This window comes from Numenius arquata, chromosome 3, assembly GCF_964106895.1.
Source record: "Numenius arquata chromosome 3, bNumArq3.hap1.1, whole genome shotgun sequence".
Lineage (NCBI taxonomy): Eukaryota > Metazoa > Chordata > Aves > Charadriiformes > Scolopacidae > Numenius > Numenius arquata.
In genome coordinates, this window is record NC_133578.1 from 64,039,912 (window position 1) to 64,328,269 (window position 288,358).

Below are 288,358 nucleotides of genomic sequence, written 5' to 3' on the forward strand. Positions count from 1 at the left end.
TTATTTATTTACTTCCATCAGAAATTAGCTCAGGAAGGGGGAAAAAAAAAAGTCTTCTGTGGCTCCTCACAAAAATGAGGTGTCCTCCAGATATTTTTCCCTAAGAGGGAAGGGTTACCTGAGCAGAAGGGAAGGAAGGAGCTCAGTGAGTTGAAATTGTAGATACCGCCCCATCAAGGGCAGCAGCTGGGTTTTTCGACTTTGTTTTTTGAAGGTGCTCTCTGTTGGCTTTGAGTCTGAAAGTGTGGAAGCTGTGAAGCAGTGAGAGCAATTACCAGTGCTGGGAGGTCTGGAAAAGAGGGAAAAGTCCCACAAACCAGCCTGGATTTAGTGTTTTTGAACCATCCAAATCAAACACAGACTTTATGAGAGTTTCCAAGTTACTGGTGGAAACTCAGGGTCTGGAATTTGTAGTTTTGACACCTACTTGAGTTTGACACCATTCATTGTGATCGCTGCGTAGAGAAAGTGCTTTTATAGGATGCCATAGTGGTGGTGCAGGAGGAGATGGAAAGCTGGAAGAAGGTAGCGCCTTCCCTGGATTACTAGATCTGTGATCTCTGTGGATCAGAGCCAACGACAGAAATTTAGGACCATGAGCAAGTGCGGGAACCCAACTCAATGCATGTTGGAACATCAGTTTCGTGACTGAGAGACTCTTACATTGGGGTTTGTCTGGGGAGATGGATTTTGACTGTGTGAAACTCCTTTCTTGCATTTTAGCAAGGCTCTGCAGTAACTCACCATAACTCTCTCCATTCATGTGTAGAACCATGTTATGCTGAACCACTGGTGGGTGAATGTTTGAAGGAAAATTGGCTGTAGCATTAAAAATTTGACTTTTCTGGGCCACACAGTAATTTATAGACAGCTTTGTGAGGCTCTGAGGATTCTTCTGACTTACAATAGTCGTACCTCGGTGTAGCCCAGAGGCAGGTTTCCAGCAGGAAGTGCAGCCTGGAAACTGGCCGATGCCTCCGCATACCACCTCGATGAAACCACCATGGCAGCAGGAATGTTTAAGACCCCAGGAATGCCATGTTTCCCTTGAGAGGCTGGCAGGGAAGGGAGGGGAAAAAGAACCAAATAATTCTTTATTTTTACCTCCTTCCTTCTCTGCCATCTGTTTTTACATGAAAAATAACATATGGAACTATAACCCTGGTTAAATAATAAACACCGCACACAGTTTTGTTCAGAACGTGACTCTGATGAGTACTGTTTCCGTAGGTTTACCAGGCGAAAAAGGAGAAAAAGGCAATCCAGGAGTTGGAACCCAGGGACCCCGAGGCCCACCAGGATCTACAGGTAAAGTCATCACATTGAGGGCACTGGGATGAGACCCCTCTGACCCTTGTGTGAAGCAGCAAAGACCTGTGTGGCTCTGTCCTCCACTTCTAAGGCTTAAGCAGCACAAAACTCAGGCATCTTAACTGTCATAATTTTTGGGAAGGGGAAAAAAAAATCTGGATTGTGTTTGTTTTCCCACTGACTCAAGGTCATACCTAACTGTAACTTGACAGAGAAATGTATATTAAGCACATTAATCACAGGGATTTGTATTTAGCTCCTGAAAAAGCAGAGGGTGATATCCAGGTCCTGTTGAAACAGGCATAAAATTGCATTGACTTCACTAGGATATTCTGGCTGTGAGAGTACTGGTATCCAGGCACAGCGTTACCAGGAGGTGTATTGAAAGGGAGTGGGTGAATAGGGAGCTGTGCAGGCATCCAGGGCTGTCCTCCCCCCAGGAAACTGCCTTTCTGAATGTCTGAGGCTTGGTAAAACATCGGCTCTGGTATGAATTTCTGGCTAACAGCTGTCTCTGGCAAGGGATCCCGCTCCCAACGAGCCTCCTCCCTGGCTGCTGCTTCATCTTCCTTGCCAGAGGAAGGCTGCAGCCTTTCCCTCGGCGTGCCGGGGGGAGTCGGAGCCAGGATGCCCAGCTCCTCTGCTCAAACTATCTCCTGAAAGTGTTTGTAGCATGCTCGGTGCCATGGTTTCCAAGCACCAGGCCTGCCAAGGTGGCCTCAACTCTGCTTTATGAAAGACGCTCAGATGTTTCGTCTCCCCCTTCGCTGCAGGACCTCCAGGAGAAAGTAGAACTGGCAGCCCGGGACCACCAGGTTCTCCAGGCCCACGAGGTCCCCCCGGCCACATGGGGCCCCCGGGCTCCCAGGGTCCTTCAGGCCCACCGGGGTACTGCGACCCGTCCTCCTGCGCTGGCTATGGCATGGGAGGTGAGTAGCTGGGACTTGCCGAGGTGGGGGTGGCATTTCCTAACAGCCAAAATAAGATGGAGGCTACTGGCAAACCTTGGTAGGCTAAAACATGGTAGCTCCCTAAAAACCAGCACGTCCAGCACCGCTGTGTTTTGTGGGCCTGCAGCAGGAAGAGGTGACCCCAGCATAGTGACCAAAGGAAGCCCACCAAGATCCTGACCTATAGAACAGACCCCGCGTAGTGGGTTCCTGTCCTGTGCGTGTGTGTTTAGTTGTACGATCCTGTTCCGTCTGGGCTGAACGGTCTCCGTGTTCCATCCCCACCTCCTCACGCTCGCGACAGCCGAGTTTTTACATTTGTAGTTTTTCAAACATGTTGCTCAACTTCCCCCCCCCCCCCCCCCCCCCTCACCGTGGGCCTCCGGGTGGCATGAGAGCATGACCCTTACTAAACCCTGGTAGTGTCACCTGACGCAGGGATGCACGTGTCCGTCATTAACCAGTGACGCAACCTGGAAAAAACGAATCTTTCTACATCTTCTCTGTGTCTCACTGTCCCGTCTCGTCCCAGCACGGAGAGGCCACAGGAGGAAGTTAACACAATTACCAATAATTATGTCGCCCAACCCGAAATGGAAATTTATTAGTAAAGCACTAGTTACTACAGATGTTATGCATTAGGCGTATTTGTTTGATGTTTACGGTTTAATCTGCCCCTGATTTGTACCTTTTACTTACCTGAATGTTTTTGTTGTCATCTCTTCCTCTCCTTCTCTCCTCACTTCCCCTCCCCGTTGTTCGTTTCCTGTTTTAAGGCCCAATCCCTTACAATGGCTACCAATCCCGAAGGTGAAAGGCTCCCTCTGGTTCCGTTCTCCTTTGGCTGAAGGTCAGAGATGGACGCTGAACTGCTCTGGGCTTTCCAGCAACAATATTGACTACCACTAACGAACTTACTCGCTGCTGTACATGCACGTAGCTTCCTTGCACTGCTAAAAAGTATCGCCTGACCCATTTTGCCTGTCAGTGGTGTATTTTAGCCCGTAATTGGCATAAGCGAAAGCAGGCGGGTTGTGCAGTGTGTAACAGGCGCAGTGTTACAACTGGACATCTGACAAATTCCGGTGGTGGTTTCCAACTAACTTGGCTGTTGGGGGGTTTCCAATTGCTCCAGCTTATTAATTTTGTTAAATGTTTTCACTGTTCCTTTATGTGAATAAAAGATGTGTATTTAAAGATTTTATATCTATATACTCACACACGTTATATATAAATATATCTCTATATGAAATGTCAATTTCCTAATGAGTGCTTTAATTTTCTGCTCCCCTTCTCCTGTGTTAACCGTACGAATGCTCTCGGTGGTGGTGGGTTAAGGTGGATACGGTGAACCAACCGATCAAGACATCCCCGTAGTGCAGTTGCCACATAACTCCTACCAAATCTATGACCCCGAGGAACTTTACGATGGTGAGCAGCAGCCGTACGTGGTTCACGGGTCCTACCCCCTCCCGCCCCCGTACTCCCAGCCCTCCTATCCATCACCTCATCTCGCTCAACCAGAGTTCACTCCTGTTCGAGAAGAGCTGGAAGCCGTTGAACTGAGGTCCCCAGGAATCAGTCGCTTCCCAAGGATGGTAGCCAAAAGGAGCGTCAAGACTCCAGGACGCAAAAGGGCGAATGGAAAAAAACCCTCTCAATGAACTGTTTAAAAAAGGGAAACGTTTTTATGTGCATCTGTGTTTGGCCTTTGTCCAGGTGCCTGACCTGGCACAGAAGATGTTTACAGGCTCTTATATTAATGGAGAAAAAAATGTACATGGCCAGTTGACACAACAACTAATGCTAATTATCTTGCATGCCAGAAACGTAGTATGTTAGTGGGTTGGTGCTAGATGATGATGGAAGGTCACCTGTAGATCTTTCTCTGGAGTGCTGTTCATACACTATTCACACTGTATCTAAACCCCACACGTCGGGGGGGGGGGGCGTAGAACCATTCGGAAAAGTTCCTGTTTTGTTATCCATGTGTTTCTAGTTGATCACGTTCCCTTAGTTTTGGCTGAACTGCTTTACTGTGGAGTAACCTGCCCAAATTCACCGGAGAATGAGGCATATCCAGGTTCCCTTGATGCCAGCTATTACCATTTCACAACGAATCTTATGTTAACGGAATATTTTTTTAACCCACCTTATATAAATACACTAGAATGTTCTGTGGGAGCACACTGATAATTTATTGTGAACCTCTTTCATTTCTGTTTTGTATGCAAATAAAAGTGGCAAGCTTTTATACATTAATTCTGTATTTGACTGATTTTTAACTTAGAACAATTGTACAGATCTTTGGGGGACAGAATGTAAAGAGAAGAAAATACATTTTCTTTTTTCAACACTTTTGGGCAACAGTTCTATACTAAAGGATACGGGCAGTTGGTATAAACAGTATTTAGCCTTATTTTTAAATTTGTATATGAACAAGCGGGGAGTAACTGTGAGATGAGGTGACCGTATCATCTATGGATGAGAGATCTTGCCCAATGACCTGCCAAAGTCAAAGTGGCAGGAAACATGAAGGGAACTTGGATCAGAGGAAGGAAAAACCCCAACCCTATTTGAGAAGCACAAAACAATTCCTGATGCTAAACCGAAGCAGGTACATTATAGTGAGGCAATAAACAGTTTGGAATAGCACTATGGAGCCTAAGCATTAGAGAGTTATTATTAAAATTAAATCCCAGTTATGGCTGCATCACGTGGTTACTTTCCCTGCTTGCACTGGGCTGTGAACACCCAGGTTAACTTCCCCCAAATGCAAACTCTCTATCCCCTGCTTGTCCTTCTCCCGCCACCTCTCGCAGTGACATCTTGCGTCTCCCCTGTCACCTGCCAGATTGTAGGGCCTGTGGCAGCAACTCCGAGAAGGTCCCTGGAGGAAAATCAGCACTCAAAGCAATTCTGCCAGTGTTGTATCAGAAAGACTTTGAGCCTCTCGTTACAGTTCATAATTAATTTGCAACCTACTGGTCATCAAGCCATGCTACATCCAACTCCCAAGTGCCCATGGACCCAGGAAGAGGTGTAGGGCAGAACTCGGGGATGGCAGGAAGCCAGCACAGACATAGTGGAACTCTCCAAAATAAGGCAACTGGTGTCATTTGCCGCAGATCTGAAATGAACAGGAACAGCCTGACCAAATCCCTGCGGGTGCCTGTGCTGGGCGGTTGGTGTCACCTTCGCCGCGCCCCTCCCAGCCCGAGGGGTCCCCAGCTCTGGGACACGCACCTGGCCCACCTTCCCGCTCCCGCCGTGCGGGATGGAGATGCAGTGAACCAACCAAACAAGAAAGAACTTTTGGGTTAATCAAGTAGGGCCACTCATTACAATTTTATAATTTAATTTATATACTAAACCACAAACTTTAATTGCACCAGTTAATTTGCTTTAACTTTGTACTTACAATGGCACTTACGAGCACCCCGGTAACCAGCATGCTTCACGTATCCTCGGTCATCTGCTCACTCGCTGGGTGTACCTTGGGAATAAAAAGTAACTGGTGGGCACTACCAAGTCATATAAATATTATTCAGGATTTGTACGTTCACCAAAAAAAGTAAAAGAGACGCACACAGTCAACATTTCTCCAAAATGCAGTCTCTGAATGATCAGGAGTGTCTCGTATTTTTCCAGACTGCCTAAGAACCTTCAAGTTGCTGACTGTGCAGTGTTTAGCACATGATGAACAGCTGATGCCACCCAGATCTTACCAACAAAGTATATGTACTGTGTCCTTATGCAAAAATCAGAGCATTTACTTTAACCTATTGCTTTTTAAAATACTTTTACTAGTTAACTAGACGTGGTTTCTGACTTGGAAATGAAGCTTGCGCACTCACTGGACAGGAACGTTTCCTGGGATAAGCCCATCTGGATGCCAAAGACAGACCCAGTACACAGAATCACAGAATAATTTGGTTGGAAGGGACCTTTAAAGGTCATCTAGTCCAACCCCCCTGCAATGAGCAGGGACATCTTCAACTAGATGAGGTTGCTCAGAGCCCCGTCCAACCTGGCCTTGAATGGTTCCAGGTCCAGGGGCATATACAACCTGTTCCAGTGTTTCACCATCCTCATTGTAATTATTTCATATAATGAAATATGATTATAAATAAAACAATGCTTTTCTTCCTATATGATGCTTGTATAAAACAGATACAGAAAACACAAATTTTTGCCAACAAACGTTGTAAAATTTGGCAGGTAACACATCACCATCTTCTACTATACAGAAAACAAGAGGTGCTTTGTTTACTTACACCACAGCTTTGGCTTGAGGGTGATCTGTGCAGGGAAGCAATAATGGACTTCAGGGAAGTAATTTGCAGAAGCAAAATAATTTTTAAGACTTATTTTGCATCATTCAACACTTAACGTTCTGTTTCCTCAATTGGTTTTCATAATAAAACTGTTGCTGCTTCATTCTTTAATACATGCTTTAAGGAAGGCATGATCCTGTGACTTGAATCAAAATCAGATTTGGGCTTAAGAGGGGGGAAAAAAGGAAGAGTGTCCCCATACGATCCGCTTCTGTGTCTGTTATTTCAATAAGCTCTTTGTTAAAGAGCTTTCTTAGGCAGACGGAACGTTACAGATACCAAGTCGCCTGCTGACAATCACGTAACATCACCGTGTCAAGAATGAAATAGTATCAGGAATATACTTGATACTGTTAAGCAGGTAGAAAGTGGAGAAGAGTCAACCTCGCTGCTGTCATTCAGCACACTGGAGATTCAAGTGCAGAGCAGCCTAACAAGAGTCTGAAAACCAGCAAGATTATTTTTTCCAAAGTAGCTTTCATTCTGTTCATTATGCAGTTCCTGGAGGTACACCTTTCCCACCACCACGGTTTGCTGTTTGGGTGCAATCTAGCAGACAGTATCACCTCTGACACTGATGCTCTCCTTGCTGCTCTGCAGTATTCCAGCACTATGATCTGTTGGGAGCGAAACGTCACTTTTCCAGCATCCAAGAAACTCCAGACACTGTGAAATGCTGCAATCTTTCTCCCTGCAGCAAAGAGGCCCTCTGTAAGCATACACTGATTCCCCCTTGGCTTCATTTTGGGTGTCGCAAGCACACCATATGGCACTCCACACCAAGAGTCGGCCAAAGCCTCAGGATGAAAAACGATGGTCGGTGACCAAATACCTCTTTGGTCATAACGAACAGGCGAAATGATGAGCAAAGCATCTTGTGCAGAAAAACCCTTTGTAGAAGGTTGCTGAAGACTGCGAGATAAACTCCCACAGCACATAAAAAATGACCATCACAAATCTCACCTCCTCATTCCTCCAAGATGCACCATTTAATAAGGGTTCTCTTATCTCCAAGAAGACCAGAGTATGCCCGCACGTGTGTCTGGTACCTGCATCAATTCCTCTGAAGAGCTCTGTTTTTCTAGTGTGTAATTTAGCTCTGGAAGTTTGATTCTTCTCAGCCCCAGCACAGTAACTTCAGTGGGTACATTCACCCAGAAAGACAAGGAAAGCGCAGGCCTGCACAGACGTGCATTCAGTGAAACCTCACCGTTGGCTTCACATGGGATATACCCTCAGCATTCCAGAAAAGACCTTCAGAAGAACCGCACAATCAGTTACAGGAGTAATAAACAGCTCAGGCCACTAGTTGGTTTTTTTACATCCCCAAAGAGAGAGTGAGGTCTCCATGAACAATTCCCTTTTTCTGAACTAAGACTGGCATTCTCTCACTCATCAAGCTTGTAAGGATGGATCACCTCTTTTACCAGGAAAGCAAATCAGATTATTTACCGGCAGCGTGCTGTTGTGGCAGCTCCGTGACCATTATTCACCGCTCTTACCTCATGGAATTCAAGTTATGCAGCTTTCAGAGTGAGATACTTCATTTCAGTAAACAATGCACTGTTTCCATGAGATGTAAATATTCCTTAAAAATATATCAATTCTTTAATAATAGTATTAAAACAAATGTAATTAACAAATACCAGATCATACAACAGAGAGTACTGGTGGTATTAACAATATAATATCTATTCTTGGCTGTTTCAAATACGTTAATTTTAACAATCTTTCCAAATAAAGTTTATTAACACTTGCCAAAAGCATTCTGTACAGAAGAGTTGACTGAGATACACAGATGCCTCCACGTTAGATGACTTTTTTTTCAAGGAGGAGAGTCATTCCCGATGGCCGTTTTTCTTCCTTTGCTGTTATTATTTCCTTCGAAAATCTTTAGGTCTGGGGAAAAAAAACAAACCAGAAAGGCGCTTTGTTAAGGAAATATATGGAAACTGCAGTGGCTTTGCTTGAAGGATGCAGTAACAGCTGTAACTATTTTTATTTCCTTATTCTGGTGCTTGAGTTTTTGTGCTGATGGATGTTTTCTGGATTACATTAAAAAGGCAGAACTAATCAAAGATTACTAAGACCTCTATGAATTTACAGAGTTGGGTCAAGGTGTTTCTTACGACCCACTCCTGCTTTCCTAAGCAAAACAGAAGAGTATCTTTAACTGAACGCAGTCTCACTCTAAACACTAGCATTAATTTATCTCCAGTTTAAAAAAAAACAACCTGTGCATAAAATGGCAAGTTTTAAGTTACCAGCCTACTCCCCACAACACTACTAGAGTAACTAAAACCAACGACTTAAAGAAAAAAATACTTTGACTCTTAAAGGTTGTGCAATCCCTTCTGCTCGGACGGCAAATGTGGAAAACATTCAGACAACAGACGGCTGTTTGTAATCCTCTGCAATTTCCTACTCAAGCGTATGTCACTCAGCCTGTCGCACAGCCACCGGCTGGAGAAACCACGCTGTCCCCGAACCTACCACGCACAGGATCAGACTAGATCACGTTTTTTAGAAGAATGCCAAGTTTGAGGGCTAGAAGCCAGTCTACATCCCCCACAGGTCCTGAAGAGAAGTTCAATTTTCACTAGAATTAAACACGAGATGTAGTGACAAAGGTTTTGTAACCGTGTAATGGAACGCCAGGTCAGTGCATTTGCTGTGAAGCTGAATGAAAACAAAGTCTGGAATACAGGAAAAGCTGCAATCCACAACTATAAACCAAGTTAAATTTACAATGGTGGTAAATTTTATCACTAATTTTGTTCATCAGTGCAGATTAAAAGCAGGTATCAGTGGAAGCAGGGGGCTTGCACTGGGGACAGAGAGTTTAGATGGCTGCAGAGACGCCGTACAGAAATATAATACTTCATTAGTCGTTAAAATTGTATGTTGCAGATCCAGCGTTTTTCAACCACCAGCACTGCAAAGTGAAGTCAGTCCTGCAATTCTTGTACAAGCCTGTAGGATCTTATGGTAAAGCCACTCTGGAATTCAGTCTCTGCTATTTCAAGTGTATCCTATAAAATTTGATGATTGTATGAATTTTAAAGAACAACTCTAAAGACGAACGATTGTTCATGCTGTAATGTATCAAAGCTTCTTTGTTTCCCATTTAAATGGCATATTCTGTATTAACATTTGGACTTGTATCTTTTGTGCACGAAAGAACTTCTGTAAGCACCATACCCCTTGTTTACATACTTGCTTAATGCTGAACTTGAACATACTCAACATTTGAGAACGCACGAGACAGTCAAGTCATGGTTCCTACAGTCCTGGACTTCAGTCCTCAGAAATATTCCACATTCTGTTACTCTGATCTCACCCCTGCATACCACAACATATATTTCATTATATCACACTGTTTGTGGTGTCTTAAGAGAGCAGGATTTTGAGCAGTGAGACTTTGCAGAAATTTTACCACTGCATCCATCCTAGACCAGTGCCGAAAGATTATAGAGATGCAACACGGTAAAGACATCATTGTCTTGCAGCTTATAGTTATTACTCATCCACTTGCACATTGCTCAAAGGATTTTGCATTTGTCTTTGAACGGCACAGTTAAAACTTCAATCTCAGGTTACAGTGGAGCACTGCAAAGCTAGAGAGCTCACAGGACTTTGTTCTTGGGTAAAAATCCAATTTTTCTTTTTTTTTTTTTTCCTTGCTAGCTATTTGTATCTCAAACTTAACACTTGTCTTAAATGCATAAAACATTGGACTCTTAGTTTGCCGTCTTACAAAGTTAATGAAGCTTAAAGGCAGAATTTTCTACACTGAGACACTTGTGTGAACAAATACAAAAGTTCTTAAAGCCTTTTCTACTGCCACAGTAGGCTTTTATGCCTACTAGTACTTGGCTTTTGGAGGCCACAATCTCCGCTTTTAAAGAGTCCTTGGCACTAGGAAAGCTAAGCCTTGAAAAACACTGCCTTTGGCAAAAGTGTTATAAATATTTTGTCAGACAAAGACTAGGAACGCACAAAAACCTTGTCCACTCAGAGAGAATTATTAACTACTTGAGAACACCAATGGATAACTGCTCATTGATAAGTGACATAAATCCTTGCAAGAGTGGTGGTCTTTGATGGCAGTGCTTTCTCTTCTTCCTCAGCAAAGCACCGAGATTACACATTTGGAACAAAGGAAATTATATCTCCTAGAAGACATGGTTCAGAAATTCACCCAAAGGCAAGACTTCACATAGCCTCTTTTTTTTTTAGGGAACATTTTTTGGGAAAAAAATAATTTTGCTGTATATTGAGAGCAGGCTCCAAGACAAGGGGAAACAGGAGGCAAAATGTGGGAACTAGCATCTCTGAAATCTATGCTGAAAGGCAAAGTACTACGGGTTCACTGAAAACGTGCAGCATTAGTCTGTGCAGCAGATGTCTGCCACCAAAACATGGAAAAAAATATTTGTCCCACTAACACTTTATACTGCGCATAAAAAGCACTAAAACACAGTCCAGTGAATTCTAGGCAATTAACATCCAATTATGCCCTGCCTCTCAGTGCTTCCCTCTCTTAACAAAGAACTGATCCTAAGCTCTGATTACAGATTTTAAATCTCTTAAATTCTCCCTTTTGGTTTTTTGGGGTTTTTTGGGTTTTTTTTTTTGCATACTCACAGATATCAGAAAAAGAAAACAGTTGCTGTAAAATTCTGACAATCCACAGTCACTGAACACAAAACAGGTAAACTTCCACATAGGTACAAATTCATGGGATCAGTTTTTGCTATGGAAAACCAAAGGTTCTTAGTGGTCCCCACTGTAACTGCTGGCGCTTCCTTCTTCCCAAAACTCTGCAGAATTAAGGTATTCTACATAAATGTTGTCTTTTGATTCAGATACCAGCCCTACACGCTTGTACACTGAAGAAATCAAATGGACCAAGACAGTTTTCCCATTTACAGGGGAACTGTAACTTTTTTGCTCAGTAGCCCACTCGAAGAAATGAGACTGAGGTCAAAGCAAACCCTCAAACATGGGCTAAGATTTTCTCAAGAGGCGCAGTAGGTCTGGTTCAGTCTATTTTATAACCTGATTTCTCTCACACATATACCTGAGCACACCTCTTTGTAAACCAGTACTCTACCAAGCTTTTCTACTCAGATACGTCAAATTTCTAAATAGCTTTGAATTTACGTTCTTTTTGAAAAGAATTGCTATTCTTTTCTCTTGAGCAGTGACAGCTGTTAATGGTCGTAATTTCAGCAAGTGTTAATCCCGTCTATAATAGAGAGAAACACTACAGTATCAGGAGTGAATGTGCATGCAGGAAAAAATAACATTTCTGATACAAAGTCGCATTAAGTAACAAGCCAAATGCCTCCATAAAACATCAAAATCCCAGCTATATGCACCTAGGGTTTGTGTCTTCTTAGCCTCCACCATAACTCCTGCATCAGAGAAGCTCCATCCCCGACAGCAGTAATACCACTGTTGCATATACTATATTATAAATCATATAGTTAAAAATACTGCAGTTGGTTTGCCTGTTTACGATGCAGTAGAAAGCAGAATAAAACCTTGCATAGTATTTATTCAGAAAACAAGTTATTCAGAGTGTAAGAGAAAACAGAACTGAAGGCAGGTTAACAAGACTGAAATGTTATTATTAATTTCAAAATGGAAAACGAGATAATAAAGACCACCTTCACTGAAAAATACTTCAATATATCGTTCTCTAAAAAGATGTCGAGATTAGTAAACAGAAGTTCTCAACTTGCTGACCTGCCACTTTATAACTTATTCAAGATATCTACAGAGTCTGAATAAAATGTTAAAAGGAAAATGGTGGGAAGCCAGTTCTGCCTGGCTCGATACCACAGATGATTTTCAGCACAAGAGTTACCAAACACAGTGCCATCTCCAAGAAAGGGATCCGAGAGCTACCTGTGGCCTGTGAAGACTCTCAGCCTGCAGGATTCCATGCTCAGCAGAGCAGAGAGAGGAACGCGACAACTGATTTATAAAATTAAGAGAAGTTCGTTTCATATTTTAAAGATAAAGGACCCGAACATCCTTATTATAAGGCTTTGTGAATCTGGATATTCTTTTCATACCTATTATTTGAAAGCGATGAAAATAACGGGCTCACTGTACACTGCGTATAAAGGATAAACCATCCGCTCGTGAACAAACTGTTAAAGGCTGCACCTACAACACGCAACAGGATATGCAAAATGTTGGTGGAAATAAGGAGCAAATGAGACAGCTATTTAAACTCTCAGAAATTATGTGCTAAATGTAAGGGATTCTGAAGACACCCTATACATCCAGGGTATTTTTAGTGATTAATAAAATTACAGCAATTTGTGAAATCTCACTGAAACACAAAACTGACTTATTCTTTCTCAAAATTAGAGCCATTCAGCTATATTAACGAACTCAAGAGATTACTTGGAGGGGATAATTCAGATGTGCAAAATTCTTCAGATACCATTCACCTAGAAATGTTTCAGGGGTCCTGGTGGACACCAAGTTGAACAAGAGCCAGAAACGTGCCCTTGCAGAATAGTACCCTGGGCTGGATTAGGCCAAGTATTGCCAGCAGGTCAAGGGAGGTGATCTTTCCCCTCTACTCAGCATTGGTGAGGCCACAGCTGGAGTACTTTGTCCAGTTCTGGGCTCCCCAGTACAAGACAGACATGGGCACACTGGAGAGTCTAACAAAGGGCCACAAAGATCATTATGGGACTGGAGCAGCTCATATATGAGGAAAGTCTGAGAGAGCTGTGACTGGTCTGCCTGGAGAGCAGAAGGCTCAGGGGGATCTCATCCAAGTACGTAAATACCTGAAGGGCAGGTGCAAAGAGGATGAAGCGAGGCTTTTTTCAGGGATGCCCAGTGACAGGACCAGAGGCAATGGGTGCAAACTGAAACACAGGATGTACCGTCTGAACATCAGGAACCACTTCTTTATTATGAGGTTGACGGAGCACTGGAGCAGATTGCCCAGGAAGGTTGTGGAGTCTCCATCCCTGGAGATACTCAAAAGCTGTCTGGACGCGGTCCTGGGCAAGCAGCTCTAGCTGGCCATGCTTGAGCCGAGGGGTTGGATCAGATGACTTCCAGACGTCCCTTCCAACTAACTGGTTTGTAATGATGCAGTTAGAATTCTTTTCAGACTAAACTGTAGCTGTGTGAAATCTGCACAGGCACTGAAGACAGAATTCACAACGGCAAACTTTAGCCTAAGGAGGTAAGTACCTTCAAGTCATCTTCAAGCCAAGAGGTGAGTATCTAAAGTCAGTGATGAAAGGCAGGGCTTCCCCAGAGTACTTTAAGTAAAGATTTATTCCAAATGGAGCTTAAACTACCCATGCTAAAGTAATACTGAAGTCTGGTGATCATACATGTTAGAAGAAGAATAACTTAAGCCTATTCCCTAACAACCCCCACCAACTCTAACGTACACCACTTCTCGCAGCTGCATAAAGCAAGGTTATCTTTAACCTAGGTCAGTTCGACGAGTCTCTTTATTCCATTACTACGCAAGCAGAATGGAAAGGCAGGAAAAGCAACGGACAATACTTAAACCAGCCTTTTTGCCAGAAGAAACGCTCATGAAGCTATGACCTCAGCCTCTGAGTATCTCAGATGGCAAACAGAAACTAACAGTGCAAAAAGACCTACTTGCATAGTTGCAACTATGATAGGACCCCCCCTCCTCATAATATTCAACACTCTTTTTCAGTATGATGTGAAATGCACTCTTCCTAGGGCACTTTTCCTGTCAAAGTGGACGGAACAGAGACCCTTTCCAAGAGTTAAATGTGTTCAATTTTCAACTCCTGGAGTGAGTATTTATTTCCATCAAGTCTGAACAGACTTGCTTCACAGTTCCATCTTTATTAAATTCTTGTCAGCACATTCCAGCAAAGATGTTTCCCTTTGCCTAGCAATGTTTTGTGGAGGCAAAACAGCCACAGAAAAAATAAAATAAGGGGTGGCGGTGTTACCCTGTGAAGGCCAAATCTAAGTAATCACCAGTCTGCGTTATACTGCAACTATCTCGATTTCAAAAATACATAAGCCAACTTCATCACCTTATTTCTAGCCGAGTGAGAGAACACCTTGTAATACAGTCCTTACAGCAGACAGATGGAAAATAGCATTACTTGCCTCTAAAAAATAATAAGGTTAAGGCTCTAGAGTAATACATGACACCATCTATTTTATACGTAAAGAAGTTATTTTACAATCCTTTACAGCATTTTGATTTTTAGACAATCCTTTCAAATATTTTCTCTTCTTTTTTAGTAACTCAGAATACTTCTTCAAAGTAGTACTAGTAGGTAGTACTTCTACCTATTTTAGCCCAAATTATTCTGTTTCTTAGAATTTCTAAATGCTTTGGGATTACCTATAACAATATAATTTATAATGGATGTTGCTCTTCTCTCTTCTTCCAAAAAAGGTAACACACCTGCCTATTTTTTTCAACCACATGCTGCTGATAAAACAGCATTTGATGACATGACCATATGGTCTTTCAAGCTCAAAAATACTGGATAATCATCTCTCCAAGAACAATTTCTACTCAGAATAGTTTTATTGTTAGGTTGCATTGACCGAGGCACTTCAAAAGAAATTACACAAAGTCAAATTTAATGGAGTTTCTACAGTCATTTTTGTGTGCTTGCAAGCCTGTCTTCATGATTGCTAACTAATAGTTTCAAAGCTGCCTCTGCCAAGGAATAAGAGCGTCAATGCTGCAGAAGAAGTGACCTGTCAATACCTGCTCTTGACTCAGTGATGCACACCTGGTTTGGAAGCTTTGAAGACCTCAAATTGCATTTCTCTCTCACCTGCAGGCAATTATCTCAACATTGGAGAACGTGACCCAGAGAGCAAGAGCTCCCCCTACGTTCTGCAATCTCCCCAGCAATAACGATGAGTGTTGAGAAAGGATTTAACCTTGCATCAGCGCTGTGAAAGGTCAGCGCCTTCAGGCTGACTAATGCTGCACACTAATAAACTGACAAAAAGATGAAAGCAGCGGTACAAGAGCAAAAGTTGAAAAGGACAGGCTTAGAATTCTGTTAAGATATCACTGCTTCCATGAATGAGAAAAACCACTCCAGATGCATTAAAAACCCCATAAAAATTAATAACCATCCGGTATGAAAGGCACATCCGTCTCTTCCATTCACAGTCTGTGCAATGCTCCCTATTATTTGAAAAATTTCATGTCTGGTAGGTTTACCACTTGCATGGGTTATCCATCAAAAAAAAAAAAAAAAAGAAAAAAGTATCAGTTTTAACTTACAGTTATCAAAATGTTTTAAGAGCAACTCATGCCAGAGGATTTTAGGTCTGTGGCTGCTATGATGGACTTTTTTCCACTGGCTTTTTTTTTTTTTCTTTTTATCCACTCTGTTTCCTGCAGAACAGTGAAGTGTTCCCCAAACAGCTGAACGAGTCTTCAGGGTGACTGTATAGTTTTACAGAAGCTCTGCGTGATTTTCCTACACAGATTTCAAGAAGTTCAAGTAACAACAGGGATAAAATCTCTCCTAACTTGGCTGAAAAACTAAAACACACAAAGAAATGTAGTTTAATTAGTGTTAAAGTACTTCTAGATTACCTCCAAATTTGTTAAGTAGGTAACCAATGATATCCACTGGCTCATAAATGTGTCTTTTAGGAGAGTTTATAAACAACACAGTTTCTAACAGAAGACGACAGATAGGGGAAGACCAAATAGTGAAAAGATCTTGTGGATTGATCACGCCACTAAGTACCTAGCCCTCAGCCAGTCTATGATCAGTTACTCCGAGGCAGCAGGCACACCGGATCTGTATTACTGTAGTGCTCTTCTTCATGTTTATGGAAACTGTAATCACAGGAATGTGGGATTATTGCTAACTGATGACAGTCGGCTTCTTACGCGGGATAATTCTACGGCTCATCTTTCATGTCCGTTTATTAATGACAATAGGTATTCCTTAGCCTTCTTTTACAACAAAAGATTCCAAATAACTTGTTTTTATATAAAACTGTTGCACAATACACATAGCATGAAATCTGCCGTCTATCTGGCATACTTCTTAAGGTTAATTTATGAATACAACTATAAAATTTTGAGTATCTTAAGATTCATTTTTATAGACAAACTTAAAAGACAGACTTCAACACAGAGCCAAAATTTACTGTAAACTCCGAAACAAGAGGAATATATATAGTTTTCAGGTACACTTTGCAAGTTGTGCCAAAGTCAATAGCTATTAGGTAAGTGCACTATAGCTAAAGGGGATCTCTGAATACATTTCATCTGTTTGACTAATCACACTAGTAAATCAAAAACCAAGGATTAGACATGGCCATCATTCTCTGTAAAACCAAATTATGCGGTTATACTCAAATACCAACAGAGTCTGGAGCTGGGGGGGGAGCTGAATCGTTTTTCTACTCAAGATGTACCTACTATCCCAGGGTAGCTCTATGGCTCTGGTAAAATAATCAGTGAAACAGCTAATGATATTTAAACTATCATTAAATTTCCAATAACCCCCGTGGCCTATACTAAACCATGAACTTGCTCTGCTTGGGGGCAAAAGAATCTTTTTCACATTGCAGTAGTTCTTGGGCAGACTATCAGCTTGCCTAAAAAGCATTTCTGCAAGTATAACTTATTCCACTTGGACAATAAACCACAGTAACAGAAGCTACACTTAGTAACAAAAGAGAGTCAGAAAAGGTGGCTTTGCTGATACTGTTATGCCAGTACAGCTGCAGTGACTAACCCTTTCCTGCATACACAGAGCTTCAGAGAAATCTTTTGTGGTCCTTGACTACATTTTGTTGGGTTTTTTCTCCATAAAACTAGCACTGGTTTTAACTTGATTTAAACATTATCTAAACCAATGCTAATATGCATTTAGGTACTCTTAATGAAAGCAAGAATGGCTTATTACAATTTAAAATAAACTTGTTAGAACCCCAATTTCCCTAAAAACAAATTAAGCAAAACTGAACTGAACTAATGAAAAATTACTGTCAATCCCAGATTTTGACCTGGATTATAAGAATTCTGGTTATAAAATGATTTAAAGGTAAATCAATGCAATGTACATGTAACCTTCATCTCAGCAAGATAATGCTTTTTGCAAATGAAAGGGTTTTCTTTAAGTGATATATTGTGCTAAAAACTGTAGGACTGTACAAAGAACAGCACTGTACCCTTGGCTTTGTCCAAAGAATTACGTTATTCTTCAAATAAACAGAGAAGTGGGTAAAGGAATGGTGAAATGTTTTCCAGACTTACTGTCAGCACCAAAAGTGAAAAAAGCAAATCTAGACATTTATAAAAGAGCAATTAAAAAATAATCTAATTCTAATTTCATCTGGGCAAGTAGTTCAACACTACCATATACAACCATTCTCATATTTCTTGTCTAATTCCCATTAATTTAGTTTCTATTCTTGCATACGAGATCCACATTTTAGGGGAAAGGGAAAGTAGCCTCTTCAGACAGCTGAAGTGAAAGTGCCCAGTTACCCATTTATTAAACCTCTTACCTTCAACTCTAGTTTTAGCTACACTGTAAGCTGCCCCCAGGTAAAGGGCATGAGAATCAGTAGCACTGGTGTGTTTTACGCATGCTAGAGAAAAGCCAGTAATTCATTTTAACAGGCTAAACAATCTAAACATGAACTTGTCAGATTTTTAAGATGACCGTTCTTGATCAGTATCCAGTTGCTACCTATGGTTAAAACCTTATGTAGAGGACAGGAATTTTCTTCTCAAGTATCTGTGTGGCTTTTTGACCATGGGATGCAGCTATGGTAGCCTGAAATGTGAGACCCAAGTTATCTTCAATACTTCTGTTAAATTCTACAAAAAATCATGAGATATTTTTATGCCCTTACTATTTAAAAAAAAAAAAAAGTTACCAATGATAGTTCCCAGATTTCAGTGGGGGTTAATGATCTCCAGTTAGTTACTGGAATTCCTACTAAGAACCAAAAAGCCACAGAAAATGAACTTCCAGAGGGATTCCTCGAAGAGTACATTGGAACAGGATTGGGCTGTATTGGCAGGACAGCTTTTTCCTGGTTTATACAGTTTCTGGTTTTAGGAAAAAGTAAGACCGGCTCAAGTCTTTCACAGAAGTTTGTGTTGGCCACCTCTTCTCTGAACACTGATACACGCCAGCCCTTCTTTGTGGGAGGAGATGAGCACCCAGGTTGGAGGGCAGTGCTGATTCCTAGTCCAGAAGCACCCCATGGCCCAAGATAAGAACCAAGCACTGTGACAGGAGACGCGCTAAAACCACAACTCAAACCCCAAAAAGCTGCAGACACGCTGCAACTAAACTGGAACTAAGAAAATGGCTGGAGTATGTTTATTTCGGCACAGAATTTTTAAAGGCTCGTGAATAAACTCAAGATGGTCCGTATAAAAATTGCTCAAGACCTCACCATTTTTGGAGGAAATCTCTGTGGTCTTCTTTCTGAGCTTCTCCCTACAGCTGGAGTAACGACCCCTCAATTTTCAATTTATTATACCTTATATTTCATTGCAGAACAAAAAGCATTATACAAATTTGGTATTAACTGCAAGTCATAATCTTTGTAACACAGCAAATCACTGGAAATACTCCAAATATCATTTTTGTATCCGATATAGTGTGAGGTGGATTTTGGTGTTGGTTCCCTGTAAAGTTATACGGGGAAATTAACTGACAAAAAAAACTTCATAAAATAAACTGCCAGCATCTTACTTTTATAAAAGTACTGTTTATAACATCATTTCAGCGGCACATCCAGGATATTTCTGGCTGCTCCTTCAGCTCTGTTACTACTAAATCCCAGAAATAATTTGACTAAAAATAGAAACTTACACGAGAAACTGTGGAATTGGGCAAGACAACTACTGTTGCCATTATCTTGAAAGACACCAAACAGAAAGGGCAACTGTGGCTGAGAAGATCTCTTAATCCAAAACCCCTTCTGTTTACCAACGCCTACAAATTTGTTTGCTAGGAACATCAGCAGCAAGCTTTGGGTTGCCCGAGGTTGGCAAGGCTGACTTTAAGGAACATGAAGCTGGGGAAGAACTGGAAGTTACGACCACTGTATCATCAGCACTGGATGTATAAGAGGATTATCAGAGCCATCTGTGGTTCCTAGCTGTCTGACATGCTTGTTTTCCATCACCTACAAATTTTTCTTCCCAAGAATATTGTAATTCTCTGCTTTCGAAGCCACAAAATGTTGCTGATGAACTACCAAGAACCTGTGTGCCGTGCCATGGGGGTGACACTCACTGTCAATACCAGGACCCTGCCCAGCCCGTGCTGTTCAGCCAAAACAAAATTACGACTTCAGACCAGGTTCCGCAACCCCCTGCCTCAAAGCAGGATGTACGGATGGGGGCCAGGAGTCAGGCAAGTTACTCAGAAAAATAAACATTAAAAAGGTGTTTGGTTTTCTTAAACCAAATGTCAGAGTTTACAATACATCAAGTTTTAAAAACGTCAAAAGTGTTCAAGGACGTTTTTCCCGAGGAAGACAAGCGAGAGGCTGTCTGGCCCGAGGGGAGCTCCTGTGAAGGCTGGCAGTGGAACAGGCGCCCAGTATGCACACCAGCACCAGCCCCAGCGCGTCCCTGGAAATCAGACGGCTCCACTTTCTTCAGGGAAACTCTCAGGAATGCATCCATCTAACTGGAACAACACAGAGCTGCTGTTCTATATATTTGGTGACATTCTTATTTAAATACTTCTTCAAAAACAATTTCCTGCCTTTAAAACTGTCTAAAAACATATATAGACCCAGACAGTTAAACAACTTTAAAACAGTATGTAACAGAAAAAATTACACATGAATCTGATGTATCCTTGCTTTTACGGAACAGAACTGTTTGCTTAGTCATATGTGACTGGCAAATTCTGTGATTATTTCTGTTTAAAACTCATTTAAAAGACATATAATCTTAAACTTCAAACACACTAGAAATAATAGTTTCATTCATGGTAAGAAGCTACAAAATCAAACTCAGTCAAAGGAACTGGTTTTTGATCTTTCTCCCCTCTGAATGTGTCTGGAAAAGACATAATTTAACTTTCCTGTATCGACACGGTTTTCCACCATGCTTCTTTTAGATGTCTCCGTGAAGGATCTAAGAGTGAAGCTCTGCACAATTTGGGAAGTCAATTGGTTCAGGTTAGGGATAAAAGGCAAGAACACTCAAAGAAAATTTTTACTCTGGTGAGACACTGGAACAGGTTGTCCAGGGAAGTTGTGGATGCCCCATCCCTGGAAGCGTTCAAGACCAGGCTGGACGGGGCTTTGAGCAACCTGATCTAGTGGGAGGTGCCCCTGCCCATGGCAGGAGGTTGGAACTAGATGATTTTCAAGGTCCCTTCCAACCCAAACCATTCTATTGATTCTATGAAAATCTCTCTCCCTGGAAATATGCTGACATTTAATTTTCCACTTTTATAGAGCAGGATCCTGCTTGATGTCGGATCATGAACTCTGCTGTGGTGGAAGGAGGGGTGACGGAAGGCTCTCCACTCTGAAAAACAAACTATTTGCTAGGTTTCCACACCAGCCCTGCCTGGGCTTTCCTTAAAAAACATTTCTCTGTTTTAGCATTCCACTTGGCTATTGTATGTTTGTCTATGGTGTGTCGGTTTCCAATTACCAGCAAAATAGCCTTTGAGAAAACATCTATAGCAAGACATTTTGATACAAAATATAGGTAAGAACTCCAATGAGATCATTAGCAACACTGAGCATGTTCTATTCACATTCCAAATGAAAATTGTTTATGTATAACTTCAGATTAAAATGAAAAGGGCTCTTTTTCTCCTAATACTAATAACTTCTCATATAAATTCTGTACGTGTCTTACAGCTATTTTTTATAGAGTCAGGTACATTTCTTGGGTGTAAGTATTAACGCGAAACCTTAAAGATTAATTTTCTCATTGTAATTGTGTTTATCTGTATTTTATAGCCTTACATACCTTTACACAAGCTATGCTTTTCATTTGGTCTTTTCCATGAAAAGATACAGCAACTTTTAAAAGGTTAATATGAACTAATGTTGTTGTTTTTTTTCAAAGAAAGAAGATCTTCCACAAAGAGTGTCTCCCTCCAACTCCTTTTTTTTTTTAATCACTCTCAGAGGAATTTAATTCCCTTTAGAACCTCTCTCCTTTGTTAAACAGAGTGGTCAGCAGGTTCAGAACTTCATGGAAGATAAATAATAATTAAAAAAAAAAAGTCTTGTAAGGCAGGAAGACTTATTAAAACCATCTGAAGAAAAAAAAAAAAAGAGTTATAGTTTTTCAGCATCCTGCATTTTCTGATTTATTGTAGGGACTACTCTTTACTGCTTGGAAGCTATCTATTGGTCCATGAGCTTCTGCAGAACCTAAGTACACAACAGTAAACATGTAGGACTTTTATAGCCTAAATGCAGGTCACAGGGGACAAGAAAAGGCTACTCATTTTAGCACCGTGTGCTCTCACGCAGACTTCTAAGTCCCTTGTAACAAACAACAGCCCAAGGAAAAGCCAAACAGGACTAACGCTGCTAGCAACCTACACATTTGGGTTGTTAAACACAGTTTATTGACATATTAATCTATTTTACTATCTATGTTGGTTTACTTTCATCATATATAAATAACCACAAAATAACTTGCATCAGAAGAGACCCCAAAAAGTTATCTGCACCCCTCCCCAACTGAAAGTGGGACTAACTTCAGCCTTACATTAGGTTGCTCAGGAATGTGTACAGTCAAGTTCTGAGCATCTCCAAGGCTGGGGGCTCCACAACTTGTCTGGGCAGCCTGTCAGCTGGAGAAGAATAAAATGACGAGGAACCCAAACAGAAAGTTTTGCATTCTGAGATACACCTGTATTCCTACAATATTTGGAAATTCCAAACACCAGCCAATGTTCCCTTTACAGTTAAAACTCTTCTGAAACAATTTTTATGTCAGGTAGCTGGTTTTTTGGGTACATCACACTGTAAAGTTTATCAGATTTATGCTAACTAACTTGTCTTTGGTTTGTTGAACAAAGCTGTCTACAGTATTTTGTTCCTTCTTTGACTCATTTTTAAAAGAAACTTTTGCTATACACCTCTAAAAAGATGACATTATTAGATAATATGTAAAATGTAAATATTTATATCTTTGTTGTTTCAACAGTCTTTGAAAGGAGAAATGCAAACACTACCTCTTCCATGGGCTCAAGCACAATGAAAAAGTTCAGAACGCAGAGTCTACTGCAGCTGGATATTCACACAGCCTTTCTTTTAGTGCCTTTGGTGCAAAGCTGTCTATTCCCAGACACTCTATCTGGCACTTTAATCAGAACAGTGACTGCTACAATTCACTGTAAGCCCCCTTCTACAGACTTCTGTACTTTACTTATCACATCAGAAAGTTATTTTACCAAATTTGGTCAATTCTGTGTGTTTTATTTCCCAATGAAGCCCTCCTCCCCATAGCACTCTCAGTGCTAGAGAATTACCATGATACATTTATTCCCTTAGTCAGGAAGAAAAGCTTTATTACTTCAAACTGGAAACTCTGCCGAACATCAAAACTGCCAGAGAAGCGAGCTGAAGGTTAAATTAAAACTCATCTACTTGACACTAATATCTGGCATCCACAATGGTCTGGTTGCAGGCCAGGACATGAAGCTGGAACTACAAGAGCGACTACAGTAATGAGCCCTGCGGCTAGTGGCAAGATGGTAGATAACCACCTTCATCCTTGATCCCTCAGCTAAGACTTAGTGGTTCCTGAGAACAGAAAAGCAATATTTACAACTTCCTGAGCCATGAGTCACAACTGGAGAACCATATTTAGAAGCCACTGATGGCCAAACACTTCACTTTTTTGAATTCACTTAAAATTTTTACTCAGAACCTACACATTAACTGCAAGACAGGGAAAATACCCCAAAAGAAATGGTGTGCATCTTTAGTAGCCATGTTAACCCTCATGACATCACATGCTTCACCAAGTTCAATCACTAAAAGCAGAAGAAAAATACTACACAAATGAAAGGTCTCATCCTGTCTCTGACATGCAAAAATCAGTGAAACTCAGTACGACTACTATGTATGTGGATGTGCAAGCTCAAATATCCATTATACAGAAATACAGAGGTCTACGCAGGCTTTTTCACTTGACTTAAGACGAGATAAATGTCACAGACTGACTTTCTCCCACTCTTACTAGGATCTGCAAGCAAAAGCTCACTAACGTTAAGAAGTTTCACTAAAACACTATTTTGGTTTCTGTTAAACATGTGACAGAACAGTGGCACATTACTCAGTTTTCCCCTCAAAGGAATACAAATCCTATAAATACACACGAAACGGATACAGACATTTGTCCTACATATATTCCTGGGATTTCTTAATTGTATTGTTCTGGCTTAAGCAGTGAGAGCTGCTGGCCCATAAAAGGAATTACGAGCACACTCTGCCTTTGAATTGCAAGAAGGTCCTACTCAAGTGTTCATTTATGTTATCTTATTACCAGTTTTTTTTCTGGAAAAGTTACATCTCTTGTCCACATATCTCTGCTGCCCTACCTCTGCTGCCTATGAAGGGTAACTGGCCTTATTTGCATATGCCTTGTAATGCAGAGAAAATACGTGCTGTAATTCAAAATGTTTAATTTACTTTTTAAAAAAAACAAAGCAAAACACAACCCCCCCCTTTAATATTAATTTTAGTAAACGAAAAGAATCAGGCCCCTTTTAAAAATATACCAACAGTTTTGGCCGTGCACTAAAAATTATTTGCTTTCTGTTTTTACTGACAGACCATTTAAGAATATTCTTCTTGCGTGAGTTTCCCCTTATCTTCATTAATTCAAATCCAATTTTGTTCCTCCAGATTAACTTTACCTTCATACATAAAATGCCTCCTCTCTTTGTACTTAAAGGCTTCCTTTGTTTGAAAGAGGGTTACTGGTTTCACACTGTACAATTATTTTTTTCTACTGTATAAGGCTTGCTACTATCTAGTCACTAATAGCTACAAATCTAAACCGTGTAGATGCTGCAGATCAGTCTCTAATAGTGTTCTACAATCAGCTGGATGTGAAATTCTACACTGAACCTATTAAATGTTCCTGTAAAAATAGTAACCGTTCAGTTCTGGCACTTTGAAGTCCTACTGATTTGAACAAGACTTAATGAAACAGAAGACGTAATGTCTGAACATCAGGAAACACTTTTTTTACTATGAGGATAACTGAGCACTGGAACAGGTTGCCCAGGGAGGCTGAGGAGCCTCCATCCTTGGAGATACTAACAAACAGTCTGGACATGGTCCTGGGCAACCAGCTCTAGCTGGCCATGCTTGAGCAGGGGGATTGGACCAGATGACTTCCAAAGGTCTCTTCCAACTCTGACCATTCTGGGATCACTCGACTATCAAGACAACTGAGAGACCGTATCTTAGGAAGACCCATGAGAAATAAGCTGCTACTACCATTTCAGCAGCTGACCTTTGTCCACATGCGGCTAATATCTGGTTCAGAGGAACTACTCAATAGGATGACCACTTGAGGCTCATACCAGGTCTATTTTCTAGGACTAGTGTAGGACTAAGTACACAGAAACACTTTTTTACAGGACAAAGAGAAACATAAGCTTTTAAAAAGTACTACAGAAATACTAGTAATCTAACTGGAGACAGACCATCAAGTTCATCTTGGTGTTAGCTTATTTACACCCTTCGCCATCTTCCCACTTGCTACATTTTTTCTTGAATTTCATTAGAATAATCAGGAAAATCTTTCAAAATTAATTTCTCTGTTGACTACTATAATGGGATCTTGAGCCTAAACAGGACTCCCAAAATAAGCACAAGAAAAATCATACTGCTACTAATCTGAAAGTGCCCCAAATGTAACACATTATTTTCACTAGCAGGTTGACTCAATGCATGTGGTGGTATAAAGCAAACCACAAATACTCAATTCCTATGCCACACAACTACTGTGGGACTGATTTTGCGCATGGAAAAGAAACTATTTATCAAAATAAACAGATGGTATGTTCTCTGCCAAAGATCCACTCTCTGAGGTCTAATTTAGTAGAATTCTTTCCCTTCCTCTGGAGAAAACCTGAAGGGTTCCCCCCTGCAATGAATCATTCCCTCACAGAGCCGCGTGGTGTTTCCTTTGGCTATGGCCAATAGTTGCATATTATAGAGCACATACAACTCAAATAGAGTAATGAAGCTTTTTACTCATCTTCTACCCAACTCATTTTGATGAAGTAAAGAGTTGAAAATGTGATTTGAAGTAAAGGTTTTCTCATTCAAAGAAACTACAAGAAAATACAAAAATACCAGAAATACAAAAAACTTAGCAACCACTCCCTTCTAATATGACTGTTCTTTGCTTTAATAGAATCATAGAATCATAGAATCATCCAGGTTGGAAGAGACCCTTGGGATCATCGAGTCCAACCATCTACCCTACACTACAAAGTTCTCCCCTATATCATATCCCCCAACACCGCATCTAAACGACTCTTAAACACATCCAGGGATGCTGACTCAACCACCCCCCTGCGAAGCCTATTCCAATGCCCAACCACTCTTTCTGTGAAAAATTCTTCCCTAATGTTCAGTCTAAACCTACCCTGTTGGAGCTTGAAGCCATTCCCTCTTGTTCTGTCATTAGTTACCTGTGCGAAGAGACCAGCACCAACCTCTCTACAGTGTCCTTTCAAGTAGCTGTAGAGAGTGATGAGGTCTCCCCTCAGCCTCCTCTTCCTCATACTAAACAGTCCCAGCTCCTTCAACCGCTCTTCATAAGATTTATTCTCCAGGCCCTTCACCAGCTTCGTTGCCCTCCTCTGCACTCGCTCCAGCACCTCCATATCTCTCTTGTATTGAGGTGCCCAAAACTGGACACAATACTCGAGGTGTGGCCTCACCAGTGCTGAGTACAGGGGCACAATCACCTCCCTACTTCTGCTGGTCACGCTATTTCTAATACAAGCCAGGATGCCGTTGGCTTTCTTGGCCACCTGGGCACACTGCCATGTGTGGCAGTGACCACCTCTCTCCAAAAAAAGATGATGTAGAGAAAAATCATTACTTCTTTCTCCTATTGATAATGTGAGAGCCTATGTAGTACCTATTCAGTCACTTCAAAAGTATCCTTTAAAAAAATAATAATCTAAGATACTTACGGAGTCCAAACTTTTGGAAAGGCAGCAATTTCTTCTGGTGTATATTCATCTAACCTCCTGGGGACTTCACGTGGCTGAGGAATCTCTTGTAGAAGATTCTTCTGTATATCTTCTGGAATAACCTGAGGCAGGTCAGAACTGTCTTAGCTATTTGATTGTTTAAAAAACATCACCACCACCACCCAAATCCAGACCAAAATTTGTCAATGCTTCTGCATTCTTTATGCTAAGTGTTTGACGTAAATACAGAAGACAACTCTCACACGTCTTGTATCTCACAATTTTATGACAAAAGAAAAAAGCATCAACATTTCAACTATATTTAGATACATAAATAAGAATCAGCTTGATTTTTCTTAATTTACCTTCTTATGACAAGAGTTTTGCTACGGCTAACACTCCTTCTTCACCTCCAAAGCACACAAGAATGAAAATGTTATTGCGTGACTACTCACATCTTCTGGGAAAAGGTGCAGCCTCTGCATCATAGTTCTTCTCTGGAGGTTTTTTGGAAGCATTCTATAAACAGCCAGTTTAACAATCTGTGGAAAGATAACATGGTACCAAATAATCAGACAGGCTACAAGCAACATGAAAAACTAAGCTGTGTTTCCCTCTGTCCATTCCATTAGTCACTGCACCTCTTTTCAGTCAACTTCTTCCTTGCTGAAGAACTCTGGCACCACATTTAGAAGGCGCTCTAGACTTACTGTTTTGGAAGAAGGAACACTTACTCCCAGTCATATAAACACTTACTGTAACAGCCTTATAGAAGATTTCAGCTTCGAAAGTTAAGAGCTATATTTAGCATTGTGGATGATTGCGTATGATCATTCAGCTTTGAAAAGAATTGAGAAGCTTGTGGTAACTCCACATTGTATTGCAAACTTATATACATGTTATTGAGGAAAAAAAAATAGGCTCTAACAAATTTACCAAGTGTTCTCAGCATCTAGTTTAACACCATAATATGCTGTGTTTGAAACTTCTATATAATTAATGCATCGTATCTTAAGCAAAGCTGATATACCAAGACATTGCATCATGAATGTACTATATATACTTATGATTTATTCCCTTGCTCTTAGTTCCAGATGAACAATCTCACTTCTGAGCACCAGGAACTTCTGAGCACCAGGAACGAATAGAATTTGTACATCTACTCTAGATGATGCTTATTGAAAAGAAACAAAATTCAACAAGATTCTCTTGGGCTTTAGTATAGATGCCCATAATTTAAATACAAAACACTTTGTTATGGACTTCACCCAAAAGGGGAACATTTTTAAATGTAAAACAAGGCATGCAACTGTAAGAGACGAAAAGGGTTTTATGAAGGACAGCAAAGCATTTAGGGGTAGACTGACATGCAATTTTTTAAGTAGAAGGAAACCCACTCATCCTGTGCTCCAAGCCACCCAGACATAACCTAGCTCCAAACTGGAAACTACCCAGGCATGCTGAGCTGAAGTCAATAAGCCACAATGAAATGCAGCCCACTAAGCACAAACAATTCTCCCCAGCATCTGGATGTTCTGAAAAGTATAGTGAGTGAAGTTGCTTTTTAAAATAAAATTAATTAAAAGAATTATATCAAAATTTTAGAGATAATTACTAATATTGAGTTCCTAGCTGGAACTACATAGTTAAGATAGAATGATTGTTACGAGTGAAATGAAAAAGAAGTGCAGGTTCTTAAAACTCGCAGGCATTTCTACTTGGATTCTGAAGTTAGTAAACACTCAGATATTGGCCCAAATATTGGCCCCAGTATTATCTTCATTTTGCTATTCATAGGCTGGAGACAGAACTTAATAGACAGAACCTCGTCTTGGGATCCTCATATATGTGTACGTACTGCCTTGAGAAACTCTGAAGGCATTTACAGAAGCCTTAACGTCACAAAGATATTTAGATGTTATGCAGCCAGTACCGCAGATCTGTGGACAAATATAATTAATCAAGATGACAGAAGAAAAATCAGACCGGGCAAAATAATCTGTAGTGTTGATATCTCCTCTAATAAAAATCAATAAACTACTATTAAAAAATGAAGATGAAAACTAATGTTTTTAGGGATAAAACTATTATGCTTGTACAGCAAACTAGCTTGTTTAGGTCAGTATATCATGTGCTTAGACAAAGGCAAGATGAAGACAGAAAATGAACCTTCACTGGTTTACTTCACTGAATATTGAAAATAAAGTGAGACACTATAACAATGTAAGAAAGCACATGCATACTAACAACAGCTCACATGAACAGTCTTTTTAATTGTTGAACTTCATGAGGTTCACATGGGCCCACTCCTCAAGCCTGTCCAGGTCCCTCTGGATGGCATCCCATCCCTCTAATGAATCAGCCACACCACTCAGCTTGGTGTCATCTGCAAACTTGCTGAAGGTGCACTCAATCCCACTGTCTATGTCACTGATGAAGATATTAAATACATGCCTGATACAGAGCAAGAAACTGGACTCCACTGTTACAGTCTCTCCCATTCTGGAGCTTCAATGCAATTGAATGAACTCTCAGAGGAAACAAACTCACAACTTACTAACTAGACATTTCAAACAGCTCATTATTTAACTGCACGTTGTTGTGGTTATCATAGAGCCTTTAATGTCTGAGCCACTTAAAAATACTTCCATCTATACAGTACACCCATGTGGAGAACGAGAGGAACAATAACCTTGGGTTTGAGCACGCATGTTCCCTGCCCCAGAAACTCACGGTAGGGGCAAAGAGGGAAAAAAGCCTTGGCTTCTGCAACAGATCATAATTTCCTTGCTGGAATAGGTCAAGGCAGATTTACACCTCCCACCCCTCAAGCTCATTCACTTTGGTCAAGAAGAAAAATAGAGAAAAACGAAAAAAAAAAAAAGGAGGGATGAGGTGGTGATAAACTATTATTTGAGACTTTTAAAAAACCAAATAAGTGCATTACTAAGCAAGCTGGAGCGTAAATTTAAAAGGTCCTGCTATTCTGTACTTCTGTTATTGATTTATTGCAAGGTAGTTAGACCAACTACAGAACAGAAAGCCATTACAGGGAGCTAGGATAGAGAAGGTAGTGCTGGAAAACCTCTAGTTTCCTTCATTGTAACTTCTGCCGCAAAGACTTTTCTACGAGCCAAAGCAAATCCAAACCCAGCTCCTGGAAAGACCAAGTTTACATCCAGCTTCTTGCCCAAAATTCTGCTTACAGCCAGAACCTCACTCTAATTGGTGTGATGACAAGTCAAAGAAGTTAGTAAAGTACAGGCTTAGCTGAAGCTGTATGGACTGCTTTTGCAACTTGAGTAAGGTTGTGCAACAGAAAAAGCAGATCCAAGCAGCAATATTTACAGGGTGCTAAGTAAGGACTCTCCTGTAACCTAAACACATTCAAGTTTTACTAAAAATAAACCAGTCCTAAATAAAAAGGTATGGAATTGCAAGAAAAAGTCTGCTACTGAGCTCACGCAAAACCTAAACCCAGATTCAATGCTCCCTGAAAACACTCATCAGAACATGCTGTTTCTTTAAGCAATTAACAACAAAAATCTTTCTAAGTGCCTGTAACGCACATCTAATAAAAGACAATTCTTATTGTTTTCTATGTGATTATGTTTACTTTGAACTATTAAAATAACAAGAGTTTAATTTTACATAAAAGGTATAAAACCCAATTGATTTCTGCGGGACTTCAAACCGGCAAAGAGGTCTACCTACCCACAGGTCTCGCTGCAACCTCAGTCTCATTTTAAAACTAATTAGTACAGTTTAACAGTTTATTCAGTTATTTATGGATTCCTACTGCCTTCCTCTACCCAATCCTTATCTTTAGTACTAGCAACCTGTAATATTCCATATCCTCATAAATACTCCTGAAGGCCATGACACTTTCTCCATCAGGTAAAGACTTCCACCATCAGATGTATACAGCAACAACAGCATTAATATTTGGAGATTTTTGAAGTACTGGAATGCTGTTTGCCCTGATTTCTTTTGAATTACAAAATCCTTATTGGCTGCAGTTACAACCGTCATCCTGAATATTGCAATACCTTTTTTTCAAGTTGGCTAATTTATAGACTCACAGCATAGTGAGTATACACATGCTTTTAATCACAGTTATATGACATTACCTTTTTAATTTCCAATTTAAAGGGCTAATTAGGAGGAAAGGAATCTGAAGGCAGCTCCACTAAAACTCTTGCACTTTCAGTCCCTTACTCCACGGTGTAACATTTTATGAGTACGAATAAATTAAAAATATATTTATTTGAAACACTGCGTGAAGCTTTAACATTTAAATTTTTGTGATAGGCTTTGGCTCATGTGCAAGTTGCAGACTACGCTTGATGGAAACAAATTCTGAGAAAGATTCTTTGCCAGATAAAACATACTGTAAAGAAGGAAATCAACAGAGCAATACCACTCTTGGGCCTGAGAAGCACAAAATAATTGGCCGAATTTCCAGAAGAATGTCTACCCTAACAACTGAATTAAGTCCAATAATCACCAGGAAGCAACTCTAGAACATGGGAAGGACACAGTGCTCCAGAGAAAACAGGAGTGATTAATTACAGAGCATACCAAAAAAAAACCTAGAAAAATTTCAGGAGATACACCAGTTACTCAGAGGTACAGCTTGATACAACATCTTCCTCTACCAGTTTTTGGTTTTCTCATCTGTATTTGATGTTGTTCGTTTCATTATGTATGTTATAAAAGCATACAAAGAACTTCACCTTACTACCTCCGAGAGTTGTGCGAGTAGCACAGCAAAAGGGAACATACTTAATACTGCCATAAGAATTATTTGGTCACAGACAAATTAAACTCCAATTGCATGCCATTTAACTTTCCACTACTGTTCAGTACTTAAAAACTTAGAAGTTTAATGTATTCTTTAAATTAATATATTAATTTGCCTTGCAAATTCAAATAAGAAATGGATTAAGATTTTTTTAAAAACAAAGTATTTATTATTGTCTACTTCTAAGCCAGCTCTAAGACTTATTTAGAGCACCTAGAGATTTTAAGATAGCAGGTTCTGTAACAATATTCTCCTGCCCATGCCATACTAACTTCTGTGTGTTTACTAATCCAGACTTTGAAGTTTTGCTCTACTTAATTAAAAAACATTACTCTATAGTAATAAAAGAAAATGCTATTATATCCGGTGTTTCAGTAAGTGACTTTAAAGTATGCACTTCTTATTATATTACCTATCCCTTACTGATGCAAAGAAAATAGGCTCTCAAATACCAACAGCAAGACTTAACCATGTTTTCTATCTGAGCTTTTCTTCAAAAGATTATTATTATGCAGATATAATGGCAAGTCCATACATGCAAGCAGTTGCTGAAGAGCATTCAATAGGAGAATGAGAACATTTTAAGCCCCTTCCTATCAGTGCCAGCAGCTGAACAAACCAGAACCCCGACAACCCCGGAGGCCTCCTCAGGGGAGACTTCCCTAGAGCCACCCCGCCTGGCTTAATAATCTTCCCTAGCAGGTAACATTCATTCGGAACAATTATTGCCCATTATTTCTTTGTCAGAGGTAATACAGCCTCTGAATGTTGCAAAGGTCAATCCTCTCACTGAGCATTTGGTATTAGCCAAACATGACTTCTTTTTCTTTTTTTTTTTTTTTGGAGGAGTTTCTGATGCAGCCAAAAATAAATAATCAAAATAAAAAAAAAAAAAAAAAGGAAAAAAGAAGCGCCAAGTTTTGCTTACTTTTAAAACTAGAAATAACAAAAATTGATTGAAAACTTTGTCCTGACAGGATTACTACCTGCTTCTACAGATTACATCTGTCAAGATATTTTGCAGGCATTTTAATTAAAAGCCATAAGATTTTTCCAGAAAGTTTTTTCCAAGTAATCTTTGCTCCCTCTCAAATCTGTGAGATTTAAAAGTACATCTTTTAGTCTTCCTGTATCAAATACTTCAAAGCCTAATTTTGAAAGTGTTGGTCTCATGCCTACCAGCGTTTTTCCAGCTAAAAAAACCTTCTGCAAATTTTATTAAAAACAAACACGAAAACTCCAAACTTCTACGCATTCCAAACACATGCATCTCAAATAAAAAGTTTACCTGTTTCCTTTATTTTCAAAAGACTCTCTTGGCAAAGAAAACACACCAAACCTTTCAAACAGATTTTTCGTAGCAACATACAATGGAAATTAATGTTGTCCGCTAATATATATCCTGAGGGAGTAGTAATACCATACAGAATATTAGTATGATATTAACCTGAAGAATAGAGAGGCTGTTTTGAACTAGAGCACCAAGCTGTTATGCCGCACCTAAAGAATGTATTTAATACTCTCATCTATGGGTGGTCCAGGAATTTACACTAAATCTAAGTCAGAGGAAGAAAATGCTGAAATGTGAAGAAGCTATTTTTTTCTTCAATAGGCACTTCCTCCATTAGCCTGGCCAAGTCCAATAGACGAGAGCTATTCTCTGCTGTTCTCTGGAGGAGCAGACAACTGAAAATACTAGAACTTTTAAACAGATTCAGACACTCCCCTCCCCATGCCTCCCAAAGGAACTCAAAGGTGCTAAAGGTAAAAATGTGCTAGACTATTTACTTGTGATAACTTTTTGGCAACACACTGTAATCTTTACCCTTCCATAAAATCAAACTTCTCCAAAGTGCTGAAAAACTTGGCACAATGAACATGGAACTTTAAGTTCTACACAAAACACCAACTATGCAGACCTGTTTTTGTATTGCCGCACATTGACAGATTACTATTTTTTTCCACTTCTAAGTATCTTTTATGTTAATCTCAAACACAAAATTACACACCTGAGATTAAACACTTACGATAGGCACAAGGGCTTTTTGTGCATGTTCAAAATTCAGCACAAATCCTTCGGAAGCACTAACTACTACCTGAATGGAACATAAAAGTCCAAAGCTAGAAAAACAGATAGAATGATGTTAATCTCTGTGAGAATATCCAACCATTATCCATCCCTACCTTGGTACCTTATGAAGGAACTAGAAACGATCTAGGATGATCATCTAACCATACTGCAGTAAGTATGTCTAAATTCTGACAACTATACCTATGACTTTCAACCCTCCATGTAAACATAAACTATACCCTTTTGCATCAGATTACTCATAACTTTTTTAATCAGCTATTAGCCATATACCAGTTTTTCCTAAAACCAGTATCTCTGTATACTAGAAACTATGTTTAAACAAAACTGAAATTGAATAATATTTATCCTGGGGATTTGTATGTTTGAATTTAGACATATGTCAGTAAAGACAGCGCTAAGCAGTACTGGAATCCTCCTATATACACATGCTCAGGGAATCTTACAAGCTTTAATCTATTTCTTACATAAACCGAAAATAGTCATATCCATTACACACAAGTTTACAAGGTGTTATGTCAACATCCTTTTCCTCAGAAGTAGTCTCTTCCTTTAATTTAATGCCTTGATTTCTGTAATAGCTCTATTTCAAAAAATAATGTTGACTCATCTAATGAAGCGGTACTAGGATGAGGAAGCAGGAGACAACAGGACCAAGGGCAGAGAAGAAGCAGGAGCCTGCAGGATGAAGGCAACGCTTTACAGAATGAAGACTTTGACTCCACAGAAAGATACAGCCTGCTTCCTACAACCTACCCAATTCCACTGGCTTCACAGCACTGAATTTAACATGATTGAAAGAGAACAGGTCTCTCTTTAATTCAAAGAGAAATAGAGTGATTTATAAAAGTCTCCACAATAACTATGTGTCATTTAGATAATATTTTGAAGATCCAAATGCTGCTTAGGCTAGGAATTGCTCTCTTTACAGTAATCCTTTTTCAGGTTCTAATAGCTAGCTCTAAAAATAAAACATGTTAATAAAACAACATCATAATTTCCATCTTTGCCATATCTCAATATATCTCACACCAAAACAATTCAACTAGTAAATAAACGTTTCTAGCCATAAAATCACTTGCAAGTCAAAACCTGTAACAGCTACACATACAGAACATATCATGCCAAATTACCATCCACTACCATTAATTATGACAAAAATACATATGAGATATCTTTATAAGAGGCACATCCGAATGCTTCCTATTCAACAGAATGAAAGAATTAATTGCTGAGGGTTCTCCACAATTCTGTATAAAAAAAAAAAAAGTTTCTCGGCTAAATTAGACCCAGCCTTGAGCCACATCACCATTTTCTGAGCCTCTGTCCAACATGCTTTAGTTATTGGCAATGCATTTAATCCTCCTCTGTTTGCACGGAGATTCATCTCCGAGTTTGGCAAGAAATGAGGTATTTCAGAATGAATGCCAGAAGGTAATTTATAGGACATCCAGTTCTCAGGCCCTACCAAACTATTTGTGTTACACTGCCTCCCAGTGCACAGCGGCTGCCTCAAGCCGAAATGGAAAAAGTTCAAAAGTCCATTGTTGACACAGAACTATCAATAATTCCCAAATAAATTGCAACTATTTTAGAGCCTGTTCTCAACAGCATTTAAGCATGATTTGAAAAATTCTAGACAGAAAACAACATTGGGCTGTGGGATTTCATCTCACTTTAAATAAAGAAATTGCATAAGTAGAGATGAAAACCAGGCAAATTCACATGGCAACTGCTTTTTTATTGAGTACTTGTGCAACATCTTGTCTCGGGAGTCTCGGGAAAAAGCAGGATTTCTAAATCATAGGTAAAAAAATAATTGACAAAACCCAAGAATTTTACAGTAGATAATGTTTCTCTAGGAAAAGGAAAATTTCTATGTTTTATATATAAGGTGACCCAAGCCAAAGCATTTCAAAGCCAAAAATAAACATATCCTCATATCACGTTCTGAAACACTAGTACTTAGAGATTTCAGCCCTCCATTCAAACCTTAGTAAAAGTAATTTTTTAACTGTGTAAGTCAACATCCCAAAATGTTTGTATCAAGCACCCTATTTTTTTAATCAGTAACAAACACATCAACACTTATGTTCAGCAGAATTAATGTCTGATACAGACATTTAGTAAAGAGGCTTAAGTTCAATGTAATCATCATTTCCACCTCTTTCACAGACCATGAACACATAACATTACAGAAAAGATTTTAAAAAATAATAATTTAACAAAACCTACAGTTGAATTTTACTGGAAGAAAGAGGCAGGTGTACTTTTCAACATTTTTAAGAGTAGCATTATTCTTGCTGGCTCTCAAAAAAGTAGTAGAGTCGTGAAGCTGAAGCACAGCTTACCTAAATCTAACTTGAGGCAGTTCACTTATGAGAAAGGTCAGACCTCTGAAACTAAAAGCAAGTGAATCGGTCAAATGAACTTGACTTGCTCATTTGGACAGCATGGAATCACAAAAATGCACAACCTAACAATCTAACCCTCAAAACACGCTGTTTACAAAAACACTGTCACAAGCCAAGCTTCTAAGAGTTGTTAGCAGAATGTAATTTAGCTTTAGACATGCAGGTGACCGAACCCCTTTTGTTTAGGGGAACTAATTAAATCAACAAATTAAAGGGAAGAAGGGGAAACACTTACAGCAGTTGGATCCTTCAAATGCAGCTGAGTTGCTGTCACTTGTTTGAAACCACCAGGATAGCTAGAAAAACAGAACAAACACACAAGCTTAACACTGTGTGCTCAACTGTGATGTTAACACAAATATCACTAAATCTCAAACAACAGTGTAATGGTATAAGCCTTCAAAAAAGGAAGTTGTTCTCCCAAGGCCAACTATATTGTATTAGAGAGGTTCTATCCTGCCAAGTAGCTAAGTTTAATGCCATTTGCACTTTATTCACTTGAGTATTAAGAGGTTTGCGTTTCACAAGTAGATGGATATGTTTTTAAAACTGCTTATTAAATACACCATCACAGCTCCAGAATACAATGGGAATAAGATATGCAAAACTTCGAAATATTTTAAGATGACTAAGATTCACAACTAGTCTGTGGCTGACATATGAGACAAACATTTTGAACAACATTCACTATTTTCTTACTATTTTAAATATAACTTAGCATTATTTGGTGTATCTACCGTAATAAAGTTTGACTTTTACTGCAATGCATCCATCCTTTTAAAGTCTGTGTGATATGGTGAAGTTACACTAATTCACATTTATGCACATACTTTAAATGAATGATACAGTGGTGCAAGAAATTACATGGATGTCAGGTAAAGCTGGGTTTCATTTTGATCTAATTATGTTACTAGGTACCAACCTAAGTGAAGTGAAAATAAACCTAACACCATTAAAACATATCCACTTAGGGAGCTGCACAGATTTAAGCATTTGTTTTAATTGTACAATTCTTTTCACTTACTCAAGAACAACTTATACATGTAAGTGCTCTAACTTATACAGAAGGCTTTAGTGAAAATTTTTAGGAAGTCATAGGGGTGGGGGGAGGAAAAAAAAAAACAAACATGCTAATTTCCATCAACTCTGAACAAGAACCTCTCAGCAATTCAGCAAAGGAATTTCAGGATTGAAACATCAGTACTAGCAAAATTAGCTGTCAATGTGATTTATTCATCTCCCGACTGGATACATTTTAACACTTATTATCTAGTGTTGTCACTGCATAAAACAGAAACAACTGTTCTTATTTGACTGAACTGATCATTGCCATACTGTCTGTAATTGATTATTGCACTTCCATCTGTAAACAACTTATGTCTGCCAGAATAACATATTATACACTATCATATACATCAGTACATCTTGAAAGCATCTCATTTCTTACTAGTTTTCCCAATTTCTTTTCTTTTCTTTTTCCACCTTCTGATTCAATAATATATCAATCTTTATATTTACTGTGAGGTAAACAGATACTGGTAGGATAAAGTAATTGAAGTTGGCAACTGTATATGTATTCAAAGTGCAGTGCCAATAGGAATGTCTTCTACTGCTTAGTAAATGGAATAGTCCTGATCATTGGGTTCATGGCTTCACACAAAACACCCTGGCTTACTCAATTGCTCTGACTACTTTTGAGTTAGATTATTTTCCTAACAACATACATTGGGGAAATAAAACGGAGAAAAAAAAAACAAACCCAAAAAGGCTTGCATCAATTTAAACATCGCAACACATGCAAAACCAAAAAAACCCATACAAGTAGGAACACCCTTTTGAACCAATATGCTAACAAAGACTGACTATTAAGAAAGTATGTTATTAAATTTTCCACTAGCTCATTTGAATATTTATTATAAAGCTTACCCAGTATGTGAAGAATATACTTTCTGTTCCCATTTGTTACCAGAGAAAGCAATATGTCTTGTATTTATTATGACAACATGATCTCCACAGTCGCCTACAAGGCAGAAATTAGTGGAAAATATTAAAAGAACCATAGGAGTAATAAACCAAAATAACGACTATAAAGTGTGCGATATACATATATACACATTACATAAAGCTCAGATTTCCTCAAGAAATACACAAAATCCAAGGCCAGTATATTCTATTACATTATGGTGTATGCAATTTGTTACATACAGCATATACATTGCACCTCTTCAGATAAAACAAAGTGGCCACAGTAAATCCCTTTTACATCTCTGTATGTTTGTAACTTAAGTAATTTCCATCACCCAGTAAAAACACATGCTTTGGGTACCTGCATTTTTCCTCCTATATTTTAACTAAGGACTAAAAGGTAATTAAATGTAGGCATCATATTGTCAACTCCTAGCTCACAAAAATGACAAACTACTTGCCCGATCTTTCATTAGAAGACAAGTCTTCGCTGCTGCTTCTAGCCATTATAAATTAACATTGCAACCTGGGCCAGATTGGGTGTGTGGGACACTTCCATCTAGCCTAGCCTTCTCCTCTGATGATGCAGAGGACAACAGCAAATCCTACCCAAGCAACAGAAGTGGCTCACCTACACCTTCTCACAACCCAACAGAAAGAATCGGGATTGCCCCATTTTTAAAAAATCTAGCCCACCATTTTTGGTTCTGTATTGTGAGCCTACTCACAAAGACTGGATGCAAATGGATAAGGGTAGAGAGAAGGGGAGGTGCAGAAGAAACCTAAAAATTCCCATTCAGACCTTCTGAACAAGGCTGTACGCCCTTATTTAAGCATCTAAAAACAGGAGACTCTGGAGAATAATGAAAGATTATCCCTCAACCACAAAATAAACATACATGAAATAAGACTTCTTTCCTTTTGATACTTTTCAACACAATAAATAAATAAGAATTTTATAGAAAGGTACCTGGGTACCAAATTAAAAACAGAACAAAACAAAAAAATCCCCACAATGTTATTCTGTGTAAGGAACTGTGAACTGTTATCTCACAGATAATAAAATATTTCTTGTTAGTCCAGGGAAAAAAAAAAGAACAACAAGAAGTGTTAAGTACACCAACCACAAATTCATACATACTTTGCTCTCTTAGATAGTACCAAATGACTCTCAGTAGTAGTAACCTATCCATGTCAATCTCAGGTGTAATACGTTTGGTACTGATTTATAGGATAACTTTATTTGGTCTAAAGTATCCTTGAAATGACTTTCCAGGATTTTATAACTTCATGGACATAAAAGTATCAAAGATCTTTACATCTTTCCCGCAGGACAACCAAATCCATTTCCTCTCAGCGTGTGCTTTATTTTTCAGACAGCCTTAGTCTCCAGTGACATCTTGTGGATAAGATATGATTTGCAACAGCAGAACTCAGGTATTTAAAACATCTTCAAAACTTCAGAACACTACAAATACTACCTTCTATTATGAAAAACAGATCAAGTATAATTTTAGTAGGTACACTCTACATGCATGAGAAAAGTTTAATGCTCCTTCATGTTTCTGTAATGACTCTTGAAAAATATGCAAGAGTATTACAGGAAAAATTGTACCATAGATATGAGGGATCATCTTTTTATCATCACGGTGAGACAGGCACTACAGTATTACAAATAATCATCCTCATCATCAGGCTCATCATCACAGAATGTCTGAGGCTGGAAGGGACCTCTGGAGGTCAGGTTGTCCAACCCCCCGGCTCAAGCAAGACCAACTTTTGAATATCTCCATGGATAGAGACTCCACAACCTTTTGGAAGACCACTTCCAGTCACCCTAACAGTAAAAAAGAAAGTTTCCTGATGTTCAGAGGGCATCTCCTGTGTCTCAGTTTGTGTCCGTTGGCTCACGAAGACAGGACTTCTCTGCACCTTATTCAGAATGAAGAACCATCCCAAGACTGTGGCGTTGTACAGCTACTAAAAGGTAGCATTCAGAAAATCTAACCAAGAATCCCATCAGTGCTTCATCGCGTGCACTGCGAATTAAATCTTTACATCTAAACTTCAAGGATTCAAAAGAAACGAAAGCCCAAGCCACTGTAATTCAACTACTAAAAATAAATTATGAATTCATAATGAGCTTTATATGGATTTGTAATGACAATGACATAAGGTTGTAGAGGGGTATGAAGGAAAAAGATGTGAAGGACAACCAAGACATTTGAAATTTACAAGGCTTGATTTTAAAACTGAAATCAGAAGAAAAATACAAGGGAAGGAAAGCAAATTTGCTTTTATCTACTGCAATACTCACTTAGTGCATGATAAATAGGTTTGTGCCTGCCTTCAAGTCTGATTACAGTCGCAGCTGCGATTTTTCCTGGTGGCTGCATCTTCGCATCGAGAAGATACCAGGCTCTGGCAAAAGTAGCCCATTGCTGAAGAGAAAGAGAGGTGGTACTTAGCACAGTAGAAGAACACACTACCATACATAGATGTAGCTTCTCTAATTAGATCAACACTTTTTTTACACTCCAAAACACTAGAAGAAATACTAATATTCAAAAACACCCCCTCCAAATAACCTTTAAATGGACGGAGATCACTGCTGTGCACACTCCCAACGTAAGTGGGAGTAACAACACTGAAAGGTTACCAGCCCCGAAGGGTTTGATTCAAAAATGAAGATTTCTTGCCACAAGCTTCCATTATGGCTAACTGAACTGTAAAATCGCTGTGCGCTATTTAATGCCCAACATCTCCTTCCCTCTCAGTGGAGGGCACATTCCCTCCAAACGCAGTTTCATGCCCAGAACGGCCTGAGCCGCCCTCCCCAAGCAGGCAACCTCGTTCCTCAGGGACAGGCACCCACCTACCGAAGGTCACCGGTTCCTGCCAGTGGGCCCTCAGGGCCAACACCAGGGGAGGCCGCCCGCCCGGCCCTGCCCTGGGGACCGACTGCCCCTTCCTCCCGGCGCCCGCCCGCTCCCTGCCGGCCGCCCTCCGCGCCGTGGCGGCTGCTGGGGTCTCTCAGAGGTGGCGGCGGCCGCCACAGCACAGGCTGCACCGAGGAGGAGGGGGCTGCGCTCACCTGGGCCGCCTTGGTGTAGCTGGCCATGGCCGCCCTGAAGGGAACCAGGGTAAGGGAAGCGGAGCCCCTTGGCCTCCGCACCGGCGGGAAGCGGAAGCGCTGCCCTGCGAGGGGCGGTGCGAGGGCGGCAGCGCGGGCCATTCGCAGCGGCGGCAGCTCCGTTCCCGTCCCGTCCGGCCATGGACCGCTACGTCCTGCTCCTGAGCTGGGGGGAGCGCCGGGGCGAGGGGTCTGCGGCCGGTGGGCCCGGGCCCGGAGGGGGTACGGTGGCGGGGAGACGGGACCCGGGGCCCGGCGGGGCGGGAGGCCGCGCCGTGTGGGGAGCCCCAGCCGCGGGGCCGCCCGGGCTTGCTTCGGCGGGGCCTTCCTTCACGGAGGCTGGTCTGGGGTCTGCGCCCGTGCAGGGTTCTCTGCGTCCCTACCTCATTAAACACCTTGTTTTCTTTTTTCTTTCGTCGGTTTTTAATAACTTGGACCTTCAGAAACTTTGGGGGTTGTGTGTTTTACCGTGACGCTGCTGCAAAGCACGGTAGAGCGTTCCCGAGAGGTGTGCTACCGCAACGGGAATTTTACAAAATTCCTCTTTTTAAACTCCTGCAAATCTGTAGTTGACAGTTTGGTTTTTTCTTTTTTTTTTTTTTTAAACTGAGCTTCTAATATTAAACTGAACTTTATACTGTATTTGCAAGGAAGCAAGACTTAACTTCTGCAATTCAGTAGTTTTAAGAAAACTCTGGTTTGGTTTTGTTTTGGTTTTTTCAGCTGTGACTGCTGCAGATGTTTGTCAGTTCCTGAAAGAAAGCTGTAACTCATCTCTGAATGCAGATGTGAGCGCGTTCCCAGGTAAACATGGTAACATACAATAGGGGAAGGCAAATGTTACCAAGGAATTGGCCTCGGCACATTTTATGATCCCGGTGAAACAAGTCAGAAGGTTAAGGAAACCTGATTTCTGCCATGTGCCCAAACCCACAGGTGGGACTGCTCTTGCTGCTGCCATCTCTATGGAGAGCTGATGTCCTTTCAGCTGCTGGTGTGTTAGGAGATGATTAAATTGTGTACAAGAAATGAAAGACAGGGGTTTTGAAAGTATGGCAAATTCCAATCTATCTTAGCCGGGTAGAGTAGGAAAGGGCTTGTTTCTTGTGTGCAGCTTGATATTTTCATTACTTCTATGATGTCTTCTGACTTTTTCAGCGGAAGCAATATTTGCTGTTGGGTAGCAATTCAGAACCCTAACCATGAATATTTATTAAATCATTTTGTCATCTTAAAATAGATTTCTGGAGATCTGCTTTAGTACTTTTTCTGGTTGGATGTTTGATGTTTTGTTTTGGTTTTTTTTTTTTTAAAAAAAGTGCTTTCTTGGTTCTTTACTTGGTTTGGATATTGTGTTGAGCTGTTAAAGCTCATCTTGTCACAGCTGTCACCTAATTGTGATTCACATGGGGAATTGTGATTCACGAAGATAGGAAAGTTAAGCTGTTTTCAATTTTAGTTCTCTTTATTGCACAGAAATGTTGAGAGAGCATCTCATTTTGTGAACTGCATAAACCTTATTTATGAAAGTTGTGATTTAGTTTAGGTATGATACAACTGCTGCAAATGGAGAGCAATATCAACCATAAGGAAGAGGAGGTTGAAAGCTTTCTTATTTATTAACAGTCAGAGGATCATTATTAGTTAAGACAGTTACCTAGATACTAACCTACACCTTAATATATTTAGATCTTATTTATGATGCCAAAGTAAAGTATACCTTAAGTGACTGTGGCACAGTAAATGATTTGGGTAGTCTTTCAACAGAGATGCTCATTATAATAGGAAGAATAGATTGTAGTGGATTGACTATTTTAAATAATGGTTTTATCTCTTTTCAGCATGTTCAATGGCTGGTATTCCAGGTGTAAAGAAATGGTATTTTGCAAGCCATGCTATATGTGGTTATTATCAGGTAAGAGAAAATATAAGTTCCATAACTCTCTGCCTGTCTCTAGTACAAGTTAAAACTGTGATGTTCAAAGTTCTTTTTCTATGATTAGTTCTGCAGTTCTGACTGGGAAGAGATAAATTTTGACACACAGGGAAATGAAGACTCTCTCCAAACAAGTATTGATGAATGCCTGGGAGCCATACAGAATTTTGAGGAAGAAGATGATAACAGTAGAGAGTCACTGTCTATGACCGAGTATGCATATTATTATTTTTATTGAAAGCATAGTGATCTGATATTTAACAGTAATAACCCAAGGGAATCAAGAAAATTTAAAAGTACAAGTTATTACCAAAGCAACACTTAACTATGAACAATCCCCTACTACTACTGAAAATAATTTTTTTTTTGTTTAACATAGCTTTATTTTTTTTTAGATACAAGTGATTTTTATAGAATAACTGAACATTTTCCTAACAGCTAACAGTTATATATATATAAAAAAGAAGTTTCTTGCTAAGAGAAAGCTGACCATCTTGAATCCTACTTCCAGTTTTACTGAAGATTGTTTTGATGTCATTTATCCTACTTCTGCCTCAGTAGAAGGGGGGATAAATAAATCTCATTGCTTAGATATGTTTGTGCAGAATTTTAAAGGTATAAGATAGTTACATCAGGTAGTATTCATCAGTTGTAACTTCTTATTTCTAAATTACCTTTTTGTTTCCAACCATGTTCTCTTCATTTTCAGTATCTATGATGAAGCTGCAGAAAGTCTGCATCAGTTAGCTGATAAACTGCCTGCCCCAGGTAACCTTTCTTAAACTCAGAAAGAGATGGCTCTTTTATCTTGTTTGTTATTACTCTAAAAGCTCAGCTGGTAAAGTCATAGTCAAATGGAGAAACTCAGGGGATGTTAGTTTGTTAATTGAATTAACTCGTATTCAGCTCTTGCAAGCAGTTTAAGGAACTTGAGCATGGTTGGCCTTGCAGATCAGCCTATCGAGTAGTTTGCTGCATGTTTCTTTGGAAGGCTGTATTTCAGTAGAGACTTATGTAGCTATTTATATGATTAATTTTTCCATCTGAAATGACATCAAAGTAGTAATAGACAGTAAGCAATATGAAACTCAACATGGAACCATAGGAAATTTTTACGAAAAAAAAGGAAGGTGTTGACGTCAGGCTTACACCTGCTTTGCCAGCTGATTGCTCATGGGTGGGAGCCAAGAAGCTGTGAAGGAGCATAGATCAGAACTGTTGGATTAGGATTTTATAAACTGGAGACGCGTATCACCTTGTGTGTTCGGGTTACATAGTGTTGCAGCAGTTGAGTTGGGATAGCAAAGGAACTGAATGCGGAAAGAATGAAAAATAGCAGTTTAGAGGTGTTAGATGGAAAATGACATAGCGTTGTTGTACTGGAAACAACTGATCTGTCAAATACAATGCTGAGTGAGAGAGGAGAAAGGTACAGAACCAAGATAAAGAAGTGAATGGCAAAATAACTTTATTTTGTGTTAATCTAAGAAGAGCAGCGAGAGATGAGCTAAAATGTCTGAAAAGTGTTTTAAATCTTGCTGAAGTTACTTGAAGTTGATCTTTAAGCCCATTTCATTGCAGTCAGCGATAATCAGTACTTTTCTTTAAATGATTGAATCATTTTCCGAGTAATGGTACTTTGAGTCATATATAACTGTGTTTATAGGCAGAGCCATGGTTGATGTAATTCTGCAGGCTGTTGAACGAGATGGACCCAAGTTAAAAGACTGCTTACCTGCTATCGGTGCCCTGAAACACCTGAGAGAATGGCACTCTGCGAAAATCACTATTGCAGCAACTGACTCTAAAGGGTATGCCTTTTATTTTACGTGTATAAACAACGTCACTCTTGTTTTATGTTAGTATATGCCAGTGTTTTAAAATAAACGCAGTATTTGAGCACTGTACATGTATACTTTGAAAATACATAGGTGTGTCTTCTATTATTGTTTGAGGGGAGGAATTACTTGTGCTAATGAATTGTAAATGCATGCCCTAACCAGAGGGGCAGGCAAAATAGGAAGTCCTCTGAAGTTCCTGTTTCTATGAGAGCAAAAGGTAAAATATTTTTTTCTTTCCATCACTAGTGGCTTCAGTGGGCATACTATGTTTTGAAGATGTACTATGCTACATATATGCAACTTGTATTGGTTGCAGTTTTCCAGTTTTTGTAAAATGAATACATAACTTTGCTGGTTTTACTTTAAATTTTATATTATCTGTGGTATTATATACAATGGAGGAAAAAAGTGTCTGATTTGTCCTTTGCTTCATAGAATATGTCTTTATGTTAACTTAATCCTAGATTAATAGAACTGTTTATAATTAAAAAGTTGAATGCCGAGTCCTTGGATAGAATAAGCAGTATACCTACTATACCTACCATGTAGTACTTCCTACGGTATATGGAGGAGGATAAACTTCTTGCAGTGACTTTCATGAGCACTTGATCTCAGTGCTCATTGGTATCTTCCTGTGCAGCCAGCTTTTGACTGAATAACTTTTTTTCTGCTGCCTTTTATGTAAGTGAGGCCATTTGGGCATAGAGTTTCTCTGATGAAAGTTCTCTCACTTACTCTTCCTGTTCTGTTCCTGTTGGGTGCTGATTTCTCTTAGAAGACAGACTGCCAGTAGGTCCTTCAGATACTGGCTATGCTCTCTCTCTCTTGTTGTGGAATTTGGATAATACTTGTGCTGCAGTCATGTCTCTACTTACAAGGTTACAAACCATCTAGATGGGCTAGCAATAGCCCCAGTGATGGCTACCTCTCTTTGTTCTGGCTTCTAGCACCCAGCCTTACTGTGATATGCCTGCAGCTTGCCATTGCCAGTCTTGTTTGATGTCTCACAAAGTTCTTTGCTGTCACGTTCACGGAGCATATGAATAACTTCCTTTACAGAGCCTGAACCAGCAATTCTATAACTTTTTATACTTCGTGAAATATAAAGCTATATATGTTTGTCTTAACATCCACAAGACTATTCAGCGCTAAGAGGTAATAGGGAAATTCAGTCAAATTGCACTGCATGTTAATTTGTAATACTGATTAATTCTTCCTTATTTTTACAGTAGTTGGCGAAAGATTGCAGACTATCTATCAGCAGACTTTGTATCTTCAGAAAATGTCATGAATATTATTGATTTAAAAGAACTCTGGAGAGGAAAGATTCGGATATGGGAAAGAAAGGTAAAATAACTTTTTTTCAGCTATGATTATTTTTTTAAAGCATCTGAGTACATCATTTAAACTTTGTATGGTACAGTGCATTTTATGCTTTAAGCCAAATTTGGTTTTGACAGCATAATTCAACAGGTAATGTGCAACGTACTGGGGGAACATGGGGGATCAACTTGCTTTTTATCACAGTGAAAGGATAAATGAGATCATGGTATTGAGATTTGAATTTCAGAAATCCAGATGAAATGTTTGCCTTAGAACATCTTGTTCAAAATTAGATTGTTTTGTATCTAACACAAATCATTATCATGTAACTCTGTAAGTCATTATTGCAGAGCACGTGTCTTTTTGCAAAGACTGATAGCTTTGTGATTGTACTGCTTATGGTTTCAGTATTAATGTTTTGGATATAGAAGTTGGTTATCTAAGTAATATTTTTACCTAGTTTTACAGGTTTGCTGGAAACAAATATAATACTAATTGTTTAAAATAGTAATAAATGTAACTGGCTGAAAAGAAATAATTTTTCTCTCTGACGCGTTTATTGTCTCTTTTTCCAGTTTGGATCAGAAGTTAGGTTTCCAGAATTTTGTATAAAGAGCACTTCAACAAAGACATTCAGCACTTCACGTTTAAATTTTTGCTTTGCTGTTAAAAATGAGCCACAATCGAGGAATACTGACACTTTGCCAGAGGCAAGTATTCTTGATCTTTCTTTGAGCCACTAGAATTCATCTGTTTTACTTTCCTGAGAAAATTAGTAATTGGGGAAGCTCTAGTCAGAACTGAAAATTAAACGTAAAAGTAATGCTTGCATAAGATTGAGGAATACTTATTTTATTCCTATGTATTCACAAAACAGGTCCTTAAGATTTCATCTGTTCTTAGAAATTCGGTACCCAAATTTTTTTCAAGAAGAAATTGAGACTTTGTTCAATCTTAATACTCAAATTCATTTATTTATGAATTCTGTATTTATCTAACCTTTTCTACTTCCTTTTAAAAGTGTTTTGTTTATTTTTTTAAATTGCTGGTACTGTTTCATGTTTTCCACTGGAAGTAGATATTTGATGGGAACTCCAGAATCATATTTGTTGAAGAAAACAAAAATGAGTGTTTATGAAAACCGGTATCAGTCAAGAGATTATTATTTTCATTGTTAAAATATGTACATCTTGGATTGCATTCGGCTGTTCCTGGTAGATCTTGTTTTTCTTTGAATTTGGATGAGAGTTACAACACATTCAATGCGTGATTGACATTCTAGAAAGAAAGTTTTCTTAAACAGAATTAAACACCTTCCTTGGTTTTTATATAATTATGTTTACTATGGTATTTGTGAAATGTTTTTCTCTTTATATTCCTTTATACCTCTTTCGGATGTATTTGTAAGGCAAATGCCTCCAGCAAAACACTTGAAGTTCTATTGAGATAACATCATATATAGTGTTACAGATTTTTTTTATTTGATCTCTTTTCAGGTTTTTCATTACTATAGTCCTGCACTAGAATTTTTACAGATGGTGGTTCTCTCTGATCTACCTTCCTTTTTTATATCAGATCTGGAATTCGAACTGTATCCTTTTTTTAAGGATCTAAACTATTACTGATAATGGTCTGTAGCAGAAGGAAAACAATCAGGATCTACCCATGCAAACAATGCATGAGATTTAGCAAGGACTCATTCCATTCTAGACTGCCCAAACAGTCAAACTGATTATTCACAACCAAATTTTTTTATGTTGAAATTTAAATTACACTAACAATAATATTTTTGATATTATTGCGGATATACTTTGTCTATTATTGTATATGCTATTTGTGGGGAAAGAACAAAGAAATATTTACTGATGTGTAATTTTTAAAAAACCCACAATCCTTACTCGTTAATGTATATAGTGTACTCCACAATATAGAAAATTTTTTTCCAAAAATCATGTTTTTATTATATAGATGCAAAATCTGTGGCAAGGTGTAGCAGAGGAGTTGTTTCTTGAGTTGTGTATGCTGCAGAGATCTCAAGGTGTATTCGTATTGAGTTTAAATTTATGTTCTTTTGTTATGTACTTTTTGCTACAAATCTTGGTGTGACAATGGTAGCAGCAGGTGTATAAGCCTGCCGGGATTTTATATATATAATGATCTGTTTATGCCTACCTATATTAAAGATGTCAATGGTATATTTCATCATATAACACTTCTACTTTGCCTGGAAAGGTGAATTTCATATATTTTGCGGTACTGGATTATCAAAGATCAGACACTTGCAGTCCTTACTTGAAAAATGATGGTAACATGATTTGTAGAATAGGGATGCGTACAGTTGTTTGTGAAGAAGAGGTTCCTTAAACTGTTCTGTTCAGGAGCCTGGCAAGAAAGAGTGTCAAGGAGACGTCTACGCTGCTTTTGGACCAGATTTCATCTCTGTCTGGGAAGGTAAAAACTTCTTTTTATTTAGGTTTAGTAGAAGGATGCAGATATGTATATTGCTCACAAAAGCTCCAAGAGTCATATTTTTAAACCTAGTCTCTTTATAATCTCTCTCCTTCAATATTTAGATCTAAAGCAAATTTGGCTTTTGAAGTTGTGTGCTGTACAGGTCCTGACATTTTGTAAGCCCAGTGAATGTTTTTCTCTTTACCTTAGCTGAGTTTCAATCTCCTAAAACATTTTGTAACTTTTTAATCCTATCCTGACAGATAATTTCTGAGCTAATTCAACTTAATTTTTAGCAAAAGGCAGGCACGTGTGCAGCCTACAAAATGTATCTAGCTAGTCTGAAGTAGTAAGGTTTTTTATTTTGCCGGTGCATATTCTGCTTTTCCATTCTGATTTTGGATAAAAGGAGTTCTTGAAACATTTACAAGCCTACTTTTTTATTATTTTATTTTTTTTCCCTCGGAATGATAGTATGATTATTCAAAGCCATAGTTTGAAGATGTTTTTCCTGAATATTTAAGGTGTTGTATGCTTGTTTAGGAAAGTTTTTATTTTAGTGCTTACAAAATAAATCTATGCCAGTCAAAACAGAGCCTGCAATGTGAAAATGCTGATGCGGTTATCACAAATAGCTTATGTTCTTTGTTTACTGTGGAGATGGTGTTCCATTATCAGGCTGTATGTTTCATCTTCAGCTTGTTATTTAGGTTTTTAGTAACTTTTTTCCTCCCTTGCCACTCCATTCTCCATTATGCTCAGCCAGAAAAGAAAGAAGTCCTTTTTCTAATGCTGTACCAGAAGTATCTTTTGGAATAGTTTTATATTGGTAAATATCCCAGGTAATTTTTATTTTACATGAGGATACCAAACATTTGGTCAAATACCTTTACAATCCAAGAGCTTGTATTTCTACTAGTTCTTTTAAAGAAAAAGCCAAAATGGTTAAAACACATTCTCAGGCTTCTTTTTAGTAGATGACAATTTCTCATAGGGATTTTTTTTCAGTCTACTGCTGGAAATAGTACAAGTTTTTAAGCTTTTCTAATAGCTGTAAAAGCATTGCTTTATTGCTTGAGTATTCTCATACTTATGCATTTTTTTCTATAGTGCTTATTGGCCTGAAATGTACATACAGACAGAAACATAATCCAGTATCTGATTATTTGAAAAGGACAATATGTAGGGAGGAAAAAAAATTACATCTTTTTCAAAGGAATGCAGAGTCGCTGATGCCAACTATATCTCTGAATTCCCTTTTCATTCTGGATACTACCCTACAGAAGTGCTTTACTTCGGATTATTGAAAGACTTGTAATGGGTAACAAATACCTGTTATGTATGAAACAGAACAGCGTTTGACATACAAGCTGTAAAAATTGTGCTTATTTTTGCTCCAGTTCAGAGATCATTAACTGATGAATTTATATCTCAATTGATGTGAATGAAAGAAGTGTTGAATAAAGGTGTTTTTCTTCAATTGAAGCACATTTGAAATAGTGCCAAATCGGTAGCTCAAGAATTAAATGTAAAAAAGGTTTCAGTAACATTGCATGTATTGTATTTGCTCTCGTTATTTAGGTGGGAGCTTTATTTACATTGCCATGTAATGTAAGCAGTGTGGTGATCCCATCCCCTGCTCAGCTGAGTTCCAAGAAATGGAAGGAATATATGGCTAAAAAACCCAAGGTCATCACTGGTAGGTAAAGGGAAGATGACTACAGGTATATTTTGTTGTGGTTATATCTATATGTGTATATATTTATATATACACACAGTAGGGTTTTTCTATACACTTGGGATGCTCTTTTTTTCTCCAATGAAATTAAGGCACAGATTGTAATCTTTATTGATACAAAAGGTTTTGGTGAATGTGAGTTCAGCTGTGCAGACTTTTTGTAGAGGAAAATTGAAAATAGCAAGCTTTAGGGAAACACTGCATCTCCTCGAAACCATTTCTGTGTTCTACCTGTGAGCTAAGATCCAGCTTCCACACACCTTCCTAAGGTGATTGTACTATCTGCAGGCAAAGGGGTTTGCTTTGGATGGAAACCCAGTGTGCTTCATTTAGATGGTTCCCTTCTCACTTAAGCATTTCCAGTGGTTCTTCAGTGCACTTGCCTTTAATTTCAACTTCTTTCAAGGAAAATACAGAACATGGAGAAACGCTGGGTGCCTCCATTCAGCTGAGAGCCAGTTTGTTTAAACAGTGATTGAAAATAGGCTCCTCCTTCCTTACGAGGCTGTACTGATGGCGGCTGAGTCCTCTTACACAGTGTGCTAATGCTTAGAAATGGTATTTGGAAAGTTAGAGTGCGGAATCAGTGCAGATGAAGACTGGGTGGAGTTTTTCAGTCAGCCGGTATTTTAGGTGAGTATTCCGCATGCTTCCCTGCCAGTTGGAGGCACTCAACAATAGTGACTGTGAGGGTCATAGGGACCAAAAGCATCACGGTAAAAGAAGCTTGGTGATAGCCCAGTGCTTAAAGTACTTATCTGGGACAGGATAAGATGTAGGATTCTGCCTTCTTGCGTGATTTTGTTGTTTATACAGAAGTCTAATTATATCATTCATACAGATTCCAAGGAACCATGACTTCTGTTCCCTGCTGAAGGCAGCAGTCGCAAACAATTATGCAGATGAGGGTGGCTGACAAAGACTGATGTTCTTCCAGGTTTTGGGATAGGCAAAACGTTGAGAGGAATTAGGAATGGCTGCACAGCAGGGCAAGAAACATAATTCTCATGAGTGGGTGCTGTCAGTATATAGATTCAGAATTATCTCTGCCTGTTTGGAGGCGGTAGGGCAGAGAGGGTGTAGTTATAGGGATGACCACAGCAGCTGCATTTACACACTGTATTGGAGACATACTGCTAATGCAGTCAAATGAGCGCAAGATCCCTCATGTCTGCAAGATCTCCTTTGCCCTGTCGTCCAGTGGAAGGGTTTTGTACAAGTATTAACTACAATGCAATTAATAATACACAATAGGTTATTAGGCCTCTTGAGCAAAATTTCAAATAGTAGGAGAAATATGGCCATTTAAACGTATTTGCTCATTTAGTGAAAAACTATTTTTTAGTGGCGCTACCACTAATCTGATTATATTACGGATTTGCAAATGATCTCTTCAGTTTGTGGGAAGGTGTAATTCTTTGAATTGATAGTTCTCAAATGCCAATTAAGGTTAAAATGAGAAATAAAAGCTTTCCCTTGAGGAATGAGCTTTGAGATACCAAGATAAACTGGAAAGGGAAAAATATTTCAAATTACTCTGGGTGAATGGGTAACAGGACAATAAGGAAAGTGTATCTGGAATCTTTTTTCTTTCTTGTTCGCCTGATTTTATATATTGAGGTAGTAGGATTTCCCCTCTTTTCACTTCCCCCTCCAGTGTGTCTTGAAAAGTTTACATTGGAATATTTTATATTTAAATTTTATAAAACCAATAATACTGAAAAGCTGCAAGCACTTCTTGAGTTATTTATTGAGACAGTACTGCAAATATCTTACGAAGTTAAGTGATTTGACCTATTCATTCTATTTCCACTCCTGCCAAGGTGCTATAAAATATTTTTGTGAAAAAAAAAAAAAAAAAAAATCAAACCCATTTTTTTAGTGTTACTATCAAGTCCTACATTAATTTATTTTCAGAACTGCATACTGTATGCTTGTGACTAAAAATAGAATGTGTTTATCTCTCACCCAGACTATGCACAAGTGTAAAGCAGTGAGTGAAACTTATTACTGCGTATAGCGGCTTCCTTGGGAAGAGCGTGTGCTCTTCTTTCTTCTACAGATATATGTTCTTCCAGTGAATATTTATCATTATTTCAATCCATCTATGCAAAAATGCCTGGTTTTACCTCTCAGAACAAACCCTTCTCTAACCATTATGTATATAGCACACTCTTTGCCTAACTCTTCATTGTTTCGTGGTAGAAGCGTCACTTTGTCAGTTAAAGGCTTGCCTTTTACTAAGACCAATTAAAGAGCTTCTCTTGGTTGGTCGTTAGAGTTGCCAGATGTACTTTGTAGCCTGCATTATAAAACTGGCCTTCGCTGCAGTCATGGGAGTTCCGTGTGGTAACTTGCTAGCTTTAATCAGCAGCATAGTCCAACTCATCTTTGCTGCTGTAATTCATTTATTTTGCATGCTCTTCAGTTTGTAGCTTTTTAAGTGGTAAATATCAGCTGTAGTTAGTGTGTAAAAAGATGTTAGTAGGATTTCTCACAGAACAGAAGAGAGCAAGTGGAAGAATTTTTATGGCGGATTATAGCTTGTTTTAAGGCTGTTTTCCTGATGGTGTTTCACAGTTATGCCCTGATGTTTTTTAAGTTCCAGAAATTGAACTGAAAGGAGAGTCTTGCCGATATTATTTCTTGCTACAAGGCAATGGCTCTGGAGGATGTAAAGCAACCTTGATTCATTCTGCTGGCCAGATCAATGGTATGGCCACTCTTGCAGCAGTAAATGGAAAGCTGAAGACAAAAGCAGAAGAAACAGAGTCAAGTAAGAGTTATTACTTATTTATTTAAGAGTTTCTGAGTGCAGGCAAACGCTACAAAAATTTACATGTTCCTTTTATTCATTCCAGTCTGTGTTAAAGGGAGAAAGCAAAGAGGAATGTTACTTTTTGATTAATATCTCTAGTCTTTCCACAGTATTTTTTTCAAATTGATAAAAGCATATAATAAGAGATTACTTATTCACACAATTTACTACTACCATATTTTTAAAATAACTACGTACACTTGTAATTAGTCATTTCTCATAACCATGATTAGTTATAAGTGTTTTAATGTACAGGGACATCCAAGTAATATTAATGCAACTCAAATTTGCAGAAACTTAGTTTAAAAAGTGTGTATTGTTGGTGTAAAGACTGACCAGCCCATGCCTAAAATCTAGTCAATTATCTGTTGACAAGCCTGTTTCATTGATGGTTTAAAATCAAAACAGCAAGGCTGGCGGGCAAGTGGAATTTCATGATCATGTCTTCAGTTACTTGGCATATGTCCCTGTTACTGCAGAGGGGTTAGGGTATGAGTGAGCAGACGATCAGCTGCTCCACTAGGTAAGAGCATCTATGTAGACATTTATCTCGGAGTAGTTGTCCTGTTACAACTACACGTACTAGATAACTCTGCTAATTCCTGTGTTTGCTCTCAGTAATGCTGATGAAGAGCACAGTGACCTGCATCTTCTCCTCTTATTTCCTTATTATCGAAGTAAATCCGTGTGTGATATGACTGACTGCTTACCATTTGTCCTAATTAAAATCCCATTAGGATGGTGTCAGAAGACTGAAAGTCCTTGACTGTATGTTGAGAGAAAACTTTTGTTTCCTGGTATCAAGCTTAGGATCTTTTTACCTTCTTTAAAGTCATGTTAATTGTGTTGTCATCATACTGGTTTTTTATAGAAATTCAAAAATACTGGTCAGACATCTATTCCAAGTTATCCCGCTGGAGTATTAATTAAATTGTAATTAATTTCATTTTTTTTCCCCTAAATGATTAGCCATATTTGAAAGTCTGGTGTTTCCTTGGAATATGGAATTGGTACATCTGCTGAGTTTATGTCTTCTTTTAAGAAGTACTTACTTGGTGTCTCCAAAGTCCTATGAGAGATCTTAATAATAGATTTCTCCTAATCTGTACAGGCTTCTGTATTGCTGACTTGATAAAGTCTCTGCCGCATTTTTGTGGAGAGGAGATTGTACAGAGAGAAAAAAAACTGTCTCGTCTCCAAGTGTTTGCCTTGAAGGAATATCTCAGTAAGTAACGGGGAGAGCACTGGTAGTTCTCTGACTGGTATTTAAAATGCCTTTATTTCAAACTGAATGTGACGGTTCACCTTACAAAACATAGGTGAGTTGATCACTTTGTGAAGAAAAAAGTGGAGCTTTAAAAAGAAACTGTTTGCAGTATATCCATCGTTGTATGTCAGATAATGACTTAAAAATCAAGGAAAAGAGAACACTGGACTGGTGGGTATTTGTTACACTAATGCTCTGAAAGCCTGAGCATAGTTTTGGAGTAATTCTGTAGTAATTAACTCCTTCTCTGCTTTGTTTATTTTATGCTTTTTTTTTTTTTTTCCCCAAAAAAACCCTTACTGCTGGGTGTGCCTTCTGTGAAAAAAAGAATTCTGTTTCGGAGTTTTCATGGTTTTTTTATTTTATTCTTTCTTGCAAAAGTCTTAAACAGCAAAGAAGGATGCATTGGAGATCTGTTACATTTATCATGATACATCGTTCATAATAATAACTGAAATGTCATCCTCTGTAGATTTTCATGACTTTGTAGAGAAGTACATTTGACTGTCCTGATTTTTTCCGTCTAAGTCCATTGCTCAAAGAGACTCAATTAAAACAAGAGCTGCTTGTGAGAGATTGGCTAGATTATTGAAAATGGCATACTGTGAAGATAATTTAAGGGTATTATCATTAACAGAATACCAGTTTCAGGAAAATAAGGCTTCTGCTAATACTCTTGTCTTCCACCTCCCACCCCCATTCTCAGATTCCTGTCTCCTTTAACCCTGAGCTTGGGGCTGCCTTAGAGCTTGTGTTTCAGTTTGTTTTGAGCGCATCACCCATTTCCATTAAGATGAAGACTGAATAAAAGCAGTTGGGATTTGCTAGTCATCCTAAATCATATCAGAATTACCTGACCCTTAATATTCTGACCAAAAAGACCAGAACAGGCTATCAGTCGTATCGGAGCCACACTCCTGCCATGGCACTAAAAATAGGTGGGTTGGAGGCTCTGCGGTCTGGAGCTTTTCATGTTTAGGCTCAGCAAGCCCAGATGTTTTTTTCTGGGGGATTCAAACTGGGGTATACTCAGAAATGTGCATACACAGAAATTAAAGGACAGAAAAAGGGTCATTCACGTGTGATTTCAGCTATTCTTACTGCTAAATGTTTTTCACTTCCCGATGGAATACACCTCCCATGCCTTGCTTAAGGGTACAGTAGTGTCAAGTTAACTTGCTTGTGTTATTGTTTTGGGTTGGGGAGTTTTTTGTTTGTTTGATTTTTAGCTGACTAGTTATTATTTGTTTCTTAGGAAATGTAGTAGCTTTTCTTTCTTTCTCTTTCCTTTTATAGAGAGAAAGGAATTGACCGAGCAGCCTCCAGTTATTTCTACTGATGAGTTCAAAAGCTTGTTAGAACTTACAAGAGAATGTTTTTTGGACCTGTGCAACACTAGTCTTCCTAAACCTGTTCAACAGAAGGTTGCCGATACAACTAGGTCATGGTCATGCACTCTGACTTCTGGTAAGAATTGTTATTTAGAAAATACACAACTTATTCTCTTTTGATGTGTTATTTTCATACCTGTTGTCAATTTTTTACTTAACGAAGGAGAGTCTTTTACCAAGAAGGAAAAATAGAGGAGAAGTAAAGCAGCTTTCTAGGCTTTTTGCAAACTGAAATTACCTTTGCGTTAACTATTTCCTTTCTTTTCCTTGGCAACAAAAATTCTGCAGAAAACATTTCTGATCACAGCATCAGGCAGGTTTTCCATGTATTTTTATACTTTTATATATATATATAAAAGAGTATATAAATACTTTTATATATATATACACACACTTACATATATATATTTATATAAAGCAGCATATATGCATATATAGATATTTCCTTAAAGAATAAGGTTCTTTACTTCTGTTAAGGCTTATCCACCAAATATTTCTTGCAGAATCTGATTTAATGGAGCCAAATCCATTGGAGTGGCCAGAAAGTCATGTTCTTCAGAATTTGGAAAACTTTGAAAGAAACAAACAAAAAATGAGGTAATAGTTAAATACTGGAAATTTTCTTTATAGTGGCAATTGAACTTCACTCTACAGGAACTGTATATGTTGACAGCCATTTTGTAAGATGTTTTTAAATATATCGATAATCTTTCACAGGAAACATTGCTTAAGGCTAAAACTTAAGTTTCTATCAATTTCTGAGTGTGTATTTTCTTGGTATTCAAAGTGGTATTGTTTTGATTTTTATTGACAAAACATAGCTGAGAGTTAGCTAAAAGTAACATAGTTCCAAAATTGCCAAAATGGCACTACTAGAAAATGGTAGCTATAGTAGAAACACATACAAAAGGGTTTTTCCCTCCCAACTTGCCCTGCAGCATAAATAATTAACATAATACAGCATTTTTTGTCAGCATGTACAATGTGTTTGTAATCTTATCTTTCCTAAATACTCAGGACTTAGTATCAGATCTCAAATAATTTTAAAGTAGAATATCCCCTTGGTTTTATGTTTAAAATTTATATTTAGTTTTGTTTTTCCTTCAGTGCTGTTTAAGTGAAACCTGTAGACCTTTGCATCACTTAATACAGCCTATTGATTTCAGGTTAGCTCTCGCTTTTATATAAGACTTAATGATCTTTGCTGGGTCTTAACTTTTTTGCTGACAGGTCTTTAGAGCCAGGTGTCCAACTGCTTTTTTTCTTAGCCACTTCCATCCCATTTCTGTCTTTCAAATGGGCCTAGATTGGAATTCTGCGTGTCAGAAATTCTCATATTAGATATCTGCTTTCTTGTGGGTATCATTATTATTATTATTTTTGGCTCTTGTTTCTCAAACAGGTAAAGTTCTTCCTTCTAATTAGCTGCTGGAAAGCCTCCTGAAGGACCTTTCTGTTCCATAATCAGTTAATGTTTGTTTCATTGTATTCTGAACTGGTTATCTTCTACTTATCCTGAATCAGTGTACATATGTTGCTTAACAGTAGAAAAGAGAGAACTTTGCTATACTTGATTGAAGATTGACACTAAAAAAAAAAAAAAAAAGAGTGCAGAGTTACATGCAGTAGTGGCTTTATGGTGCTTTTCCTGCATATTGTATGTCTCTTTTTTTTTTAAACGGGAATTAATTTTTGATCTTACAGGTCCATAAATGGAAAAAAAAGGATGGATGGTGTTCTTCCTGTGTTCTATTTTAATAAATAAGCTAAAAAACCTTGAAGAAATTTCTTTGGTAGGATGGTAGAGAATTTGTGTCAAATAAGTTTATTGTGAACATTGGTGTAAATGTTCCAGGAGCAACCTTGTCCGTTTTACTTTAGAAATAAGTTCAGTTGCTCCAGACTAGCAGTGACTTTTTTTTTTCTTTTTTTAATACAGTGAGATTAGTACATTGAAGAAAAAAAATAATCTTAGATTGGTTTGTTCTTTTTTTTTTTTTTCCTGTTTTCAGAGTTTCTATGTTTGCACATTCATCTGAGCAATTGCTGGGGCATAAAGACAGCCAGCGGGAGTCACTGACACTGCTCGATGCTAAAGAATTACTGAAGTATTTCACACCAGAAGGGCTGCCAGTTGGTGATCTTCAGCCACTACAAATTCCCAAACGGTATGAATCCAGTATATTGAACCTACTGAAGATCATGCTCGGAACTGATACAGGGGAGTGTGAACAACGGCTGTCTCAGAGTAGCACAACTGGATTTGAGTCTGTAACTCGCAACATCCTCGCATCACGTGCCTGGCAACTGTTACAGTCCTCCAGTTGGTGTTGCTATTTAGTTCTTTCAGAATCTGAAGTGGCCGGAGATGATGATGTTGGCCCTATGCATTTAAATAACAAGATAATCACCTGATGCACAGAAGTGTGCAAGTAGACCTTTGCCATGGCTATGCTACTGGCTGCCGCCACCGTACACATCCATTTCCAAAAGTATTTCTAGCAAAGCAAAAGTTATTGTGGTAGAATTTAATTTTATTGGTGTCTCTTTCATTCAGTAGAGGGGAGATTGGGTGAGAAGACAAAGTGAATAAAAGGCAATAGCTGAGCCTATTTAAATGTGTTTGTTTCGTGTCATGCTGGCCCAGCGTTCCTATCTGTATTCTTAGGTGGTGAAGTGTTCCTTAAAGGAAGATTGTCTACTCTGACTGCTTTGCAAGTATTTATCCTTAGTGTGTCTGCTAGTAAGTATTAGTGTATTCACCACTGCTCTTAGCAGGAAGATTGATACAAGGAATTAATGGAGTAATTTTCAGGTTCTGAATGTCTGTTAGAGTTAAGGCCAACCTATATAAGTGTCAGATAGTGTTTGTAGAAGCAGAGCCTATACTATTATGTGCCATAGACTGCTAGGTAAGCAACACAATCTTTACAGTCGCTCGAGTTGTATTTGTGGACCTTTTTAATGTGGAATAATAGAATGTATAATGGAATTATTGGCTACAGCCCTCAATCTTTTTTTTTAAACTTTATTATATCTAATCAATTAAGAGGGCTTGTGAGAGGGAAAGGTTCTGTAGGATTTTGGAGACTACTTATTGGAGTTTTGAAATTCTCTTGAAGATGTTCTGAGTGGAGAATTGAAGCAAGTTGGAAAATATGCAGTGAAGATTGAGTCTGCTACAGAGTTGTTAGTTAATGAGTGCAGATGACTTAGGATTTTGGCTATAATGAAAAGTATTTTCATTCCAGTTAGTTGTGTGGGAAAGAAATTAATAATTTTTTCACTACAAAAATGCTTTTTTTAATCCCTGATTTTTCAAAAGCCTCCAGCGAACTTTATATTGTAGAATACTTTGATTCTCTTGAGTGATTTGCTTTGAGTTATAGCTGAGTGAGGTCTGAATTTGAGGGGGGCTGCCCCAGTTTGCTTGGATTTCTGCCAGTTGATATGAGAGAGCATGATGACGAAACCTGTGCTTTGTAGTACATTGCTGTAATGGGAGTGTCTCTCATAGTTCTTAGAGATCTTGGATATCTAAGGGAAGTATAAAGCCAAAATCAAGATACTAGATAATAAAGCAGACTAAATGTTTTTGCTTGAAGGCTACAAAGTCTGCCAGTGCCTTATACTGTATGTCTGTATTCTGCTTGGTCTGAATAGAAACCAGAAATCCTATGAAAATACATAGCGAAGTTGTTGTCTGGAGGATGGTGACCCATTCCCTTTCTAACATGCCAGGTTGCTGTTACTGTTGTCCAGCAGAACTCTGTACTAGCAGCTGCTCTCCTCCTAGCACATGCTCTGATTAGATTCTCTGGAATAATTAGTAGCTCTGCACAGTAGATGTTCAAGCACAGTGACTACAGACCCTAGGATTTTCCTGACCAACAGAACGAAAAAAGAGATTTTATGACAGACTGGTGAATTAAAGGAGTTTTCACTTGTTTTGCACGTTTGAGCTTAAATAGAGGTTTGATAGATTAGAGTTTTGCCTGACAGCCTTTCTAAATGACCATCTTGCTAGATTCAGTATTGCATCTTTCCCTGGACGTTTTTCTCAGATAATTTTTCCAGTGGTAATGGTGCAGAGACGGTTTATGTGAATAAAACGTGAAGCAATGTGTAAGTTTCAGATGCTGCTACATCTTGCCTACATCTCTCCCCTTCTTTGAGATAATTGGGATGTGACTTTACAGGGTGTGTTAGGATCTAGCAGCAAGCTTTTTCTGTCTGTCTTTCTATGGCTTATTCTGTTGAAATACTTTGAAATACATTCATATGATTTAATTGCAGAGTATTACTGGCTGGAATTAAGTATCACAGGAGCCAAGTTATGAAGTCTTGGAAAGGTGAGACAGCAACTTGAAGCTAAAGGGAATGAATTTACTGATTATGGGAGGTCAGTTCTTGGTTCCTCTCAGTTCATTCTACTACTCAGGTAGCAGCAGTACTCTACTACTACACCCCATGTGTGAAATGGGATTATAGTTGCCTGGTTTTATTGATAAATTCTTTGGAGCAGTGACCTCTAAACTAGTTGAAATGTCTATGAGCTTCTGTAATAATAATAGATCAGTAGGTATTAGTCAGTTGAACTTAAATTCTTACTTTAATAAAGATTTAATTTTCCACTGATGCTGTACCCCAGGGCCTCGGCTACAAGACATGCTGGTTTGGTCTTCCTATGTCAAGGCATTTGTATCTGACTTCTGGAAGTATAATTGATCCTGACTGTAACTAGTTAAAATAAATCTGTATTTTTTTCCTTTCAGTGAAAACACATTCCTTTTGACACCAGAACTTACTCCTCGGAAACTCAGAGGTTTGCCTTTTGAAAAAGCAGCTGGATGCCATTATCATGGACTTGAGTAAGTTTTCTGGATGCTTTTCCCAAAATTATTTTTCGGCTTCCGGTCAAGGTATAATTATACCTTGATTTCAAGAAACATTTCAAGAAACATGATCGCCAAGTATGCAAAACTTTATTTATCCTTTTCCTTCATTGGAACAACTTTGCACGTGCCACCTCTCCCTTTCTTACCTTTATTTTGTTCACTGGTTTAAATTGCAACCTGCCTGCCTTGATGGCAATGTAAAAAATTTCAGGTTTTTTTTCCTAAGCTGTACTGCTGTAGCTATTCTCAGTGTCTCTGAAAATTTTAATTCAGAATTAGAAGTGGCAAAGGGAAGAGTTCATTAGTACGTATCAAGTCCCTGGAGCAGCACATAAATGAACTAAGTACGTAATTTTTCCTTTGTTGTTAAATTGTAGGCACTTTCAGACTAATAGTCAGGAGGTTTGTGAGACCTGCTGTGAAGCTAACTGTATGTTCAGGGAACCTGAAAACACCACCAGCAGGCAAGTGTTAGTGGTAACAGTCTTTGAAAGGATCGATAAGGTTAGGACTGTATTTAGTGCCAGACAGTCAGCATTTATTATTTGTCAAAGCTTCAGGTGGGGAAACATCATATAAGTAGCTGTATAAAAATTGTTTAGAAAGATATAAATGTTGAGATTGAGGAGAAGAGGAAAAGGACATACACAAACACAGAAGTAGATAATTCAGCGTAACTCTTCTGTGTGGATAGACTCTTAGTCTTAATGCAGTATATATTTGGGAATGCAGTGGATACCAAGCATAGGCCATTCAGTCATCATGCAAATTTCTGCCACCTCCTAAAATCAAGTTTTCAGACTATCGAAATGTGACTAATGATACTGCTGGCATTTTTCTCCTATAAACTGCACAAATAGTTTGGTTAAGCCGATGTTTAATATCTGGTAATTTTAACCACGTTCTCTAGGGAAGTGAAGCAGTCATTCTGTCTGTTCAGCTATCTGTTTCTGCTCTTTTTCCAAGTGGTAATTCGTGAGCCCGTTAGCCTTTTTAGATTTGTAACAAAAGCCACAGAGAGGCAACTGGGTAGATTGGAGCAATGCAGATTCCCAGGTATTGGAAGAAAGGCTGTTGTCGGTAGCTTGCTGATCTGCCTGACCTCAGCAAGGGGTGTGCGTGGGGCACAGCACAGCTCCTGCTGCCTCTTCTCATAGCAAAATCTGACAGGTAGAGACCACGGAGAGGCCTGGATGTCATGGAGAGGAGGGAGATCCTGGCATATTAATGTTACAAGAGGAATGTGCTAGCAATAAGGGAGGGAAGCAGAGGATCAAGATGGTAGAAAGTAGTGTGAAAGGGAGGAACCTAAAGCTGCACAACCGGAATATCTTGTAGCAAGAGGATCGTAGGAAGCATATGGTCTTTTGGAGCAGATGTGTTTTGTACCATGCAGTTATGATTGCAGTTCCCATCTGCATAGCTGATGTATTTATATTTGGAAGTAAAGTCTTGTCAACAAAACCAGGAGTCGCAGTTATGATTAAATCAAATTTCTGATGTAATGAACCTGTGCCAAACACTCGGATCCTGTGTTGCAAAGAGAAAGTAATTGCTGTTAAAGCAGAGTGAGTAAAATGGCAATTTAACTTCTAAAGATAAAAACATTTTTATCTTTGTAGGGGATGTGATTACTCAGGGGAGTGAGAATATAAATAAGGAAAATTAAATACCTTGAAATTTGTAAGTTAAGAGAACTTACTCTTATCAGATAATGAATTTATTTCTAGTGGAAAGTCTCACTCAGCTGTAGAAATGGATTTAGTGGTCTGCTATTAGAAAAGTGAATTTCTCCCTGAATATGGAAATACGTTGAAGAAAGTGGAAAAATCAGATCTAGTGATTTAATGTAACTTTGTGTTAAGAGATAAAGGTAAATACTATTTCTAGAGTTCCTAAAAATAGGAAACATTGCTAAGTAGTTTGGAGGGAGGGCTGAGAGATAGCTCACATTGTTCAGAATGCTTGTTAAGAAAAGGATGGAATAATATTGGATAATAGTGTTGTCTTTCCCTGAAGAAGAGGTGATGTAAGTTACTGGGTATTGGTCTCTTGCAAGGAATCGTGGAAATTATTTGCACCAGAGAAGAGTTAGTTAAGAGGCATTTTGTATTGTTGTAATTTCACAAGTGCGTTTCACTGAGTTATCAGTGTTCATTTGTTCTCTTTCAGCTCAACCATATTTAATACAGTTTCTTCTTTTGATTTGGTTGATTAAGCCACATATTCTTTGTAATCAGTAGGAACCTGGGAAGCTTGTGCTTGTTCAGTGACACTCCTGTATTTTTAGCATTTAAAAATGTGACACTCTCATATAGCAGTGCATTTCCAAAAAGTGCAGTTAGCAAAGAATCTATACTAAATAGCATTTAAAACACTTCCCATGCCCTGTCTTCCACATATTTACACTCAATTACATCATTACAATCTCACAGCAGCCTAGTTTCTGGCACAACCTGGCTCTTCCTAAAATTATGTCAGTTTCGTTGCATTTTGGGATTCCTGAAGCATTGATAACTTGCAAATTACATATATTGTACTTTAGATTGCTTTCTTCAGGCATTTCCTATGTCATTCTCTTATGGCATATGCACTGAAAAAAATCTCAGGTTGGTTGTTTGGTTTGGTTGGGTTTTTTTGACCGGGAAAGTTGCATCCTCCAAGGAATAAATGGAGGGATATTGTATGATCATATTATCACATTAGAGTGTATCATTTTATATATAATAACCTGACATTTTCTGGATCTCAATGTTTTGGTGGATGCTTGTAAGGTCTGAGGTTTGACAATGCTGTATCCACCATGGTGTGCTGGGTTCATCATGTATTTGGGTTCAGAGCTGTCCTCCTTCCTGTTTTACTGGAGTTTCCCACTGGTTCGCATGTGAATGGGGGTAACATCTGTTACATACTGACTGAATTAATTGAAGGTGTTCATTGCAGGAATTGATGACGTTTAAAGGTCCCTTCCAACACTAACTATTCTATGATTCTATGAATATGAAAACCAGTGAAATCTAAAATGGAGAGACTGGTGATAGAAATGTAACACAGGGCTGACTATGAGGAGCAAAAAATCTGTTGTCAGCATCATAATCCATCACTTATTGTTCAAGGAAAAAATTCTGCTAATGTCCATGGAAATCTTCTTTGTAAGACCACAGGGTAAAACTTACAAATAGGCTACAGTTCAGCTTCTTCGCTGGAGTTAGACTTAACTACAGTTAAATCCATCAGGCACGTGTTAATTTACTGGGCTGTTTTAAGGTATCTTTCAGACCAATACATCAGTCCAAACAAAAAAAGTTTTTGAGATTATATGATAGTCAAAAAGTCAGTTATTGTCTGGTTTGATTTTTTTTTTTTTTTTTTTTTTCTGATTGTAAGAAAACAAGAGACTTTCAGAGATTTCTCACCGATTTCAATTTCAGGTATTGTCTAGATAACAGAAGAGCCTTAGAGAGAGATGTGGGATATGCTGAACTTCAAACTCGTCTTATTCGCTATGAGACTCAGACTACTTGCACCAAGGAGTGCTGCCCTGTGCCGGTTGTCTTGAGCCCTCTCCCGTCTCCTGCAGTCGTGTCAGAGCCTGGAAGTGTCCCTGATGGAGAGTCTTTACAAAGCGAACTCAAAACAGAGGCATCAAGACTAAAACGCAGATCAAAAGACTTGGATTGCTTTTATCCCAAGAAAAGGTAATGCACTGAATAAAATAAGTCTTTAGCATGAAATATTTCAGTAGTCTCTTGTGAAATGCATCTTTTCTTTCATCTTGAAATGTTCTTAGTGAAGCTATCTAGACAAATACTCTAGTTGTTTAAGCCTCTTCTGTAGCTTCATTTCTTTTCTCAAGTGTGACTTCTCATTGATGGCATTAGATTAATCAAAACCATGCAGCACAGGCACATTTTATTTAAGATATTTGGGGTTGTATGTTGCAAAGTCTCAAGTGCCTTTGAAAAGATGACAGGTAGCCTCATCTGAGACCGAAACTGTCAGTGCTGTTGCAGTACAAATGAACAGCTAAAGATTTAGAAAGCCAAGCACTGTACAAACAGAATAATTGAATTCCTAATCCAAAGGACTGCTGGGATAAGATGACCTACCAAAATTCAAACTTATTGTCAGCCTTATTTATTAAAGTCTTTTCTGGAAGCCTAGTTTTTAAGACTTTCCTGTGTACCTTGTCCTCACTGAGAAGATGCAAACTCTTTGCATCAATAAAAAATTAACTGTTACATAACACTACTTCTGCGTTCACTTTTTTTTGCTGTAATGCTTCACTTCTTCCTTCTTTCCAGTTTGATACCCTTTGCAATCTCATCACAGTAAGCCTTTAATTAGAGGTATGGCTTTAGGAACATCCATATCTTTTGCAGCTTACTGGATAGTTACAAAAGAAGACGCAATTGTACTTAGCATTTCATAAACTGGAGTTTCAGAATTATGAACGCTCTTACAGTTGAAGGATGAAGCATTACAATGTTCCAGTAGAATTGTAATGCTCAACTTCCCAGAGCTAAAGATGAGTTGTGACATTCCTGTAGGGCCAAAAGGAATTAGATCATGTAAAGAAGTTTTGTCTTATCCTGAGACTGGAGGCCAGCAAACTGTGCTCTTCCTCACTGTCTAGATGCAAAACGACCCCTTCTGCCAAAGAGTTTCTCTTCTTAGTTATCTCATTTCTTCAGTTTGTTTCTAGGCGTTTCTAATCAGAGGTGCAGTGGCTCTACGTATCAGAGACCAAACCAGGCAGTGAAGTGTTCTTCTAATACAAACAATGTTATGTAATAGAATCCTGTCTGCTGTTTTCAGATGCTGTTTGCAAGAACATATAGTACTAACTACACTCGGCAGCAGCCTCTACAGCAGAAACAAAGGCACCAAAAGAGTCAGTACAAAATCTAAAAGTTCTTTTTATTTTTTTTTTATATATTTTTTTTTTTTGTCTTTCCAGGCTAACCAAATCTGAGAGTACAGATTCCCTCCTCTCTCAGGCAAGTGGAAGTAGTGGGAATCACTACACAGTTGCCGTAACAAGGAAGCGCTCCGAAAGATCGGTTTCTTTAGCTTCGATGGCACTGAAACAGCCTGGCCAAACCCCCAAAGTAACCGCTAAGGCTGACTCAGCAAGTCGCATACATGCAACCGAATCCGAGACTTCAAAGCCAGCTAAGGAATCAAGATCCCAGAAACATACAAGGGTAAAAGTCTATGCTTTTTGCTTACTGAAAAAGCATTTGCTTGACTACTTTCCATGTGACTTGATTTTTTTATTTTTTAATTTAAAGTGAACTGTCTTCATCTCTGTTTGTTACTATTAAGTTTCATTCTGTTCAGCTGTGTGAGGGAATCCTGCAGGCACTGAGGAGGGTGCTGCAGAGGCAAGGAGTGAAAAAGTATGTAAGAAGTATTATATCACACCCAGGCAATTAAGACAGAGAGATAACAAAGGAGTAAAAAGGGAGTAAAAAAGGTGGGAATGCATATCAATGAATAGGAGTTATGAAATGTAGAAAACTCATGTAAAACCTAAAGGCACCAAAGAAATATCTGTGCTGGAAGGGTGTCCTGGTTTCAGCTGGGACAGAGTCAAAGCCATTGTGGAAGAACAGACTATTCTGAGAATAAAAAGATATTCCAGTAGTTGAACAAGTCTATTAATTGTGATAACGTTTAAATAATTTGATGCAGCAGTGTTTCATTAATAGTTGTATATAACATTTTGAGATGTTTAAACATCTCTGATACAAAGAATGTCAGAGTAAATTTTCTAATCTGACTGCAGTGTCTGATTTTTTTTTTTTTAAATTTTTTTTTTAACATGGATGTGTCAAGGGAATATCAATATAAAGTTATATTTTTATGTATATATTATTTTGGAGAAGAGAAAACCCAAGCCATTATAAATTTTTTTTCTGTCTTCCAAGCCTCATGTGAATATTCACCGATACGTTACATTGCTTTGACATGTAAGCATTTCCTTAATTTTTTAGATTAAGGAAATGGAAATAGATTGTTAAATAACAGAGCCAAGATCAAAAAAGTTCAGGTGTTGTGTTTTTTTTTTTATTTTCTTGCTTTGAACAATTTTTCATGCCAATAATTGGGATTAACTTTTTGATTGTGTTTCTATTGTTTCCAAGATGCTGAAGGAGGTGGTCGCCAAGACTCTTCAAAAACATGGAATTGCAGAGGATCACAAGTGCTTCACATCATGCAGCCAGCGCCTATTTGAGATATCAAAGTTCTACTTAAAGGTAACTGGAAGATGTGCTCTTATAGTTGTTTGTTACTAGTGAAGTGAATCCATTCCTGAATAAAACTTGAGATGGACTATGGGATATTCAGACTTGATTAAGCTAATATTTCTTAGTGCTGTGTTAGTAGAGTTTAGAGTGTGTGGATAAACCTTTGGACTTGTTGTCAAATACAAAATCTAGTTTAATGGTATATTATAGTTGTTTATTTGTTTTTAACCTTATGAAGCAGTAGTCTTTTATGTGAGATAACAGACCATTGCTTTAGCATGGTAGGTAAGGTCATGCTTATACTTCCTTAGCTGTTGTAGCTGTCTCCCAGCCATAGCTGTGAGAGCTCAGCTTCTCCCTCGTTCTAAGGTTGTTGGCTCAACAGGTACCTTACAAAACTGACTCAGGCATTCTAGTTCCCTGACACGCTCACAGAAGTCCTTCTTAAATGCACTGTAAATGTGCACAACTATCTAACGCACACTGACTTGGCAGCACTGTGTAGAATTGCACCAGCCTCATTTTTAGAAAGAGATGAGAATTCTTTCCATAATACCTAGGACACTTTGTGAGTCAATGCTTCAGCCCATGTTATTTCTAGTAAGTAGTGACTTAATAGTCTGGACACAAAATTGAGTTAAATTACAGTACAGGGTGTTTAAAAGCTATTGCTTGCAAGCTGAGCTGCTGTTTCTGTTCATTTGCATTCATTTATCCTACCGCTATTTGTGAACTAACTCAGTTTAGTCAACTTCAGTAAAGGTGATTTAAGCTAAATGAAGTTGCAGTTGAAGAGGGCTGAATGCTTACACAGACAATTAGAACATCTTGCTGATGAGAATCAGCGTCTTAAATAATTGGAACGCAGTTACGCAGTCATTCCATAAGCACTCCCAAAATCTCCCTGAAATATGCCCTGAAGGAAAATCTTCTAATCCAAAATCTGAAAGAGCTGCGTGTAGGGATGGGTGGGTAGGGTAAATCAGACGGGTTCATGGTGCCATTCCAAACAGGGGAGCAGAAGGAAGAGTACTGTAGGGATTCTGTCCTTGGGAAAGCCCATAGAGAGAAAGGTGTAGCAGGATTTTGTTGTCCTGAACTGTCATGCGGCCCCAAGTCTGTAGGAGCCCTTTGAATCCTTTTCTGTGCTGCGTGCTTCAGAAGCATGGTATCATTGGTATCATCTTCCTTTGGAGACAAGTAGTAATTGAATTCTCTTGGTTTTCCTTTCTCTTTAGGCAGTTAAGTGCTTGCTTTGTTTGAAAGAGTGGACTAGCTTGGGCTAAGTGGACTGCAAAACAGACAAGCCATTCCAGGCTTTTCCTATCTTGTATTGCAGTCTAAGTGCACAGTTGATTTCCATGTTTATCTAGAAATAAGATTTCAATCAACACTGTAAGAACTTTGGATATCATTTAAGAAAAAAAATAATGTTTCTTTTCTGGAAGTGTGTGGAAGGTTAGGAAAAGTGTGGCTCAATAGCATGATTGAGTACTAGGTTTGGATTGTTGTAAGGAAAGCTGCAACCCGTTGGAATAATTTAGATTATTTCTTTAAAAAAACAAGTAAAATAATTCTTCTGTGGTTCTGAACAAGGTGATAAAAGTATAACCTTCACCCTGATTATTAGGGCTCTTATAATCCAAACTAGAGTGAGCATATGAGTTTGCTAACTTCTGTGGCTTTGTGTTTCATATTTAGGATCTTAAAACTTCTAGAGGACTTCTTGATGAAATGAAGAAAACAGCAAACAACAATGCTAAACAGGTAAGACCTTTTGTTTATTTGTTCCCGTAACTGGTGAAAGATAAATGTAGCTGTGGCAGCTTGGCTGTAGGATGTAGGTTTAGTCCATAGCTTTAAGAGATCAAGAGGTGCATTCCATTGGCTGCGGGTCTCGGTTTCACTCTCTGATCTCACAAAAACTTTCTCTCAATCATAGAATCATAAAATGGTTAGAGTTGGAAAGGACCTTAAAGATCATCGAGTTCCAACCCCCCTGCCGTGGGCAGGGACACCTCCCAGTAGAGCAGTTTACTCAAAGCCCCATCCAGCCTGGCCTTTTCCAGTTGCATATATTCCGGTTTTAAATGGTATTCTAGCTATAGCGGCCAGTATGATGTGCCACAGTGAGAAATGGAAATGAAGGCAAGAAATGTTTCCACATCTCTGGGAAAAAAATAAAAAGCAGAGATCAGATCTTCCTTCATTTGAGAGAAGCCTGGATCATTAGAGAATTCTTCTTTCCTTGTGTTGAAGTAAATAACATTTTGTTTCAAAGGTTAGGAAGCAATAAATGGATCTATAAAAGGAAATAAATTTCTTAAAAATAAGCAATGAAAATTAGTAATTTTAAGCTTGGGAATAACTATAACCGCAAGGGCTATCAGATGAGCTTATTTGTGTGTAAGGTGGGACTTACATGAACAGTAGCACACAGCAAATGGCAGGAGTAAATACTCCTGTCCTCCAGAAATTAAGTAACTCTCTGATTTAAACTTTGAAAAACATGCTGAGGTGACTCCATGATTTAAAACAAAACCAAAAAAAAGATGATGCAAACTTGTACAGTTTTCAAAATAATAAATTGTGGGAGGATTTGGACCGGGGTAGTTAAATAAGAAAACCTCCACTCTTAAGGGAAGCTGCTAGATCCCCACAGAATTTATTCTACGAGAGCAGTATTTATTGTGCTCTGCACTATGTTCCCTTGTGAATTGCTTCCTACAGTTCGTAAGGTTTCAAAAACTCCATGGGTTGTGGTGTTTGCTGGAGAACTGGGATACTGTCTTTGTACACTGTTTCTCACCACCAGCTTTGTCTGGGGAGACCAGCTGGTAGTTTTAGGTATGTTTGCTGTTGGCAAAAGAGGCATTAAAATCGGGCATCTCTTCAGGTGGGCACCTCTCCCTGTATTAGAGAATACTTTGAAACTACCTTACAAGAAATGTAATTGCTCAGGACAGTCAGTGGGCTGAACAGGTACCCAGTTTGGGAAACAGCAGTAATACTGGCGGTAGATACATCAGTGCACAAATTATCCTGTATTCTTTCTTCTATGGCTTTAGGAATTTTTGGGGCTGGAAACACTGGCTGTTAGCGTGTGTGCACCTTGTTGCTGGTACATGGGGTGAAGTAGCTCAATTCGGGGGATCTAAAAATGCCTTGTTGGGAAGGCAGCGCGTTCTATAAAACAAAATCAATTCTTGGGTAATGCTGTATCCTCTCAGTTTATTAACAACACTCTCTCCTATTGAAGGGATTACTCTTAAATCCTGTTCAGTAAACACCACAGGGGTGGTGATAAAGGTGGTGATAAAGAATTGATAAAATAGATGCGACGTTCATAACTCCAGTTCTTGAAAGGAACTTATGTAAACTGTTTTCTTCTTTCTTTTCCCAGGTGATCGAATGGGTTTTGGAGAAGACTGGCAAGTAGAGGCACGGACCGGCTGCTGTTCACGCCTTCCTCCAAGCTGCCCCGACAGAGCACTTCCCATTGTAAGGAAAACATTACGCTGCCCGACGCGTGCGCACACGTATCTACACACCAGAAGGACTCTGGTCAGTGTAAAGACTCATATAGACTTATATAGACTCAATTCTCAAGCACGGTAGTGCGTTTTAAAACTTTTTATACAAAATGTTTTAATTTTTTATAAAAATTCAAATGAAAAAAAGTTTTATTTTATATGCATATTTATTATGTTTCGTTGTTAAAAGGAATATAGCTTGACTTGGTTTGATGAAGCTTTGTATGTTTTTCAACCAGTATATTTGTTTTTTATGTGAATAAAACCTCCACCAGATTTAATTTTAATAACAAAACTACTTTGTTTCTTTTTACGTGAAAATGTCTATTTATTATTTCTTGCTGTTATATAAACAGCTGTTTACAGCGTTAACCGTTGAAATTTTATAGAATAATTAAGAATAGATTCTTTTTCTGCAGTTGAAAGCAAACAGAATTTGAGTCACCAGTATCTCTGTGTTGTCGTATAAGGAAAAAAAAAAGTATGTCTTTTGAAACGTGATGCGAGGTTCCATTAAAGACAGGATCATTGTTTTACAAGCTGAATTTCCAGGATAATTTCACATGTACTCTTTGTAACACTCCTTAGAAACAATTCGTAACAGAGTTTTGAGGTTTCTTTTCATGGGGGAGGAGAAAATCAAAGCGATAGCAGTGATGGTGGTTGGGAGAGCTGTGAAAGAGCTGCTGTGCTACAACGAAGTGTAACGGAAAGGATAATTTCTACCTGAGTTGCAAGCACAGGAAAATACTAAATTCAGCCTGTTTGCTTAAACCTTGGGCATGTGCCTGGCCTCTACTACTATAATTATTCAAATTAGTATTATGTTGAGATGAGGAGTTCCTACCGAAGCAAATCTATTTTACAGCTTTTAATGTAAGGATTTCCTATTCATCATATAAACTAACATGATTAAAGTTGATAGAGATGCAGTGTTAGTGTTTGCTATATTCTCCTGGAAGGAAAATGGATTAAGCAATACTAACATAAACGAAATTTAATATTATGAAAGAGTAATTGAACTAAACCATGTGTAGGTTGGACTTAATGCTGTAAAATCTACTCATTCTCTTAAAAGCCTTCCTGATTTTGTGATTCTTTGCTTAATTCTGTTTTGTGTAAAGCCAAGCCCTAAGGAGGTTGTTCATGTCTAAGAGGGTCTTGCATTTAACTCTTCTGTTCCCTTGTTCCAATGTGTATTGTTCTCCTGAACTCTTCAAGACCTTTCATCTGTGGGTGTGCACGTGTTTTATCCGCACTCTGAGGCTACGGAGCTGTTTTTCTCTGCCAGTGGCCTCCAGCGAGTGCAACGTGTGACGTAACCCAGCTCAAACACATCCGATTTGGAGCAGGATTACATTTATCTGCAAAACCCCACATATTCGTAGCACCCAGGTTAACAGCTTCAAGGGTTTTACTGGTTTAGTGAAATAGAAACACAATCATAGAATCATTCAGGTTGGAAAAGACCCTCGGGATCATCGAGTCCAACCATCTACCCTACTCTACAAAGTTCTCCCCTACACCATATCCCCCAACACCATATCTAAACGACTCTTAAACACATCCAGGGACAGTGACTCCACCACCTCCCTGGGCAGCCTATTCCAGTGTCTGACCACTCTTTCTGTGAAGAATTTTTTCCTATGAGGGTAGATAATTAAAAAATTATTAAATAAGTGCATGAATGAAATTGCTCCAGTGTATTAATTACTGTGTATGGCTCACACTTCCTTGCATTCAAGACAGAAATCGTTTCTTCGTGGAATTGTGTGAATATGCTTAGAGACAAACAATTCAAAATACGTGAACACTTACACTTCTAATGTGTTAAATTTATAATATTTTGCAGATAAAAGAAGAAATTAAACAAGGTATTAATCTTCCTTAACATCCAATATTGCATGAAGAAAGTCTCTACTTCCAAATAGAGAGAGAAAAGCCTTAAGTTATAGTCTCATATCCTCAGCCTGAATGCTGATATTATTGTCCAAATACTAAAACTTTCATTTCCCACTTAGTTTTGGGGGGTTTTATATACTTCTAGTTACCAAAAAAATTGCAGTTAACAAATTATGCATAAGTTGATAAGCAAAAGTACAGAAACTCTACATTTCATAAAATACTTACAGCTTGCTGCCATGAGCAAAGAAAATCCTTTTCAGGAAGGTAATTAGTAATCTTTGACTGGCTTTCTTGATGGAAAACTATCTGCGTGTATCTGTGCAAGGGCTTCTATAAAAAGGTGCTTTTTGAAATGATTTTTTATTATTTTCCCATTCCTCCCTTACCTCTCTGTGGTGTCCATAGTGAGCCCTGGCTTTAGATAATATCTGTCTTACTTGATGAGTAAGTAGAACCCAATGGTTATTGTTGTAATTAATTCTGTAGACTCAAAAGAGTGGCCTGAAATGATCAGCAGGAAAGCAGTTGGGGAAAGGTAAGCGTTTTGATGTGTTGGTTGTTTGTGTGATTCCCGGTGCTGAACTCGTACAGCGCTGCCCGTGTCTCATTTGCTCCTTGTTATTACGTTGTGGTTTTTAGGGTAGGTGAGGGCTGGTTTATTATCATGGTTTAATAACGCTGTGCCCCGTTTGAGCTGTGATAACTGTCCTCCTGGCTGTTCTGAACCTACAAAAGAACATGAAAAATCATTTGACTGAACAGCGTTAAACTAAATTATCTTACATCTGTCGTAGTCCAAAAACCCCACGCTAAGGTTTCCCCCAGCTCGACTAACATGTTGTAACTTACGTGATGTGGGATGTGATGTTACTCTTTGCCTCTCAACTTCAAATCATTTTGTCTTTTGTGGCTGGTGAACCCCAAATCCAGTGTGCCCTGCGCGTGCTTTCCCATAGAAGCTTTGGGTGGTTGCTTTCATGCTTTTGCAAGCCAGGATGCGTGTCATATTCACCAACATACACTTACGGTCTCCCCATAATCCACGTTATGCCCTTGCACAAGGTTGGGGTAAGACAACACCGATGTGGTTGTGATGACTTGATTGATTATGATTATTCCAGTATTAGAGCAATTGCATGATGAATATCGCTGGGCTACAACACAACTTAACTGGGGTACAAACGCTTTTCCAAATTCACGCTCTCCAGTTCTCCCTTGGGATTTGTTTTCTACTGCCTCTCATTATTTACACAAGCACAGAAATTCTGATGAAGAAAACAAACTGAAAAGCTAATCCTATGTGGAAAAAGCAGCTGATGTGTTCACAAGAGGTTGTTATCTTTGTTACTTAAATAGTTAATGTTTTTTCCCCTCGTGCTTTTAAACTAAACTTTTGCCCTGGTTAATCTAGGGGTTCACTTATATCAAGCAGGCTGCCGTTCTCAAAATTTTGCTAGTATGTTATTAATATCTGCTCTTTAAAATGAAAGTCACCACTGAATTAAAGTGTGTTCATTTTAGATACAGTTCCAAATTACTTTAGAGTAATAGAGTAATTGTCTGTGTGCATATATAGTAAGATGTAATAGATACTATAGTACATATAATAAATAGCCCCAGCAAACAGCTAGTTATAAACCTGCCAGTTTGACCCTTATGAAAAATAAGATAAATTTACAAATGAATGATCGTATAACAATCTGGAGCACATCATTTGTTTAAGTCCAATTGTGCTTCCACTGAAACCAAAGAAGCTCCAGTTAACTTTTAAGTGATTAAGTGGGTAAGAGGACATTGAGAAGTCTTGCAGATGGAAATCCCATCAACCTCTACATCAAATCATCTGTGCTTCCGAAAGCGAAGAGCTGGACGGAACGCGCTCCTGTGTCCTGTAGGAAGAAGGAATCCTTACTGGCTGCAGAAAGAGAAAGCACTTGTTTCGTTATTTGGAAAATACCAATTCTCAGGATGTTCATGGTAGTGGTTTACTTGGTAGCACATAAATAAATAAATTTTCTGATTTATAAAGTACCTTAGGAGAGATGCTGGTTCCACTTAAAGAGCAGGACTCGGGAAACACCATTTTGCCGTCCTGAACACAGTCACATCAGCTTTATTTTCTTTTATTATTTGTTTTTAACAAACACCTTATATCACATTTTTCCAGTAACATTTATGTTCCAACATGTAGCCAAGTCTTTCTAAGGGTGAGGCTGCTATTACAGACTTTCTGATCGGACCGTTCAATTTACAGCCAGTATGTTGTGAAAGGAATGAAACTCTAGAATACCCCTTTTTAGGGTTTCCCTGCAGCTGGTCTGCCGGACCTCGGGTCACACTGAAGGAACAGCCTTAAATTTCTGCAGCGAGCTCCTCTGTTTGGGCCACTAAGTTAAGAATTGGAGGGGAAGACAAGAACATCCTTTTTTCCATAACCGTTCCTAAGAACTAAGCAAGGCAGGTGTTGGCTTCATCCCTTGAATGCGGAAGCTTGAGCAGAAGTGTCTGTTCTTGGGGTGTTTTTATGACTTCTGTAACTGCCCAGTTAAACAAACACAAGCGACAGAGGAAGCCTTGTAACTTCAGCAGGTGAGTCTGAATGGCCTTGCCCAGAACATCCCTTTGGCCTTTCAGTAAATACCAGCAGCCAAAAAAAATGCTGCGGGAGTCTGCTATCGGCCTGGCATCACCAGCGCCGCTGCTGCGCGGACACCGGCCTTACCTAATAGGAAGCACCGATGCTCTGTTGAGAGATCTTTAATAATTCTGTTTGTTTGTTTCCGAATTTTTAGAAGTCACTCCATGAATAGGATGAACCGTCCTCTCAAGTAACTGAATTCTTACAGACTGACTGAGGTTTAAAATGTAGTTTCCCCAGCCCAAATCCAAAGGACAGGAAAGCCTTCCAAACAGCTTTTGTGGGTACAAAGTAAGCTCACCTCACAAAAATCCAATAAATGACTTTATTAAATATATTCTTTTCCTCTAAAATATAAATATTCACTATACTCTTATAAATGTGGAGTAGGTCCATATTTCATTTGTCTATCCCATCCAAACATGAATCAGTCCAAAATCTGAAAATGAAGAAATAGCATCTGTAATTACTTTTTTCTATAAATATATATAATACGAACTTTCTTTGCAAACTGTTTAGTTATTCACTTATACTTCATATAGTACTGAGCACCTTAGATTACATATTGTTTCATTTAATTGTTGGTACTAATATAGGAATTTGTAATATTTACAATGCAGGTACATGTTAGGTGTAACATTCCAGTGATTTGTAAATATTAAAGGAACAAGGAAATAGTGCAGTATAGTTTACATATGTATTTAACCTACCCCACAGGATGCAAGTTTTCACTTTAACCTCTGCAACTTTTACAGGAGCCTGCAGCCAGATTTTTTAAGTTAGACTTTGGAACAGCAAAGAGAAGTGTCCTGAATCACTTCTTAGAAACGTCACACAAGGTTTTACGTGTCGATGTGATGTGAGTTCACACTCGCTCACCCCACCGTACCCACTGCTCTCCACCTCTCAGGAGATCTTCTCCTAGAAGCTTCCAAGCCAAAGGAGACCCGAGTAACTGCCACAGAGAGTTACGTGAACGGCAGCGGTCGCTAAATGAGAAATGTTTGGAAATTATTGGTAAGTTCCGTAACCTGTTATCCCCTGCCTTGGGAATTTACAAGAGGACTTAATTTTTAAGTGCGAGTACCGTGACAGTAAAACCAAAGTTCCCAGCTCGGTGATTCCCCTCCCGCGCTTGCTTTTGACCGGTGAGAGGTGCTGGGAGCGGGGCTGCTCGTCCAAATGGCAATTCAGCTGTTGGTCTTCAATGATTATTTTCTGTATTTGCGAATTCAGCTCATCTTAATTTTTTAATTAGGTTTGATGATTAAGATACCTATGGAAACCACCATGAACTAATTCCTATGCTGTGAATAAACAGCATGACTTACGCTTAACTCTCAGGACTTATCTTAAAAATAACATGGAACCAAACTGTGTTTTTAATTTTCCTTTTTGCCAGCCAAGTGATGCTAAGTTGAAACTTATGTGCTTTCTCAAGAATAAATGAAGTGTTGTAATATGACAAGTGAACTTTCACAAACTTTGGATTTATTACTTCCCGTACAGTTGCTGTCCTTCGAAGTGTGAATTTAGGGCAAAACTCTAAAAGCAAACAACCCCCGACCCCTATAGGAAGGAGTTCTGGTAACAAAGTAAGAGCAATATAAATGCCATCCCTGTTCTACTGCTTTCTGTTCCCACCCAACCACACTGAGCCAGTTGAGCAGCTCCAAGTCCAGGCTGTGTGTATCCTCTCTGATGGTGAAGGTTAGCATTCCTGCTTGCTTCGTGCCCAACCTAACTGTGAAGAAGGCTGACACTCAGTGAAGCGCATGTTTTGACTTAAAACAGTAAGTTTTGGTGCAAAACAGGAACTAGAAAGTTGTGGGTATGGAGGTGAACATCTTATGTTTCACCAGCAAGGAAAAAATGTGGACTTGCCAAGTCATGCTCCTAGGAGCAGTTCCTTCCATATTAAGGCTTTTCTGGCAGTGCAGCTCGTGTTCCTGCCCCGGTGCGTTTCCTCGCTGCGGAGCTGCTTAAGTAACTTTTCTGATCTAATCTAGAAAACCCTCAAAAAAATCAACTCTTCCTGCTTCCCCACATTTGTTCTTCTACGAAGACCACACAACCAGCCTTGTCAGAGTTGAGGGGGTGACACAGCAGGGGTAGGAGGACAGGAAGCTCAGCGTGGCTTTCTATTGGAAAACTGCTGTGGAAATGCACTGGCAGAAGCTTAGGTGGTATCTTTTACCTGAGCTGAGGATCCCAGGCAGCTGGAACTCATTAAGCTGTTCTGGGAAGTCACTATAAAAATACATCCTGTGTGTTCATTAATGAAGGATGCTCCTACCTGTGCCCCCTGACAGCCAGCTCTCAATACAGCGCTATCGCTAGTCTTGCTTTGGGCCCATCACTAGGAATGTATGTAAGATGTCTATCATTTAATTTTGAAGTCCTCAGCAGGGACCCTCCAGCTGTTCGCTGCCCCCAGCTGTACTGCTTTAGAGCATCCCACTCACAGCTGCGTATTTGTGTGCTCTGCTGGGTGTTCAAGCAACAGGTTCTGATGGCGCCCCAAAAGAAAAGTCTTCTGTAAGCGGTGCACAGCTGAGCACAGAAACAATATTTTACTTTTGGGTGGTGGGACAATCTGGTTTGGAGAACTTCTACTTGACCAACCTTGAGCTTGCATCACAACCAACACCCGCTCTTGTCTGCTTAGCCCTTTACTTATTCTATATAAACAAGTACATTGAAATAGGCACAATTTATGATTCTGAAACTTTTACATGTATCATACTACACGCTTTTACTGTCTCACATGGGATTTAAAAATCCCATTATTTACAATGAAATCCACTGTTTTCCTTGTCATGCCACCTCTATAGCTGATCAGAATGGAACCTGGGCCTTGGAAGACTGCAGAAATGACCAGGGCCTGGTACTGAACCCCAAGGCGGTGTGTGCTGCTACTGGTACGGGCTGCTGCTGTTGACTGTCCTTCAGATTAGCGCGGTCACGCTGTCTGTCTGCAGAAACAGATGTATCCTGCTTATGCCACCAAGCCAAGTCTTGTAATCTTTGCCGACAGGAAGGAATGAATGATGAACACAATTGGTTTTGGACAGGAATGAAGGTCCAGTTGCTGAAAGTACAGAAAGAAATCAAGTTGAGAATGATTAGATTAGATTGCAGCTCAAATAAGCAATCATTTACGGAGTACTTGATTTGCTGCCTGGTATTTTCAACAGACTTCTATTAATAACAACTCTTTGTTACAACATACTGTCTTTTCTTTGCATACAGCTGCAAATATTTAGGTTACTAAAAGTAAGTAATAAGCATCTTGAGAGCAGATGAGATCCTGGTGCCTCTGGGCTTGCATCCCCCTGGGTATGCAGCAGCAAACTGAGCCAGATGCTGCAAGCGGTTTTCCAGGAGGTTCGACCTCTCCATCTTTTTGGGCTCTGTTTCCAAGCAGGGATGGTGGTGGGGCTAATGTCCAATACCCAGTGCGTCTGCTGTTGGCCACTGCTGAAGGCAGGACACTGCACCTTCAGCTGATGCTGCACAGTTGCTCCTCTGTTCACACAGGTGGCAGTGACACCGAACTGAGACTCTTATCCATACTCAACGGTTCAGATGATCTCATCACATGCTTGCTAAGCGTGACAGACTTGTCCATGTGGACAGGAGGTTCAGCACTATGTTCACATCGAAACAAACCAGATTTGCCTTTCCATCAGTCATGTATCAACTTGATGGAGAGCTAGTAACAGACTCCCTTCTGAAAGCCTGACAACAAGCAGTTCACAGAGGACATGTTATCAAAGGCGATGTGAGGAATTAAGCACCCAGTGTGCTCAGGAACTGCTGAAAAACATCTGTCAGGAACGACCATGTTTATGTACATAATTTATGCTAACTAAACTTCCTGTAGGAATAAGCACCTTATTTAAGTCATTGTGACAGCATAGAGGCCTAAGCAGACAGTCTGCACTACATTTGTAGTCTTCAATTTCTTTCAGCAACTAGATGTTCAAAAATGTCTAAAACATAGCTTGTTGTCATAACATAAAGTCCCTATGTGTTCACTGGAATTAATACTATCTCATTCTTAAGTTCTTCCACCCGCAGTCATTTAAAAAGTGAAATGGATACATATAAAATTTCTAAAATCTGGCTATGTAGAGAGCAATTTGTTCTTATATTTAAGAAAACTTTCATCCCTCTGTGCGTGGTTTTACCATTTTCTCTCTCTTTTTAGTTTATCTCATTCTAAAGCCAGATATTCATGCTGTACTAGAAAGCAAAGCATCTAAATACTGGTACTGGAACCTGGTACTGCTCAGCTGTTATTAGACTAGAATAGAGTATTTCAGTTGGAAGGGACCCACAACGATCATCTAGTCCAACTTCTATTAGCGCTTCTCCACCCCCACAGCCTGAAGGACCACCAAAGAGATGGTAACGTGCATCTCCCTGCTAAATGCAATACTTACAATTTCTCCATCCTTTCCTCCAAAGTCTAAATAAAGCATCCTTATCCCATCATCTGAGGACATTTTCAGTTTTTCGTAGGGATATTGTGCAATTGTCTTAGAGAAGGCACCATCTTGCGGTTCAGTTGTAAGAGAGAACCCATGTTCGTAATGGATGGTCAGGCGGCACTCCTGGCTTTTATACGTGCAAGCTGAAGAAGGAAACAAAGTCTGGACATTAATGCCCTTAAAAGCAACAGCTTCCACTGCGCTGCAGGTATCTGCATCTCACATTTGATCGCAATGCTATCTTTTGGAAACAAACCTTTCCTGAAACGGAGCTAATCACGCTCTAACTGCACACCTGCAGATACGGAAAAACAACAGGAGCTGTTCTGTTGTGCAAGGTCCACGGATGGTTTGTTAGTTGTGGTGTAAACGCACAGACTAAAATCGTGCTCGGTGATAACAAAACCAATGTCAGTCCTTTCACTTTCTCACTGCGTTCTTCATATTGCAGTGTACACCTACATGCTGACACAAAAACAAGCTGCTGAAGTTTAAGAAGGCTCAGGCTGGCATTTCCTCCTTCCAAACCTTCACAAAGTCACAGCTACTCTTCTTCTTACGCCTGACATACATAGTCAAGATCAATAAATGTGGTGCAGAGCGCATGAGAAAATTAGACACTGTAGAGGGTTTCCCTAAAGTATTTTGAAAAAGATGAAGACACTCCTGAGTCCTCATTAGTGTTGTGGTAATTGAAAAAGGGCCCAGATGATTGTATATAATAGCTACTGCAGCAGAAAGTCTGCATCGTCCCCTCAGCTCAGAAACATGGGCCATGATCCAAATTAAAAAATGAAGAGTTTAGGTGTTCACACCCCAGATACTCTTTTCCACCACTTTCCTGTGAACCATTCTGCCAAGAAGGGACCTTGGCACTGGGATAAAAGCACCACGATAACAGAAGGGGCTGATGCCCTCCTGTTTTTTGAAAGAAAGTCATCAACGTCACCGGGCTGAGGAGATGGACATGCCTTCGAGGTGGTTCTCACATTTACAGGCAGTCAGTGGAGATAATGTTCATCTTTACCAGCCCTGTCAACTGGTGAGATAGTCAGGGAAGGACTTCCTAAATCCTGGGGGCACTCAAGAGACAGGTACAGCCACAAAGCCCCAGAGCCACCTCATGCTAGCAGCTCCCTGGCCGAACGGGGCATCACCCCAGAGCATCTGCAGCCTATTACTTTTATTCCAGTAGATTTTGCGTGTAGCGAAGCGCTGAAAAGTGACACCCTGGTGTTCAGAGAGGAAAATGACTAGCTGTTAAAATGTAGCTTTTGAACTAGTTTGTATTTTTTTTACTCTTAAGTGTGCTGAGCTGGGTGAATAAGCGACCAATTCACTCTTGTGAATGTGTTGGTCCTCCTCTGCCTCCTCCCTCTGCAGGAGAAACCCCTGCTAGGTTCTCAGGGGTCTCCCGATTCTCAGAGAAGTGCTCTTTTCTGTGAGTTTCTCTGACAGTCACTCCTCCATGACACACAGCCCTACATGGCTGACTACAGACTTGTGTCTGAAACAACATGCCGAGAACAAGACCAAAAGTCAGAATGAAAGCGACTCTGTTACCGGCCAGAGGTACCACACCAGATGAGACTGGCTCAGAAAGCAAGGGGGCAATACCTGAAACACACAGAGCCCTAAATACCTACATTTTTTGAAATTAATCACCTCTAGCAGAAGGAACTTGAACTACCCATGAGTGTCACAAGGACGTGTGGAGCTGTGGTGCCCCAGGTGTTACTCACATGTGGTGATTTCTGTGATGAGCTCCGCAGAATTGTGGCAGCCCTGCACTACGCTCCTCGTCCACAGGGAGAGGTCTCGGCTCGTCTCCGTCCTGAACAGATGGGTTTCGATCCCTTGCCTTGTACCAGTTCGGGTTGCGAAAGACAAGTCCACCCCGGACTGCGGTGAGCCTTTTCCTGGGCCAGAATGGACCAACCTGCAGTTGGATTTGAAAACACATCAGGGAATTATAATGCTGACACAGAGCACTGCGCCAAAAATCCCCACCTGAGCACAGCTCTGAATGTTCCTAAATGCACCCAGTTGGGAGCACAAGAACTCGCGTCTTCTCTGTATTTGAGACTGAAGTGACTCCAAGTGACACGCAGTGTGTACTGAAGCATCCAGACATGCAGGTGATGATGGGGATGTCGCAGAGGGCCCTAAATTCCTAACTGATTGTAGAAAACACCCCTTTGGATGAGGAACTGAGAGAAATCCCCAACTGGTCTGTTGTGATGGGGTTTGGTGCACAGATACAAGTCCTCGCTCGGATGAGGCAGCTGAATCTGACTTTCAGTGTCAGGCTGCAGTCGCCATAAAGCTTAAATATCTGCAGATAAACTCAATGATAAATGCTGTCAGATAAAGTTAGAAGTTCTGTAAAATACGCAGATGCCAAAGTACTGTCTTGTGCATACTTTTCCCATAAAGAACCTGCAAAACACAAAATGCTGCGGCTATTTGTAATCTGAAATTCTCTCACATTTTGCTGCAATTAACATTTTTTTTTTTTGCCTGGCATCAACAGCTGATCTCCCATGACCAGGAAAGGTTTGTTCGTCTGAGCAAACACTAATTGCAGGGAATATTTTTGAGTGAGAAAAGCTCATAATATTTAATTCTTCTTTAAGACTGTCCTTTTGGGCTTTTTTCCTGCAGAAGTGTGGACAGTGAATACAGAATTTGCTCAGGGACATGACACTGATTCAGCTGAAAAGAATAATACAGAGGAGCTTGTCACTTTGGGACCCAGGCACTAACCCTCTGAGGGATTCACAAAATGAAACCAGGGAAATTCTTCTGATAAGCTTTTTTCTGTCTTGTGTATCCTGTTTCCCTTTCTATAGGCAAACAATATACTTCATATTAAACTGTAAACTAAGTATGTAGCATGGTAGCAAAATACTTGTGCTGAAACATAAAACATTAGATTATACTAATCATCTACTGAATGCTAATTCAACCTCAAATTATTGTTTTGCAGCTGCCAGAATAGTTGTCTGATAGCTGACAGTGTAGAAGTATGCCATCAAACAGAGATGGTTTTTAATAGGAAAAAAAAAAAAAAAAAGCAGAAAGGAAAGCAAAAGCACAACTTTAGTTTTTCAGTTATTGAAACACTAACCATAGGGCATCTGAAGTTTTCTCCCATTCCCTGGCAGTCCATGCTGATATTTGGGATGTGCACTGTGCTGAACAGATGTGTCCCTCTCTCATACCCTGCTAGGAGGTTTGAAAGATTCGTTCATGCTTAAGTTTGTGGTAACTTCTTTGGATTTTGAGCATCCACCTTGATTTCAGGGTCCCAGGAGGCAAGAGGCAGAGTACCCAGGGAGGTGCCACCACCCTCTCCAAATGCTTTTTTTGCCTCCGTAAGGGCTGCATTAACACCCTGTTCAGCTTTGACACTTGGGGCCTCCTAACTGCGCCAGGGCAGATTTTGCAGTTGGGGAATCAGGAGCAAACAAACCGCCCAAAACCTTTTATTCGCTTTCATTTGGCATGAGGAGGTGCAAACTGGGAGGGGAAGCTACACCTTGATAATTGAGGCTGGAGACCAAGAACTGAAATCTCCGGTGACTTTTGCTGCTGCCTGTCCCTGGCCGGTCTCCCAGGCACAAGCAGGGCCACCGCTCTCACGCTGCCTTCTGCTACCCAGGGGGGGACTGTGGGAAATCACACCAAGTTTGTCATTAAAAATAAATCTATGCCATCTTCTCCCTGGGTCATCCCTTCTCCTTTACACAGTGCTCATCAGCTGTGCTAAAAATTATTTTCTAATACTTCAGATACTGAATATGTGACAGGCAGATGGTTCCAATATTTTATTTCCTTTCAAATCTACCCCTTCTACATCTTCATGCTTTATCTATAGCACTGGCATTTTAGGTTTTTCAGCATCTGGATGGGATGAAGATGTACTCTGCAAATTAAAGCATTTGTACACATCCAACACGAGCCTTGTTTTTTACCTGCCTTCTCATTATCAATATCATTATTAAAAATTCAGTTTCACTATTTAAAAGTCATATTTAAAAATATGACTTTTAACCATGCTTTGGAAAATCATGCAGTTAACTAGAACATGAACTAGACAAATATGCAGGGGGACACTTGATAGCATTTATGTAGCAGCTGTCAGCACTGATGGATTTGGGTACAAGTTAAAGGATTCCCAAGCTTTAATAAAGTGGCATTCACACAAGCTATTTCATCTACATAAAAGGTGTTTTATCCTAAAGACCACAAAAATACCTTTTAAGGCAAGAGAATAGTCTTAGAAACTTCACAGGCGGCTTCCTCTCACCCCCGTCACTCTGACTGCGGAGGGAGTTGTGTGCACAGTGCACCCTGCACCCCAGCGCTGAAGAGGCACCCCAGGGCCAGCTCTGGAAATGCTCACCCACAGTCCCTGAAGGTCACTGGGCTCCATGGAGGTTTCTGAGATGTCTGGGAGCTCACAGGAGCCCAAACACACTTCCCCAGCGCAGCCAGAGCCGCAAGAGGGCAGGAGAAGGTTGGTCACCATCAAGCACGTTTGCACGGAATGTAGATAGCAGGCAGCAGCTGTGAAAGGCAGCTCCAGAGAGCCAGGGAGACACTTCTAATCTTCTCTAATTTCTCCCTTGTCTCTCTGTGTTTAAGGGACCTTTTTGGCATTATTCTTTACAAACGTGATAGCGAGATGGGTACGGTAAACCGTGAAGTGCTGGTGCTGGGTGAGATGCACTGGGACTTGCTTCTCATCCTAATGCTATGAAAAGAGTTTCAACCATTTACTGCTACAGCAAAATCTAAGGGCCTCTTTGAAAAGCACAGTGAAACCAGCGCTGACATTCAAAGCAAGTGTTCAGCTGCTTATTTGAGACTTACCTCAGAAGAGACTGTGATACAAGTGCATCAACAGTCATGCAGCTCTGCCCAGTACAAAGCCACTACCATCTGACTTTTCGTATGTTGAAACCACTCCTTTACCCCTGACTTAGCGTTTGAAACGCTCTGGAATGGCTGTACTCTTTGGAAACCGATGCACATGTCCTCAGCTCATCCAGGCTCTGCTCCAGAGGGAGCCACAACCACCCTCACTGCCCCAGGAAAACAGGGGGGAACTTGCACAGCTTGCACGCCACCTCATACACCTTCCCTGGGTGCTTGGAGACCCCACTGCTCCCCGCCTGCCCCTCTCTCCGCTTCCACAGACGACTAATCAGTGTCCAAACTCCTTCCTCAACTTTCCACAGCATTAACTATCAAACTGCTGTAATACTTTCTGGTTACAGACCTCAGCTTTGGGGAAAAGCTACTTACCTGATCTTTAATCAGAGTCCAACATGGGCTGCTTTATTATTTTATTTTTTTTCATTTCATATCTGGCTACAATAGATAATGCAATATTGATTGCAAACATTTAAGATGTAATTACTTAAGCCCCATTCCCATGCTAGAGGGAGGCACTGTTATTCAGGCATAAGGAAACACTGAAACAGAGATTATGACAAAAAGGTCCTTGGAGTCAGGGCTACGAGCCAGCTGCTGTGCCTCCTGCTGCAGAGATTTAAAGGAACAACTTAAATCTCCTGATCTCAGTTTTATTTGAGCTATTACTTATATTCCGCACAAAGCTGGGGAAGACTGACTGGAAAATATTTTTAAGTCTTAATAGCATCCAATAGCATCCAAACTTATCAACAAACAGAAAGGGCATGTTGAACTTCTGCTGTTAAAATACTGTAAGAAGATTGTAATCCTTCTACCACTTTCCAATTTTCTCTGCTCATTATGTCTTGGGTAGATTAAGCATGAGTCCGTACAGTATCTGGCACTGAAGTTTTCCAGTTTCAGCAGCTTTTCAAATATGCATTAGCTAAGCAAAAATGTTTTCCCAAGGACTCATAAAAATCTGAAAGATGGGAGCAGCCAAGATTACAACATGTGGTCTGCAAACTTTCCAGGTGAAAAGTTCTAAATTGCACTGATCAACGCGCAGAGGGGATTAAAAAACCCATCACGAGGAGGGTAATCACTGACCGAGCATGAGCACAGCAGTCAATACCAACAGCAAACCTGGTGGATTTTTTGGTATAACTGTACTCAGTGTGACAGATTATAAAAGCAGAATCCTGCAGGGTTTTAATCAAAATCATCCAAAACAGTAGGTGTAATGATTTAGAGAATCTGTCCATTTATGTAATCTGCTCACCTTGGGGATTCATGTATTTCAATGTATTCATCAGACTGCAACTCCATTCTGAATGTCACGTTCTGTGTATCTGCTGTCTTTTTACCTGAGTGTTAAGTTCACAGCGGTACTAGTAAGAAATCACAGAGATGGAGCTGGAATGGTTCTCAGGAGGTCACCCAGCACATCTCCCTTCCCAGAGCAGGGCTAACTGCCCACACGCTCCTGAGGGTTAGTGTTACCCATCCGTCAAAGTCCCTAGTGACAAGGATCGTGCATCTTTCCTACAGGATCTAATCCAGTACCTCACTGGCACGCCAAGGTTTTCCCAGGACCTACCCCAAACTTCCCCTGCCACAAATGCAGCCAACTATATCCTGTTGTATCCTCAGGGACCTGGAGAACATGCTCCCCTGTCCTCCTCATTGTTTCTCATCTTCATACTTGAAATCTATTGACATGTTTTCCATGGACATCTCAAGTAAACCACCAAGGTTTCTTGAGTATTCCCCTACTGATAGTGTTCTCTAGGTCTTAGATTTGCATTGCTTTCTTCTGTTAACTGGCATCTTTTTGGAAATGCAATGCTTCACATGAAGATGGTGTATCTCCTGAGGCTTTACTCACGCTCTGTAGTTAGGTTAGATTACTACATCTGCCCAACGAGCAACATCTGCTATAACCCACGATGACTGTTTTCTCAACAACAAAACACCATAGATTTACACAATATCACCGCATTGCCCAGATGCTCCCTGGCAGAGTAACTATTTTGTCAGTCATCCACCACCCCAAACCAGCACAGCTGATTATTCCCCAGCACTAAACTTCGTGCTTGGCCTTTCTGAACTGCATTCCTGTCTTTCTTGCAAACCATTTTCCCAGTCCATAAAGACCCTTCAGCAGCCTGAACCCCTGTCAAGAAACTTCTCATTCCCCTCCAGCCTGAAGGCTGATGCTCCTCCACTCACACAGAAATCCCATTGGACAGGGAAATGACTATCCCCACTCGAGGCAAGACAGTCTGCTCTCAAATCTGAACTCCTGAGAAAAAGTGATTAAGTAACAGGCCCTCTAAGAAAAGGACTTAGATTGGTTGATCCAGTAGATCGGTGGTCACTGATAACGGGGGCTGGTGATGCCCTCCAAAGGGCAGTCTGGACACGTGAAGACGTGTGGGCAGGAAGGGGCAGGGTGTGTGGCAGGATCTCTGGTTGCTTTAAGGAGGAGGATTTGGGTCCATGTACAAATGACATCCCAAAGCAGCAGGGAAGAGCTGCATCACCTTCAGCTGGGGCGCTCTTTATCCACAAACTCTAGGCCTTAGTGACACACCTGGACACAGCCTCCAGCTCCAACACCTCACATAGTTTTCATTGGGACTTGTTACTTGGAATTGTCAACCCTCACCGCCACAACATGCAGCAGGCTGCCTGCTGCAAAGCTTGGGGCTCTCACCTCACGTTACAGCAACACAGGGTGACTCACAGGCCGGCTTCCCAGGAAGCCTGAAAACTCTATCACGGGTAGGTAGACTGGAACAAAGCAACCGTCAGCATAATTCACTGAGCTTAATTTATTTTTTTTTTAATATAATGATTTAGCAGCAAAGCCCCAGTTCATTCAGGGAGAGAACTAAGAGACCAAGAACAGAAATTAACTAATGAGAGTGCAGTAAGAGACCCACTGCTTTTGGCCATGTGCTACCAGACCTTCTGAATGAGAACTCATTGAAAACGGTATAATAGAGGCCTGCAGCAAGGCCAAAACAATGGAATAGCAGCTCTTTCTCAAGCCCTTTGACCATATTGGCAGAGAAATGTGATTAAGATTCACATCAAGAAGCACAGACATTTTCCACTGCATAAAGACAGCTATGGGAAAGCTCTCTATGAATTAGTGTTGATGGATAACTTCGAAATAATAGATAGTTATTTCCAACCTAGACACAAAAATGTGTCTTCCAAGCGTACCATTTGAAGCTAAAAAAGCCAGGAATTTGTTTTCTGAAGCAGGAACACAAGCTGTACTGAAATTAAGTGTCTCCATCACACATGCAAGTCCCCAAAAGCCCCAAACCAATGGTGCAGAACTGCCCACCAGCACGTCCAACTCAGGGCAACAATTTCACGTTTTTCAACCTGAAGGAGAGGCTGGAAATCTGCGTGCTACTGCCAAGCCCTCAGGTCTGCACAATGAGATAGAAATCTCAGGAGATCGAGCTCTCGGCTTTTTCAGCAGTCCTACCTCTGGATCCCGGCCAAATGGCCATGTCCATAATCCTTCTGGTGTGCTTCTGGCCATCAGCCTCGGCCAGAACTTGAAACAGAGGAGAAGTGAGATGCTGAGCACATCGGCCCATTGAAGAAGAATCTGCTTCTCAAACCACAACATTTCAAATGTGATATATAACTGCACCAGCTATACCTGTTCCTGGCTGACTCAGCTGTTCCCACCACTCTTTAAGTGGTTGTAATTAAAAAGCACGGGTACCTGGTGGCGAGCAGGGGGTAGGTGTGCAGAGGGCTGAACCAAGCTTCCTTCATCCGCGGCATACTCTCATATATTAAGAGGTCTTTCTCTGTCAAGACCACTAACACTGGCTTCCAGTGCTTCTCGTTGTCTCCTGGTACCTGAAAAAGAGCAAAGTCTCAGTGAAGCAACAAGAGACAAAGCTATCGTTGTGCAAAGCCTGACAATATGAATGTGTCGAGTCCTGGGCGAAATAATGAACAAAGGAGAATTTTAGTTCTTTGGCTTTTTGACATCTCCCACCTGAATGTATAACCAGCTGCAGCAGAAAGGGAGTAAAGTGCAATGACATCTGCTGCTGTCATTAGCACTGCCATTTCCAGCCCTCCTTGCAGCCTTCTCTTACTACGAGCTACTCCATAAATGCAGTAGTGGAAGAACACTGAGACAGAGCTGGCTGTTATTTAGTTGCGGTATGCATGAAAGGACCTTAAATGTATATTTATAATGTGCACCGCACATGCATAGCTGGCACATTAACCTGCGTGCTGGACACTGCTGCTCCTGTTTCTATTTTCATGAGTGAAAAAAGCTGCAACACCACCACTATTAAAGAGTGTCAGATAGAAAAAATAGTGGTATGGGAGCAGATGCCTTTTTCCTCAGCAGTTCACGTTTTCATTGCTTCTCCCTTCATACCGTTCTTTCAGTTTTACAAGTGCCAATTTGTAGAGATCCAACCTAAACATGGGGTTGATCTGAAGCATTGACTCAGTGATGGATCTGCATCTACATCTCAAACCCAACTGTAGAAGATGTCTGAATTCTGAGGCATCAGAGCCCTTTACTGGCTGCAGAATCCAAAAGAGAAAATATATTTTGCAGGTTAGACATGTGGTTGCCCACATGGCTACAAGTACGGATCCTGCTTTTTCACTTATTCTACTCTGGCAGCATAGAAATGCCTTAAAATAGATGGGCATATGAAAGGGTCTTAGTTTCAAGTAAGAATGAAGCTCTTGTCTTTCACAGACAAATTCATCATTTTCCTTTTGGTGCACATAAGGAAAAAGAAAACCCGTTACGCAGTAACACTCACAGCTGTGATTTCAAACCTGAACATCTCAGCTGGGTACTAATGGAAATGAAACAAATTCTGAGATTCACCAGAGAATATGGTTGTCTACTTGATTCCTCCACTAAAATGTTCTCTGGGAAAGAGAAGCAGTTGTCTACGCTGTTCTATGGTTGATGCCACTGGGCACATCACTGGGTGGAGAAACACATAAAAAGGATCAAAGATTGGCCAGACTGGGTGAGATACAGCCAGGAATGGTGATTCAGATCCCTAAGTACAACATGCCTTCAGTGATGGATTCAGATGGACAACCACATTTGAAACACTTGTATTTTATATGAAGACAGGCTCCCACAAATTTCTAAACTTTTAAGGACTTTCAAGACAGTTGTAAGATAGCTTTGCACCAGAACACCAATGCCCAAAGCAGATCTTAAACTAAGATTTTAGCTTGCATAATTTTTAAGAGGTATTTTTCCTTCTGAATTAAACTTTTCCAATAATCATATTCCTGTTTACAGTGGTATTTGCTCATTGGTTGTTCAAGTCTGTGTGTTAATCAACTAAGTCATAAACGGTTCTTCCTTTTAATTTCTTCAGAGGCATCAAGGCTTATTTACAATTTTCTTGTGGTGACAGTTTCTCGAAATGCAACCTTTCATTTTCAAACAGAATGAATAGAGAAGCCGCGTAATTAACACACCTATTAATACACTCCAAAAGGAGTGCAAGATCCAGAGTTCTTACAGCCCGTGTACCACAGAAATATTGACATGAGCAAAAAGCTTCCTTAGCTTCTTAATACCACAGTTACTAACTACTGCTAACATCCCAGTTCCTAGTGTGGAAATATAGAAATGTTAAAGTTAACATTAACATTTAATTTTTGAGCACCTGCCTGTGTTCTTTAACTAGAAAGATTTTAGTACATACTTTTGAAGATTTCCAGAAAAGAAAAAGAAAGATAAATACAAAATCTCTCATGGGATGAAAAAGCAGGATGTTCAGATCCCTAATCCGGAAGAGTAAGCAGGCAACGTACGGGGTTGTTACTTCTTATTTTTCAATTCTGTGACAATAGGCAATCCAAAGACTATGGGAAGCTGCTCACAGCTTTTCTGCAGAACCATCCTGCCAGTGTAGTGTTTTCAATCACAAGCTTTGCTATTAGGTGTCTGGTCAGCCAACTGTGACTACAGAAAATTTGGGAAACACTGTTCCCTGTAAAGCAACCACAAGAAAGGGAATAAAACTCGTTTTGCCAGCTAGTACAACTATTTGCTGGATGGCTGCAAACATCAGGAGCCAGAATTTCCAGCACAGATCCTGTGGTTACCACCTGCACAGCAAAGCCCACAGCTTTGCCCCAGTCCTTCCCAGGAGCAGAGTGACTACGGAGAAGATGTAGCACAGTCATAAGATATTGAAGACTTCTTCTCAAGTATAAGTGACGTTATGCTACCTATCCTTGTAGGACATATCCCCTGTGTACTGGGGGTATACTGGGCAGGGGAGAGAGGAGAACAATGTTTGCCTGTGTCCTGCTAGGAAGCCCTCCCCAGTAAGGAGGGCCATGCAATACACACACTTCTAACCACATTTTTTCAAACCTTGCTGGGACCATAGCTGTCTCACTGGTAAGGAATGCTGGCGTAAGCAATACTGCTGCTATTTCAGACTTGAAGAAGGATTTGTGTGCCTGAAAGCTTGTCTGTTTTTTTCCAACTGTAACAGCTGATCTAATAAAAGATACTGCCTTTCCTTAAAAACCTTGAATTGCCTTACTGTTCCCTGATTTCGTTGGGGTTTGGATCAGGCTTTAATAGCTGATGCCGTGCTGTTCAACAGGCAGTTGGCACTTCTGGAAGGTGTCAAAGAGAACACGCTGTCCCGTAAATGGTAATAGGAAATTTTACAAAGAAAGGAGAGAGGCTGCAAATACACCATTAGCCTGCAGGGCACATTCAGAACAAATCAGCATGGGAAATTAATCCAGATCAAGCAAGTGTCATACCAAGCACCAGTATAATAGCAAATTACAAAAGAAAAGCAAAAAGTGTGTTGCTTATGGGCAGCTAAGTGACAGAGTTGTTCAAATTTTAAAGGCTTTAAAATCTGACTAATCATGAAGATAACATGAAATACTTCTCTAAGAGTATATTTAAGTACCATTTGAGATACATTTTAGAGTTAACACTTTCAGACGATGGTTAGGGCCAGCTTCTTAGCCAGAATTTCACAGAAATCTGGCAGTTGCGCTAGAGTTTCTTTGCTTCAGTTCCCACTTGCACAGATACCATTCAAAGTGCATTGATCTGTGTTGCAGAGCCATTCTCTCAAAAAAACTTTTCAAACTCAACCCTTTTTCAATCAAAAATTTTAGATCCCATCTAGATGCAATCTAGAGAAAAGAAAAATCAGTACTCCTCAAACCTCCCACAGCAATAAAATCAATCAGTACTTTTTTGCTGGTCTTCTGGGCACTGATCAGGCAACTCCAAGCAAGAGGTACCAGTGCCTCTTCTCCATGCTCAGGTCATCTCAGCTGAGGTCACTGCTCAGCTGGTGAAATTCCACTTGAAGACAATGAAGCTGTAAATGTTTATACCGGCAGCAAACTTGTTTTTTTCCCTTTCCTAGACACACTGCCTCTAGATCAAAGTCTTCAAGTACAAACCTGACAAGGGAGAACATATTCTAACAAAACAACCCCAAGTGCGGTGAAGCACCCCTTTTGCTACTCGCAAACCTCTTTGCTCCGCATACATTCACCCCATCAAGTGCCTAGCCCTCTTTTTCCCATATGCATCTCTCTGTTTTGTCTTTCCAAAGTCAGAAAATATTTCATGTATAGCAGGGATGAAACTCGTGTACAGCAACGTGATGACTGGGCCTGGGGTCACACCAGAGGAGGCCTGTGTTCACATCTTGAGCGGCCACAGGATTCTTCTGCAAAGTCAGTCTAAATGCTCTGTGTTTCCATACAGACACCGTGGTGTCTGCTGGGACGGCAAGTGCTGCTGTAACACACACAGTACAGAGTGTAGACATGTGAAGGTGGACAAGAAGTGCCAAGGGCGGCTGCTGTATTTCAGCAGCTACGTAGAGACTTGTCCATCAGCCTTTGGCTGACACAAGAGCAGAAGTGCTTCGATGCAAAAAGCAAACAGATCACGCAGTGTTTGGACACACCAGACCCCACCGCACTGAGGACGTACCTGAGCTCTGGCTGCTTCTGGCTGCCTTTGCAGTGGTGGGGCAGCATTGCTCCAGGCTTTGCTTTAGGGCCCGATCTGCAGTCTGAAGGACTGGCTCTGCAAATAATACCATAGCAAGCTAAACGCCACCTGTACAACTGCTCCTACTGGTTTTCTGGCAACTGCTCACGTGCTTAAGGCCACTGCTTGCAATGTGCCCTTAAAGTGTAACTCCTCTGATACATAACAAACAGTATTTCAAAGAGAAGCCAGCTTGTTTTTCCTGCAGGCAATGGGGACCCCTGGCCCCTTTAATGGGTATCACAGCTTCCAAATCTTTAATAGTTTTCACATATAATTAGTTGCCGGAAAGGCAATGGGCATCTCAGTGGAGAGAAATCCTTTTACAAACCATTTGGCCCTTTGCTCTTTCATCTGATAGGTCTCCTTTTCGTAAGGTTTTTCTTTGAATTTCAGTTATTCAACTACTTCAGGCTGCCAGGAATGGATGAAAGGATACTTTTAATCTATGAGGCTCACAGATAATTAAATTAGAGGCCTCGGTCTATCTGGAAAGCTGTTTTGTATTTTCATTAACTCAAAAGGGACATTTCAATTACATTCCCTGTTTAGTAAACAAATTATATATTACCAGGAGACTCCACTGCAGCAAGTATCCGAAAATGTGGCCTTTCGGAGAATCACCATGAAGGGAGCAAGTTTACACTTACAGTAAGTGGTTTAACTCCCTTTTCCATCACCCCCCTCCTGAATCTTGGAGCTATGCTACCCCCTCACCCAGAGCACAGGAGGAGCACCCAAAGAAAGAGCTTTCTGAAACTTTTTTCTTGCTATTTTCCCTCCTCCCTCACTTAATATCCCTCCGTGCTGACAAGAACCAGCTTTGACACAGGCTGGGATATGTTCTGCTACGTATTTCTTACCTTTTCATTGTCTTTTGACGAAGGTCTATGGCCATGTTCAGAATAAATTTAACTCATTTACATAAACTTACTTGTCAGTTCTTGAAAATAACAGCTGGGACTGAAAAGGATTTTTGCAAGAAGAACAGCAGCGATGCAGAAATACATCATGCAAAGCCCAGCATATGCAACAACACTGGTATTTCTGTGAGTTCATTTGATTGGAGGCAATTTGCGATGCAGGAGTGGGTGTAAGTGACAGCCGTAGGCAGGGGATATCAACACCACCCACGCCACATGCGGATGAGATGTGTTTTGCTGCTAAACTTTGTAGTTTTAAACAGGAAATAATGTGCACATTGTTTAGGAAAGAAAAAGCTAATGAAAATGTGTCTGGGTTTGTTCTTCTCTCTCTTTGACCTCAGTGACAGCTCAAAGGTGGCTTGTGCCATTATCAGATCTGGATTACAGTCAGTGCACATACAAAAATCCCCCAAAGGGCACAATATCTTCTCCTGTGAACAGCAAGCGAGCGATGCACACGCTTGGCCATGGTGCCACTGCTGTGTGAGCAGCCAGAGCCATGCAAGTCAATTGGGAACCACAGTGGGGTCCACGCTGATCCACCTCTCGTGCTTTCCTGAGCAGAGCTCAGGCTACACTGGCAGCTACGGTTATGGGCACTTCTAAGCATGGACAGGACACCCATTCTCAAGACAGGTCTGTTCAAGTCTGAACTCCCTCTAAATAACCTTTAAAATGATAAGACACAAGCCAACTTTTGTCAAAAGTAACATTGTCAACCACGTCAGCACAGCAATCTCTTCAAGCCAATGTCCTGACTCTCTGGACTAATAAAATTTTCAAACAGCTCTGGCTCATATCCCAATACCTCTAGTGTCAAGAGAAGCACCTCTGTACTCACCCACACAAGAATGGCAGGTGATCTGAGACCTTTCCTACAGCCAAACAAGAATGCCCGATCCCAGTTTTGTAGTGGAGATTTGCTCCAGCGCTTGGTGAAGTCAACCAGAGATTTTCTAATGACTGTTAAGGTTTTGGGCTAGGCCTTTGGGAAACAAGCCTGGAGGGCTGCCTGTCTCCCATGCTACAGAGAAGATAAAGCCAAATTCTTCTTGGAGGTGTGCATAGTGAGAGGATAGGATTCAATATCTACAAGCTGAAATAAGGAAAATTCTGGTACTTCTGATACTCGGAGAAACTTTTTCACTATGTCATGGTGGTAAAACACTGGGACAGACTATGAAATGTCCACCCAGTGAGATACTCACAATGTGACTGGGCAAGGCCCTAAGCAAACTGGTCTCATTGGCTCTGTTTAGAGCTGAGGTGTTGAGCCGCAAGAATTCCCTTCCAACCTATATTGTTCTGTGAGTCTATGAAACAACAGAAAAAATGAAAGAAGTCCAGATTTGGACCACATCATTTATGTTGCCCCTGAGTTAAAGTTGGTTGTATAATTATTCTGTACACGTGCAGTTTTTCATGCATATGTGTTGCATGAATGTTGCACCAATATGAATGCCGTAGTCATATAAAATAGTTACTGCAGCTTAACGGTTTGCACGATGATTTGTAGTTACCTTGTACCTTAAATCATTTAGAGCTGTATAAAATGTGTATCCTTCTGACTTTGTAGAGTTTAACACTCTGGATTTCCTTTGCAGTAGATTCCTTGCAAAAGGTAAGGAATGTAAGGGAGTGAAAAACCCAGCATCACATAAACTTAATTCACTGTACAACACACCTCAAGTAAAAACTGCATTGTCACAAATGCATGAGAAAAGGTTAAAATCCTGATGAGTTCTCTTTCTCCTCCATGATCTCCTCCATGATTCCACAGAAACTGGTTAACTAAATACACAGAAATCCAACTCCAGGGGACTCGAAAAGGAAAAAAAAATGGTAATTTATCTATTTTAGAAACCTCTACCATGACCCAGGATCATTTTGCTATGCATGAAGTTGAGACTTGAAGGTCTGTTAGTAAGAGCTCTTTCGCAGTGAGACAGGAGACTCTGCCTTTCTGACAATGTCAGGAATCTTTCCAGGGCAGAACAAACAGGCAGTGTGCATCAGAGATGGTAAATGCCCCACGCCATTTGCTAAAGACACTCATTGCTTTTCATCTTGGAGAAGGTGAAAGGAACTCCATTGTGTTTTAAGAAGTGTTCTGATGCTTTCTCAGTAAAACACATTTTCTTCTATAGCACCTTCTTCAGACCATGAGAGCACTGTCTGAAATTAAGTAGTGGTAATTTATGAGAGCAAGGCTTTGCAAACAGCAAAGGTCCACTCCTGAAAGATATAGCGTTGAGCTAAATGATTTCTGTAGAAAAACCTGCACTTTGCTATCTCTTTTTTTTTTTTTTTTCCCCCTTTTTATTACTTCTCAGAAATTGCCAGGAGAGAGCAGGGAAGAGAAGGGGACATTTCATCACTCAAGGGCTGTGGGAAGGAAGACCTGCCCAAGCTGCAAGTCACAAGGACAGAGACAGAGGCAAGTCAGATACGTGGGAAGGTCAGAACAGCCCAGCTGGCACTGGCAACTGACGCTGATCAAGAGATAGTGGACAGACCAGCTACAGTTGAACTGACCTTCAAAGCCAGTTTGACTAGGAACAAACCTGTGCTGGAAGAGGTCACATTTTAAGTATTGCTTATAAAAGAGGCATGGGGGAAGGAGGGAAAAAGGGAAGGAAAGACCATTAACCTCAGGCTTTTTCTAATCAGTTGTACTGATTGCACAAATGAATGGAAAGCCTGAAGAGTGGAGGTGAGCACAAAGCTGCTATATAAAAGCAAAGACCTGTGCAAAAGTGGAGGCAATCACAACTACCCACCTCCATGACCTACCAGCACCTGTGTTTCACACAGGAATCTCTCTCTTCCAGCTCACTCACACCACACGTTCAGGATAAAAGTGAAGAGCTATTAGCAGACACTTTTGCATGCCTTGTGTGTTCATGCATTTTGAGAACGTATGGCTTATCTAGGGTCTGGGCTCTTCAGAATGCAAGTGAGGGTGGCTGTAAACTTGCTTTCTGAAACACGTCTCATGACCATATCACAGAAAGGTTGGTGATATCAACTGCCTGAAAGTTAATAAATATTTAAATAAAAATCACAGAATTAAAATGTGAGATGAACTGTACTTCTAAGACACAGCTCAGTTCTGGAAGAGGTAAGCAGCTGTGCTGTCTCCAAAATAAACACTGGACCTCAAAGCACAATAATCCTAGTAATGAGGGAAAATCACTGAACTTCCCTTTAAAATGGAGCAGTTCTTTTCCTTCAATAAGCCAAGCTTGCCTTAGGATACACTAAGAAGGACCACAGGATGGTCTTGTATCTTCCTCTTCAGTTCATGGAGCTATTCTGAACACCGGGTCAGCCCGAGAAGAAAAGGGATCATGCCTGTGAATGGCTTTGAATTAGAGGCAAGAAGAGATGGGGAGCTTTGGAAACTCCACCACATCTCCCGTGCAACTGCTCAAGAACAGATAACCGTTACTCAGTGGTGTTTCCCCTAGGTATGTTCCAGGATACTAAGAGCAACCACTACTCTCTGCTATACCCTGCAGGTTGCTATATGCCAGAGTTCTGCTGTGCGTAGTTTTCTGTTCATGCCAAGGTGGAGCATTTTATGAGGGAGTTCATCATCATCAGTGGGGTATAATGGTAATTGTACAGGAGCAGAATCAATGTAAAGACACCAGAGTTTCAAATCACTGTCTCTAAAGAGTCTATAATTTACAATTGAATCTGGCTTCAGCTGATCAAGTGGATACCAGATAAGGATAAATGAGTAATAATACCCATTACCTCAAAAGATACACACATCTCATCTTTCAATTCAGTAAAAGCGCATGGATTTCTAATCATCAGCTTAAGAACACTTGTCAACAGCACCCAATCAAACATGAATACTGGAGGAGGAGTTTTGATCTGAAAGCAGCTTGCAGTTTTTAATGATGGCTTAAACATGTAAAATGCCATTTGAAATGATCATGGTGTCTGTTTGGTGAAGGACAGGTAATCATCAATGTCTACATTAAAACTATAGTGACTGAAATCTGTTCCAGAAGATGTTCTGTGCCTTTCTCTATCACATTGTCTTTCCTCATATTCTGTCTCAGAAATAATGGTCCATCATGGTTGGTACCTTTTGAAGACTGACAGATTCAACTACTTTACTCAAAGGTCATTATAAATCACAAGTGCTGGAAGAAAAAATAGTAGGGGAGCAATACAGAGAGAACAAGATGTTTCTTTGTCATTGTTATTATGTTGTCTCAAGGACAGTCCAGAATACTGTGTCATTTCAGTCTATTGTGTCATTGATCAATATTCAGTAATTCTGCAATGCAACTAATGACCTCAAGCAAATGAGTGAATTCGGTACACGTCTGGCACAAAAATGTATTATCTTCAAAAACCACTGATAAAATCTATATGTTATGCTTCATCAACTAGAATTTTGAACATGCTGAGAAATATTTGGAAGCCTTATTGAAAAAGCAAAAATACAAGTAGAATACTTAGTAATTTGGCTTATTCTTGAAAAAATGTGGAGAAGCCACAGGTTTCTGAAAAGTTTGGTGAAAATTAGGCACAATTTGGAATCCAAATCTACTTATTTCAATGCCTAAGTAAAGATGTATCAACACAAACTTCCTATATTTGTCTTTTATTTATTTACCTGCTTGTCATTTTCAATGGCATAAAATTATCTGAGACTATATCCTTTTTATAAATGAATAGAAACAGAAAGTCTGTATCTCTGCTGGCACAAAGACACACCTCCACAAGCTACCTGAGATATTCAAGGAATATATCTGCTTTCTTGGTGGGGGGAGAAAAAAAAGAAAAAAAAGAACTTAAACGTGTAATTTTCATTAGAATTCATTTATCAAAAGTTTCTGATGGACAGAATTTTTTTTTTTTCCTCAGAAACCCAGCTGAGCTCGAAGAGATCTCTACCCACCAAACAGGTTTCCAGTTTGCTACACCTTGGCAACCAGTATGGAGAGCTGGGAGACCATCTAGTACGTCATTACGGTAGATCTCAGTATTGGTGAATCCCAGGGTACCAGCGAAGGTAGGAAATGAATGGTTATTCCATTTAATATCCAATTTGCTTTCAGTCCTTAATCAGGACAAAGCTGAATTTTAAAATCTTTACCCTTTCAGAGGGCTTTTTTCAATTTGGGATTTGTTAGCTTTCTAAGGAATGGGTAAAGAAGACAAAGTGTCACCTGCCCCACTGAAAAGCTGGGAATATAATTTTTCTGCCTTCCAAGAAGGCTTAAGCCAGTCACCGGTTCAGAAATATGAATACTTAGATTCATAAAAAAATTTGCCTAGCCTGTTCTGTAAAACCTACCCTGATAGAAATCCCCAGCTACTCTATCATAGTCCTTGGCCAGTTTCACCATTAGGAAATTTTTGCCCATGCTGGAGCACATGCCACTCTGCTCCTGGCGATACTGCGAGGGCAGGTATCATTACATGCTTGAGAGACTAATAGAAAACTCGAATTTGTTTTTTAGCTAAATGTTTTTTTAAGATGGTCATTATTCTAACCCTGCCAAAGTCATTTCAGGAGAGCGATGCTACAGAGGAAATGGGTAAGTTGGAAGAATGCAGGAGAAAAAGTTCAGAGCTAGAGGATAACTGCAGTTTGTCACTGGTCCTGTGGTTTGCTGGAGAGCTGTCACCACTACCTATCTGATACATGAAGAAAGGCATATACATCCCTAACATTGCAAAAATAACTGACAAGGCAGCTTTAATAGGAACCCAGTATTACCAACTCTAGCCAGCCAAAGCTCCCTTGGGGATGTCAAGTGAGGGCTGAAAATCAGTCTGAGGTTTGCTTGGTATTTAAAATACATTTTTAATTCTTGCTGATCCATCAAGCCTTTTTGCTTTGCTGACATTCCATAGCTTCGAGCTTTTCTCTGTGGCCAGGAACCTACAATAAAAATGAGAGCTCAGCTTGCATAAAACCCCTTTATTTCTGAAGATGGCAGTAGAAGAAATATCCCTAAAGTAGAAGTATTCAAGCTATGAAGGTTGGACCTATGGCCAGGATGTGAGCTGTCACTTCTCAAGAGGCATCACTTTCCCTGACCTGATACTGCCTATATTACAAGACCCGACAAGATCACAGCCCAGGGGTTCATGGCAACAACTCTTTTAATTAATCTACTATCTAAAACAAAAATGTAGCAAATATTGAAGGGCATGTGTTAATAGAAACTCTGAATATTCAACAAAGACATACAAGGAAGACAAACATAAAGAACCTTCTGCTTGGCAGTTATCTATGCTGAGCTTTAAATTAGCCACACAGGACAAATGGATTTAGTGCTGTGCCATGTTATTTCATCTAGATTACTAGAAGATACACAATTAGGGCCATCAATCTACCGACCCAAATCCTACAAATATCAGCAAATTACATGCTATAAGCTATGCAATTTTGAAAGCTAATGCTCTTTATCTGGCTCTGATTCTCAGTGTTTCGTATTTTTGCAATAACCACAGCATTTAACTACTCATAGGACAATTCTACTGAGAAATGAACATTCCTCTAGAAGAGACACTTTGGAGGAATAATCTCCAAAGCTAGTGTAAACAGATTGCATGCTATAGGTTATCACCCTGGGGCCAGGTGGAAACTAAGGTTTCATATTTAAGAATTATCCCTGAAATACATAATTGAATAAAATAAAGAACTTCCTGGTAATGGCATTAGACTTTTACATCTCCTAACAAACACATCACATATCCAAAGAGAAATGATTTTTGGCAAGAGAGATATACGATCTCACGAACCAACCAATTTCATCAAGGGAAGACTCTTTCCTGCTGTGGGCTAATAAATCACCCCAGCCAGCAAGTGCCAGCCACTTACAGTAAGAGCTCCGGTAATACAAACAGCATAGAGCTGGTATTACTTCTGCACTACAAGAAAGTGAAAACCCCAGGAGGACAAGTATGTATGAATATTACCAAAGCCACTACGCCTAACTCTAGCCTCGGTGTTAGAAATGTACGTGCACTGAAGTGACAGAGAAATTTTACAAATTACTTCCTCTGGCTTTATTCCTACTATGAAGACAAAGATTTGGCTTTTCAATGAGATCTCTTTTGTAGTTTGTACTGGCCTAAACATCTTACATATACTGTAAAAAATCTGAAGTAACTCAGTTGAGTAATACCAGTATAAAACCACACACAAAAAAAAGAGGAAACCATATACTTCAGTAACATTGTCATACGCAAATATTCATATAACTCCTTTTAGAAGTACAGCAAATGGGATTGGATATCATACCAATGGTTTCATACCAAAATTTCTGGATTTTTAAATACCATGTCCTCATTGGCTTTTTTATTTCCTTAGCCATATGGAAAACAGTCAGGCACAATTAACTATTTGTCAGAAAACAATCTATTAATTACCACCATTCTGTGTGAATGAGCTGGAAATCATGTTCTTTGCTTGCCAAAAAGCTTCCATTTCTGCCTCATGTTTGTGCTCGGAACTAAACATAGCTACAGACACGCTGCTTGACATAACTGACCAAGGGAAAAAAGAACAACTGCTGCCGAGGTTTTTCAGAACCAGCAGCCAGTGAGGTTTTTCTAAAGATAGGTAGTGGGTCAGCAGGGCTTCACCTCTGCATCTCATAAAATTCTTTACTGATAGATCTTTGATTAAACTGGGCAGAAATAGATTAAATCCCAATTAAGACATTCATATTTGTGACAGAGCTTGAAAGAGAAAAGAAAGCGTGTGTGGGAGAGTTAAGTTACAGCGTTTTCTAGGCTTAACCTTAAAAATATAGGACCTGACTTCAATTATATTTATATCTGTTCAATTCTACTGACGTCAATGGATTTACTCATAAATTATGCCAGATGGAAATCAAGCTAGCTATTACCACATTTTCATGCATATAACCAGCCATCCCTTTAAAAGCCCCGTTTATTCGAAAGCACATCCTCAGACAGCATGCATCCCCAGATGACCCAGCCAAAATCATAGGAAGGGGCCATCAGTGATGGGGGATGCCAGGGGAGAACTGCAGAGTGATACAAGGGGAAGGGAATGAGGAGAACTAGAGCGAACTTCCTTTGCTGTTATCCACACATCCACCTAACCTTCGTAACCTGCTGCTGAAGCCTGGGCACTAAACAGATAACCTCTGGGGCTGACACAAGACAACATGGTGGCTATTTGCTTTCCTAGAAGAAAAGAAGTGTGAGATCTATGTTATCTCTGAGACCACTATTCCAATATTTCACGTTTCAGCAAAGCAGCCTTCAATGCTGTTGTTTCCAAAACTTTAAAACCCATGCTGGGCTACAGGTGCGCAACCAGTATCAGTTAGTGGTTGGCTCCTCCTAACTGTTTTACAGAATCATTCACTCACTTGGATGTGATCCTATAACCACAACCCATTCCTTCTCTGTGTGCTTGCAAATATCCAAGCAGCTGTTTCAAGTTATTTGAAGGGCCTAGAGACTGAAGTTTTACTTGACATGTTCAGGCTAATGGAAACTGATGATGCACGTGACCTTTGACGAGTGCAAACAGCCCCTCTGTCCAATCTGAAGGGAAAGAAGACAGAACAGCTAAAATTCCTCTCTTTGAGGTCTCCTTGCAGCTGTGAAGAATTAATCTTATAGGGTTATGAAAGGTTCAGTGAAGGCTGGTTTTATTCTTGCCAATAGGGGATTTTTCAACACCTTTCAGCCCACTCAACAATTTGAACACCTATCTGTGCCCAACAGTCTCTGCAGCTCATAGGTGGGCTGCTCCTTCCACTGCCACCTTCCCGCAGGCTCCCATAGCTCAGCTTCATCTCCCAGTCTCTTCCAGTGCTGTCCTACTCTTCCCTTCTCCAAGGCTCTATTTGTTTTTCTGCACTCGTCCATTTGGCTTATGTCCCGCAGGAACAAAAGTCACAACAGAAGGACAATGTCTGATGCATGGTTCCATGTTTCCTCCATTCTCTACCTTGTGTACTCAGATGGTTAGAGTTTGGATCAGGGTCTGCTCCTGTTGGTACTTTTTATACTGCAGTCTCGCACCAGGGCATTCCATGTTTGGCTATTCCTTAGGCTCTCTCTTTCATACAAACATAATTATTTATATTATGTTATTAACCCCAACAATCACCACCAGAATGAGTGCTGCTCTCTTCCTCCTTCCAAACTGTTGCACCAACAAAGCAAGAACCCAACAGTAAGTCAGTTTCTCCTCAATAATCACCTCTCCCAATAAACACACAAACAGCGGTCCTCAAAAAAAACCCGTCACATGTAAGGTTCCCACACTGCCCATGCAGCTGTGCCATCCCTCTCCATGCTGCTCCTCTTTGCAACACCTCCGCTGCCAACAACTTCTTCCATCTCTTCCAGTTGCCTTTGTCTTGTTAACATCTGCCTGCAGTTTTGAGTATGCAAATTTTAACCTTCTTTCTGAAATTTTGAGACAATGTTACTGTATTCTTTAACCTTGTGATTCAGGAATCCAGGGGAAATAGCAATAATAAGCAATAATTTTTAAGGGGAATGAACACATGTGTGTGTTTAAACCTAAAGTTTAAGTGTATTCTCCCCCTGCGGAAAGCCTCACGGGATGAGATGAGGCCAGAGACAACACCGTAAAGCAATTCTTTACTTCTTTTCATAATAATGCACAAGCTTTTCATTCCATAAACAAATAGGTAAGCTTCTATTTTCCTAGCAGACTTCTCCTCAAAGTGAACTTTTTAGACCAGTTTCCATAAACACCACTGACATTTCCAGTATGAAGCACACAAAAGCAGCTATAGCCATACTACGCATCCCCAGCCTGCTCTGGCCGATGTCTGCAACTATTTTCAGCACAAGATCAACAAATGAATGTTTGCACAGCAGCATCTACTCAGCAGAAATTTATAAATAAAAGAATTCCCAACAATAACATGTTGTGTGCACACAGTTTCAGGAATTTTCACAGCAGCTAACCACCGTTAGCATCTAGTCATTAAAACCCAGGTGCTTCCTTCCAGCAGGGCTACAGTTACCATACGAGCACCTGAAACTCAGGGCACCCAAATAACATCATAGAAAACCTTTGGTCAGCCCATTTGTCTTCAATAGCAATGTCACTGTATTGGGCGCAGCAGGTCCAAATGCAGGAACACACACGTGTGCTCTCCTCCTTACGGACTCCCAAAGAAACAGCCACTTTGGCTCCAGAGTCCCTTTTTGTACCCTGGCTATTAAACAGGCACACTGTACCAAAGGAGGAGGGAAAAATCCCCATACTTAAAAAATAAAGTTCCAGGGTATCTACCCGTATCTCCAAGATGGTCCTCAACAGTCTTGCAATAAGAGTTGGTGAGAATGGGTGTGCTTTTGCTGACATTGCTGGACTTAAACCACCCTATTTGTTTGTACTTGCTGACAAGATGGCTCACTCTTCATAGCAGCATGTCATCTAAGCACTACCTTTTTTTACCAATTTCTTCTGACTTTTCTGATCCCCATCTCCAACAAATTTAACCTCTACCATTTGTAATACCTGTGACTCTGCTGCTGCTGTCTGAATTTCCTGAAAAAAAGACTAAGCTATACACCAGTAAAACTGATAACATGACTGAGTTAGAAGAGCAAGATACTTAACATCACTATTAGACCAGAAGAAGCCATGACTTCATGGGACATTTCAGCAAAAGCAGCTCTAAAATGGACTGCAGAGTTCTCCACGGATACTACTGTGTGATTATTACTAAGGTTGGAGTAGCACATCTCTATTTAAATTGCATTATTTCTGTGTGCTATGCTAGTGCTGGAAAAAATCCAATGCCATCCCAACAGGTTTTGCCATGAGGTCAGGTGGGTTGTGACAGTACCTAATTTCTCCACACCTATGGTATGTCTGACAGGGTAAGTCCCCAGCGCCTCAACTGAGTGTGAGACCACTTCACTTCTCTCATGCCCACCCTCTCCAGGACTTGGTGATGCTGCATGTGCTGACTCCTGGTAGGGAACTCTAGCAGGAACAATGCAAAGATGGGGCAGTTTCTCATACATTTTGGGAACTTTGCTCTTCCAGAAGATCCTGTTTTGGACTCTCCTATCCACTGACCCCACTTCTCACCCTGTCCTGTTACATGTCAGGCTGTTTTTTCTATCTTGCATACAAAGTCTAATGCAAACACTAAAGAGTGCATCTCTGTGTACTTTAGGTTTTTCCATTTGATGTCACTTGATTTTCTGTTTGAAGCAGCAACGGTCCTCCAGCCTTATTGATTGGTTTTCATTGCACAAAGAGGAGGACATAAAACTGTGTGTGACCTGCAGAAATCACATTTATTCTGTCTCTATTTCTCTGTCCCCTGAAGATGGTTGTTTAGAGCTTACATTAAAACTGAAAATGTTGCTTTCTTATTTAGTCATTGTGCAATTCTTCCTTCCTTTTCTAATCCTTCAAGTGAGGAAAACAGCCAGGAGAAAGATACCGTGCATGACGGGATTTTTGTCCATCTCTCCACAGGGATGATCAGTAACATAATGTCTCTCCCTAGATTTACAATTGTAAAATGAGATCAAAATCTGGCCCTTCAAGAGAAGTGTTCCTTTTGGAAGTGATCAGAAACAGCCGCTTTCAGAACCAGTGATGCTGGCTGTTTCTGGTAATTGAACAATTGGTCCTAGGAACTTTTACTTGTGAGGCCAGGAGGACTTTGCTGAAGGATTGCTAAATAAGGTATCTACTAATCAAAAAAATACAGCAACGCTCTCAAATTCCTTCAAATGCCATGATAATCATTAGGTGGTAATCCCTGACAAGGTTAAATCTAATGTTAGTCAATGGCTGTTCCCCAAAGTAGATTCCCTTTTGGTAGTAAAATCATTATCTTACTGTTTAAACATTCAGGCTTTCCTCTCTATTTCACAGTTCATAAAGCACCTCTATAGTGTTGACATTTTTTTTTTCCGAACAGACAGAAGACAGTTTGTTTTTCCTGCCTTGATTAAATCCTACATCCCACAAGCAGTGAACCTGTGATACTGCTCTACCGTTTTTAATTGTCTCCTTCTATTAAGATGCCAGCACTGTATGTCTTTCCTGCAGCCCCAGCGCGATTTTGCTACGTGCCTGGCATTAGTGCTGTTGGGTCTGAGGTTAATGTGTACACCGTACAACTCATTAGCTGCACATTACTATCAGAGCCAAAAATCAACATGATTGATCCAACAATATGTTTGGGCTTGGGACCGAGACTCAAATGAGGTCTCACCAAAAGCAAAGGTCAGCAACTTGGCACAAATGTTGCTGTGCACAGAGAAAGCTTTTCTTCCAAACTATTCATCAGGGAAGGTACAAATGACAACTAATATGGGCCTCATTAAAAACAAGAAGAGGAAACCCCTTGGAGAGGGCAAGCAGGCTCCCTCACTATCCATTTTTTTTCAGTCCTTTCCTAAAGCTTTTATTTACGTTACAGTAAAGACAATGGGGAGCTTAAAGGTAGCTGTGGGGCTTGGGGTTTAGGAGACTCATTAGAGTAGTTATCTTGATGCACACTATCAATTACTGTCCAGTTAAGCAGAGAGGATAACTCTGCAGGCAGAACTAAATCTTCAGAACTGAAGGATCTGGGGGAAGGGAACAAAAGCTTTTTTTTTTTTTTTAAATCAGCACTATTATTTTAGTTAAAACTCCAGTGTCAAAACATTTGCTTTCTTAAAATAACTAAAATAAAACAGACACTAGTTTAAGAGTAGGAGAGAGGAGAGGAATGATACGAGAAACCTTTTCAACCATGGATTTGTTTCAAGTACAGTTCTTACGAGGATTTCGCTCGTAACTCAAGCACTCTTGCCACAGTCAGGCCCTGAAACCAGTACTTTAAAATATGCTATTTTACATATGGTATCATCATGTTCTTTCTTCCTCAGTAACCAAGGGAGTTGAAAATGCTATTGATACAACAATTAAGCTGTACAAGAAATACTTCCCTGCAGTCTCCAGAGTTGCTGTGTTGCAATATGATTGTCTAATGGCACATTTTTGTAAAGGCTGTCATGGTATTATGGGTATAATTTTATTTTTACAGAATACAATAATAAGGTAAAGGGTTGGCGTTAATAGCCTTAGGAACCTATTACACAAACAGAGGTTGAGGATTAAAATTGGACTGGATTTGTAGAGTCTGCATTGAGTAAACATCTTGCCACACTGAAAATTATCATGCATGTAACTCTTCCCTCTTCGCTATTTTTTTTTAAAGTCTCCTGTTCTTCTAAAGGTCAATCCCTCTTTCCAACAGAGAACACAGCTTCTTCTCAAGGTATTTTTAGAAAATCTGTTTATTTTTCTCTGTTAACATTTGTTTGGCAAAATAGGATACAAGGCACATATTGCTTCTGCTTGTTCCAGCAGCGATACTCTGCTCTTCCGCAACACCCCTCAAACATTAACCAGCTCATCTGTCCTAAAAGCACTTGTGGGAATAAACTACACACCTCTGATTGCAAGCTGAGTGGGTGAGCAGGATGGGGCAACTCCATGCAGAAAAGATGGGGGGAGGGGGGGATGTTCTCCTCTAAATTAAGGCATTTTTACTAGGAATGGTTCTGATTTTGCCAGGAGTTTCCTCCATGGGGATCAGCTGGGGGTCCTGGGGGGAGAAGGGCTGCAGGGCAGCGAGAAGAGGGGCGTTTTATGGTCTATTCTGCTGCTTTCTAATCTATTTATTCATGTCATTAATAAAAAAGCTGAAATGGGTGTATTATTGTACTAGAAAAAAAAACCCTGATGCCTGGGGTGAGAGGAATTCATAGTGGGCAGAGCCTGAAGGTCAACGTGCCCCTAATGGGCCCCTCTATTCCCCTGAAGGTGATTTTTAACTTCAGGAGGAAAAACCAGCAAATGAGAACAAGGTAACTTTGAACAGAGAAAACGCAGCTGGACAGGAACTTAATGCTTGGAAAATCTGAGATTTTCTACGGTAGACAATCCCTTTCCTTTCAAACTTCTTACACGCAGCCAGTAAGCAGAAAATGCAGACAAACGACCAAACAGACACAGTGCAAGGGCGTAGCTCTTGCAAAACACTTTCTCAGCACCCCTCGCATGACAGCGATTAGGTCAGCGCTGGGGATGCAAGAATAAATCTGTTTGCCCCATACAACTGAAGTAGGATTCAGAAAGTGAAGGTGAGCTGGGTGCCTACAGCACTGGTCAGTGTGGATGACAGAGGAGATGCCCAGGGGTTTCCTATTGCTCAGTCTACATTTGCCTTGCTCTTTGTTTCAGCTGAGTTTGCCCCAAAGCATTGCCGTAATAGCAGCCTCCCTACCCTGGCTAACCACTCCACAGCATCTCCAAATGCAGGGGATGAGCTCCACACTTTCCCCAACCAGGGTGTTGGTCTGCTTTCTCCCACTCTGCATCCCACAGCTGCGCAAGAACAGGGGCTCTCCCTTGTCCTACCCTGCCACTGCTGCCACCCTGCTTACACCAGTGGAAGGAGGCAGAAACACATCAGGGCAGAAGGAGACAAGTTGTTTTGGTGTTTAAGTGCTTAAAATAATTGGGAAGGGAACTCTCGCTCATCATTGGTGGCAGGGATGGATATGGGTTCAGTAAAGGTCTCTGCTTCCTTATGCAACGTGTTTTATTAAGGAGAGGTTCATGTTGCATTTAAATCACATTTGAAAACCAAGAAGCATCACTGTCTCCAATTCCTTCACTGTCTTTCTTGCAATATTTACTGTCAGAGGCTGAGAGAAAAAAAGGAGGCCTTTCACTTGCTTTTGAAGAAAGGGGATCAAAACCTTCCTTCACATCATACCTGTATCTTTCCATTATTTTTTTTTTTACAACTGAACTTGACTGCAAATACATTCAAACATGGTCTTTCAAACCCGCAAAGTCCCAAAAGGTGAGCTGACCCAGCACGTGTGCGAGGGCAGGTAGACCCTTTTGGTCAGAACCAACTGCAGCTGCCAAGGCAAAAGACGGAGAGGCCCAACATCCTGAAAATTTAGCAAGATCTAGGAGGAAAATCCCTCACCTACCAAAATCTAGAAAGTTCTTGTCCAGCAAAATCCAGCCCAACCCAGCCAAGCAGCAGTTCGGGTTTGGGTTACGTAGAAGAAAGAGTTAAGCATCCGTGGCGCGGCAGCTGCAGCTGGTTCTCAGGATGGGCTCCCACAGCCACCACAGAGGAACCAGAGCAACAGCTCCTACGCCCCAGGGGGGTAGGGAACTCCCCCTGTTTCCTTTCGGCATCCTTTCCTCCTTCCAAGCTACAGCCCATCATTTCCCCTCTCAAACCCTGTCCTGGGTTTGTCAGCAGGACATCTGCAGAGGTCCCTCTCACAAGAGAGCCATGGGCCACCACAGGAATCCCACCTGTGCTCCATGTCCCCCCCTGCCCGCACAGGCACAGCTGCCAGAGGTGGAGTCACATCTCCTGCCTCATAATTCCTCCTGATACAGGAAGAGAGATGTTAAATAAAACTCCACGATGGGATGACATTAAAAAGGAACTTTCTTGTCATTCCTAGCGCTCACAGGAACAGCAATAGCAATATGCTGTATTTTATTAAAAAAGTTAAGACAGTTGTTAGGATGGTTAGATCAAAACTGAGGGAGAGCAGGCAGGGTGTGATTACTTCTGCTGGGATCCAGCCAGAATCAACACAATCCTTGTGCAAAGGGCGAGGGGACGTGCAGGGCCCATTTACACGTTTACACCATTTACACAACTTTACCTTTCAGTTCAATTTCTGCAAGAATAATTTAACACCTGAAGGCTACCACAGGCACAAAGGCACTCACTATTTAACTGTGCCCCATAATTATAGAGGGCTTTTCCTTCACTACAACCAAACTGTAAAGCAGAAATACAGACTTTTAGGCTCAGGTCCTTCATGCACTTACCATCATAGTCCTATAATTTTTCATTATTTATTTACCTTTAATTTTATTTTCCAATCCCCTTGCATTGAGCACTTCTGCCTGACTTAGACTGATCATTTGCTCGGCTCTCATTGGCATGGGAAGAAATAGCACGTGTGTTACGGATAAAGACTGGCAAAGCCTTTAAAACTGTGTCGTGAATGAAATAGCTGTTTTCAGCCAGAGTTTTCCTTAATGTATCCATTTACTGAAGGCATCTAAAGCAAGAAGAGAACAATGTTACTGCTGATAAAAGTAGCCTGTGGAGGAACCTCGCTGAAGCTGGGAGAGGAAATTACTCTTTATACTATTTCAGGTTTACGTCTTTCCTAAGTACAGGCTGATCGTTATCCCAGATAATGAAGACTGTTAATGTAATTAAGCACTCTGTTGTGGTGTTTTACAAAGCAAACAAATAAGTTCACATATTAATAAGCTGCAAGGTTAAGTGACACAGGGCAAAACCAGCTCTCTTCATTTGGATGTAAGTGCTCCACAGCATGTAATTAGCTGGCACTTAAAAGTACAATTTCTAATTTAGGATACACAGAAGATTTTCTGATTTGAGGTATGTTTAATCTCCAAAAGGTCAGATCAATTTTATTATGACCAACTGTAAATAATCGATATGAGAAATTGGGTCCTCTAACCACCCAAAACAGGAGGCCAGGACCAAATTGCCTTTCTCTTCTTCCTGGGCATGATAGATGGGTAGTAATTCCAAACATGCCTCCGTAATTAGTAAAGAAACCAGAGACTGAAAGAAAAGAACAACAAAAAAACCCAAACCCTCTAGAGACTAGAAATTGCAAAGGAGACCACCCGACAGGAATGTCATTTCCTTGCAAAGAAATTAGGCATTTGAGTAATAGTTCTCTTAGCAAACACCCATGTTTCTAGCAGTTATTTATCTGGTTAAACCATACGCTGATTTGCACTGAGGGTTAAGACACAGTACAACCCAAAACTCGCTGCAGTTTCAAGCCTAAGCACGCACGGGTATCTTCCAGGGCCAGGACACAGAGCTAGGGATAGAGCACAACCCGAGTTTTATTCCTGAACATGCCGCAGGTTCAGTCTGTGCAGCCTGATGAGGCAGCCAGCCCAGAGGAAGGGTTATACACTGCCTAACGAGGCAGCCTTGTTTCCCAGTCCCTGCCCCTCTGCCACAGGCTCTCACTACTTCTCTTGCACTGGGATTTGCATTTGTCATAAAACCTGCAGAAAGCTAATGCTACCCCACCCAAAAGTAATAAGTCTTCTACCAGCGTAACTATCTGATCTGGCTCAGGGTCAGACAAGCACTGCCACCACCACCACCATGATGGAAGAGCTGGGAGAGCTAAGGGGGATGGCAGCAGCCCCAACTACAGACATGGCCATGCCTGGGTTTTTAAAATGCTTCCTAGCAGCTGCTGTGCTTCACAGGAAGGTGGTTAAAATCAGATATTCACAATGTTAAAGAAAGGCAAAATGTTTTAACTATATGATGGGCTGGTGGTTTTCTTCTGCAAAGACATTTTAAGCTTGCTTTTACAATTTGGAAACTATATAAAATTTTAAGACTGAAGCTTCTTTCCCATTCGATGAAAACTCATTTATCTGTGATGAGAATAACAACGTGCTGTCTACTTGTTGTGCAAACTAGTGAACGTACTTCCAACGGAAATGGTAAAGCACAAATGTTTTCATTTCATACTGGGGGAAAAAAACACAAGCCTCAAATACACTCTCATGTAATTTGCCTAAATCTTGTTTGGACAGCTTGCATGGCTCACAATCTTGCTGTTATCAGTCCCTCCTCTAATTCAGAGTGAGAGCAGGAAGATAGATATAATACTGCAATATATGGCTTGATACCGAAGAAGATCACTCTGCTGTGACGTGCCTCGCACTTCATCTCTAACACAATGATACGGTTATCTAAGGTTGGAGGAGACTCAACAGCCTGTAATATATTAACACACTTTTCATTTCAGAGATAGTGTCAGGAGCTGAAAAACAACTCCAATTCACTATGCCGCTTTGGTTATTTCCCCTCCAATACTGGGTGTTTTCTTCCCTCTGATCCCCAGACCAGATTTTGTGGGAGCAGCAACACACTTGCTCTGGGCAGGCAGAACAACGTGAACAGGAACCAAGCACTGAGGTTAAGATCTAAGTGAGAAAAACCCATAAGGGCACTTCTTCTGCAGGTTCAAATATTAACATTATAAAAGACAACTTGCAGCAAATCCTATTTTTAAGTTTCTCAAAGGAGCTTTGAGATAATTTTAAGAAGCCAACTGCATGTAAGACATTTGACATCCAGAAAAGAGAACGGTCTCTGGCTGCAGAAGCACTTTTTCTTTCCTCAAAGTCTACATTTAAAGTGTCACTGGCACAGCGAAGACAGGGAGAGACGCAGAGCTTGGGGTTTCATCTAGGTTTTCTTTTTTAACTGACCAAGCTACAAGCCTGGTGCCTGGGTACAGCTTCAGCTTCCCCTGAAATCACTCACGCTTTTGCTTGTGTGGCCGAGTGCTGAATTGGCAAAAGCTACCTTTGCAAAACCACTTTGGCCAGAACACCTTTTTGTGCTTGCATTAAAGAGGCAAAAATGTAGATAAAGCTTTTGTCAATGATATCTCGGTCTATTGGAACAGACATTACAAAGGGATAAAATAAACTACCATTTCCTCAGTGTTTCAGCTCTCCAGCGCAAGAGACGAATTTGCTCCTCATGAGGGAACTCAATGGTAGGTGGATAAACGTGAGGAGAAAAAAAGCAGTGGTGCCTGTTTCAGCTCCTCTACAAGCCACAGGATGTGCAGAACTATAAAACAGCGGGGAAAAACAAGAGGTGGAAAAGACATTTCTACAAGGATTGAAAGGATTCCTGGAAAGAAGAGGGACAATTAACACACACATGGAAAAACTCCTCAGTTAGGATGTCATTTAACTTCTTTTCTTGTCTTTGATCACTAAAAGTATCTTTACAAGGAGCATTAGTAACAGGAAAGGCCTGAAAAGATTAAAACCCACATGTAGCTGTTCCCTCCCGTTTAGCATGCTTGTTAATCCCACAGGGATTACTGAAGTAAAAAGACAAATACAAGAAAGAACAGGCGATGGGGAGCGCAGACACTTCATTACAAACTGGTACTTGACATTTCTCTTAGTTACAGAAAAGTTTTAGGACGATGGCGATTAATGTAACTCCCTAATCCTTGGCCAGCTTCAGAAAACCTTGCCATGAGGTCAAGGTCAGGACAAAGTTAGTGACTTAATAAAAGAGGGAATATGGCATCTCTAATGATTGCTTCTGGCTGTTTTTCTCCTTACCTATAATAATGCCACAGTGATTGTTTGCTTTCTTAAGGTGATGCAAAGCTCTTTGCTTTACCTGCTGACGGACCCTCACTGCCCACCCCACGGCACAGCCGGGGACCTAATGGTGGGCCTGCAAGATGGATGTTTTGTGCTGAAGACCACAAATTTAGGGCTGTCTTCACAGGGAAGTTCAGTGAAGGTGGAAGAATCCTGTTAGCATAGTACCTTAGATAACCTACCATTTATTTTAATGTTACCCACCTGAGGGAGGCTCTGCTAATGAATCTATTTTTGTAGGACCATAAAGGTTGAAGTTTAGAGCTAAGTTTAGAGCAGACATATAAAAAATGTCAAACCAGGAAATAGCTTAATGAAAGCAGAGAGTAATCACAGCAAATTACAGTGAAATGTCTATGGGATTACATTTTGCATTCCCCAAACAACCAGAGGAATTCATCTCACAGCATCATTCCATTTTGCTGAGAATTCACTGTAAGGATATGCTATGTAAGTAACACTGCAATGCCACAAAACCTGTCTTGAAAGTTACAGTCTAAAATGCTTTGCAAAATGGAGCTCAGATATCTTCCCACTGCAATCCATGGAAAAAATAGCAAGATATGCCACAAAATATCACAGAGAAAAAAATTAATGGTAATATATAGGAGGAATACAAGGCACGTGTTTTATTTTGTGGCTACTAATAATGAGGTCCTTTTCTAAACTCCAACATTTAGAAACCAACCAGTAGTGGATGTGGTAAGGAAGTTCACCCCAGGAGAAGAAAGCTGGTATTCCTGGTGTGCTTCCAAAAATCACTGCAGAATTTAATCTCTCCCCACTGGCAAACCTAGGTTTTGCACAAGGAGCATCTAGGAAATACCTTGTGGTCAGCAGCTCATCTGGCTGCCTTGAATACCTCCTCTGAAACTATATGTATACAGTTTGAGTACATACAGTATATATGGCTTCCTCTCCCACCCTGCAGGTTATTTTTCTTTCACCCAGGCTTTACAGCCCACAGTCCAGTAACAGAATAAAAGCAATTTCACGTTGCTTTTTACCATATGTAGTGATTTTCTCTACTTTTCAACATGAGAAGATGCTGGAAACTTTTGACCTCACTCCGTAACTATTGCACAGCTCTGTATGGTTAGTTTAGTGAAAAAAACATGTTGACTATTGGTTAACAACGTCATGCAAATCTTTCAAGGCTAATTCTTGATGACAGCCGCTGTAAATACACTGGAACATGCACAGAGCCACAGCCTAGCCCTATTAAAGGAAACACAAGTTTCACCACTAAATTCATCAGGATCTTGAATCTGCTGTCCATAACAAGCAGCATGAAATAAAATCTCAGTCCATAAGGCAAAAAAAAAAATGAGAAGAAAGAAGCATGTGAGTGGAATATTGTGTATTAACTGTAAGGAGAGGAAATTCATAAACCAGAAGCGTTCCATGGGTCTGCTTAAAATAACCTGTGATTATTTTACATATAAAGTCTACATGATCTGCTACAGAGCAGTTACCCCTTCAGAGGACAGTGTTTTGCAATAGAAAAAGCCTCTTATATTCAGGTTTTCATATGTTTATAGAAAAGGATGCAAAAGGGACAAGAAGATTAAAGATCTCACGCCTGTACAGTTTAATACTGTTAAAATTTACTTACCAATGCTTTGGTGTTTTAACCTCAAATTATTCCACCCAGTTTTTACATTTTCTACAGCACTAAGCCATGGAGGCAGAGGGACAGCAAAACATACCAAATCTGCCTGAAAGGTTTTGCAATTTTTGCCTCCCTACAAGTGGTGTGGACTGACTCATGCTTTGCTAAGAATTAATGTTATGCCTTCTTAGAGCAAGCTAGGTAGAAATATGGCACCTGTACCCGTGGCTGGCGTATTTTCATCTACAAAATTCCAGATAGAGCTAAAACATACGGTATTTTTTTCAGGGCAGTCACAGTCAACTTTCCACACCTGTGCTGGATGCAGCGGTTGAAAGGGCAGTGTGTACATAGCGGCCATTTTTCCACACACCTCAGCTGGAGAGGCAAAGATGCTCTGAACAGCCACCCAGGCAACATCTGAATGGGAGGTATTTCTAGGCACAATTCTAACATTGTACCATAGCAAATCCACACTTAGCAGTAGGTACAGTGCCTAAAACAAATTCTGAGACTACTGATTTGAAACCAGTACCATCCCTATGCATTCCTGGGTTGGCTTTCCAAAGGTCAATAGATCCCAAACTACTTTCCAACTAACACCAGCTTTCCCCTGTGGGGTAAATTACTTTTAGACTCAAACTGTGCAAGACATGGGGTAAGAGTTGCAATTGCAAGCTTGGCCTTTTACGCAGATCAGCTCAAATGCAAGGTTACAACTAGAGAACAAGCTCCCAGGCACAGTAGAGACGCCACCTCATGCTCCAGACCATGCCCAGCTCTTGGGGACAGGCACAGCAGAGGGGTGGATCAAGGACCAAGTAACTGGTTACTTCCCAGGCTGGGAGTGGGAAGGTGACATCTCATATACATGAACAGGAGACATAACAGCAGGGGAGCTCAAGGCTGGTGTCAGTTTTTGTGACTCATGTCCCATGCCTTGATAGATCATGAGACTTTTCATTTCCCAGGAAAGTCTTTGCTAATTGTCATACAGAAGCAAAGGCGCAGGGGACCTTCTAGTTTTTGGTGTTGTTTTTTCTTTTTTTTCAAAGCACACAAATTGGCACATCAAGGAAAGAAAGGTCTCCATGGAAAGCCAAATCAAACCCCAGAACCTCATTTAGCCTCTTCACTTCCAGAAGAGGCTGAATTCAGGAAGAAAGAATAAGCAAAAAAGAGAGTGCTTAAAAATGAAAGTAAGAATGTTTTCATTACCTTTTCTGCAAGCCAGCCTAGGTGCCTAATCTCTCGACTTCCAGCAATCCCTGTTTTTCCGAGCTGGTCTCTGACCTCTGCAATCACCCTGGGGATGAGCTCATTGACACTGGAGTGGATGGCATTGAACCAGGCCTGGGCTGTAGCCGAATCCTTACTCCTGAGCACCACGGTGTGCTTGGCATCAGGTGAATGAACTTCAATCAGTCTAGAAAAAGGGGGGGGGGGGGGGAACATTATGTTCACTCAGATATCTTTAGGCAGCTAAATTTATCACCTCGCTTAGTGTTAGCAATGAGTTAAAAAGAAGGATACTAATATCAAGACCTAGCACTAAAAACTTACCTTTACAACACTTGAATACAGTAGGATCATCTTAACTGAAGCCAGGTCTGTACTGACATTATGGTAAAATCCTTGAGAAAGGGATTTGCCAATGCTGATGCAACCCCATATCTAGCATGTCAATATGAGTTTCAAATATAAAGGCAAGATGAGCATTTCCCCATTAACATTCACTGACACGGCAACCACCCAGAACTGCCCGTGATATGACTGCAGAGAAGCTGGGATAAGTTGCTGCCGCCTTTAGCTGGAAATCACAGCACACCCAGAGTTTCTCAAGGTGTTTATTTTACACACACACACAGAGCTAAATGAAAACCACCCTCAACCCAAATGGAGGAGTTCTCTTAGGATTGCACTGTGGTTTCAGTGACACCACTAAGCATCAACCAGAAGCCCTCCGCAATTGGCCTTCTCCAGGAGTTACCAACGTTCTCAATGCTCCATTTAGATCCTGCTAACAGCAGCAGCAAGGAAGTGCTAACCGCAACCGTATGATTGCTGCTGGCAGGCTTCTTCTATAGTTTTCCAAACTCCTCTGGATAGAGATGTGTTTTGTTTTTTTTTTCCCAAAACACATGCTTACTAGACCACCCTGTGGGCTTCCACTCCACCACTGTGGTTTGAAAAGCACAGATGAACAGTTTTCAAGAAAATGAATCCTGTCCATCGTGGTTATGGGACCTGTGCCAACACCTTTGCTAATAACAATAAAAATGCTTTGAGAGGCAGCTACAGCTATTTCAGCTCTGTTCTCAGTGAAGTTATTAGTTACTGCTGGGGCTTTGTGTGCTCTTTATAACTTTGTGGGCCACTTTTACTTGAACATTTGTTAAATAACCCACTAAGTAGTAGTCTGGTTTATCTTTATGTAGTGATTATAAAACCAAGCCCTGGTCATTGCCCATCCCTCAACTCTGTATCACAGTTGTGCTTTTTCATTATACACATACAGCGATTGCCCCTGAACATTACCCAAACGAATTTGACCTGGAATCTGAGCCTAAGCACGTACTTCTGTCCTGTGTGTTGTTGCCTGATCTCTGGGACACACGACGACTCCTTTCTGTAGCAGAAAAGTAATTAGTTCAATGGAATTTATTCAGGTTGAGGTTCAAGACAGTACTGTAATACAAATATTTGTTATGCAATTACAAAATCCTGCAATTTGGAGCTTAACTAACAATTAAGAGATTTTAATTAATTGGTTAAACCAGAGCAGAATCCAGAACAGAAGGTGACTTGATCTGCACTGCTCTCTGCGGCTGGGAGAGCGAGGACCGCTGACCTCGTGTTTGTCCATTTTGGGAAGGGGAGCTCTCCATGTAGACACTGCTCTAAAGATAGAAAAGGTCATGATTTTCCAAACTCAGCAGCTAAACTGTTCAGGGTCCTAAATCACTGTTTGGATAGCTTAAAAAGTGGGTTGATTTTTCAGAAAGCACTGAGGCAACATAACACATGTTCCCTCAGTAAAGCTGCTGGAGCTCAGCACCGTCTGAAAATAAAGGCTCTTATTTAGCTGCTCCAGGATGCACTGAGGATTCAACCTCAGGTACTGAAAAGAAAATTCCGTGTCAGGTGATGCAGGTCTGGTGAATAAGAAAAATATGTTTGTACTTAGGCATGTCCCCAATGACACTCATTTTTTCTGAGCTGTGAAAAAAAGCCATCTCCCTGACGGTTATGATTTAGCCATTTCTGTCTAATGATGGTTACTACCACACCCTGGTCTGTCTTTCCATGAGAAACACAGCTACCCGGCTGCCGGATGAACTTGAGTTTGAACTTGTTCCTGTAAGCAGCTATCAATGGAAACAAACTATACAGGCTTGGATTTTCAAAGTATATTGTGGTAATTGGTGAAACATTGCTTAATACTTACAGAGCACTTTTTGGCAGGAGATCTCACAGCATTTTACAAATGAGGTCAGTGACAGCATCCCTGTTCCACCACCCAAAAAGTGGAAAGGTGCATAACCCAGATGAGGCAGGGAACAAGCCAGGAGCAGAACTGAGTATTTTCTGCACTGTAACTTCCATTTTACTACATCTTTTGAAGAGAAAAAAAATATTTGGACAGCACAGCGGTATTGTGCTGTTTTTGAAAAATGTTAATGCACTGTACGGATTGTGTGAAACAATGCTTTTTACAAAGCGTGTGGTTTCTATAAGTGAACTCCCACCTCCAGAGTAACCACGTATCGTGCAGTAAACAAAGTGTTGAACAAGGACTATAAAGACACAGAAGAATGTGCTGCTTTTTCAGTTGCAAAGAAACAGCAGCAAACTTGTCTCATTTCTTTTTGAGTTACAGTTGTAGCAGGCTTTGGTTTAAAAATAAATTATCTAGAACTGAATGAGCTTCCAAATGGCAGCTCACTTCCTTCCAATTTAGAATACACTTAAGTTCTTACTTAAAGCAAGTGGATTAACATACAAACAAGTATTTTGCTACTTGGGCCTTCACCAAAGTGTATTTCCCTTGATGGTGGCTATTTGAGTATTTCTACAAGAGTTCTGTCCTCTAAAATAACGAATATTTAGTTAGCTCTTAACCATTCTGTTTAAATGGTTCTAAACTATGTATATTCTAGTATATACACATTTTACTGTGATATCAATGTATATATTCTAGCATATGTATGTGCACACACATACTGGGCCATGCTTGCAAAAAACACTGTTAAAATATCATCCTGAGGGACTGAGGTGACTTCTAATGGGGCTATTTTGGGGGCTGCTTGTCAGTCATCAACGTTTGATGGTGATGCACTAACAACTGCAGAAAGTCTGCTTCATTCCCTTTGCTGAGTGACAGGAAGATTGGACAATACTGCTACACTTCTCAAAAGTGAGTTCAGAATGGGAATAAATGCTGCATTGACGGGTCTGAAACTGAATCCTTTTATCCGCTGCTCCAGCCTGAGGAATACACCTGCAAGCACTGTTCCTGTGCAAGCCGCTAGGTAGGACACCTTTTTTATTCATACCATAAGGACAAATGTCTAAGTGTTCAACTGCCTGGACTCTGCTACTGACCTGGGCACTAAAGTTCTATAAGATCTGGGCACTAAACTATCTTTAGGAAACCGGGCTTACAGATTTCTGCTCAAGATCCAGGACTTCCATCTCCGCAGTCAGTTGGGATGAAGATACTAACGGAAACTTAGAATCTTCCTGGAAACCCATGGGCTCCAACTGCATCATGTGCTGAAAAGCCCTGCATCCCTATAAACTCTTCCCTTTTATGCCTTTCAGCCTACGCTACTTTGATTCATCCGTCCATTTGGATGATGCTTTTTGTATAACAGCTGACTGATGGCATTTCCATATTTTTTGAAAAGCAAAAAAAATACCACTGACCTTAGTAAACTCCAACACTAAAACACTTAAATGTTTCCAGCAGTCCAGCCATTGTAGCTTTGATTTGTTCCTTGGCTAAACTGACCACCACTTACTGACTTCTGTTTATCTGCAGTTCAGTGATAAAGTTCCTTTAATTCCCCACCGAATTGAAATATTTAGGGCAATGCCACAGCTGTGTTTATTCTCACACTCCACCACAGTTATGTAAATACTGCATATGGAGCTGCTTCTGATAAAGCCCATACCAACCCAAAGGAATTATATGTTAGCTCTAGATGGCTGCCAAGATGTGCGGCATCTCTCCAGCTTGGCAATGCATATGAATGATATCACATTTTCTCAGAGATCATTTGGCAAACCTTATAATAAAAGAGTAATTTTCTCTCTCCTCCTCAAAGAGTCCCACTGAGCCAAGGAGTGTTTCCAGCATCCCCTTCTCCACCTGCAGAACACAGGGGTGACACAAAACCCGAAGCCTCCAAATACCATAACCTTGCATGTGAGAGGCAAAAATTCCCTCCCTTGCTGCATCATCCAGAGCCTTTACTTTACAGAGGATCAGAAGAAGCTGAAATCAAATGTTTGATAGACCATACTCATTCCACATTTGATAAGGCCTCTTTCTGTAGGAGTGTTCATTATCTGAGAAATACCTTTTAGCAAATCTCTTGAAAGAACTTCTCCCACCAGCATTGGCTCAGGACCAAATCGGGCACTGATTTACACTTTCTGCCTTTTCTCGGGTCAGATTATGCATTCAGTCACTGATTAAAGTGGGAGTAAATCCCTTGAAGTTAATGATAAGCTGGAGCCAGAGCTACTTGAGTCCATCATGTTACTTTGATTTTGCACCGGCATAGCCAGGAACAAAACACTCTGTCACTGATTGCACACTTAAAAAGGAGGCAAGGGCCAAGCTGCTCATTCCATCTCCTCCATCGCTGTCTGCACATGAAACTGTGGTAAGTAATTTTGTTGATTTCTGAGCGTACAAACACAGGAGCCTTTCCAGCATAAGGGTGGTTTAGAGGAACACAATCAGTGATTACATTTAAATAGTTGTAGGTTTTGTTATAAAATAAGTAAAAAACCCTGCCAAGGTTCTTTTTCAATTCTACATGCAGCATCAGGAGATGTGCCAGGGACAAAATACATTAAAATTAAGCAGTGGAAACTTTGGGTTTAGTCTGCAAGGAAAATATTTCATAGAGAGACTTTAGGCTTGCAATGAATTCCCCAGCATACACTGAAGAGCTACCTTCATTTGATGCACCTAAACAGAGGTGAAAGCAATTTTACCAAGCCAGTGCTATTTGGTAATCAAGTGGAATTTTTCTATGTAAAAGTCTCTCAGACTCCTCACTGTCAGGTACCCGCTGTATTAACAATTATTTGCTGACTTTCAACTTATGGTGGTAAAAATGATATAGTTACTTGTTTCTTGGGAGCTGGACTAGACTGATGTCCAAACAGAGGGTGTACATGTCACTAACGAGCTGTCACAGTTGATTTCATTTCTATTTGCCACCAGCTGGGCTTTAATAGAAGGGGTATCAGCAGAGTCGCGCCACATGCAAGTAAGGAAAGGATTTGGTTCTGCGACAGACTTGCTCACACCGTGGTGTGCTGATGCTGACCAATCTGCAGAGCACATCACACGCTGCCTTCTCTACCCAGAACAACTACAAAAGACATGTAATAATTTTTAAATGTCTGTGGACACTTAACAAAGAAGCAGAATTCTTTCCCTGCATTGCCCAAAAGACCTCTTATCTTTTTCCTTCTTGAATTTTTCTTTTATATTCTGGTTGTAATAGTGCTGAATATTTGTAATGCAGGAATACACAGTCCAGCCCTCTTCACAGTGGATTCAGCATCAAACAATGGCAAAAGTGCTGCTGTTTCAAGGAGCAGTTGAGTCAGTTACCTGGGGGGGGGAAGGGAATGATTTCAGAGGCATGGTAGGAATTTGATTTAACCTTTAAAAGACGCTGCCCAAAACTTAAAGACCAGAAGATGTGATTGGAGCAGTCAATACATTGACCACAGCTCCCTAAAGCAAATCTTTCACAGCAAGAGGGAAAGTGTATTAATGCTAGGAAAAAAAAAATTAATTGTTTTGGCCACAAAAGCTGCACCCCTAGCAAAGCTACAGCCAACCTCAAATCACCTTCTGCAGCAAAGCAAACCTTCTGCAGCTGGAGCTGCGTCTGGGCTAAGCGAAGAGCACCTGACTGTAGCTGGTAATAATGGTAAGTGACACGTTCAAATTGAGACAAGGGTAGAGAGTCCCATGCTCCTGCAAAAATAAAAGACTTGGAGAAGAATTAGGTATCTTCTGAGAAAGAACTCCACTGTTGTTGTTGCTGCTGGTAGGCAGAACTGTATGTAGTAGGACCTACAGGAAAGAAGGGGACATGATCCACGAGCATGGAATAATAGGAAAAGAGGACCAATGAGCAGGGCTGCTGATAGATCAGCTCTGTCTTACAGATGACCTGTCAAGGGACAAACGCTCCCTGGAAGAGACAAACAGCAGGTCCACCTCACCTAGCAGTATCTGTCTGAATATCTCATTATTTTATACGCCCATTTTATAGCTTACACGATCAGGGAATTCCCAGGGATCACCAATTAGTTGCCAAGTGAAGCAAAACAGAAGCCACACTGTTCACCAACCATGACAACAGACCCACACATTCCCTCTGGATCAATTATTGGCCTCTGAGTGCTGCAGAGAGGGCACCACCTGGCAGCCAATCTCCCAGAGATGATGTGGTCTCTTCAGAGGCGGCTGGCATGGGTCACCTCCTGGCACCTTCACTACTGGCAGTAAACGTATCTTCCCATTTAACAGAGTCTGAGATCAATGGAAAAGCTTTATGTAAGCTATGAGAACAAATAAAAACTTAAGTGTAACTCTCCCTGATTCCTACTACAGGAAAACTGGAATTTCCATCAGCAGAAAAGCATGCAAAAGCTGGAAGTGACCACAGAGTATTAAAACAGCAAAGTCTGTGCATCCAACTTATGCACTAAAGCCCAACCTCAGCATCTACCAACACTGATCTGGGACACCTACGTTGGTAACCCATCACCCGAGGCTCCTGCTGTGGCTGTAATGTGCAATTTGTTGCAATTTAAGTGACTACAGAAGGTGCAGGAGAAAGAAGCTTCGAATACATCAGCTGAAAATCCTGCTTGTTGATTAACAGCAGGTCAGGCCAGATTGGAGCTGTAAGACTGAAATCCAATTTGCAGATCTGCTGATAAGGGAGGGAAAAGCCCAGCACCGAGCACAGAACAACAGCCAGGCAGGAAAAAGGGTCTCTAGGTTGTCACTGGCTCCAAGCCATAACACAAAGACTGTGGGGACAAGGAGCATGGCAGGAAACTGAAACCCTTGCATATCAACTTGTTTTGTTTGGCACATCTCAGGGGTGTTAAAATTGATCTCCAATATTATTTAGGGGCAGCTTGGAGGTCAGCACTTGCATACCTTTACATACAGACTCACATAGAACATGATTAACTGTTTGCCCTCCTCTGTCCTGCCCTGCAGCACTCACACCACTCTCCCTTTAGTCTGCAACACATTTCTTGGAGCATTTGTCTTCCTCCATCTCCACAGTGCTTTGATTTTTCTCTTTTTTTTTTTGTAAAAATGTTCATTAAGTAAAGTCTGCTTCAGCTTTCACTCTCCTGGTTCATCGCTTCCCTTTGGTGGTTGGCTTCTTTCTCCATCACCTTTTTGTAATTTGTTCTCCTCCCTCCTCTCCATGCATTTCTCAAGGCAGTTTCTTCTTCTTGTTCCCCCTTCCCCGATTCATTTCCAATTACTTTGCTCTTATTTCCATTCGTCAGCTCAATCCTCTACAGTTTAAGCTAGTTGGAAAAATGAAAATACTTTGACTTTTTCTCCCCTAACTGAAGCAGTGGCTGAAAAGAACCCCAAAATACAACACAAAACCCCACCAGCATATCTTCTTCTTCTCCATCAACTCATTATTTAAATATTTTCGCAAAAAAGAAATACTTCAGTTAAAATTTTGTTAATCAAAAATCCAGCTGAAAGCTTTCTGCCAACCTCGGTTACTGCCACCTCCACACCACACACATCCTTCCTTGCCACCCACACACTGTGACACATTTCATTCCTCTCAGGTCACATTTGGTCCCATTCACACATAGACACACACACAAAGTTTTATTTGCACTCACATATCTGCATGCATGCACAGACACTTTTTTTGAGAAGCATGTGCAGGAGCTTTGCCCATTCCCATTTGATTTGTGCCGGAGACAGGAAGGACACCAGGAGCTCGCCTGTCCACCCCAGAAGGATGGGGAGGGAAGAAAGCCCCATGTCATTACATCAGGGGAAAAGACATGACTTGTTTTTCAAGAATGACATGACTAATCCCAGATTCACCAGGACATGCACAGATTGAAGGTCAGTCACAACTTGCCGTAACTATCCAGTTCTACACTAGTATCTCAAATAACCTGCAGAAAAACTCAGCAGTTTCCACTGTGTCCCCAAATCCTGGCACATTCCCCCCGCAATTCACTTCTCAAACTGTCACCCAGAGACTACAGCAGGTCCTTAGGACATTAGAAGTTATTTTAACATGATTTAACAGAACAAAAATTAAACCTGAACTAAATAAAAACAGGTTTTTGAACATCCAAAGTTCAACCTAGTTTGTGTAAATGAACACTCTTGAGATTGCTCTGCAGAAAATGGCCTTTGGGTTGTTTGGTGAAGTTTTTTTTTGTTCCAAAAAGCTTAGCTGATGATTTGACTCAAGAGAGACCAAAATGCTCCTCTTTACAGAAGGAGTAGTCCTACAGAGGTGTCTGATCTCAGTGACCTTCCAAGAAGGCTGAGAAGAAACTGAGGCTAAGACATAAATTCATATAACCCAGACTGATGACCTTCTTGGCTGTTGGGGATTTTCACAAAAGACTGAAAATAAGCATTCCTAATAATGAAAAAAAAAAAACCCAAAATAAAAAATTCACACTTTCTGCTTAGAGGCTTCAGAGCTCCAGTTCCTACAGGGTTGGAAAACTGCCCTTTAGCAAGATAGATGATTGCAGCTTCCAAAATACACCAGCGATTGCAGAGCTGCCTGAAAAGCAGATGATGTAGATAATAGAGGACTATCAGACAGCCCAGCATGAACCAATTATTAATTCTAGCAGTTAATGATTTGCCCCAAAATTCTGTTATAAGAGAAGAAATGCAATGTTCCAGGTCTCTCACCTGACAACCCCTGCCCTGAATGCATTGACCCTGGCTACCAAGGAGGGTCCCACAGCCATGCAGCTTAGAGGGGACATTGCCTGGCCATTCATCCATCCCACCACTCCTCTCCTCTCCCCCTTCTGCCCACACTCCAACTTCTTCCCTCTCCTACCCTCAGGGTATTGAAGGGAATGCTGTAAATGCCTTTTTAACTAAATCACCTAACTTCTCTCAGCTTGAGAAGAAAGAAGGTAGATAAATCTCAAGTGCCGCCTACTTATTCATCCCTTCCAGGAAAGAGCAGATTCTGGGGGCAGACTAGCAGTTACAGTACTATAAACAAACAAGAAACATCCAACATTACACAAAAGGAGGATTTGGATCCATAACAGTAAAATAGTTGGGAGCTAAGGTTAAAACCACACATTCGCCTTGATCTTAAATTCACTACACTTTGTGGGCAAGGATGTAAAGGGATTCGCAGTGGCAGAACATCCATCTATAACAGACCATGCACACTGCGATAGCCTAGCACAACAGGGTGGTTTAAGGGTGAGGGGAGAGTCAACCAGTTTCCTCCGATTATCGGCATTTTTGTTCTTTTTGGGATTTGAACTACGTCCTTTCAAGTTGCTTTACTTTAATGTTGGGATTGTTGATTTCTTCCCTCATTTAACAGTAATCTAAACAGATAATAAACACAGCCCACCAGGAAAAAAAAAACAAACCACAGTAACAAAAATTATTGATATAAATCAGGACTTTGACTCTAGCAGGCTCAATGACTTCTTCAAAGGACTTATTGATATTCAAATAGCAAAACATGTCTGTACCAATAATGATAATTAAGTGCTATATGCCTTTCATCCAAGGATTTCAAGCTGTAGCTCACAACAACACTGCAAATTAAGTACGAACTCTCCATTTCACAGAGATTTTGTCTACAACCAGAGACAGCTCAATAACAGCACAAGGAACAAGGCACAAATTCCTTGGGGAGGTTTAGAGAGGGATTTTTAATACTGGTAATGCACCCATTATAGTATCTTTATCTTTTTTGCATCCCCCATGCATACATAAGTCCTTTCTCTTTCTTTTACCCACACACAACACATGGTAACAGAGAAAAGACCCAAGTTTCCTAAACTTGAGGCCAGTCCTGCTAAATCTGTACTGTCCATTAGGAAGGGAAGATTTCTGCCTCCCCAGGAAGCCCCACAGAACCACTGATGTCCACCCAGGGCCAATGCAGCTCCAGCGTGGTGCAGTAGTGACAGCACGGCAACGGAAATGGTCCCTCACCTCCTTAGGCCTGGGTCTAGGGCTCAGCCTTTGCCCAGTACCACACTCCACCTGTGCCAGTGTCATTGGCTGAGCCCAGTCTTTTCAAACTACCTCTTAACAGGCAAGAGGCAAAAAGCAACACAAATGGGACCTACGCACCACAAGAGCAGCCGTAACTCCTTCTCGGTACCACGGGCACACCCTCCATGGCATAGTGCCCTGTCCTTTGCAAGCCCCACACCAGGTATGCGACTCAGAGGATCCGCTCCCTCATCAGTGGGGAAAAAACCTGGACTGCAAAGCTACACAACTAAACCACACTGCTCTTCAAGGAGAATCCAGCCTTTGCTTTGCATACCAGTGGCTTCTTGTGCCTGGCAACATCAAAGTATGGTCCTGTTTACCAAGCAGGAAACAGGCAGGGCAGAGGCATGACCCAGCCCACGCTTTCATCAACAAGACGTCCAGACTCTTCTGCACTGCCTAATACTTGCCTCCCTGCCCTATCGGTCACCCAGCATGAGCTTGAAAAGGTGCAGGAGCTAAATGTCTGTCATTCCTTCTATAGAATAGAATATTTCAATAGAATATTTCAACAGAATACTTCAGCTGAAAGGGACCTGCAATGATCATCTAGTCCAACTGCCTGATCACTTCAGGGCTGACCAAAATTTAAAGCATGTTGTTAAGAGCATTGTCCAAATGCCTCTTAAACACTGACAGGCTTCGGGCATCGACCACCTCTCTAGGAGGCCTGTTCCAGTGTTTGACCAGCCTCTTGGTAAAGAAATGCTTCCTAACGTCAAGTCTGAACACGTCAGGTCTCATAGTCCTTTTAAAATAAAATAGCTGTGGTTTGGATCAACAGTGAAACTGGGAGTGCTGGCAGGTTCCAAACTACACACGGTCATTTTTTGAAGAGTTTTACCGAAAAGGCATGGAGTTTCTACTAGTAGTCCAGACATCACATTTATAAATAATCAGCCTCACAGCTGAAAATACATCAGAAAAACATTCAGAAGTCCATTTTTGGATAGTGCTGTCCTATATTAGTGTCACAGCTCCCTGACTTCTAAAGATGCTTGTCTTTTTATTTCATCTTCACACTCTTCTGCTAACTTCTGTTTGTTATCAGAATTCATGGCTCAAGATTTTTGGCACAAGGACTGGTTTTTACTATGTCCTATTAAATCCGGTTGAAACTCAGTTTTTATTTTAAAGAAGTTTCAACTTTCCTTTTTATGCCTTATTGTAACAAAATTAAATAAATCCAAATTCATGAGAGTTTGGTCAAAATTTAAGATTTTGAAATTTCATTTTAAAATCACACAGGAACATTTCGTGCTTACATAGCTTCTCCATTGATGTCACACGAATTACTACACAAAACGTTAAGCCTCACTGACCCTGTTACTGTGCATCACTGATGTGTTATTATACAATGCAAGAAAAACATTTTAAAAAGAATGTGTGCAAAAAGAATCAATTTGGGGAGTGACAGCTTCACAATAAATATTGCAAATTCTTTTTTTTCAGTGAATCAGTACTTCCCAATGCAAAAAAAAAATATAAATTAATCAAAGTAATGAAGCAGCTTAAGTCCATAGGTGCGTTTGGAGTAAGCAGGTTTCAGTCTGGCTCACACCCCACTGTCATCCCAGGAAGCTCTGGCAATTCCCAGCCACAGTTCAGTGCACAGAGCCCAGGATTCCACCCAGTTCTTCTACCACCTTTAAAACATACCTGGTGAATTTTGAGATGCTAGAGCGAGTCCAGAGAAGGGCAATGAAGCTGGTGAGGGGTCTAGAGCACAAGTCTTATGAGGAACGGCTGAGGGAACTGGGGTTGTTCAGCCTGGAGAAAAGGAGGCTGAGGGGAGACCTTATTGCTCTCTGCAACTACATGAAAGGAGGTTGTTGTGAGGTGGGGGGTCGGTCTCTTCTCCCAAGTGATGGACAAGAGGAAATGGCCACAAGTTGCATCAGGGGAAGTTTAGATTGGATATTAGGAAAAATTTCTTTACTGAAAGGGTTTAACAATCATTGAACAGGCTGCTCAGGGAAGTGGTGGAGTCACCATCCCTGAAGGTACTTAAAAGACATGTAGATGTAGCACTTAGGGACATGGTTTACTGGTAGTCTTGGCAGTATCAGGTTTAGAGTTGGACTTGATGATCTTAGACGTCTTTTCCAACCTAATTGATTCTATGATTCTGTGATTTTATCTTCTGACTGTAATTCTCAGTTCAACCCTGAAATGGACAATAGATATGGGAAGTTCTCCGTGTGTCCTTGGTATGAAGTCTATGAACTGCACCTGTACTTGCTGTGGTGCTGCCACTGCATGCAGCTGGCACCACGCTGCTGGGAAGCTGCCCTTGGCTCATTTTTCCCAGCTTCAAACCCAAAGCAAACCTTTACAATCAATCAGAGGGCCAAATCCTGCCAGCAGGTATGGCGACTAACATGATTCCTAAGACTGGATCCCTGCTGAAGTTTCCTCTAAGAATCACACTTCCTGTCACTGGAAAAATGTGATCTGTGCACACTAAGTGCTGGCAGTATCAGGCCCACACTTCCTGGGTTTGGCTGAATGAAGTGCAAGCAGGATTTTAGGGTGATTTCAAAAGCAAATGAGAAAGTGTTTTCAGTCTGCACAGCACAGCCTCATTCCTACCAGGAACGTCATGCCTCCTGTGATGTGTACAGAAGTACCTTTGTATTATGCCCCAAGACTTTAAAAGCAACAACAGAACAAATTTCACCTCAGAGATCTATTTCCCTTTCCCCCCCCCCCCCTCCTGTTCCTTAATATCATCACCAGAAATTGATGAAAAGCTTTTTATACTGCAGTAAGATTTACTGCTTATTGGTATAACTATCTGTGACCGTTCCCAGAAGTACCTTCACTGGGAGCGGATGCTCCTTTGTGAGGTCTGACATTAACCTTTAATACTGCCACCAATAAGGACACTTACCAGTGAAAATGCAGGCAAAAAACAGATTTAAGTAGTGATTATTTTAACCCAGTTTCTTTCAGCCTAAAATATAACAACGGCCCCTGTGTCTAGAGGAGAATGACATGGATGCCACTAAGATGTTCTGCATCATTCTTCCTGTTGCCATATTTGTACTATTAAAAAAATTTTCCTACACACTAAGTTTGCCATTGGTTTGTGTTAAGGATCTTCTCCTTGGTATCTTACAACTTTTTAAATCAGGTAACAGGGAAGACAATTCCCTATCTCCTTTAGAATGAGCCCACAGGAAGGTTAGGTGAAGCAGACATCTGAGAACCACTGGCTCTAAAAGCACCAGACTTCACTCCTGCTCTGAAATAACCAGCTCACAAAAACCATCTGGGAGCAGACACAGACTTAGCAATCTCTCAACTGGGGCCAGTCTTCAGGGAGAAGCAGAAGTCCTATGCAGGGCTACCAGCTCTAGTGGGAAAACCAGATGTGTAACTTCCTCTGTGCCTGCTAAATCTACATTCACCCCAGCTTTCCAAGAAATGGAGATGTTTCAGTGCCAACAATCAGGTATTTCTTCCTGGGTCTTTTAACATAGGTATCTTCCCATGCTGAACATTGAACCAGTTCAGCCTGGTCCTACAAGGCTGCTGTGACATGGCCTCCAGCCTGCATTGGAGAAACATCTGCTCAGAAAACCTCATACTTTCTATGTCCATGCTTGATCTTAGACAAAAATTAGCTCAGCTATAGTCCAAAGGAGCCCTTTTATTGCCAGGATATGCTTTGGCAGCCTGCCAGCATGTTATTCTAAAACCATCCAGCAAAGTGACACCATCAGTTATAAGATCTATGTGTGTCAGGTCACTGGGTTATAAAACAGAAGTGTCATAAGCATGTAAGGACATGGTTTGGGCTCTGCTGTGAACAAAGATCAAATTATTTTTGTGGAATCAGATTACTATCTTGGGATACACTCCAGTGGGAAAGGGTCACTGCATTATTATAGCAATACTGGGAAATCAGTATTCAGAATTGCTAAAAAAAACTGAAATAGGTAAAGATGCGAATCAATGGGATGCTACTATTACACTGCAGCTAGCACGGTGGTGAGGTACTATATGCTTGGATGGAAAAATCCAGCTTAGACTGTACACGCACTGTGTTGGACTACAGTAAAAATCAGAAGTCACTCTTTCCACAGGAAATGACAGCCACACAAAATTTAAACCATGATAATAAGCAATATGACTCTCCCACGCGTTACTTCCTAGTAACACCTAAGAACACATACATTTGTAGCACACTTTGAAAAAGTCATCTCCATCGCAGGAGTATCACGAGCAATGAGTGTGTGTCCCTCTGAATCAGTCCTCCCAGCCTTCAAACAAAACTGAGGACCAGGAGAGTGACAGAAGCTGGGAACTAAAATACAGTCCAAAAAGAAAAAACAAAAGGGGAGGGGGGAAATGCTGAAAGAATGAAGCCAATGTGTAAAGCATTGTTACATTGTGCTGATTCAAACAATGTTTGACCTGCATCGGTATTTTAAAAATACACACCATGGCAGAGAGAACGACAAACTCTCAAGCTAGTGACAGAACTGTCAAACCTCAGCATGTTAAACCACACAGATAAATGTGGAAAAAAAAAAAAAAAGTGGCTGATATCAAGGACCATCTTGATTTAAACTTGAGAAGGACTGCTAGTGTAATTGTTGTTTTACAGTTGCACTTCTGTAATGGTCGGCTATCTCTGACTATGGTGGTAATCACTTGGTGAGATGAAGAGCAGAAGCAAAGTTAAGCAATACTAAATAATAGAGCATGGAGGGGGGGAAAGAGAACCCTTAAAAGAAGGTCAGACAAATATAAAAAAAACAAAGAAGGAAAATTACACAGCTACTGATAAAGTTTCTGAATTGCAGTGCAAGAGATTACAGGGGAACCCGTCCTCCCCAAACCCCCTTCTGCTCTCCCCTCTTCTCCTTATCCTTCTCTGCAAATAAAAATGTAACTTTTTTTTATGCCTATACATAAGTGCTGAGAATCAAAGGCATTGCACCCAGCTTCTGGGCAAGGCAGCACACTGCAGAAAAACAAAAAGGCCATTATTTGGATGGAAGACTCAGCCTGTATTACTGACTTGACTGGTCCCTTTTTTACTAGCAGCTGTTAGAGCAGGGATCAGAGAGTGTGCTGCTGTGGTGCAGCTGTTCCACATATGTTATAAATAAGGGCTATTAAAAGCTCATCCTATTTTTAACATTATGAAAAAAAATCAAGAAGTCACAGAAATTTCCCATTAATGTGTTGTAAGTGGAACTTTTCTCCTATTCTTGACTTTAATGCCCAGAACTGAATGGACAAAACAGGCCACTCTTAAAATAATATTCATTTAAAATTAAAAGAAAAGAAAATGCAATTTAATGGAATTAGATTAGGCCAGTCCGGAAGATGTAACCAATTAGCGTGTACAGTGTCTTTTCCTTCAAAAGCAGACACTTAATCAGGATGAAAATAAACTCCTGTGATTCTATTTCTAATAAAAATGTTGGATTACCACACTGAAGAGTTTCTCTAACACAACCCAAAAGCTGAACCCAGACACCACCACCCGCCCTTCCCAAACTGGTCCTTGCTTGGCCCTCACTGGGTTGCTGTGTGTGACCAGATCCCACAGCCAGCTCCTCCTCACCAACCCCACTGCTGAAAAGATCAGCAACAATTCAAGGCAAAGGTAAAATTCCAGCCCTGGGCAAATCCTTTGCTCACCTGTTTTCGGGGTCCGACACTGTCATGTTGCGTGTCACGTAGCACATCTTGAGTGGTATTGTCTTCTTGTCTCTGTGGATGGAGAGTGAAAGCTGCGACAGGGGGTCAGCAGAGGTACAACCCAAGCGGGGAGACTCTGGGGGAGGTGTCTCCCACCCAATTTCTGAAACAGGAGAGCCTTTTTTCACATAGGGGGTTGCTTCTCTCATGTATTTCACTATAGAAAAAAAAAAAGAAAAAGGAAAGTAATAAATAAATGCATATTCGGTAGTTGCATCCCATGTGAGTTCTTTGAACTGTTGCCAGCCCTCAGCGCTGTTTATTATTTCTAGTCATCCAGCATCATGCCATTGGAAGCTGTGCAGATACAGAAGATGAAGATCTGACTCCTGCCCATCTCAGTAGGGTGCAATGAGTAAAACAAGGGAAAAGAACAGAATCAGCGAAATAAGAACATATAGCTAGTGTAAGGCCAGGAGAGCCATACAGCTTCCATTTGACAGGCTGTAAGTCCTCATGCAGCAATTCCTTTGTACAGAAGCTGTGAGATAGCTGAGCTATAGGGAAGTTTTTAAGAAAGACATTCAACCAAGGGACAGTGAATCTATTATTCCGCTATCTAAAATATTCCAGTGATACTCCAAGTGCTGCAGCCTCACATCTTGCTTCTGGTTCATGCTTGTCCATGTCCTGCCACTGATCTCGACAGCTATTTCTGCTTGCTGGGAAGCAGTTTTAGCCAGTCTACTTGTACATACATATATGAAGTAAACAAAAACCAATTCACCTCTTTGACTTCTCTCAGGGAAATAAAATTGAATTCAAGCCTTTTGTGAGAGTGGAGGTGTCAGATTAGATCTCTTCTCAGCCTCTTCCAATGCCTTTTTCCAGTATGGATAGGAAACGTAAATGTAGGAATCCCAAATGGTCATACTTGTATTCAAAAATCAATACCATTTTTACACTTGTAATTTGTATTCCCCTCTTTATGCAGACAAATATTGCAACATTTTCCCTCCTCTTGAATTCTTTTGGCAGTTCAAGATCACTTTAGCTTTTGCTTTTCGTGTGCTTGGCAAATCTACCAGCCACAGGCTCTTTCTCCTTCACAAACCTGACGGAGCTCAACCAAGAAAAGACCTCACATTTAAGCACCCTGGTTAAATGTATATATCCAACTTACACAGCTGTGGCTGCCTAACTGGCTATTGCCACTTGATTATACCCATGACTCAAACAGCGACGACACAAATCGAAAGGTCAGGAGCACCGTGAACTTATTTAGGGAAGTTATTAAAATGCCATGAGAGATTATTTCAAGGAAATGGTGCAGATCATCATGTTAGCTCAGCTGAAGAAGCTGGGAATGACTGAGTAACAAAACGACGGGTAAATTACAAAAGGGCATTGTGGTGAAGGAGGTTAAATTAGGGAAAGCAGACTGCAGTTTTGAAGTTCAAAGTGAAAGCAAGGGAAGTATTCAGAGGAATGGAGAAGAAAATGCTGTTTCTGTCAAAACCACAGATAGGGTGAGTAATTTCAGCAGCACTTTTTCAAGGCACTCCGTAACAGCTTTACTGAGAGATACCTGTGCAAAACTACAGTGTAGGCTCTGTGAGCATCTATTGACATCTTTTCTCTAAAATATGTTAGCGCACATCTTGCTGTTGCTTGCTCTCTCCTTTTTAACAAATATGTTAATTTCAATTATAAGGACTTTTGTACTAGTTATTTTACAGAATATTCCTCATTTGTGATTTATCAGAAATGCTGTTCTACCCAACACCATTGCTTTGATTTCTTTTCCGCATACTATTCTGAGTGATTTTTGAAATTAATTTCTTCCCTGCCAAAGAAGTGGAGGTGTCCCTGCCCACGGCAGGGGGGTTGGAACTCGATGATCTTTAAGGTCCCTTCCAACTCTAACCATTCTATGATTCTATGATTCTGCCAGACTTCCCTAAACTATTTAAGGCAAAAGGTGTTGAGACTGATTTTTTGATCTTTTTGTAGACATCTACCTAGAGTCCATTATCTAAAAACCTGTGTCGCCTAACTCTCAAAACCAGAGCTCATCCTCGGGTACTCCATAAATTACCTGATTTTCAAAGGTGCTGAAAATAAGTAGTTTTAGTCAGTGTCATAAAGATATTGGTTTTAGCAGTAGGTGTCTCAGTTTGGATGCACTCATAGCCTTTGGGAAATAGAGAGACTGAACACATACAGAGGTGGTGAATCTATTCCTGTTTACACTGAATGGATATGACTGTCATTAACTTAGATGGAAGGAACAGCTGAAGCTGTAAAAATCACATTTGAGTGCATGCAAAATTTTGTTCCCTTTAAAATTAGAGATTATCAATTAATCTGTTGAAAAAAGTAATCCAGCAGGCTTTTGAGCACTGTTACAGTGACATGCCAGCAAATGTGATGCTAAATAAAGGTCCAGGTCTCAATAATGTAGCTATTTCCTCTGTGCTATTTTCATCCTCTTTCAGCAGAAGCTATATGCATTAGACCTGAGCATCTTTTCACTAAGCAAAGGAGAGAGGGGCAGGGAGAGGAAGGAAACCGAAGTGAAAAATTTGTCTCTAAACCTAAACAAGAACACAGAACATGAATTTAATTCCCCAGAGACGGGTGCAGAAGAACAGAGCCGCCCCTTCCACGTGCCAAGAAGCCAAGTTTCCATGGGATGCACTGGTGAGTTTGTGGCAGGCAGCTGCACTGTTTCAGAAACTCCTGTGAAAGAGGAAGCAGGAGGAGAGAGCAGAAACACAGCCCTCTTTCCACAAACCCAGTCTCAAACACAGCAAAAGCCAAGAAAATTACCTTGAGGAAAAATGTCCTATGAAAAATCCTGCCAACGTCTGACCTCCCAGACATCTAGTTTCTACTAACTCTCAAAAGGAGATGAATGCTCAGCCCCAGAGACTTACATGAATAAACCCATTAATAAACTGGTAAATTGCTGGACACCATCTTCCTACAAAATTCTACGGGAGGATTAAAAAAATAAGTGAATACAGGTTTTCCGTAAAAAAAAAAAAAACAAACACACACACACACGTGAACAAAAAACCCCAAAGCTTTAGTAGTTTTCTACAAATTAATTCCTACTTCCCACTAAATACAAGCACAGCTTTCTAGATTCACGCTGAATGCTGCTGGGTTTTACAAATCAGACTTTATGGCTCCTGCATATTCAAATGTGTTTCATATTTTAAAAGCCCCCAATGGATACATATAAATGCACAAATGGAATATTGGACTGGAAGAGGTGGCAGAACTTGATCCATTTATATAACTTTTTGTATTATTTAAATTTCAGAGCCAATGTTTTCCATTTGCCCCATTAACATCCATAATTACATGTCTATAACCAAAGTCCAGTTTATGAATTTAGCTGAAATAAGGCACATGCTATTCAGATGATTCATAAGTTTTATCAGCAGTTATTTCCTATTTACATCTAAACTCGGGATGCAAATACTGCAGAACACTCTGTTTTAGACCACGCACCAGTAAACCTACTATACACACAGCAATTTATGGTGACCGCACACGTGTCTACATTTTGCAGTCTGTCCATTAACCAGTTCTTAATCCACCCAGTAAAAAAACAGTTGATACCAGTATGTGTAATAGGCACATTCCCATTCCACACTCTACTATCTGAGAATCTTGAATGCAGCACCATTAATGTATAACTGAAGTTATACAATATAATTCCATCATCAAGTTTTAAAACCAGAAAAAAATATGATACAAACTATTGGACATTAAAGTAATAATGTGGGTAATATTCTGTTTTCAGACCATTGCACTCAAGAGCTAGATTTCCCTTTGGATACAGTAGCACAAATCCAGGTATTGACTGAAAAAGAAAGCGACTATAGAGATCTCTGTTTTTATATATTGCCAAAGAAACCACCGAAGAGATTAACCCACCCACCCCCCCAACTCAAATTTAATAAAATTAAATAAGGCATGTCATTGTATGACAACTCTGAATCACGTATAACTATTCTATAGGTATGTATATATATGCCTTTAGAATAGATACATATCTCTAGTATATATACAAATATTAAATATATATTTATATTAAAATGCTACGTTCTTTAAGACCACCAGAATGTACTTTGCAAACACAGAAACCAACATGCAGGGACTGAGAAAAAATTCTAATGGTTTCATTATTATAACTCAATTTACTGATAGACTGCAATTTCAGTCGAGAGCTGTCTAAACTTATCCATTTGATTCTATAGCTCAACCTCAAAGATCCTTATATTCAGTACTAATTACTGATCCATGCCCTTTTGGTGCACCACTAATTAGAAACTGCGGTCAAGCAATTAAAATTGCAATCTCCGGAGCGCCCCTCCCCACAAAGAGGAGAGGAAGGGAAGTGGCAATCAAATGAATTAATCTACTGATACACACTGAAATACTTCACATTTATTTTTTGATTTGCAAGACAGGCAATGTAGCTTCCAAAAGAGCACTTCATTTATAGGCAGGGCTGCCAAGTCCCAAGTCTCCACAATTAATCCTTTGTTACTGTTCACAGTTGACTTTGTTTTTTTCTGGGGTGAAAGAACCAGGCTTTTAATGAGAGAAATACTACAGACCAGCTTGGTCAGGTCCTTGGCCAGACGCAGTTCTGAGGAACTGGGACTCCTCTGACACATTCAGACTGTTTCCTAGGAAGGAAGACAAAGACCACTGAAGAGAAGCCAGCACTCCCGAGAAAAGTTCTTTCGTTACTATAGGAATGAGGACAGGATGTGTAGGTTTACAACATGAAAGCAAAAGGAACAACAGGCCTGAATCTGCTCAAAAAATACGATCAAGGAATTCCCCCTTTGCAGGGGAAAAAGCACAGTCTCCTCTTTATGCATTCGTTGTCTCCTAAGTACGTACTCAGAGGCAACTACCAAATCTAACAAGAAAACATCAACCAGAAACTTCTTGAGGCTATTTTCAAAGCATGCGCTAATGTTACTGATATCTATACCCAAAAAAGACTGGTTTTTGAAAGTTCCCATAAACACGTCTTCATCTGGTCTGGTTTCTGCAAGGATGAAAGATGGTTCAGAGAAGAGGAGCTAGGCAAGTCCTCCACCATATGTAAGATGTTTTAAGATTGCATGTAGGGATCAACCTTTGGAGTCACTCAAGCCCACAAATTGAACATGATGAGATCAATTGCTTTTATCAGCTTATTCAGTATGAAGGGGCTGTTTGATTCATCTGTGCTGAAGCGAGTACACCAGGCCACCTGCAAGGGTATTGTGGGCAGCACGGCATACAAAAACTTTTCTAGCAAAAATGATTCTTGGTTAGTTTGAGAAGAGCTGCTAATGCAGAACCAGAGAAGGCCCATCCTGCAGACACATAGTTCCCACCTGAAAAGGAGGAAATAAATGAAGACAAACACTTCTGAGGTTGTAGATAGTGTCATTGCAAGTCCAAGTTAACAACTCTGAGCCATCTAACAGCTGCTGAAGTGATACTGTCCCAAAAAAAAAAAGAGTGGACAGTAGCAAAGCTAGAAGTAATCACTGCTAGTATGCGGCCTTCAGAAGGGCAGATCAGCCAAGCAAGTCAATCACTCAGCACAGTTGTGTCATTTTGCTTGATGGAACATTAAAAGGGAGAATTTGCAGTCTAGCAGTTTTGGCAAGGCACAAGGCAAAATACCCCAAAGGGTTTCAAAGCTAGTAGTAACTGAAAGGAGAAGTCTTGCCATAAAATTTATAGACTGTGCACAAGCAATGCCAACATAACTGCAGAGTATTTCACACTATTGCCAATGGAACTGAGATTAACAGAGCTGGAGAAAGGTCTACTGCCTTAAAATTAATTTGGTCTCATGATCTCAGAATTTGCCTGCTAGGTTTTATATTAGACACCAAATTTCCACTAAACTCAAGCAAACCACACACCCTATAGTGAAGACACTGTATAAAAATGAGAAGAGAATCTGTCCAGCTGCCGGTGCTATTATCAAAACTAGGACACAAATAGTTGAAGAAAAGAGTTATGAATCAGATAATCTATGAAGATGTGTAGCATGACCCTTTCAACAGCTTTAACATGGACATAAACCAGCAACCAGTCAACAATCCTGCTTGTGAGTGTTTCTACTCCATTTCCTACAGAAACATCTGTTACTATGTTCAGACAAGTAGCATCCATTAACATCATCTACTTTCCCCTGTGCTGAAAGGGATTTGAAATAGTAAACCTCTTGATCTGCCAAGAGCATCAGATCTCCACCTCTGGGAGATGATATAAGTTAGTTAAAATAAACACCTTGTGAGACTACAAATCCCCTTTATGCTTTGGCCATTTCTCATACTGTAGTGAGACTAAGTTGAATTTACATTTTTTGCTGTTTGTAAATTAATTCAGTCGAATTCAGCATATGTTGCTTCATATCTTAAAGAAACAGGCTTGGATCTAAATTGTAAGGGGCTGTTTTTAAAATCCTTTTAAAAATATTTTCAATGTATGCACTTAGATGGAAGACATGAGTGTTTTGAAAGAGTAACTTCAGAAAGACCCAGCAGAGAAACATGCCTTTAGGATAAAGTTTATCTTAAGGTAGGCCATTAGCAATTAGTGACAAGAGACTGCTGGTAGGCAACCAGGCTTCAAGTTCAAGCTTTCAGTGGGCTACAGACAGGCTGGGTGAAAAAGATCAACAACTGCATTTTAGAAAGATAAAGAATACTTGACAGCGTTCCTTTCAATTAGCAACTGCTTTTATAAAAAAGGTGGAGCAACATTAATTAGTGCTGTAAGCACCATCACACGCTTGCACCCAGAAAATGAAGGCAGTTCCTTTTCAAAGCACCTTGCAATCAGCAATTCTGCGTGGTTAAGAGCATTTCTTTGTCAATGAGGCAAGAAGAGGGGCTGTCCAGACAGCAGATCAAGGGATTAGCATGTCCAGGCCCCCATCAAATGGGAAAAAACGGGCTGCTCTCAGGAAGCCATGCAAGGGTGCAACCTGTGAAATCCCGTGGTTTTGATAACCCGGATAGAGTACAGTGACCAGCCACATTGTGTTATCCATAGCAGGTCTCAAAAAATGTAACTCACCACCAAAGATGTCTTAGAAGTCAAGAAACTACAGGAGAAAATTTAGGAGCCACAGGCAGCCCCTGCAGATGTCTTCTCATTCCCACTTGCACCAGGGACATCCCTTTTCCCCTCTGATTTCAGCACTTATGGAGCTGGAGATAACACTCCCAGACCATCCTATGCTTTGGTGTAACACCAAAAAAATCTTCAGAGAGTTACTTTTCCTTGAATTCTTTTCCTGAGGCTTTGCCTATGATGTGAGCTGAATTCAGCCACTGATTCCCAGGGCCTGATGCTCCCCCCTAGTAAACACTTCTTTAACCCGATCCGAGTTTCCTCAGTGCAAATGTTTCTAGGGAGTGAAGGCTTTAAATGTCTTCTTATCTTACACAGCATATCAATTCTGTCAACTGCAAAACCTAGTAAATGCTAATTAATTTTCATTCCTCCACAAAACCACAGTTTTATACTCCACATCAAGCAACCATGAGCAAAACACACAACCTACTCCCCTCCAGTCTACATTAGAAAGCCTGAAAGCTCCGCTTGCAGTCAGCATTTCCCACCCACTGCTCCCTGCCATCACTTAGAGCTGGCCGCTGCTAACCATCCCCTTTCAGCTCCTTTCTGAGTTACATCACCAAGTCCTAATAATAAAGTACATCTTTGAGGTTAACAGCACACACACTCAAGGAAGCAGCGAGGCCAAGCTTCAATGCTGGGGCGAGATCTTCGTGTTTCTGTTCAAAATAGCTTAACGGAAACTGAACAAACATGAACTTTGGTCACACAATCACAGTGAAATCTGAGGCTGGGTTACTGGCTTGGTTCAGAGCTCTAAATACGTGACACTTACTAGCACTTGAGCTGATGGAGTGACCAAAAGCAGTCACAGGTTGTCGGTAATCTGGTATACAAAAACGTCAAATTGGCAAATTAATAATAAACTAAACGGAGACTCTTTACAGTTGGCGTTCCTCAGTACTTTCCATTATGATTTCTATTACTCATACCTACTACACTGAATGTGTTACAGTTTCCTTCAACTGATTTAGTTTCTTTTAAATTTCAAAGTTACTGTTCCAATAAATTGGATATATTCAGTTCTGGTTTTTGATATGTCACTAATGACAAATGCATGAATTCTAGAGGCAGAGTCCCATAAGCTATTCATCTGTCTTCCAAAAATGTTACATACTTCCTCAAAATAAATCCAGACATCTCTCTCTCTTCATAATCTGAAAACCAAATATTAGCTTGTAAATACTCTGTAATCCCCAAAAGCACAATGTTTGGTTAAAAAGGAGATGCTTTGGCTTGATCTAGAAGGAGACACTGGCAGCATCTTGAAGAGCTTGTACTCAAAAGAAACACTACGCAGTGGAGAGCAGGGAGTAACTACATTGCACAAGTGTCCCTTATCTAATAAACTAAAAATTAAAAAAGACTACTGTCAAAACCTGCAAGCAGTAGCTATATAACTTACTACATTTTTATGTAAAATGCGACACAGCTCATTTGCTACATTGTTATGTGACATTATGAACTCTACAATTAGAACTATGCAAATCTTTCACAATGGAAGTGGAAAACATCTGAAACAGGCAATTTGGGAGCCGAACATGGAAATCAGCAGATACATTTTCAGAAAAAGCATTGTGGGACCCATGAGTCTCTCACTGATAATCAAACTGGAGCTTCTGGTTGTCTCCAAGGCACAGTGCTTCATAAGTCAAAAAAATTTTAAAAAAGGCTTTAGTTGCATGATATTAGGACTATGTCATCATACTCCATGTAACTCTGTGCAAAGTAAAACAGAAAAATGTGGCTTCACATAAAGCAGGGAAATGGAGCAAAATATATTTCTTCAGTGAACCTGCAGTACTCAGATTCCCAAGGACCATCTCCTACCCAATACTGACATATTGTCATATTGTCTCAGGAATAAGTTGATTCAGAATTTCTAATGTGCCACTCACGCTTGTTGTTCCCCCTCTCTGTTAGTATTTATAGATCCCTCTCCAATCACCCACACGCTCAGATGGAATTCAAGGTGTCTGGCATCACCAGCATGCTATAATTTTTCTATTTACATGAGTAATCTCAAGTGTCAGAACAAATATTTCAACCACTAGTGATTATGTGAAAAATACATCAGGGCATTACGGTTTTAGAGCACAGTGTTATTTCAGCAGTCACACAAATCATTAAGTAGTACAGGATAGACTGAAAATGGCACTCACTGAGGGAAATTATTATGCTGTGTATGATTGTACCTGCTTTACAGATGGCTAAACTGACACAGGCAAGTTAAAATGCCTTCCTCAAAGTCATGCAGTAAGTCAGTGACAGAGTTCTCAGCACTAAACTTAATTTCTACCCCTTTATGATTTTTCATTGTTAAACAACCCAAAGGGATCCCACTACCAGTGAAAATCGATTCATGAAGCCTACAGTCTTCTCTCTATAGGAAGACCTTGAAGACCTCCCAAGATCCCCAGGATTTATTTTGAAGAGCAGGGCTGCAATCACTTGAAAAATTTCAAAGTTCATCATTTTCATTCTTCACTGGACAACACTAAGAGCTTTGAGAAAGAACAAACTCGGGGCACTCATTCAGCTGAGAACTTGCCATATCTCCTGTGGCTGGGCTAACCATTGAAGGGCATCAGCTCACCATATAAGTCCTCTAGTTTCCAACCCAGCGGCCACATTCAGAACACTCAAGTGCCAGTGATTATAAATACTTATATCTATATGCATACGGGTACATAAATACAGACAGATAGATAAATATAATACGAACACTACTGAAGTTCAGTGACTTGGACTGAAAATTCCTATGAATGCCCATGTGCCTGCGCACCTCTCTCTCCTTTTCTCATTTGAACTGGGAATAATAAAGTTTGGTAAATTTGCAGAAGCATCCAGTCAGTTGTACACTGTGAGCCCACAGGAATCACTTTGCTCCATCAAAGACTACCATCTCCAGGCTGCCATGCCATCACAGTTGAATAGGAAAAGCCCAACAGCTTCTCTGACAAGACATAAGAAAATCTGTACAGTAGTCTTAAGACTTCTATATAACAAAGAAAAGAAAAAAGAAACACATCTAAGGAGGTCCCTAAATCAATCATGACGAACTGGATGAGTTTTTCTGATCAGAGGTGGGTATAATGTAGCAACCATATTTTTCTTTATTTCAAATGTGTCATAATGATAGCTTAAGACCACTTCTGCCTGATTCTGAAGTCCAAATGCAGTCTCAACTGCCTCTTCTCCACCTGAAGACATTCAGGTGGAGGAATCATAACTATATGTCCAGCAATGGCAATGAAAAGAGAAGGACAATGAAACATTAAGCCACATCCTTGTGCCTCAGTGCTTGGGCTTCTGTTTGAATAGAGCCCTTTTCTGCCAGAGATTATGGTTTTCTCTAGGAATAAGCCACCAAAACCCTAACAACAAACTACAACAATTAAAGAATAAGCACATTAGCCGTTAGCACAGGCTAAAAGGTAATCAGAAAGCACCAGCACTTTGAGCACAGGAAATTCTCAGAATTGCAGCACCCAAAGAGACCACTACTGAAACCCAACTGTGCTGACACAAGACCATGGCATCATGTGCTGCTGCTCTTTGCAGCTCAAAGTCTCCTACCGAGTTGACAGCTCTTCTATTCTCATCCCTGAGGAGCTGTAGTTACTGTACCTTAAAAACTGCCAATGATCCCTGATGGAATATGGTCCTCCTGGAACCGGGTGCATAATGCAATTTGGGGGTGAAAAAAAACCAGACTTTTTTTTTTGGCAAGTTTATTATTTTTAAATAGCATCATTTAAAACTATTCTGCAGACAGGATCTCAGAAATGAATTAGTGAACACAGGGAACAAGGGAAGCAGTGAAAATCCTCATAAAAATCCTGAATTCAGAAACAGATTTTTTTTTTCCATGAAATGGTTTTGTGGAGTGATCTGAAAAATACATTCTCATTCAAATCCATTTCTTTCTCTACAAATGAAATAGTACTTTGAGCTGACATTTTGATTTAAAATGTCTTTTTAAGATCAAACTCCTTTTCTAATAAATATTGCACAGTGTCCCCCACCATCCATTTTGTCAGATGGAAAATTCATACAGTTATGATTCCATTAGGTTTCTTTCAGTGGACTGGGCATTTAATCAATGAGAGCAAAGAGCATCTAAATAGGGTTAGGCTTCAAATTCCTTTCAGTGAGAAGTTAAATCCCCATTAGCTTTGAGCCATAAGCCCCCGTGGGTTTAGCATTGCAGCTTAAAAGATAACGCTGTAAGGGGTCACGGCTCTTTACTGTAGTACAGAAAGCCTATTTCACAGATGGTCCTGCAATAATAATGTAAATATAATCCTGTTTCAGTGGACACTTTATCCACCCAGAAAACAAGCAATGTTTTCTGTCCCAGAAAAAAATCACATTAATCTTCAATTTAAGGGCAAAGTAATTCTCTGCTTCATTGAGGCTTTATTACAGAGAACTACTGGGACTCGCCTGGTATCACACCAATGCCAGGGCCAGCGTGGTCCCCCCGCCTCTCCACAGGACAAGACAGACACAGGTTCTGTCAGCACCTGCTGAACAGCAAGCGCAGTTGACTCGGCACATCAAAACACATTTCCTCACTATGCCAAATGCCAGTTTTGACTGTTCCAGGTTAGGTCAAAGCCAGGTTAAAATAGTACAACCTATTGTTTTTCAGAGTCTGCAAACTGCCTGCCAAGTACTTTTTGGTCAACTAGCAGGGGAGGCTGATAACAGACATTGGAAAAGAACCTGGCAATTCCCAGCTGAGCTTCAAAGGGCTGTAATGAAATGCAACCCCAGTTCAAACCATCACAGAGAAAACTGCTTGTTTAATCAGTGAGAAGAATGCTAATTTGTTTGCCATTTGTACTACTGGAGCACTTACCAGGATTAGTGAAGAGCCAGGGCATGACAGCCTCAGATGCTGTGCAAACACAGAACAAAAAGCTGGTCCCCTCCCAAGGAGCTTAAAAATCAAGTACAAGTTAAGAGACAATAGGGACATGACAAGGAAATAAGCAGGCAGAAGAGCCTACGTAAGAAATCATGCATGTATCTCCCAGTGTTGTTACAGTTGTATTGTATTCCCCTGTAACAGAGACAGCTGTAGCAGGTGCTGTTTGTAAAAACACTGGAAAAACATGAGGAAGAAAAGGAAATACGAGTAGGGTGATACAGTTGCTAGGATGTGTTTGCAATTAATAGCAGCAAAAACTTTCCCTGTGTTGTTATCACTGCTGCTTCCCATGCAGGCACTCCACCAAGACTTAAACTTTCAGCACCATCTCAGGCATAAAAAGTATTTTGCACTGGAGTTGTTGCTTGAATTCTGCTGATAGATAGATAGATATTAAAACCATTTGTCCAAAGCAAGGATGGCTCAAGCAACTGGGAGCACTTAGCTAGACAAGAAAGCCCACCACAACCTGTATCAACAGGGGACTGGACTTGGGCACAGGTAATGCAAAGAGGAGTCCTCCATATATGTGCAGATTAACTGCAACTCTGCTGATCCTCATACTCACTGGCTTGACCTCACGTGTTCAGCCAAAAAGGGAAAGAAATCCTCCCTATATGTCTGTCCTCTAAATCCTGAGAATAATTCTCTTCCAATAAACAAGCTTTGTAAGGCAAAGGCAAACTGAAAGCAAAGGATGGTGTATGTGCACGCTTAACCCTTAGCATAACTGGTTTTCTTTATGCTCCAGTGTGGGAGTACCTTTGAAAAGAAGAGCTGAAAGCACAGCTTTTCAATCCAGATCACCTACGCTTTTACAGAGGCTTGGGGATACACAACTGGGATAACTATCTGCTTGAGGCTTGTTTGCTTTATTTAGTTCAAGGGCAGGTCTCTCTTGCTACTTGCAGAGAGCACAATCAGATATCAGTTTGGGTTTGGTTTTTTTTTTTTTTTTTTTTTTTTCCCCTAACAGCAGCACAGATGGGCACAGAAAAAAATAAAAAAAAAACCATCAAGAACAATTTCCGTCTCAAAGAGCTTCTGATCTCAGGATCACTTACAACTTCTGCCAAAGTCACTGGGTTCATCTTCAATGGGAATTAGATCAGGTCCAATGGTCAAAGCTGAAGATGTGAATAGGCTACAAAGAGGGAAAGAATGAGAAGTGGGAAGAAAACCAACCCCGGCAGGTAGCTGCATGAGTAGCTGTTGAACTCCAGTTTGCCAAGAAATATCCCAAATGGAATCACTGGAAAAGTTTTGACCTCAGCCATAAAGGACCATACCTCAGCGCGGATCACAAACACCGGTCTGTCTGTGTCCCTGAAGTCTGGGTGACTCTTCTCTCATCTTGCACACCAAAGGCCATCAGAATATTATCGAGGTATCACTGAAGAGATCACTCAAATAAGTAAGCTGACCTTTTGGCTTATTGCCATAGTAGGTTTGTGTTCCAGTTATTAAAGGACAACTTTGAAACTCTAGATTTCAGCAAATGTCAGAAACTGATAAACAACTCAATATTTATACGTGCTCATCTGCAACCCTTTAAAGACCACTTCTGCAGTTGCTTCTCTTGCAGAGCCCATAAGAGGCTGAAGTAAAGGTGGTGGCAGATTAAGAGCCTAAAGCAAAACTTTTGAGGAACCCTTTAAAACCAATCTGCCTGGTTGGTTACTGCATTTAAGAAAAGAAATGGGGAGCTGCAAGAGGATTTTAAACTAGCTAGGGGTGGAGGTATGCCTGTGATATTTACACATCTTCTACTATAGGAACTGTCAGAAACTTATTCACTGGGTGGGTAGATAATGGCCCACTAGTTACTAGAAGTTAGGAGCTGAGAATATTGCAGGGCTGCATACACTCTTTGTTTAACCAAGGGTTATTCTGTAACTCTTTTATTAAATGCATGACAGACTGGAGAGTGTACAAGCTGGAAAGAGAGAAGACCAGTTCAGAACTATGTGCCAGTACAAAGAGTCCTTCTAGGTCACATCAGCTTCCTCAAGACTCTTTTTCACACCCTTTATACTGCACTGCCTTGTTTCAGCTCAACAAAGGGCCAAATCATATCCTTCAGAGACAGGGCTGGAAAGACTCATGGGATTCTTCTAGGTTAATAGCACAATCCTTACACCTCAGTTTAGCTTACAACCTCTAAGATCTGGCTTACGCTCTGCACCTTACAGATTTGTGCTTAGCAAGCAGTGACATTAATGATCGATGGTCAGAAAGCCCTCTTCAACTAAAGTGTTGAGGAGGTAATTTAGTAGCAACAGACCAACAATATATACACAAGCCAAAACAGTAATATATAGACCTAACATACGCCATGTCCTAGGATGCTGTAATGGGGAACCTAGAGATTTCTGGCTCCCCAATCCTCCAGAAGCTGTTACCTGATCACAGTGATCCTACTCCCTCAGCCACCTGGACCAGATCTGGATTTGTTCTCTGCCACAAACTGCTCAGCAGCAGTCTCCCCTTCACACCAGCACCTGTCCCAGCCCCTTCCCTGCCTTCCTCCCACTGGCACACCCTGCAGATCCCTCTCTCACCCGCCCCAACAAGTGCCAGTCTACTCCATTCCCTGCCCAAATTGCCTCACCTTCCCTTTCAGCCTCCCCCTCTACAGCAGCAGCCTCTAAACTCTGCTGCAGAGGGGAAGGAGGGAAAAGAGGAGACACAGAGATAACCACTGCCGCTGGGCCGGGCTGTCCTCACCTGTTCACCCTTTGTTCCGTGCACACAGGTCCGCACAAAGAGCAGCAGCAGCCACTGGGCCCCAGCACCTTTCCCACCCCAGCAGAACCCTGGGCTCCTGGGCTGTGTTTTGCTGCTTTGTGTCCCCATGGGAGAGCATAGCAGCAAAAGCCAAAGCATCCTGCAAGCTATGTGTTGAGCTATGGTGAATGACATCAACATGTTCATGCCAGAAATTCTAACTATCTACCATTACACAGAAATATTGCATCCCCGATAAAGTCTCTTTACAGCATTCAGAGCATTTGCTACACATCTGTGTTTTCAGATTGCTTGCAGCAGCTCCTCTATCCCACTCTGTGCAAAGGGAAGCCTCTGATAAAACGGCCATGAGGTGCCCAAACCCCCTCCTCTGACATGCACAGGGAGCTAGAAGAAAGTAAAAGACAAAACATATGTAGTTAGAATTAAGTTTTCAGAAAGGGATCGTGAATTTAATGGAAAAGAAAACTTCATCAAATGAAGGACACAGTATCCTTAAAAAAAAGCAAAAACAACACCACCACCACAACCAACCAAAAAGCCCCCACACAGAACAAACAGAATGGTTATGGTGGTTGTTACTGAGATGTTACCTAACAGGATGAACAAACTCATTACAGCCTGGCTGCCCGCTTGACATTCTCCACTTTCTTACAGTCTACAGTGCACTTCCAGAGTGTTAGCTGCAATGGTGAATCCCAGCGATACTCAATACAGGCAGTAATTAAATGGTTATAAAAATGTGAAGTTGGAATGCTGACAAGCTCTATGAGCGGCATTATCGGCAGTGACGGTCGGGGAGTCAATCTGCCGCACTTCTCCAATGCTTTAAGTAATGTTTGCCAGGATCCCCAGCCGACACTTTCTCCCCCCGTCTCTTTGCATCACGCCACAGTAATCGTGCAGATGCCTGCTGTGCTCAGACGATGGAAAGCTCAAGAGATTCTTCAGGGGAAGAAAAAAACAACAACAGAAAATCTCATGCAGTTAAGCTACATTTCACCTTCCAGCAAGACTAGCCCAACTGGTCACCAACAGCTCCTCTCCCAGCCATATATTCCCTATGGCACCTCTAATGATCTTTCCATTTCCTTCTTATGATCAGAAATAATCAGTTTTTTAAATATTTGCCAGGAGTGTGTGGCTGACACCTGCCCTTTAAGCTCAAGAACAAGCAGGTATATTTACTCCAAAATTTGTGACCAGGGTCTTCTTGGTAGACGACATCCTCCTGAACTACAAAGCTGAGGGTGAAATGGGCTGTGCTACCATCTTGGCCTTACGCTTCTGACTAAAAGCCATTTCCTAAATCTCCTAAAATTCTTCTTCCCCCAGGGGAGAGCTGAGGAAGGCAGGCCCAAGCACACAGGCACCGGGTGGCCTGGCTCCGCCATCCCTGTCCCCCCCGCCCTGTGCTGTAATTACATCTGTCTGAAGCCAAGCACCTGAATCCGCACCGTGTGGAAAAGCAGGCTCCTTTGGCATGGGCTGCCACATTTAGAAGTGCCATTGTTTTTCTCTACACCCAGCAGTTTCTCCTCAGGCGGGAGGAAGCAGTGCCTGCGCCCACGCAGGGCCCGCTCCCCGGCTCCCCTCCGGCCTCCCTGCGCTGAGGAAAGCCCCCACTGCTCACACAACAGCACCATCTTGATGAACGCTGCAGGCTCCAGTCATTTAGCACCTACAGAAATACCAGAGCAGAAACAGAGACACAAACTGATTCTTTTTCCTGTTTATTTTCTTATACAATGCACTCCACAGTCCTTCAGCAGCTGCAAACAAGCATTTCATTTTCCTACTGTCCTCTGCTTACGAAGCCCTGACTATATTCCTTCTAAGGACACCCCTTTGTGCCTTCGCTCTGCTTTTACCACAAAACCGACAGGGCTTTCGCAACTAGTAACCACTAAAGCGGGGAAGAGCAGAGATTAGCTCTATTTTACTGGCTGATTTGTTTCCTGTGATCAAGCAATTAGGTAGGTCAGGGCTGAGTAATTCCACAAAACTAAGTCTATGTAATTGCTTGTTCATCATCTTCCACTATAATTCTCACCTTTCATCCCTATTTTATTCCCATCAACAGTTACACATCCCTGTCACACCTCGTCTTTAAATGCTGATCTCTTCAAGCAGGGCACTGTCTCCTCTGGCTTCCTTCTGCATTGCCCAGCATTGCAGGGAAACAGGCCTGATATTCTCTAGGATGAAAAAAAAGTTCTGTCTGGCTTTTTGTTTGCAAGCACTGCAGCCGTCCAAGCAACCCCCCTGAAAGCTGGAGAGGCAGGAGGAAGGAAAACACACCTCAAGCCTTGGACAATGTGTTGTACCTCCTTGGAAACAGCCATCAGGAGCCACGATTCAACAGCAACGCGCTGCACAGCAAACTCAGCAGAGCCTCCAAACATGCTCCTCAAACCTTGCTTTTCCTCCAGCCTAAGTGCAGCCCCACCAGCCTGTCACCAGGCAATGCCAGTACAGTATGATCTGGCCTCTAACACAGATGACATCGAGACTATCACTGTTATTCCTGGCCAGCTTCCTTCATGCTCTTCCCTAAGCATTTCCAGGGGATACTGTGTGTCTCCCAGACAGCTGAATTAAATAAAAATAAACGAGAACAAGCAGAAGCTTGAATAGCATGACATTAAATTTCCATTTCTGCATCATTAAGTCAACTGCCACATGGTCCGTCACAAAATTCAGACTATTAATTTTAGGCTACCCGGTGATCCTGTGAAAAATATCAGAGGATGAAGTTTGCTCCTGGTGAAGGGGTCCAACTCCCACGACAGTGAATGAAACCTGCTAAAACAGAACAGAAGCCAGCCTAAATCTCATGAAAGTAAATTTGGAGGGGTGAGCGGGGAAGGTGAGGGACAGGAGGAGGAAATGTGTGAGTTTTTTGTGTTTTCAGGTTTGACCCAGTGAGGAAAAAACAAATGTCAGAATTTAAGTTCTTCACAATATTAGTGATAAAACCTGTTTCTCTTACAAAATCCCAGTAGGTACACAGAGGCTTCAAGTATTTTGCAGCAGAAAAAGTTTAGATTGTTTCTTCTCAGTGCGTTACAGAATGATTGCACTGCCAGCATATTCCTACATGTGTATTTCTACTCATCATCAAAATAAATAAATATATCCATAATATTTGAAGACCTTAGACATCATTCATAAACCTGGAATCTCAGCCCTATAAAACATGTTCTTTAGCTTTTACCCTGAGAATAACCAGATCAAAAAACTGAAAAGTCTATATAAAAATAATACATTCTTGTAAGTGCACTCGATTTCAGGAATAAGCTATTTCAAATTGTACTTTCTTCTTAAAGATGAGGAAGTACAGAATCGCAGCCTCTACACTACAGTGTGTGCCTCCAACACACACGACTGCAAAGCAAACATTAAATGAAGAAAGCTGCAGAACCGTGGTATGCCATGCCGTGATGCAGACAAGACTTCGATTCCTGTCTTGAAAGTCGAGGCCTTTACCTCCATCAGAAAAAGTTACTGTCCATTTATGAGGTTAGAAATGAAGCATATTCTATACTGGGAATACTGATATATGCAACATTTTATTGCTGTGGAAAGTTAGGAATTACCAGGTTTAGGAAATGCCTGGAGACCTTCCCTTCCCACCCAATTCCCCACGCTACATGTTTTGTTCCTCCTGCCTATCAGGCATTTCTGTTATCTGTATGAAGGGAAGCAGAAAACTGCCGCCATGCTAAGTATTTTAATTCCTCTCACTCTCCGTGTATGTAAACTACTGCACACAGCTCAAAGAAGTATGTATGTATTATTGCACCTACTTTGTCAATAGACTTTAATCTGATACTCAAAACAGTATTGATTCTCTTCTTAGAATGCAAAGAGAGATGTAGATTTTTAGGAATGGTTTGGGATTCATTCCTAAATTGCATTTGCATTCTCCATGCAAACACTTGCATTAAACAAAACTGTTAGGTAATTTAAAAAAAATATTTCAAAATATTTTTAATATTTTATATAATTTTAAAATAATACACCCCCCCCAGGTTTAAAACAGAAGATGGTTTCATAACTTTTTTATACTAAAAATATATGGTCACCTAAAGTACGAATAAGGGCAAAGGAGAAGTCACGGCACACAGTGCGAAGTTGAGTCACAGCATAAGGCAAAAGCTTGCTTTAAGCTCAGCTTCCATGTCTTTCATCCCTGGCCCCCTTAGACAGAGCTCCTACTTCACCAATGACATCAGTGTAAATCCTGTGGGATGGTGGGAACCACAGCCTGGAAATCAAATCCAGTTCACTTCAGCCAGCAAGTAAGAACAAACCTGCATTCCATGCGCAAACAAGCACTAGTTTCTGCTCAGTTATACAGCTTCCACCTGACTATTGGCAGTTAAAAAATCATACAGTTTGATGTGTAATTTGTGACAGTAAAAGGGATATTGGAGACAAATCTTACAAACACTGATGCTACTGAAACACTGCATTATCTGAGGCAACTCAGGCCTTGCTCCAAAATTGTCCCTGAAATATAGTCACATTTTGGGTACTCAGCATGCTGGAAAGTGTTGGGTGTACAACCCAAAATCCAGAGACTTACTGCAAAAAGAGAGACTGCCATCAATGCAAAAGCGAAACTTTAAAAAGTCCAGAGATACAAGGTGCTGCTGATGAAGATCTCCAAGCCTGGGGAAAGACAGCGAGAAGCAGCTGTAGTATTTTTTATGACATATTCTCTTGAGAGAAGACTTGCCAGTGGCAAGACTGAATAAAAGCCCTAAAACCACCTGTTCTCGCAAGAAATCATAAGTTTTGTCTTACAAGGGGAAAACAGGTGAGATGCTAGAGCAACGATGACAGAGAAGCTGGAAACCTTCACATCCTGGTAGAGCTCAACAGGCTACACTGTGTGATGCTGAACTTGCCAAGGTCCTCTTCTCTCTCCTGTCATTTCTGGACAACACCGTCCATAACCAGCAGGTCCGCTTCTGTGGCAGAGAGTAGCAATGAGGCACCACTCGGTGTTCCACTTCTCGTTGAAGACAGCAAGCACTGCAGCCCCCATGGCAAGCAAAAGCTGTTGTTGTGTGGCCAGGAAGTGCTATGGCAAGAAATTTGTGTTTATTTTAGCTGGTATCACATGGAAGGAGGGGTTTGTACAGCCACACTCTATCAGCCCCACCTAATAACAGCATTCACTGATTAGTTTTGATGAAAGATGACAGAGACTGACAGATATATTCTCAACACAGCAGGCTAGAGAGACTTTATCAGTGGCCTGGTAAAGGAAATAACCAGAGGCAGGCAAACCCTCCTTAGACACCAGAAGATCTACAGAAGGGAAATGGTATGAAATATTTTCTCCTCTGTGGAGATTCTTTGGTGAAGAGATGTAAAAGCTTAGCAAAACTTTTCCCACGAGTGATATTACAAATGCCACTCTCACCCCTGGACTCTGATGTTTACAAGGCATGAGTTCCCATCACAGTCTTATAATATTTCTGGTTGATTAATTAGATTAAGAAGTCAATCAACCACGAAACAGGATTCACTGGAAACCAGGCTTCATTAATTCTGGGGCTGACAGCTTTCGTTTTTCTTGCAAATAACCAGGAGGTCCAATTACAAGAACAGCAAAAAACCAGGACATTGGATTCCTCAAAGAATTAAGAGAGAGACACCCCAAGCCCCAAATACTCAGACAAAAATAACATTTTGTCTGAGTAGGAACCTTCTCCCTTGCAATGGAAAGAGCCTGTCTTGTGTAAGATGTGTGGCTGCTTTCAGCCTGTGTCAAGTCCTAGCCAGGAGTACCCATAAGCAGAGTCATCCCACCAGCTGCACACTGGGCCAGATGGAGCCCTCAATGGAAGCTGAGTAGATAACCGAAACCTGAAGAGCTGTAAAACTCCTTCTGTCTAGAAGTGCCCTTCAGTTCAGAGGCACGGCAATAGCTGGGCATCACGAGCACCCAGCGCAGCAGCTGGCCCAAGCGTGCTGCAGGATTCGAGCCACCAACGTCATCAATCCCCACACTTAAGTAAGCATGGTGACATTGGTCTTTTAAGACAAAAAATACAAGGAAGTCTTCTTGTAGAGCAGAAAACAAGCACTGGCTGAGCTCCCAAGACTTCAGGAGATGATTTAATTGTCTCTGCTGCTTTGGCACAGTGAGCTTTTGGTAGACACATGCTGCTGCTATTCCCTTGGTGATGAAGTTGGTAAAATCAAATAACTGAAAATGAGAAGTCTGGGGGGAGAAGGAGGCCTTTAATGTGATCTAACGCAACTTAGAATCTAAAACACAGAGAACAGCCAACAATGTGGCATAAGGGGAGGCATCCTCTGAGTTTAAATTACTACCTTAGAAACTGGCAATCTCTATAGTTCACAGAGATAAATAGACCTCTCAAGAGGGCAATTCATGCAGCAGTTATTGTAAAGAGGGAAGAAATCAGCTTTCGGAGCTGCCAGGTTTTCTCTTTTTCTCTGTTAACAACAGGGAAGAGTCAGTATCTAGTCTCAGCTAGCTGTCAGGCACTTAGCTGAAGTTCAGAGGGATGAACTGCACCCAGAAGACCAAAGGACATCACTTGAGCAAACTGTACTTGGATTTTGCATCAAATCCAGTATTTTAAATCCAAGGTCGTATCATCCAATTATAATTTGTAAATGCTGAAGTGGTGCTGCAAAGACTTGGGAGACAGTAAAATAAGAGTAAATTAAATGCTCTGGAGTTTCCATAAGGTTTTTTTTGATTACATTACCATACCCAAATCACATGCATATACATTATTCTTTTAACCGCAAACCATAATGAGAGATGGCAAGGCAGTTCATTATGTTTCACAAGTCCCAACTAATGGATCTTAAAAAAAGATAGCTTGAACCTCCTTTTCGCATCGCTCCCCAAACTTATTCCAAATCAAAGGTACGAATTACCCTATTTCCAACATGGAGCTTGGACAGGCAGAGATAGGACACAGACATTCAGGAGTTCTTCTGGGCAGGTTTATTTTGATGGCATCTTGCACAGACAATGAGGGATGGATGACAAAAAAAGACTTTTCTCAGAAGGTGTGAAAATGAATAATCTTTTAAAGTAACTGTGTGAGGCAAAACTGAATAGAAAGATAAATTTAAAAGATCATGACCATCAAAAAACCCTCTGTATTTCCCTTTTTCATACTGTTACACAATGCTATATCCCTGTCACCAAGCAATATACTACAGGTAACTATATGGTCCAGGATCACCACATCACATACATCCCCTACAGCAACGCCATCTTCTCCTTGGAAATCTCCCATGGAAGCCAGAAGGTTTTCAAATATCCTGCTTTTTGTCTTCACAAATATAAGATCGTAAATGAGGCACCAGCAATGTATTATTTACATCTGATAACCCAAGAGCTGAACAGGCAAAACACAACTGCCAGGCAGCCTTACCGGTCCATGGTTAGATGTCAGGTTTTCAGCCTGTGACTGCCTTCCCTCCACTACTCCCCTCAGCGACACTTCCCAATGAAATTACCAAGAATTAAAACTGAAGGCTGAGCTGTCAAAACACAGTGTAGCCGAACACAGTTCTGCAAATTTAACCAAGTTAACTTCTCTTATTATTGCCACCAATGCTTATTGCAAAGAGTTTTACTGTTGAAACTCATGAACTCATGCATTTGTACTGAATGGTGAGGATTCTCTCTCAGAATCTAATACTACCAAATCTATCTGATACTACCAAAAAAGAAAAGAAAAAAAAGTCTACAGGAATTAGATAATGTGTTGTCTGTGTTTTAATTGACCTTTTTTTTCTGTTTAAAAGAATAAAGAGATTTTTATTTATACAACTAAAACCTACACTGTACTCCAAACCCTCCCCCATCACTGAATCAGCTACCACCTTAATTCCATTTTTACCATAAAATGGAAATAATTAGTCTTAACTGGACAGGAGAAACTGAAATGCCTTATTCTTTATGCAAAAATATTTCAGCTGTCATAAATTAACTTTCTCTACTGCAAGCACTAGTCTGGAACACAATTATTTCAGAATTTCATCTGAATTGGTATTCAAGCATAACAACTTGTACCCTCAAAGCAGAGTCAACTCACTCACCCTCCGAACAACTCAACTGTTCAAATGGAAACCTTGTTCTGAGCAGCCACATTAGACAACTGGCACCAATGCCCAAGGCATTCATCACAATAATTCCCCAGGCTCACATTACTGCATCTTTTCCAGTCCAATATGCACAATTTCAAGGCACGAGTTAAAAGTTATGTGTTGAGGTCTTTCAGGACTTGTTTTCTGAAGGCAAGGCCCATTTACATGGATTGTCAACCAATAGTTATTTTGGGGATCTTCATTTCTAAATGCTAAAATGCGTGTGTAGAAGTGGAGAGCACAGAACTTGACTTTTTAGATGTCAGGGTTGCATGGGTGTTTAACAAGCGAAAAATACACAGAAAATTTACCCTGAAGTAGGCAAGGCATAAATAAAACCAGTTGAAAATTGAAAATTTTCCAGCTCTATACCCAAAAACATTTAGAGGACTGAGCTGACTAGAGAATGAAGGAACATACTTTAGTTTGCATAGAAAACCTTTTTTAATTTCCTGGCAATAAAAACAGGGCACTGACCTTGCTGCCATAATCTCAGTCCAGGATGGGTAGTAAAAATAACGGTCAGAAACATAGTCCTCCAAGGAATTTATTTAGTAGCTGCAGAGGAGAGACTTGGGGGACAAAAGTTGTTCCAACAATGAAGCAAATCCGCTCTGCACCCAGACAGCCCCTCTGCTGAGACAGTCTCTTGGTTACAATAGAAATAAGATCACAGTTAATCTCCAACAGAGAGCTACATGCCTTGGCTAAATCAAAACCTATCCCCCTTCCCCGTGCTCTCTCCAAAAGCCCCGCTGACAACAGCAGAGCTGACCAAGCGTTACTTATGAGGATGCAGTAGGGCAGATGGGGTTGAACCAAAATTAAATCATCCTCTCCATTTTGGTTAGCTTTATTGCTTGCGGATGCAGTGTCATTTTATACGGATGCAGTTGTTTTTACAGCTTTTGGGAGCTGGTTATAGACAGATACCTTGTGCTCTGCTTCCAGGTTCCCTTCCACCTTGTTCCAACTCCTACAGCCACCCAGAGTCACACAGCTGACTAGCATGGTCATTTTAACTGTCATTGATTATCAATTTGTCATTTGACAACTGATTAGTCAGCAGATGACTGAATTTGGCCCATGCCTCAGTTTAAACAATTTAAGAGAGAAGGAAAGGCCAAATTCAGTCCCAGAGTTAACAGAGAAGACTTTATCCCCTTGTCCAAGTGGAAGAAAGTAGGTATTATTAAATGGTATAGGTAACTCTATAACTTCAATATGCTCTGCTTTTGGCTCTTTCCTGAAATATTTCATATTAAGAAAGCCATCCTGAACCTATACAAAGACATTAACATAAAACTGCTGGACACAGAGGAAAAAAAACCCAAACAATAATCCCAGAGAAGGTCACAAAATAGCCATATGTGTTTCTAACGTGAAGAACCTTGTCATAGCCAGAGCTGAAAGGAGAACTCGGCTGAGCTGCCGTGAACAAATGAGTCTGCAGGGAAATGCTGCTGCTTCATGCAGGAATTCTTGGGCATGCATTTGTAAGCTACTTCTTTACAAGATTAAAAAGTTTGAATATCCTCTTGATACAGGCTTTGCTAGCACATACAATGGGCAGGCTCCTACCAGGCATGGGTTTGTTTACCAAAACATAAAGACATAAAGAACTGTCTGAACATACAGAATCTAATTACAGAAACACTTCCAATTCCAAGAAAAGACTGAATAAAATCAGCAAATACAAACTCCCCTAGGAAGACAATTAGTCTTTTTTCCTGGCTTTGCACTATTTGCAGTAATATTCTGTGGTTACCAGCAAATTTCCAAAAGAAAACATTTGCCTTCTACTAACTTCTGCCTTCTTCATGTTTCATGCATAATTCTTTGAAAACATCTTCTCTGACTGGTAGTAAGATGCTCAATTTTTTATAAAAGTAATGATAAATGAATCCAAAGAATTTACATTTACTTTCCTTATCCTGGACTCATTTCTCCAGCCTTCACAAGATTTTAATTAATCACTGAGCAAAAACTTAGAACTCTATAGGTTGGAAGGGAACTCTGGAGGTCATCTGGTCCAGCCCCCGCTCAGAATAGGGCCAACTTCAAAGTCAAGAGCCGGCTGCTCAAGGCCTTGCCCAGGCAAGTTTTGAATTCCTCTGGGAACGGCGATTACACAGGCTCTCCGGGCAACTTGTCCCAGTGTTTGACCTCACATTCTGAAGATTTTCTGCCTTATATTGAATTGGAATTTCCCTGTTTCAACTTGCAAAATTAAAAAATATCAACTACGGGCAATTTAAAGCCTTAAGAACTGCATGCGTTGGCAAATCCCAACTCCTCAGCACAGAGATGGGAAAGTAGAACCAGGGAAAAAAAGGACTTAGATGAAGTCTACATCCACTGGCTACTAAGGTAAGTAGAGGAGACACACACACTGTCATTCCCACTTTTCCCACAGCTGATCTGGGTATTTCAGCTGAGGGTGTGGGGAGCTTTTGACTATGGCTACAACCTGGAGCATGGGTCAGTGCCGTGAGGAGCATCTGCTTTGTTTGCATTTGTATCAAATTCTACCACTAATCCACTCTTTAGGAAATTTTTAAGTTTCACACGCTGTGGATTTTGAAGATTAAAGGCTCAAAACATGTTGCCTGGATACCATTGGTTAGATAAGATTTCCAAAGAGGAGATTATGCAAAGAATTACCAGACGCAATGAAATAGCTCAGGAAATGCTTTTGCATTGCTTGCGCCATTAAATTTGTCCACGATGTTTCTCTTTTCATCTGCAGAACTATTTCTTTTTTGAAAAAGCCAAATTTAAAAGGAAAACAAATAAACTCTGGTCAACAGCACAACAGATAGAAAAAAAATGTTTGAGTTGGACTGAACAGTTTCAAAAGTTTTGTTGAATTATGCAGGCTGCAAGCCAAGTGTTTCCTGGATATCAGAAGGTATCAGGTCTACAGCTTGCTGGTAATTTCTAATGTAATATCGACACAAGTAAAATATGCCAGTATATTTTTATCCCAAGACAATATCAGTTGACAATTCTATTTCTTCAAAAAATTTGAAGATTTTGTCTTCATTGCAATAAGGACAAAAATAAGCAAGACAATGTTGAAAGCTACTTCCCAAAGCAGGAAGAACGTCACATGTATAAGCTATATATACCAGTTTGTATAAATCAGCTGTAGAAAGTTTGTTCCTTTCTTCATTTCCATCAGGAAGATCTAGTACAATTCTTGTATCATACATTTAGGTTGCATGTAGTAAGATTTTGTTCCTTCTGTAAATTGTTAGAGATCAGTCAAACCAGACAGTCATTTTTAGAATAAACTTTAAATAGATCAGTCAGCTCAGTCACACTATTTGTTTACCGAAGGAAAAATGACAACTACATTCAGCTACGAAACAAAAAATCAAAACCCAAAAGCCACCTATCCAGCATTTACTCAATTCAGTCTGATCAGGTCATTCTGGCAGCTCGGTGACCATGGTCTCCTTTCCATAACAGCATCAGGATGTTTCCTCTTCCACAGCAAAGTCATTCACTGGATAATGCAAGTCCTGCCGTCTGTTTTATGAGGGGACTCCAACACTACCAGCATAACAGTACCAAGCTGTCTTTGGCCTATGAAGATACCACTGCTTAAGTTTAGATTTTTTAGTCCAGTTAAAGTGTGTCTGTAAACAAATGTGATTTTAAATACTGACAAGTCAACTTGTCAATACTGACAAGTTCACCCTTAAGATGAAACTGAACTACCAAGGGATGTGCAGAATAAACAGACCCACTGAAGACCTTCCTTGAAACTTTTGCAGCCAAGACATGAAAGTCTTCCAGAAAACTTCTCAGGTTTTTCATACAAGGCAAATATGAACAGCAAAACACATTCTTTAGGACATGCCAAATGTTGGCTTTTGACAGTCTAATTCTTGATATCTCTTAGATTGCTCTTCATGATATCAAACTTCATTACAGTCACCTTGATGAATCTTCATCTCAAGACCAATGGGCAACATGGATTACAAGGAGACCAACAGAATAATTTGAGATCGCAAAACAAGACTGTTAGAGAACAGGAACCATGGATCTGGGACTTGCTGTTCTACTCCTTCGGAAAAAATTCACCTCAAGACATTAGATTATTGAGGTATCAAGGTACAAAAAGGTTATGGTAGATCTAGAGCAACCATTAGGTGGTTATGTGACAAAAGTCAGCACTAAATTGCCAGAACATGCAGTGAATCTATTCAGATAAGGTTCTTTTCTCTGAACCTACATCTCATTAGCATGAACGGAAAAGCAGGAAAGAGGGAGAAACAATCATGTTCAAATAACACCGACAAAACACACCCTTCATGCAACACACAACTCCTGGATTTCATTGTCCCTCAATCACATTAACAACTGCATTTCATCATCCACTACAAATTTGCAGGGCACAGCTGTGATTTTGAAAATCTATGGCCACCACAGACACTTTGACTTTGTAATTACTGTTCATCGTGCCCATCTGGCTTCATAGCACTGACAAAACGATGCCTGTAATACAGCCTTCAGTAATTGGGCCATTTCAACAGATAGCTTGATGCTCTCTTCCTACTGCCAGCTCATAGGAAAACCCTTAGGACTATATATGAAATAGTGAAAGACCCCCCAAATCCAACACAGTTTAATTTGCAGCCAAGGCGTGAGTAGAATCACCTGCTACTTGAGAAAGGAAGACTGTGCATAAGAAATGAATAAAACATTAAATACACAGCAGGTAATCAAACGACTAAAGCAGTTTTGAAGGGCTTTATTATTACTATTATTATTATTGGCAGGTGGTACTAAAGTAGTCTATCTGCTCCTAAACTTGCGTCTCTCGGTTGGAAACACAACATGTAGTTCTTGTGCCGCAAGGCTGAATTAAACTACATTTTAAATTCTATACTCAGGTAAAAAAACTTCCTACTCAACTTTATGGGCAAAAGAAAAGAATACTTATATCTTATTAATTCTCAGATTTCCAGTTCTGTCTCAAAAAAGGAATGCTAAGAAGCCTATGATCTGTCAAGCCATTCCAGATCTAAGTGGTTCATGTTCAAGTTATCCAGCATCTGTAATAAGACTATCTCTGTTTTTTTATATGAAATCACCGATCAATGCAGCAGAAGGAGCTTGGCCACTCAGCTTTTGGGAGGGCAGAACATAATGTTACCAGGGATCCTACTTTTTCAAAAGGCCCTGGCAGGAAAACTTGGTAAGCCTGTAATTTATTTTTTTTTTTTTTAAACACTTGAAAGATCTTAAGTGCTAGAGGGTGTACTTTCAAAACCCTTACATAACCTGTTACGCTTCGACAGCAGGACTTTTCTGTGCTCTGAATAATCCAGCAAGCAGTCAAGGAGCAGGGAACTGGTGGAGGCAGCAGACAGGCTGCAAACGGGTTTGGAAGAGGAACCGCTCATCTGGCCAACTCCTGGGTTCAAAAAGACAGGGAAAAACCTGCACGTCTGCAACTGGCAGGAAAAGGGGCATAAGAATCAAATCCCCAGGTCCTGTGCAAAAAAAAAAGGAAAAAAAATAACCCTCTCTGTCTGACACAGCCCACTGAGCTGCCTCTAAGCCAGCACAGTTTAATTGACCATATGTTTATTTAAAACTCTCCTTAGCCTAAGACTTAGGTTTTGGTACTGTCCCACACCCCTCCTGTGCTCAGCAGGATGATGTTTTTGCATTAGCTGTCACATCTTTAATAACCACCTGCTCGTCCCTGCTAATGTAACCAGCACTGCAGCAAGCCCTCCCTATGGCTCAGCGTACACAGAGAGGCCATTCCCAAAACTGGATTCAACGATCATTTCTCTCCAGAAGCACGAAACAGGTAAAAATCCCCCAGGGAGGAGAAGGAAATCCAAAGCACACACCCCAGCACCCTGAGACAAATCAGAATAGTATCATAAATGAGCAGCTCCTGCAACGTAGGTATTTATCCACTGAGAACTACAGGGAAACCAAACAAGCTATTAATTTGCGAAGGTCACTGAACAACCATCAGATAACAGGATTCAGTCAGTACTGACACGGACTGAATTTCAAACACCAGTGGAAGGCTTTGTTAACTTCATGATCAAACCACCAAATGCTCTCATGGTTGCTGGCGTGCCGAGAACTGACCAGAGGATATGTTTTGGGTTAGGGGACATGAGGTTTACAGTACCTTAAAGAGAAAATCTAAAGCCTGTACCATAAAAACATACCTTTTCTTGGGGTAAAAGGTTTCATCTTCTAGGGTTGCTAAATTAGCACTGTTTGCAAGCATAAATACTCAAGCACCCTTTAGTTCAAGTCCTCTACGCAACCAGGCTTTGCAGTCACCCTCACAAGTCTTCTGGAAATGATGTTGGGGCAATGCACCATCCTCCTAACACCCACATTTCTTTTTTTGACAGACTCTCCTGAAACAGCCGTGGTCGCCAGCACAGTAGGTTTCCCGTGAAGAAAAAACTAATTGCCAGTTATGAATAAAAGCAAGATTAGATGGATTAATTAGAGAAAGAGAAGTATAAATGGAATAAGAGGTGTGAGTTTTACCTTATGCTATGCCCAAGAGTGCATCTGAAAAGTATATTTACCTGCTGCAATTGTAGAAAGTCCTGGGAGCAGGGATTTATTTCCAAGTTTCTCTCATTAGCATTTTTACAAGGAAAAGAGCTGTTTTCAGGAGATAAAATTTTCAAACTCTTACTTTGTAATCACAAAAAAGGCAAAAGAGGGGAGGAAAACAACCGGCCAGAGATCATTCCCCCACTGGCATTTGGTCTGCCCAGTAATGAGCCACGTGCCTTGAGCAGAAAAGGAAGCACCTGGTTCTTCTGCAAAGACCCAGGTGCTGCAAGCAGAGATGGGCTGGGTGCATCAGCCAAAAGAGAAGGAAGAAGGGTGGCTCTGGTTCCTGGTTTGCAGGCACTGCACCACCTGTGGCCTTACCTGCTCCCATAAAAGCTGCAGCTGGAGCTCTGGCTGCTCCGTGGGCTCCTGCAGACTGTTACTTCAAGGGCAAAGCCATAAAACAAGGATTAAAAAAAGAAAATAAAAGTTGTGGAGCTAACACAGTGTTAGCTTATACCGCCTCACTCATGCATACACCGTGTTCCTTGCCCCTCGCTGGTTTATTTAGACTATGGGCACTTTTTAGAAGGGACGCTCTTCCTCCCTATATTTGGATGCTGGCACCCCAAACATCCCTGTTTTTCAGGCATGTACCATAACCCAATCAGGACAGGCCATGCTGCCACACAGGGTCAGAAGTTAAGCAGCAGATAAGCTAGTGAGTCTCTCCAAAGGGATCACTCATTAATTAAGGGATGTTACTAAACAACAAAAACAGACTAGGCCAAGCCAGTGAGAGCCTGCAAATAAATAAGTAGAACAGTTCGTTCACAAGCTTAAAGATTCAACTGGCTAAGAAGACGGGAAGAGGTTGGTATAGGCACTGGTGCAATGAAGGCAGTGGAAAGCCTTGATTTAAATAAACATCACATATTTATCTTATTTTGCATTTTTTTCTTTCAAGTACTTCTTCAAAAAAATTATCTAACAGTGAGAATTGAATTACCAAAATACATTGACCAGCAGCTACATACTACGACACTACATTTGGTACATTTCTCCTTGTGAGAAGATAAACAGATTTAGGATAAATATCCTAATTTCTAATTATTATAATTCATTATTTGTGTCACTGTTTGCTTCGATGGCAATGAGGATCCAATGACAAATGGATAAAGCAGGGCTTTATATAGTGCAGCCACCCTAAAAGTGTCATGCGCTCAGCATCTGATTAACGTATGGTTTCTAAGCCAGCAACTGCCACCACTTCAGCAATTTGAGCTTCCTTGAAACTTCTGCAGAAAGCATACACTGCCAATTTTGGGGTGTCCTATCCTAATTCTCCATTTTCAGAAAAAGGGTTCAATTAAAATGAGAAAATAATCCTGTTTCAGTGACACAAAGAGCAACTTCATGTAACCAGCCTCAGTGCACACCTGGCCTCCACAAAAGCCATCCTGCTTCTCCCCTTCAGCTCCCAGCCCTGTATCTCCTCCCCCTCCCTCCAGTTAGATTAAGAGATTAATTTAAAGATTTAAGTTATAGGAGGCTTGAAGCAAGCACCCTTAAAGACACTGCACTTAGTGTGTACTGGAAATCAGCTGGCAAGTCAAAGCAGACAGCGGCCCTCACGGCCTGGCCTCCAACTCGGAGGGTTTCCATGTGTCTGTTGAAGGCTTTCATTTCACATCGGCTCAGAGCCTTCGAACTCCATCCTTGTTCCCCATGAAATTCAGACACAGAGGGTGAACTTATGCTGTGCAACTCAATTAATTCACGAGCAGTTTCTTCTCAGTGTAATTTAGATGCTCTAATACAGCTGAAGGACAAACGCGCTGCCGCATCACCAGGGAATGGGGCTGTGCCAGGGTTTAAGGATCTGGTCAGAGACAGAAGGGCTGAGCTGGGGAATCACTGACGGAAGTACATCAGGGAGCCACAGAGGATCACTAAAGCCTCCCCATGTGCCTTACACCATGGCCACTGAAGTTATTCCAGGGTTGAAGTGAAAAAAAAGTATTATTTCTAGTATGTCTATCAAACAGAGCTGGCAGCAGTTCTTCGCAGGACAGTCAAATTCACCCTTAATCCCCCCTGCCTTCCCTGTGCTGGAGTCTCTGGTGTTTCAGCTCTACATGGAGATGCTATCTGCCTCCCAATCCCATGTCAGACAAAACGTCTCTCAAGGTTATTTTAAACCAACCTGGACGGTCATCAAGATAGTCCTGTAAGGGATTACTTATGAGATTAACATTAGCTATTATAACTCAGTGAAGAAATCTAAATGTGATAGTGGAAAAGGCTCAGAGAACATCAGCTCAATGCTCAGGGACTGCAGGAGAGAGAAATACATTGATAGTATGCTCACATCTCCAACGCTGCATTCACTCTTGGTCACCCTATCTCAAGAAGGATTTGGAAAAACAAGAAAAGGCACTGAGAAAGATAAAAAGGATGCCTGTAACTGTGTGCCAGCTTCCAGACAAACCAGGAGAATAAATACACCAGGATGTGTTGAAAAAATGTATTTGATGAGAAAAATGACAGAGAAAACAACGAGTATTCATCATTTTTCCCACCAGAGAAGTAATGAGCATGCTGTGAAATTATCAGGTAGCCAGTTTAAGAGAGAACTATTTTTTGCCATTAATACATTTGCTTGCTGCAAGATATTGCAGGCATAGTTTTGGGTATTCCTGGTCTTAAAAAAAAGACTTCAAACCAATCCATGGTGGTTAGGTCGGTGCTGGCTGTGACATACTGGGGTACAATGCCTGGCTCCCAAATTCCTGAGCTGCCGACTGCTCAGAGGCAGCAGGGGATACAAAGGGAAGGAGCACCTCACCCTCATGCAGATTTTTGTAATTTTTCCCCTAAATTCACCTTACTGGCCTGTGTAAGAGAGAGCATCCTGGGCTGGCAAGCACCCAGCTGTATCTGCACGGATGTTTATGTCCTTACATGGGGACATACCTGTAACATGGTTTGGCTGTGCTGCTCACACAAATGGCTGAAAGCCACCCATTCCTCAGGTGATCCCAGCCCAAGGGGAGCTGCAGGAGGAGGACACCTTCACCACAGCCTTGGAAAGCGACTTGCTCGTCAGCAGCAGCCCTTTAGACTTCCTACACAGTGCCAACACAAGTCCTTCAGAGAGTGTGCAGGAGGTGTACTCACTACCCCGTCCCATCCCCATCCCAGGACAGGGGTGAAGTCCTCACTAAGTGATGTTCTCTGGGGATGATTGCCAACTGCTGTCCCCCAGAAGGACGTGATGCCAATAGCCAGCAAAGGTGCAAGAGGAGGTCTCCCTTCCCACAAGGACCTATGCTTTGGGAGTGGCCTGACCTAGCCACCATTTTGTGGATGCACACCAGGGAAAGTCCCCAACCTCCGTCCTCCAGCTCCACGTGACACTGCAGCAAAAGCAGCCTGGCACACAGCAGTCAAGTCCTCCTCCTTTCTAGCCAAAGTAGGAAGAAAAAGAGTTAAAGGCGTGAGAGCATGGTGAGAGGAGGGACTCAGGAAGCGCAGGCTGGAAAAAGAGCATAGACTTGCTGTGATAACTTGGGGACCCAAACAGGATGTCGCAAGGAGGCCAAATGCCCACGCTGTTCCCACACCCTGATGCGATGCTGTCCAGGCTCCTGCGTTCCCCCAGAGGTTTGTCTTTATTTTTAACAAGTGCAAAAAAATCCCTAAGGCAACACTGTACTGACAAATATAAATGACTCAGCTGGAGATAGACTGGCTGAGTAAGCCCCAAGACTAATTTTCCCTCTAGCTGTCCTGCTCTCGGAGGTAATCTCATACCTTCACAATAGCGAGATCAAGACAAAATACATCTCTGGGCTGTCTGCTGGGCTGGGTCAACAAAACACTTTGCATCTCCCAGCAGCTTCAAAAACTATTGAAAGGCAGGACATTTTTCTCTTAGTCCACCTATAACCCTAAATAAAACTTTGCTACTTCAAGTAATGAAAAAGTACTGTCAAAATCAATCAAACCAGTCCTGCAATTAATATTCTACTAGCAACCGTAAAGATGATTGGAATATCAATATCCTTAGGAGCCCCACATAAAGACGGACTACTTTCCAAAAAAAGCTCTTCTTGAGTAAATAGAGGAAATTTGCAAAAGCCCAACTATTGGAAACTTGCTTCAATTTAAGAGCTGCACAAATAAGGAAGAGTCTCCTGAGATCTTTCGATTAGAAGTTCAGAGCACTCAACCTGCCAACTGGGATGTCACCTTCCCAACAGTCTATTAGGAGGACACATGAAAAAAATTTACAAAATCCTATTCACCAGCAAAGGTACCTATCTGAAGAGTGCATCTGTTTTCACACAATTAAAATCTTACTTGTTTGTCTCCTAAGCATTCAAACAAAAGCCAGAATGTTTTAAAATGTATATGCATAAATCAAATCCATACATTACTTATGTTTGCATATTTGTAACAAGAATAAAATTGTCAAAATGATTTTTTCTTCTGAAGACTTGTCCAAAGAACCCTGAAGTCAATGAAAAGACTCTGCTTTCTACATAAACTTTCTTTATTTTTAATCTCCTTCAGTCTTTGTATATTCAAAAGAAACTACCTGATCATCTGCTAAAGATGCAAACAAAGAACCATTCTTAGAATAAATAAAGTATGAAGCGCACAAATACCCATATGCCCAACTTTGGCCTTCAATTAATACTGCCTTAGTAATATGCTGCTTTAATGGAGACATTCTCCCCATTTTTTTCAGCAACTGAGATACTGGAGGGGGAGAGGAAATAAGTAGAAAACACCATTGCTCTGAATAAGAGGACAGTTTTCTTAGCCAGCTTGTAACAGACTCAATCCTCAAACGTGGGTGTATATCCCTTTAAACTGCACTTTTTGTAGGTTTGTGAAAGGCATAGATGACTACATATTTAGTATGAAGCAAATATAGAACAGAAATAGCAAGAAAATTCATAACTTAAAGCATAGAGCCAAAATAGTAGGTGCTTTAAGCAGTTCAACTTCTGAGTAATTCTTTTAAAAATAAAAACCCAGCTCCAATGCATTTGTGCAAGCAACTTAAACTCCAGAGGCTTCTTGGTTCACTACTCATGTCTAAGTGTCAAGGAGGCGATGAGGGCTTGCTGCGATGAGGACGTTGCACCAGGCAACACGTAGGAGAGGGAACCAGAAAAACATACAAACAGCGGTGACCCAGAAGACATGAAAGCAGAGAGAAAAGGCAAACAGAGAATTGTTGGGCTCCTCTTGCATATGGATGAAGGCTCACTTCACTGAGTATTTCACAGATGCAGACAGACCAAATGAAGAAGACGGTGTGCTGGCCTGATTGCATGCCCTTACCGCCAAACTCTCTGGGCACCAGCTTCATCTATTTTGCAAAGAACATGTTTTGGCTCCTTTTTGTTTTCTACGCTATTTCCTGTTCACCCTTTCTACTGCTTTGGTTTGTGAAGCCAAAACCTCTGATCAAGCACCAGATTAAGCAAACGCACATTAGAAAAGCATTCTTTATTTCTGCATTTGAACAAAGCTGACATTTCACACACATTCCTAATACCGATCAGCTAAAAGGGTTTATAGGGCAGATCTGCTCCCCCCAGGCTATTCGTACCCGTATTACTACATCTTTAAGCCAGGACAGGATGGATTGTAGATATTTAAACAGCAAAATTAATTAACTAAACATAACTACTTCCTTTGAAGCTTGATGGTAAAAATTTCCATTTATCTATTTTTATGTGTGAATTGGAAACACTTGTGAAACTTGGTATTCTTCTGTCATGGAAATGAAGAATGGTCTTTTCAAGTATAAATCATCAGAAATCCTGAACTGAAGTGAGGGCCACTAGCTTCACTCTGGCAGGTCCCCCAGATTAGATGGCAGATGACTCCTCATCTCTAATTTCTGTTGGGTTCAGAGAAGTATTTTTACTTTCTCAGACACTTCTCTGTATAAAGAGTACATTTACCACCTCTCCACCTGCACCTTCATTTAAGGAGGAGATTTCTAGATTTATCAGCAGGAGTCAACATCAACCTTTACAAAGGTTTCAATATTGGACACTTTTATTAGCTTGCTTACCACAAAACTAAAAGTTTCAAATTGCTATGGCACACAAAATGCTACTTTCTGAGGTCCATACTGTTCCTCCAGGAAGATTACTGGTGTAAAGAGGGCTGACGCTTTTGCCGAAATAACTTAAGGCAAACTTCATGCCTCAATTCCTTTCCAGATTCAGCTTGCTTAATTTCAAGAAAAATTTTAAAAATGTTTTGAGTCTCAAACTCACATTTTGTGCCTCCTGCAAATTGTGCCACAACCCTTCATTGTGGCAAGAAATACACCAAATCCTCCCAGACATCCTCTGGCCTGTGCAAAACCATGTTTCATTGGTCAACTTTCAACAGCTTTATCCCCTCCGAGCAGCTGAGACTCGGGTTTGACCCCATTAAAGCTGAGACCTGGGTTTGCCCCCACTGAAGCTGAGACCTGGGTGTGCCCCACCACTAAAACTGGGTGAGGAGTTTCTGTAACTCAGGCACAAAGTTCACAAGCCAAGAAAGGCTTTGCCAAAGAGCCGCTCCTCCTCTAGCAAAGGGCACAGATCCTGGTCAGCCCAAGTCACTTTTCAGGGAGGGTTCAGCTTCAGGAAAGCAAAGAAACAAAGATTTGTATCAAAAATTTCTGCCTAGGTACCTGGTCTTGGTGCTAGCTTAAAGGGGAAAGGAAAAACAAAAAAAAGCAAAGTTTAAGGGAAAAGGAAGGATGACAGAGAAAAATGTGTGTGAGGTCTAGAGAAATTACTCTGCAGAGCCAGGTAAAGGAGTCTGGAAAAGCAAGAGCAACTACAGGAACACTCGTAGAGATACAGCATGAAAGATTTGATGCTTACACACAAAAGAAAAGAAAAGGAAAGGAAAAAAATCATCTTTATGGGTGCATCAAGCACAACTATACAGTCTGGTCCTTTACCTTCACCCTGTGCCACTCTCTCCGTCCTGGTGTCACCAGCATCACCACCCCACAGCATCTCTGAACAAAGGGGACGCTGGTAGCTCACACCGGCCACTGGGGACCAGACAGAGGAGAAGGTGGTGAGGAGAGAGACGAAGGGAAAACAAGGTGATTTTGCCAAATCAAGTGTTAAGATAAACTGACACAGTGTCACAGTTCACCTGCTCTACACCCAGAGCTCCCTGAAGGTTTTCTGAGTGCCTCCACTGTGTACTTTCTCGTGGGCACTCAGCCTAACGCTGCTTAGACATATTTAAAAGGTAACCTGAAGCCCAGGAGCTCATGTAGCCGTGGTGATCTCCAGTCTTGCTGCCTTCACTGTTGGCTGTGTCTTCACAGCCAGTTTCTTGCCAGTTTCTTGCTGAGACTTCCTCTGAAGAGGCCTGATGCAGTTCAGTCCTCTCCTGAAGGGGAAGTTTTGGTGCATATTTCTCAAAAAAAATGATAAAATAGCACGGAAGGAGACATGTGAGGTGTCACAGTTCATCTGCCCACACCATGAATTCGGAGAGATGCCATCTGGGCTATTGGCAGTGAGGGCTTTCCACGGCCACCCTATTCTAGTGTTTTTTTGTCATGTCTATTAATTCAAATAACCCCCAAAAAAAGGAGTTAGTCACTGTTTCAGACAAAAGGGTTCTTATTTCTCGTACTTTCCCAGAATTTGAAAGTTTCAGATAAAATGACATTATTCTAAAACATATCAGTTAAGGGGAAAGAAAAATAACCCACCAAACCAGAACAATGTATTAGTACATGAAGACTGCTGCTGCCACTGAAAGCAAGGGGCTCAGTGGCTGCTCACAAACCATGCCTTCCAGCCGCAGGCTGAGACTCGTTAGCATGTAAATGTGCTTTCTCTAGCAGGTTTAAGAAGTGCCAGGCCAAGTTCTCGGTCCTAGTCCTATCCATGAGTCACTGTTTTCCACCCCCTCAGCTGTGCTAAGGGCACTATATTGAGGAAGAAACTATAAAAGGGATCTTATGAACAAGCCCAAGTCCAAGGGACGCAGTCAGGTGCCATTCAGTAACTCTGACCACAAAGCAAGTGGGGCTGGAGGCAGCAAAGGCATCAGAAGAGATGCTCAGGTAGGGAATCTTTTTCACCCTGTCGATGAAACATGAAAACACACTTCTCGTGTTCAGCTGGGCCAACGAACTCCCTGCCTGACTGCAAAAACACCTATATTCACATAAGGGACTGCTCAGGGCTGCATGGCCAGTGCAACAGCCCCATTTTATTGCTGGTTTAATTGTCTGAAGCTGACCCCTAGAAAGTCAGATAAATGCCCGACCCACGCAAAGATGAGTCAAGAACACACAGTTGGGGGTGTAAGGAGGGTGGCACCGCAGCAGCAACTATTTGTAAAAGTTTTAAGCGTAATGTAGCCACACTCCAAGTTCTTCAATGTGCAACAATTTGCCCCATATCAATACACTAAAGTCTCTCTAAGTCATGTAAAACTGCATTTCCACACTGCAGTACTGAATCTCCTGGAAGATCCAGAGCAAGGGCCTGGAAAGCAGGCTCACACTAAGGAGTTGTAAATCCTGATCAAGAAAATATAAAGCCATCCTGCAGGCTTGAGGCAGTCAGTCTTACAACCAAACCTAAGGGTCACTACCCTTTTGCATGATCTGAGAATTGAATCGAGTTCCCAAGATCCTTTCAGCGCTATCAGAGCCTGCTAATCCCAGATTTCTCTGAGATTTTTTCCCTCATATCTTTGCAGCACTTCACAATTTTCTAATTTAGCTAGTGAAGACAAGCGTCCTACAATTCTGAATTTTTTGTTTTAAATAAAATATTTTTTTCAAGAAAGCAAGTCCAAGCATTCAAACGCCTGGTAATCTGAGTAGCATTGCAAGATTAATTAATTTGTTGGAAGAGAATGCAACAGAGCAAAGTACTGGTAGAGGTGCAAAGAATCAGCACATTTAGGTTGGAGTCATCAAGACTCAGAAGGAAGACGGCATATACAATGGAAGACATAAGCAACAGGTTAAAAAAGTTAAATTGGTTACTAATAGGACAGGGACTGAATACATAAGGGAATAGTATATTTTAAAAAATCTTACATAAATAAACTAGAGCATTTGGAACGGTTGCAGAGCTCACAAAGCAACTCAAATGCTATAGCTCTGTGAAATGGGTAGCAAAGTCAATGTAATTAAATGGCCTCAAGGCAGAGCACATACAGCGTGGCCGGGTTTAGAACAGAACAAGTCAGCTAGATCCGAGACCCATGCAATCACTAAAAAAAATCACAGGAGTCTCACACTTAATGTGTGATCAGCTGCACAGCATGGATCAAATTTAGCATGGCCAGGAACTTGTAGCTTTTAAGACATGTCTATGCATGGCTAGTGAAAGCACGAACTAAGGGATTATCTTTACATAAACCCATTCACAAATAAGATACATTTATTCCATAAGCAAGGTGTATGCCAGTAAAGCTGCTGCACTTCAGATTCCCTTCCTGCCTTAATAAAAATCAGCATTTAAACAAGCACAGCTCAGGAGTCTCTGTTGAGTCTGTGCTTTGTCCCTGGGCGCTACAAGACCGGACTGTCCCTCTCCTCTCCCACTGGAGGTAGTGGCGGGTGTCTAATTTTATGGCTCTTGCTCCTCACTTCAACTGTAAGATCATCCCTCCTGCTATCAGATCGAGCCAGCCTTTGTTCAGGACAGGTACTTTTAACTTGTAATTGCAGAATTTCCCACTCCCACGCACAATCCAGGAAACAGCCTGTATGAAAGATTTATATCAATCCTTTATGCAGTAACACAAGGTTATATAAAAGCTGGGATATGCAGAATACAAAGCAGAGAAGAAGCACACTTTAACTTGTAGGTGACACAATTAACACTGGAAATTCAAGATTGTCACATAAAAGTCTAGCGCTTTCCAAAAAAAGGGGTAGGTGTGTCTTTTGTCAACTGTGGCACAATTTGCAACACTAAGAGAGATCCTGGCCCTGCTCCATCACTGAGTGTTTGAAGCTGGTTTCACCAGGGCCAGATTTCATCCATTGCATGTTGACAATAACAAGACAAGCCTCAGCATGATGGGTGCACTTTCACAACAGCTTTACACAGATCTTAAACATGAGCTGTCCCCCAAAAGCGAACTCTAATGACTCAAGCTTTCCCCTGGCCTTGCTGCCACCGAGGCAGCTGACTTGGGGACCTGGAGCATCCCAACGCACAGCATGGCCACGGGGATCAGTTGTCAGAGCTCAGGTGGAGGGGCATGAATGAGCCACAGAGGCCAGGAGGAGGGCAGGAAAGTCCCGCTCAGTTCAGGCTTCAGTTTCACATCTTGGCTTCAGGATGAAACAACCTCACTGGGTTCCTCCTCCGGCCTTAGCGAGCACTTCTCCTGCCCCATGCTGGAGTTCACCGCAACCTTCTGCCAGCACAACTGCTTTCAAGTTTTCTCTGTAAACTCCATCACAAAAAAAAAAAGCATTAGAGATGACACCTTTCCTGAAGCATACCTTTAGCCCATGTCATTTTAAAATAATCTGCTCCTGGTGTGGCATTGCATAGTCAAATCAGTGCAACCACAAAGAAGTGCACTGCAGCCCAGGGGTGGGCTTTCCTTATGCAAGTTTCTTGCCAAGGCCAACATACAATGCAATTACTTGCTAATATTCTCAAACAGTATATATACATTTTTTTATATTACTTGCAACGAAGCTATGTCACACTTTCTGCTCTTGGGATTGTATCCTTCAAAAACCCAATTCTGGAGAACGATGTAACTGAAGGAGAAGTGAGAAATAAAGAACTGAAGGAGAACTGAGAAATAAAGAACTGTCTTCGGGTCACAAAGAAAAAGCTGGAAAAACATTGTAAGGGAGGGATCTATGTCAAATAACTTTAATCACCTAAGAGATGTAGCTGGAAGCCAAATTAGTATCGCTGTAGTAAGTGAGGAGGAAGAGTGGCGTCTCCAAAGAAACACTGAGCCTGTTTCTCTCTCTGCTGGCCGTCGTGAGATCAGGGACGCTCAGCCTCACCTAAATGCCTAACCTAAGAGGAATCCTCTCTAAAGCTCTAAACACCCCCAAGAAAGGAGAAAACAAAAGCAAAATCACAAGCATCTTTCTCTGTCCATCACCCTCTAATGCTCAGACTTAGAAACTAAGATTTTGGGGATGGCAAAGGTCACTACACAATCAGTAAAAAAGCCCAGTATAAAGCCAGCAAAAGGAAACACTCAAAGATACAAGGAAGTTCATTTTATAAATAATTAAAAAAATTTAAAAAAAAAAGAGGGTAAGGGAGAATGATTTATTCTTCCAATCAAAAGACCAAACCAATTAGATAACGTTCCTTTAAAAGCAAAGACTGTATCCCATACATCACCCCTCAAACAAAGTCAAATGTCTTTTTACAGTTTGACAAGAGCCTAGATTAAGATTTCATTTCATGTGGCCTTTAGCTCTGCATCCTTGTTAAAACCCATTCCCTGTTAGCGTATCTCACAATTACTCAAGAATGTCAAAAATTTAGGAGGTAAAGTGCTCTCTTCTTCACTCTCTGAGTGCTAAAACAATGACATCCCTTTCATAGCTCTTTTTTTTTTAAAAAAAAAAAAAAAAGCCATTGCTATGATAATTCTTGATAGCAAATGAAAGTCTACCTAGAAGCCCAGGCTGCGGTCTGGTTGCAGGATTCTGCCAAGGAGCCCAGCGAGGTCTGAAACTACTAAGGTGACAGATTTCTCTGGCAGTTGTGGTACGGGGATGGTATCAGCGGGACATTTTCCTTCCTATCCCATGGGATATAATAAACATCACTGGGTGATGATAGCACCCCAGCCACAATCAGTCTCTCACTGTGCTGGCGTAGCACTCCTCTGCCCTAGAGGGAAGACCACGGCCAGGACCCCTCACACCAAGGTGTCACGAGCTCATTTCCCCTCTGTTGTTACCCCTACAGCATGAACACCAAAAACCATGACCCAGAAGCGAACATGGGAGCTAACTAGGCCTGAAAAAACATGTTTCGCTTGCCTTTATTTGCTGAAGCCCAGCCCACAATCACAGAGGAGAAGGACCAGTCTCTAACAAGTGAGCTAGAAGAACAAATAAGGGACTTTGCCTCCAGCACAAAGCTTCTTCAGCACTTGATTTCTCATCAGTATTACTAGACCTTTATAACACTGCCTTTCCTGGCAGCCAGTCACTGGGCCCACCTCTCTCAGCCCATCACCATTGCTGTAAATAAAAAGACAGAGAACATTCGGAGGTGACATACGCACCTCCTGTAGGCTCCAGCTTCACGGCTGTTCACGTCCCAAGCTTGGCTCCTTATCATTAACTGAGGTAGAAGGATCTGGAGCACAATTAGGAAACACAGAAATCAGACTATGCTCCCTACACTGTGGGTAGGGTGTGAGAAGTGTTGGCCCTGGTGATGGAAACACACCACACTTTGCTGGAGGCAATTTTAGCTCAATTAACCCCTGCATCTTACAATGTGCCAGGCTAAGTGGTGAGGACAAGCAATCCCAGCTGATGCAGCGGCTGAGCAGGACACCAATAGTTTTTAAGTGTCTTCCTCCTCCTCCTCCTCTGATGGGTAACTGAGATAAAGCTGAAGGAGCCATACCAACAACACTGGCCAAGCCCAAAACAACAGTCCCAGACATCACACCTCTCTGCTGCTGAAGGTAAGAGGTGCTGCAAGCTACACCACGCTCAGAAAAAACTGTGAATAGATCTTGGTCCCTGGGAGGTAACTCGAGTTGAACAGAGTTTACTTAAGACTAGTAAAAATAGCAAGCACTTGCTTAGTATCAGTGTAAGGCATCATACAATGGTAAAGGGTGGAATTTGACTCTACATCAACTCCACGTCTCCTCCTAAATTTCTTGAGAGCACACCTTCTGGAGTAACAAATAATGGCAGAAGTTATTACCATTTTTTGTCATAGAATCATTTAGGTTGGAAAAGACCTTTAAGATCATCAAGTCCAACTGTAAACCTAACACTGCCAAGTCCATCACTAAACCATGTACCTAAACACCACATCTACACGTCTTCTAAATACCTCATGGGATGGTGACTCCACCTCTTCCCTGGGAAGCCTGTTCCAATGCTTGACAACACTTTCAGTGAAGAAATTTTTCCTAACATCCAATCTAAACCTCCCCTGGCACAACTTTCCTCTCATCCTACTAAGTCATTGACTACTAAGTCATTGTTAACTTCTTCCCACAAGAGGTGTTCCCACTAAACACTTGAAGACTTAAGTTGCCAAAAAGCAACCAACCAGCAGCAGCTTTGCTGGGCACCGCTGCACCTCTGCACCACTTGGTGCTCCAGGGCAGTGAAGCTGCTCCAAGCATCTAACTGGAGGAGAAAACCTCTGCAGAGGAGGCAACTTGGGCAGTCTTGTGACACAGCTGAAATACCTTATGGCCGATGTTAAACTTTGGCTTATAAAGATTGGAACTGTTTAACTCCCTGCTCGACGGTTCACTCTGCAGCAGTGTTTTAACGGGGACACAGAGGAGCCACTTGTCTCTCTCCTGCTGACGGAAAAGCCACAAACAGCCGGTTGTGCTGGGTCAGAACCCATTTTGCCCATTCCTTCCGAAAGAAGAGGGACGTTTGTGCTGGGGACACAAAGGCCGATCTGTTCAGAGCTGGCCGCCATCCCCCTGCCTGGCTCCCACCACTGGCCTGACACAGGCTGGCGTCCAAGGGGGAAGGGTAAAAACGCAAATGCTGTCCTATTTCCCCAAAGACTGTTCCTAGCAAATGTCATTATTTCAAAACGTTGCACTTTGAGAATACTTGTGTTAAGTGCTCACGAAAAATTTTGACTGTGTAAATTGGAGTTTAATTTGTATATTCAACATTGCCGCTCTTTAAAAAGAAGTTAAACATGGCTATATTTTTTCCAGTGGAAAAAGCTATGATCTGCAAAATGGTTCTTCTCTCCTTGGCAATCACTACCATTTGCTTGTTTGTTTTGGTGCTGCGTAGGTTGGGAGGGAGGAATGATAATAAAAACATGAACACTTTTTCTCCTCACCTTGAACAGTGACAGGCTTAACAGCAAGCAGCTTTATATAGTGCAATCAGCACTCGTGTGCCCACAGGAGAGCAAAAACAAAATCATGGGTCTTCATCTTCCATAGCCTTACCCAAACTTAGCTTCAGTGCAATATATTAAGACATCGGATGTATGCAGAGGACACCTGGATCTATGTAGTTACAGGACTGAGGCATAGAGAGAGGAGCCCCCCCCCCCACTAAACTGCAGCCTACACACACACTGCAGAGAACTGGAGAGGGCATTCTGCCTGTCCTTGCTCCCTGCCCACCCCGCCTCAGCCTGCGAAGCAGAGTATCTTCATATTTTGTTATTTTCCTATATTGTTATTATACAATATTTATTTAAGGGCTGAAGAGATGGTGTGACCTAACTTTGCTCTGTAAGCACTTCCAGGGAGTACCTGTGCACAGGAGCCGTGGATCCAGCAGGCAGCCATGAGGAAGGCTGGCCCGAGGGGGGCTGCCAGTGCCCCTCGCACTTCAGTCCCCTCTGCCACCTCCCATACTGGACAGGGACATGGTAGGAGGTGGTGCTGCGACACAAGCAAACCGCCCCCCAGAGGAAGGTGAGGCTGACAGGCCCTCTTCAGCCTTCTTGGCCTCTGCAGCTCATACAAATCTTCAGCAGGACTATTTAGAGAGCTCAGGCTGCACCATGAGGGGCCTTCAGCCAGAAGTGAACCCCAGAGGAGCTGATGCCAGGGGCACTGCAGCTTGAGGGGCCCGTTGGATTAGACTCACATTATTCTTTTCCTAGCATTTATCAAGAAAGAAATGTTCAAAAAGCCTGCAGTTATCATTGCAGAGCTGCATCTCACTTGACTTTTCTGAATCAGTTATTGTACTTTAACTGGGTACTCTTCACATAATATTGTAAGATCCTTCTTTGCAACACTTTGAAAGCTATGATTACAGGTTTAAAATTAGAGGTTAGTTTCAACTCACTGTATTTTTTAATGATGTCTGTATTTAAAAGGAGAAAAAACCACAAGGTCATTGGGTTGCATTGCAGGCCTGGAGATCTCCAGGCTCCTGCACTAACCTGAATTCTCCCAAGACCTTGGACACGAATTATGGCGGGCTTGCAGTTTATGTACAGTCTTGTGATGATACCAATTCTCTCACTTTTTAATCACCCTCAAACTGTGGTTGCAACTTTGCACTTCTTCAGAGATAAGGAAAACCATCAGGCTTGGCTGTTAGCCAGGTGGCCATCAGGGGCTGATGGAGCCTGCCCGGACACGGCGTTCAACCCAAGCAGGGATCTGCCGGCGTTCAGACACACAGAGCAGCCAGCCGGGACAAAGTCAGCAAGCTAACATTTTGATTATGCAATTACTTGTTAAGCTACAACTGCAGGTTTTCCTGCATAATCAGGCTGATAGACATCAAACTTTTTTCTGATGTTGCCTCGCATCCTAAATGATGCAGTCGGAAGCCAGAAAGGAGGCGAATGATAGCCAGAAAATTCAGGGGGGAGAAGAGCGTTGTGTTGTTGGGTCAGGGGGAAGACACGCAGAGGCTTTGGGCTTGGTGTACTCTGCACACCCAGAACATCTCTGATTGTCACAGACTGACATTATACACTGCAATTGCTCCAAGGTAGCAGCAATTTCTCTGATTTCTCCTGGAGAACCATCTACGCGTTGACAGTGCTACAGAGAGGGCAGGAGGGCACTTATAAACCTCCTGTTCAACAGGAAAGAGGTCAAATTTCTGCTGGGTGCAGCTTTTTGGAGAAAAACATAACTCTACAAACCAGCCTTCACCTGAAACTACATTTTTGTTGTCTCCAAAAACAATGACTGCTTCCTGCTCCCGTTAAACATTCTTTTTAGTGTGTCTCTGCTGTTGGAGGGGTCAGAGTTTAGCTCTGAACCAGAAAGAAAATCTGAAACATCCTTTAGAAAGCTGTTGATACAGTTATCTGTCACTCTAGAATTTAAGAGAAACCTTGCAGGTTTGCAGAAGTAACATTTTGATGCTTTTCTAGTTTGAGACATGGACCCACAGCTCAGGCACAGATCCAACTGCGCTGAATTACTCAACCTTTGTGATTAGCACTGAACAGTAGATTAAGAAATAACGATTGTTTAATCAATTATTATTGCACAAAATGACTGAACTCAGAGACCGAAGTGCTGCCACATCTGTTTTACAATGCTTTCGCTCATGGGGCTTTGGGGGAGAGGGAAGGGAGGAAGGACAAGCCAAAAGGGTTGCAGAGGGGGAGTATGGAGTCAGGGTTGCTGAGCACAGTAAAGCTGCGTTTTAACACGGAGCCTCAACTGAAAAGCTCACAAGCAAGTCTTTTCAGCCACGCAGGAAGCCAGTGAAGTGAGTCAACACTCAGTAAGGACCAAAGATCTGTCCATATTATTTTAAAGGAGAATTAATGCAGTAGGTATCAGAGACAGGATAAAGCTGCATCGGCATTTTTCTTTTCCCCCATCAGTGATTTATGTCAATATTGCGTGCTAAAAAATATCCTCATTCCACTGAAATCAATGGGAAAATTCATGACAACTTGAACTAGAGGCAGCTTTTGCTCTCCCACCTTCTGCTCCCTGTTCACTCTCCTTTCTCAGCACTCTCTAGCAGACAGTAGGTTGTCTCCACCAGCCTGGCTATTGCCTGCTCGCTGCTGGCGGCTCGGCCGCAGCCAGCTGGACACTGATGGTGGGGTCTAGGTGGAGAACACAGACCCTGAGAAAAACTAAAATTGCAGGTGCAGCCTCCTGTGAAGTACTCCAGCAAATGAATCAAACCAGACTCCTTCAGTGCAGGTATAATCAAGACTCTATTTATTTCCATTTTCATGGAACAATTAACTTAATCTACATAGCACTGACAACAAACAAATTCTGTCTTGGATACAAGCAAATGCATGTAGAACACACGTGCAAGTTCACGGTGTACACTCGATACGTGTACCCACTTGTACCTTGTGCCCATGTAATATTGCTGATAGACATTTATAGCTGTGTCCACACCAGGGCTAGGTCCGCTTTGAAATTAAACAGCTACGTTTAAAGGCATTCCTAAACCAACATCACCCAATGCAATAGTGAACAGAAAAAAAGCAAAGGGAAAATAAAAGAATAATTCATTGCATATTCCCCCCCCAAAATGATTTCCCACCCTTTATGGTTTCATGAACACTTTTTGATTCCTTCATATACGTACAGTTCTACACAAAGCAAAAGCCAAAAAGGTAGCGGGCCAATTTAGTTTACAGTTGCATTGAGGGGGCATATAAATTACACCTAGAAGAGCTATTTTAGGCAAGTTTTAGAGACTCAAGAAGTTTCTTCCTCATTTCTCTCTGTACTCAAGGCTTCTACTGTCTGTTTCACAGAAACAAGGAAGTGTACCCCCAGAACTATGACTAACTGAAAAGATCAAACGTAAATGTCTTTTGGGAATTCATATAATGTATCACTTATGACTTCTCCACTGGAAGCGTATCTGTCTTGGCTCATACCAAATATACATCCTTATCCACTCCATACAATGGGTGTATTGATAGAAAAGTAACAGAACAAAGTGATTAAGGAGAACAGCATGTCCAAAGTTTCCAAAGAACAGGATAAATACCAGCACTTACAGAAATGAAGTACATATCTTACAAAATGGGAAAAAAAACCACTGCATTGAGTTGGTCAAAACTTTTTGGCCATGAAAATTTCCTGTTGATAAACATGACATGATTACAAAGATTTTCAACGAGGAGAAGGTACGTTGGGTAATTCTCTGCTATTCCACATAGAAAATTCTATTTAGAAACGTTTTTAAATGCAAGTTCAAGTCAGCCTTTTGAAAGCAAATTGGTTTCCTTTTAAATATAAAATGTCATTTCAAATTAAAACATCATAAAGATTCCCACAGAAACTTGTGTGTTTTCAAGTCAACCCTTCCTTTCCTCCCTCGAAAACAAAAAGGTGTTTGTTCCTCAATATTTTTTTAAGAGTGTGAACCTTGAAACTTTTCTAGTGTCTTAATACTATTTATGCACATGGACAGAAAGGTCTGGCAGTACTTGAATAGCATTAAATACCAAGCATTAAGTACTCAAGCATTAAATACCAACATTTCAAGGTATGCCTAGGAGAAAAGTTCAATGTATATATTAAACAAGATCAACACAAAATGGTCTTAGCATAGCAGTCCTTACACAGGCGAAGCCCAGAATCAATTTAAGTTTATTTTTGTTGGGTGAAATTTATAATATGCCCAGACTCACTGTTTATTTCCTCAAAGCTTCATAGACAAAGTGCTGCTCTTTTGATAGTCTATCCCACATGTTTATTAAAATAGATATAACACAGCGAAAGGAAGACGTAAAACTGACAGAGGATCATTTTTAGTTTCAGGGATATTTTATACGTCATCTCTTAGAACTTCAAATTATGGCTTTCCTTAATGGAGCCTTTCAGGCTTGATTTTAATGTGTTAAGTGGAAATTCCACTAGTTTGTTACTGCAGTGTTTTCTTTATGACCTGCCCTCATACATCACTTAGGTCTGGCTTATTTATAGAGACAGCCATTCACTGAATGGACCAGGAATCTTTTAAAACTAGTTGCTTTCACTTGCATTCTTCCTGAATGAAAATGCTGTTTTCTTTTATTGCCTTTTTGGAAGGACACTTCTCCAGTGTTCCACAAACACGAAGAAAACTGAAGCTACTATGAGATTTTTTACCTTTTTTAAGGCAGAAATACAGATTTCCTCCCCAGGGATAGACAACAGCCGTGTCTATAAACACCTCGGCATCAGCCTGCAACCCAACTGCTACCCCTGCAAAGAAGTGGGCAGCAGAAGCCATGAGAGCAACAGAGGCTTCAAGCAGATTAGCTGTAGCACCTTGAGGTTTGTCAGCAGGTTTAAGTGTTGCTTGTGTCTCTCCCTGCCAGCATGCTCAGGACTTCCTCAGCTGTTTGAAGAATTTGAGCTATGTTAACACTTTGATCGGCCATTTACTTGAGCATCTAGAATCTAGACAGGTTTAATTTAGGCAAAGCACAGTAATAACACCTGGAGCTCTTTACAAAGAGCCTGCTGTCATCATCCAAGTCATTCCACCTTGAAGCTTGCTCCCCTTCTCTTGCAGTAAGCACATCTTCCTGACTTTATTCCAGCCACAACCCCTGCTCTGGAAGAGGCCTTCCAGGTGTGTTGATACCTAAAGCCTCTCCATGCAGTGTTGAGCCAGGACAGCCCACTACAATGCCCTCGCATTGGAAAGACCTGACGGGTAACATGGGCATCAGCTTAGCCTCTCCAGACCTGGCAAAGCCCCAGCAGCCTAAAGCTGGTACAATCATGCTGGCCTCAAGCACATTTGATGGTCAAGTCACAAACACGGAATGCCTGTTGATGGGGCTGTTCATTACAGAAGTATGTATATAAATACATCTTACGGTGCGTGTCTCTGTGCCTAGGTGCGTATTTACACAGTAGGTAATCCTACAAGAATCCTGCTGGTTCTCTGGAGACACCCTTCCATCCTAGCCACACATCACTGATGGAGGCTGTGTACCAGGAGAGTTGACCACTGCATGAGACAGGACAAATAAATTAAAAGGGGCAGATAGTTACCGAGGATAATGTGTTCTTTGGGAAACAATGGTAATTTGGAAGCCTTTTTTCCTGTCCACAGCATCCCCAACAAAACAACAAATCCCACAAAACAACAACCTCCCCCTCCCCGAAATCAACCAAAAAATCCCCACAAAGAATTCAAGCAGTGAGTACTGAAGGCAAATCCTCTCACCTCATTCCTGGAAAATACTCCTGAACATCCAATAATTAAATCCCTCCTTTGGCTTCATGTCAGCAAGAGAAGGATCCCGCTGGCTCCTGCCCGGCAAGAGTAAGACCAATGGGAAGCTGCCTGCTACAAGGGAAATCACGTCTGCCGCTGCTGTCCTGCCAGCCCCGCTACCATCTCAGTCCTTCCAGGCTGCTTCCCAGTGGCTAAAGCCCAAACTCTGGGATGTACAGATAAACTCTCACTGCCTGAGTTAAAACTACTAGCTTAAAGCAGTCTCATAAGCTACACTCTGGATAACACTAAACCCCTCCAGCATCTTCACCTTCACACAGCTGCCTCCTGCTCCCCTTGCAGAATCAGAGCCAATGGCAGTTAAAACACATGTGTTAGTACAGTAAATCATCCTGGAAACAGCTATTATTGAAATAACTCAGACAAGAGTAGAGATACGTTATTTCCGCAGTATAGCTTTCAATACTCTCTCATAACTACTTGATTATGTTAAAAGCCAAAATAGGTGTTGCACCAGCAGAATATGGCTATGGCAAATGGAACATAAAGCTTCACTAATGGCCCCATTTCCCTGAAAGGGCACATGAGGCTGATAAACAGTCCCATGAAGTCATGTTATCTGTTGGAGTAAATCAGTTAAGTTGTGCCTCCTTTGCCAGATGTGAATCTGTATTCTGATACTGCCCTTTTTAAAAAAAAAAAAAAAAAAAAAATTAAGTTATGATATGTCTCTAACTTTAAGATACTGGAAAAAAGGATCCTGTTTCTCAGATACTTACACCATACCAGGAATTTACCATTTTTTAGCATGCCATTAAGGTGAACAGAAGCTATTCACACAAATGCACATGCACAGAAGTTACTCACCTATGTGCTGCCTGAAGCAGAGTCACCACTCAAATGTCATCTTTAGACGGAAACATTCCTGAGCAGTGAGGAATAAACACAGCCACAGCCTTAGTTTTGATGACTTTTAGAGCTGTGCCAACAAGTATGACTTCCAACAGTTCAGCAAAAAGCGGCACAACATTTTTAGAAGGAGTGTGCTATGTGTTAATCACTTCTAATCAGAGACAGTTTCTCCATATCCACTGTTCTGGCTCATTTCCTTACAATTAAGAATTCCATTTTACCCAATTGCTACAATACAGATGTGCTGCTTTGGCAGTGTCCTACTCTGTCGTGCCCTTAGCATATGTGCAGTGAAAGCCATAACCAGTTCAGTAGTTCAAGTTCTAGACAGACAAAATCAAAGCCAGACCATAACAGAAGTGTACAGTAGCAGCAGTCGGAAATTCAAGTCTGCCAAAGAGTTATGCAGAAATTATGTCCCTTAATTTAATTTACATGAAGGAACGAACTTAACCCAACAGCAAGGCAATATCTAGTGGTGAGGCAAACTGAAGGACTAGTCACAGCTGATTAAACCTTTTGTAAGCAAGTTTGTTAGCTTATGTTCTAGAGAAGAGTATGTTTTGATAGCTAAGTGGATGATGGACAAACCAATTTTGTCTTTTCCGAACTTCTGCAAGCAGAGTTAGGTAAAAAATTTCTACGTCCTAGTTCCATTACTCAGTGTTGCTGGACTCTGAGATGTTGCAAGATGTTGGGTGCCACAGTTTCAATGAATCCTCCCTCTTCCAGAAGTGCAAGGCACAGAAGGCAGGGCCATTAGGCATCTTTTAAAGCATAGAGACCAAGCCTCACAGAGCAGTTTCCTTGGTCTTGCAAAATAGCAGCTGACAGCTGTCTATTTAAGAGGGTGAAGGAGGCTCATAATGCGCCTTCCAACATGTAGCATGAGCGATGAGTGGGACTCCACACTTTCTACATACCGTTTAGTATGTCACAAACTTCTCTAGCCCAAATCAGCCATGCCTCACTTCAAACATCTTCTCACTCCCTCCTCGCAGAGACTCTCCTCGAGGCATGTACCAAAACCTGCCACTCCCCTGATGTTCCTTCCCATCTCTACAATGAGTTTTGTGCCCCTGCCAAAACAGACTATTTATTCCTACTATTTAGAGTCCTAGCTCTTTCCCTATGCATGCTCTGGGCAATCCTGCTTCGTCAGGGGAGTTGGACTAGATGATCTTTATGGTCCCTTCCAACTCTAAAAAAATTCAGTGAAATTCAGTGAAATTCCCAATCTGCCACAACAGTACGATGCTCTCCCTGATCGCTCCGAGTACAGATGTCCTGGCAAAGACCCTGAGCACAGGCATGGCTTATGCTGACAGTGGTATTTTTCTCTCCTCAACATAGTTTTAAGGTTTGGAGAGGTGACATAGCTGAGCCAAGTGAAGCTCACTTCACACCAGCCGCTGTAGTGAGACCAACAAGGGGTTGGGAGGGGGTAAGAGAGATTAACCTTGCTCACCTCCACCCACCACATCAAGGCCACCAAAACCATGTTATATAGGCTACTCACAAACCCTATATGATATATAGTTAAAAGACTTTTTGCATGTTCTAGAAACACCGCTACCATCGCTTCTTCACCAACTGTTTTTCCAAGATGCTTAAAGAATTTGTTCAGACCTGGAAAGCCAGAGTGCACTGCTGGGACTGCTTCGTTCCCATCATATTTTGTTCATTTCTGTATGCTATTGCTCTCTTGAACTACTGTTTCCTCCAATTTTCCTTCTACTGAAGCAGTTGTAGCAATTCTAACAAGTAGCCATGGCAACATAATCTTGCAGAATAAAGTACAAAATAATCCTATGATCAGAAATCTAAATTAGAAAAATGGAATGGAAGTAATGTGTTCTTAAAGCTTGGAAGTAAGTGACCACTGGAACAGATTACAAATAGATATGGTAAACTCTCCAACACTTACGAACTTTCAGTGCACACAAATAGATGCTATACTTAAAAGTCAAGTTTACAGATAAATTACTACCAGGAGAAGCTCCCCACCATGTGTTGTGAAAACAGTGAGATTAGAAAAGTAAAAAAAAAAAAATATAAAATCCTTCCCAACCTATACCTGAAACCATCAACCTATTGGGATCAGCAGCTGTATTGGACTGTCCCGAATCCAAACTCTGGTTTGAATTACGGGCACTCCTCACCAGACCCCCCGGGACAGATGTGCAGTGAGAACAAACGGCGAGTTTGGTTTCTGACCCAAACCCAGCGGGCGGCAGGGATGGGGAAAGATGGTGCTGCTGGCAATCATGCGTGTGAAAATGCCTTCCTGGGAGGATGGGACTGGCCTTTAGTGGAAAGGCACCTGCCATGGCAAAATTAGGATACAAACACTGTTTCATTAACTATAGCAAAAGCCTTCAGCTTTCAATTTTACTCTGTCTAGTGGTTTAAAGATTCTTCAAAGAGTTTATACCAAGTTTTCAATTTAATTTTCCACAAAGGAATTACTGCTGGGATTTTAAGAAATGCTTTTTTTTCTAATGATACTTAACATGTAGACTCTGCATGTGCAATTGAATCCCAGATCCCTAGACATATTTAATCTTCTAAGCACCCTTAAGGACCTGGTATTAAGTCACTTCTACAGGACTTAGTATATGATTTCCAAGGTGGGTGGGTTGAGGGGGCACCCTGCACTTGATCGAAATACATCCACCAATGTGTTGCCCACAACTGCCTTATTTTCTTTACAGTAACTGAGAAAGAGGACTTGTACCAGATTTACTGCAAAGAGGATGTACTGATTCTTATCTGTGAAAGGTGATACAGACTGTCTGGACTGCTAAATTAGCCTGTAATCTAATCTAATCAATGAAAGACACATCAAGTGTTCCCACTCAAGCTTCCCCAGCAGCTGCAGGCAGCTGAAACAATCAAAACTGACATTCTGGAGGATGCTTAGACCTGGTATTCTTGAGAATAAGATTACCTGCCCCTTTCCCTTTCAATTTCACTTTCAAACTGCTGTGTGCCAAGGGCAGCTACACAGGCTAGGAGATGCAGTACGGCCTTTAAGTACAAAGCATTTCCCTAACTGCATAGTTGCTGGCACCAAAAAAAAAAAAAAGGTAAAGTGTTTTCTCCATACGTTTACTGGAAGCGTGAATAACTATGCATACGATTTGCAATCACTGAGATTTACAGCCCTGACTGTAGTAAGTAGTTATGTCACGTAGGCACTTATTAAGTGCCCTGTGCCTCATTTTTCTCCTATGCTTGCAAGAGTCATGCTTTCTTAGATAAATATTGTATTTTGTTAACACACAGAAATCTCCTGTTGTCACTACTTTACTGAAAGAAAATGAAACATAGATAAGATAGAAAAATACAGCCAACAAGTAGCCCTATTTTACACTATTTCAACATGTAATTCATACAGGCAGAATCATTTTGCTTCATCCAAAGAAAATTCTAAAAGGGGAGAATCCTTACAATTCTTACAGAAATATTATTTGGAAAATAATATATGTTACTATGGTACAGACGGCACCATGCTTATTCTTACATTGCTTTAAAGCTGTGGATTACTCCCAAGAGGGCTACAGAAGGTGACTGTAGTCCACTGTCCATATGCTAAAATTCACTATGCAGGGGGCTGCCTCTCTGTGGAAAATTTCTGCAAACCCAGAGAGGCTCCCTTGATCCGCTTCTCAAGGGAGCTGTAACCCCTGTCTTGTAATTGTGTTAATTTAACTGGGAATCACTCAAAACCAATAAAAAACTCTAGCAGCACTGAGAAGATGCACCTTTTCCCGCTACATACCTTCCACCACCACCATCAGAAGCTTGTCCACACGCATTTAACAAGTTAGGAAGTGATACAGTCTAAAAAAATATCTGCTAGCTAGCAGAAAACACACTAATGTGGTTTTTTCCCTCCACATCCACACACAGCATCACGCAGTGGGGTCCTGAAGGCTACTTCAATTTTTCATTTTTTTACTGAACACACAGAGAATACGAGTAAAGCACAACCAGCTCAGTTACAGAGCATACCAAGGGACTGCTCTCATCTAGGATGCTTCGATTAAAACAAACACCTTTTGTGTCTTGAGAGTCACTTGAATGTAATGTGCTTCACATGGCACAAGAGGGGCTGCTTGATTTTCCAAAGTGCTTATTTAAGAAGACCCAATTTAACCAAACCACAGGGAAATTATATGTACAAACACTAGCTGTCATAATTTTAGCTGCCTTCCAGGCCTGCAAATATGCATTGTACAAAGAGGCTGTCTCTTCTCTCACATTGGGAAATTCTTTGCACTCCTGAACACTGGTGAGAAGCTCCATTCTGATGTCCTGAACACCTGAGAAGCCATCCAGGGCTGACGAGCCCAACACTAGTGTTTGTCCTGCCCCGATCACTGGCTGCTTTGCTCCCCTGCACCCACGTCTAAGCCATGATGGAAAGCTCATAGGAAATTAAACCCTGCAGGCAGAAGAGGTCCATCCCTGCAGATGAGGAGAGAGCAGGATTTCTTAGGGTTCAAGCCCTTCCTCACCGTGACTTCCTTCTCCTCTTGAACCTTCTTACAGCTCTTCCTATGGCAGTGTCACCTGTTGACTTATTTCCCTTCCATTTATCAAATCCAACCTGATTTCAAGGCACCCTGGTGAACTGCCACAGATCAGACCTGTAAGACAGAACTGATTTATACAACTTTAACTTAATAGTTGGACTATGCAAGTGAGGACTGCAACAGAACGATGTCCTTCAGGGTGTAAAATGAGAGGACCGAACAACCCAGGATGTCTATTAAACTTGTTAGAGTAGGACCCATCCCACTGGGCTTTACAGCAGTGCCACCCCACACCAGCACCACGACTGCAGCTATGCCACCCCTAACCCTTCAGAAAATAACTTGTTTCCACCAGCTCAGAGACGACGATCAATGGAGCAAAAGGGACAACTGTGCAAACGAAGCATTGCCCCATCCCTTCCCTTCTTCACAGACCTTCCTCCTCCCACCACCCACCCCAGTGCCAGCCCTGCCACCCACGCATGGTGCAGCTTGGGGAGGGATTTTCCGCTCCCTTCCTCCCCGCACAGGAATGCAGGAGAGACTACTGTTTAGTGCTGAGCTGGTAAATGCCTCATCTCACTGAGCAAGCAATTTCAGCAATATAACAGACGGGCTCCAGCACTCTGCTGTTGGGTGTATTGAGCCATACTGACCTCATCGTCACTGCCGATAACCTCTAGGAAATACTCAACCATAAGACCCTTTCCAGGAACGCAGAACACATTGGGCAATACCCAGAGCCCTGCGGCACCGTAAAATGTGCCCTTCCTGCTTCACACCTTGCCGTGCCTTTGCAAATTCATCTTTCCTGGTCTGGAAGCCACAAGCAAGTCTCAGAATCTCCCTGAAAACGTAAAGGTTACATTTTGACCCTGGAAACACATACTGCTCTTGCTCTGTTAATTGGATAAAGATCCTAGAGAGAAGCTGCGCAAGGGTCTTGCCCTGCCCCAGCACAGGCTGCTTTTTGCAATATATAACTCTCTAAGAAGTCAGGAAATGGCAAATTCCTATTGTCTGAAAGGAAAATCAAGGCTTTCCCTCCTATACTTTAAAGGGGAAAAAATAACTTTTGGATTTTCCTTCCTTTAGTAATAAAAAGACCATTTTAGACTGTGCTACTGAAGAAAGAGCTTCAAAGTGGGAAATTGAATTGCAGGGAATTGTTTTAAACTGTCTGTTTACAGAAGCCATTCCCGTAGAGAGGTTCCCGGGGAAGGAGTAGCACCTCCCGGGGCAATGCTGGGACCAACTCTCCTTTTGGTTATTCTGCTGAAATAGCAAGAGAAAGGCAGGACAAAATACTGAGTTCAGTGTCAGAATATTTTAACTCGACACAGGGGTGACCACTGAAATATGCTCGCAATTTACAAGTTACAAATTCAGTCACAGAAAAAACCACTGAGGCACGTCAGCCTTCGCCGAGCAAAGAAATGCCAGAAAATAGCTGCAATGACAAAAGGAGTGAGAGAAGGATGGTGCTAAGAGTCCATGCTGAAACAGCTTCATCTTTGCTCCTATGGGAACAAAACCGAGGGATTTTTAAGACTCATCCAGCAGCAGTGTATACTGTTCAGGTGCTGTTACTGCAGGCACCACATGGACGGAGGGAGACTGCTGCAAGCACTATATACATTACTCATTACATCCCACCAAAGGTCAGCTGGTACCTGGCCTGCACCCCAGGAAACCCTTGAACTGCATAAACAGACCAGTGACAGAATTTAGATGCAACAGCCTCAAAGAGAAGTTCATATTAAGACTTCACAGATATCTTTGTAAGCAGTTCGGCTGGAACGAGATGCACTTTGGTCCCGGGAGCAGCCCGGGGCAGGCAGGGAGCATCCCCCATGCAACTGCCCTCAGCTTCTTCAGTCCTCACAGGACACTAACTCCTTCACAGTTTTCACTGATCACGTGGACAACATCAAACAGTTTCTCAGCATACGCTACTGCGGATGATATTTTCTCACCTTCCCTCCCCTTCAAACTTTTTCCATCACTTTATGTCATAGCTGGTTGTGCACCTCCTTTGCTCCTCAGAATAAGCACCAAAAAGACACACGTGAAACAATGTGTGGTACCGCAAGGGCTAGAGGGACAGCGAGGCAGGAGTGCCTGTGGCTCAGAGGAAGGTGATGGCACAGGGGAAGGCGGCGCAGCAGCATGCCTCAAATGCCACTGACCTCTGGTTAAATGAACTCGTGGGGAAGTACGCAATCACTTTATCAAACGTGCGCCAAGGGCATTTCTGAAGCTGTTCATTCTCTCAGGTGGAGCACGTAAATTAGTCCGTGTGAACAGACAAGGATGAAATGCCTGTGAACGCCTCTCTCCTCATGAACTCGCCGTCCTGGGGAACCCGGCTCTGCTTTTGCTCATGCCCTCCCCAGCATCCCACCCGTTCTGGGGGGACACCCTCCTTCCACGCCTCCTCCACATGCACCAACATCTGCTGCCTACGCCGGGCTCGGTTTCTAAGGCTACTTCTTGCAAAACTGTTCCAGTCACCCTTGAGAAAGGAAACGAAAGCCGCTGTTTGTGGGGCCGGTTAACGTGTCGGTGCGGCACCACCAGCTTCATTCAAGCCTCTTTTCCCCCCTCTTCCCTAGTCGGGAGTGGTGTGGTGGAAGGGAGCAAGGAAGAACTGAACAGCGGGAGTTTTCCCGAGTTGGCTCGGGAAAAGTCACCCAAGCCCTTCGCTTTCGGCCCGAGGGGGCTCCTGTACTCCGTTAACCCCTCCTCTCTCGGCACCCAACTCCCCCCACTTTTCTTGGGCTGAAAAACTGCCAAAGCGTCCAGGCGGCAGACCCTGCAGATCCCTCGCCCGGGCGGGGGTCGGCCAGGCTCCCACCGCCAGCACTCAGCCTGGGAGCCGACCCGCCGCCGGGACGAGACGGGGCTGCGAGGGGCAGCGGCGGCCGCCCACGGACGGGACTGCGGCGGCGGCGCCGATAAGAGGACGGAAAGTTCGAGCCCGGCTCCCCGGCAGCCGGCTTGTCCCTTCCCGAGGGTCTACGACCCTAACGCATGCCGTCGGGAGTACCGGTGCGGCTCGGGGTGTGGGGGAATAACACTCTCCCCGCTGGAAAGACGGCCGGGGCAGCGGTACGAGAAGCACGGGGGCAGCTCTTCGCACGCACCCCGGCTCGGCTCCGCCGCCTCTTTGACAGCCGAGCCGACCTGCCCCGAAGCCTCCCGCCCCGGGACGTGCTGGCGGACGTGCTGTCCCCCGTCGCCCGGTCCCCTACCTTCCAGCAGCACCTCCTTGCCGGCCCGCTTGAGCGCCTGCACCGCCTCGTCGTGGGTGGCATCCCGCAGGTCGGTGCCGTTGACGGCCAGGATGGCATCGCCCACGTAGAGGGCCTGGGTCTGGTCGGCCGCCAGCCCCTTGAAGATCTTGCTGATGAGGATGGGCATCTTGTTCTCCTTGCCCCCCTTGATGCTGATGCCCAGCCCGCCCAGCTCCTGCTTCAGCACCTTCACGCACCGCTTCTTGTTGGAGACGGCCTCGGGCACCTGCTCGGGGGGGTCGGTGAAGGCGGTGCGCACCGCCGCCGCCCCCCCGCCGCCCTCGGCCCCGCGGCACGCCGCCCCATCGCCCCCCAGCCCGTTGTGGGCCGCCCCGTCGGGGCGCTCCTCGCCGCTCAGCACCAGCGCCTCGCCGCCCAAGTTGGCCAGCACTTTGTGCCACCGCTCCCGCACCAAAACTTCCAGCCAGCCGCTGCGCTGCGCCCGGCCGCCCCCGCCGCCGCCCGCCGCCGCTACCGCCATCTTAGGAGCATGCTGGAAGCGCCGAGTGACGGCACCCCCGGCGCGGCACGGCGCGGTACGGCGGCACCGGACTTCAGCCGGGGGGCGGCGAGCTCCCGGCGCGGCGGGGTGGGGCGAGGAGCGGCGGCCGCCCCGCTCCGGGGCCGCGACGGGGCGGGCGCACCTGGCGGCGCCGCCCGATGCCGCCACGCGTGTGTGTGCGCGGAGGTGTGGGGGGTGTGTGTGGCCGGGGGTGTCCCGCCCCCTCCCACGGACACGTCGCGGGGACACGTCGTGGCTGAGCCCCGGGGCGTGATGGCATTTAGCGCTGAGGGGACCGGCCGGGAGCGGCGGTGACAGCCGCCGGCACATCCCGGTCCCGCTGCCGGGGTGCCGCAGGGCGGTGGAGGAAATCCGCGGCGCAGAAGCGCTAACGAAAAGGCAACTTTGGTTTTCCCAGAGATTTTTTTGTTATAAAGTGGATTAAAACTAATAGGTAGCAGAAAGGTGGTTAAATTTCAACAGTGTGAAAGTAGAATCCGAGTTGTTTCACAGCTTTGTAGAATGAAGGCAGCGATTGATTCTCGTGGATACTTTTGCACATTTTTAAACTGTTTTCTTTGCCCTTTGATTACAATTTTTTAAGGCCCGTGGAGGCCACATTGCTCATTTTGCAGTTTTTCTCATGCTCACTTTCGTCCTAGGGAGCGATTCGGTGCCTGGTGAGGGGCTCGGGGCTCCAACTCAGGCGCCGGAAAGGACAAAACTTTTACGTTGCCGGCTTGGAGGTGCCACCAGCGGGCCTGGGGGTGTGCCCCACAGCAATATGACTGCAGACACCAAGCACCTCCTGGACTGCCTTTGTTTCTGCTCCTTGCAGAGCAGCTCTGGCTCCTTCCTAAGCTGGGCTGAAAACCCCAGCGGTTCAGGACCATTTGGTGTACGTGAGAGCAACGCCTTGGGGAGGTTGGGGTTTCTGGGGAGGTTGTAAGTCCCATTCATTTTGGCCACATGAATCATGTGGGTCCTAAATGCAGCATCTTGCTCCTGTCTGAAGCGATGCCGTTCATTTCTGACACCAGGGCTTTGCTCCCAGGTGTCCCACACAAGTGCCCCAGGTTAACTTGGGGCTCACCTCCTCAGTGTGGGTGGGACCTACATACGGGATCTTCCCCGGACAAGCTTGCCTTGGTTTAGTAGGGTCTGTGCCCCTCACACTGGGCTACACAAAACACATCTCCTTTCCTCTAAAAGACAGCAGAAGGAGGCCCCAACACTCCTTTGTCTGCTGCCTCACCCAGGCTGTGTGAGGGTCCCTCCTCCCTGGTAGGAATGTAACCCTTCGCCTAGGGAGAGCAGGAACCCACAGGCAATGGGTTATTCAAGGATAACGGGTGGGAGGAGACAAAGCAGACTAAAGAGAGATCTCATCATTTCTCATGTTAATTAATGCAAGGTGAAAAGCTCTAATTAAGTTTTCAGCACTGTGAATCCAGAGTGAAAAGAAGCATGTCCCGCTAAACCTGAACAAGGCACCTAAGCCCTGGACAGGACAAGGCTGTAACACACCCTTTTCTCCAGCATTTCTCACTGGCTAATTTAGGTACAACACCCTGAATATTTGGGTTGGTGTTTTTTTAAAACCCTATTCCCAGGTGCCAGGCATAGTGAATGTCTGTGCTTGTTTGGTTCCAGCAGCTTCAGGTAGGTGAGAAAAGGATGGGGAGGAAAGGACAGGCATACAAAAATCAGGTGTTTGCAACGCTGGCTGTTGTAGCATTCACATTCCTTTGAAGCCCTGAGCCCAAGTGATCAGGCCAAGTTATAAAATCAGGCATCTCTATTTCCAAGGAATCAGCTGTTACCAATTATTTCCTATATTTTCTTCATTAATTAGTAAAGAATAAGTGCTGCTACTAATGGCAATGTGTCTCTAAGTATTTTTTTAAAGTAATTGCGGAACATTTACAAGGAAAAAGTATTCAGTCCTGTTTCTGTCCTGTTGTGAAAAGGTAGTAGAGAAAGGAACGGAAATGTTTAATGCCTCACACTTTTCCTTTGGCACGCTGTGCGCTCAGCCGTGTTTGCTGAGAGTGTCTGGTTCTCTGGTGGGCTTCCCGTGGAACTGCCTCGTATAGACAATTGCACCGCGTGTATCTGAGAGCTGTGCTTGTTCCAGCTATTTTACTTTGCCATTCCAGCAGAGGTAAATAATGAAGTTTCCCAGGGACAGCATCCAATATATTGGTCCCTGGTATGAAAAGGTCTTTACAGCAGTCTTCGCTGCCCTCCTCCCCAACTCCTTCTCACTTCGGAGCTGTAAGAAAACAGAGGTGATGTTTTAATCTTGAAGATAAAAGTAAAAAGAAGGTAGTATAAGAGATGCTAAGGCACAGGCCCAAGGCAAACAGTCTCCCAGATTGTCTCCCCGCCCGGAGACAGTGTGATTGATACCTGACGTCTGTGCTTCCCTGTCTCAGGAGTGCAAGCTTGTAATTGTGTTTGTGTACCCTGAGTCTTTGTGTACCCCACGAGCAACTTCTGGCAGCAGCTGAACTAAGGATTAGAAAGAAAGGTGCCTTGAGACTTCTCTGCTGGTACCCCTGCCAACATTACCTGCCTTGGGTCTGCTAATCACACCTGCAAGGGTGGTTTCTGAAATACAGGTTCATGCAGCAGGAGCAGGAACAGAAGATGAAAACTGGTCTTTAATTGGGTGTGCAGCTATTGAACACTCAGGTTTGCAACAGAGAAAACTTACTCCAAAGTCAGCTGCTGGTCCCTAGTGGTTTCCAGTGCACGGCAGAGTTGAAACTCCTAGTTTCAGCTAAAAGCTTTCTCCTGACAGTGATGTTTCTGACATAATCTGTAAATTCCCATGCTGCGACTGCAGTGTTCGGTGTGACTATTTGTAAGGAAGCCGGGATGTGCGCTGGGATGGGCAGAGCACTCGGTACTTCCAAGCTCCTATCTCTAGTCGCTAGAAAGGCTTCCAGCACAGACAAAGCTTAGCAAAAGTCTCTCCCCATCACTTGCCCTTCTGAAAGGGTCTGGTGTGAAAAGTGGACTCTTGCAAATAAGTCAAATAATCATCTTTTACCATTTGTATTTTGGCAGCATGTAAAAGCCTGATCTAGATTAGGACCCCTTGTATAAACAAATTGTTAGGCGAGATAATGCTAATAGCTGCTGCCGAATAGGCCTTTGATCTGTGGGGGACTGTGGGCGCAGCTAAAGCCAAGGCGCTAAATGGAACAAGCACTTCAGTGAACTGAAAGGAGTGAAGGAGTTGGAAAACACAGAAACTACACAGGAACTGCCTGAGTGCCCAGGCAAGGGGAGGGGTTTGTGGTCTGTGCATGCACGCAAGAACAAAAATACAGGAAAAACCATGAAAAAAGGGTGGTGAGGGTGATGCTAAGGAGGTTCTTCAGGCCCAGCTTTACTAGAGGGGCTGATGGAGACAGTCAGGACACTGCCTATTCTTGGGTTTTTTCCTCCTGTTTTCAGATAAAGAGATCAGTGTTCATGTCATATGTAAATAAACTGGCCTGCTGACAGCCAAACCATTTGATTGCAAGGCCACATCTGCAAGATCACCACTCAGACAGCAGTGCAGGGAACACAGCTCCCACCTCATTTACAGGTGGAGAAGGTAAGGACACAAGAGAGCCTTTTCTATAGCTATGGCTTCTTTAGGACTTTCTGTGCTATTCTATAGCAGACGTAATTTTTGAAGGACTTTTGGGACTTTGCTCAAACCCTTCTAGCGCCTTTTTTTTTCTTCCTTTTTGCATTATCAGTGTAACAAGAATAGTTCAAAGCCAGCTCATCCAAAATTCCTTTAAATTGGAAACAGAGTTGTGATCCTTGAACATGTTTCAGATGACGGAGGTCAGACAAAATCAGGTCTGGATAATGACGTTCCCATCTTGTTACCCTGACACCGACCAGCTCAGCAGACGGATCTAGACAGGAAGGAAGTCCAGTGTCGGAAGCCCAGTGCTGGAAACCTGACAAGTAATGAGAGAGCTGGAAGGGAGTCTAGTTCCTCCAGTGATCCCAAACACTGGAGCAGCCAAGTTTAAGTAAGTCTTTCTGAGGAACGTGCCTGAACTAACCCTGCTCATTCCCCCATGGCAGCCCTTCCTACGTCTATGTGTGCTGGGATGCAGCAGGGCAGGCTCTAACCCTGATGCAGATGACCCTGTTGCATGGCGGTGGGACTTCTCACTTGACCAGTGTCACACCTTGCAAAAGACACTGCTGGTAGGGGACTGGCAACCCGCCTAATCCCCCTGAGCAATCCATCCCTTGGTGTTGAGGGAGCCTGTTGGCTTTAAAGTCAGCATTCAGCAATCATTACTCATTGGCGCTGATGGGGTTATGAAGATGTCAAGAACGCCTGAAGATGTTCATAATCTGGAGGTTGCATTATGGCTTATTTTCAAAACTATGAAAGCATTGTTTTTCTTTTCCTAGTTTGAAGCTATCCAGGTTTTTACGCACATCGTGGCATTTAAAAACAAAATTAATGCATAGCTGTTTGCCAGCAAACGCTTTATGCATTCAGTTTTTCAAAGCAGGAACCTACTTGTGTGTACATGAACGAAGTATGTGTGTGAAATCTGTATGTGCACCTACCCGAGTCACATGTTAGCTGGGCAAACTGAGAAAATGTTCCCACAGCCGGGGAGTCGTGGGCCAGGCTGCAAATGAACACGTTTCCCTTCTGCAAATACAACTCTGGCACAAGTGAATGCAGAAGCGGGTGCCAGGAAGCATTCAGGTTTCCTTTGTGCACAGATCTGGGGCTAGTTCCTGCTACCACTAAAATGAGTTTAAAATAGACAGGATCAAGCTCAGAACCCTGGAAACTTTTTCTTTGGCTTCAAGCAATTTTATGAAAGAACTAAAACCGACAAACTCTGAAGATAGATGTTCATAACTACAGTACTGACACTATAGCAAAGCAGAGTTTTCCTGTCCTGGTGTCCTGCACTTGCTCCGCAGATCTCTTTCAGTGCATTAGTTTTCTAGCTTTTTCATTCCAAGTTACTTTGATCCTGTCACATTGCAGTTTCTTGAATTAGTTTTTTATCTCTTGCATACCAACCTCCCCCCACTCCCTAAGCTAAGTCCAGGATGTTTTAAATGCTGAGATCAGAGGTTTGCATTTGCAGTTAATTCTTGAACATAAGATAAATAATGAGGAAAAAGGTAGTGGAACTCCAGATTTCACCCAACATTTTTCAGCCCTGGTTTTCCTTTTCATCAGAAGCAGGTTAATCTGATTGGGTATCAAAGCAACCAAAGGGTTTTACCATCTTGTTCTTTTTTGGTCTTAACATTTTTTTTTTTTTTAGTGCTGCAGGGGCATGATATGTTGTGCGTTACAACCTCATGGTTCTAACCCCACAACCCAAAGATTTCATGCTCATGTGTCCCTGACCTGTCAAACCCTGTGAGTTACCACAAGACTCCCTTGCAGGTGCCCCGCTTCTCATCCCACTCATGCTTCGGCACCTGTGAAGCACACTGTCCATTAGGTCTTTGGGCTTTTCCTACCCTGGGATCTCTTGCAGTATTTGTGTCTCATTTGCCCCCAGACATCTGTGCCTGCAGCCTCCTGCCCCACAACAGGAGAGAAGCTGTGCCACTGTGCAGGTCCCAGAAGTGTTTGCTTTCTTTGTGAAAAGCAGTTTGGCTAGAAAAGCTTGTTTGCTCCTTCTGTAGCCTTGAGCTCCAACTGTATTCTGGCACAGGTGAACTAAGATCATCTTCCCCCTCTCTGTGCCACTCCCAGGGCCATAAATCAACCTGTTAGAGTGGTGGGAAACAGAGATGGTCTGGTAGGACCTGAGGGAAATGAGGAGAGGAGTTTGTGATTGGGCAACAGGCAATTCTCCAAGATTGGTCCTGGAAAGATGATGCTGAGCTTACGCTATGACTAAAGCACAGGTTTGTCTCCCAACAGCAGCCACCAGCCCAAGAGAAGGAAGTAGCATGGTCCTGCTGGTCACCAGAGGAGAAGGGCTCCCTAGGAATCCTCTGGGACCTTAGCAAGGCTCCCCTACCCCCGCATGGGAGGAGCAACTTGAGCAGGAGGGATGTCCCAATTCTCTGTGCTCTGGAAGCAACTCACTCTCTCATTGCCATCGCAAGAGAGGGCAAAAAGGTCAGGCAGCCCCTCTGAGCTCTGCACTGTAGCGATGAACATGAGCCACAAAAGTTGGGAACTTGCTCCCACCCATCACATGGCACAACGGCACCGGAGGGAAGTGGTGGATTTCTCGAGAAACATCTTGTGCTGCACTGGCAAGGTGCGGACAGGCAGAAAGCCTGCTCCAGCGAGGAACAGGAGAGTACAAAGCTATCACTGGAACCCTGGGGATAACAGTGGTCACCTACAGGTCCTCTATTATGTTATTATATTTTTTGCATGTGTACGTGGCATTGCCATAATCTTTTTGTTTCACTTTCTAGCTCTGCAAAGGCTTAGTTCCTCCTCTTGCTTTAGATGAGATCTGTGCTAGTTCTCTTCTCACCACATTGTAAATCAGGTGTAAGTCCAAGGAGGGCAATGGAAGACTGATCTCAGAGAAAAGACGATCAGCTTCAGTCTATTTTTGATTCTTGGATGTTTCTCTTGTGCTCTAGAAATAAGATACAAAGTGCCTACAGTTAATTAAGATGGGAACCATCACATTCGTGGGAATTACGACAATGTGCTTATTTGCTCAGAACAAATTACAAGGCAGGTCTAGGAGGAAAACACTGAAAGTACGTTCTTATTTTAGTGTCATCAGTCTGAGGTAGCTTTCCATGGACACGAATCACCTGAAAGAAAAGTAGGGCCAGACCCAAGCAAGCCAGGGAAGATGTGTGAGGCAGGGTAGGAGCAGGTCCTTCACACACAACAGATGCATTCCCTGCTAAGATCATAAAATGGACCCACCGTTCTTTGTTTAATCAGAGATTTCTATTGGAAACAAACCCACCATATTTACAAATAACAGATAAAGTTGCTTTTACTGCCATTTTGAAAAACTGTGAAGGTGTTTGACACTGAAATCTAAGTGACATTGACTATGTGATGTTAAAGCATCGTTTGTTGATCCCACCTGTTGCACCTGTCCTAGAAGAGATGTTTGAGAACTTCTCCCATCTGCCTGGAAGATTCCTCAAGTAAATTTGCTAATTGGAACACCTGTTGCTAGGGTTTTTTTTGTTTAGTTGTTGTTGTTGTTTATTGTTGTTGGTTTTGTAGGTTTTTTGCTGGGTTGGTTTTTTGGTTTGGTTTTTTTTTTTTTCTGTTTGGTTGGTTTTGGTTTTTTTTCTTTTGTTTTTGTTTTGTTTTGTTTTTTATGTCAGTGTTTTCTTGTGTATAAGCCCTGTCCTGTAGCCTCTGAAAGCCACTGTCTGACTGCATGGCCATGGACAAATCCTTGTTTTGTGTCCTAGTTCCATGTCCATTGATGGGCACAATTACTTCCACAATGACTTTCTTTATAATGTACTTTGACTTTCTTTAATGGAAACTGTCATATGAACTAGACAGTGACATTTCTCAATTTTCAAGGTGGAATTAAAAGGTGAGAAAGTCACAGAGGATGCAGGAACCTCTAGATGTAATCTCTTTCTCACCACTCAGTACTGCCAAACCACATCCCCGTTAGCTTTTCCACACTGAGCACACTCTTGGTTATGTGATAAGAGAACAGAATGTCCTATCCCGTCCTGTCCTGTCCTATCCTATCCTATCCATCCTACATACCCCTTGCCGCTGCCACTATCACTGCTTCCACCCAAAGAGTCTACCTAGACTGGAAGCTCTTGGTGGTAGGAGCTTCCTGATACATGACTAATATATGTAACATACTAACCAGATGTATTTTTATATATTTAATCCCACTCCCTCCAAAATGAAAAATCATATTTAGCATGGAACATACTGAATATTTTTCTGGTAGGGTGGAATAGGCTGAATCCTTTTTAAAATTAGGGTTGTGGTGAAGGTGACTATTTTGCATCTTTGTATAAGAAGTTTGGTCTTTCGGTAGGTGATATTGGTTAATCTGTGCTGAAACACAGTCTAACTGTTAACACTGTTAATGGAAAACACTGTTTCAAAGGTTGGGTGGTTTTTGAAGTATTGGGTTTTTATTTAGCATTTATATAGTATAAATCAAAATTAGGTTGTTAAAAAGAGAGTAGCATTAGAAACTGCACAATCTGTTTAACAACTGGTGGGATAGTCACCACAGTTATTTAGCCAAGTGCACTTCCTCTGGGAATCTGGTTCTACCACATGTAATGAGACAAAACACATGGGGGAGAAGGGAGTGATTTTAGCAGAATATGCTCCTTCATGCTAATGCAAATACAGAATAACTTTCTTACTAGATTTGAACTGAGACAAATAAGCAGGAGCATCTGAAATCCGGCACTGGCAACACACAGGAGGGTAGCTCTGGACCGCTTCCCAGTTGCCTACAGCAGTGTTTCCCATTTTTTTCTGGGTGGCAATCCATTACTAAAACATAAACAATAAAAGCACGATTGCTGTGCGTTTACTATAAGGATGAAAATGCATTCATGATAGCAGTGATAAGTTTGTATAATTGGAGTGTATGTTTGGCCAGAGAATACAAAATTCCTAAAGATAGTGCTGTTTTGAGCCTATGGGAATGAGGTTTTTTTGATCCGGACTCTTTCATGTTGTTTCAAGGCTGGAATAGAATAACAGTAGGGAAGTACAACCAGCAAAACAACTCCAACCCCATGGAGGGCTCCATATGGTTCTTGGTACCACCAATCCAGGGAAGTGGAGGGTGAGTCCTGGAGAACAGTGTAAAGACCTGAAGGAGGTCTTGCATGGGGACATGCACCACACTCTGCCGAATGAGAATCCACTTGTTAGACAGCAGTCAAAAGTTTGACTCCTGCAAGTTTTTCACAGCTTTCCCCTGCCCTGCCATAGAATCATAGAATGGTTTGGGTAGGAACGGACCTTAAAGACCATCTCGTTCCAATTCCCTTGCCATGGGCAGGGACACCTCCTGCTAGACCTGGTTGCTTAAAGCCCCATCCAGCCTTGTCTTGAACGCTTCCAGGGATGGGGAATCCACAGCTTCCCTGGGCAACCTGTTCCAGTGCCTCACCTCCCACAGAGCAAAAAATTTCTTCCTAATATCTAATCTAAATCTACCCTAATCCAGTTTGAGGCCATTACCCCTCATCCTATCACCACATGCCCTCTCCAGCTTTCTTGTAGGTGCCCTTCAGGTACTGGAAAGCTGCTATAAGGTCTCCCTGGAGCTTTCTCTTCTCCAAGCTGAACACCAACTCTCTCAGCATGTATTCATAGGAGGGGTGCTCTAACCCTTTGGTCATTTTTGTGGCCCTCCTCTGGACCCACTCCAACAGATACCTGAGAGCAGCAGCTACAGCTTACTGAAAAATATTATTTGGTGGCAGGATCTTTTTTGTTTTAACATTTTGTTCATACAATACTGTATTTAAATTACTTTCACTGCCAGGAAACTCTCTGAGCCTACTGCTGGCAGTAGTAGGGAAATCAGTGTGAACACTTACAGATCTGAACAGCTGTAAATGGTCACCAAGGGTTTGTAGCAACCAGACAGACCCAGCCCCGGAAGACCCAAGACTTACAGACTTTTGTGTGCCCTTCTGCAGGTAGTATAGCAGCTCTGAGGTTTCATGACATTTGCAGAGCTCCCACGATCCCTGGTGCAGTGCCGGACAAGAAGGTCTAGAAGGAGATAGCTATAGAGCTCCAAGGCTTCAAGTCTTTCACATCTGCACAGCAAATGTGCAATATCTGTTGTCTCATGGAGAGTGTTTATTTCTTCAAGAAAATCCCCAACTTACTGGGGTCTTGGCATAGGGCAATGCTTGTGTGGGAAATCACATCTCTTGGATAGGATGTTTGGCTCACTATCCACACGACAAACAGAGTCGCTATTGTGAGGGTCTCTGCAACAGTGTCTTCTGCTAGATTGGGTGAGACTCCCCAAACCACCAATCTGCTCAGTTTCTCTAGACCAGCTGGATCAGGGTCCTACATGACCTGCTATAGATTATCTTAAACTATGAGCAAAATATCCCCTAATTATCTTTACTGTGTGGAGAAGGCTGTTCTACATGACCATTTCTGCATCTGTAGGAACAATTTCTACTGAGTATTTTGAAGCAGCTCATCAATGTGTAAGTTTGTCAGTCCTGCAGCAGTCCCCAGCCAAAGACCCTGGAAGCAAGACACCAACTCTGCACCCTCTTTTAGATCAGTTTTAGTGGCAGACTCGAGACAAAATGGTCTCTTTACGTTATTTTGCTGCAGGAGTTCCTTGGGAATTCTTTTTAAGACACCCCATTCAGTGTGTTCAAAGGATGAGTTTGGGAAGGCAGGGAGACTATAAATGCATCTGTTAATCTCACCTTCCTTCAGTGGGATGAGCCTTGCTGAGTTGTGCCTAGTAGGCCCTTTTCCATGTGCTTATCTGCCCTTGCAGCAGTACCAGGAGACGAGACAGCACAAGGTCCTTCCTAGGATGACTCAAGTGTTGCCTGCCACAGACAGCAGACATTTGTAGGTGGTCTGAGTTCAGGTTTCAAGCTTGTCTCTAGGCTGCGAATTTCATCAGTCCTGGTCACTGTACTACTTTTGGATTCTGTTTGAAACCCAGCTTTGGACGCAGTGAACTGCCATTTCCTTTGGGCTCAGGGCATTGACAAGTTTGGATAAAATGCATCAACTTTTGTTGAGACTCACTGACTGAGAAACACAGAGGATTCATGCTTCTCTTCTGATCGTTGGAATTATTCTCAGAAAGTTTTCCCCAATACGAAAAGTTAATTCAAGGTTCATACTTATTTTCTTGAAATATTACTCTGGTTCCCTAGGAAGCTTTGAAGGGAACACCACTGTCCAACAGATAGGTGTAGCAGGAAGGAATATAAGACCACAAATAAAGCAAATTCCCTTTCTGTACATTCCTAACCATAACACTCATCATTTTCTCCCATGCATCTCTGCAGACAGCAAATTTCCCTGTTTCCTATGATCACTTTATCGCTAAAATTGCCCGTATGGTGAGATATGGACTGGATGACAAGGGGGGTGGAAAATTAGATTGTTAGTGATCTGTGGCCTGGAGTAACTGGCACCAGTTACTAGTGTTGTATCTCAGGGACTGGTATTGTCGCCAATATTGTTTAATGTCTTTATTAGTGGGATGGTGGGATAAAGTGCACTCTCAGTGAGTTTGTGGGTAAGCAGTCGATACCCTGGAGGGCAGGGCTGCTATTCAGAGGGAGCTGGACAGGCTGGAGAGGTGAGCTGACCGAGCTGACAGGTACTCATGAAGTTCAGCACGTCAGTGCAAATTCCTGCAACTGGACCAGAATAACGCACTGCACCATTACAGACTGGGGACTGACTGGCTAGGAAGCAGTTATGCAGAAAAGACCTGGGGGTCTAGTTGAACTGTGTCCTTGGAGCAATGACATACTGGGGTGTATTACCAAAAATGTAGCTAGCAGAATGCAAAGTGATAGATCTACCTTTGTTTAGCACCCTTAAGACTTCATCTAGGGCAGTGTGACCAGTTTTGGGCTCCCCAGTGCAAGAAAGACATTAACAAACTAGAGCAAGTCCCACAGAGGGAGGGGAGAGATGGTTGGGGGCTGAAGCATATCACTGAGATGGTTCCAACATATTGAAGCATATGTTGTAAGAGGAGAGGCTGAGAGAGCTGAGGTTCTTCAGGCTGGAGAAGGCTTAGGGGGATCTTTATGCAGTTTACAGCTACCTAACAGAAGGGTGTAGAGAAGAGAGAGCCAGGCTCTTCTCAGGGTGCTCAGGGAAACAATGAACATAATTTGAAACGTGGGAAACTGATAGAAGGGTATAAGAATTCCTTGATATAAGGGGGAAAAAATCCCATAAGGGTGGTCAGATATTAAAACAGGGCCCCAGAAAGATTGTGAATCTCCATTCTTGTAGATATTTCAATATCAACTGGGCTTAGCCCTGAGCAACCTGCGCTAGCCCTAACCCTGCTCTGAGCAGAAGCATAGAGACCTCAAGAGGTTCCGTGATTTTGTGACTCCGAGTTAGCTGAAGGGAAGATAGGGCCAGAAAAGATCTGTGGTTTCCTGGCCACATCAGTCAGCTTGTTCTTTGCAGACAGCGGGTCAGCAGAGCACAGGCCACTGCACATATCAATTGTGCCTCCTCTATTTTTAGCAAATGCTGGAAAAGGAGTAAGTGATAGATACAACCATGCTGACTGCCCATCAACACCATTTAGTGACCTGGATCTAGCCTACCTCCTGCTGAATGCCATTGTAAGATTCCCATCCATATAATGGGATTTGATGCAGGTCCATTTAAAACAGGAGGATTAAAAAAAAGCTGCAGCATGAGGCAGAAGTCACAGTAGCTCAGCACAGAATTATCCCCTGCTCTCTCCCAGCTCTGTCACACACACAGACTCATCCCCACACACATGCAACCTCCTTTGTAGTATCTGCAGTTCTGTACTGTAAATCCTGCAGCACTAAAATTAATTAAAATGGAGATGCATGTTTACTGTCAACAAGAGACTGATACTCTGTTCATTACAGATAAAACTGCTTTAAATCTGCAAGAACACCACGGGAAAGTGGGAAGATTGAGGCTATAAAAGAAATGAAGTGATCAAAGAATATTGGTTTCAGCAACTTGTGTTGTTTCATGATACTCATAATTCAGGACAGAGTGTAGCTAGTCAAGAGTGATTAACGTCTTCTGGGGTCTGACATCTTATTCGCTTTTCTAGCAAGAACCAGAGTGCACAATGTTCACAGGAGGAAACCGATCAATGCGTGCCATTACCTGAAAGAATATGTTCTTTTGATTCTTCTCTGCTGCCAAACAAGTGTCTTTTGTTCCTTGAGCAGAAGAGCAATATAAAGGCCTTTGCACAGAATAACATAAAGAAGAAATAGGCCTTATATAATGTTCTCGGCAGGAAAACAACAATTTGGGGAGGGGTTTCATTAATGCCCAAACCTCTGCTAGAAGCTCAGCGGGGAGGAAGGGAAGAGCAGCGAGTGCAAACAATCAGATATTTGTTAGGTGATATGGGACCTACGAGCACATGAGAGGTTGTGCTTTCATTCAGATAGCACAGTAAAATAAACAGAGTGTGACAGCGAAAGATGAATGGGAAGTTAATTCTATTCGCATTTACAATATTTCAATGGCAATATTTTCTGAACAATGGTCCCTATTGATGCTACAAGTGCTTGCACATTGTGGCTGCTTCTTGCTGAACAGACATGACACTATTCAAGCAGCTGTATTCCCTAATTGGAAAAGGGAAGTTTCCAAAAATGATGAAAGGCTATATCTCATCCGTGCTGAAGCTGTTTGGAACTTAACTCATTTTGGCGCCTGATTTCCCCCCTTCCGCCCCCTCCCCCCCCCCCTTTTTTTTTTTCTACTTGGGATCTCTGGGAAGATTTGTTCTCTTAAGTGGCAGAGCAGCTAGAGGCTAAACCTTAATAACTTCAAGTCTAATACTTCACTATTTTATCACAGGCTAGTGCTTATCAGGATAACAAAATAAACAGTAGCTTTGTCTACATTAGAAGGAGTTTGCTGTTATGAGTAGGCCATTTAGATATACATTTCCTTTGCCTTTATAAACTGTCTCCACTAAGAGGATTTGCTTGTCTACATGGTTCAGCTCGACCGACAAACTTCCCCTGATGCATACAAGGTCTCTATACATTTTCTTATTCTAAGAAAGTACTTGGCCATCATAAAATGCTTGGAATTAACGGGGGAGAAAAAGAAAAAAAAAAAAAAGAAATCTGATTTCCAGTGAAATAACTTATTACTCCTGTAACTAAAGCACTTTTTATACGCAGATGTGTTGTTTAGGGGTATGAATTCTTCATACTCTCAAACGACATAGCTCTGCCAGTAAAAACTTTAACCGTAGACAAGACAAACCTCTGTCCTGGACTCTGAGCCAAGTTTAACACCATCTGTCTGGCTTAAAGGCCAATTTTTACACCATTTGGCTACAAAAGCAAATTTACATTAATGCTGCGGATCCTGCACATTTGCTTGCTAGCTGTCTGTACACCAAACTGCCTGATTTTCTCAACATCTTGTGCTAAAACTGTCCCCCTCCCTGGCCCCAGGGACAGCAGACTGCAGTTAGCAGGTCCAGGTACTGGCTGACATCTGGAGAAAGTCTGGGTCATTTCTAGATTGGGACCTAACAGTCACCGATGAGAGCTCCAGCCTCTTCCCTCATCCCTTATTTTCGATGCAGCCCAGCCCTCTTTGGTTTTGAAACCACTGCCTCTAGTTTCTCAGGTCCCCAGGGGCTTACACAAGCTCCCTGGAATTCTGTCCCATCTGTGGAGCGCTGTGTTTGTGGTTTAACCCTTGAGGGACACAGCAGGGAAGGGCAGGAAAGCTTAGGATTTTCTTAACTATGGAAACATTGCTCTTGTATTACGTCAAAGCAATAGAAATCCTCTCACCATTGCTTCCACTTGATCATATACATTTCTTCAGTCTGTCTCTGAAAAAGTTTTCTCATTGTGATGATCCATACCTTGCTCAGAATAGCACCTTGTCTTTTAATCTCTTCTCCTTGAGCTGCATCCACCTGCGTAGCTCCTCTGGAAAAGAGCTATAGCAATAACAGAATGGGAGATAAGGCTCCAGGAGGCATGTCATGTTGCCGCAGACGAAAACCTGAAAACGAAGAGGAATAACTGCTATTTTCTACCTTCACTGTGACTTTGTCATCATCTTTAATCAGTAATATATTTTATACTGCTTTAGATTTTCAACACAATGAACAGCGGATTCTCACAACAACCATAGGGATTAGTTACAGAGATATTATTATCTCTGAACTAGATGGAAAGAAATGATCTTGTAGTGAGAGGACACCTCTACAAACTAAAAAGATATTGCTTTGGGTCTGAGACTGTGGACTAGTAATTTAATTTCCATGCTTCAATTTCTCCACCTTATTGAAACAGGAACACTGATATTCATCTGCCATGGAGGGGCATTCTGATGAGAATGAGCAGGGCAGTGCAGGGCTTTTACAGCGGGAAGCGCGAGCGCAAAATGAAATTAAAATTTAAGAGATGAAGAAAAATGGCAGGTGCAGAGAGGCTGAGCAGCTCGCTGAGGGCTGTGCAGCGAACCATCTGCGCAGGCAGGATCAGAAGGGAAGAGCTGCCAGCTGCCGCTCCCAGCCCAAGCAGCTTCTGCCTGAAACCGCCGGCTTTGCAGAGTCTCTAGAGAAGAAAACTACAGTGTTTTTTTCCCCCGGGTTTGTTATTTTCTGGTTGCTATTACTACAGATGGTGTCCAACCTAGCAGTGCAACCCTGGGCAGTGTGGCTTGTGACATTCTGCAGTGGTGGATGCCACAGTTCACCAGAATGCCTTTTAGTGAAGTGAAAGGAATATCGCTGGTTGACCTTTTGGTTGAGACTTCTGTCCCAGACTACTGCGTATGTTAGTCAAAAGACAGTCACATGCTTCTTTTGCCCTTTTTCATAGTTTTACAGGCCAGAAAATCCTGCAGCCTCTGAGTGATTAAAAACATTTAATTAAATGCTTTGAAGGGGTTGCTTCTTGCATTGTTAAACCAGAACCAGGAGAGGCTCTAACTTTCACAAGGAGTTGAAGAGAGGGGAAAGAGACTGAAAGACAGGACAGAACAGGTTATTCATGATGTCCCACGAGCAGATATCCCGAGGGATTAAGGAGGAGCTGGGCCGGAGTCAGCTGCTGTGCCTCTACGGACCCCCCTTGCATCCCTGGCTCTGAACCTTGGGTTCGCAGCTGGGTTCAGTGGTAAGTCTGGTCAAGGCCAACCCCATCCACTGATCCCAGGGGCAGCAGCCTCTGCTTCAGCTGCCTGCAATGGATGAAACTTCTTGGTGAAACTTCCCTTCTTTTTTTTTCTTCTTTTTTTCCCCTTCCCCCGCCCCCCTTTTCTTTTTTGCTCCCATTTCAGACCAGCAGCCACTCTTCTGTTCAGCCACGCACTCTTCTCTCTTTCTTTAAAAAAATAAAGGCATTTGGCGTATGTATCTTCTACAACGAATTCAGGGGGTTGAGGGATGTTGGCTTAGCTGGAGTATTGCACAGTTTTGTACTGCAGCTTGTGCTGTGACAGCCTTAAACCGCTCCATTGTCTGCGTTGGATATATTCTCATCTTTTGCTCAGAAATCCAAGTCAGCACTGAGGTGAACTCATGCATGTAAAAGGCAGGTATGTAAGTGCCATCCTGATTTCACATCCAAGTTGTCTGTACAGGGATACAAATGTCATCACAAGCATTTTGGTGGTTTCTAAGCAGGCTTTTGGAAGCCTATCTTTGGCCGGGGTTAATTAGGAGGCTCCAGGTGGCTGCTATCACTCGGGATATGCACTTTTCATGGCCATTTCTGAAAACAGACTTTTGTGTGTAGATGCGTGTGTGAGAAAGACTGCAGCCTGAGCTCACAGACGGGACTTGTTTAATCACAGCTCTAATTCACATTGGTGACAAAATCAAACATGTTTTGAATAGAAATAGTAAAAGTTTGCAGACGTTAAGTTTTCTGGTTGGGAAAGGAATCGATATCATATATCTTAGGTGACCGAGGGCAGAGCTTGATTACCAGAAATAAATGTTCAGTCTGCAAGCAGCTCACGGACTCAAATGTGCGCAAACAAATTTGCTTAGACAAGCTATTTAAATAGCCTTTGGTAGACAACAAACATAAACACTGCTGCCTGTTTGCAGAAAAGATTTCTTTCTACATTTCTTTCTGTCTAAATTTCCCTGCTATTTTTTTTACTGTGAGCTGTGCACCAGGAGATATTCCTTCATTTCCAGATTGTTTTCTTTATGAAAAATATATCCTCTGTGTGGTCGCTTCAAATGTACATCAGACCAGAGATCATTCAAATGATCTTTTAGTGCTTCTAGAAGATATTCTGAAGTTATGACAGCTAAGGAATCTCATGTGTTCCATGAAACATGGGAAAGAAATTAATTTTTCTCCCAAAGGCCTATACACAGCTGATACTGATTTTTCAAAGGTTTGCTCTGAACTTCTTTCAACTGGTTCTTTTTTTCAAACCAAAGAGTAGAAAGACAGTAATAGGAAAGAAGTAACATCAATAATGCAGCATCGGTTCTTTTCTTCTTTCTCCTTTGCCTCAATATCCAGAGTCTGATAGTTGCTGAAATATATTCAGTCCTAAAGGACAAAAATAGGAAGCTGGAAAAAAACTAGGATGGTGAGTGGCTGAATAGGAATATTGACAGCAGCTGTGAATTTTCCCAACTGTTTCACATCTCAGAATTTTCACTTCCAAAGCAAATACAAATTATTCACTGCTCCACAGGTATTTCAATAGATCACTTCATTGATGAGTCGATATGCAATTAAGCTCATGCTAAAGCACTCATTAGCCATAACACCTATAGCTCTTTAATTATGGGGATGGAACATGGCAATCACCTGTATAAGTTAATCATTGAAAACTATCTGTTATTCATTCCTCACTGCTTGGGAGCTACAGTTTGCAGGGTGAGTCCTTACTCAGCCAAACCCCTCAGTGAGGACAACATGGACTTTGCCAGAGAGTGTCAAGTGGAAGTGAAGGGGTGTTTTGCCCGAGTTAAGAAATAAATTCATTTTGTCGTGGTTCAAACTTTCCACTTCCCCCCAACGCTGTACAAAATCCCACCAGTCAGGCCTTGCTGCTGTGGGGAGTTTTTGCAGTGTGGCCACTGAAATTGTCTGAAGGAGACCTAGATTATAAGCCTACAGTGTGTAGCAATTTCCATGGGCGACATGTCCCTTCTTTCGTATAGCCAGCAGCATGCCCTCCTGCTTTTTCCCCTTCCTGGTGAAGATCCCCTCGGCATAGGAGACACCAGGGTTAGAAAAGGGGTTTGACTTTCAGCTGCCCCATTCCGTTCTGCAAGCTGGGGAAGTCGTCGGCTCCCAGAGAAGATGTTCCTGCTGCCTAACTGCTCGGAGGTCTTATGAACAGAACGGCCGCTTGCTCCCCAGATGTTTGATTAATAAATATGTATGAATTCAGTATAAATTCAAGGGTTTGCTTCTGAAATGTCTAAGTGTAGCATCAGTCAGTATTGAAGTGGCTTCTCTGTACCACATGTTGCTTGAGCTTTCTTTTTCCCCGCACAGTCCTGCCTGACAACTTTGTCAAAATGTGAGCTGGTTTTGTGCTATGGGCAAAATGTTTATGAAGAACAGGACTGGCAATTGAAATAATTTGTTCTATTTACCTAAACTAGTTTTTGACACCTAAATTGGCAAGAATAAAAAAACCTCATACAATCAAGGAAGTAAAACATTAGAGTAAAACTACTAGATTAGAGCAGCAATAATTATCCTACAATATTAACAAAAAAGAGACTATAAAAACTCTTTAAGCTTGGATTTTTTTTCATTAGCATTACTCACCGATGCTTTGTTCATTGCTGGCCTTATTTGAATTTGTGTTCTATATTGCAGGCAGCTTTTGTGTGATTTTGTTTCTTTCTTGGTTCCATCTCAGCAGAACAGAACATTTCCAATAGCAAACTTCGGGATAAATGATATCCCGACATACAGCCACAGCCTTATAAAAAGAAGGGGACAGCTTGCTCTGAAAAAGGATGGAAGCCCAAAGGAGCATATTCCTGAGGTGAGAAGCAACGTGGTGTTGTACGTGAGAGAGCTCAGCATTGTAAGGTGATGACTGAACTGGCTCTGGCCCAGCAGGAGTCCAGCATGTGTTGGGCTGTCAACACTGGAGGAGCTCTGACACCAGTTGGGTTGGTCCTCTGTTGAGGTCTGTGCTAAGCTTGGGTGTGTTTTGTGGTGGAGTGGACAAAGGCAAGGAACTGGACCTGTTGGCTGAGTCACTGCATCACTTGTAGTTTTTACATTTTAGGACTTTATTTTGTGCCTCCTTTCACATAAAATCAGTCCCATCACGGTCCTGAGCAACCTGTTGCACTGGAACTGGAACGTCCTATCCTAGGGGGACTGAGCCCTTTTCTCCTCCTTTGATACTACATGTGCTTGTTATTTTGCACATTGGACGTGTTCAGGAAGTCAGGGTAATTCAGCCTGAGTTACTGCACACACCAAACCACAGTTTTATCTATTAAAACGATTGCCTGACTTGGACTTGATATGTCTCTGGCTCAAAGCTGTGAGGGCTGTATTAATGCACAAGTGGACATTCAACTTCAGCGTTATCCTCCCTTCATTTTGTCCCCACCAGCCAGATGATGCCCCTCTCATCTCCTTTGAGGTGGCAGGTTGGCTATTACCTCCACACCACAAATTTCTTCCAGCATCGGCAGCCAAAAGTGGGGTTCTCAAAGGCAAGAGCAGGAAGCCAAGGCAGAAATCCAAAGAAGAAGGAGCTGAGGCAGGGCTGAAGCTGGTGCCAAGTACGGGACTTGCACGAAGCCTGGAGCAGCAGCATAGAGCTGGACCACGAGGAGGTCTGGAGAAGAGGACAGGAACAAAAGCAGAACTAGAGCTGACAGCTGCTCTGGCTCAAAGAGAGTGATGAATCATGAACAGGCACCTTGCTGTGGTCAGGGCTGTGCATAGCAAACCTGATCATGGACCTGACCATGGACCCTCCTTGGTGGCCTGGGTGAAAACATGATTGTCACCAGCTGAGAGGGTGGAGGGTGGTAGAGAGAGCTGGTAGAGTTGCTTTCACAGTTCAACCACCCTGAAGAGACTACCCAAATTAATAGTAGGTTTTTCATAACTTTAGCAGGACTGGGGTAAGATTATTGTTTTCTAGGTCCTCAGAAGGCAGGGAAGCTGCTGAGAAAACATGGTGTGGGGACACACGGTAGTATTGCTGCTGGATAAGGATAGTGTGGTTATTCATTCCTTTCTCACTAACACAGAATAAGGCCATAATTAAGGCAAACAGCAGACACTGTTATTATCACATCAGCAGATCATTCGGTTATTATTGTTTGCATTGCAGGAGTGCCCAGAGGCCCAAACTGTGTTGAAACACCTATTTGCTATGCACAGGACATAGTTTTAGGGAGACTGTCCCTGTCTGGAAGAGCTGCTTCTGCACACACAAAGCTGATCATACTGCACTGGAGCAAAGAGAAAGTGCATGGTTTACCCAAAGCTGTAGCTTGGGAAGTCCTTGACGGAGCTGTAAATCACCCTAAGGACAGACTCGTTACTCAACAAAGGTGGAGACAACAGATCTGATCAGCTGATGTTTTGGTTTTGAGTTTAGGAAGAGAGTGTGGTATAGGCGCAGAACAAGCTACTTTAAATGGGATGTTGGAAGTGCCAATTCCACTCGTTAAGAAAGCAGACTGATCATGGGAGGCTTAAGGATTTTTGTACACCTCTTTGCTAATGATCTCTTTAATTACTTGCTGTAAGTCATCTGGAATGAAAATATCACCATACCCATTTAAAAAAGAAGGGTTTTGTAATGCTGTGTATTATGTATGGATTTAGGGCTCTGTGGATTAAATTTGGCAATTTCAAGCATGCAAAGTTACTAATCCACGCTTTGTCTATAGAAAATAAAAAAGAAGCAGCAAGGCAGGCTGATGGCCCGAGGATGGTCAGGGAATTCCATACATGCCTGTCTTCTGCAGCTCCCGTCCAGGGAGCAAACATTAACATCAGTGTTGCAATAGTTACAGGCAGACCAAAGGGATACACTTGCAGCAAAGCATTAGTGATTTCATCAGGTACCTCTCTCTGTTTTCACCTCACGGTTGTTTTTTTTTTTGACATTTCTGTTCTTTTAGTTTTGTAGTGTTTTAAAGTTTGTATTTGTCACATATAATTCTATTTTCCTATAATAGCTTCATCCACAGAGAATTCTCTTGGAGAACAGCCCAGAGAATTTTCTCTTTCTTCTTTTGCCTTTATTTTCTGTGCATCTGCTATTACATCATTTATATGAGTTACATCCATATAATTTTAGCTTTTATGTCAGACATACAATGCTGTAGTCAGGCTGTCAAAATGGCTAAGTCCTGAGGATTTTATTCAGGCAGAATTTGCACTGAATTGTCTGTGATTGCTTCAGTAAGTTGAATGTTGTAATATTTCTAGAAGGTAGGACAAAATAACATAGGTATAACAGTAGGGCATCATTAAAAATCATTTTAGAGGCCAGTAAATTGAATCACATTGTGTAGTTTTCACAAGGTCAATGATGAACTGGTAGAAACCAAGGAATCTTGATTTTGGGTTCATTTTTAAACTTTTTGTTCTATACTTATAATGTTTATTGTTAAATTTCATTTAATATTGAATTTAATAAAGTCTGTAATTCTTTTCCTGCATCTCAATGATAGCTCCTGGAACCTTGTATCAAATATTTAGTTGGTGTAAGTTTCCTGTTTGCACTTCAGTTGCCCTTTAAACATCACTGGGCTCCACCCATCTGTACTTTTTCTGTCTTTCTGTCTGTCCCCCCATCCATCACCCTAAATCCTTTTTTCCTTAGCCCTAAATCCCACTTGGGACTCAGCGCTTAAGATTTGATAAGTTTGTGTAGCAAAACACAAGAAAGAGGCAGGAGGATTATACTATATTTACAGAAGCCTTGTAATTACTGTTGCATATTTGAAGATGCTGCCATTGAGTAGGAGTTGCTCGAGGGCAAGATCCACCAGTGCCTGCAGGTAACAAATCACAGTTTCTGAAAACTGATTTTTTTTCTCCACCCTCCCCCTGTCTTTCTCCTCCTCCTTCTTTCTCTTTGCAAATCTCTGTCTGAGTGGGAATTATTTGTTTAACTTAATCCACCAAGTTGAGAACAGATTAAGGCTAGTCATAACCCTACACCCCAAAAGTAATTAAGCACAATAAAAGCAATTTCATATTTATTTTTTCTTGCTCAATCTCCACATATCCCCCTGTTTTCATGTGTGATTAACCTATCAAACATTGTGATTTCTTTCTCAGTCCCCTCCCCCCGGAGTTATTAGTAGCAAAGTGTGAAGTTTGTCAGATGGACATGTCACTGTTCACAGTATCTTTATTCAAAAGTCATGCTTCATAAAGAAGTGAGATATCATAGAGTGGTTAGAGTTGGAAGGGACCTTAAAGATCATAGAGTTCCAACCCCCCTGCCATGGGCAGGGACACCTCCCACTAGACCAGGTTGCTCAAAGCCCCACCCAGCCTGGCCTTGAACGCTTCCAAGGATGGGGCATCTACAACTTCTCTGGGCAACATGTTCCAGTGTCTCACCACCCTCAAAGTGAAAAATTTATTCCTAATATCCAGTCTAAACCTTTCCTATTCCAGTTTGAAGCCATTACCCCTTGTCCTATCACTACATGCCCTTGTAAAAGGTCTTTCTCCAACTTCCTTGTAGGCCCCCTTTAGGCTGCTATAAAGTCTCCCTGGAGTCTTCTCTTCTCCAAGCTGAACAACCCCAACTCTCCCAGCCTGTCTTCATAGCAGAGGTGCTTCAGCCCTCTGATCATCTTTGTGGCATTCCCCTGGACTTGCTCCAACAGGTCCATGTCTTTCTTATGTTGGGGGTTCCAGAGCTGGAGACAATACTGCAGGTGGGGTCTCACGAGAGCAGAGTAGAGGGGCAGAATCACCTCCCTCGACCTGCTGGTCACGCTTCTTTTGATGCAGCCTAGGATATGGTTGGCTTTCTGGGCTGTGAGCACACATAGAGGGTTCATGTTGATCATGTTGAGGTGTATCTGATAACAAAGCCATGGGTAGTTTTTATGTGTAACACTGTTGTGTGACATCCTGTTTTCCTGGTGAGCCCTCTGACCACCTGGTTGCTGTGTGTTACAGGGAATGGCATCTCCTCTGGTGTCTGTCTTCTTTTAAAAGAGAGTGATGACCACCGTGCTATATGCATGCAGCCTGAGATACGGGAAAAGTCCCAGTGGAGCTTTTTAGGAGAAATGTTTGGTTGATGGACCATGGTGTGAGCAGGCTCTGGGCTACCCAGAACTCAGGGATCCAACCCATGTGCAGACTTTGGAGGAGGTATCAGCTGGCCCTTTGGGATTAGTGGTCTGGATCCCACCTCTGAATTTCTCCCCATGTCTTATTCCCGTAGCCTCAGTTAGTTGCTGGACTTGGTCCTAGAAGACGGATTACTTGGAAAAGCAGTTGCAAATTACAGGAGACTAGAAAAGCTTTATGAACTCTGCTGGTCAAATGCATCACACGAATGGTGTTTGGACTGATGAAGAAATGAACATAGGCGCTCTGGGTTGATTGGTTCCTTTTTAATGTCCCTATACAAGCAAGCTTTAACTACAATGTTAAATGAGCCTGGCTGGGTTACAGATTTGATGGAATAGCAAATCCTTTAAGATTTAGGGTCAAATCCAGCTCGGATTGGCACATCAGGTGATCCCACTCCATGTCAGTGATATGAAATAGCTGGATTTCACCCTTAATACATCTCATCATTGTTTGCTGCTAGGGGATATGTGCTGTCAAGTAACTTCTGGGAGACATCCTCTGAGAGAGAGGAACTGAGGACATCCAAATGTCCATTCCAAATGACAGGTTTGCCCACCAGTAACAGTGTCTCCTTAAACACATAACCCACAGACAGCAAATCTCCTGTTGCTGTGGTGGTGCGGTTCTTAGTGGCTCCTTGGGTAAAGAAAAGAAAAGGAACAATAAAGGGGAAAGGAGAATAACACAAAAAGGCAGAAGCAGTGCACCTTTTCCTGTCCTTTTCGGAGAGGAATTGTGAGATGGTAGGTAAGATTCCAAAGGAAGACTGTCGCCTGCAGCGTCATTGCTGTTGGGACACAGGCGTGTGATCCCTTGCAGCTAGATACCACTTCCCCGCTAGGCAGGGGACAAGTTGCAGAACAGAACTATGTGCTGCAAAGAGCTTGTCTGTCTGGCACTGCAATTAGTTGTGTAATTTGTGTCTGTTTGCACAGGCACAATCTATCCACTGGTCTCTGCATGCTCATTTGTTAATGGGGATCAGCGGGCAGGGTTATTTCGCATTACGTGTCATCTTTGCTATCTCTCTGACTCATATTTCTTCCGCTGTGTCTGCATCCACTGTATGACACTACAACATCAAGGACAGTTGTTTCTTTTGGTACAAGAGGAATCCAGTCCAGCCAGCAGCCAGGATGAGGTATCAGCCTGAAGGGCTTCATATGGATCATAATCAAGTCTTCAAAGTCTAGAGTCCTCATTTCTCAGACAGTTAGACTATTGTGACACTTGTTCCAATGGTCATTTCAGAGGGACACCTCTGATCATTTGAGTGAGAACAAGACTATCGCATCCATTTTATACCAGTATATAAAATCCTCCATCAGTAGGTGAGTGAGTTACAGAAGCAGAAGACTAAATGTATGCCATTCCAATCCATATATGAAATTGAGACTTTGGTGCTTAAAATTACGACCTGTTTACATCCTTTGGTGATTTGAGGTCTAGGCTTTTGGGGTATATTATTTTGCAGACTGTGAGGCAAAATGGGGGCCAGGGTACCATAAGCAGGGATAGACCCCGTCAGGGTCTCGGGTTCAAATGCAGCTCCACATTAAACAAAACCACTTCTTCTGCTTCTTGAAGGTCCTGCTACATTTACTGGTGATAAATTATAAGAAAAATAGCTTATGAATTTATATTTAAGTGCTTGCATAAAGATCTGCTAGGCTAAATTTCTCTGTAGCGAGTTACTTTATTTGGCCATGACAGTCCCTGTGAAGAACATCCCTCATGCTTTCCCAGCAACGATACTTTCTTAGTTCATACCAGAAAGGACAGAGTTAAAGTCTCCTGCGTATAGAACAGGACAGAAAGAGAAGCAATTTGAATGTTGGCCTCAGTTTTCCTGGAAAGAAGCAGGTTAGAGTAACAAGTTCTCCTTTAGCCCTAAGTGCTTTATTGCCCTTGCTAATACTTTGAGTCAACAGAAATCTTAAGGCACTTTGTAACCAGGAACAGAACATGTTGCTGGTAGATGCTTAACTTTTTGGCACCCAGTTAACAGCCAGGCAAACTGAAGCAGAGCTAGGGGGAAAAAGAGGAGTGTCACTCAACTTTCCTGATTCCTTTCTCGTGCTCTATCACTCAGTTATGTTAGTGTTTTCATTGTGAAAAATGAGTATACTCTCCATTTGAGGCACTTCATGCAATGAGGATAAACAATTCTGTAGTTGCAGATGGTCATCTAGGTGACAGGACATTTAAAAATGCAGATTGATATTAAGGAGTACTAAAAAAAATAAAAATAAATCCATAGATATTCTTTATCATTTTGAAGACACTATATCTTTGGACACATTAGTATATGTTCACAAAAACAAGTTTGAAATTAGTGGGCACAGGATCCTTGACAAAGTCTTCTACTCCTAAATTTTAGGAGGAAAAACGTCCTGAAATACTCCTGCTGAGTGTCATGGTTGCCTGCTGCACAGCTGAGAAGGGTTTGGTGCTGACAGCACAGAAGCAACAGCACACAGGTACCTGCTCCAGATGCTCTTCCTTCATTGTTCAACCCTCTGAGTCTAACGTACGGTGTCACATTCATTGGAGCGGCCTTAAAACAGAGTGAACAACTGACATAACCAGCTTGATAAGTGCAGTAAAGACACTGGTGCACTCAAAGTTAAATTTGCAAAGATTTAGCTGAATGTTAGTCTTAGACCCGTGTGTTTCAAACAGGTTGAGCTTCCCTTCCTCTTGATGAATTTGGTCATGGAGGGGGCAAGGAGCATCCTCAAGGTGCTTAGGGAAGATTTTCTCTCAGGGCTTGGATATGCTGGGCTAATTTTTGATCACTGTAAATCAATGGGCTGGCACTGCTGTGGTTATAGAGAAGGAGCTTTGGATCCTGATTTTATTTCTCCTTTGCTGACAGAGCCTTTTCTGGCTGCCTCAGCAAATGCCTATGATATAGCCAACAAGTGGGGCTTTACAGCAAAAGGGTGCTCCTTCCCTGTCTCTGAGATCACTAATTCAAATGGCTGATTGCCCCTAGCACTATAGTTTTCATCTGGATCGTTTGTCCCTGCAAGAGGTTTAATTTATTGGAATTAATTTCATACAGCTGCTGGAATACATCAAAGTGCAGCGAGAGGGAGTTGAGCAAACTCAGCCCCCACCGTGCCTGTCAGGAGGGAAGCTGCCATCTGTCTCCCTGACGAGCTGCGTTAAGTTTTTTCGCCCGAGAAATCTGTGCGTTTTGTTTCAGTCTCAGACAATGTTCCTCAAAGATGCTCTCTTTAAGCAGTTGATGTCCGATGACAGTAGGCCCTGGGGTAATCACTGCCGGGGAAAACACAGTAAAGCTGCAGCTCAGGTTTAAAGCTCACCTCTGTAGTAAGGTGGGAAGAAACCTGCTGAGAGCAGGTGGGATTTTGTGGGTGCTTTAAAGGCTTCACTCACAATCCACTGGCCCAAACCTTTTTGGGGTCAGTTATCTACCGAACCTTGCTCATTTTCTTCAGGCCAAGGTAGCATACAACATTGTCTGATGGAAGAAAGACTGTCTCCACCCATATTGCAGGAATGAGAGCCACTCTGTGAGATACAAGGCAACAGAGAATCTCACTCCCAGTGGTACCTTTACCCTGCTCTCTCGGGATTTGAGTATTTGTTGATGATTTTGTCTCTTTTGATCTAACCAGAAATTAAAGTTGTGCTAGTTCAGCTCAAATCAGTGCAAACATATGTAACTGCAGCGGTGGGAGCCCTGTGCATGCACTGGGCTCTTGGGTACATGGTGCCTTATCTCAGGAAGGTTGAAGCCGCTTCCCACATCGCTCAAATGGTGAGGTCAGATGAACAGTTTGGACATGTGGTGGTCCTTGCCTCCAAGCTGCGCCCTGTTGAGTGACAGTGTGACCTCGCTAAGCTGCTGCAGGACAAAGTGTCTTTGCTTCACCTCTGCTGAAGGCTTTGCTGGGAACCACCAGCTTCAAGGGTGGGAAACATGAGTTGTTCAGCACTTTACTGTAGGACCACAAGTGACTGCTTGGCCATAACACAATGAAGTAGAAATATATTTCTGTTGTTACAACTGCAGAGCTGTTTGCATGGATTGGGCTTTAACTGGTACAATGCTATGGATGGAAAATCCTATAGGCTTTAGGCATTTTGCGGGGGGGAAAGGGAAAGAATTGTCATTCATGCATTTGTGTAGAGCTTAGCACATGGAGTCCTGACATAATGGGGACATCTAGATATCACTGCAATATAAATTATAAGTAATAGAAATGCAATGTCCTACTAAGATTAATAGTAATGAAGTGGAAGGAAAATTGCTACTTCAAAGATAAGATAATAGCATTTCATGACATACAAGCATTACAGTTAAACAAATAGGTAGTCAGTTGTAAAACAGAGTCATCAAGAATCAAAGTGCTCATTCTAGGATGTTTTTATAGTGGTCTCTGATTACTATAACGCGCACTGTGCTCCAGCCAGCAAGAGGAAGAGGTTCAGCACGTCCTTAGACTGAGATAGTGCTTTTCTGTTTCTCCCCTTTCCCTGTTAAGATGGAAGTCCCTCTCTGTGTGTTTTAGGGCTAACAGTTTAGGATTGAATTAAGAAAAAAGTTAGGAGCATATGTGTGTAGTTTGCCCTTCAAACTGGCATCAAGAGCATAGGAACATAAGATGGGGAAGGACCTAGGGACCTTGTGTGTTTCTGGGTCCAGTCCTCTCCAGCTGCAGACTACTGTTTTAGGTATTCCCTTCCTAAATGGATCAAGTCCTGTCTTGGGACTTTTATCTCTGTCATCCCTTTTTGGGGTTGTTTTGGATCCCTGCTTCCTTAATGAGTAGAATCTTTCATCTAATTCCCAGCCCAAATTTACTCATGGACAGATAGTTCATAGCCATTTGCTCTTCTGCCAACATATTCTTTCCATTAAATAGCTCTTTTCCTCCCCTAGTGATTCACCTCCTGATGTATTTATACAAGGCAATCATATAATCTCTGTCTCTCTTTGACCAAGCTTTTCTAGGTCCCCTGGTACTGTTAACTTTCAGTTACCAAATATGTGAAATAGTTGAAGATCCTATGGGGAAAGACATTGCTCGGGTCTCTGAGAGCCATACCATGGAGACACCTGATGAGGTGGGACGTGGGAAAGCGGATACAGCTCAGGTATCCATCTACCGAGCCTCCATGGGTACTCAAAAATGTACCCCAAACTTGGGATATGAGTTTGGAGACCAAAATCCATGTTTATCTGATGCCACTGACTGGGAAGAAACTTCCACCTACTGGAGGAACAAGGACTTTTGCAAAGGTCTCCCAGAGAGGGTAGATTTCCTACTACATGTTCCCTTCCTGGAAATGCTGTTTACCTCATATCTGCAGGTTTGTATTTGTCACTGCGGAGCCTGGCTGAAGGAAGATATTCTTGCATGGCATCCTGCTTTCCTGGGTCTGCATTCAGAATGCCAAGACTTATTAAATGGGTATTTCTTGGATGGTGGCTTTTCCTGGATTGTGTTGTTGGCTGGTATGCACAGATAAGGTAATCACCGCTGCCATTGCAAGGAAAAACAGAACTGCTGCAAAGTAGGATGACTGGAAATCTACTTCTTTTCTTGCTCGTTTTTGTTAGTATAGCAGCTGATTCACTTTCTGCTGGCTGCCTTTTGGAGACAGCTCAGTGCTGGAACTGCTCACTCCAAATCCCTCGGTGTTACTGGACTGCCCATCTGATTGGACCAAATGCTGGAGCCAAACTAAACTCTGGCAAAAAAAGAGCAAAAACAATACTGAGCTGAGCAGGTTTTGCACAAGTAAATCCATCCACCTTTCCTTCTTCATAATCCTTTCCCTACCTGTAATCCATTATTTTTCAGAAATGAAACTGGTCGGTTGCTTGCTGAGGACAGTGTTTTGCTGAGGAAGGTCAGCTGAGCTGGGAAGATCGTGTCACATACTGAATTTTGCACCGAGGACTGTGTAGAACATGTCCCACTGTCCTGAAACACAGGCAGAAAATTTTCCTGGTGCCACAGAGTCTTCAGGTTCCCAGTTGCAAAGATGGGAAAATAATAAGCATTGCAGGACAGTTAAGCAATAAGAAGGTGCCTCTATTCTGAAGTTTTCTCTGTCATTAAGGCTGCAGCTTCAAACAAATCAGCATATTTTGGTCACTTTGTTTATCTCTGTTGCTCTGCTGAGTCACACCAACCCTTCAGTTTCCTTCACAAAGGCTCCCATATATAAAGTCCTTCTTGCCTCACCCACAAGACATATTGCTTTCCTACTCCAAATGCTTTGCACAGTCATCTGCAAAAAGAAATGTGTGACCTTCAGGAGTTTCCATTTGTAGCTGGCTCCGTCTTTAAACCGCTCCCTTTCTGCCTCGCCATTGCACACAAAGCATCTGAGAAAATAGTGGGAGCATTGGAGAGTTGTTCAGCAGCCTCGATACCAGTATCCAGCGCTTCTGGCTGTGGAGGAGGTGGCAGATGGTTTGCATGTGGTGTTTACAGCATTCTTTCAGGGGTGAATCCACTGCACACTGCAGAGGATGTATTTTGGGATGCTCCGTAAGGAAGCAAGGCATGGCAATGAGCACACCAAGGCATTGTGTAGCCAAAATACAGGCCATACCCTCATGTCAGCAGGTATTCCCACATCAGGCTAAATTTTAGTGGGATTGCGCCCAGGACCAGTTCAGTCTTTGGCAAAGGAAGCCCTGCCGAGAGGGACGGTGTCAGGCACGACACAATGAACACGGGAAGGAGCAGCCATGCCACTGTTGCCTCTATGCAGCAAGCAGAGGACACCAGGTTTGCTGGGAGGGATTCATGCCGCGCAGCCCCTGATGGAGGGCCTGGATTCAGGAAGACTTGGCTGGGGAGCAGGGAAGGATGGACTTACCCCAGCAGACACCAGAAACATCCCCAGCTCCACAATACCCAGCAGAGCTACCTTCTCCACAGCCTCCCTTTCCCTTCACAGTCTGGGAATCAGCTCTGCTGTCACTAATAAAATAAATTCGGGGGCTCTCTTGAGGATAAGGAGTGCATATATTTATCCTTATGGCTGGAAAAAATCAAGTACTACTACATGGCTGGAAGGCCTTGAGACAGCTCTGATTGTCCCAGCACAGCCAGGAGTAGGATTTATTATGGGATCTTCTTTGAGAAAGGGTGGGACCCCTGGAAGAGAAGGTAAAATGACATATCTTTTCAATGAGCGAGACATGGCTTTTCTGTTCTTTTGCTTTTATGAGCCAAATCATCCAAATATCAGCATTTGCACAGCCAGATTGTCCCAAGAGGAGCAGAACTAATGGCAAATCATTTTCTAAGGGTTTGTGTTTTGAGGCTGAACTTCTGTGGAAATTGCCTAGATTCTGAAAGGACCTGAGGTCACAGTGCAGTCTTCTGGGTGGGGGTATTAATGAGGTCTCTCCCCTCTCTCTGACTACTCAGTACTTCTGCAAAACTTGCCAGAAGCTTAATAATGTTAAGACCATTACCCCTCTATTAAATTTGGCAGCTGTGAGCCAAAAGATTCAAAAATTATTTGGGAGGAGCTGACTTGTTCAACAAACACAAACTAATGACATAATTCAGCTGAAAATTGGGCCAAAAAAGCACTGACGAATAATGAAGAATTTAGCCAACTCACTAATGATGTTCATGATCGCAGTTGGTCCCAGGTGGGAAAACACAGGTGGAATCTTTTACGTGCAAATTGCCCCAACAAGGCAGAAAAGACTTGAAAACCCTGTGCCTAAGTGTATAAATGGTGGTTGGTGTTCGATCACCAGTCCTGACTCCGCTGCAGAACAAACTCCTTTCCCTCCCTGTGTCAATTTGCCTTTCCCAGCATGTGCCTGTTTTTCCTGCTCAGATCAGGAGCTCTCTGGGCAGGAGCTGTCTGTTGCTGTGTGCTCGTACAACACTTCTGATAATGAGAACTCCTTCTTGGTTCAAGCTGTTAAGCATTCCTATAACCCCAGTAATATATACTAATAAATAATGAAAGTAGGAGCAGAGAAGCTATCAAGAGCTAAAGCTTGTTTAGCTGGATAAATGGCATTTGACTGCACTTCTAAGCGAGTTTTGAAAGCAAACTAAAATTTTCATTACTTGCCACAATCCGTGTCACTAACACCTAAAGCAGTGCAGAGCTCTCTTCCAGAGTCTGGGTAGCTACCTCAGCTACTCTAACGAAGATATCATCTACTGCGATAGATAGCCTTAGGTCCGATCTCTGATCATGACAGATAAGCAAAAGTGATGTGAAATAAGTTCATTTTAAAATATATTTATTCCTGCTGGGGTTTGCTAGTCTCTGCATGTTGTGTAGGATCAGAGAAGTTAGCCTGATTTCTCCTTGCTTGTGAAGATACTTCCTCAATTTTGCTTCACGTTTTTTGACTACTTTAATTTCATTACCCCAGGTTACAAATGGACCCACCACTCCTTTGTGGAAAATACTTTTCCATGCAGTCATCTACCTGTCATTTTATATATTTTCTGTGTGCATGTGTTTGCTGTTCTAAGTTTTCCCTTTTTTTCTGACCATAAGCTCTGTAGGTTCCTGCTGTTAATGGAAGTTCTGTAATGCAAGAGGAGTAAGGGCTGTGTGTACGAGCGTGTGGGGTGTATGGAGGGGGGAATATATCTGGCATGGCACAAAGCCGGGTTCCTTGGAGTGAAGTGCTATAGGAAGGGCAGAGAGTGTTTCTGTTACACTGAACTTCGTGTCCCTGATCAGAGCAATAGGAGCTCAAACTGCTTCACCTCTCTGCTGGTCCGTGCCACAAACTGCCCCCTTACGTGGGCTGTATCTGACAAATGAGGGGTTAATCTGTAAGTGCTGCAGAGAAGAATTATAAAAAGTGTTTGGGAAAAAAAAGTCCCGTCTCAGGAGAGACCTACCCTCCAAGTGGAGAACTCTGGGCTAGCAGCTCTCTCAAATGGGGAGTAGCTCTGAGGCTTGAACAATTATGGCAGAAAGTGGGCAGCTTTGAGATGTCATTTTACCTCTCTACAGATTGTATGTGCCCAGTTACTTTATGTGTTTTCGCTTGGCTACTTAAAATAACAGTACAGACTATTTAATAAATAACCTTTAAATATCATATAATGAAGTAAAATTTCTTTATTTTTCCTTAGTAGCTTTAAGCATTTCCATGCAGCTATAAAATTGCCTACTTTTAAATAGTTGCAACTTTGCAAATCTTTTTCTCATGCAAATATTCAATTTTATTGTACATATTTTAGTATTTTTTTTTCTTTCATTTAATATCCCACTGATCTATTTTAAAACATTTCCTAAGCCTGAACACAAAGGCTAATGCCTTACAATGCTCCTTCATCCTTTCCAGGGAAGGAACATCTTGCCAAGCAAGCAACGGCTTCACAGGCGACACTCAGTGTCACCAGATCCTCACTGAAGCCTGGCAGAGGCTGCCTGTAACCTGTGCGTGTCACCTTCTCATCCTGTAGTGTTTTGAGCGGGAAGAGCAGAAGACATGGCAGGTCAAACGGGGAGGATGAGCATTAGGACAGATGACGAAGTATTGGTTTGTTGTCATTTAATGTTCCTCCCGTGAGAGTGACTCTGCACTGGGCTGTCCCCAACGTGCTGGCTTGTCAGCGTGACCCCGTGACACTTCATATAAAGTGGAGATAGTAGTACGTATAATCTGTAAATACAGATTAGTTCTTCTCCATAGTTTAAGACCTGTGTCCTCATGATGGGCTATATTATTTAACACTGTTGCCTTAATAATGGGATAGCAAATTTTGTTCTCTACACACATAGTTAATTTTTTGTGCATGCAACTACAGCTACATGCCAGTTCATTTTATGGGGAAGATGGTTCCAGAAGACATATACACACAGTTTACTACAGAATTTTAAAGCTTGCCAGTTGATGCCAAAAGTTTCTTTGTGGCATCTATGTAAACAGTGTGAACTTTTGGGGCAAGGAGACTCCCCTCAGCCCCACCGGCGGCTCTCAGCAGCGCCACCTCCATCCCTGGGTATGTCACACAGAAAGAGGCACAAGACGTGCAGACTTGAGTCTGTTTTCCCTTGCAATGCAGCAGAGAAAATGCTGCATTTTCTCTTCCTCACTTCTGTTCCTCTGGCTTTTGGAGTCTGTGGTTTAAGTGACCTCTCTGTGGGCTGAAGCCTTCAGTAGCTCTGTGAGGGCAGAGTATGTATCAGGTGAGGCCCCAGGAGGACACAGAGGCACTTTCTGCCTGTCAGGACCTCCCTGAGCATCAGGCTCCATGCCAGAACAGAGCTGCTTTGTCTTCTCTTTCCCAGCTGCTATTATGACTGTTGATTTCACGCACACACACACACGTATATATATTTAGCTTTAAAATGTTCATTTCACAGGCTTGTCTTCAGAAGTGAATTTCTCTCAGTACGTTGTATTCCAGTGAGCTGTCTGATAATCAGGACAAGAATGTAATTGGCTCATTTCTGCTTCAGGTGGAACAATTAAGAAAATTTGGTGTTGAGAGAGCAGACATTGTTTTGACAGAGAAGAGTTGCTAAGACTCTGCAAATCTGGAGGAAAAAAAGAGACAGTATTGTTAAATTACGTAACTTCAGAAGATGAAAAAGAAGTCTTTTGTTTGCCTAGTTGTTGCTCTACTCTTCAAGTCAATAGAGCTGAAGCACAGTAATGAAAAAGATCATGTTGAAAATACCTTGTCTCATTCAATTCTCTTGCCTTGTCTTTTCAGCCTGCACTGAATAAAAATGTTCTTCACTTCTGGACAGATTATCAAATTTAAAGTGTATTAGCAGGCACCAGCTGTGTGCTGTAATTATTTGGCTGAATCTTCTGACGTTAGAAGAGAAAATCTGAGTTAATGGCTCAGATGCTCTCCTGCCTGGTTCCCTAATATCCCCCACCTTGCACCTGGTGCATCTGCACAGAGCGGGGATAAAGCAGCAGGAGGGCTGAAGGGGACTGTCAGGGACGTACAGCGCAGAGGGACAGATGACTACTCATGCTGCAAGAGCTTTGTGGCAAAATATTAACCATTCTCTGTTAATAGTCCCAAGTGAGGAAGGAAGAACTCGTTTGTATTTCTTTCCAGATGGCTGCAATGTTGTTGCAGTAGTCAGGCAGGGATGGATTCACCTATCTAAAGAGAGATGTCTGAAGTCTGGAGATGCCCAAGCGGAGTGATGAATTTGATGATCTCCAGGGAAGTGCCCCCAGTGCAGCTCCAACCAGGCTGCTGACCCCAGGGCTGGAGGAGGTGGGCGAGGGAACAAGCTTGGTTGGATTTGGTATGTTTTTGTGGGATTATTAGTTACCTTCTTTGCCTTCTTTTAGTTAAATGGAGAAAGACAACTTTCAGTAATTCTTAGTGATGGAGGCTAATTTGGAGCAGAAAGAGAGGACAGGTAGATAAATCACTGGGTGCTGCAGGTTTCCATCTGCACTTTGCGTGGTTCTGGGCTTTTGCTTGGGACTAGGCTTTGATGCTGTCTGCAGAGCTGATCACATCTCCCACCTCCACGAGGGGCTGGAGTGCTCTGGTGAGAGCGTGGTTCAGTTTCTCCTGAAAGGAGTCTCGTTCACACGCACCAGAAGTACTCTGTGAACTGAGCCAACATGCAGTAAATAAGAGGTAGTTGGAGAATTTGCTTTCAAACGGCATGTCAGCCGTGAACCAAAATCCTCCTGCAAATTCAGGAGAGAGGTCAGTGTGAAGTGAGACGCACAAGATATCTGGAGGAAATTCCTTCTCCATCTCCAGTAACTTGAACACTTTTCAAATTTTAACCAAAGTTACATCATAATTTAGATAATCTATTTATCTCCCTGTAAATATAGGGACAGATGTTTGTCGCTGAAGGGTACTGTATGGACACCTCTGGACTGCTCACATTTTGAGGTGCACTATCTGATGCCAAGTGGGCTCTGCAAACATGCATGAGCAAACCCAGCCTGGCAGAATCAAACAATTCTTTTATAATAGCATATTCTGAATTCTGCTTTATTGCCAACCTGTCCCTGTCCTTTAGGGGCACATGCTTTTCCTTTTAAAGCTTTTTTCTCTAGCTTAGGGGATGGAAACTTACCTTAGAAATGAAAGCTGAACCTTTGGGGAAGATCTCTGTTCTACCAGTGGGGCTTTCAGGCAGAAAACTACAGAATAGGATGAGACTGGACATAGAACTGCAAATGTTGGCAGCCTTTGCATGTATATATTACAGGGATACCAGAGCAGTGTTTGCTGGTATTGAAAAAGCCAAACAGTTTTGACATAGCAGCTCTTGACCTTCAAATGTAAGCTTTTAGGAGCAGGCAACCTGCGTAGGGTACAACATGTACACATGCAGTGCTGTTTTAATAGTAATTTCCTTTTTTGTGCTGGTGTCCACCTTTTCCTCAGTTCTCTTGGTGAGCAGGACTTTCAGTAGTAACAACTAGAAAAGCAATAGCTCCTCTGGTGCTCTGAATGGCAACAAATATTCAAAACCATCTAGAGCACTATGCGGATCAAGTTATTGCATGTGAAACCTTGCGCAAGTGCTACTTGCAGTCAGTTATTCCTGGCAAAAATATTTCTACGCTTGATAATGTAAACAGTGGGAAAAATGGAAATCTGATATGAAATTTACTTGTTCTGCTGTACCATTTGGAAAAGGGCCAGTATGTTAAATTGGAAATGCTGGTATAATTTACCATGATACATCCATTTTGACTACGTCGCAAATACCCACTGGTTAATTAAAAGAATGGAGTACTTGGCAGATCACCTGAGCTTTCTGTCACAAAAGAAAGGGAATCTGAAAATTCCAAAGTAAATTACAAATGAAGAAAGCCAAAGGAGATTTTATAAATGGTTCATTGATGTCAAATTGAGAAGAACACAATAGAAAATACACAGTCTGAGCTACTTCTTGTTCCATATGCTCTGCATCATTACTAAAATTGTGCAAAGAGAATGCAAAATATCCTTGTCCAGCAAATATAGAATTCTTGTTATAAGCTTTTTACATCAAATGCATGTAGGAATACATTTCTGAATAAGTTACAAGACAGGTTAATCAGAACCCTTCTTGCACTGAGATTAGAATCAGACCTAGTCCATATATTAATTCACAGGGAGTCTTCAATGTTGTCCCAGACTCTACAGGTTAGGTACATATCCACCCTTGCTTTGTCTGGGAAAAGAACAGCTCATACCCTGTCTCAGTCAGAAAGCACCTTTGCTGGCAGCATTAACTGTAGGCCAGAATATCGCTGTAAACTTTGGTCAGCCTGATTTAAAAATGTCAGTTAGGTATTAGGAAAGAAAGTGATTCCTAGATGTGGGCTTATTTCATTAAGACTATCTTATTCACTTGGAATTAAGGTAATTTATTTTTTTTTCCTGCACAGTTATCATGAGCTGCAGTCATAATGAAAATCAGGAAAGGTTCATAGAATAGAAAAATGTCTTGTAAAGCAGGGATATGCATAAAGGCTGTACAGTTTTCTTTAGTCTCACAATGTAATAAATTGGGAAAGAAAATGCAACCTAATGTCTAGTGCTAGGTGCTGAATGGTAGGATGTCTATATTTATTCCTGGCTCTGGCACTGACTCTTACACTCTTGGGTGAGTCATTGATTTGCCTGTGAATGAGATGGCAACGATAAAAATCAATTTTATGTATATCCAAAAGACGTAGTGATTCACAAAGTTTAATTCTGCTTTTAAAACGTTTTGAAATACTCTGATAAAATATTGCAATGAAATATTGCTGTTTCCAAAAAAGTCCTGCTAGAGTCATAGTTTAAAAACTGTCCCTTTATTCACAAAGTGATTCAGCTCTTGTGTAAAATCAACATTTCAGCTACAAATCACTGATCTGTTTCTAAGAGTCCTTTTAATACAACTTACTATAGAATAGTATGTAAATTTTATGGTGTTTTGAAATGACCTTTGAGATACTAGAGGAATGAAGGTGATGCCAGTTTGGTTTTTTTGTTTAAAGGGTCTACCGTAATCTGCTGAGGTTACAGAGCACTAAATCTGATCTCTACTCATAAATTGGTAGTGGTATAACATGAATGACTAGAATTACTAGGCAAACATAAATGTTATAAACTGAGGAAGAGCGCAATTGAACTTGTATAAAGGAAAATTTTATCTCATACATTTACTAGGTTTCTTTGAAGAACTCACCACGTATGAGATTGATACTGTCGAACTCGTTTTCCAAAAAGCTTTAACCAGGTTTTTTTACTAAAGACTGTTAGAGAAAATAGATCATCTTGGGGCAAGATGAAACATCCTTTCATGGATTATTAATATCTGGCTAAGTTTTAGTGAGGGAATTACTGATCACATTTACGATGCAGAGGATTACCAGTGGTCACCTGCTGGGAAATGTGCTGAGACTGCTGTCATTCACAACTCTTTCATGATCCACAGTAAAAGGAGGAGTGAAAGTGTGGTGCAGAAAAGCTTAAGGAAAACAGGAAATCATAGAATCACAGAATGGTTTGGGTTGGAAGGGACCTTTTAAGGTCCTCTAGTCCAACTTCCCTTCTCTTGAAATCCTGATGTCCCCTATCGCATGGTCACTGCAGCCAAGTCTGGCCCCCAACTTTCAGATCCCCTACTAGTTCTTAGTTTGTATCTGTCAGGTCCAGGAAGTGCCTCTCCTCATTATCAGTTGGAAATCTCCTGGATTGCTTCTGTCTTGAATTGCTGTGTTGGCCTTCCAGCATATACGGAGTTGGTTCAGGTGCCCCATAAGAACCAGGACCTGCAATATAAGGCCTCTTCCAGTTATCTGAAGAAGGCCTCATCTACTCTTCTTGCTGATCAGGTGTTCTGCAGCAGATGCTCACCACAATGTCATCCACGTTGGTCTGCCCTCTAATCCTGACCCATAAGATTTCAGGTGGCTCATCCTCCTATTCCAAAAAAACTAAATAGATTACTACTATTCAGATTGGAAGAAATGTCTAAGGGAAAGGGAGGAATATAACAGATTTTTACAATTTGGGTGATGCAAAGAAGATGAATGAAAAAGGAGCTTCACTGTTTGCTGTTTCTCATGGGACAAGAACTAGAAGGCAATCTGTGCCTTAAAACCAAACACCAAGAGGAGTATACTTTCACCCAATGCATGGTCAAATTATGAGCTCCTTTACAACATGCATTTCTATAGGTCAGACATACGTATAAACTAAAGACGGGAGAAGACAAATTTAAGAAGGATTAAACACTGTCACTAAACGCTAGTCTTTAGTTACTAAAAATAATGGTTTGGATACCACCCTTCTGAATGCTAGATGCTGTAATGCAGAGCAGGCAATAATCACTTTCTATTTGTCCCATTTTCTAATGTGCTTTCTGCTTCTGGTTGCTGCTGGCTGCTGCGCTAGGTGGATGTTTTGTCTGAGTACAGGGGAGTCTCTCCCTAATACGTATTTATATCTGTATGCTGGACAAACCTCATTCTAATGCAGTTCATCTGTTGCTCTATTTGGGTTGTGTATTCTCTGCAGGCAAGGTAGCAACATGGTTACAAGAGGTAAGATAATTGAAAAGCAGTGTTTATACTGTGCCTCTTCATTTGAAGAGACAGTGGGCTAGAATAAACACATGCAAATATTCTGAATAGCACCTCAGAGTTTCAATTTTTGGACATTTCAGTCCATTAACACTAACTGGGAGCCAGTGGCTGAAACCAAGTAGCAGTTTCTATCTTCTTTCCCTTTCCCTGCTTCACTGGTAATGTTCAAGGACTTGGATAGAAAACATCCAGGCACAAAGACAAAATGGGCCTGAATTAAATTGAAAAAGCCAACAAAAATACTATGTACTGTTATTGTGGTTCTTTTCAGAAGCCATTACTTTGTAATGTTGTTCTGGAGACAGCCAGGGAGGGACTACCTCACAGGTCTTTGTTGCACAATAGTTTCCATATGATGTATATGACTCTGGAATTGGAAGGACTCATAAATCTTCAGCAAATTGAATCCTGCACGGGATTCACAGGATGCTTGAGAGAAGCACGGAATGAGACTAGCTTATAAACCTGACCTAAATAACCAACAGTGAATCTTAAAGCAGACAGAAAGTGTCTAGGGGTAATAAAATAGGCAGAAGTGTTTGCAAACTTATGCTAAATGCCAATTGATTCCACTTCTTCTAATGGCTTTCTGAATCCATCAGCATGGACCAGGGAAATCTCCCTTTATAACATTTATTCCAGGAGGCTTCTGAACCTTAGTCAAAGCAGCGGGACTTGAAGACAAAATTGATAAAATAGTGGAAGAAAATTACAAATTTAAATCGTGGGCCCCAAATGTGACCCGTTACGTTTTCTGTTCAGTACTAGTAAGTGCCATATAATTTGTACCTTGTCCTTTCTATAAAAAGCTAATAAAGGAGAGCTGGAAGAGACTGTGGAGGGCAGCCTGCCTGTGTGGGAATCACCCCACACCCAAATACCAGAGGATACTTAGAGTGACACAACTTAGCATAGCTATCCCTTTGATATTTCCACTGAACAAGCTGCTAATTCTGTTATTTTTTTAATGTGCCTCCTCTATTTTTTAACAGAAAGAGTGTCTTGAGCAGAATATAACTATGTACAGCCATTAGGCAGAGACATGTCCAACTGTGAGTGACTTTCTGCTGTAATGATTAGGTGGACTTGGTAAAGATGTCCATTATAGTTCTGGATCTTTCATATCATCCAGCTCCACTTGCTTGTTATGAACCCACACTTGATTTGATACCTCACTAGCTTTATATTGCCTCAAGCATGACTTCTGTAATGCAAAGCAGAAAGGATTTTGTGCAGATATTGAGGAAAGACACTGGCTGAACATGGTATTAGGACGAAGGGACCTCTGACTCCTTTCTGCAGCCAAGCAGATTCTACAAAGCGGTACTTTACTTGAGAGAAAATGGGTAGCACTCATAAATGCACTAAATTCTATGTCATGAAGTCCTTTCCCATAACTTAGAAGGATGGATTCTTTAAAAGATCTATCCTTTCTAAAGGAAGTCTCAAATAAACCAGATCAGTTGCCCCCAGCAGCACCTGTGTCTCTTGAGGAGGCCCCAGGTAACACTCAGAAATACCCCTGCACTGGAGACAACAACTGGGAGAGGTGAGAGCCTTGGCTTGCTTGTCTCTCTGCCACGCCGGGGACACGTCCAGGAGGGAGCTCTCAGCCTGTCTGATTCAGGGCTCTCAGACGGGTCGGACGAATGGTCAAGGGAACTGATTTATGTCTCTCCCCTCATGGTTGGGAGAATCTCTAATCAAAATTAGACAATTATATTTTAAATGGCCAAATCCCACTGTAGCCATATAGACGATCCACTTCAGTGCATAAGCATATATTTTACTTTTATTTCAGTGGGACATTACCAAGTGTTTAGAGTCAAATACTGTCTTAAATTCTTTACTGGCTAGAGGTAGTTGAGACGTGACTTCCTAAATTTGGACCACATTCCAAAGAGGAAACCACAACTTTTTATAATTTCTTTTTTTTTTGGCCTTTAACAGCCACTTGTGACTGTAGATGATGTAAAAGCAACTATATAGAAACAGGAACCTGAGTCTGAAACAAATAGTGTATTAGAATAATATCACTGTGAGCTTCTTTCCAGAGTGGATCTCCACAATAACATCACAATCATTGATAAATAAAACAAAAATGTACATGTTCTAAAATCAGAATAAATACTTGATATGCAGCAATGCAGCAGGGATGGGTTGGCAAATGCACTATGCCAATAGTCTGGCAACAGTACTACTTCTGCAAGCTTTGAACAAGCTATTAATTGTGACCATTTTCAACCATCCCTAAATGAGCCCTTAGTTGTTTTGAGCTAACTAGATGTTTGTCCTTGCACCTGGAAATGAACCCAAGTGAAAAATGTTTGGAATTAGTCAATATATGAAACACATGATGAAAAAACCTCTAGGTGACCACACTGGTTGTGCAGATTTGTATAAACATTTATTTTTCCCGGGACTGATGTGTATTGAGCGTAGCTGGCTGTTCTGCTCACTTGCTTGTTTTACTCTTCAAAAGTCTATTGTTCGTCTGTTCTGCAAACACTGTAAGGATCTGTTCTGATCTGCAGTCCTAAGAGTTTCTGCAAGTCTCCCTTTATATCTTTCTCATAACTGTTAGGACAACAAGAGGAGTTTTATACAGTGATTGAGGTTATGCCATCCCATAGGTTTGCTGAAAGGGTGTTACTGAGGTTCAAGAGGGCATAAAGAGTTAGTGGTGTGCCTGTGGTTGGTGTTTTATGTCAGATGATTGCATATGACTCCAATTGTGGTAATCATCCTTAAAACTATTTGTAATGATTTATTGAAGTTAAGGGAGAAAAAAGAAGAATGTAGTTGTAGTTGAAGAATTTGACATATAAAGTTTGAAATGTGGTTTTGACATTAGGTTTCCCTCCAGCACTGAAAGAAGTAATCATAGGAGAATCTCTTGGTTGGTATTAAAAGTAGTATAAATAGTGCACTAGGGGAGGGAAAAGGAAGTTAACTTGCATGGTCTAGAACTTTATTTTTGAAGTTCGATCCTGTTTCCTTTTAGATAAAGCAAGTCCAGCACACACCAGTGAGAAAAAAATGACAGGGAGAAATGAAAATGTGTCTTGTGCTGATTTTCACCTATAAGTCACTGTGGGAAGGCTTGGATCCAGCTCTTGCTTTGAAAAAACACTTGGGGAAATGGAAAGCTTTTACCAGCATTGCACTGTTTAATACATTGCTCCTGTCTGAACTCTCTAGGATCTGCAGCAGGAATCAATTTTGTGTCTGTATATTGCAAGAAGCTGGGATTGAGTTTTCCTAGGGAACTGATTTCTTTTGGGTGCTCGTGTCTGCAAACTTGAGGAGTCCTCGCAGTCTCCCCTGTGAAGGTACTCCTCCAGGGAGCCTCAGGAGATGGTGAGGGAGGGATCAACCAGGGTTACACTGTGCTTCTTCCCATTGTTTTTCATTTAGTGACCACATGCAGCACTGCCAGCCAAGGAAACCTGTCCATGAACCTGCCTGTGATCTGTCTCATGTCTCTGACATTCTGCTTGTTATCCTGCCACTGGATAGCATTACTGCAAAATGCCTTGTCGAAATCAATCCTGTTTATACCATGTGTGGTTACTTTTGTTTGCAACTCTACACAACAAGCTGAGACAGGTTTCTCCCACACCGCAGCACTTATGAAACGGGTCTCTTGCAATCATACTTCTCAACTGTAACCGGGGGTCACTGAAAACTATTTCTTTCTCTTTAATAGAGTATTATTTTCCTGCCATGGCTGAAATCATGCTCCTCTGGCTCAGAAAGGGTCACAAGGATGACTTACAGATTCATAGCTGGCAAGACTGTTTCCTTGCTGAGTATGTGACAACATATACCCCACCACGGCCTCTTACAGACAATGCCAGACTACAGTTATTCACAAGCCTACTGAAATATCACAAGACTCTTAAGTTTGGAAAGTGAAGCTGTACGGCCCTCTTGTGGGAAGAAAACAGCAGTCCTGCTTGCTGTGAAACGCATATACTTGGGTGAAAACCTGCAGTGAACGTGTGCCGTCATCTGTTGAAATGGTGTACTGTGAGACGTGTTGTGTGACAGCCTGGGCATCTTCCATTGGTGCTAAAATCTGGTTCCTATCTGCAAGCTTGGAAAAGAGAAAGGGTTGTATTTATAAACCTCAGCCCTGCATACGGCTGCTGACCTCTCCACCTCTGTCCCTGACCTTCCAGAGTGGTTTTTCTCTACCCTAGTCATGGATGTTAACTCCTAAACCCAAACTTTCTGCTCTGTTCAGACAGGCCCAGAGGTGGTGGCACTTGATTCATATGTGGATGAGTTTAGTCCTTGCCATGGTCATGCCATGACCCGGGGACCTGCCACATCCCCTTCTCTTCGCCACCTGGTGATCACAGTTACTCATGACCCAGCTCAACTGCATTTCCAATGAGGAGGAGTGTGGTTCTGTGGGCTCACCTCCTTGCAAAATGCCCTCGGCTCTCCACCTATTGCCTCCTGGCATCGAAAGGCCCTGGCATGGCTTCCTGGAGGCTTCAAACACCTTCTGTGTCTTTGGCCAGGGTGTTATCTTGGCCTGGATGTTATCTATGTGTTTAAAGGAGCTATGAGCTGGCTGCAAGCAGTGAAGGATGCCAGAGCTGTGGCCCAAGGCAGAGCTAAGGCAGGCACCTGCTTTATGTCAGATCTGCGGACAGGACATGTCAGGTTTTAGCTCCTGAGTACGCCTAAAAAGTTAGTGAGAGGAGCTGTGTCTGGTTTCACTCTAGGCAGGCAGTGGCAGGAGTTGGATGTTGGACTGAAGGACACTGAGGTGGCTAATGGAACAGTGAAAGGCAAGGTATGACGGCAGTTCAGAAATCTTTGACCCAAGGGTTGCATAGCTCCCCAGCACAAACTCGTCACACTGAGTATCCCAAATGTATTTGAGCATCTAACTCTGTCTCTCTTAGTCACATCAAGAAGCTCTGGACCTTTTCCTAGTGACCAAGACCCATTTCTGACATCCAACACTCTTTGAGGGAAGATGATGCCTGTTTGCTACTCAGTACTCTGATAGCTCTATGGTGCAAGAACAAAGCAAAACAACCACAACCAACCCCTCTGAAGCTCCAGTTAGGAAAAAGAGCATTGTAATTATTATATCATTTTAATTACTATATTGCTACGTATTTGCATATTTTCACCTGGTGTTTGGTCTCAGTCCATATCTGCCTCTGCTGTGACAGCTTCATGTCATCAGGCATCCCATCTATTTAGCTGCAGCGAATAATCTCCTAAATTACAACCCAGTCACACACTTTCCTTTATATGTACTTTCTACTAGAGTTATTTAGAATATTTCAAATATTGAACTTCATAATATATGAACCAATCGAGGAAATTCTTGGAAATATTTACATTATTGCAAATTCCAAGAATCAAAAGTATCAGAAATGAGATACTGTGAATACACTTGGAAAGCATGGCATATACTTAAAACCTGATTTCAGAATAATTGATACAACATGAACTTTTGCCTTTCTAACACTATTTTCTGGAGTTCCGTTTCCATTTTTTCTCATGTCAAAATGACTAATTGGCATTAATTTTTCATGAAGTAATAGTCAAACTCATAAATGAGTGTGGACCAGTGTCGTAGCCAAATCTTCTATTGGTTTATCAAAATGTTATTAATGGGTTCTAAAATCTACTTGATCCTGACATGGACAATTTGCCGCTTTTTCTAGTTAAAGAATCCCCTGATGATAACTCCTTGCCACTGGGAGGGTGTAGAAAGTAAAGAGTTGTTTCTTGAAAGACTTGACAAAAAATCGACAAAGCCTTGATGAGTAGAGGAGGAATGCTTCAAGACAGGAGATTATTTACCTTTCTTGTTTGATGCTTTTGTATGGATATACAAGGCTTTTAGGAGCAAAACCTGTATTTTGGCAGAATGTCTTACCCTTGTAATGGAAACCATAAGAGCAGAAACAGTGGCCTTGAGGTTCTATAGTTTGGAGTAAGTAATGCTGGGTAGGAGCATGCTGAGGGCTTTTGGGGGAAATGTTGCTGGTTTTGGAACAAAAGCTATTGATGAACTGTTGAAGGTATTGAACCCAAATCACTGAAATGTACTGTGTCTGCTGCTGACATGGAGCCTGAGCCTCACCAACTGTAATGATAGAGCAAACACTACATCACCTCCAGCTACAAATAAACACAGATCACAAGTTCTGGAGCTAGCACAGGACCTCAGTAAAAACCTAGCAATGTTACACCAAAACCTGTTGCACACCTGGCTGCAGCTCTGAATTGTTCATGGGATTACCACAAGCCAAATTAAAAAACAAATCTTTAGTTTCTTATATGAACTGCTAAACATGAGAGTTTGGATTCTGGGAAAAGCAGCATGACACAGGAGACTAGTGTTATTCAAATTAGAAGCAAATCTTAGGAAGGAGGATCAGGCAGCCCATTTTTCTGCCCCTGGGGACAATCATGTATAATACTGCAAAATCCCAAATCTGCATAGCTTTGGTAGAGCTTTACATTTATTTTGTGCGGTGTGTAAGGTATTAGAAGAAGAAACTCAATTCACTTTAGTTCACTTCTCTCTCTCCACGACAAAGCATGCTTTGAAAATTAAATTCCCTTTGATTTCCATAGTGTGCTTTGACTAGAATGCTATGTGATATGAAATCTATAAACCAGTGCAGGAATTGTACTTACAGAACTGACATCATATTTTGTTATTCCTTCTGCATTAGTGCTTCACTGGCCCTGCCTTATATCTAACAGGAGGTGGCACAGCATTAAGAGTCCTGTTGGTCTTGTTCCACCTTATGCCTTGCTGGCAAAGTCCCCAGTTTTCTGGTCTGTCGGGAGTCATTCCCTTTGTGTGCCCTTTTCAGCCATCCCAAGTGTTTAGAGTTGTGTTCCAAATCCATCGTCGTAATGGAGATGGTTATGGAGCTGTTCCACAAGTATATATTTAGACCCAGTTCAGCAACAGTCTAAAAATGTGTTTAAATCAAAGTATGACAAGGTAACACCATCCAGAGATACCTTAACTGTCTTGGAACTAGCTAATGTCATGCTGGAAGCCATACAGCCATGGTGGTGCGATGGTCTCCTCGGGACATTTTAGCTCTGTTGAGGGTGTGCGTGTAAGCTTTGATATAGCATTTTTGGAAATTTGGCCCATTCCTCAAGCACTCCCTACTAATTTGTTCAGAGCTAGTCTAGGTAGCATCATAGAGCATTGTAGGTATGATTTCTGTGGACAGATTCCCCTTCCTATGCTCCATAGCTAACTGCTGTATTATTGGGCTGAGCTGGGATATCACTGTCTGATGTTCAGACAGTTGTGGCTCAAAAGATGGACTCATTTCAGGGTCCATAGGGCACAATCCTGCACTGTTGAAGTCAGTTGGGGCTTCACCATTGATTTCCATTGGGGGAAAATCAGGGATCCCAGCAGCTGTCACTGCAATATTACTGTATGACAGTGGTAGGTAGCTGCAGGCAATGTGATTTGGAAGAACAAATTAGAGCAGACAGGGGTTAGATCAATATCTGAAGGATGATTATCTTGGTCAGCACAGTATTTTTTCCATAGCCGGATCCAATCTAAACAATCTCTAAATATATCACAGACTGTGAAATTTCAATCCCTTTCCTGTCAGCCTGTTCATGTGAAGATGTGCCAGATGAAGTCAAAGGGCCTGATTCTGCTACTGCTCAAGCAACTACTAAATCTCCCACTAACTTCTGATAAGCCCTGTAGGAGTCACTTTATCAAATTGCTCAATTAAACAGAGGTAGCAGATCCTTTCCAGGTGTAAGGGGTTCGCAGCAGTTGCACATGTACAGGCCTTCTCTCCAAAGGAAAGGATCATATCTGCAAGTTTTGGAAATTAAAAAACAAGCCAAAAAATAATGGAGATGATGTTAAGAATGGGAGGCTTCTATTTTAGGCAGCCCTTGACCAGGACAGACTGCACAGAGACTCGGTGAAAGCCACTTAGTAATTTATTGCAGGGGGCAGGTGCTCTCAGATGTGTGCAGATGTGCTTATGTGCTCCACTGCAGCCCCTCGCCTACGGCCAGGTATGTGCTGGGAGGAGGGAGGCACTCCTGGCCAGCAAAATCTTCATCTAGAATGACACGAAGTTAAAGAAATGAGAAAACTGGACAAAATTTGACTTTCACATTGGAAAGAAGTTTACCTGGGATACAGCTGGGCGTTTTGCAGAAAAAGTGGCCATCAGCACTGACAGCTGGGACAGCCAGGTGGCCACTGAAGTGGGGCAGCAGCCCAAGGAAGGCACAGGTTGGGGGCAGGTTTTGGAATGGTGTCCCTGGGGTACCTGTAGCGATCCACCCAGGCAACCTTAGGGGACAATTAAGAAAAAGGTGAAGCATGTGTTTGCACACGTTACAGATCTAAGACCAGATACGATTGATTGCTTTTGCAGTAATGAGCATGTGGATAAGTTTACAGCAGCGCTCGTTAAGTACCTCTCTGGGAAGAATTATCTTTCACCCAGGTGGAGCCCCCCCAGCCGGTGTTATGAGAAGCTTCCACTGTCACGATGGGAAGAATATGAAAAAAAAAAGAGTGGAAATTCAGTCAGCAGATCTGCCCAGCAGGCTGCAGGCTGGAACTGTGACTCTGAGTCCAGTTGTCTTTGCTTTGCCTTCGATGTAATCACATACATATACATATGAGCCTCTTCCTCTTTATTGCAGTTAATAAATATTTTGCCGAACTGAAAAAAATTAACAAAATAGATATGATAATGAAGGTAAAATTCCAGGTATAAATATAGCCATCTTTAAAAAAGTGGCTTTAAATGAATTTTGCATTGCTCACAGGAATTCATTCTGACTCCTATTAAAACCCCAGTATCTTAATTATCTTAATAATTTAAATCTTTACTTCATCTGTTGCATGTTATTTAAAACTTAAAAGAGCCACAAACAACTTTGGATGCCTGTAAGGCAGAAACAGATATTTTCCTTATCATTACAATATATTGTTTTTTATTTCTCACTTCCAAAATATAATCAAATATTGTCAAAATATGCAAAATTTAAAAAAAAAAAATAAAGTTAAGTGATTAGTAGTCACTGGAACTGAATACTACTGGGAAAAATCAGTCACTATTCACCTTTTTGGGTGTACAGTCAAGTTACAAAGTAATGGATTTTGAACATAATCATATCAGCGGTGATGCCTGGAAGCTCACCTGGGTTATGGATTAACCATGCCATGGATGCAGAAACATACAAACAGTTTTTCTCTGTGTGCAGTCAGCCTGGCGCCAGCAGCACACAAATTGGCTGCACCTTTTCCAAGACAGCTCCAGGCTGGAGCCGGTCTACCTGCTGATACTTAGTGTGGAGGTGAAATCGGTATCTGCTGAGGAATCCAAGCTATGCTTCTCAGGAGTTTTTAGGCATAGCAATAACAATTCACTCTTGGTAGCTACAGAGTTTGTAAGTAAAGCACACCAGAGAGGTTGGCCAACTCATTAAAATAGGAAAAGAAATGCATTTGAAGAGAAATACGGAGTAATATCTGCATCATTCCTTCATAATTTACAACACGGAGATTACTCTGGCCAGGTCATGTATTTGTGAATTCAGTAGCAACTTTGCCATTGCTTCAGCACAAATAGAATGAGACCTGCTCAGGATGCCCTGAAATCCTAAGATAAGGCTAATGTCAAAGAAAATTCTTTTAGTTCCAGTTAGGATTTAGCAATAGATGAACCATATTCCAGTACTAATTGTTCAGACAGGTATAGTTGTAGGCTGGTTAACTCTCTTAGGCATCCCATGCTCAGCAGTACCTATGCTGGGCTCTGCTTGCTCTTCAGGAAAAGTGGATGTGTCCAGTGATTACATAGTGGGGGCAAAATATAAAGAGCCCCACAACTTCTAAACAGGAACATTTTCCTTTTCTCCTAGTCAGGAGACCGAAGCAGTGCCACCTGGGGGGGCAGTCAGGTTGCTAGATCAACTAACACTTGCATGACCTGCTCTGGGCAACATCAGCATCCTGGCTTGAAATGAATGGGTTTTATTTGCAACAGTGAAACTCACTTTTTAGAGAAGGAAGTTTGGTCTGTGCTGCTGTTTAAGAATGGACTTGATGCACTGGCTGATGAGTGGCTGTTTAGCTACAGTTTACATTAATTTTACTTTGGTTTTGCGAAGAGATTAAATCAAATGGTCCATATCTGCCACATGTTGGATTATGCTACATGCATGCTGTTATTTCTACAATAACAATTAGGTGATGTCATGTCTACTTTGTTCTTTGGGCATTCTTCCCCACATCTGGTACTTTGGGAAGAACTTAACTTTCACTAAACCAGCAACGGATTACTCTAACATCTAATTCTTCTTGTGCAAAGTAAGACTCTGATCCTATGAAGAGTCATGCATATGCTTGCTTTCATGTACAATGGGTTGTCCCATTGAACTTGCAAAATGAATGAAGTTATGCTTTTGCATAAGTGCTAGGAGGATTCGTGCTTAAATAATGAAAGTGAACACTGACAGTATATAATTATCCATAAGCTTCAGCTATAAACACAGCAGAATCCACCTCCAAAATAAATGTAGGAAATGGAATGAAATGGAGAAGTCTGTGAGAGCATTTTTACTTTGCCTCATTCACAGCAATTTTGCACTGTTAGTAATAACCAAACGGGTAATCTAAATTGCCTGCTGCTTGTGCTATATATGAACTCTGGCACATGATTTGGTTTCTGCATCCATTTAGACACTTACTATTGCCAATAAATGTTAAAAGTGAAAGAGGGGTGGAAAGAAAGGTCTCTAAATAATTTCAGTGCACTTTTGAGACCCCATTTTATTGCTAACAGCCATCCAATACTATAAGAAAATGAATAGATGCGATTCTCACCATACACATAGTCCATTGCCTTCAGAATGACCCTAACATTGCTAGTCTAGATATATTTTGTCACTTACATGTCCTTAGTCCTCAGGTTTTCCATCAACTCAGGTTTATTCAGAGTTGACCAAAATACAGAATTGCAAGTTGGCAGACAATAATAATTGTTACTCAAAAATATCTAATGAACTGGAACTTTGAACACAATAATTATTCACAGAGGCCCTGTGGCGTGAAAGAAAATGGCATTGCTGTTTCTTCACCACTGCCAAGAGAGGAGTGTTGGTTGAATGCAGAAGTTCCAAAGGTCTCCAGGTTGACTGTCCACCACATTTCCTGGACTGGGTACAACACTCCCAGGCTCCGAGGATGTCATCTTGTGATTTGAAGGCTGGTGTGGTAGGCTGTGAAGTTTTAAAGATCAAGAAATTTATTTTCTTTCCAGAAATGGACCAGGAGTGCTTGTGCAGCTACTTCCAGCTTCAGCATCCTGGTTCTGCAAGAATAACATGGGAGCTTGGAGACCCGTGGTTGGAGCCAGGACCTCGTGGCTCTCAGGCAGCTGACTTCACAGCACTGTCTCATTCAAGAACCACTGCTTGAGGGAGCCATGCATGCAAGGGACTCCAACCTGCCATTCTGGAGCCATGGTCCTGAGAGCCCCGAGGTCTCCAAGGGCAAACAGGCCCAAGTTTTGGCTCTGGAGGGCAGGGCTGGGAGGATCGAGGTGCCTGGGTCTCTCCAGCTTCCTGTAGAAGAACTGAGCCCTCCTCATTACTCTCTGAAAACAGGTATGTTTCTGTGGGAGAGATGCCTGTGGTCTACCAAGAGCTCAAGGAACTTTAAGGATTTCAGTTCAAACTCCAGCTTTTTCAATGAATTTCATCAAAACTTTTCTGAACTGCTCTAGATAGGATATGTGATAGCTTTTTTAAAATCATAGAATCAGAGAATCATAGAATAGTTTGGGTTGGAAGGAACCTTAAAGATTGTTGAGTTCCAACCTCCCTGCCATGGGCAGGGACCCCTCCCACTAGATCAGGTTGCTCAAAGCCCCATCCAGCCTGGCCTTGAACACTTCCAGGGATGGGGCACCCACAACTTCTCTGGACAATCTGTTCCAGTGCCTCACCACCCTCACACTAAAGAATTTCTTCTTAATATCCAATCTAAATCTATGCTCTTTCAGTTTAAAAACATTACCCCTTGTCCTATCACTCCACTCCCTTATAAAGAGTCCCTCCCCATCTCTCCTGCAGGCCCCATTTAGGTATTGGAAGGTCGCTCTAAGGTCTCCCCGGAGCTTTCTCTTCTCCAGGCTGAACAACCCCAACTCTCTCAGCCTGTCTTCATAGCAGAGGTGCTCCAGCCCTCTGATCATCTTCATGGCCCTCTGCTGAGGGTCGGGATATTTCTACAGGATTTTAACTGCCAGCTCCTTGAATTTATTCTGCTTCGCTTTCTTGAAGGCTTTAATTCTGTATTTCTTCTTTGTTAAAAGAAGAGCCCTTAACCCTCCCTAGACCCTCCTGCCTGCCACTTCTATGATTTCCCTGCTGGTGAAAAGCAGATCCAGAAAAGCCTGTCTTCCAGACGTGTTTTCTAAAATTTACCCACAACACCTGCTGGGAAATTTGCGTGAGATTCCTCAAAACGAACAGAGATGTACGTGAGTAAATAAACGTAAGCATGGACCTGAGATCACTGATTTTCTTTATGGACAGTATTACATTGAAATTTGTAGTATGTAGTAGTAGTAAATAGTAAAATTTTTTTGGTATCATTCATTTCATCCTAAACTGGTATCTGACTCAATGAACGATGTCCTAGAAGTGCCCATTTCTCAACACTGAGGATGAGGAGAGCCTTTGGTTGCTAGTTCATATAAAGATTTCATTGCTGCAAGTTTCCCAGGTCCTACCTTCTGCTGCCTGCTGCAGCCCTTTAGTGGCAGATGCCTGGGGAAAGTGTTCCATTAACACCCAGCCTTGTGCTTGCATGGTTCTGTTAGCCATAGAGAAAGAAAACACTTCCATCCATCCATCCATCCATCCAGTGCTAGGTTTAGTGGACAATAATGTGCAGAGGTCCACCTAGCTGCCTATGTGTTAGTTCAGTGGTTGCAGTCCTTCTCTCATGGGTAAGATGTTGGTCACAGAGGTCTCCCCAATGTTTTCATAGTCATGTTGCAATACAAAATGACAGGGAAAACAAAGCATGGTGGTTACCTGCTGTTATCACCCTCTCAGCATTGCTGTCCATCAGGCAGACAAGGTTAAGACCTCACTGGATTAGTTATCATATACTGTTCTGATTTCTTCACTTGCATCTGATTCATTTCAATGGCTGCTGAAGTTACTGGTTGTCTTGTGTTCAACAGGTTCTCTGAACTTATACAGCCCACATTCAAGAGAAGTGAGAGCCAAAAGCCATTACAGCATTGATCCCAAGGCTGTTGTCAGCATTGGAACAAGTCCCAGTTGAATGTAATTTCTTCTTAGCACAAGGTCTCACATCTTGGAAATAAAACCAAACACTGTCAGACTGTAAGACAATCGACTTTTCTGGTTACAATGTAATTAATGCTATTTAAATATCAGGGAAAAAAAAGCAAAGAAACCACAAAAGGTTCAAGTTTAGGACTACGCACCTTTCTTTCACTGCCTATCTCAAGGGAAGTGAATCCGTTAGAAATACGGTTCCAGATGCCAAAAAAAAAAAAAAAAAAAAGCAGACTTTCAGGTCTAGCCAAATTGTGGTTAAAGTTATTTCTCTGTGGATCACACTCACTCATTAATTTTAAGGCTGGACGTTCTCCAAACTGTGGTTGCTTTGCAAAAAAGGGTAAGAGCCCAGTGATTAGATGCCTTACATTTCACTATTTTTTCTAATATATACAGTTGAATGAAAATTAGGATTTCAGAACTCAGTTGCTTTCTGAAGCAAAGGAGTAAAGTAAACCTGTTGAAAATGGACACAAGTATTCAAAATAGAGCAAAGTAGTTTAGATTATATAAATCAGTACGGCTCAATGGTTTGGATCAAGTATATGTGATGTGGTCTTCAGGATTTCCATTTTAATAGACAGAAAAATGCTGTGGTCAAATGCTTTCAACATAATTTAATTCATAGGAAAACATTTCATTTCAATATGGATTGTCAGGAAAAGGTGATTCTTTTGGACAACATAAGAAAATAAGCATATGAAAGACTTGCACTGTCGTATAAAATATTGTGGAGTACGCTGTTCTTCAGAGGCATTTCTATAAAGAAATCAGTAAACAAACCAGCAGAGCAGTGTTCTTCCAAAGCAAAAATAATCTTTTTTGAAAGATCATCCACAAAATTAAACTCTTATATTAAAAGATGCTGTTGAAAAGCATAAGGCAGGCTTGTAGATCTTTTGGAAATAGTAGTTTTTTTTAAAAAAAAACTGATTCAGTGGAAGCAATGTATACTTTAAACTTCAAAGGAAGACAGTGAATAGAAATATAGTTCTCTCTGCTGAGAAGCATAGCAATCTTTTGGCAAACTTATTTTAGGATATGCTTTGTTAGGTAAGACCAAAATTCTATTCAGTTTATGCTTAAAAGCCTGAGATACCTTGCTCAGGATTTTTTTCTACAATATTCCTTGACTTCTGCTTGTAAACTTTGTATTGTATGAGAAAGTGGCTTTTCACATAATCTAAAGATATTTGGTCACATTAAAATATTCCAATCTTAAGCTAAAACTTCTCAAAGAAGATTAAGGTTTTGCTTACAAAATTGATCACTGCAATTCAGGGAGTATCTTTATAACTAACCTTATTCTTGTACTCCTGATCTCTTATACTCTTAAACGCTTCCTAACATCTGCTGATAGTCACTATGGTAGAAAGGACACTAGATAAAATAGGTCTTGATCTGACCAGTGTGGATTTCTGCACAAAAGACCTCCTGACCCTGCTGAGATCAGTGTTACAATTTCCACACAAAGTAGGTGAACCCTCAGGTAATCCTGGGTTGCTTTTTGGGGTGTTGCTGGGGTGCATTCAGGATACGATATGAGAGGAATGCTACTGGCACCTCAAGCAAGCAGCAGCATAACCTGTGTTGCTCTTGGACAAATGTAGGATCTCTCTCTCCTCTCTCATTTGAAATAAGATTCACACCTGTCTCCTTTCCTTGCAAAATCACCCATGAGCTTACTCCACAGGCTGGTGTAAATCCCACAGATACAACTGGGCTGAAACTGGTGTGACTCCACTATCAACCTCTTCTTACTCCCTACCTGCCTTGGCTACCTACCTGCCTTCTATTGTCCTCAGTCAGGTGCCTGGTCAGCAGCTCCACAACCTTCTGTGTTGTGGATACTCCACAGCTGTGCCACTAGCTCCAGTGCAGGTCAGCCCAGATGCTTTTCTTGCATACCCCATCCCTTCTGTTGCTGTAAAACTTGACATTAACTCACATGGGTGAGTTAAATTTGGATTCTCATGCTCAGCTTTGAACAGGCAGACTTTAGTTGGTTTAAAGACCTTTTATACTACTTTCCTGTATCTCTGGTGGTATTATTTTCTTTGTCCTTTTTTTTAGCCCCACAGCTTTTTAAAAACGGAAAAAGATGTCATAACTATCATTACACGTCACATAATATGCAAAGTATCCCCACAAAGCTGTGAAAATAATTCTGTGTATGTGTCAAATGCTTGATTGCTTCTTAGGAGCTGTTACAGCCTGTGGAATAGTGGCTGGATATTTTTAAGTCTTTTATTCACTTGATAGTCTAAGAAGTATTTTTTATGTAAATTAACTGTAAAGAGTTATTTTACTGGCAGTGTAGAGTACAAAATACATTAAAATTAAATTGAAGTAAATTATTTTGGGCATAAAAATAGGCAGTGGTCTTTAATTTCCAGAGGGGGGCATTATAGACCCCAACTGGATCCTGTCAATGTACTGATGGTTGTTGAAGTTATAGGACTATATGAAACTCCCTATAAGGCTAGGCTGCAGGTGCTTTCACTGTTTTTTTTTTAATTTTATTTCCATTTTCCAGGTGGGTGAACCACAGGGCTTTTATGAAAAAGGAAAGTCTTAAACAGCTAATTAGACTAAGGCTTTCTAAAGAAACCAATCCTTTAGGCTAAACCATGTAGGAAAGATTTGCTCACTAAGGTTTTAGGTGCTGCAGATTTTGAGTTCCTCTTTTGCAGGAGCTCCCTTGCAGATGTACATGTGAATATCCAGCCTCATGGCACTTAGAAAGGTCAGCCAAACCCAGAAATGTTTAGGGCCACCAACCTTTTCTGAAAGGTTTAGCTGGAAGTTGTCATCCCAGATGTTAGGTAGCAATAGTCTGTAACGCTGGGGCAAGCAGCACTCACAGCGATTCCCATTAGTGTGCAGCATGGGCTGTAAGGAATATGTAGGGATCCAAAAGCCTGCATGGGAATGTATTGCCCTAGATGTGGTTAAAGCACTGATTTCAGTCCTGAAAACCTTGTGCAGGTGCTTAATTTTAAACATACAAGCAAACTGGAAGACTCGAGAGGCAGGCTTTCCAAAGTGACAGCACTCATGCCATTGCAACCAACTGGGGAACAAACCAGGCCAAAAATGACCTGAAAAATGTTCCTTAGCTTCCTTTCAAGATGTGAACCAGAAGACCAAACACCTCAAGCGGTCAGGCACAGAGGTGAGACTGACCAGTCTGTAGTTCCCCTCCTTTTTTCCCTTTTCAAAAATGGGAGTTATGTTTCCCCTTTTCCAGTCAGTGGGAGCTTCAACACACTGCCATGACTTCTCAAATATGATGGATTGGCAACTTCATCTGCCAGTTCCCTGAATTTTGGATGAATTTCATCAGGTCCTATGGACCTGTGGACCTTCAGGCTCCTCAGCTGTCTTGAACCTGGTCTTATTCTACAGTGAGTGGTACCTCATTCTCCCTGTCCCTGCCTTTGCCTTCTGCAACTTGGGCGGCGTGGTTAGAGCCCTTACCAGTGAAGACTGAGGCAAAAAAGTTGTTGAGTACCTCAGGATTCTCCATGTCCTAGGTGGTCAGGTCTCCTATTTCCTTCCTGAGTGGGCCCACATTTTCCCTAGTCTTCCTTTTGTCACTGACATACCTATAGCAGGCTTTCTTGTTGCCCTTGATGCCCCTGGCCAGATTTAAGTCTATCTGGGCTTTAGCTTTCCTAACCTGATCTCTGGCTGCTTGGACAATTTCTCTGTAATCCTCCCAGGCTGCCTGCCCTTGCTTCCCCCCCTCTGTAGGCTTCCTTTTTCTGTTTGAGATTGTCCAGGAGGACTGGGAAGCCAGCCATATGAGGAAAGACTGAGAAAACTGGGTTTGTTCAGCCTTGAGAAAAGAAGGCTTAGGGAAGACCTTGTCACCATGTTCCAGTATTTAAAGGGTGGCTACAAAGAAGATGAAGAAGACAAGGGGATTTAATGGGTACAAGTTACTCTTGGGGAGATTCTGACTGGACACAAGAGGAAAATTTTTCACAATGAGACAAATCATCCATTGAAATAATCTTCCCAGGGAAGTGATGGATTCCCTGACATTGGACACTGTTAAGATTCACCTGGACAGGGTGCTGGGCCATCTTGTATAGACTGTGCTTTTGCCAAGAAAGGTTAGACCAGGTGATCCTTGAGATCCCTTCCCACCTGCTGTTGTACCATTGTGTTGAGGTCAACATACAGAGCATCCATTTAGAAACTGTAAAATTGGTATCAGCCTTTTTTGGTTTTGTTTTAAATCTTGTATATCTCTATTACTGAGCAGATTATAAGACACAGTTGACATTGAGTCATTTTTTCCAGCACTTATTCTTATTTTGTTAGTTGGAACAGTATGACTACAGGATGGAAAGTTGAACATCTCTTTACTACAGACTCAGGCTGGATGATTTATGAGCAATGTGTGGGGTAAGATTTTAGAGAAATATAAATTATACCTGTTCATCATGTTGACTTCTTTTAATGTTTCCCACATGTTACTATGACAACATTTATGGGATATATATTTTAATTTCTGTTGCACAGAGGAAGTGTGTCAGGTCTGCACATTTCACTTGATTTTATGGCTGAGTGCTGTGCCTAATGTAGGTTGTAAATCTTCTTGGAAAAATATATAAGAAGGTTTTCATCACAGTGGTTCTCCTGGCAATTCTGAAGTTTTTAATAAGCATAATTTAAATTTAAAAAGAACTTTTACACCCGTTGTGATGTGGAGACTTCTAAAGTGAGGGCAGCAAAATGCTGTACAGAAAAGCAGGAGCTTCATGGTAACAACTGCTGGATGCACTACACAGTTAAACACATTGTTAAAACCCTTACATCAATAAACTTTGGGAAAATATCTTGTGGCCAATATTTAATTTCCTGTTTTCCTTATAGTGAGTACAGGATAATTTTTAAAGTTCCAGCTTTCTTTTTTTTCCTTGTGGAAAAAATGCCTTAAAAAGTTCGTTATAGTTCTCTAACCATGTTTTCCCTGGTACCTGTAGGGTTTTCATGACAGTGAGATTTTTCTTTAAGAAATTAGATGGAGCTTTCTGAATTGGGTTAGACAGTCTCAGTTTCTGCACCATAAGCTGTTGTTCTACATGGCAATTAGTTTGCATACGCATCTGAAAGCAATGCCGGGAAAAGTGACAGCGAGCTGTGCTGGTAAGTTGTTGAATGGAATTATTCAGCAGGCCAAAACCCATTAATCACAGGGAACATTCTCCCTGTGGTACTTCAGCATGTAGTTAAATAAGACTCCACTTATTTATTTACTTTTCATTGTAATTTTTAAATCAGAGTGGGAACATTAACTGCAGAGATTCCCCCCAAAAGTAAAATCTCCTCCAAATCACGAAGTTAGAACTAAAACATAATTACCCATAAGAATAAAGAGTTTTAGTAATTTCCTGTCATTTCCCACCAAATTAAATTTTTGCCTTGCAATACTGCTATACAAAACCACCAGTTCTGTCTCACATATAGTAGATGGTGCACCCTATATGAAGGCTTTGTTTTCTCACCTTTTCCTATTCTAATACTGCTATGTTCATAAAGGAAAGGAGAAAATCCACATCCCATCAGTTGTCTTCTTTCAGTCTATTTTTTTTATATCACTCTCATCTTGTCCTTGTAGCTGCTGTAGCTTTTGCACATGAACACCTAATAAATCAGTGGAATATCAGCTTGTTTAGGACAAATGGCTGCAGATGTTTATTTATGTTCACGTATACTATTGACTATAGTCGTATGATGATATACTTGTCTTTTAAAGTATTTAGCCTCTTTTTGTTGCCTGCAGCCCACACTGTGCTATGCCTCTGGGCATACCATTACAGGTTGGTTCTGTTCTCCTATAACTTTATTATTTCTTTTTAAACAGTGCGGCTCTAGGGGAATTTACACCCTAGAAACACCTGACAAATGTAGTTAGCCAAGGGTTTTCTGACCCCCCCCAAATAATCCTCACCTGACCTTCCACCAGTGGGAAGTAGCACAGCTTGGAGATTAGCTGATGCTTCATCACTGCGCCGGAAACAGCTCTGAGGGCCACCTGGGGGGGGCAGGAGTGACCTCCCATGTGCTACCCACTGCTGCTTTTAGAATGGCTGTATAGGCAGGATAACAAATTTAGAGTCCAGCTAAGTCACTGCCCAGCTGTGGCAGAGCTTCTATAAAAGACTGTGCCTTTATTGTGATTTGTGAAAGTGCAGGCGTGCTGCTAAGCTTTCATCACAGGCTCTGTGACCAGCCTGGGATCTCCTGTTTGACATGGGCTGTGAGGAAAGTCCGTTCCTGGAGGCCACCAGAGTATGAGCTGAGATCTGTGACCTCCTTTCTTCACAAGGCCAGCTGCTGGGACATGCTTTCTTTGTCCTCTGCAACAACAATGTGGTAGCATAAATCATTCCATGGCTTTCCTTTTTGCCAAGAAAGGTTGGACCAGATGATCCTTGAGATCCCTTCAAACCTGGTATTCTATGATTCTATGATTTCTTTTCAGTTAATGCCTGAGTTATTTGGATTGTTGCAGATGTTTCAAATTCATCCTGCATTTTGACTGAGATTTTTTTCCCTCATTTGGAAAGTTATACAAGCAGCTTTTTGCAGAAAAGGCTTGTTTCATTTCATAACACTAGAAAAAGTGATAGAACAGGAAGGAAAAAAAGCTTTGCTTAGAGTTTCACAATTTCTTCATAAGAATATAGATGCTAACTTCCCATGTGATTTTCAGACTTTAAAGATAATATCATATTACTGGCCATGCCAGGCTCACATAATGGGCCAGAATATGTACAACCCTTTCATCTGGCAGACCTAGACCCAACCTGCAAGTGTATGCCAAAGTACAAAGGGCAGATTTGTGTGGGGAAACTTGAGTCTATTCTGCTAATCCTCTCTGTAGGGAACTTTTATAGATGGAATGTAGATGGAAATATAGATGGAATATAGATGGAAAGTGAACAAAATTTTGACAGGGTCAAATTTCACGACCTGTGTTGAGGGGAAAAACTGGTGATAAGTTTGTGCATATTCTCCTGGAGATGCTGCGAAAAACAATGGTGTTTTTACCTGTGTTAAATGGTGTGGGAAAAAAAGAAGTGAAATGAATAAACATACTGATGTGCATATTCTCTGAAGAATATGCTGAAAATTATAAACGAGTACAGTATAACACACATTTCTGTTTTTTCCAAGGGATCATGCCAATATATGATAGTATTGCTAAGCATTTCACAGAATCATAGAACGGTTTGGGTTGGAAGGGACCTTGAAGATCATCTAATTCCAACCCCCTGCCATGGGCAGGGACACCTCCCACTAGACCAGGTTGCTCAAAGCCCCATCCAACCTGGCCTTGAATAGTTTCAGGAATGGGGCATCCACAGCTTCTCTGGGCAACCTGTGCCAGTGCCTCACCACCCTCTTCCCAATATCTAACTGAAAACTACCCTCTTCCAGTTTAAAACTGTTACCGCTCGTCCTATCACTGCACTCCCATTTCTCAGATGGACTTAGTGCATATGACACACTTAAATTTGGCAGAGGAATAGGAACAGGAACAGGGAGAAGTAAACTTCAGTCAGTTTGTTGTATTGTTTGTGGTGGAAAAAGAATTTCCAAAGCATGGAAGGGATTTAGGTACATCAATCCACTGGAAGCCTGTCGTTAAAAATCCCCCATCCCCTATTTATCATGGGAGAGACTTTCATTGCTGGTATTTCAAAAGGTTTGTGTTCCTTTACAGCAATGCAGTAGGAAAACAAAGGCACAGTTTTAGCAAAGATAATTGCTTTGATGAGAAGCCAGGTATTAGTGTAGACCTTTGACAACTATCTTAAATAGCTTGTTTAGCTGTCATACTTAGCACTGTAACCACACCAGGCTAAATGCATGTTGACTTTTCCTGATCCTGCATCCCAAGCAGCCCTAGGAGTCTCTGGCACTTGGATAGGAGGCCAGCAGGAAATGCCAGGCACAAAATTCTCTAAAGCACAAAAGAATTCTTGTTCAGACCATGCTTTGGCTCAAAGAAACTGAATAAGCACTATATGCATTTGTTTCTGACACTGGAGCTGGGCTGAAAGGTGGGAAAATGAGATGGATGTCACTCTGGATCAAGAGAAAATGGATTAGGCATTGTACAGAAATACAAAAAAAATTACAAAATAGAAAGGTGAGCCCTATCCAGACAGTTCCTCACCTTTGTAGGAAGTGTACAGATAACAGTGGGAGATGATAGGTAAGTACCACATAGACATGGAAGGAAAATAGGAAATAATGAACTAATGTCAGTGAAATATTCTGTCACAACCCCACCACTGCTGGCTTGTGATCAGGTATGCAGTTGTAGATGAGAAATGGCACAAAAGTCTGAAGACTGAGTCTGTGAAAAAGGATTGGCATCTTACCAAAGCGCCATGCAAGATACAAAATGTATTTATCATTTCTTAAAATTACTGACTAAAAACATTTTAAAAGTGAGTATGAAATTTATGTGCCTCTCAAGGATGCATTTGACAGTAGTGGTTTTACGCTTGGTGCTATAGTGGTTCAACTCCAAGAGTGAAGCAAGTTGATTTGTAACGTGATAGAGTCACCAGAGCCATCAACACATTTACAAAGCGTGACTTTTCCTCAGCTGATAGCGCTGTAGTTTATGGTGGATTTTGGCTGACCTCAAAGTAGAAAAGAAGGCAAAGGTTGGAAAGCAAATGGAAAAGTGTACAACATAATGAAAGCACAGTTGAAGCCAAGTTTGGAAGTTGAGCAGAAGTATGGGGTGGATAAAAAGGGCCACATGTATCTTGACAGTCTTGGTAAATTTGAGAGGTATGTCCTAGGGGCATAGGCTTGACTCCTAGTTGAAGGAATCTTAGCATTAGGATCTGCACAAGAGTGGCTTTCCGTTTGTTGGCATAACAAACATCTCCCTGAATTGTCTCTGTCCTGCTTTCAGAGCAAAATTGTCCAGTGCCAGCTAGGCACATATGTTGCTGCCAGAACTGGGAAAGTTATTGGTCTGAAGAACTCTCAGTAGACAGCCCAGCTGGTGGGCAGGTATCTAAACTGACCAAGAGACTGGAGAGAGGCTGTCCGTCTGTCCTCTGGATTATGAATTAGGTGTCTCTATGAGACTGTCATCGGTAGGTCCAATGCATTTTCTGCACTTCGAGGTCTAAATCGTGGTTTTGGGTATGGATGAATGACTCACTGTTTTAACATGCTGGGTTATGCCTGACACTGATACACTGTCCTCGTAGTTAGAGTACACACCCCAGAGAAGGAAGACTTGTCTCCTATTCTTTGTTCAGCCTTAAGAATTTTAAATATGCAGTTACCATTTAGTTCAAATGAGCATCTTAGATATTCACAGTCTTGCTGAAGGTAGTAAAAAATGCTGCCAACAGCATGAGATTCATGTGGCCAGAGAGACATCCTACTTCCAGTCTCTGCTCCTCAGACTGTTTTGTGCACTTAGCATTAAAAACAAAACAGAAGCTACTAAGTAAAATTTCTAAAGTTAGTATTTCGGGAAAGCTTGAGACTAAGCTTAGCTCAGTGTCCTCATTACAAGAATCACAGATTTGTGTTCACCTGCAAAAGAAATGGAAAGTGGTCTATCTTTGTAATTGTCTTTATCATTTGGTAAATAGGGTTGTTTTAGAGGTTTCTGTGGTGGTCAGAGAACCTAATATCCTGTGGACATCCTTATTTCCTTAAGGGACAATAGCAGTAAGTCTTTCATTGTGTGGATGTTACTACCAGTACTTCCATTTAAGAAATCTGCTAAAATAGACTCGGATTCATAATGAAACATAAATTCATCCTATTAAATTACTGCACGCTCAGGTCTTCTGTTGAGAAACTCTAGCTGGCAGGATGGAGATTTTGGAATGTTTATAGAGAACTCAGTTAAGACTGCTCAGGTGATAATACCAAATGTCTGTCATGTCTGATGGTGCTGGTACTTCCAATGAGAAGGCATTAATCAACAGTTTGTGAAATGATCTTAGTTTAGTTCATTCCTCTACTATAATTCCTAAATTCTGCTGAGATACTGTGGTGAGATATAGTTTAAAAACTCCCATTAAATTTTTGTTTCATACATTTGAAACTGAGAAAATGAGAAATTTATTTTTCTGTTGTGTGCGCAACAGAATTTTGTTGATGCTATGTATTAAAGTTGCCCAAATATCTGAAAATATGTATTTTACTACAAGTCATAATTTCTATTCAAAGGTATCCTTTTGCCTATCTAAAACAGTGAAGCAGAAACGTAACTGTGAATGTCAACTAAATCAGGTATGACATGTATTATTGTCTAGGCAAGCGACTCGGGCAGCTGCGATACAGAGAATTGATAGGTCCTGCCTCGGGCAGAGGGGAAATGTTGACACACCTGGATAATCACATATTATCAAGAAGTCAAACCTGCAGTTTCATGCTCTGGTAGAAAGTGGCATTTCTCATCTCAAAAATATTTGATTCTTCAAAAGACTAGGACCTGGGGTAGAGCTAGATTATATCTGAGATTTAGTATGTGCTTCTTCATATTCAATAACCTTGAAAAAGACAGCCTACCAGGGATTCAAAGATATTTTTTTTGCTTTTGTATCAACAAAAGCTAACATTGGAAAGTAAGTAATAAGATTGTTGCTATCAAGTATCAACATTTTTGGAACCCAGTCCCACTGAATAGCTCTGTCTCTGTCTCTGGTAGCTATCAATAGTGAAGATGCAATTGCATTTTGTCACACTGTTAAGATATGATTATCAACAGACAGTTTTTCCAGTCTTTGGCTTAATTTTCTGCAGATGAAAAGACATAAATTGGTGTTGAGCAGAGTCAGGTGTGGTCTGCAGGATGTATGTACTCCGGTGCAGTGCCATGAAATGCAGGTGATCTGCCCAGTAATACTTTATGTCCTGGCACAAAGCCAGAGCAGAGAAAGCCCACAAGGGAACACCTTCAAGAGACTTCCAGATGGTTCTGTACAGGCAGTTTGGGCCCATCTTGATTTATTTGCTTTGGCTAAGTGTGGATATAGCATTTAACTGAACTAGAAAGCCAGTCAAAAGCCTGGAGCACTGGGGAGCACAGTATAGAAAAGAGTGCGCCTCTGCAATATGATTCCCAGTGTGTGCTTTTGTAACTACTATACTCTTGTTTATTCCATGACTTGGGCATCACAGATCCCTTTTATATATAAAGAAAGAGATAACTATATATGGAAACACATCAAATGTGCATAAAGAAATATGTTCTTATTTCCTACTCCTGGTGATGTATTAAATATTGTCTGGCATTGTTTCTGTGTATCAAATTAAAGATTGTGTTTACTTCTTTTTTTCTTTCTATTGCATTTGTTCTCCTATATTTCATCACATGTTTTCATTTATATTTTTTCAAGGGTATCCAGAAACCCCTCCTCCAAGGTGCTGTTAAGTTAAAAGAAATAACTAAGATTTTTCAATTTCAGAAGTAAGCTCTTGATGCATTATACCTGAAATTCAAGATTACCTGTGGCACAGTAGGTGGGGAAGTGAGAGTCCACAGCTTTGAAATAGCCAGTTGACACTGACATTGGAGAAGCACTATGGAGAGCCACTGACTGACATCTTGCTTCAGGGGCATGAGGCTGTTGACACACAGATGTGGACACTGCTTTTTGCTGTCCACTGAGAGCATTTTGTAAGTAGAAAACAGTTATTTCAGTTTCTCTGAGTTTGCAATGAATAAGAGTGGTTAACATCTATGAGAAAACCTGTCAAATTCTCAGGTCATGCTTGGAACAGGATTTGGGCAATATCCCTTCATGGTTTCCATTGTTCTCGACCCTTTGTATCTAACACTAACCAAAGAAGAGCAATTAGAAAAGCAGTGCAGCCTAGGAGCCCAGAAAGCAGATTCCACGCTGATGATGCAGAATCAAAGCAGACAGTTCAGAGATTTAGCCAGTGATAGGAAGACTTCAGTGTTGAGACTGTAGCTGCATGACTGAACATGCCTTTTATCAATTTAGAATAACATCAGCTTCGGTGGGGTTTTGCACGTCCCACGTGGAAATTGTGAGGCCTCAACAAATACTTTCCTACAAAGGACATTCTCAGTTAAGTGATAGACTCAAAAGCAGATTTGAAAGGGATATTCTCTTTCTATGATGTGTGATATGCCATTGTCATGGTTTAACCCCAGCTGGCAGCCAGGACCACCCAGTTGCTCATGGAGTTCTTCCCCTTCCCCCAGAAGGGCAGGGAGAAAAGGAGGGGAAAGGGAAAGAAAAAAAAAATCCTCATAGGTTGAGATAAAAACAGCTTAATAAAACAATAACAGAAAAGGATAATAATAATAATAATAATAATAATAATAATAATAATAATAATCATAACACGTCACTCTCACAATTTGGTGAATTGGTACCTTCCCAAGCAATGATCACAAGTACCCACCCCCTGGCCAACCCCGTTTATATACCGAGAATGACCTCTATGTTACAGAATACTCCATTGTCCACTCCATCGTTCTGTGTATGCTCCTTCTCAGCTTCTATGGGAAGCTGAAAGAAGTCATTGAAAAATACAAGCAACACCTGGCAATCACTTAACCAATATGCATTATTGACCTTCCTTTCACACCAAATCTGAAACACAGCAACCACTAGAAAGAAAATTGACTCTCTCCCAGCTGAAACCAGGACAGCCATTTTTTTCACAAAATGAAGTTAATGAGCCGAATGTCCAAACCTGTTTCCTTGGGTGCAACCAGGCCCCAAGAATCACCTCAGTTAGAGCAAATGCCCTTGTAAAATACTGGAGGGACCGCTTCAGAAAAGTGCATTCAGTGTGATATTGCTAAAATATTTCATGTTACTTCTCATTGCAACACTATATTCCTTAGGATGGTTTCAATTATATATAGTGAGTCAGGGCTTGTCTATGGGGAGAACGAAGCTGGCTTCAGACTCCTGAATTTTGCAAGGACGGGGGGCTGGGCTTCAGTCGCTCCTGCCAGGGGGAGTGTAGGTGTCTAAGAGCTGTTGCTGTTCCGGCTGCTGCTGGGTGGGTGACAGAAATGATGGCAGTCCCTCTGGAGTACCACCCACCTCTGCCTGCAAAAACAGCCACCATCCTATACAACCTTCCTCTCACTGCGTGGTGGAAGCAAGTACGGCTTACTAGGGCTGCTTGTCTGGCCAAGCCTAATGACTGGTGGCTTTAGGTGTGTCTACAATGGGTGCTGATGAGAAAGCCAGGGGGAAATCCAATCCCTGAACCTAAAGATAATTGGCAGCCTACTTACACTCTGAGAAGACACTGTCAGTATGCCTTTGGACAAAGAGGCTTGCAAGGGAAATGGATTAAAACACCTATGCATTGCTAATGCCTAACTTCATCTACTTAGTGCAGTACCTAGTGTGTAAGTCATGCCATAGTGTATTATGAACTACTCAGTTCAGCATACAAACCTGAGGGAAAAAATGGGTTCACAGTCACACACTGATATTAATACATCTCTGTGAAAAAAGCATTATGTGACCTTTGCTGTTCATAGGCAGGCTGTGGTTTCCATACAACCGAATTTCCACCACATCTGGATGGGATCTGACAGCACTTTGAGGAAAAAGTTGTGCTTGCTGCTCTCCATCCTGTGCAATACTACATACCCTTCTTGGCCATTGAAAGCAACAGGATCTCTGGTATTCTGGATTGTATATATATATACAGAATATATATATATATATAATATATATTCTATATATCTCTGGATTTTGCAGGCTTGACTCCGAAATACCTGGCAACATGTCCTTCAGAACATGAGTTCTCATTGTATGTTCCCAGAGAGAAGAAGAGAAAAGGGCTTGACTATTCAGAACCAGGAATTCTGAAAAATGTTGCATCCAGTATAATGGCTTTTCAAACTTATGCACATACTATCCCATAGATTATATAATGTTTAAAATTATCCTGCCACCTATAAAGTCCTGAAAAAGAAAGGTTGATTCATTTACAAGCCTATTAAGAATTACAAGCCAATATGGCCAATGCATTAATTCACCTGGGGGCCTTGCTACCATAATCCATCATTATCAGGCCCAGAAGTGGAAAGCCAGTGTGACATTTAATGGCATATGAAGATATAAAATCTGGAAACTGCTGCAACTTCTTACAAGCCAAGCAGAATAAAATATTAATCAAAAAGGTCATAAAGTGCAAATGATAAATGGTTATACAAGAAAGCAAACCCCATGTGTCACTACTATTTCCTTCACATTTCTACTCCTCTAGCAAAAAAAAAAACCAAACCAACAATCACTGCAGTTAGAAAAACTGCTATCAGGACTGTTAAAACTGAACAGATCTAAAAAGACTGAAGTCCTAGGAAGAGGGCTAAGAAGTGAGCAGTATCTGGGACCTTTATTTTGATTTGTTGCTTGGGCTGGGGAATGGGAATGGGCTGGGAAGAATTGTGCCAGAGCTATTGGGAATGGGGAGCTCTACAATAGGAGGAAAAGGAGCACTGGAGGAAGATGAATCTTGGCTTTGGGAAGGGTTGGAGGTGTACTAAAGTGCAAGGCAAGAAGGTCTAGGTGGTAGGTAGTGTCCTCTCTGTCCTGTAGGATAAATATATTTCTGTGCTCACAAAGAGCTGTCCCTTAATGTCTGTCAGACTAAACTACGGCACATGCTCTAGTAATAAAGGAGTATCCACAAAGACCAAATATATTTGGGAAGCCAGCAATCAACCTGTGCATGGTAGAGGAAGGCTCAGACCTGGAAAATTTGGCAGAATCCAAGTCTGATGATCCAGCTCTCTATTGGACTCATTAACAAGTGCCATATCACTTAGCCAGGAGTTGTACTAGCCTTGTGTTTCTTCATGCTGTCTCATGCTCTGCCAGGTCATGTTGTCAAGCTCATGAAGAATGGAAAAGGGATAGTTACAGTAAATCACCCTGCTGGATGGCCTCAGCTCTGCCCACTCTTGGAATCAGTCTTTTGGGTATTTCCCACAGTAAAGTATATATAAACCTACTAGGCGTTCTGTGGGTAAAAGAGATATGTACCTTGCTATTGATATGAAAATGATGTTAATTGTATTGAAAGGGCATATACTGGAAAACTGTGAAAAACTGGATGGGGGGGAAGGGTCAAAAGAATTTACTGTGATTCATAGAAGGAGCAGTCCTTCTTGCTTCGTGTTCTACATGATGGACGCTGCAAGGGAAACCAATCTTTTTGATGACACCAGCAACAAAGAAAGGAACAAGGGTTAGGATTGGATGCTGAGATACGCTGCTCCTGCTCCCTACCTCTGCCTCAGCGTTTCTCTTTCGTTTCCAACTCCTTTTCTTCCTGGGAGGATTCTGAGGGAGACTGATGGGGGAAAAAGAACTAAGGTATACTGAAGGAAAGATTTCTTGGTGCTTGCTCATTCCAGCCACTGTGGCCAAAGAACAGTCCCTCCTGAATTTGGCTCCATCCCTCACAGGCTGCTCGCATCTGTCTTATCTCTAGAAACACTTCAGGTCCACAACCTGGAGTAGCGACAGGCTGAATGCATGCTGTAGGTTCCTAGATATACATTTTTCTCTGCATAACTCCACCTCTGTACCTGGATAGAGGATGGGTTTGTTGTTTTCGGAAACTTGGCTCCCATTCAGACACATGGTATAGCTAAACAACACCCTGGAGAAAAAGCCATCTTTAAAAGTTCCTGCCTATTGGCTACAAATTTCTTTACACTTTTTCTTTCCCTGTTGCAATTAAATACCCTCTCAGCTGTGCTGCTACAGATGTTCATGGGGCCAGAAACATGGGACAGTCTTCACTAAAATAACTTATAATTTCAAAATCAATAAATGGAACTTGAGGAGTCTCCATCCTTGGAGATACTCAAAAGCCACCTGGACACGGTGGCCCTGCTTGAGCAGAGGGGTGGACGAGATGAACTCAAAAGGTCCTTCCAACCTCAACCATTCTGTCATTCTGGGGTTCTGTAAAACAAGGTTATATTCCCGTTAACTGGCAGAAAGGTAACTGAGTCAGTGGGACTAAGAATATCTTAAAGGGATTGTGTGTCTCATCTGTGTTCCTCAGCATGGTCTGGCTATGCTGAAGCTTGCTATTGCATATAGGGCTGGAAGAAATTGGTTTTTCAGGAGTCTGGGTCAGAACCAGACAGTAGGGAATAGCCTGAGACCCTTGCTTGGATGTATCAAGTTGGGTGTATCCCGGAGCAGAATTTACAGGGTTGCTGTTATGGGCAGAGTAGGAATTGCATGGATATAATTTTCAGAGGCTGTAACACACCACCTCGAAACCAGTCTGCTCACAAGCTGTCTTGGTTCTGTCACATCAATTTGTATCAAGAGAAAGTCATCTTCTGCAACCTATAACATTTATGACCTTTCAAATATTTCTTTTGCTGAGTGGCAGTAAGTGATGAGATCAAAGCCTAGTGGGCTTAAACTGGAGAGGTCTGAGTCATAAGTAGGAAACTGATATCCAGTGCATTCAGAGGGTAATGTATCTTGGAAACTCATTGAAAATATGGTAACAAATCAAGGCTGTGAAGCTAATTTGAGCTTTGATGAGGTACGGAAAATTTCAAAGCAATCTGAGAGTGCACATGCATTTGAGAGCACATGGAAAAATAAGCTGTTACTTAAGAATTTATTCTGACTATAATATTGTGAACTCACCACAAACAGTTTCATATGTTAAACATGTAGAATCCAGGTTCACGCAGGTCTGATGAGTGGTATGAATAGCACCATGTTAGTCTTATCATGTTTTTACTTAATCATTGGCTTTAGGGAAAGCTTTTTGAGGCGAAGGAATGGTATTACCTGGCAACATGCATAAACATTAAAATCAGCCAAAACCTCAAAGAAAGATGCAATAGCTTTTTGTCTGCAGCTATTCTTGCCACTGTATTTTCTGTGCTTTTGTTTCTGGACTGACAGCAAAAATTGAGATTTATCACACTTTGATTTAGATACTGAACTGAAGTAACTTAAATCAGAGAGAGGATTCCCAGGCTACACCCTTAGTGAAGGAGATGTCACCCTAGCAAGGTGGTGTCAATGAAGGATGATTTTACACATTGGTGCACCTCAGGGAGACAAGTCAGTATATAGATAGGCTGAATCACCTCTCTTTCTCTCTTGCCTACAATGATAACTTGAATTTTGAGGATCCTTACTTGCAGCAACTCAATTCTGAATCTAAACCCCTGTTGGAGGAATCTGTGTGCAAGTCCTTGGTACTCACAACTGATCAGCGATGACTTTCCATTAGTTGTCCATCTGTCTTTGGCTGCTCATTTTTTCCCATATAAATCTCTGGAAATGCTGTATAATCGCCATACAGAGCTGTATAACTTCTCACTATTGCTCCTTGGTTGTCTCCAGACCCAATGTTAACATTCCCTTCATATTCTGCAGTAATGCGGCCATGAGACAAGGCAATTCAGTCAGGGCACGGACCTAGGGTTTCCTTTCAAGGATCCATACATGATCCTTGGGGCAGTCAGTCACAGTAGAAGCTATTTGTTGATTGTGCAATGGAAAGTCTACCAGTTCTGTTTCCTTTATATTCCTCTAAGAGGAATTGCTGATAAACTTAGAAAGTTTATTTTGTTTTTTATCTTAACAAAACACCATGAAACAAAATACCTAGTGCAAACTGAATAAGGCATAACAATCCTACCTCTGTATCAAACGTGTGATTTAGCTTCTGTGTCACTGAGAATTTAGCCAGGAAATTCTTTGTGAGGAACAAAGATATACCATAAATAAAATACATTGGCTATTCTTCTCCTGAAAGAGCAACAGCCAGGGACTTCACACCCAGGCAATCTGATACTATTTCAGGAACTACCTAGGTAACACTTCACATATCACCTTTGGAATTGCCACTAAGAGAAAACATAGTATTAAGATTTCCTACTCATTTTCTGCATCTCACTAAACTGGTAGGGTTCTGGAAAGATGAGAAGCAATCATAATATGGCATAATTAATTTTGTTCTGAATAAAAGAGGAAACTAGCTTGCCTCTAAGCAGCAGCAATATGATGTGACTGGTAACCTAAGAAATTACAGAGCCATAAGAGGATTTTGAAGTTTAAGTGGTGAAATGAGTTTACAAAAGAAAGGTCTAGAAAAAAACAGTTTAATTCCTTGTCTTATTACTGAGCACTAGGGCCATTCTGCTAAAACTCATTTTCCTTTTCTTTGTAGACGTGCCATTATTTTCCCCTTGATATAAATGACACAGTACTTTTAAATTCATTTGAAATAATAAAATATGGAACAGGAGGAACACTTATTTAGCATATGACTATATTGCAGATAATTGTAACTTTCTTCATGTGTTATTAAGCATACAGGAGAGTGAAGAGCAAATTTACAGTTTGTCCAGGAGATGTCTCTCTCTTCCTGAAATATGCCAAAGCCCTTTGTGTTTCAAGGGATCTATCTAGCATTACAGATGTTGGCTCTCTCAGCCTGCAGTTATGACCTTGCAAGAAAGCAATACGCAGTCCGACCGCTACGTATGCTGTGTTCTGTTGTGGGGTTTGGCTGCTGTTTCCAGTGCAAATGCCTCGTTTTTAGGTCAATGTTTTTAAAAACCATGGGAGCTGAACAAACATTTGTGCTGCAGCCTTGTTTTTTCTCATGCACTTCAAACTTATGCGCTAGGCTAACTTGCTTGATTTCTACAACTAAGTAATTTATTGTACATTTCTGTCACTGTGACCAAAGAAAACACAGTGGTATCAACAGATTTTAGGGACAAATACAGTTCAAGGGAGCCTGAATATGTGCTATTTTTCTGCTAACAATGTAAAGAATATAGTGTGAACAGTAAATAATTCAATATTCTGATTGAAGAACATCACAAAGGAATTTAATCCTCATTTGAAATATTTTGAAATATTTTCAGTTCTACTGCACAGAACATGCAGAGTAGCAGATAGTCCTGACAGTCAATAAATTTTAGTTTTGCTAATTACACACTAAAACAATTTATGCTTTAAGAAATTACTTTGTTTTTAGCATTTCCCAGGATAGTGAAAACATTTGCAGAACTAAGTCCTTTGGATCTACTGCTTTTCATTCTTGTCATTGCAGTGGCTCTGTACTTTATGATATCAGCTCAGGTGAACTAAACTTTTTTTGTGAGGTGATAGACACAGAAATCTCTTTTTTCTCTGGACAGATCAAGACAACATCCTGCTTAGCCCAAAGATTTTATTAATATGTATTTATTCATGAGTTTCACTGACTTACTGATGATCTTCACTGGAAATTATGGGAATTATGACACTGATAACAGTAATTTTTTTCTCATAGGAGAAATAATGAAATATGATATAAAATTTTGGTATGGTGAGTAGGTCCTGGAGCTTTCAGATGCTCTAAAAGAAAAATAATTTTATTTTTATGAGCATTTACTGACTACTGCCATTGGAGAATGAAGTATTGATCCATGCAGTGGTCCCAGGTGAATCTGTGTACTTGGGGATGGGCTGCCTGGCCAGCTTTGAGAAGATCAAGAAGGAGGCAGGATAAGAGGATGCCTTAGCAGAGTCACTCTGCTTCTGGAAAGAAACATACAGTTGGACATACACACTTCCCCCCAAAATTCCCCATGAAACAAAAAGAGGCAGTAATATTCCCCCAGCAAGAAGTGGGGACAAAGAAGCAAGGTTGAGCCTTTGTCCAAAAAATCAGGCTATTTACACTGCAATATGGATTTAGTTTGGAGGGACTTTTAATTGTGATTTGAAATCTCTGGGGGCAGGAGCTGTCCTGTGGCAAGTCTGTCTCTCTTCGTAATAATATTTCTGCTGACAGTATTTGGGGGTAAGAAAAGAGAAGTTTCATCCAAGCTTCATCTGGTCAAGGCATCAAGACTAAATGCTGTTCACTTTTGTCAATCTTCGTGACATGATTCCCCTCAAGGACTGAAAAATTCATTAAAGAGTCATGGAGGTATCTGAGTTAAGTTTAACTGAGAAAAAAGGAGCTTCTTATGCCTTTCTATGGTTGGTTTTCAGGGTATCTGTGAAACCAGAGGAAATGATACAATTCCCACAATTTTAAGGACCTCTTTTTAATTCTAACAGTTAAACCCTACTCATTTCTCTTTAAAACAACATCAAGCAGCAAAGGTATTACATGGTAGCCAGGGAGAACTGCTGAATATCACATTTCTTGGACACTCTAAATGGGCAGAGTGTCCTGTGTGCTGTGGAAATGTTCCTATTACTCAGCTGGCTGACATGGAAGCTCTTATTGTTGGTGGTTTTGTTTTTGTGTTCTGCTTTGCAGCTGCACTCCCCCCCAGGAAGAAACACGGGTGCTTGTGCTGACTCAGTCCTAGCCAGAGTCCCCTGAACGCGCTGGAGCCACCTGATTCTTGGAGAGCCTGGAAGTCATTTCCAGCCTAGCATGTTTCATTCTGAAGTTTAGTCAAATGGCACAGCCAGATGGAACAGTAGATTGTCTTGGAGAAAACAAAATCTCAAAGTGGAACTTTAAATAAAAAAAAAAGAAAGAGAAAACTAGGAAGGGAGGGGAGGAGGCTAACTTTGTGATGTCCCTAGAAAAGCAAAAACTTTATCTCAAATGCCAGAGTGATGTGAGAAGCTGGAAGAAATGGATTAAACAATTGAACTTTTGGGTGGAGATTTGAGGGTCAAAGGAAGATTTCTGCAAGCCACTCAACTTGTCAGCAGCCAGCCTGAATCCACTTGCCTTTCTACTGGGTGTGCCTTGAAGACTTCATGTTAACCTTTTCTAGACTGCATTTCTGCTCTTCTGACACCATTCTCAAACCACATTCTTGGAGCTTCTGCCATTAATACATTAAGCAGCTTCTTGGATTTGCTGCCAGGAGGGCCCACAAGGACCAGCCTGGGTAGCAGATTCCACTCTGACTGAATTATCCTTTGAATTCTTGCCTGTTCCTTACAAAACCCTAGATTTTAAAATTTCCCAAGTGGGGAAGATTCACCAGTAACATTTTTATGTTATAGTATTGGGTATTAGTTATCTTTTCTGTTAAAATATGACTGGTCCATTTGATAACTTGGCTGTGAGTATTTTTGAACCTGCCACAAGAGGATGCTTGCAATTTTGCTTCAGAGACAAAGAAAGGAATCAAGCTGAAAGGCGGCCACATTTTCCTACTTCCATGTCAACTTCTCTGCTTGGACATTACTACCTTCATTCAGCTTCATTCAGGCAGAAGGCTCCTTGGAGATGGAGATAGACCTGAATCCTTAGGTATGCTGTGGCACCTGAGTGACATGGCCCAGTGCAATGCCACACATAATTACTCCAAGCAATTCTAAATTACCTTTACTTTAGTAAAGACTTTGGCACTGTTTCCCACAGCATTCTCCAGGAGAAACTGGCTGCTCGTGGCCTGGATGGGTGTACTCTTCTCTGGGTAAAAAACTGGCTGGATGGCTGGGTCCAAAGAGTATTGGTGAATGGAGTTAAACTCAGTTGGCAGCTGGTCACGAGGTGTTCCCTAGGACTCAGTATTGAGGCCTGTTTTGTTTAGTATCTTTATCAGCTGTCTGGATCAGCTGAGGGGATTGAGTGCATCCTCAGTAAATTTTCAGATTACGCCAAGTTAGACACAAGTGTCGATCTGCTTGAGGGTAAGATGTCTCTAGAAAGGGATCTGGACAGGCTGGATCAATGGGCCGAGGCCAACGGTATGGGATTCAATACAGTGAAGTGTTGGGTCCTGCACTTGGGTCACAACAACTCCATGCGGCGAAGAGTGGTTGGAAAGCTGCCCCACAGAAAAAGACCTGGGGGTGTTGGTCAACAGCCGGCTGAATATGAGCTGGCAGCATGGCCAGGTGGACAAGAAGGCAACAGCATCCTGGCCTGTATCAGGAACAGTGTGGTGAGTAGGATTTGGGAAGCAATTGTACCTCTGTACTCGGCACTGGTGAGGCCACACCTCGAATACTGTGTTCGCTTTTGGGTGTCTCATTACAGGAAAGACACTGAGGTGCTGGAGCAAGTCCAGAGAAGGGCAACGAAGCTGGTGAAGGGTCTAGAGCACAGATCTTATGAGGAGTGGCTGAGGGAGCTGGGGTTGTTTAGCATGGAGAAAAGGAGGCTGAGGGGAGACCTTATCACTCTCTACAACTACCTGAAAGGATGTTTTAGCAAGGTGGGGATCAGTCTCTTCCCCCAAGTAACAAGTGATAGGATGAGAGGAAATGGCCTCAAGTTGCACCAGGGGAAGTTTAGATTGGATATTAGGGAAAATTTCTTCACTGAAAGGGTTGTCAAGCATTGGAACAGGCTGCCCAGGGAAGTGGTGGAGTCACCATCCCTGGAGGTATTTAAAAGATGTGTAGACATGGTGTTTATGGACATTGTTTACTGGGACTTGACAGTGTTAGGTTTACAGTTGGACTTGATCTTAAAAGTCTTTTCCAACCTAAATGATTCTATGGTTCTACCTACCAGCTTATTTTTTAGGAGCAATATTATTTTAACACAGCGCTGCCTCCACCTAAGACACCCACCTATAATATTTCATAGAGGTGATCTGAGCTTAGAGCCCTCTGCCCTTCTAGCTGGGTCATCAGGATGAGCTGTTCTGGAGGCAGAATGAGAAGGGCTACCTGGGGTGGTGTTCACTGAGGCTACATGAGATGAAGTGCAGATAGCGAATGCTGCCTTGGAGCATGCCAGAAGGAGCAGTCAGGGGAACATCTGGAAAGCAGTAGAAAGTGAGGAGCAACGGAATCTGTTCTAGGACACGGCACACTCCTTACATTGACAGCATTCAGATAGCCTCTGAAATGGGCATCTTTTCAGCTCTGCAGAGCCCGCGTGAGTGAATAGTAGTGGGCTTTTTTTTCAATTTGTTTTTATCTTGTGTAACTGGATTTTTAGCTAGTTGTATCTGTCTACTAAGCCTGACTTCTAAAAGAATAATTTATCTGTATTAAACTTCCTCCAGTGCTTAGCCAATGGGTCTAATTTGGCTACATATATTTGCAGACACTCTCAATGTTTGTTTTAGAGGGCTATATGTTTGCAGATCCTATTTTAATGTCTAATAGCACTGGATCTTATCCATCTCTCTCGTCATCTCATTTTTTCCCCGAGAAACTCACTGTACGATTTCCAAATTTCTAATTTCATCCTGATGTAGTCATTGCAAGGCTCCTGATTCGGGAACAATGGGAGAGTGAGTAACATTTCAGTACATCTCCTGAATGTTTGTATCAGTGACTTCTGTAGTTTTTCCTCACATTTATACCAGCAAGGATTACAAGCCTTTACATACTTCTTATGCTGTGTAAAGACCCAGATGCATGATCAAGTTACCACGCTCTAAACAAGTTACTACAGATCAGCTGAGAAGTAGTAATTATCTGTGTACCTAGCACAAACTACTATGAAATTATGTGACTTAAGTGATTCTCTTTCCTTAAATGCAAGCTTTAGTCAAATTGGTTTTTATCTGCAAGCCTGAACATGCACATCTAAGTGGTGTCCATTGGTGCCTAGTGACTTCTAAATCACTGCAAATGGGGAACATATCTGAGCTTCATCATCATGTAAAATGTAAAATTATCTCAATTCCTCTACTGAACTGAGGAAAAGTGATCCTTCAGTTACCACTGAAGCAGCTGGCTACTGTCTTTTAAAATGACGTGAAGATGCTATTACAAAGAAGGTATTACCAGCTTTGCTGCAGCTGTTTCATGTGCTGTTTTGCAGCCCACTGTGCAAGTACCATGCTCTGCTGAAGATGCTTTCAGCAGCAGTGGTGGGATTTCCTATTTCCAATTTGCCTTAACCTGGCTGGAGCAGGGAAAACCCTTCAGGAGATGGGGCAGTCTTTTGGGCCAAATGGATTGGGAGGAGGAAATTTTCCAAGGGACACAGAGGGAACTGTATGACTCTTACTCAAGCTGACAGAGCACTGAAAAGTGATGGACTACAGAGCAAGGATGAGGAAAGGACTCACCATGCAGGGACAAGAGATATTGGCGGCTCACACATCCTTCATTCAACATCTTACCTAGAACTTCTGAGCTAGGGATGTTTGTGTTTTCAGCCTGTTCATCTCATATCCTTTTCTTCAGCAAGATGTATAAATATGTGTGGGTACCTTTCTGTGCTTCCTCCCTAACTTAAATGGCACTGTGTTGCAAACAAAAGGGACTTCTGGTACAGGACCTTGACCTGTATTTCGAAAGAAGGTGAGAGTTGGTGGAGTGGCTATTGAGACCCTGAAAGTTTATATTTTGGCTCCTGAGAGCTGCTTATTTTGTAGTTTCCACAACGAGAAGGAAGTGTGATAGCTGAGAAATGCACTTCAAGGATACACACTCAGGCATGTCTGAATGAGAGCACTGGCCAGGCCGACACTTCTGGGCCTTCACTTGCAATAAATATCAATGGAGCATGAAGGTGTGGAAAGCATGTAGATGCATGCCCTTGGACTGGAGAAATAGGAAGATGAGAACCATGCAGGGACATCTGGCCACCAGGGCCTGAGAGACCCTTTGAATTATACCATAAGCAAGGTTGTCTGTGTTTCAAACTCATTACTGCTCTGCCATCCTCCATTATGACAGCCAGAATGACAGTGACCACACTCTGGCCTGGAAGTGACCATCGGTGACGAGAAGACATTGTGTCCTGGTGCGCAAAGTGGAAGAGAACCTCCTTTCCTCTACCTCTATATCCATAATAAAATCTGAGTCTAGTAAATAGTCACATGATTTCTCATTGGATACCAGTAATGAGGTGAAGGTAGAGCCTACATCAGTTCCCTTACCTGCTGAATGCCACTGTTTACCTTGCTGATTTATTATAAGCAGATGTATAATTTTCCCCATACTTACTGGCTTCTTTTCCACCAGGTTATTCCTTATTTGAGAATACTGGTTTGATGGCAGTGTCAGCTATCTGAAATAAACAGTTACAGCAGTATGAAACTGTTGTAAAGTCACAGAGTCATATCATATGTCTTATATGTAGAAGAACATAACCCTTTTCCTTGTTTTTCTAGTAATACTAAATTGCTATTTCTTCAGAGCAATAGCTAGTTTCTATGATCAGCTGTAAACAATTACTAAGCTGCTTGTCTTGATGATTTATAGCTAAGTTATAAAAGGGTATACTTTCATCCAGGCTGGTTGCTAAGCCCAGAGGAAGACCCCGAGTTAATGGTGATGATGCTGTTTTGTCACCTGCTGTGAACTAATTCTAGGAACTAGTCGGAGTTTTCTGAGGAAATTGCTTTGCAATGTGAAATCAATAAAGTCAATATTCTTTTCCTTTTTTTCCCTTCTAGTGTGGGCACAGACAAATATGAAGAAGTGATTTTTGGGGAAAAGGTGCTTGTTTTCAGGATGAAATTTCTGGTCCAAACCAGAGATGACAGTAACATAAAGACAATAGAGCAAAGCATGGTCCAGTGGAGATAGAACCCGTGGGGAAAACACGACAATTCAAACAGACTTCATGTTTTGAATCTGCTGCTAATTTAAATCCAGTGTGAATTCCTTTCTAACCTGCTATTTGGGCAGATATTTTCTTTTTTATGAAACGTTGTGAAAGGTGTGTTTTTATCACATCGCAGAATGCATGATTGTTTAATTAAAATTTTGAGTAGTTCTTCAAGGTAGAAAAATTTCTTCCTACAGAGATGCAATAAGAAAAACCAGGTCACTATTTCCTTAGATTTTATTTTGGCTTAGTACTTGGCATCTTTAAAGGGTTAAAAAAATTAATGGTGAACAAATTGTGGCATGTTAGTAGTTATTCTAAAGTTTCTTTTTAAGCTAAATGTATTAAGCACCCTGGAGTTTTTGTTTGTTTGCGATAGCTGTTTTGTGTGATCATCTGTTATTAATTACGGTATTGTTGGTCAACTGGCTGTTCCAGTGATTAGTGGTATTGTTATAAAAGTATGCACACTCCCTTAGTACGTGGGTGGTGGTGGCAGTTGTGTTGATATCGTTCCTTCCTTTTTCACGGGCAGAGCTTTATGTCTTGTTTGATTGCTTCATTTTTACCAGATCCCAGTTCTTTTTACTTTCTTTTTTTTTTGGAATGTTTGAGGCTTTACACTAACTGATACAGGAATGGATCTTCTGAGGGTATATGAATTTTCATCTCCTATAATAGATGCTCAGTGCTCAGGAAGATAAGATACATATGCTATCTAGAGATACCAGAAAAACATTATGTAGCATGTCATTAATTGCCAGTTTTATTTTTGTGAGACTACCCTTTAAAATGTAAAATAAAACAACGAGAAACAATTTTTAAATTAGACAGTGGCTTCTAAGATAAAAATCAAGCCAGTCATTTTGATGCCAGATGGTAAATAAAGGTTTCGTGAACCTCATTTCAGAAGGAATTCAGCCATCGATATATTTCTGTACTATAGATGTCATGTTTGTGAGCTATTTATTTCATATATTTCTGCTTTAAAGCTTAGCATTAGAGAAATTTGTTTTTATCTTTTTTTAAAAAAAAAAAAGAAAAAATTACACCAGTACTTGAAAGGTTAGTGACTTCCTATGCTGGACATTGTAACATATAACTGGAACTACTGAGAGAGAACTGCTATGGTGATAGACATACAGCTAGTAACTGTGAAGCTACTGCTGTAATTAACAAGTGTGATGGAAAAAAGACATTTCTGGGAAACTTTATGTTCCGCAGGCTCTAAGGGCTAGTGAGAGCTTTGGAGAAGCATGGATTTTTGAACAGGGAGCCTGTAATACTGGTGCAGAGACGAGTGCAGTGAACCTTATCCTCCCATGGAAAGACAACTTCACAAAAGAATTCCTCTTACCCTGTTCTTTTACAAGCAAATTCCACAGGCAAACTGGCCTTTACTGCATTAGTTTAGCTAAAATACTGCTTCAGGCAGCCATGCCCTATACAATATAGTCCATTAATTGAATCTGTATCTAACTTGAATAACAATCCGCAGTGATCCTAATGTTTACAACAAACACCTTTAGTGTGTTCCAGATAAAGCTGGAAATTCAGGATTACTCATTGATTTTTAAACTTGATGTATTGTCCTTTGTCCAATAGAAGAATATAGTGATGTAAAACAGCATAATGTTAATTGGACTTTGGCCAAGAAATTCTATATTGGGCTTTTCATTGAATTGCTGTGATGGGACTGGGTGAAACTTGCTTCATAGTACTGAACATTTTAATTCATGATGAATGCAGAAAGTAGATAAACACCCTTATCAACTATCGTAAAATAAATAATCGCCTTTGGCCAAAACTCAGACCAGATACAGAACTGGAGCTGAAAGTTCAGTTCCACACTATGTGTGTCTTTCTATGGTTATCTTTGTGTGTTTAAGGGTGGTGAGATGAGTAGGTGGCAGACTTTGTGTACCCAAAACATTGTAGAAGAAGGAAGAGTATGAATTTCTAAGGACGAGGCAGAAGAAAGATATCTGATAACTTTTTCCCTCAAGTGGACCTTTTTTTTTGCCATGTTGCAGTGATGTCTTGTAGACCCTGACTCTCCAAAGTAGAAGGCCAGGGAAAGCAGTCCTTCCTGTGAATCCCTGGAGCTGCCAGGATGAGAGTCGGCACAGTCAGAACAACTGCTTCACTCACAGATGAAGTAAATTCAGGTAACACTCACCTGAGAAATAAAATCTGTTGAAGAGGATGGCCAGTCACTGGCTAGAAGGTGACAGGGGTGTCTTCTCTGAGGGTCCTTGCAATGGCGTCTTCAGTTGGATAGAGTGATATTCCCTGAAATAGTCTTCTGCTCAGCTTGTGTGATCCTTCTGGGCTGTGGTCCTACACGATCACTCCATTACAGGTATGATCTAGCAATATATATGATAGTATAGTACTTACAAATTCAATCTTGGTTGTGTACAAAATACTGCGCTACATGACCCTTCTTGCATGTACGGAAATGGTTGATATTGACTGTTTACAAATATCTGTGCACACTTTGGTCAATTCTACAGCAGGAGCTGTTTGGAGGAGTTCCCAGCCTGTCCACATTCTCCATCCTAGATGCTAACACATTGAAGCACACAAGTAGCACAAGTCAAATTGTCTAGGAACAGCAGGAACTGTCTGATGAAATATCTGGCCCTGCCCAAAATTCCCACCTGGAAGGCTTTGCTATGAGGCAGGCTGAGAGCTCAGGCAATCACCTTGTCTCAGTTCAGTCCCTTGTGTTACCTCTGCAGAGACTAGCTGCAAGCTCTGGGACCACCAAGGGAACTAATGCCTAAGTTGGGAACTAAGGGAACTAAGTACACAGTGTGTGCACCTGGTCATGGTCCCAATACCCAGCTGTAACTACAGGACAAACTTATCCTTATCCCATGAATTAAATTCAAAAGTTCTTGCCACAAAGTGCAAAACAAAAAATCAAAATGATAAACCTGATTTGATAAGGCTGATAATCTACTCCTGCAGATGTAAAAGAGGGACCATATATAGTGTCAGGATTCAAAGTATACTGAGCACTTGGAGGTAGTGCTCATTTTGCTGAAGATGTCCTTAGGTTAGGGTGAAGAGCTGTGAGTTTAAGGGAGATTCAGTCACTAGAAGAAACCCAAGCTCTCTCAGTGTCATCAGAGTTCTTGTTTTCCCTTGCTAATAGACCGGGACGTGTTCCTGCTCTGGGCAGGAGAGGACAGCTCCCCAGTGTCTTCACTTATGCGTGCTGTGTTGAAATGAGGAAAAGTAAATGCAACAGCTGGTACATTAAATTCATGCCTTCTAAATCACTTCACTGTGGTGATAACAGCCCTATCAATATCCTCTTTCACTTGTCTACTACATAGTCTTTTTTGTTTGAGTATTCACAGGTCCCTTTATGTCACAAGATTTCTCCAGCTAAAAGCACCACTGTCCATGTATTTCAAGTGAAAAGGGACATTTCTATTTTTATTTTAAGATCATGCTTCTGCTGTTGGCATGGAATATGTATGGTAATGGAAGTGTTAAAGGGGATGTTTGCCTCTCTGAAGTGATTCTGGATAGAGGAAGGAATTGTTAGCACATGCCGAAGGTTTGTGCCTTACCCTTAGTTCAGGTCACACGGAATAGGATAGTATTTTGGGTACAGTGTTGAGGTTTTTTTTAGCTTTGGGCCATTCATATCCATCTAGACTATTGCTGTGAAAAACATTTTCCTAAATGTTTTCCATTTGACCCAAATTTCCATTTGACCTCTTTTTCTGTCCTCTATTCTGTTACTTCTCTGGCACATCAAACACAATTTTGTCTTTGTTCTCAAAGCTTTTCTTGGCCTCCCCACCTATCTGTATTCCAGTACTGAGAAGGTGACTTCTGTCCCTGATCAGCCCAGTTTGACTCATGATGTTGCACTGTCATTTCACACATTTCACAGTCACTGGTCTATCTACCTCCATCTAATCCTGTGTCTCCTATTTAGCTTGTTAGAATCTCTCTGGGGAGAAGCTCTTGTTTTCTGTGTTGGCAGCTAATGCAGTTAAGCCATGGGACCCCACTGGGGATCCTAGAGTCTTTGAAAATATAAATTAATAAAATATGAATTAGTAAAAACAGTGTCATGCAGAGAGGAACTAAAGTAATGCCCTGGGGCTCTCTGCATTAGCCAGCAGCGGTACCTAGCAGGAGCTGATAAGCAGCGAAATGGTGCTGAGGATCCGCTGTATGAGGTGTGCACACTGTGCTGGGGGGCTGTTTCCAGCTAGCTCTAGCCTGGTCCCACAGGCTGGAAACTCATTAACAGCTGGAGCACAACTTCTGGTTTCATTTCATCTAAGGGGAATACAGCGTGTGCTCTCTGAGACTGCTGTGAAACACTACAGTTGTTGTTGTTGGGGGGGGGGGGGTTGGGGTGTTCACTTCAGAAGTGTCCTCCTGAGCCAAACTACAGTGCTCATGTAGGCACACCCTCATTGTCTGCGTATCTTCAGTACAATTTGTCATTATGAAATCAAGTTACCAAAATGCATAAATATTACTCCAAGGCAATAATATTTTTTCTCTGATTGAGATCTGAATTATTAATTTATGTTCATCAGCCTAGAGTGCTTTGTCAGAAGAGACAAATGATTTCCTTCTATATATGTGTTTCCACTGACAAGAGTAGCTTTATGGAGCCCACTGGATGGAGCATGATGAAAAAAACACTAGAGCTGGAGGTTCAATTTAAACCTACAGTAGAAGACACTAAAGTGTGCCAGCCAAGAGCACTGTGAATGTAAGAGATTCCAAAGATCTGCCCAGTCTTCTTGAATCATAGGGCACTTTGTAGCAATCTGGAACTACAGTACCTTATTTTTCTTTTAAAATTTCACCATACTTCACATCGAGCTAAACTCTGCCACTTACACAGCCAGCAGTGAATGGTGATGAAACTGGAGAGAACAGAGGGAAAAAAAAGATATCTATATAGGTGTCATCAAGAGCTGTTATATGTTTCTTATTTTGTCATTTGACTTGTGATGAGATATGGATTAATAATTATCCACTCTGCCATGTACATGTATTTTTTACTATGACACGATAAATAAAGCAAAATGTGACACTTGCCTTGGTACTACCAGACTTGCAACCTGATATAACATAGTGGAAAGATGAAATAAGATACACAGGCATTACTTCCCAATGCCTGTAAGACTGTAGTGAGCTGCAGATTTACTTTGGTACCTGTATAGTTTTAAACTTGCTTTAAAGTGAAAAATTTTTAAATCTTCTATTTTTCAATATGTTGCTCTTATTCCTTTTAGTTTTTTTTTTTTTAAAGTGATTTGATTTCTTTGTTCTGCTAAGACAGTTTAATAAAATCTGCAAAGTAACTTCAGCCTTAAATATCTGCTTTGTATGTTTCTTCTGCTAGTTAAAACATCGATTTGCATTTCTTACAAATACTAATTGCACAGAAGGTTGTGGGGATACACATGTGCATATGTGTGTGTATGTAATATCTTGCTTCCTCTTTTCAAAGCATTGTCCAAACACCAGCTAATTGATTTGACATGCTAAAAAAGAAACTCAGTGCAACCAAGTCATTTTGGTATGAAAGACATTTCCAGTCATCTCCGTTCAATAATTGTAACCACAACTTCAAAGATGATACAGATGCAAATTGAAATGTGTGATCTTGTTCTATCTGGATTTGATTTCTTTCCCCTTTTGCTCTGAAATACTCATCCTCCCCTTCCTGCTGGGATCAATGATGGCTGGGGCTGCCACGTACAATGAAGCTATACAAGTCAAAGCGATTGAATTTTACTCCAGGGATATAACTCCAGTTCCCTCTTCCTCTCCTTCAATGGGAATGGCCCTAATTTTATGCATATTCTGTGAGTTATATCCAAAATGTAGATATGAATAAAATCTTCTAGGAGGAGGACGGGGAATCATGTTCCTTATCTTCTAATAGGCCCCATTCTGAGATCATCCTTCTCTTATCTCTTTCCAAATTCTATTCTTCCATATGGGAGTACAATAAATTGTTGTTGACTAGTGAATACTCGCACAACTCTTGCAGAAGATAAATCACACTACACATCTTGAAATTTCTAAGCCTTTTCCACCAGTGGAAGATAGCAAGCATCAAGTCCATACAGATGGAAGGTTTTTAAGACATTAGCTAGTCCAAACATTTTGCTGACTATGTGAAGTCCACCAGTCACTTTGAAATTACCGCTGATTTTCCACGAAAGACTCTCAGTGCTATTGAAAAAACAGCAGACTCCTGTGACCCTGTCTTCTTGTAGCTGTGCATATTAGTACATATTGTGCTAGAAAGTTTCAGCAATATTTTCTCCTGTGTTTGTGGAACACAACATCATGGCAGTTACCATCACCTGCACAGAAGATGATGACTCTGACGCAGATGTAAGCATTGCTTTGCCTACTCACCTCACTCATTTTCTGTCCTTGTGGCTGACTCAGGACCCAGCAGCAGACTGCTCTGAGTATGACCATGCATGGCAGTATGTGACGCTACAGCTCTACCTCAGGGCATGCCACCATGGTAGAAGGTACTTGTTAGCACATGAATGCTGCAGGAGAAGTAAGAGTACAGCATGGAGGAAGAGTACAGTCTTTGAATGGACTCCAAGCATAACAAATAGGGAAGATGTAACCAAAATATGCAAGAAAAGACTTTGTAGAAGTGTTCACAATTTCTGATGTTCCTCCAGAGCTCACAGGATTAGAGAACATAAGCTTTCTAGGAGGAAATTTTCTGGTACTTTTTTCTTCCAGAAAATTCCATATAAAAGTCACTTTTTTTGCATTTCTTTTCATGCTGAAAAGTAGCAGCATCTCAGATTTCAGCATCTTATGTAGAGATTCAAAATCCACTTGAATCTCTGTAAGTAAAGGTGTGAGGGCTCTGCAGGAAAAAGCAACACAGCTGTGGCTGACTGGTGCTGCCAAACAGACTCACCTGCTTCAGTGAGGTTATAATAAGAAATACTGAGGTCATACTCATGTTTTTTCAGTAAGACATCTGTGCATCGTTGCATTCAAGTGGCTGCAACGAGACAAGGTTATGCCATATGAGCAGAAAAGTCATGAAATCAGTACTTCCATGATTCTGTCATTTTTCCATAGATGGGTGTTACTTTTTTTAATGGTTCAATCAGATTAAAGTTGTTGAATAACCTCCTGTAGTTTCCTAAATGCATGTGCTGGGTTTTGGTTGGGATAGAGTGAATTTTCTTCATAGTAGCTAGTATGGGGCAATGTTTTAGATGAGGAGAAGCTTCTTTACTTTGAGGGTGGCAAAGCACTGGAACAGGCTGCCCAGAGAGGTGGTGGAGTCTCCATCTCTGGAGACATTCAAAACCCACCTGGACACGTTCCTGTGTAACCTGCTCTAGGTGGACCTGCTCTAGCAGAAGCATTGGACTACATGATCTCCAGAGAGCCCTTTCAACCCCTATCATTCTGTGATTCTGTGATTTGTGCTGGAAACAGTGTTGATAATATAGGGATGTTTTCCTTATTGCTGAGCAGCGCTTACACAGAGTCAAGGTCTTCTCTGCTCTTCACACCTCCCCAACAGCAAGTAGGCTGGGGGTGCACAAGAAGTTGGGAGGGGACACAGCCAGGACAGCTAACCCCAGCTGACTGAAAGGATATTCCATACCGAGTGGCATCATGCTCAGCATATAAAGCTGAATGAAGAAGAAGGAAGGGGGCGATTCTCAGAGTTATGGCATTTGTCTTCTCGAGTAACGACTGTGCATGATGAAGCCCTGCTTTCCTGGAGATGGCTGAACACCAGCCTGCCGATTGGACGTGGCAAATGAATTCCTTGTTTTGCTTTGCTTGTGTGCGTGGCTTTTGCTTTACTTGTTAAACTGTCTTTATCTCAACCCTCAAGTTTTTTCACTTTTACTCTTCCCATTCTCCTCCCTGTCCCACCGGGCAGGGGCGGGGCATGAGGATGAGGAGAGTAAGTGAGCGGCTGCGTGGTGTTTAGTTGCTGGCTGGGGTTAAATCACGACAATGCAGGATGATTTTTTTTTCTGTACTTCCTAATTAAAAAATGAAAAAATCCAAACCCCAACCATATTAATTTGCTTTTAATTCCAAGGCGGGCTTACTGTGCCATGATCTCTGATGGTCAGTCACCTTGGGCTCTCTTGGAGCACTTGGGGCTATCACAACAACCACTACCTCAAGCCTCACTGACAGAGCTCTGCAGGTGTTTAGGGTGTGAACGTGGGGACTGGAAGAGATAAGTGTGATACTGTGGCCCAAGGAATATGAGGGGTGACGTAGTCTGAAGACTGCCATGCAAATTTTAGTTTATTTTATGTTTTGTCCATTTATTTTTTTTCATTGTACTTTGAAAATAAAGAGACACCTTAGATTTTGGCCAGTATAATAGCACTAGAAGGCTAAAGGAAAGAGGTCCTTACTTCTGTCTGCTCAAGTAAGTATAAAGCTGCAAGAGGGGGAAATGAATCTACTTGATACAACAGGCATATGAACCATATTGGAGGGTGGAAGGGCTGTGAGTTCATAGCCACCATCTTATCCACTCACAATTTGACTAATGATTGCTGTGGCATTTAAAATTTTGGCAAACTGCCTCAAACAGCCTGTTCAAAGATAGTTTCACACTGCAGAGAGAGCCCTGTCAGACAACCTGATGAAAATAGAGCAACAATGACTTCAATGAGCTTGCACAAAACAAAAGCTTTGAGGCCTTGGTGGCAATTTTCTTCTTTTCTTTCTTCCTTTTTCTGTTTTAAATTGAGTTAATTTACATGTAATTTTGTTTAAAGACATTCCAAAGCGCCTTACCCAGGCCCTGTGGCTGACTGACCAGCTAGTGCTGGGAGAAAAGTTGTTTTCTGAAAACAGGGCGCATGCATAAATATATAGTGGATTAGAATCCACCACTGCACATGACCAGCTATTTCACATTAAGCAAGTTCATCATTGCAACAGGTATTTGGGGTACAATTGCAGAGAAATCCATTTCTGGCATTTCCATGTCTTCCAAAATTGTTTTGAAATCAGAAGGGGTGGCAGCAATAAGACTTTAGCAGGAGGCTTTTCTTGGTAACTTATTCTGAGGGTTCCCTGAAAATGTGTTTCAAGCTATAGGTGTCAGATGTGAATCTTCAGTTTGTTTTGAACATCACTGAAGAGTGCCATCTTCTGTTTAATTTGTATTCATTATTTTGAGGTTGGTATTATGTATTCAGTCTTCTTAAGGTAGGGCAAATCTCCTGGTAAGAGAAGCCCCAAAAGGTGGGAATTATAACACAAAGATGCAGCCAAAAAAGAGGCAGCAGATTTCTCCTCGCTGCTTGTGACAAAAGACCAGCATGTATGTCAACGTCTGTGTCATAGCTAAAAAGTACTAGTCAGTTGGGATAGGTCCATTGTTTCTCCCTGGAGGTTTTTAGATTTGTCAACCCCAAAACTCAGTATGTGAAGAATTATATTTTCAAACCGAGATTGCCCCAATGGACTGATTTGTGTCAGCTGCTCTTCTGGGTTCAGCAGTAGCTGTGGTACTGGTGGGCTGGATTTCTGGCCCTGTCTCCATCATCTGGGGCTTGGGGCTTTCAAGGTTTTCCAGATCCCCTGCCAGGCTGCAGCAATGGACCTGGGAGGTGTCAAACCCTGAGCAGCTGCAGACCACGGTTGGCATTATTCTGCTTGGTTTCACCACTGCCTATCACTGGCCAGCTCTAAATGACCTGTATAGGATTTTTCAAAGAGAAAGGTTTTCCCTACTAAAGACAAGGAGAAATGAAGTACCTGAAAAGAAAAAACAAGTTATTTAACTCAAAGAAAATATGCCATTCCTTTTGCTTTGAATGAAATTCTTCAAATGAGCTTTTATTTGAAAATCACTACTAGCCATGTGTCTCCTTTGTACAAAAGAAGACCTAGTTATCTGTCAAATTTTATTTCACAGTTCTCTTCTCTGTTAAAAAAAGTCTTTTTCTTTGTTAAGGAAAAAGAAAACACAATTAATTTTGTTGTTAGGACAAATATGAAGAAAAAGCAGAGGAAGCAAAAGATTATAAAGGGGGGCAAAAAGCTTCATCTTCCCACCTCTTTCACTGATTTACAACAGATAAACTTCCCAACAAATTTTTTTGCAAATTCCCCTTCAGGACACAAGCTTTTTTGTGTGATGTATTTCACAGGCAGCAGCTCGCTGCCAGGTTTTAGCTTCACCCCACCACAGTAAGCAGTGAAGACGGGGGTATCAGGTGCCCTGGCCTCATCATGCCATGGCACAGCAGCAGTCGGTCACTGTCTGCTCACCAGTTTGGGTCAAAAATGCAGGTTGGAAGGGTATCTCCTGCTTGTCCCAGCAAACCAAGCTCTGTTTTACATCGGAGTGGTCTCAGGGTGCAAGGCGATGGAAAATGTACCCAGTGTGCTTCAGCTGTTACAGGCAATCTGGAGCTGGTCAGAAGGAAAATCCATGAAAAATCCATCATTGATGTCCTCATTTTCAGTTACTTCTCATTCCTAGGAGCACCTTCTGTCCTTTCAAAACCACCTGTCAATCAAGATGCATTTGCTACCTGCCTGGAATTGCTCATTGCAGGTTATTTCTGAATGAGAAGGGCAATCACTCCTGCGGTTCTTCGAGAGGTAAGAGAAGGAATATGGAAAAGAATTTCTTTTCCATGCTTGTAGTGTTATAACTAGTCTGTATTTAAATCTGAACCAGCTTTACAGCTTAACAGTGCTGCTCCCTGGCTAGCTGGAAAGTACACTGCAGGGATACTTCACATTGTTTGCTGTTAGTTGTGTCTCTTTTTTTTCTTTTTTCTTTTTTTTTTTTTTTTTTTTTTTTGTTTTACCCTTCCTGAGGTAAAGATTACATTGGAAGGGATTTGCTTTTGTTGTTTCAGCAAGCAGAGCCAACTGGCAGCCAGTTTGGTGTTTATATAGCAGTTGTTTCTTCTCCAGGGCACAGATTTTAGCATTGCGCAAAGTAGTATTGTGTTCAGATCAGGAAAAATACTTTCTTCTCCGTTGCAGATATAAAAGTGACAGCCTGTGGCGGGCGAAATCTGTCTCAGGTGTGTGTTGCCCCAGGATGCTGTAGACATAGTTTACACCTGGATGCTGTAGACATAGTTTAATGTTACTGATGGTTTAAGAATAGGGAAAAATATGCAGAGAGAAGAGTAATTTTTCCTTATGTAGCACATAAGCAGTATTTTGGAGCCTCGTTGATGATATTCCAAAGCAAATGTACAAAATAAAAGCAGAAAAAGAAAACCCCAATAAAAACATTCTGAGCAACCTCACTTTATGATAAAAGTAATTTGGGAGAACTGTAGCCATTTTCAACTTCTTTACTGCATGAATGGCTCCATAGGATAGGACTTAGGAATACCTGCAGCTCAGTGTATCTTCCAAGACTTGTTCTGCAACCATGAACTAGCTCCTCAGAAATGTCCATTCCTACATGGATAAACTTACTGTAAAGCAAAAAGTTTGGTGTGATGGTATTGACTACCAAAAAGTACCAAAGTACCAAGGAAGCAGTTTATAGGGAACCTTGATAAGTGCTAAGGTCTTAAAGTTGAGATAATATTCTAAGAAAAGACAGTATAGAGAGGAGAATGTATCTTAATGTGATTGTGGTTTCCTGTGATGGTGCATGCATCCCTGTGATGATGCAGCATTCTGAACTATTCCATTTTAGTTATATTTTTTTAAGAGTTTCTGGCTTCAAGCCCGAGTGTTCACGGTAATTAATCTTTCTAATAAGAAAATAATCAAGAATTTAAGATGATTTGAAGCAATAGAATAAACTCTTTCACCCTGGTGATCTCAGTGGGGCCAGAACGTGGTGGCTGTAAATTGGCACAGGTCCATGAAGCCTCACCCAACTTTGCTGCAGCGTAACAATGAGCTGAATGATGCTTTCAGTTTGTTAACTGACTGGCGTAGATCGTGTATGCATCCAGGGAACATGATGTGCAGAAGTCGCAGATTGGCTCTGGATGAATACCAGTGCTCTGTGAATCATTGCTGAATCCCATGTACTCGTGAGCCAAGTGGGCCTGGGAAAAGTCAGGTCAGTTTTGCTTAGTCCAGGTTTCCAAGGTGTTTTTGGAATGTGGAAGTTTCTGCCCTTTTTGGACTGCACAACCCTAAAGTCAGTGCTAAGTTGGGTATTTCCGTATCCTTGATTAGCATTTTCAGTGGTTGTGTGCCAAATATATGAGGCAGACAATACTATCAGAAGAGTTTCTCAAACATATCCACTTTTATTAATAACAGAACAACAACAACAAAAGTGCTAGAGAAGTTATAGACCCCTTTCCTAGACTTCTCACTCCCTGCTCCAATTCTGATCTCATTCTTCCTGTGTGTCTTTCCTTGGAGAGTGTCCTAGGCTTGGCGGGTTCACTTCTCTTTTTTCTTCCTTCAGGTTGGTCTTCTGGCATGTGCTCTGGATGCCAGTCAGATTTCCTTCTTGAATTTAACTCTCTTTTGCCGATCTTTTTGCCAAACTTTTACATAGCTGAATTTTGGCCACCGAATGGACCCGTCCCAACAAATTAATGTTCTCAGAACTGTCCCCGTCTCTGAGTTATTCAAGTTGATCTTGGCAAGACTCGTCTTGATAACCTGCTACCAAGTGTCCTCCTGTCTTCTGTTCCCCCACGGTGGAATAGAAAAGATTGTTATTATTCAGGTCAAGCAATTGCCACACAAAATGGTGTTCACAATGCAAGTAGGCATGTACAATGTTGCATAGAGATGCTGCACTCTACTGCATGCTTTTTTTAATGGCAAATGAGTAACAGATACATATGTATTCACGTACATAAAAGCAGAGCCTCATTCTTTTAAACTCAGACACTTCTTCAAATCATATGCGCTTAAGTGTAGAGAATATCAAAGTGACGCAAGTAACTCATAGTCCCTAGCATAACATAGGGCTGTTCCCAATGAATGAGGTATTTCACAACACAAAAAAAGACTTTCTTTCCAGGAAAATGTCAAAAGGTATGCCTAAACAATGTCCCCTTACAGTAAAATCTTATCATTTCAAGCAAAATATACTAGTTCAGAAAAGGAGGCTGAGGGGAGACCTTATTGCTCTCTACAACTACCTGAAAGGAGGTTGTATCCAGGTGGAGGTCTGTCTCTTCTCCCAAGTAACAAGCAATAGGACAAGAGGAAACGGTCTCAAGTTGTGCCAGGGGAGGTTTAGATTGGATATTAGGAAAAATTTCTTCACCGAAAGGGTTATCAAATATTGGAACAGGCTGCCCAGGGAAGTGGTGGAGTCACCATCCCTGGAGGTAAAGAGACAGATAGACGTGGTACTGAAGGACATGGTTTAGCGGTAGTTTTGGCAGTGTTAGGTTAATGATTGAACTTGATGATCTTAAAGGTTCCTTCCAACCTAGATGAGTCTATGATTCTATAAAGAATTAAAATTAACTTGTTCTTAAAAGTAAATGAAAAAGGACACTTTGAAATATGATGCATTAGCTGTTACCTTATTGATTTATGCTGTAATGTTGCTCTCTCTTTTAACCGAGTGGCAAAACTCTTACAGACACTGGTGATTGTAACACAGTACTTTAGCTGGTAGTGAACAAAATGTAATCTTACAGTTTTCCACGCTTCACTCAGGAATAGCAAAGCTCTAGTGTAATATTCATTCTATCAAGTTCTATAATAGGTAAAGATGTGTTTTGGCACAAGGTGCCTCTAGTCACTAAAAATTTGGTCCTTAGCCCAGAGAAGTTAAATTTCTGGCCAAACGTTTATACACTGTTGTCTGTGGCTCGATCATGAGGATAATTGCTTGAAACTGCTTCTGCCTGTGCTCAAGCAGCTTGGAGGTACAAGTCAAAGCTTAATCATATCTAGGGGAACCCCAACCACTGGGCCATTGGAAGAATCATTGAAAACATTCCCATTTGCCTCACCAGGCTTTGGATCTTGTCTTGGGTTACGATGATGAAGTCTCATAGAGTATGTTGTTGTATCAGTAATGGGAGAGTATGCCAGGGGTTGATACTGAGGTGCATGTTGCTCAATATCATCAGCAACCTGGACAGAGTGTGCCCTCAGCAAATGTGTGATGACACTGAACTGGGGGGAATGACTGACATGACCCCTCAGTCCAGCTGGGGGGAATGACTGACATGACCCCTCAGTCCAGCCACGTCAGTAAAGCTGACTGCACCAGGAGAAAACCCATAAGGGTCAGTAAGTGCAACTAGAGGAATAACCCCCCGTTTTGGTGTAGTCTGGGAAGTGACCGGCTCAATGACAAATCGTGGTGGTGGATGCCAGGTTGAACATGAGCCACTGCTGCACTCTCATTGGAAACAAAGCAAACTTCAAACTGAGATACATTATGAGGATTTTGGTCAGCAGATCAGGGGAAGCTCTTCTCCTGGGAGGGTAGTACAGAAGCAGAACAGGTTATCCAGAGGTTACGAAGTCTGTCCTGGGGTGTTTTCAATGCTGTGTTAGGCAAAGCTACAGCTGACCTCATCTACTTGCTAGTACTCCTGTTATGGGTGGAAGGTTGGACCACAAATTTCAGAGGCCTCTTCCTACCAATACTTCTATGATTCTGTGATTTTAACTATGATATCTATAGTTATATATCACAAAGGACTGGATAGTAAGGCCAAACTGAGAACATATTAAAAAAAAAGAAACAATCAGACCTTTAGCAGTACAGAGCTAAATAAAACTAACATTGGAAACTCATTCATACTGCAAACAAATCTACCCTCTGATTGCTGATGGGAAATCTTGAGAAATACAGACAAAAGGAGATGAAACGCAAGGCAGAGGGAGATAAAGTTACATGAAAGAAGAGGAAGGATTCCAATAAGTCAAAGTTAATTCAGAACATCCCTATCATCTCAGCAAACATTTCTCTCATGATGGTAGCTTGACCAGCAGCTCTGGAAGTGAAAAGTAGAATACTTCCATTCATTTTCATGCGTTTGTGTGTAAAACTCGTTGTGTTAATTTGGCATTCAGTACATTTGTCTTCACACAAATCTGCATAGTGGAATGGAAGATTTACTCCCTTTGAGGCCTAATCTCTCAACCTCATCTCTGTCTGAAATAGGCAGGAAGCTGCACTGATGGCAAAGATGACTGTAAGGTAATATGTGGTAAGATAACGGAGGCAGAAAGCAAAGCTTTCTTGCTGAAGCCAGCCTGGTGTGGCAATCTTCATGAACCTTTTTCCTGGCACACCATGCTTGGGAATTCATCTACAGAGTGAAAAGGTGCATGGACAACATGTTCAAAAATATCCCATAGCCAGATGCTGAAAGAATCTGAGTGCAAATGTAAATGATGCAATGAAAATGCAAAATAAAAATGCAAATTACTGCCTAATCAGTTTTCCAAAAGCAGTGAAGGAGATTTAGCCCCATTTCCCAGTCCTGAACTGCACCCATGTATTATTTAAGACTGAAATATCATTTTCAAAAATGCACTGGAATGGAGGGCTAGATCCATGAAAGGGCATAGACTTTGGAGAGCCTAGCTCCCAGGCACTTCCTACCCAGCTGAATTCAGAGTCCTAGCTTAAAGCTGCACTGATTTAATTCTATGGCAAACCATGATATATCTGTTGGGCCAGAGAAAGAGCAGGAGTGTGAGAAGCAGTCTTGATCCTCGTGGCTCTTGGGCACTGTGGACCCTAAAGCAGAGAGCTGTGCCAGTGCCTCAACAGGAGAGGCTGAAGTCAGCCAGAGGGAGTATTTCCTGTGCTCTGATGCTCTGCAGTTACTTGGGAAGTTCATGACTTATAACAGGATTAAGGATTCGCGTTGCACCATTGAGTCAGATGTAGAGTACGTGAATGGAGTGCCTATCCAGCTTTTAACAGCGTCACATATTATAGAAGCAAGTATGCTAGTATGCTGTACTGGGTGGTGCTAATACTACAGGGATTTCTTTGTAGAGTAGGAGAAATTACAATTCCTCCAGTCATCCTGATAAATCTTCCCAAGTCTTAGCTGAGTGACCTGACTGCTGGGGTCAAGCAGAAGGAGTGTAGCGCCATCTTATCTCTCTGCTTTGTGTGAGGCACTGTCTGGTGATGTGCACTCAGAAAGCCCAGTGCTGTGCTGCTAGACACAAGGGAAAAGCTTAGGCTATAAATTTTGACAAAATTCAGCCATTAATTCAGTGCCCGACTTCTCAGCACTGTCAGGAATTATGCAATGTGGGGTGTGACCAGCAATAGACAGTTTGGTATCTGGGGAATTTTACTGGGAGAAGCATCTGAAATTTTAGGCAATTCCAGAATTAGGGAGCTGATGAGGAAGGGGAGTGGGAGGCTGAGGATCTACATTTTGCACAACAGTGTCTTAAATAATAGGACACAGGGGTCTTCTTTTGAATTTGTCTGTTCAGAGACTGGAAATGTCCCAAGGAGCTCATCAGTTCTTCAGTTAGAAAATGTTACTCTCCTGTTGTCAGATGTGTCTTGCCAAAAGGCCTTGAATGTATCCCAAGGAGGGGCCAGGGAGGCTAGGGACAGTGAAGGGACAAGGCGATGATGGGGCTCTGTAATGTTGTGGGACCCCAGGCAAGAAGGCGGGCAAGGTCCAACTCAGAGTGAGAAGGAGGCAGGAGAGGAAGAGTAAGAGGAGCCTTCCTCTGAGCTGAACCCAGCAATGTGTCTCCTTGGAGAGAGGGCTGCAGCCCACCACCCTGCTTTCTAGCAATGGGTTCAGCAACTGGGTTGACTTCCACAGTTAGCTTTTTGAGGGGCTGAACACCTCCCTCACAAGCTTGTCTTCCTCACAGTTGTCCCAGGTATGAAGAAGGCACAGTTGAGGCTCCAGCTCCACCAGTTTGTGTTCTTTGTAGGTTTTGAAACTTTTTAAAAGCCCATTTTGTAAATGCTGAATGATTTGGACACATGTGTTTATATCTTCTTTTTTTTCCTAAATGAACATTTCCAAAAATCAGTTTAAAAAAAAAAAAAGACAAAAACAATTGACAAAAAAAAAATAGTTTTTCTGGCAGCTTTTCTTTGTGCTGAACAATTGTGCACAAATGATAGTCTCTTGCTATGAAGTGAATAAGTATTCCAGCCAGCATTATACACAGAGTATTTTCCCCAGTTAAACTTATATATTTTCCCTGTCAACTTGCTGTACCTGATTCTGTTATTTTTTAAAAAGGAAGTTTGATTAAAGTCCATTTGTTCACCACAAATCATTTAAAACTGCCAGCCTTAAATATGTGGTAACTGAGAAATATCACCAAAACAAATTACATCACCTCCTCTGAGTTGCTAACTGAGCTTTGAAATTCTTCCTTTCTCCAAGTGGGGTTCAAGGAAAGTGCATGCCAGTCCACGTTCATTGCAAAGCAAACTCTGTGTGCTGGATATTCCCTCCTGATCCTGTATGGATACCATTTGTGCGCAGATCTGCATGGAACAAAAGTTCAGCCTGTTCTAGATCCTTCAGCAGTGTCCCTCTGGAGGGAGCAGTGGCTCGGTGAACCAGTACAGAAAAGGCAAGTAGCCTGGGAAACCTCTTTAATCTTGCAGAAACTAAGCATAATGGATTATACCAGCTTCTCCAATTGACTCTCAACCTGCAGATCTCAGAAAGTCTCTCTATCAGTAGATTGGAGTCCAGTGCAGGGAGACCAAGATGGACTTCACTAGTCATGGATAGAAGATGACCCACAGTTAGCTCATGTCACCTGTTCTTCAAAACAAGGAAAATGTGTAAATATATAAACTTCAGGAGAACCTTTGGTGCTTTATGACAAGCAGGAATTGTCTGTGCTGTTACAACAGATGCTTTTCTGAGCTTCACAGCAGGAGAAATTCTGGCCACAGCTGATCACCAAATTAGTGGGACAATAGTTTACATACCGTACTTACCTGTGTGTAATTTGGCATTGGAAATCTACTGAACTGTGTTTATGTGAAAATACTCTCAGGATAATATAATCCTTCACGTGCATAAACATCATCTGACCGGAACGTTAGGCTATATGGGTAAAGTTATGATGTTACTTGTGGGGAGAATATAGCACGTTTTTTTACCTTATTGAATGTAAAATTCCTAACTGTTTTTCATTTCCAGTGTGACTCCTAAAGAACAGTTACAATTAAATAATTAACAGAAAATTACATTCATAATAACATAACACCTGTTCATCAATTAAGATAACAAAAAGCAGACAAAAATAATTAACTGAAAGAGAAAGGAAAATCAATTGTATAAAATAAGCAAATGATGAAACATAGCATAACAGAATTAAATAATGGCTATTATGCAGCAATTTGAGTTGGATGTCTGGTTTTTAGGCTATTCCTATGTCTCAGTGGTGCTCACTCTCTCTGACTGCCAAGTCCTGCTTGTCTCAAGCAGCATGGAAGTTCTTACAACTAATTTTCAGTTCAATGATTACGCATCGAACTGTTGGTTTTCATAGCAGTATCTAAAAATCCTGAATTCCAGGGAGAAATTGAGTAAAGCAAGGTATTCACTGTTTTTGTAGTGCAATAACTTATTCACTAACTCTGTATTGAGGACTCCATTGGTTTCTCATTGAAAGGATCACAGTATTTAATTGCATGAGAAAACAAGAGAAAAACCCATGCAATTAGTTAAAATGGTTTAGAGTTGCTGCTCTTCCCAATATCTGAGTAACTAAAAGGAAGATGCCACTAAAATTTGCATGTAAAGCATATAGGTAAAAAAAATTAAAATATTAGATGTGAAAGAGGTATGGAAGACCTTCTAAGAGCTTCGAGGATTCACCTTAGAACCAGGTGTAGGACAGCTAGAGAAGATCACGTGAGCCTTGAAATTGATAGCTTCAGATCTACCAGGGTGCAAACACACAGTAGAAAACAGTTACCAGAGGACACCCTCTGTCTGACTGCTGAAGGGTGGGACGCCGGCATCAGAGCAAGTGGTGATGATTCAACTGATGTAACTGAACAGTAACATGTAAAAAGAACAGAATCTGCTGTAGAAAAAAGCCTGAGAAGTTGAGATCAACACTGGTGACAACACCCAGGTAAAATAGTCCTGCAAATCGGAGTAAAATGCTCCTTGTTATCTTCCTTAACAGATAGAAAAGGCACATTACGTTTCTATTTGAGGAGCAAGCTGATTTGTACAAAGAAAGAGATGCTGCAGAAGATATCCTGCAGATGTGACCAAGTCACAGAAGCTGAGGAAAACATTTAAATTTTGTTGTCAGATTCTGAGGGGGCCTCACTTCCTACTAAAACCAATGTTTTATTGTACAAAGTTGAAAACCCCACGCAAATGTTTTAAATATAGATTTTAATTTCACTGATAAAATTTGTTGTACCAAATTGCCTGATATCAGCAGGAATTTCCTTGTTAAGAAAAGATAAGCATTAAATAAGCACTGTGCACATCCAAATATCCATAGCCACTTTCTTTTTTATGGAGTGCACTTTTCACTTTTTTGGAGAGGTCTGAAGTCCCTTATCTCCTGAGCACTTGAGGGTTCCTTCACTTCCTATTCTGGAACTGACCATTCAAAGTCCTCAACCAAGATCTCTCCCCATGACAGTGTTTACAGCCCCCTGTCAACTCATCGGTTAAGTAGGATGTCCTCCACTGAAGTGTTCCCAGGAAGGATGTCTTTACCAGACACATTCCTTAAGCTGCACGGCAAACAGGAAAGCTCTTGTGTATATATGGAAACATGCTCACAGGCCACAGCATTAGGAAGGCAGACATAAATTCCACTAATGTCTTTTTTGGGGCCACAGGCCTGACTGAGGCAGTTGGGTAAAAGGACTCACTGCAGCAGGATGTTCAACCACAGGAAGCACTCTACCTGGCTGGCTGGCTGCTCGCTCTTGCAAGTCTGTCCTGTGATAGGGAAAAAAAAAAAACCAGCTGAAGAACAAAGGATTCCTACAAAGGCCCAACAGTGCAGCTAAGACTTTGTGTCCTCTGCCACTCTGTAGCAGCTTTACTAACAGCACTAGAGCAGTAATGATCCACAGTGCCAGGAGGGCTAACTGATCTCGCTCACTGCTGTGCCCCATGGCTTCACCTTCAGAGCTCACACTTTGCCATCTGGGTGCAAAAGCAGAGTAAATTAACATGTAGATATACCCTAAACCTGCTCATCAAACTACCTTACACAAGACAGATATTAAGTTTAAGAGTAGCAATAAGTCTGCTTTCATGCAGTTATTGCTGTCTGGCAGAGCACACACGAGCCTTTGCAGCTCCACCATGTAGCTGTGAAGCTGAAATTGCAGACACTGTGTATGGACAGGTTCCTGCGTTGCTCCTTAAGATCAGCTTGCAGCCTCCAC

General features: G+C 41.5%; 4 protein-coding genes across 4 annotated transcripts in view; 2 read left to right on the top strand and 2 right to left on the bottom strand.

Moving 5' to 3' along the window:
• The window catches only part of COL14A1 (collagen type XIV alpha 1 chain), a 120,474-nt gene extending 116,549 nt beyond the window's left edge, over positions 1-3,925 (top strand). Inside the window, exons 45-48 of the mRNA XM_074145978.1 lie at positions 1,231-1,308; positions 2,085-2,240; positions 3,600-3,692; positions 3,786-3,925. Of these exons, the coding sequence (XP_074002079.1) occupies positions 1,231-1,308; positions 2,085-2,240; positions 3,600-3,692; positions 3,786-3,925 (467 nt within the window). The remainder of the gene's footprint in view (positions 1-1,230; positions 1,309-2,084; positions 2,241-3,599; positions 3,693-3,785) is intronic.
• Positions 3,926-7,566: 3,641 nt separating this feature from the next.
• Positions 7,567-41,269, bottom strand: MRPL13 (mitochondrial ribosomal protein L13). The gene is made up of 7 exons (XM_074145507.1): positions 41,184-41,269; positions 40,407-40,530; positions 38,051-38,144; positions 36,360-36,420; positions 27,273-27,359; positions 26,818-26,939; positions 7,567-8,497 (listed from the first exon to the last, which is right to left on the bottom strand). The coding sequence occupies exons 1-7, from the start codon at positions 41,208-41,210 to the stop codon at positions 8,473-8,475; spliced, it is 540 nt and encodes a 179-aa protein (XP_074001608.1). The 5' UTR covers positions 41,211-41,269; the 3' UTR covers positions 7,567-8,472.
• Positions 41,270-41,362: 93 nt separating this feature from the next.
• Positions 41,363-70,578, top strand: MTBP (MDM2 binding protein). Its single transcript, XM_074145448.1, has 22 exons — positions 41,363-41,444; positions 41,946-42,026; positions 43,064-43,137; positions 43,226-43,371; positions 43,868-43,926; positions 44,825-44,969; positions 46,229-46,346; positions 46,898-47,032; positions 47,819-47,913; positions 48,701-48,773; positions 50,355-50,472; positions 53,114-53,287; positions 54,441-54,554; positions 55,893-56,063; positions 56,491-56,584; positions 58,000-58,155; positions 60,763-60,858; positions 64,317-64,583; positions 65,846-66,092; positions 67,035-67,148; positions 68,841-68,906; positions 70,543-70,578. Exons 1-22 carry the CDS (start codon positions 41,363-41,365, stop codon positions 70,576-70,578), a joined length of 2,661 nt encoding a protein of 886 aa, XP_074001549.1.
• A 4,091-nt stretch (positions 70,579-74,669) lies between these two features.
• Positions 74,670-190,469, bottom strand: SNTB1 (syntrophin beta 1). The gene is made up of 7 exons (XM_074145009.1): positions 189,947-190,469; positions 131,762-131,978; positions 115,768-115,975; positions 88,389-88,528; positions 81,454-81,650; positions 79,664-79,854; positions 74,670-78,306 (listed from the first exon to the last, which is right to left on the bottom strand). Exons 1-7 carry the CDS (start codon positions 190,467-190,469, stop codon positions 78,214-78,216), a joined length of 1,569 nt encoding a protein of 522 aa, XP_074001110.1. The 3' UTR covers positions 74,670-78,213.
• Between the last annotated feature and the right edge of the window lie 97,889 nt (positions 190,470-288,358).

Coding starts and splice junctions, on each gene's coding strand:
- MRPL13 (XM_074145507.1), bottom strand. CDS start 41,210: ATGGCCAGCTACACCAAGGCGGCCCAG. Junction 40,531..41,183: donor GCTACACCAAGGCGGCCCAG/GTGAGCGCAGCC, acceptor CTTTCTCTTCAG/CAATGGGCTACTTTTGCCAG. Junction 8,498..26,817: donor TTTCCAAAAGTTTGGACTCC/GTAAGTATCTTA, acceptor TTTTTTCCCCAG/ACCTAAAGATTTTCGAAGGA.
- MTBP (XM_074145448.1), top strand. CDS start 41,363: ATGGACCGCTACGTCCTGCTCCTGAGCTGGGGGGAGCGCCGGGGCGAG. Junction 56,064..56,490: donor GTCATGCACTCTGACTTCTG/GTAAGAATTGTT, acceptor TATTTCTTGCAG/AATCTGATTTAATGGAGCCA. Junction 68,907..70,542: donor CAAACAACAATGCTAAACAG/GTAAGACCTTTT, acceptor TTCTTTTCCCAG/GTGATCGAATGGGTTTTGGA.
- SNTB1 (XM_074145009.1), bottom strand. CDS start 190,469: ATGGCGGTAGCGGCGGCGGGCGGCGGCGGGGGCGGCCGGGCGCAGCGC. Junction 81,651..88,388: donor TACCCCCTGCTCGCCACCAG/GTACCCGTGCTT, acceptor ATCCAACTGCAG/GTTGGTCCATTCTGGCCCAG. Junction 79,855..81,453: donor CATCACAGAAATCACCACAT/GTGAGTAACACC, acceptor TTCCTTCTTCAG/CTTGCACGTATAAAAGCCAG.